At 38.5% G+C, this 288,358-nt stretch overlaps 1 long non-coding RNA gene across 1 annotated transcript; it reads right to left on the reverse strand.

Annotated features, from left to right (window-relative positions):
* Window positions 1-3,976: 3,976 nt before the first annotated feature.
* On the reverse strand, window positions 3,977-198,151 carry LOC130598785 (uncharacterized). Its single transcript, XR_008972074.1, has 3 exons — window positions 198,023-198,151; window positions 141,524-141,578; window positions 3,977-4,150 (listed from the first exon to the last, which is right to left on the reverse strand). It is a non-coding gene; the product is annotated as an uncharacterized LOC130598785 (long non-coding RNA).
* Window positions 198,152-288,358: the final 90,207 nt, after the last annotated feature.

A 288,358-nucleotide genomic window follows, 5' to 3' on the forward strand; every position in this document is an offset into this window, starting at 1 on the left:
TTTGCTTGTTGCTTTGTGGCTTCAGATAAAGCCCTATCCTGTGACTGGCTCGTCCTGGGCTCCTCACTACATCTGTATGGAACCAATGATAGAAAGAAGACAAATTGCTTCCAATACAGACAAGCTCTTGATTCACCTGGCATCCTGGGGAGACTTTTGCAGTCAGATGAAAACATAGATACAAATACCTTAGATTACAATTACCAGCATCTGCCTTGCACTTTGAGCATTTATCCCCTAAATGAAAAAATATAAAATCAGCAAAAGGACTACAAAACCTCCACAGCCTTAAATGATCAAAGGAAAAAAAAAAACAAAACAGACAAATAAAAAGAGGCATATAGCTGGTTAACAGATGCAGGCTGGAAAAGCAAGCACTCTCCTGAAACGCCTCATATAAAACACCTGTCATCTGCTTCTTCTTTTCATACTATGGAAGTTCTAGCCTGGATTCTGTGTCTTGATTGTCATGACACAAGAAGTGATGATTTATTAGCTGCTCTTGACCTGTCTGAGTCTTTGAAAGTTAAAGCTAGCATCCTGGTTTCCAATGACTCTCGCAGAAACATGCATTCCCTGTTTTACAGTTTCTGATGTGTAGTCCATTGGCAGATGTGTTGGTTGGTGTTCAATGTTTTATTCAGATGGACTTTGTGTATGCCTACATATATGCTGCAATCATGTAGTATCTCAGTAAACCATCCCAGGGTCTGAGGTCAGCTGAAGTGGTTTCAAAAGTATCTGATGGACAGAAAAACATAATAAGTGCTGGTAACTTGTGTCCTCAACGAATGGCCTCCCAGCTATACAATTTAATCCACTTCATCACCCCTCTGACCTCTCTCCAGCACCATCAAGGGTTACGAGTTAACAAAATAACAAAGCATTTACAGAGGTGCCATTTAACTACACCTATTCTATGCTAAATTTTAGGAGATGACCTTCACAAGGTCATCTGTTCAATAAGAGAGAAGGTAAAATGAAACAACAGCCTCGTGAGATGTATGGGGAGCAATTAAACATTAAAATTACTGTCTGTTGTCCAAAAGAATAGTATATGCACTTGACTGAATGGCGCAAACTATGGATAGAAGCACTATTGTTGATTTGGGGGAAGGTATGATAAAAGTGTATCATACGTTATCAAAAATAGCGTGCTGCAAGCTGTGGTTGGGGTCTTCCATCCTACTGATCATGCTGCCTCTACAAGCCAAAAGTACAGGGGCTGCCAAGACTTGCATTTGTTACCATCTAGATGCTTATTGTGTTGAAATACATACTTTTGTAGTTTATAAAAGGCACTCTGCATTACTATTTGATTTTGCTTAAGTCAAAAGAGCCCATGTCACTCTGGAAACCAGAGGTGTTCACATGAAGCATTTACACGTAGAAGAGGAAGGTGTCAAACTCATATTCTCTAGACAAGGCTATAGACTGTGGAGTTGGTATTCATCTCCTAAAGCACAGTCCAAACCATGTCAGCAAGATAATACCCCAGCTACCATGACAGTCAATCTAGTTGTTGTAGCTTAGGTACCTAGTGGCATTTGAGATGTTCTGGGCTGTCCCATGTGATCTCAAGCAGCCATTCCATAAAGGTGAAGATATACCCTGTGAGAAGAAGATGATTTCAGTTTCAGAAATGATGCTGATACCTACACTTTGACACCTGAATTGTGTCTTCTTGGTTGTATTGACTCTCCATTGACTGAAATGATAAATATCTAGCATGCAGGTAGACACTTGTCTATAGTATAGACACATAACCGACATCTGAAAGTAGTTAGCTGAATCTGAAGTCACACTGGGTGATAAGCAGAAACTGCTTTAGTTTATTGTTGGAAAAAAGCCTTCATCTGAGAGAAGCCATTTACCAGCTGAACAGTTGAACCATTGTGACTGAAACTAAGTGATAACAAAGCAATGAAAAAAATTCAGTACAATGCAAAAGGCAGATAGACTTGGACAGTATCTATGAATGATGTTATGACAATACCAGAGCTAACCTGAGATACTTAAACCAGAACCTGAACCAGTCTAGAGACAAAAAAAAAAACAAACATCCAAATTCAAATGAAAATAAAGCTACTGAACAATGGAACAGAAATTATTGGATGCTGCCTAGAGATACAGTTAGATTGACCTTGCTCTGTCCTTGAAAATAACAGACTTTGCAGCAGAAGATGACAAAAAAAGCTGTTTGGGTGGAAGAGAAGATTAAACTCCTTGAACTCTCAACCCATCTAAAGCTTTGCCACCAGATGATTGCCTAAGTTTCTCTAGAAATGCACATTTTTAAAGCAGTTATGGCTATCTCATGTTTTTTTTCTGTTCAGTCTATAGCTGAATTACCTGGAAAATAGAGAGATTGTAGACCACTAGCTTAGGTTGAATACCTGGTATTTGGAGCGTGGTGAGCTGAATCTCACTCTAAATTGGAGAGACTTGGATTTAATTTTTTCACTATACTTAAAGCATCTAATTTAGGGCTGGATGCCCATTTCAGTGGACAATGATTGTAGAAGATCTAAGAGTGCACTCCATTATGCTGCAGTTCATTTTCTGATCAGTATGGGCAGTCTGTCTAATGTAGATTATTGCTACATTACAATGCTATCGTAATGGATAAATATAAAAACATTATTAAATGTATAAAGATTAAGGTAATGGAGACTGCCTTGGCACATTAGCCAGGTGGCATGATGAATTTACATGAAAATCAATGCAAATATTAAAGTAGAGTATGCTTTAAACTGGAATGTTACTCAACTTCTGCTGTCTATGGTAGGAGACACAGACATACCGTAATTGTTTAATCTCATAATCTTGGTCTTTTTTGCATACTCTGTTCTCATTACTATAAAATCTCAACAGCAGTTTTGGATTTACTATACACTTAAAATCCTCTGTGAACCAAATCCAACTCCTCTGCTCAGCCAATCAGTTGAAACTGCTGTCATTTTGCTACTCTTTTTCCTTGCCTTAAGTCTAGTACTTAAAGTACATAGTAATGGTAACCTGCCATTCTTGAAGCATCTGAGGGAGACTTGAAGGGAAGAAACATTATATCTTCTAAGTCAGGTCTGTAGCCATTCTAGAGATTTGTATTATCTTGTAATTTTAATGGTGCAGATCCCTTATCTAGTCTGCTCCATATCTTTAGTGAGGCACACAAATGTTTGCCAAAGGACTTTCCTATTTTCTTTGCTACTTTCCTTAGAAATATAGAGTCTAACCAAATACTTCAACAGTTTTTAGTTGCTCTAATTACTCTATTATCTGCTGTTGGGCAACAGGAGATCTTTCAAACATCTTAATACTCACAAAGGAGGGACAAGTTATGGTAACACATCTGAGGGAAATTAATGACCAGTTGAGGTCCTCAGTGACATCAAACTAAATCTTATCTGTGTCATTCAGAGGTTGGGATTTTGCAGTCTTGACTGTTAAGAGATGACAACTCATGCAGATGCTGTTCTTCTACTTTACATCTGGAAATTCTGGGAATACACATAGTGTTCTAGTACACATTTGTACTTAATTCACCTGGGTCGACTGTGCTGGACAAAGACATAAATGAGGCTTTCAGTGACAGAAATCTGTATTATCTGCTGTATCGTTATGTGTTTGGAAACCAGTCAACACAAGGTATCCCAAAAGCTGGCACGCAAGTCTATACATATTTTGACCATCCCATGTCATTCTCTTCACAAAATGCCTGAAACTATGCACATGCTAGAGATGCTAAATCTTCTCTTTTAGCTGATTAGTGGTGCAAGTTTAAAGCACACTGTCATAAATCATCGTCACACATGTGTTTTCTGGAATTATGCTTCTGGGAATGGTTTCAACAAAAGGCATAATCCTCCATATAAAGAACACAAAAAGAAGAAGAGGAAAAAACCCTGCAACAATTAAAAATTCCAGCCCTATTGCATTTGCCAACTTTGTTTTCAAAAAAGCCTACTATGCTTTGTTTTAATTCTGTTGTGGAAAGTGTTGAAATTGAGCTTGATAGACCCAGCTCAATTCCCAGCCATCGCCTTGTCATCACATGTGACAGGACTGTGGGACTTCCTCACTCTTCTGTTGTGGGAAGGTCTTTCCTGAAAGGAATGTCCTGGATGGAGATGGAGGCAGGGCTGTGACACTCTGTAAGAATAGAAGCCACAACTAATTGTGGTAGAAAAATGCACTCTTCCATGGTCACTGGCTTTCTCTTTTGTTCCAGTCTTCAGGACATTCCAATCTTTGAGAGGTTTTACATTTAACAACTTCCATAATGTATTATCAACTCTTGTCTCTGTGGCAGAGCTCACAAAACCTTGGTTTCTTGGGGATTTCATCTTGTGGTATGTCTGTTTCCAAAAAAAAAATCACTGTGTTACTGCCACATAAGTGTGCCTTATTGCCCTCATGGGAACCCTCATGGAAGAGAGATTTGCATAGTGTCTGGGCAGTAGGAAAGTCTTCATTTGATGTTCATGATTTATTAGACACAAGAAAATTCACTCCGAGATCAGCAAGGTGCATGCTCTGGAGTGTGAGTGGAAAGTGATGGTTTTCCTGTGATTACAGCATTCATGATGCCTTCTTGTGTGCGAACCCATTGGTCTCTAATAAGGGCTGCAGTACTTGTTTTAGGACATGCAAGTGGCAAGTTTCATAGTCTTAACCTGTTAGTTCAATTGACACTGTAAGAACAAAAAGCTAGCTTTCAAATTCCATACACGTTCTTTAGAGGAAGCTCACTTCAAAATAGATACAGGTAAAGAGAATTAAAGATTAAACACAGTGATCTCTTAAATAGTTTGAAGAAAAGAATAACTCCTGCCTGTGGAAAGCAATGAGAGCAGGAAGGAAAGGGATGATGCTGACTACTGATAAATATCAATAAAATCAAGCATCATATAGGAAAGGATAAGTGGATGATGACTTTTAATTATTTCCTTTAACAGGGAAACCAGACTGGTGCCAATCTCATGACAAGACATCAGGTTTAATAAGCAAAAGAAAACAGTTATTGATGTATACTCTATAGTTACAGTTTAAAGCTGTGTTATGATGGGCCAAAAAGTGTAATTGAGTTAAGACACAGACCAGAGAAATTCATGTAGCTGTCAAAGATCAGAGTTTGGACATGATTTCTATCTTTGGAAGTTTCAAGATGCTGACAGCCAGAAGCTGGGAAATTAATAATCCCTCTATACATGCCCTATTTCTCATTTTCATCTTTAGATGACTGTCACTGCCTGTTTATAGTGACAGAATTTTGGCTTGGTGAACCCCACAGTTTGACACAGGGTGATGACTCTCATGTTCTTTAGCTAACAGATTCACTTAATAAAACAGTGAGAACATTGACGATTTCTAGCTCCAAAGTGCTCCTTGTGAGTGTGAAATGCTGTAATTTAATGTGCACCTTCATTTCAGATGGGCCATGCAGCAGTACTGGCAAGCTCTCTCACAGCTGGGCGTAACTTGGATACCTAGAAGAGTCAATTGGTGTAGTTATTCATTTTGTTTTTTTTCTTCTTGGGCTTTTAATGCCTACTTCTGTCAGTTTGGTTAAATATGCATTTAATAGACATATCTTAAGTTAACTGCAGATGATGCATGACCCCTTCAAAGGGAAATTCTCTGTAGGTGGTCTTCTGTGTTGCAAAATGCAATTAGATGAACATTTCCCCTATCTGAAAGCAGCATACCCCCAACCGTTAAGGCGCATTAGCAGCTAAGAAAAGGAGAAAGAATGTCTCTTCCCAAAGGGAAGGCAAGGTGGAAAAATAATAGGAAGATGAGGATACACCACCAGTGAGGCAGGGGGAAGGCTTTTGCGATAGTAATGAAAAAGAGCTGAAATGATTGTCTATCAAACTACGTGCACCACTGCAGTGAGGTAGCCTGGTACTCATCTTTCTGCCTCCTCCTTTTCCTCCAGCTCACTGAGGTCATTCTCTTCCTGGTGGCAGCCACAAGTAGCAGAGCTGAAGCTTATCTCCAATCTCTGGGTCAGTCATTGTGGCCCCAGTTGCTGTAGCTCTCCCTTTCTTCAAGTCTAAAATTTACTAATATATACATATACATATAACAGCTACAAACTTTTCCTTTTTTACTGAATCTGCAGCCCTATCTTAATTTTCCAACTGGACAATTCATGAGAAATTTTTTTGAACTTCTTTTCATTAGTATTTTTCTCTCTTGAAATTTCAAATTTCCACTTTCCAAGGTTCTTTTCTGTAATGGGGCAGTGAATAATGAGAATTTATTTCCCTTTCCATAAGTAATTAATAAACAAAAAGATACCACTCTCCTACTAAATCAATAGATTAATAGAACATTTTCTTCCTGGCAGCTATAAAAGAAATGTGAATTAATGCAATGTAATTCTCAGAAAATAAATATATTAGCCACTTGAAATAATGTTACATGTACAATAGGGAACTGGGAGCAGCTCCTGGGCTCTCTACAGGAAAGCAATGGGTGTTGTGGTAATGCAGAGGTGCCTTTGCTTTTTAGAGAACACTTTCAGTAATATACTGGTATATATGAAACATGCTTGCCAACTGTGTAATCAATCAGCTTTAATGGTCAATTAAGAAAGACCCATCTTATACTTTCTGTGGTTCACCTGATGGAAACAGAAGTTGAAGCAAGGATAAATGGTCAAGCAATATAGCTTGGAGAACTGGAGGTTCTTCAGAGTATTTGCTATAATTCTAAGTGTATGGCAAGGGCTGTGCACCAAAGGAGTGAGGGTATGGGAAGCCCAAGGGCTAAGTCAGTTCAGGGAAAAAGGAGATAACAGAATCAGACTTTATATATGCAGTGACCAGACTTGGGTTTTAAAGTGCACTGGAGAGAAGATTTGAAATGAGAAAAAATGTGTTTGCATGGGAAATATAATGCCATAGCGCTGAGAGGTATTAAAGGGCAAGAGGGAGAGAATGCAATCTCTCCAGTCAAAATTGGAATCTTGAAGCAATAACAGTAGGCAAACATGTTCAGTAAACAATTAGGGACAGGACCAAAAATAACTTAAAAACAATTAACAATCCATATGAACTAGAAAATAGAAACACAAAGTGGAAGAAGAAGGAAAAGGAAACAATTAATTGTGCCTAGAAGAAAGAAAAGAAATATTAAATAATGAAACCAGAGCAATAAAAATAAGATGTTTAGATTATGATTCCTGTTTTCCTTTAGAGTTGTACACAGTGAGAATAGTTCACACGCTCAGGTAATCAAAAATGCTCCTGAGCAGAATAACTAAGAGCTTGATCTAAATTAACCATCAAAACTTGACAAAGGGACAGAGTCCTTGAAGACTGACCATCATATTTGAGAAATCATGGCAGTCAGGTGAAGTTCCCGATGACTGGAGAAAGGGAAATATAACCCCCATTTTCAAGAAAGGAAAATGGATGACCCGGGGAATTACAGACCAGTCAGTCTCACCTCTGTGCCTGGCAAAATCTTGGAGCAGATTCTCCTGGAAGGCATGCTAAGGCACATGAAAATCAACAAGGTGCTTGGTGACAGCCAGCATGGCTTCACTAAGGGGAAATCCTGCCTGACCAATTTGGAGGCCTTCTATGATGGAGCTACAGAACTGATGGACAGGGGTAGAGCAGTTGATGTCATCTACCTGGACTTGTGCAATATATGTCCCATATAACATCCTTGTCTCTAAATTGGAGCGACATCAATTTGATGTATGGACCACTCAGTGGATAAAGAACTGGCTGGATGGCCGCACACAAGGAGCTGTGGTCAATGGCTCAATGTCCAGCTGGAGACCAGTAACAAGTGGTGTCCCTCAGGGATCAGTGTTGGGACCGGTCTGGTTTAACATCTTTGTCACTGACATGGACAGTGGGATTGAGTGCACCCTCAGCAAGTTTGCCGATGACACCAAGCTGTGTGGTTCAGTTGATACCCTGGAGGGAAGGAATGCCATCCAGAGGGACCTGAACACGCTTGTGAGGGGGGCTGATGCCAACCTCATGAAGTTTAACCATGACAAGTGCAAGGTCCTACACCTGGGTCGGAGCAATCCCAGGCACAGCTACAGGTTGGACAGAGAAGAGATTCAGAGCAGCCCTGCAGAGAAGGACTTGGGGGTGTTGGCTGAGGAGAAAATGAACATGAGCCGGCTTCAGTGTGTGCTCACAGCCCAGAAAGCAACCGTATCCTGGGCTGCATCAAAAGGAGCGTGACCAGCAGGTCAAAGGAGGTGATCCTGCCCCTCTACTCTGCTCTCGTGAGACCTCACCTGGAGTATTGTGTGCAGTTCTGGTGTCCTCAACATAAAAAGGACATGGAACTGTTGGAACAAGTCCAGAGGAGGCCACGAAGATGATCAAGGGCTGAAGCAGCTCCCGTAAGAAGATAGATTGAGAAAGTTAGGGCTGTTCAGCCTGGAGAAGAGAAGGCTGCGCGGAGACCTCATAGCAGCCTTCCAGTATCTGAAGGGGAGCTATAGGGATGCTGGGAAGGGACTATTCACTTGGGAATGTAGTGACAGGACAAGGGGTTATGGGTTAAAACTTAAACAAGGGAAGTTTAGATTGGATATAAGGAGGAAGTTCTTTACTGTAAGTAAGGGTGGTGAGGGACTGTAATGGGTTGCCCAGGGAAGTTGTGAATGCTCCATCCCTGGCGGACTTCAAGGTCAAATTGCACAGAGCCTTGGGTGGCATGGTTTAGTGTGAGGTGTCCCTGCCCAGGTCAGGGGGCTTGGCATTGGGTGGTTTTAAGGTCCTTTCCAACCCTAACTATTCTATGATTCTAAGACATGTCCAGAAAATGCTGTAATCAGTATGCAGCTGTGCTACAAAGGCTGGCACACTGTTAGGATGTGAAGGGAGGAAGAATCAGATTCTCATTTGAAGTCAGTTTAAAGGGGAGAAGCAAAGCAAGGAGTCTGCAATTTGGATTTTTATTTTTGGAAGACTAAATGTTTCAAAACCTTGAATTCCAGTGTAGGAAGAGTGACAGTAAAAATCAGGTATCTGGTGAGTAGAAATGTTTCATTTAAAAAAGGAAGATATAATGTTGCACTCTGATTTAAAGCCATTTCCACTGTATATTCAAGTACAAAGTAAAACAGAAGAAGTGAAAAAAAAACCAGAAGCAGCATATTTTGAAGTGGAAAAATCTAAGCACTCCAATACAGTCAAACTGAAACCTTTGCACTCACCAATGTATGTCTCCCTCTGAGCACTGCCCTTGCCCTCAGTTCTAACCTCCCCATGCTTGTTTCAGAGCAAAACATCAAAAGCAACAAGATTTCCTCTTGAACAGCCTGAAGCAGCTTCCTGCTTGCTTCTTGATGTCTCCAACCCCACCTGGAGGCATCCAACCTTTTCTGGTCGTGCCATCAGGAACCCACACAACTAGTCAAAGCTTTCTGGTTTTGCTCCAGCTCCCAGATGTCTGCATCCCTTTGAGCCTTAGCCTCAAATAGCTTCATGTTTCTCTTTACCTTTCTGTAAAATGGGTATTTCATAACCTACATTTAAAGTGCTTCTGAAGGAATACGACTTTCTTGTAAAGTATCATAGGAGCAAAATATGGTATGTACTTGCACACATCTGTGGTCATGTATGACTAGATGCACATATACACTTGTACCATCACAAAATGTTACAGATAATGGCTAAATGACAAGAAATTGGGAATATCACTAACAGGATCATTTCAGCAGATGAATGACTATGCTAATACATAACTACACAAATCAGTGTTGACACTTGGATATGGTTATCTGGCTATCAGATCTGACTTGCACATTAGAAAATGAACTTGAAATAGGATCTAGAATAACTTGGGTGAAGATCAAGGAACCAAGATTATGCTATTGAGTTGACTAACATAAAGCAGCAGCAATTATGAAGTTTTCCTGTTTAAAAAACATAAGTCTTGTAGCAAAAACTAAAAAGTCAGAAAAAAAATATATAAAAAAAGAACTTGCTTTAGCTAGTTGACCAGGAAAAAGATTTGAAAATTACTGCAAAAAGGTCCCTAAAGCTCACTCAAAATTGCAGTGGAAAAGGAAACCAAAGCGCAGGTCATATTTAGGGACCACAATAGATACCATAGCAGATAGATAGTGGTTCTGCTACAATAATAATTCAACACCAGTTTCCTGATAAACTCAAGCTTTACCCATAATCAGTTGCCCCAACATACACCAAAAGACGAGAAGCATTTTTAAAGGACATGGTATAGAGCAGACACAATTTCAGTCAAAATATTGCCTTTTAGAGAAGCCAGATTACAGTGAAATATACCCAAGTACTGTCCCCATCCTGTTCTAGCTGAGGGAACTAAGAGAGATTTATCTGTAAAATGCTGATGAGGGAGATTGATAAGCATGCACTTGGGAGGAAAATCCGCAGATTAAATCACCAGGAAGCTGCAATCAAAGCATCCGAGGCTGTGCAGTTAAGGGTGCCGCTTTCAGCACTACTTCCTTTGTAGCCACACCAACTCTCTAATGCTGCGTGTTCCCAGGCTGTTGAACCAACACCCAAAAGGCAGCAGAAGAGAATAACTAGATACAGACATAGAAAGAACCTGAAGGCAAAGACAGTGATTGCAGAAGTTGCAATTTACACACTTTCTATGTACTCTTTCCATCACATCATAGCTCAAGTCTGCTCAGGACACTTCCAGGATCCCACTACTTTAAGAGACTTCTCTTTAGGGACTGTAGCGATAGGACAAGTGGGAACGGGTTTAAACTAAAGTAGGGGAAGTTCAGGTTAGATATCAGAAGGAAGTTCTTTACTGTGAGGGTGGTAAGATCCGGACACAGGTTGCCCAGAGTGGTAAATGAGAGTCCACCCCTGACAGTGTTCAAGGCCAGGCTGGACAGGGTCTTGGGTGACATGGTCTAGGTGTGAGGCATCCCTGCCCACAGCAGGGGGTTGGATCTGGATGACCTTAAGGTAATTTCCAGCCCAAGCTATTCTATGAATCTATGAGTCTATGATTCTATGATCTCCCTCATTAGGAAAGCACAAGCGACCAGCTTGCAATGGGATAAATCTGGATATCAGGTGTCTATCATGAACCTGAGCTGGTCGGCATCAGTGGGGGAATACAGTAGTGTACATATGTGTGTATATCTGGAGGAAAAGATACTCAAACCCCATTCATTTTGCACACACTCAGCATTTAGCAATAGCTAAATTAGACGACAGGAAATTTGAAATATCAAAACATTGCAAGTAAATTCACACTGATAAGAGGAGATGATCAGCTGGATGCTAAGCGATACTAATCTCAAGTGTGGAACAGGTTTTGCTTTATTTTTCTGGCAGTATGTTCCTCTGTTTCCATTTTAATGGGAATTTTCATATGCTTAAAATGAGTCACCAATTCTTTTCTTTTTTTCCCTCCGGCATAAAATTCTGCTGAATTATAAATGCAAGCAGAAAATTTAATTTTATTCACTCTCAGCTCTCAGATTAGCAGCAATGAGACACAATCAGGAATGATACAGTTGGGATAACAGCTTCTTTGGGTATTTTTATTTGTCCCTTACCTCAGGCTATTGCTCTTCAAAGTTGCAGGATATTGTGGCAATAATGAAAAGTATTGGATCTTTCACAGCCCACTGGACTAGGTGCTTATACAAATCTCACCATCAACAAGAGAAAGAATTGTTGCTGTAGTTCAATCCATCTCAAAGTAAAATACAGATATTAATGAAGCCACAGCACAAGCAAATAAAGTAGTTTTAAAGTAGCTTCAATACCATTGGAAATGGGCATGTGTGACTCAAAAATATTATGCATAGCACAACATTTTCCTGCCTAACTAAAAGAGAACAAAGAGAAAGCATGGCAAAGATTATTGCCATGCAGTAATAGATTGTCTGTTTAAGTGAAAGGGTTTCTTTCAAAATCTGCGCTTCATTTCTTAGGAGCTAAATCCACAACAAATTAAGGCTGTGCTTGGCTTTAAGCATGTCTTACTCATTCAGATACTTCATTCCTGTAGTGAACAGAACCTAATGTCGCTTTAATTATGTGCTTTGCCTTCCTCCCAGATAATACTAGACCTTGGTTATTCTGGTGGTGGGGAAATAACCAAACAACCCCCAAACTATATTCATTTTCTTTATGCCTCCCTGTTTCATTTACAGCGTCATTTGTCTCTGTGATGATGCAGCAAAAATAAAGCCTTGTTTGGCTAGTTTGCATTGCACCTTGCTGCGCCAGAAAGACACTCTGTGCTTTCCTCCTGATTTACAGTATCTCTTCTCGTCCCACTACATCAATCACTGCATCTCTCACCACTGAAGGAACAGTAAAGGAAGAAGATGTAAAAGCAGAGGTTGGGGAGGAGGGTTAAAACCAAACTGCCATGCAAAGAATGGCTGGTGTTCAATTTCTGCCTGCAGAGATGGGGAGATAAAATCTGGCATGTGAGGTGTCTTAGCTGTGAATGACTGTTCTAACTTCATTAAACTGCGATTACTGGATTCAGGGTGGAAATGATGCCTCCTTTAAGGGAACATATAATCACTAACAGAGCTTTTTCCCTAAAGGGAAATCTGTATGACAAATAGCTTGTAAGATAAGTGTGGTATTTCTGTAGTAATTCTATGTTGTCCTCAACAGTCCAAAAGTAAACGCAGGTAGCTATAAGGTAGATGAAATACAAGCCTGACATTTCAGCTGGTTATTAGCTACGTGCAGGATATGCAGAACATGCCCGAAATACAGATGGTCCCTGCTTCTGCGGGCTTGCAAAACATCAGTTCTCATTCCCACATGGAAGTATGGACCGAATGTTGCTCTTGATCTATGCCTTACATTTTAAGTCAACTTTTCTTTCCCACTGTGGTATTGCCATTTCCAATTAAAGGCATTTTATGCTAAAACATCAATTTTTCAGTTTCCATTCTCTGCCAATCACTTTTCCCTCACAACAGTTAACATCTGCTTTCTTACTTCTTTGCTTCTTTAAAAACTAATTATGGGTTTGGACAATATTCCCAGTGCAGATATCCTTTCCCATCTGAAACACAGTGGAAATGCAGCTCTGGCTCAAAGATTTGGAGCTCAGACGAGAAGGGGAAAGTCAAGACATAAACATGCTTGAACTTCAAGTGCATTTTGTTTTCCCAGCGTTGTTTTCAGTCTTACATGAGTTTTAGCTTTGCTGATTCCAATAGAAGTACTTCTGGCTTACACTATCATAAGGGAAAAAGGAAATAAAGATTAATGTAAAAAGCACAAAAAAAGTCTAAGATGATCTGTTACCTATACTGTCAAACCTTGGAATCTTTTCTTGATACTTAGTAATCCAGTATTTTATTGAAATGATATTGCTTTGGATAAAGTAAAAATTAAGTAAGTAATTCCAAGATTTGCATACATATACACACACTCTGGACAATGTTTTTCTCCCTGCCTACAATAAAGAGGAAATCATAGTAATTTTTTCAACTGTTTTGTTTTCCCTAGCTCTTCTATTCTTTTTAATTGACATTTCCAATATGTTACTTAGAAATTTAAGTCAAAGAAAACCATTAACTTGTTTTTAGTCCCTCTCTTCCTCTCTCCCATGCATATGCATAGATACATAGGATACCTGTGTAAGAAACCAGCCCAATTAGGAATATGGAATAAACTTAATCAACTAAAAGAATGTCAAAATTCACAGTAAAAAACAAAATTCTAGGATGTGAACTACATGACATTTTTTTGTCTGTGCTTAGACAACTACTTTTGTGACTTTTATGTGTCATTTATAAGAAGAAACTGTCATAGTGTCCTCTAAGGCCAGGTTGGGCAGAGCCTTAGGTGATATGGTTTAGTGTGAGGTGTCCCTGACCATGGCAGGGGGGTTGGAACTAGGTGATCTTAAGGTTCTTTCCAACCCTAACTATTCTATGATTCTATTTTAATATTGAGAAGTAGGAACTTGACTTAGGAACTAATAATAGAAAGAACTATTATTTTGTAGAAATAATATTATGAACTACTCAGTTTAGGATAATGAGCCATGTCTGACCCTCAACATGGGGCTTCTGAGCTCAGCCTATGGGATCACAACAGTAAGTGGCACAACTATAGCAAAATGCTGGCTTAATAAGAATTTGTATTGCTAAATAATAAGGACTCTGGGACAAAACAGCTCTGACTGGCTTGTGTCCACACTGCTCAGGAGCAGCCCCCTTCAGAGGAGATTTTTCTTGGCTAGAGTTAACTGGAGCAGAGCAAAGAGCCTGGAAGAAAGCTAACAGTTTTGCAGTGGGCAGACTGAAGGTCCAGACTTGCTCCCTGGCTTTCTGCACAGAAGTTCAGAGGTGGCCTTCCAAAATGGTTCCTTCCAACGAGCAAATCATAGTGACCCCACTAATAAACCAAAAGGGAAAACAGCATCTGTACCTCCCATGTTGCACTTGGCAATGCTGTAGACCCCAAAATGGTTCATTTGGAGCAGTGCCAGACAAGGAACTGGAAAGAACAGTTGACTCAGTAATAGAGAATGTGTGATTTATATGCAGCCTATCCCAATATTAACAAAAATAAGAGCTCAATAATTTGAAAGCTGGGGAAGGAGAGAAAGGGAAAAGGTGAAAAGCACGGAGTACTTGTTAATCAAAAGCACAAGAGGTGAGCAGTCATGGTAGAGATTATGGTAGATGAGAGCCTGTGACAAGGCAAAGAGAAATTGGCCAAGCGGAGCAGCTCAGCATCTGTAGAAGATAAGAAGAAATATACCTTGAAAGGCTACAGATGGTTGAGAGGGAAAGCAGAGGAAAAATAACAAAAGAAGGGAGATCCATTACACCAGAAACATACTTTATGTCCATGTTGTACATGTTTTGACTGGAAAAGGCCTTCAGGCTGTCATTTGATAACACTTCACCACTGAACTCACAATCCTGACACTGTGTTTTTTGATCCATATGACCCTGAGCAGGTAGAAAGATTAGAATTGTGCTTGTGTTAAAATGAAATTTCCCTTCCTAAAGCATATGTTTAAGCCCTATCTCAGTTTGCTTAACATTCAAATGTTTTCTGTGAATTCTTTTGCCTCCAAGGCTTAGCCATGCTTTTCAAGACAGTTCCCTTAAGCAACTGATTTGTGGAGACTTAAGAGCTGTGAAGCAGAAAGTTAGAGCTTTACGTAGTATCAGTCACACAAGTTCATAGCAAGTCCATTAAGCCCTCTTCTCCATGGATCCTCATCTTAGACCTAACCCACCACCGTGTCCCTCCCATTCTACACTAGCATAACCTTAATGACATCAGTGGGGAGTCGATGATGGAAAAGGGATTCATGCAGTTAAATTTCACTCTGCAGACTTGCTCTTACAATGCGTGCCGGAGTCATTATGAAAATGATGGATTGTGACTAATCCTCAGGAAACTTTGGTATTCATAGTCCTCCAGCCACATATTTCTTTTTATACACAGTTAAAATTGCAGGTGTTCTCCCTGTAAGTAAAACATATTAATGTCTGTCTGTAATTTCTCCAGGACATGTTGGCTGTTATCCCTGTACTTAGGTCGAGTAGGAGTAATGCCTGGGCGCTGTTGATCATACAAAGGTGTTTTAATGTCTGTAATGGTGTGAAAAGGCGGTGGTGCTCTGAGAAGTGCAGTTAGTTGGAATTCTTGCTAGTTGAAATATCAGAAGACAGGTAAGGTAGCCTTGACACAGTGGAAAGTGGGTTTTGCTTTTGTTTGTTTTATACAGCATCATGTGTGTTTTCTGGGTTAGAGCATGATTAGGAAATACCTTCATAACAAATTATAAGGTAGCGTGGATATTTGGCTTATCAAGAGATGACAGACAAAGTGATGTAGATGGCTAAATCTGGATGTCTCAGTATGCCTATAGGAGAGCTAGATTCCTAATTTCTCATTATATTTGGTGGTGACCAACACAATAGAAGGAGCCTAGAGAACTGCTCAGCTCACTCTAATATAGACGCATTCAGCTAGGCTCCACTGACTGCATTAACTAGCTCTCCATTAACTAGAAAAGTGAATTAAGTGTGTCTAGTTCAACACCTGCTCCTAGATGTCTACAATCCAGAGCTAAGTCCCAGGCCAACAGTGTGATGCTGCAATTAAAGTGATATGAATGCACTGATGTTTAATTAGTGGGATAAACAGTGGGATAATCCTGTTCTTGCAAGCCAAGAAGGCTGTGGGTATAGAAGAGATGTCAAATTATTAACAAGGTTTTCCACTGCAAGAATGCTTTTATAAAACCAACAATAAAGACTGGTAATTGCATGCTCTCCATTTCCACCCAAGTAAGCCTAAAACTTGCTATAATAACTGTAATAGGACTGGACACCATCTAACCTAGTAGAACTAACAAGTGCTAAATTAAGGCTTGAGCAAATCCGATCATCAGCACAATTGGCATATTGAGAAAAGAATGAAGATTATAGTCCACAGTGTAGATATCCACGTCTGAAATATGGGTTAGACACTAACTGCTGTAGTGGTTATATGTATTAGGGCAGCTATTATTTCAATTCACCCAGTAATATTATAATACATCTGTTTGCCCTGGGGAATTTGGTACATAACAGCTTGTTACCTATTGATTCTTTGAGAAAAGGAAAAAGCTAGCTTTAAACGAATCTAATATTATGTCTAGAATCACAGATATGAATTATTGGGAATCTTTAAAGGGAAAAACTTACCTAGTTCAGTTCTAATAAGCAGTCTATTTGTACTAAGGATAGCGTGTGTATATATATGAAGTATTGCAGATATGATGGGATACAGAAAAGAAAAAGAAAAATAGTTTTGACTTAAATATAAACTGATTGAATTAATTTATAAAAGGTTTATTGTTTCATTTAACTTTCCTAACAATATTTCTAGAAAGAATTCAAGGCTTTCCTTTGCCTACATCCTATTGTGTACATCAACTGTTATTTTCTTTTTTGCATGTTCATGGCAAGAGAAGATTTAGCAACTATGGCATTTGTTTCAGTAGTCAATATACTTCTGGGCTGAAGACCAAAGAAGGAACTGGGAAATATCCCACAGCCATAAATATTTGTTCTCTGACAATGAGCCTGGGATGGTACATATGCTCATTCAGGACAGGTACACCTCTTTAGCTTTGCATTTATCTCTTGCGTAATCAGCGGCTGAGGACACTGAGACATTGAAGAACAAAAGAGGAAAATGAACTCAACAAGTCTGGAATAGCAAATTAAAGAGGGCCATACAGCTGGGGAAGGAAGGGAACTCTCCAGCATACATTTCTGTGATCATTTATGCGTTCAGTGACAGACAAGAAGCTAGCACACACCTGGAATAAAATATCAAAAGCAAAGAATATCAGTTGGAAATTGTCCTTAGAATGCTGAGGATGTGTTCTTATAAAAACTGATTATCTTCTAGGGAGCTAAGATAAATAATGCAAATAAGATCAAACGAAAGGATAACAATGACCACCAGTAGCACCTTCAAGGACAACTTCTGTTTCATTTTGCTCAGACTGTGGACAAAAAGGCAAAGGGAGGGAGGGAAGGTATGTCTGCTACTCCTCCACTTGGTGACAAGAATTAACAGGTAAATCATGACTTCACTTGTTTTGGTTGTGGAAAACCAGAAGCATACAGCTGGAGGTGACTCACTTGTAAGCTGGCTGGCAGTTACTAGCGAAAATCCCATGGCCATGTTAACAATTGGGAAAAAAACAGGAGAATGAACCATAACTGCTTTTTTATTTATTTTTTTTTTTCCAGATAAATTTATCAGGAATCCAAATTTTAAACAAAACAAGGTATGAGAACTGCAGTTTTGTGTAACACAGACAAGAATAATATAATAATCAGGACTGAGTTCAGAGTATTTATATCAGGATGACTTCATGGGGACAGCAGAGCAATGCAAGACCACAGTATCATAATCATTTTTGGTTCAGGACCCTTAAAGGAGCAAGAATAAATAAGGTCAGGCCTCCTGGGCTGGATCAAGCATGAACATAAAAGGTTCATCAGTATGGATATAAGAAACTTTCTCAGGGAATTGGTCTTTATTCTGAAAAATGAATGTTGGAATCTATGTCTTAGCTTAGGTCAAGATTGCCAAATAGAATATTAAAGTGGGAAAAAGGAACTGTCATAGGTTGGATATAAGGAAGAAGTTCCTCATTGTGAGGATGGTGAGGCACCGGAATGGGTTGTCCCAGAGAAGCTGTGGCTGCCCCATCCCTGGCAGTGCTCAAGGCCAGGTTGGACATAGCCATGTGTGACATGGTCAAGTGTGATGTGTCCCTGCTAATGGCAGGGGGCTGGAACTAAATGATCTTAAGATCCTTTCCAACCCAAACCATTCTGTGATTCTATGATTCTTAATCAGGCACTAACATGGGGTGTAGGCAGTGGCTGTCAAGGACGCTTCACTGGGAACAAAGATGTCAGCTAAAGCCATGGTCCTCCTGACAAGGTGGCATTTCTGAGGTTCTCTGTAGTGGGAAACCCAGGTCCTCTCACAGTCGTATTAAATATTGATATCGACATTATATATAGGTACAATATATGTAATATTATTTTATATACTATATCTGTATATAATATTATATTAAATACAGTACTCACTGTGCTAAGAAAAATAAATGAAAAGGCTATTTTTTTTAAGCCCTTTTACTTCAGAGAGGAGAGTGATCACTGCCAGTCCCTCTATGCACTGAAACATTCAGTACAGCAAGAAACACCCTCAACAGCAGCAGGCGAAAGCAGTTCTCATCTGAACACGGCACAGCTCAAACCAGGCTGGTGCACAACCCTTCTTTCAGACAGGAAAATCAAACCTTGATTTCACACTTTACCAGACTGGAAGACAAATGAGCAATCAAAGTGAGAAAATACCCAGAACCCTGAATGTTGTTATTTTGGTGTCACTTTGCAGAGTGTAGTCTCATTTAAGAATTTGCAACAATCCCTGTTATCGCTGTATTGCATGCAACTCTTACTTTCTGCTCTATTAGGACATATTTCTGTGTTATGCAGCTGTCTAAAATCTGCTTTTGCTTTAAAGACAGATGCAAACAGCTGTTTAATGAAGCTGTCATTTCCTTATCTTCTCCATTTCTGCAGTCTGATTATTTCTAAGTGCTGCTCTGTCTCTTAGAGACGCTTCTTGTAAGAAGACTAAGTCACATTTTCTTCTGTATTTCTAATATTTATGTCAACTTGGGAAAAATATCCTCTCAACTTTAAATCTTTAGAACTATAAAAAGAAAAAACAAAGCGAGGGAATAAGTTGATACATTAGACATTAAATCTGATGTGATGTTTTACAAGTTTGATCTCACAAGGAGCATGTTGTCAAAGGAAATTCTACAGCTTGTTCACATGCTCATGAACTGAATGCTATTTCACTGCTTGATGGAAGCAATTTAGAATAATATGTTAAAATGCCATATATCATTGGCGAGCAGTTTTCTCTGATACCTGCTGCATACAGTCTAGACTGATTTTAAAAGACGCTGTCAGTTACTGCTATAGTCTAGTACTCCTCAAGTTGACATATTCTGAATGGCAGATTGAGGCTAAGAGTGAAATACATTTAAATGTGAAGATAAAAGAAAGGCGGAAAAAAAAGAATGAAATTGCAGAGAGATTCAGGCAGTATCTAAAAAGCATTCAGGTCTACAAATTGCAATCAGGATGAGAGCCATAAGAAGCCTACTAAAGCAAGGCCAGATAAGTTATATGTAAAACCCTGAGTGAGTGAGTGATATGTGCGTGCCATCTGCTTTCCAAAAGGTATAGTTGAGCAGTTGTAAGAAAGCAAGCTATACTGCGAGAAAGCGATAAAGTTTGATTTTCAGTTTAGGATTAGTGTTGAGGTCTTTTTTTCTGTTGAGAGAATGTGAGCATAAGCTTTGAAATTCCATTTTGCTATAACTTGGACTCACAGTGTGTTCCCAACTTTAAGAATTCTATTTGAATTACAAGCTTTGAAGCAGAAATGAGCCAAGGGAAAAAATCATACATGAAAACTGGATTCTTTCTAAGTAATCAGTGGCTCCCCAATTAGATGCAGATGGTTATTGCTTTTGGGTGGCCACAATCACACTGTCATTGGGTGCTGTCAGCAAAATAAATCAGTAATACAGTTATGCCTCTATCTCCCAAGTGCTCTGGGACATGTAGATGCAATTCCTGTCACCAGCAGTCATTCAAACATTCCAGAGTACTCACAGATTAATTAAATCAGTTTTTCCACGTTTCCTATATTTCAGCTAAGCTCCGCATCAATACATAGAGAAGTCCTGATGGGATCCACTCTCATATATTTTCCCATCATGAGTGCAGGCAGGCTGCAGCAGAAAAGCCTCTCCCATTCCCAGCTCCTTTTCCATTGTTGCCAAATCCCTCCCCTCCTTTAGCCAATATGCTCTTTTCTGATTTTCATGGGACATACACAATCTGGAACACTGATTTTACCCACAATATCAGTAATTCTTATTATCCTGCTGTTTATCTGATTATTCCAATCCTGCAGTATAGCAAACAGTTGTAATCCCAGTGAAGATACTGAGATTACTCAAGGTGAGTGGTTAAAACAGGGGCTTATCTTCATTGTCTTCTTTCTATGCAAACTTGAGGCCAATATGATCTGCAGGCAGCCCCTCCCCACTGAAAAACCAGAACAACAAAATCAACCTCTTAAATACTGCAATAGTATTGAGTAAAATGGGTATGTGTACACACTGGCATATATTACTGGGAAAGATCTGAAAACTAGAAACCCAAATATTTCATTGTCTATTTGTGTGTGTGTGTGTTTGTGTGTGATGAGACTAGGAAGAGTACTATGAAATTATATACAGTTAATGGCTAACACAATGAAAAGATATTTGCCTATGCAATGAATTGGGACTCATTTGGCTTATGATACATGATATATTTGGCTGCTGCTACATGGCAGGGCTTAAACCCCTTTGGCTCAATTTTTAGGTCTAGGAATTAGATATCTAAAGCAAAAATAATCTACCCCCTTTCCTCCCCTGTAGTCAGTGGAGATAAGGAGTCACTTTCAGAGTGTGATCTGTCTGACCTGTTCTGATCATGTGTTTTGGATAAGACACTTTAAAAGTGATTGTCCCTCTCCTTGAACTTTAAAGGCAACATGAGGGAACAGCTCGGATGCAAGCATCCGTAGGTTGTTCAGATGACTTCTATTGCAGGTCATCATCTAGGTTAATGTTACTGTAAACTGATGTCCTGATGAATGGAGATATTAAAGATCTTGTACTAGGAAAATTATGGCTTGCAATTTCTTAGACCTTAAATTTGATTTAACTGATACAACAGCATCAAAGAATTATATATAAGAACTGCTCAGAAATACATATATATATTACTAAGACCATTCTTAATAAATTGCTAAGGTTTTATAATGTCTATTAATATATTAAGTAATATTTTATTTTCTTTAACTATTCAGAATATTTTAAAATTAAATCTCCAAATTTTCTATTGAAGTAAGGGTGGGGGTGTTAAAAATGGAGAGTTACTGATAACACAGCTTTCCCTAAAGAACTTTTTCAGTAAATGCATAGTACATTTCAATAAATGCAAAATACATTTACATGGCAGGCTACAAAGCAAGCATCAAGATAAGTCCCATGCATGGAAATAGATGATGACAATCCCACAGACAGGAACAGAGTTGTGACTTTATCCCCAGATCGCAGTGAAGCACTTACATTAACATAATATACCCCTAAGTATGCAATTACATCATCATAGCAGACTCCTTAACTCCCTCCCCATTATTAAATGGTTCCTAAATTTTACTTAGCAGTATTTTGCTGAACACGATGAATAAAACGGTCTGTGCTTTACTGACTTATTGGCATAGAATTTTCTTATTGACATGTTTCATGAGAACTGAGAAAGTTTTTGAAATTAAATTATGAAACAAATGGAACTTATGAAAGCAAGAGCTAGAAGAATTAAAAATACAGTTTTACAAGGCAAACTGTAGAAAGGTGCTGACAATGGAAAGAGAAGATTTGTGGCTAGGGCCTTTTTCAGAGGCCCAGATATATGCTGATGCTCATTAACACGTAAGTGGTCTGGCCTATACTCTCCATAGGTTTATTCTCGCCTGTACCATATGTTTCCCGGAAGACTTTCAACAGACCATTTTCATGCCTTGATTTCCACTCTGGATTTTCTTGATGGTGCTGTTAGGCACGACATACGTATATGTCTGAGGAATTTGGTTGCTAAATTCACAGAGCATTTAGAAACGTAGAACCTTTATGAACTACCTAGAAAGAGGTGTACATCCAGACTCTGGTGTTATTCTACCAGTTATAGCCCCAGTCATCCCCCAGTAGACTCATTTTAGCTGAGAGCTTATTTCAAATCAGTAAAGAGATTGAAAAAAAAGGACTGGATTAAAAGAGAGTATTTAAATTATTTTTCATTCTGCTCTCATCAATCAGAAGGAGTCTCTTACTAGAAATATTCCTACTGGGAAACGAATGTGGTTATTTGTTCATAAATATGCTGCAATAAAAGTAAGAAAATTATATCTTTAAGTCCTTTGAAGATGCTGACATATCTAAAGAGTGGGAATTGCTCAGCAGGGGAGTTTAGGGGAATACATCTATGAGTATCCCCAGTAATATGTACAACAGCTTTCAATGACACGCTACATTTACTCTTTTATTAGTCATCCTTCTTGTATGTCAGAAACTTGTAACACTTCAGTTACCAGTTAAGTATTCAAAATTTGCATCTGTTTGAATTTCTGTTGTCTATTTTTGCAGTCATTGGTTTTATTTTCTGCAGGGGTGGGAGGCAGTAGGTCACTATATAACATTTATAAATACTGAAATAAACATCTCAGTACAGAAATAGACTACATTTTACACTGTGCCATATTAGCACAACCACATCTTTTAAACTGTTACTGGGAAAACTTATAAAATTGTCAATTTAATATTTCAAGTAAAATCTGGAAAAGGGAAAGATACATGATTAGATTTATATCAGTTTATATCCTTGCCTTCCCCACTAAGGGTGTCAAAGCAGAGCAATCAGTTCCATTTTGGTTTACAAGAACTAAGGAAAAGCAAAGTCTACGTGGCCTTCCAGGTAGCTAAAACTAAGCCACAAACACTGGGCAGAAGGGTTGCCTTGCATGGTGTCCTGGGTTCAGCAGTAGCAGTCATGTTTCTCCTTTGTGGTAGCTGGTGCAGTGCTGTGTTTTGACTTCCAGCCTGGGAACAGTGTTGGTGAAGCCGATAGTTTCGGTTGTTGCTAAGTGATGTTTACCCTGACCAAGGACTTTGGGGGGCTCATGCTCTGCCAGGGAGGAGGGGAAGCCGTGAGGAAGCAGAGACAGGATGCCTGACCCAGGCTAGTCAAGGAGGTATTCCATACCACAGCACGTCATGCCCGGGGTGGGGGGGTAACTGGGAGTTACCCGGAAGGACACGGGCTTCCGGGTGGGACTCGTTTCTTGTCCGGTGGTATCGTATTCTCTTCCCTTGTTATTTTCCCTTATCATTGTTGTCGTTGGTAGTAGCAGTGGTGATTTGTGTTGTACATTGGTTGCTGGACTGTTCTTGTCTCAACCCGTGGGAGTTGCACTCTTTTGATCCTTCTCCCCGTTCCTCTGAGAGCAGGGAAGGGGAGAGCCCCCAGGGTGGGGGGGGCCTCAATTGCTCTCAGCCCGGCACCACTGACTGGGAGTGAGTGAACAAGCTGTCTGGCTAGGGTATAAACCATGACACATGGTCTCAGACTCTTATTTGTGGTAGTGCCTCTCAACTTCTCCCTTAGACTGCACAGTCACTGCTCAAGATAACTCTTGGAAACTGACAGTCCCAACATCAGTAAAGAATTAGTGCACAGCTTTGACAAAGGGCACATCAGTAACTCACATCTCTGAGCCACTAACTCAGACTGGGAAGTGGTTTCACTACACTTTTAGGTTACTTTGCTCAGACAAATCTTGAAGGTTTTGGCTGGACATTCCTCCAAATCTTACAGTTTTATAAAGGAAACTATTTCTCTTATCACTTCCAGCCACTCTTCAATCCAGGGCTGTATTTTCTGTAGGAGCAAGAAGCAAATATTCAGAGTTTCACAAGTGGGCACCTTATTCCTGAGTGCTGTCGGTACTGTGGGTTTAGCAAGTAAAGCCTGAGGCTTCTTCTGTATTTGTTCGATGACCAGCTGATCTATTGCAATGGCTTGTCTCATCATTTTCCATCTGGTATCTATTTTCTTGGCTAGTTAAGACAGCATGTGGTTTACTTTTGCACATGTTCCTTGTTCTTTTTTTATCAGAAAGGACACAGTGTCATAATAATAAGAATGAAAAAATAACTGCAATTCTCCCAAAACTGAGAACGCTGATCTCTTAACTAACAGATTCTATTGGCTTAATTTGTCTAAGATACTCTGCGGTTTGGTCCTGCTGACAGTGCTGGGGATTTTCCAGATGCAGAGGATTAAGAAGTCTTGGACAGCATTGCCATCTCCTGCAGTTTTTACTAGGAAACCTATAGAGCTGACATTACTGAACAGCCCAGGTCTTGGAGTCACGTGAAAATCTGATCTACTTTAAAAAGTAGTTTTATCTATGGAGTAAACAGGCAGTACTGCCTCTTAGAGTACCTCTTAAAAGGTACCTCTTAAGGGCTTTCTGAAAAGGTCTAAAGCAAAGGGTCCAGAAGGCATTCCAGAAGGCATTATCACTATGACAATTGCAAATAACAAAACTACGTATGTTGTGTCAACTTTTGCTGTCCCCTTTCTTTTTTTTAGACTAGAAATCAAAAAAAAAACTTCCTGTAAAAATTACTGCTATTGTTTGTTCCTTCACCAACCAGATTCAGTATAGTCACCATGTTGGCTCAGACTCCTTATCCACGTTAGTTCTGCATCCCAAGATCCGCACTAGCCAGTGCTTGTTAACTGGGCAATGTTTTAGTTTCCTACAACCATTCAGAAAGAAACAAGAAAAAAACTACAAACAAAACCCTAAAAAACCCATAAACAACCCCATAAAAACCTAACTTTAGTCAAAATATGGTAGTTCAATTTTTTCTTCAGACTTCTTGAAAGTCATGAGCACATATGTCACTTTAAATCACCAGGAGAGAAAAAAAAAGAAAGCACCAATTTTGTCCAAAACAATGAGTAATTTAGTAACAAAAACTAGGTCCATGTTAATGAGCATCTTGTTAAAAAAAAAAACCCACATGTTTTTATTAACTTGTATTTCTTACTCCAGGGGAAGATACAAGGAATCTAGACGGAGTCATATGCAGGACTCAAGAAACACACTAACAAGTTTTGGCTCTCTAATCACTTAAATTGTGATGGCTGCTATTTTCAGTAAGTTTTCAAGACAGAATTACAGCTGGTGACCATTTGTTCTCTACAATCTGTGGAAATATAAATAAAAAACAACAAACTGCTTGTCTGAAACCTCAAATGCCAAGAGAGAATGGAGGATGCCACAAACCAGTATTTACAACACTAATGAGGTGTCAATGACTACTAGCTCAACATGGCTTATTTAAGAGTCGGTTCGCAGCTGGTAATGTGATTTTATAACAAAAAAAACTACACAAAATTACAAAAATTATGTACATAAAAATTTAACAGGAAATTCCTGACATTGATGCTTTACAAACGTCTCAAAATGAAAATTTCATGAAAAATTCCTAATATTAATGTTTTTCAAACTTCTCAAGAAGCATTCCGTTATCATTTTATTTCTAGAGTGAGTGCTGGTTCCTTTGTACTTGGTTTCTTGGGCATCCAGATTTGCCTACATTAAAAATTAGGTCTTAATATGGTGTTGAAACTGAGTACATGTGAATCATACCATATAAACTTGTGCAAACAGAACTATTATAGAGGAATAATAGATTTGAGTTCAGAATTTTCTTACAGGTTTTCAAAAGTTAAAGTTTGTCTCATAATTACCAAATCCTTCCTCACACGCTCATGGTTAGTTCCTTCACTTTGTTTTTGCAACTTACTTTTAAGAAGTCCTGCTAACATAATCATGTCCAGTAAATAACATCTAAAAGGAAGCAGGTGCCACGAGTAAAGAACTTCCAGTCTCACAGTAGCTGAAGTGGAAATGGTTTTGGTCAGGATATTTGAATATGTTGGGAGGAGATAAACTGGGAGATAAAGCAGGTATTTTCAGTAAAACATTTCCAGATCCGCTTCGGGATCTTTCAAACAGCTGAGATATTGTTCTCTTTAACTCTCTTTCCGCTATTTCTTTCATCATTATCTGTGTAAAAGAATATTTGCTATGTGAGAACATGGATGAAATAAACTGTTTTTTTTTTCATGCTTGAGAACGATGCCAGAAAAACATCCATGGAAACTAAGACCTTATTAATCCACACAGCAGATGCAGACAGGCTGAAATAGGAAACTCACTTCAGTCTCTCACTGTACCTTGCAAGGGATTAATATTAAATCATTAAAAACCCAACAAACAAGAACCAAAAATACCAAACCAAAAATAACTCCAAGAACATCTGATCTAGCCATTTACTGCTTTAAATATGTGCAAAGGTTTATGTCTGGCCTGACAATAAATGTAAGCAGAATTCCTCAGTGCAACCAGACTTAGTTGATATTCTCTTTCAGACACCCTAAAAAAACATTATAATTCTACCTTCTAAGGAGTCAAGCTGTGAGCAATATAATTTTCAAAATGGGAAAGAAGGGTATACATTGGTTATAGGTAATCTGCTCTCGTATCTTCAGAAATCAGCCAAGATGATGAGCTATGGCCTTCCTCATTACAACATAAAATCAGATTTACCTCTGCCAAAAGAAATAGTAACACTTCACATTTATATAGCTTTTTACCTCTTAAAGCTTTTTAGAAATATTAACTAGTTACAGGCAGAATTTTGAAGTTTTCTGAAAAGAATACCACAAACTAAAAATTCTATGAAGGGGAAATAAAATACGTACAAGGAAAAGGATCTTATGTATACTTATTCATACTTAGAAAATTACTTGCAGAGAAAACAACAAAGATCAACAGCACTCACATCAACCCTGTTACAACAATGTATTTAATATTTACAATTGCCCTGTAATTATTTCTCATCAAAAGAATCTGGTCATGAGGTTATCAAAAGGGTGACCTGACATGGTGCTTTTACCAAAAGAAATTTGATTTGGTCATTCAGGATGGGTTGTTTGGATCTTTTTTTTTTCAAGTCAGAGTTTCATTTATCTATGTGTGAGCCATTTGCTGTAGTGAAGAACAACTTTGCCAGTACAGTTTAGTGGTTTAACTGCTCTTTTAAATCACTGGTGTGGTTTAATGCTCTATGATGGACAAGCCTTCCAAGCAGAAGTATTAAAGGCAGAACTAAACTGTTAGGGTAATAATTTGTGATAAAAATTGAACTATCTCAGCCAACAGGTGGCATCCTCCAGAAATGTTCCAAATGATCATTTGGAAGCAACATTCATAAGGAAATTCTGGGGTTAGAAAGAACTTTGTTGTGGTTATTTTTTCTTTTACGTGTAAGTAGATTTATATTTCTTATTAGTGTCTCTTATTCCATCATAAACACTATCTACCTGCTAAGGGGTTCTGTAATAAAAAAGCTCTCATTTACTTTTTTTTAATGTAGTGGAGTGTTATAATATTTTTAGTTATTTATACCCTTCTTCCTGTTCACATCTTTGAAAGCAGGCCGAAGGAATATCATTTACATTTATATTTCTTCCTCAATCTTCCCACTACCATACTCTCATAATTGCAATTAAAATATGTTTAAAACAGAAAAGAGATTCCATTTGTTAAATAAGTAGACTTATCAATCATAGTCTTCATCCTAAACCTTTAGGTGTTAGAATGTGGCTGGGCATTTAGTACTAAAAATAGGTTCCTCAGGTACTTCATGCTTAAATCCAGCAGTGCTATAGTTCATGTGGATGGGAATAGCAGTATTTATGGCTTGGGTCAGGCTAATATCCAGCTAGAAGGAAGTGATTTTCTAACCTGACAGATGTCTTATTCGTACATGCTGCTATATGAAAGAGCAACATCTGTATCCAGAAACATTTCTAAGACATTAATTCATTGTAAGCCTGTGTCTTCAGCCAAAGTAAACTGTTACTTTCCTGAAATTTCCTTTGCTTGTCACATTAATCTCTCTCTTGCTTAGGTTCACCCAAATATTCTTTGCTTAGAGATCAGTCTTATTTGAGCATTACTTTATGTCAGTTATGACATGGTTGCATCTGCTGAAAGACTGGGAGTCACTTTGCCTTATGTACTTCAGTCAGATACATTTGTCTGGGAATCTAAGGGGGTACTTGGTCTATTTCCATAAAGCCAGTATAGATATATCTAACCTTAGGTACTGCAAGAAGGATGATATTTATCAAACTTTAGCATAAGAAGAAACCAAGTCAAAGGGAAACAAAAACCAATGTACATCTATTTGCCTCTTTTCCTTGAATCAAGACACCCCCCCCCCAGTCGCCAAAACTGTAATGTGCTAGTGATGCGATGCTATTACAATTGCTACCAGACAAAAGAAAGGAAAGGTTTTAGGAAGTATGTGAAGATTTTGGTTTTACTCATTTCCCCTGTTTCTTGAATGCAAGCTCTGGGCAGGAGCTACATAAATTCTTGTCTATTAGACAGCACCAGAGTTTCTGAACATCTTGCAGATGTTACGAGTTCAACTGCTCACAAAGACACTAATGAAGTAAAATTCCTGTCTATTCACTGCAAGTTCTATTTCCATAATCCTATATAATTCTAAGTAGAAAGACAGGAACAATGTAAAATAAACCCTATCAGCCTTACAGTTGGGCAACCTTACTGTAGGGTTATGTTTTTCTTTTGAATGACATGAACCTTCTACTGAAAATATAGTTTTGGGTGGTTTTTTTTTCCCCAGAAAAGTTTTAATTTATCTCCAAGCCATTGATGTGTTTGCTCAGAGCTGAATCTACACCAAAGAAATACAATATAAGGGTATGGAACAGCTGTCCCAATCTCTATTCTTGATTTAGTAATTTCAGCAGTCAAAATTGCTACTGGAGACAAAAAAAAATCCCAAGATGGACTTGGAGCTGCAGGAATTATCCAATCATGAAGCCTGGCAGATGCTTTATTTCTTGGTCAGAAGCAAATCTGCGGTCATCAGTTTGAGAAACACAATGTTTTGATGCTATGCAAATACAGCTTTTGTATTATCCACAGGGAACTGCACTGGCAGAGAGCTACAGTGTGTTTCAGTATACATTCTTTTCCATTGTTCTTTATGATAAAATATTTTATAGATCCAGTTGAATGGTTATCCACTACCAAAATGTGGGGGAAAATATTTTTATTTACAAAAACTGGAAACATATTTCTCTCACAATTTCCAGTTATGGACACAAAGTGAGGAAAAATCTATTTCTCGGTGTAAAGATTTTCTTCAGATTCAGAAAAACACAGAAAATGCAGAAAAATGAGAAAAAAATGGTTATTTGCATTAATTCCATTGTACCTTAGTAAATTCCATAGTACCTTGAATACCATGAATTACATGGTACAAATTTTGGGCCATAAGTAGTTGCTAACAAATGGTTTCCAGATTCCAGTGAGCTCAAAGATGCTTCTTTTTGTGTGATCTTCATGTGTGGTATACAGGGGAAAAAAAAATCAGAAGAACCTATGAGAAAGAAGAGGATATGCTGTGCAGACGATTTTCTCAAGGAAACTGAAAAACTAAAGTCATAATGTTAATAAGGCCACGTTAATGCCATTGAGCATAATATCCTTGGGGGTATTAAGTGTAGACACCTCCTCCTTTTTCCAATTTGCTCAGCCTTACTTTGACTTTGCTTTGGAAAAAACATAGATATATCACCTAATCCACTACTGAGAGCTTATCACACGTAGAACATTTAATATTCATTTTTATGTAGTTAGCATCAGCTCTTACAGGACACAAAGCTGGTTTCACTGAAGTTGTGTGTTCTCTAATCTAGGATGACAGAGGACTTTTAGCATGATCCTGCATGACTCAACGCAGCAGGAGTTTCAACACTGACTTAAATGGAATGGGATCCATGAATCTGAGTTAGAAAAATACTTCAGTATATCTTTAGTCTCTCTCTGGTTAGGAAATAATGCAATTAAACATTGTTCCTCCTCCTGTGAGGGTACTTCTCGTGATTTGGGATTTATCCGTTCCCACTAGTCATACCGTTAACAGCCAGAAACTCTCATCACTTCACGTCATATTGGGTGTTCTATAAACACACACACAAAAGCAAAACCAAACCCACAAACCTGACTGCTTATTCTCAGAGTTTTACAAGATATAAATCTTATATTATTTACCCTCATATTGTACATATCATTGTACATCTCCAGCACATTAGTGGTGTTAGAGACTGAGGGCACAGACACCTATGAGAGTTCTCAAACTACAAATGCCTACATTCTATTTCATTTTTCCACTGATACTAAGAGCAAAGATTATCATGATTTGAGCAATGAAAACCTAGACAAAAAGCTGCAAGGAAAATCAATTTAAATCCCCAAAGTCTGAACAAACTACAATATACAGAAAAAATAAGAAAGAAAAAGGGAGGAAAACAAAGAATTCCTAGCCTTTTTTTCTTTATCTGCTTGATAATGGGGCTATCCAGGTACCATACACTTCACATAGTGTGAAAACCTACTGATTATTGGGGAGACTGGCATTTGCAATAATACAAACCAGCTCTGCGTCATAATTGCTGCTGCTGCAATTAGCCGTTTCCAAACAATATGCTTCAGTGAACAATTTCTGCAAAGTTTTAATGACCCTTTCTATTCCCACCCATTTTTTTCTGCTTCCTTATGCTCTGTTATGTCATGCTATGTACAGTTCTGTTCTCTTGCGTTGTTATGTTGTGTTATTTTCTGCCCTTGTAGCCCTTTGGGGATGTATAATGAGAATAGCACCATGAAAGATAAAGCAGAAAATACAAAGTTGTGAGCGTAGGTTTAGGTAAAGTGACAGCTGCCATCAGAGATAAGGTAATTCTACTAAAAGGCTCCAGCAGAGATTAAAAACTAGCCACATTGCCAAGCTGCCAAAGAAAGAAAAAGGCTTGTTTCTAGGTGTTTTACTCTGCTGTTTTTTCCTCCTTTTGGTGGGTGTAGGGAGGGCTGGTGAAGTTGGTAAAGAATTTATCCTCTTCTTTAACTTACATGCCCTTATCAATAGCTGGGGATGGGGCAAACAAAAAATTCCACTTTTCTTTTAAAGTATATAGCTTCATTTCTCTGCAGTTGTTCTCCATGCCCAGCAAGATCTTGCTTTTTCTTGTCCTGCCCCATGGAAAAACAAAGCACAAGAAAGAAAGAATCACAGCACACAAATGTGGTGGAATTTAAAATGCACATTATCCCTTTGTGAGTCATAGAATCCCAGAATGGTTTGGGTTGGAAAGGACCTTAAGATCATTCAATTCCAACCCCCTGCCATGGGCAGGGACACCTCACTCTAGATCATGTCGCCCAAGGCTCTGTCCCATCTGGCCTTGAACAAGGCAAGTGATGGAGCATCTACCACTTTGTGAGTGTTTAAAAATAAAATAAATAGACCTATTGAAAAGAAATCCATGAACAAAATCCCCATTAGTTATTCCACATTTGGCTGAATTAATGACTTCCCTTTCGGTCTCCCTTATCTTCCAAATAAAATATGAACACCAATCAGTTATTACACATTTATGTGGCTCTTGCCCACCTCACTCTTCTTACAGAACAGCTTGAATCATACAACCTGCCTGGACGCTGGATAGTTAAATCTGTAATATCGTTCAAGAAAAGACAGTCCAAGGACGAGATTTGAGAACATAACACTTCTTGTGAGATCTTGGGTAAATGTGTTATCCACATCTATCTCCATCTTTCCATTTGTACAATCAAGATAAAACACCCCTGCCTGAACCATCCTCTGCTGTGCAGATTGATTTTTAGAAGAGGCAAAAAAAGTAAAAGGTGACTCATAAAACACACTGATGACAAAGTCGCCGCTTGCTGAATATATATTTACAACTCCTGCAGGTAGTTCACTGTGAGCCATCTCTGGGTTTTTTGCAATGCTCCTGCTGTAGCAGATTCAGTAGCCTTACACCTCTATACTCCCCGCTAGCTAGTGATTCATGCATCCTTAACAGGGATTAATAACCTGGAAGTTCAAGCTGCAGCAGATAAATACTGCAAAGGGAAACAGCAAACTGATTAAGTTAATTGGTGCTGATCTGCCCATCAGTGTAATTGGCTAGGATTTTCACTTTGAAGACAGAAACTTTAAGCAGCCACATTAAAAGACCAAATTACCTTGGAATAATAATTACTAAGAATGCTTAAAACACAATAAAATCTAACTTTGATCCAATTTGAATACTGTGAAGTTAGACTCTGATAGGAAGGAGCAATTAATACACACTCTAAGGGGCAAACTCAAGGCAATGAAGATGACTGTGCTGTCTGGAATCCTCTTAACTTTAAATCCCTAAATACTATTACCTCAAAATCTCCTGATTTTTGTTTTTTTTTTGTGGTTTGTTTTCCCTATGCTCTTCTATTATTCAGACATTTTACTATTATCTTAAGTACTATGCCTGCTCTTGTACACTGCTGCCAAGGAATCATAAAATCATAGAATAGTTAGGGTTGGAAAAGACCTTAAGATCATCTAGTTACAACCCACTGCCATGGGCAGGGACACTTCACATTAGACCATGTCTCCCAAGGCTCCATCCAACTTGGCCATGAGCACTGCCAGGGATGGAGCATTCACAGCTTCCTTGGGCAACCCATTCCAGTGCTTCACCACCCTCACAGGGAAGAGGTTCTTCCTTATATCTAACCTGAGCTTCCCCTGTGTATGTGTGAACCCATCATCTCTTGTCCTATAGCTATGGTCTTTGATGAAGAGTCTCTCTCCAGCATCCTTGTAGCCCCCTTCAGATACTGGAAGCTGCTCTGAGGTCTCCATGCAGCCTTCTCTTCTCCAGGCTGAACAGCCCAAACTTTCTCAGCCTGTCTTCATATGGGAAGTGCCGCAGCCCCCCGATCATCCTCGTGGCCCTCCTCTGGACTTGCTCATGTACTTTATCTACCCATCACAGATGAATGTCTGTGAAACTAACATTTTTCCATAGTTTTTTAATACAGAATTTTACTACAACAAATATGTATGCATTTGATTCTGAGGTACCTCATCCATAAAGAACACTGACCTGAAGTCCACCTTAGTTGGGAACTCTGACCTGTTAGACAAATAAGACCCCTTGATTACCAAGGCCAGGTTGGACAAAGCCTTGGGTGACATGGACTAGTGTCAGGTGTCCCTGCCCATGGCAGGGGGGTTGGAGCTGGATTTTAAGGTCCTTTCCAACTCCTAACTATTCTATGATACTCTATGATATTCCCTGCAGTTTTGTCCAAGGTGGACATCACGTACACCTGTGTACACACTCAGAATGATAACCGACTGAATAGCATTTGTAAAAGGTCATTTTGGGGTGATGTAAACAAAAAAACAAAATTCAAAGAAATGGAGCACTCCAATGAAGAGACCAATTTAGTACTCTTGTGCTTCAGAAAATTAGCCACTCCACTGCCGCCATTGGAGTAGTTTTCAAGTGGGCAAACACCTGGATGGCACATTCAGAAGGCAAATTTAACCATATTTAGCTGTCACAGCTCTAAACCCAAGTATTTTCCTCTTTTTCTTTTCATTTTAAATGAGTAAATTACTGAAATGACCTGTTTGCCCATTTTAATTCATCTAATATAAAAATCACAGCATTATCCAGCCAGCTTGTGCTTTAAACATACGCACATATATATACATATATGTATATATGTATATACATTATATGTAAATATATATAATCATATACATATATATATGATTTAATCTTATTCTTAAACCCACAAGTCTACATTATGTATCTGGTGATAGGACAGTCCCATCTTTTCTAACTTTAAGGAAATGTAGAAGATGGGGAAAAGCTGCTATGGGCAATATCTTCTGCTGAGACACATGATTACACATCTGACAGACTTGAACTGGAATAGTATCCCCAGGCAACCAAACCTATTAACCTTTTTCCAGCAGCTGGCTACATCTAAAAAGCTCAGGAGTTATCAATTTATACATTTGTACAGTCCTCAATGAAATGGAAGTGGAGTGATTCGAAAGGAAAATCATGTGCTGATCTACAATGTAATATTAATGGCCAGGCTTGGGAGAAATTGTGCAGAAATATCAGCATGACTACCCTGAATTAGGCATTTGAAGATAATTAAGGCAAAAATAGTATTTACAGATTGCTGGATATCCTCTCAGATGATGTGAATGTGTGTAGATGGTGGAAGTATGATAAAGAAAGATGCAACCAGATGTTTCAGGAATGGCAACTCGGGAAAAGTAGTCAAAAAACTAAACCAGTGTAACTATATATATGTAAAATATGTAGTTCAGAAGTTCTAGGCTGTTAGATGTACTGACATACAAGTAAGCATTTTAAAAAGAGCTTTGCATACTGCAGTGACATGACTACAGTAAAGAAAAAGGGTGACTCACGTGCTAAAGGATGAAACCTTACCCATATTTTTAATGTTATCATCATGACAGGACAACGGTTGATGGGTTTAAACTTAAACAAGGGAAGTTCAGATTGGATATAAGGAAGAAGTTCTTTACTGTGAGGGTGGTGAGGAACTGGAACAGGTTTCCCAGAGAAGTGATAAATGCTCAATCTGTGGCAGTGTTCAAGGCCAGGCTGGAGAAAGCCTTGGGCAACCTGGTCTAGTGTGAGCTGTCCCTGTCCAAGGCAGGGGGTTGAAACTGGATGATCTTAAGGTCCTTTCCAACCCAAATATTTGATGATTTGATGATTGATATTTCACATCACACATGCAAACAAAGGGAAAATTTAGTGAAACAAATGGCAAATCATAAGTGTTCAGAATTAAGGGTAGTTTAATACTAAGCTTTTTCTGAATATAATTAAGTGCTGATAAGAGAGAAATCCATATATGGTTTTGTTTTCCTTCCTTTTCCCAAGCTTTTCCTTTCCTTTCACTTCTTCATGCCTTGCATACATCTCTGAAAATGAATCATAAAGCTGAAGAAATCCAGCAAGGAGCAAACAATAGCCTTACCCATTGTGTCAGTCAAACCAGTCATGCTCCTGGTATTTCTGAGCAGGTTTTTTTTGGGGGGGTCCATTCTTCTTTTTTTATGACAGCTGATTATCAGCTCTGATTATCATTTGTATTCTTTGCTGCTAACAGCTGTCAGGCTTCTTATTCTCAGTACAGATGATCTCAAATAGCTAGCAAAGGCCTATCAAATCAGTTTTTGAAGTCTGAAGAGCAAGAGATCTGCATGTGGCACTCACACTTGCAGACGTCTGAATGCAGAAATTGATATTCTTAAGAATGGAAGAATGCTGGTAGGCAAAAGTGAGTATCTACCATGCCTTTAGTGATGAGGTCTTTCTGCCTTTCTACCCACAGTGCCAGGACACCAGCCCATCTTCTTTGGACCTTCATGCAGCCATAAGCACTGCAGCAAAATGCTACGTTTAAGTCTATAATCCACAGGATATATAAGATAAAAGCACTGTAAAGAATCGGTCTGGGCCTTAGTTCCTTAAAACAGGAGAACCTGGGAAAAAGCATCAGAAAGAAATGATGGCCTGGGGGCAATAAATTCCCTTCTTGCTATCTTACTGCTCACAAAAGGAAAGAGGCCTCTGATGATTCATACAGAGGAAAATGATGAGTTACAACTCTGATTACAGCAAACCTGCTGTATATTAACAGATGCGGTGTTATCAAGCATAGCAGAGACCACAGAGATGCTATGTGCTGTACATCTATACTGGTGAAATCTATACTGAGTCCTGCCATTATTATTCCCAAGTAACACCGCACACACCTAAGCCTGTTTCACATCTCTGTTCACTACAGACAGACTACAGTCAGTGTAAATACCAGTAGTTAAACTGACTCATTAAAGGTGGTGCAGAGATGCTTCAGCCAGCTCTGGACATTCTAGTTCTTGAAGAAAATCTGTGTTGAAGCAGCAATGACTTCATACTTTGGCTCAGTACTGAAGCTGCCCTAAAATCTGTTATATATTCAAGATTACATATATATATATATGTACATATATATGTAATCTGTTACATATTCAAGAGACCAGCATTTTTACACACAGTGGTGATAAAAAAAACTAAGCATGAAGTTATGGTATAAACACTACATAATATATAAGCATTAGGTTTAGATTAGCAATAACCTGGCAACTGTACTGGCATTTACGACATTGGGTGGACATGGAAAACTACGTTTTTCCTCTCCTATATTCTTTTAGCACTGACTATATATAAAAGATACAGCAAGGAACTTATGCATAGATGCCCACATTTCTTCTAATGACCCCAATAAATCACCGCCTGCAAATGATGAAACCCTACAGCAAATCAAAAACAATATATGTCACATGTTTTGTGTCACTGTCCCCACATCTAACCCAACAGATCACTGTGTTCTTAGACCAGTCCTTTAATCTGTGTTTCTATTTCATGCTCACACGTTAATGGACCTGAATGAAACTGCAGTGAAATAGAAAATAGTTTGCTATCATTCTGAAATATTCCTGCATTAAAAACATTTAACATAATGATGCCATAAAAGAACTGATGTAGGACTGCTGCAAAGCTGGAACACAGATTTTTTGTGATCACATTGCCTATATTACTTAGATGATACCTTGAGGGTGCTTCCCGTTTATGAAGTGACAACCATTTCCTAAGCTATATAACTCCCAGGCTTATTATGCAAGGACACAAATATTCTAGCGTAACAACATGAACTCAACGAAGTCTTGGTCCTTCTTTTCATAATTGATCATACCTTCTTCCATTCTTTATTCTCACATTGCTACAGAGATTGTGTCCCTATTGTTCAGAAAAGTTGGGCAACACAGAAAGAAAGAGACAGATTTTACTTTGCATTTGATTTAAGAGGTCCATGGAACAAGCTGCATAATGCTGCAGCACATACAAGGTTTGCTGGCTGAAGCAAACCTGTGTATAAAGCCACATATTACTGAAAACAGATGTACAAATTCTGGAATAAAAGAACCTGATCCTTTAGGGGTGCGAGGGATATTTGGAAAAATGGCTTTTATGGAGCCTAAGATGATTACAACTTTCTACTTCACATCTGAGTTTAAGGCATTACATGGTAAGTTAAAGTTCAATTTAATATATACAAAATAATTCTATCTAGTGAAGACTATGATGATTTCTTGGAGGAAAAGGTGTTTTCCAGAGAACAACCCTGATTTATCTTTGCATCATGAGTACACTTACACATTCAACTCTTTCCTTTGGTTCCATATGATACAAGAAGAGAAAGAATTCCAAACTAAGGTATGGTAGTGAATTTTTCACCCATATGTACACTTAAAATACACTTTCTACATTTTCCATTAAAAAAAAACCAAAACTTCAGAAGTTCTATGATGAAGAAATGCTTTAACCATTACAAGGAATCCTTTACCTTTATATATTTATCAGACTTCCAGGAAATGTTTATAATGAACATTATTTCAGTGTGCCTAGTTATTCCCTCTTGAAAAGTATCTTACTCTCTAGCTTCAGGTAGGAACACTGAAACCAGGTTGCTGGATATCAGTACCAGTAGCAATACCGAGCCCCATCTTCAGTGGACTTCAGACAAACAACCTGAAAACATCTCAGGGTGTTTTCTGTGGCTGCTGATCTGAAATCCTGCAGGCTAAGGACTCACAAGGCCACATCCTCCCATGTCTGCTGCTGTCTGCCTTTCTGCCCACAGAAAGGTCTGAGCAGGAGACTTTCATGCCTCATTTAAAGGGATAGGATGCTGAATGTTGTTTCTGTTTTAGAGGCTCTGCTGTAGCTCTCCCGTAGACAAGCACAATACAAGACACAGAACTCAGTTGCAGAATGTCATTTCACTTTAATACTTAATGTCAAAAACTCAAAGTGTCTTTTATGTCTATACTGTATAATCATTCAGCTTTTCAATGTGCCTACATTACAGACAAAAATATACAGGGACTTTTATAAGAGTAAATAGTGACAGGACAAGGAGGAATATTTAACCTGACAGGGGGAGATTTAGATTAGATGCAAGGAGGAAGTTCCTCCCTGTGAGGGTGCTGAGGCGCTGGCACAGGGTGCCCAGAGAAGCTGTGGCTGCCCCATCCCTGGCAGTGTTCAAGGCCAGGTTGGACACAGGGGCTTGGAGCAAGCTGCTCTAGTGGAAGGTGTCGCTGACCACGGGGTTGTTACTGGATGAGCTTTAAGGTCCCTTCAACTCAAACCAATCTGTGATAATTCTCTCTCTTTCACCATAGTATGAATTACAATCTTTTAAGTTATACCAGCCCAGGAAGCACTTTTTCCTTTTCCTTTTTTCTGTGGGAAAGTTTACTCGTCCCACCTGTTTAATTTGAAGGGCATGAAAATGTAGTGCAGATATTTGTTCCCAGGGTAGACTTCCTTCTCAGCATACAGTGATGTGAAACTGAGCACTCATTTGATTATAAATTCACTCAGAGGAATTGCAAAAAGAATTCCCCACCAAAGCTCAAGCTGGCTTAAATTGAAACCTAAATCATTCTCCGTTAACAACAGTTTTCCCTTAGGAAATGCACCTGCCAGGCTAGCTTGCATGTGAGTGGATGAGTCCTGAAGACCGGCAGCAATAAAGTCACACTCAGATGCATTGGCTGCTCTGCTCCTTTGCTTCCTAAGTGAACTGCCAAGACACTTCAGCATCGGACACATGATCTGAATCTAAGGCAGGCAGGTAAAATTTCAATCCCAACTGCGAATGCCACAGTGGAAAAGCAGCAAAACCAGGATAAAAATAGTCCATTAAAACAAGAACTCGTAGTTATAAAACAGCAACTTAGCCTGGTAGCCATCTGGTTTGTGTGTAAGCTTTTTGGCAAGCCTGAAAGAAACAATAGTGTTTCCAAATCTCCCAAATGAACTTTGATAATATATACTAACTTCAAATAGGAAAGCAGGGGTTTAAATCAAGAAGGCTGTTTTGCGGCAAGACAGCCCAAGTTCTGTGTCATTAGCTCTGAGAACCACTACATTAAAATGAATAAGGGTAAAATCTCATTTTGTTCTAGCGCCCCGTCTGGGAATTTTGCTGCAGAGAAGTCTTGTGATGCTCAGGCCCTAACTAAGAGCTGGATTAAGGAAGAAAACAGAAATAAATCACGGCAGCTTCATTGCAACATAAGCAATCCCTGTGCTGACATTCCAAGATACAAACTCCCCTTGACAAGAGCCTAAAGTAAGATAGAGTTAACAAATCCACTGAAATTAGGTGGAGTTATCTGATGGAATGAGTTTATGGGCTGAAGCAGAAACATTTCAGGTGCAGCCCACTGAACCATTGTAGGCATGTTCTCAATAGGTCTGAGAAATTTCCCTAAAGTGCTCATGTTTTTCAAGGGATGATACATACAGTTTAATGGGATTACTGCAGATGTAATAATCTCCAATAAATATAATGAATACTAGCATTAGTATCAACACTGTAAAATACAATGATTTACAGGTTTGGTTTGCGGGCATTTTATTAGATTCCTTCAGAACAAATTGATTTATAGATTCATGGGATAAAACTGCTCAAACCTCTAAGTAAAATGCAGCTGGGTTTATGAATAAAAATAATAGGTATAAATTAACTCCCTAAGCTAAAATAGACTCATTTAAAATGAGAAAACAGCTAAGCTAAGTTGTGAGTAGACAACAGGTCCCAATACTATGAAAGAAAATAGACAAAAATACACTTCTGAGCTAAAATTGCAGGGACTCTGAAGCCACATGAAGGAAATATGAACTAATGTGCAGTTATGCCTTTGAAAAGGCATGACAGGAGAAAGAACAGAAGTGTACGAATGAAGTTTACTTAAAGAAATAAGTTTGGCCAAAGTAATCATCCTAAATTGTAGCAGTAAGTGCAAACACAAAAGCGTGTTGACAGGCACATAAACCTTCAGTCTTCAGGATTTAGGGCAATTGTGTTGGGGCAGCCAATTGGTAACTATTAAGAGCAAGGTCTAAATGCTACCTGGAGGTAGTTTTTCTCTGGAAGTGTCTGGACAGGTGTTACGAAAGGTCTCCTGTGGTAGATCTGGACAGTCATATGCCTCAATTGGATGCTTATATGCCAACTCCAGCCCAACACAAGTCAAGAGGTATGCAGTGAGCATCATTAGCATGCCACTGAGCTAAGATGTGGGACAGTTAATATAACTTGTTGGGCTGATATAAATTGAGTGGATTTCTTTGGTATAACTTGTGCACCAAGCAGGCAGTCACCAGCTGATGCATGACCATATGCATGTGAAAGTATAGAATATCATCAGGTATTGACCATAACCAGTAAAACTTTTCAACTATCCTGGATGTAGGATAGACTATTCTTTTCCTGTCCCTTTCTTTCCTCACTCACTGGCAATCTGAATGAGAACTGCTGGATACAAGAAAAATATAGTTGTTGGACAGTTATTAAGCCCCGGGCAGTGGCAGGAAGGTGGTTATAAATCAAAGAGTCTTCTGGCAAGTCAAAACATACTTTAGTAAAAGAAAAGGAGGCACTTATACTGCTGTGCAAGGAAGCAGATGTGTACACTGCTGTGATGCTGGAGAAACCAACTGCCTATAGAAAGTGCTATATCACACGGTAGCCAAAGAGGCTCAGTGGCTGGATTAACCTTGACCCAGATTAGTTGTGGTTAACCTCAGCTGCAGGAGGGTCTAAGCCTCTGTGAGACTCTCCTGCAGGCACCACTGTTGCTGTCAGGGTGATATAAGTGAGTATCTATGTGAAGGACTTCTAAGGAAATGCTAGGTGAAGGCCCCCATGGTAGCTGTCAGAGACCTCAAGACCCTTTCTCATTTGCACACAGACATCAAGACTACAATCCATTGTTCGTTTTCCCCAAACTGCCCATTTGGCCCAGGAGGCCAAGACCCCGTTTGACAACTCTTATCTCAAAACTGAGTAGAGATGGGATTTTTTTGCCAACTCTTCTAGTTGTGTGAATGCAAGTGGCACTATGCTGGGTTGGTGCAGTTACTGCAATCATCAGCCTTGTTCCTGGCAAGCTTGAAGCATGTAGAAAGGTATTATTGTAAGGAGCTGTAAACTTACATATTGAGAGTTTGATGCTTAAGTACTGGAAATTCAGTGTAGAGCATAGAGATCTACAAAATGGAGAGGTGTATCTGATAGAGATTTCCCATGCAGTTAGGGAAGAGGTGCAGAGACTTTTAGGATACCTAAAAATGGTTGAATGAACTACACTGAGGAAATATCCCTTTCTTTACCTTGACTGGTGGCCACACTGCAGAGGTCTAAAATGCCCCTGGATATTTCCAACATCAACAATTTTTGAAAGCTCTGGATTTCTTTTTGTCTGTCTTAAAAGTATTGAGAACATAATCCTGGGACTACTTAGCTTACTTTATCTTCTTTGTAATAGACTTCATTTTCTGAAATGTACTTTCAAATCGATTTCTGCCATTAGTCACTTAAAGTAAATATGATATTTGTGGAAAGTAATTATTCACTGTTGGTACAGCACATGTCTAGGATCATTCTTTTATTTAAATGAGATTTTAAATTATTTGTTAACTGAGTGATTGCACAATATTACTGGCTAATGACCTTAAAGAAGATAAGGTTCTGCTTCAAGGGACAAGAGAGTAGGATGTTTTAGTCAAGGAAACAGAGAAGATGGCTGTCTTCCTCCAAAACAGAGTCAAAGGAGGCAGTAGTTAATGTACTACTGATTAACATTAGGGCCCAAAATCTTCATGTATTTCTCAAAATACAGTGAGTTCAGACATTTTTCTATGAGCAATTCTATTGCAACAAACCTCTACTATTTGTTGTTGGCCATTTTGTGTATTGGGTTTGGCTCAGACAGCATGAATTTTCATCATAATCACTGGTATGGAGCTATGTTTTGTAGAAACAGAATAAGGGGCAATGAGTTTAAAACGGAGTAAGTTTAGGTCAGATACAAGTTCTTTGCTATGAGAAGTTCTTTACTTGTGACATTTAAGACAAACATGTTGTACCAGTGTGCATAGACGGGGTTAGGAAAACTGAAGCTGACCTGGACTTTAATCTGGTGAGGAATTTGAAAGGCAACAAGTGGGGCTTCTGTAGGTATTTCAGGAACAAAGACAAAAGGAAGGAAAATATCTGCCCACTGCTGAATAGGCAAGGGACCTGGTGGCAAAGGACGTACATAGGAAAAAGCAGTGTTCTCAACTCTTTCTCTTTGGTAAGCCTTGCCTTAGGAATCCCAGGTCCTTCAGACAAGTGGAAAAGTCTGGAGCAAGGAAGACTTATACACTGGTTATAGAATATTTAAACAAACTGAGAGTACTCAAGTTCATGGGACCTGATGGGATGCACCCATGAGAGCTGAGGGACCTGGTGAATGTCATTGCAAGGGTACTCTATCTTTGTAGAACTGGCAATTAGGAGGAGATCTCGAGGATGCCCCATCTGCAGCAGTGCTGGACAGAGCCTCGGGCAATATGGTCTAGTGTGAGGCGTCCCTGTCCATGGCAGGAGGCTGGAACTAAATGATCTTAAGGTTCTTTCCAACCCTAACTGTTCTATGATTCTGTGTGAAGAAAGCAAATATATCCAAACAGCTGTTTCAAAACATAACAGTGATTTTTAATGAATTCTAATCCATTCCACAGTACCAGTCACCTATACATTTGCAAAAGTCTGACCAGGCATTTAAAAACCTGTGAGCATCGCTTTTGATGAAACTCAGTATATAGTACTGTCATATGCTTAATATATATATTAATATAGAACAGAATCATAGAACAGAATAGTTAGGGTTGGAAATGACCTTCAGATCATCCAGTTCCAATCCCCCTGCCATGGGCAGGGACACCTCACACTAAACCATCTCACTCAAGGCTTTGTCCAACCTGGTCTTGAACACTGCCAGGCATGGAGCATTCACAACCTCCCTGGGCAATATACTTAATAACTATATGCTAACTTAATAACTATATACTTAATAACTTATTATACTTATATATTCACCATATATAATATATATACTTAATAACGCTGTCATATACTTCATCACTTCTGAAACTTCAGAAAGAGAAACAAATGACCCAAGCAAGTTCCCACACTGATTATAATCAAGCTGCTCTCCCAGCGTGATTCAAAGCCAAGAATAAAGGAGAGCTAATCATGTGGCATGACGAAACCAAACTATGCTTATCTTTGCCTGGAAGCTACAAAAGCGATTGCACTCACTGGGTATTTTCACAGTCCAGAAGCCACAATAGGCTGCAACAGCTTACATTTATTGCGAAAACTAGTCATCTTTGTCAGATTGCTCCCATAAATGAAGTAAACAAATTGGTGGCATCTTCACAGCTTTTTGACAAGGAATAGGAAGCAAATCATAAATATTTGCTTTAAGAAATTGCACTTTTTTTTTTTTTATTTTGATCCCTTAAGTTTATTTTTTTTCTTGAAACCAAAATGCTTTCAATAATTCACAAACTGTATGGCAGAAGCAGTGCTAAAGGCATTTTATTCCTTATATTTGTTCAAATACATTGAAAAAAGCCATTTTTAGTGATTTTTTCTTCTTATTGCCATGTTTGTCCCGTGTATTATGATGCATGACACTAAAATATCATGTTTCTTTTAAATTTAAATTACAGCTCAGAGCAGATATTCAAACATAATACATTATCCTTGTAAAAATGAAAAAAAACCAAGCTATTATTGTTTCCATCCCATCAAAGACAAAACAAGGAGCAGTGCAGAAGTGAGCAATTAACAATCTAATCTGGCCACTGCAATCTAATGGAATGAATTAATTTTAACATGTCCGTTTCTTTCTAACATAAGTAGGCATTTTAAAACAAATGATGAAAGCTCACCAGGCACAAAGCTATTTATTGCGTGACATTAACATATCTTTCTTCTCTCCCCTTATGCCTTCGATTTAAAAGGAAACAGAGGTGAATGAATGAGGCAAAGAAAATGCAGTATGCATCAGCTTGGATTCTGATTTTTCCACTCACAGCTAATTACTCAGAGAGTAACCCTGCTTCTTTATATGAGAATACGTAAAGGATGGAAAATGATATCTTCCAGTAGGCAATTGAGGAATAATACCAGCGTATTTCTTTCTGCATGAAGTTATCTGCTCATAAGATTCTCTTATGAAGCACCTGCCATAGCCTGTTTTCTGGCATGTAGCTCACTTGGCATTATTTTTTGGCTTCAAGGTCACTCTGTTATCGCTAACTGTATCATCTTCTGTACTGCAAATATGTTCTCTTTACACAATTTAACCCCAGTATTGCAAAGCTTACAGGATAGTTTCTGATCATAGAATCAAAGAAGAGTTAGAGTTGGAAAAGACCTTAAGATCATCCAGTCCCAATCCCCCTCTCATGGGCATGCTCAAAGATTATTACAGTTAATGGCAGTTAAGTATGTAAGGAGTAAGTAAGGAATACTTTGGTCTTTTGCTGTATGGCTATTTACCCTTAATGGCTATTTACTTAGAGAGTTAGATATTTTCACTTGGGTGTTTGGAAACATAATCTATCCTTAACTTAATAATAAGGTTTGGGATGTATAATAGGGTTTTGAATGTGCATCTGAAGAATGACCTACTCTTTGTTTGGCTGATTAAGTTGCCTGCGACAGGTCACGCAAAGCAACAATGTTATGGGATAAAAGCATGTTACAAGACCAAAGAAGTCCTATTTTCCACCAAGATGGTAATTTTAGTTCTTGTCATAAATTTCCAGAAGTAGAAAAGATTGTTGACATTGATTCTGCATATTTGCCATTATTATATCATCCTACTGATTGATCTCTTATACTCCCTGAGCCTTTCCTGGACTGTTTCGTTGTTAGGATCAGTAATTTTCTCAAGGCCATTTAACTCAGATTTCTATTTATCTTATTTGGAAAACATTTTCTCTCCCAATTGCTGTAAGATGACATTTGTTTCAGAATGTATTATCTTAGTAGGAGCATTTATTGATGGTTATTTGATAGACTGCTGTGCAGTGACACTAATAAGAGCAATGGGGGTAGGTAACTGCTGACAGCTTATGCACCAGAGGAAAACATGACGGAATAAAATACTGGATATTAGACAAAACAAAGGAATTAAGAAATTCTGCAATCAGAAGCAGAGAACTCTTGGACAGAGTAGATAAGTACAGTCCAGACAATGTTCTTTTTCCAGCAGATCTCACCATTCACATGAACTGATTACAACAGAGACCTTTAAGTTTTGGTCTGGTTTTGGCTGGGTTTAGAGTTCATTTTCTTCACAGTAGCTAGTATGGAGCTAAGGTTTGGATTTGTGCTGGAAACTACTAATAATTCAGAGATGTTTTAGCTGCTGCTGAACGGTGTTTACACAGAGTCAAGGCCTTTTCTGCACCTCACACCACCATACCAGCGAGTGGGCTAGCAGTGCACAAGGAGTTGGGATGGGACATGGCCAGGACAGCTGACTCCCACTGACCCAAGCGATATTCCAAACCACAGGATGTCATGCGTATCATGTAAAGCTGGGGGAAAAAAGAAGGAAGAGGGGAATGTTGGGAATGATGGTGTTTGTCTTCCCACATCACCATTCGGGATGATGAAGCCTGTCATGGAGATGGCTGAACACCTGATGTTCAACTGAGATAGCCTGACATGGAAAGTATTAAATGAATCCCTTGTTTTGCTTTGCTTGTGCACACAGCTTTTGCTTTATCTAATAACAGTTAGGATCATAGAATCATAGGATGGTTTGGGTTAGAAAGGACCTTAAAGCTCATCCAGTTCCAACCTCTGCCACAGGCAGGGACCCCTTCCACTAGAGCAGCTTGCTCCAAGCCCCTGTGTCCAACTTGCCCCTGAACACTGGCAGGGATGGGGCAGCCACAGCTTCTCTGGGCACCCTGTGCCAGCACCTCAGCACCCTCACAGGGAAGAACTGCTCAAGATCTCATCTCAGTCTTCCCCCTGTCAGGTTAAAGATACTACTCCTCGCCCTAGTTGGGGGATGAAATATTTGAAATGTGTCTGAGGAAAAAAGGATAAAAAAGAACCCTGAAAAGCATTGTGAAATGTTTTAAAGCAGTGAATGGGAATGGCAGCTTTAATTTAATCACAGATATTAGATGATCAAAGTCCAGACTGATTTTCAACTGGGCAGCTGCAGGTCTTTCTATGGAAAAGACTGGATCATATTTTGAATCCACAACTATAGGCCTGGCCATATGACTAAGATTACAGTTTACCTTTTCTACTCTGATGACAATACAAGCCTAGAACAAAAAGAAAAAGACGGTAAAAAAAATACAACATTTATAACAGTTATGCTGTTGTTATTATGCTGTTATCATTGATTCCCAAATTCCCTGATACCTTATCGACCTACTAAACATTAGTTGGAAAAAATATGTTTAACTGATCTCAAGGCTAGAAAAGACCTTCATGATTCTTCAGTCGAGGTGCCTGAAGAATGTAGATGACAGAAATTCATGGACTAAGCTGAGGATGTTATTCACCTCTTTTTCCATGTCTTCTCTGATTCTCTCTTTCTTCCCTTCTGTTAACCCCATGCCTTCTCATTCTACTTGTTTCATTCCTTACATCAGACACTACACCAAATACTAATGATCAGCTGTTCATTAATAAACGATGACATCTGAGTGTGTGAAAGAAGCACAGAGAGTGGGGCCACATCTTTCAGCTACCTGTAGAGCTAGAATGACTGTACTGCAGGTAAGTACATCCATTTTCCTTTGCAACAATAAGGGCTGGAATGCTTTAAATTTATTCATTACCTATGTATTTATTTTTTAACATGTATGTAATTTGGGCCAGCCACTGGGAAAGATTAAATGAGGTTAATGCCTGACCTACCTGTTTTGCAGTGTTCAGTTACAACAGATGGGTCTCATATCCAGCTCACTTAAATTGCTGTGACTTGTTGATGAAATTATAGATGTCAAAACTGGCCAAGAATCAGACTGATTTTTCCTAAGACATCATAGCATTCTCCAGTGATATCAGTATCCAAAAACACTAACACGTTCCTCAGCAAATTAATTCCTGCTGGAGACAAAATAAGTTTTTGTCTAAGTGTTTAAGTGAAATGAACTAGACTGCTTCTTCATTCTCATCCTCATTTTTTGAGCATCATATATCTTATTAAATCTAAGGTTATCTAACTAATAACAAGGAAATGGTGATCTCATCATCTGCTAGTCCAGAGGAGCAGAACTGTATTGGTGTGCCTGAATCTTATAAGAGGAGTAATATTCATACAATCATAGGTCTGGGTTGGGAACGACCTTGAAGACCACCTAATTCCAACCCCCTGCTATGAGCAGGGACACCTTCTACCAGAGCAGGTTGCTCCAAGCCATGTCCAACGAGGCCCTGAACACTGTCAGGGATGGAGCAGCCACAGCTTCTCAGGGCAATCTGTGCCATGGCCTCACCACCTGAGGCATATTCTTGTAAGAAAGAGCATAGGCTGATGCACAGGTAGATAAATAGCATGATATAAGGTTTGTTTAGATAAATAAAAGCAACAACAGGGCCATGTTTTATCTTATTTTCACCTTCCCAAACTACCCACAAGATCACCTGTTTATATCAGTTCTCTCTCTCATGGCCAGGGTATCTTGATAAAGCAAGGTAAGGATGATCTGATGCTTAAAATACTGCACAATTCAAATGAAAGCTTAGAAAACTGTTCTGTTTTGAAGCTCTGTTTGGTGTTAATGTTCTAGATGCCTTGTTCTCCTTTTAGAGACTGCTACAGAAACAAATAGACTAAATGGCAACACACAAACACACAAATCTCATGTAGACTACAAGTGCAGCAAGAAGGCTGCAGTCTTCTGATACCAAAGCAAAGAACGTGATTGCAAGAAAGGACTGTAATGAGAGAGACTGTGAACACAGAACTTTATGTACAAAAGATACAGGCAAAAATGGCTAAAAACCAGGGCTGGTGCAAACAACCTGCAAATGGCTTCCTGTATATATGGAGATGATCCCATGTGAGAAGTATACAAGGTACCAAGAGAGAAAAGAAATAGCAAAGGCATATAAGAACACAGTGAGACTTATTTTTCCCCTTGTGATTAGATAAGAGTGTCTCAGGAAAGGCAGCTCCGTTCTCCAGAGGGGAAGAAAGCAAAAAAAAAGAGGGGAAAAAAAAGGAAACATTATGGCAGAAGAAATACAATAGTTCCAAATCTTTATGATCCTTAAAACAGACACCACCACCTTCAGTATTTGCCTGCCTCTAGCACTAGATTATTACTTAAATATAAGTAGTTTTATTGCTTGCTTGAAGAACAGAGGGCACTGAAACTAATACTTTCAATGATATATGCAGCTGTCCAGAGTCCAGAAATATTATTGCTGGGCTAAGGAAATAGAAGGAAAAAAAGACCTGATTTTTCATTAAGAGACAAGTCTCCTTTTGGTGTCTTCATCCCATTTAAATCTGCCAGAAGGTTTCAGGTATCAAGGAATCTGTTCATTATTTTATTTTCCTTTTTCTTATTGTTAATCAGTGATTATTATAGATTATTATATGAATATTATTATATATATTATTATATATTCTATATTTTATATGTATATTCTATATAAATTATGTATAGCTGATTCCAAAAGGCAGTTTCTCTACATATCTTCTCTGTTCACTTATATGATGTGCCAAGGGATACATCATTTTGTTCTCAGTGCTTTCTGGAAAACATCCAGAGCACAGAAGTAGCTGGAAGTGGAAAGAGCAGAAAACTGTGATGAAAACTTTAATGTCTGGTAAAAAAAAGATACTTGAAATCTCTAAAACCACTTGAGTGGCAGTGGACCCAACCACTTCTTACAAGTGATATGGGCAGAAAGCCCATAAAGTTTCTGGACTTGTAACATAGACACAGGCCATCCTATTCTGGCTCCACCAAAGACATTGGGTCTCCAAAGTAGTAAAGATTTGTTGAAGGGTTTAGGATGCAGCCTGACCCTGAAAAACTAGCTGTTGTCTGTACACCGGATATCAGCCAGCTGTTATTCTGGATCTGTGCTGGCAAATTTACTTGCCTGGGTCAACCTGAGTTCAGTGAATGGTGTGTAGATATATTCATTAACTGCAAAATTCGTCAAAACACCCCTATTTTTATGTTTTCCCACCACTTCAGCCAATTTTGAAAATGGCTGTGAAAAATCAAGTGTTTTAACTATTCAGTTGTCAGACTCTGACGTGATTTTGGACAAGGCCAGCTCCCTTCCAAGGAGTGTCCAGACAGATCAGGAACTAGAATAGGCCAGGAACCATTCCCAGGAGGTAGTCTGAATGCAGTTTTGGGATACAAAGGCACATTTAATATGTTAATGTAGATCTATTTTATTTGACCTTTGTCAAAGCCATTGCTTCTTCCATTTTCCTTTCTGTAAAATATAATAATAGGAGTCTTCCAACTCTCCAAAATATACATATGCATCCCTAAACAGCTGGCTGATACATAGCTGAGGTGGAAATAGGAAAGTAAAGGTGATTTATATCACTTGAACATGTGGGTTTTCAAGTTAACTGCTTGTAAACACACATTTGAAAGCAGGGAAGAGCTAAGCCTTTCTGAAGACCGCATCCTATTCCCTGTTTGTCAGTTTTCTAACATCAACAGAAACAGTGGCACCAACATTTCTGTCCCTGTCAGCTACCTGCACTAACAGAGCTGCTGTATCAATAGCTGGGGAAGTCTATGGATGTTCTGGAAGGCACTAAGGAATTCCAAACTTTGCTATGAATAATAAAGAACCACGCACATTTTTGCCTGCTGCTGGCTTTTTCTGAGGTCTGCATATCATGTTTCTTAACAAGATTAAAAAGGATGTGTTGTTTATAAAATAAGCTTGTCCCACATGACAGGTTCTCAACCAGCAGGACTAAAGATAAACAGTCTGTGCTGAATCTAGAGGAAAAAAGCACCAAGAAGTGTGTTTTCTGTAGGTTTGCTCCACAGCTGCCTGACACTTTCTACTTGCACATGCTACAGGCAAACATGGAAAAAAAGAGCAAACCCAGATGTACCTCTGGGCATCCCTGACACATAAAGCAGAATGCAAAGGTAGCTGTTTGAATACTTCTGGATATCTTTACATTGGCTTATATCGTGATTTCTTAAAATATATGTATTCAAGACAAATTCCCTTTTACATACACTGCACCTCACCCATTGCCCACCTGGATATGTCAGGGGAAGAGGTGCTGCTCCTCGCTATGTATGGATTCCAGGACTCTCCTGACCCATTACTGATCATAAAATCGTAGAATAATTGGAGTTGGAAAAGAACTTAACATTGCCTAGTTCCAACCTCTCTGCCACAGGCAGGGACACCTCTCACTAAACCACGTCATCCAAGACTCCATCCAACCTGGTCGTGAACACTGCCAGAGACGGATCATTTACCACTTCTCTGGGCACCCTGTGCCAGTGCCTCACCACCCTCACAGTGAAGAACTTCCTCCTTATATCCAACCTAAACTTCCCCTGTTTAAGTTTGAACCCATCACCCTTTGTCCTATCACTACAGTCCCTAGCGAAGAGTCCCTCCCCAGCATCCTTGCAGCCCCCTTTAGATACTGGAAGCTGCTCTGAGGTCTCCACGCACCTAGTGGCTAATAAAAAACAAGCCCCCACCTTTAAACCCGCTGAACAAGAAGCAGTGTCCACTGGCGCTAGCAGCCTTTTACAAATTTATGTTGTACATGTTCTACACGCGTCTCAGTTATTACAAGCTGCCTGCTTCCATCAACAACAGTAATTGCAACCTATTTCTATCAAGTCCCTTGAATTGGCACGTCTCAGCAATGCCCCAGAAGGAAGGCTACTCCAACTACTGTATGTGTTCCTGTGCCTTATGAATCAACTTTATGATTTTAATTTTGAAACTGTTATTAAAGAGACAGATTGCATTTAATAACAATTTTACTATTGCCTGCTGCTGTTACCAGCAAGCAATAAAGCAAGCTGAAATTAAAACAGGAATCCACTGCTAGGAGGCAAGCACATACAGAGGGTGGCAGTTGTTGTTCTAACCTCCATAAAATATCGGCAGGCATACTATTTCTGTCATTGTGGTGTTTATTCTTGTGGCTACAAAACCAAGCTGCAACGTCCTGGGAGTCATTTTTCCAATTAAACACAAAATCCCCTTTCTCTGGCTCTGTTCCGTACTTACGATTATCATGTAGACTCTCTGCATGAATCGTGCACACTCAGGTCCATGCATGCCCAAACTGTCTTTGTTATTTTTGCATGTGGTTTTGCTCACTATTCAACAGAAATACAGGATTTACTACAACAGAATGAATTTCTGAGAGGTTGGTGCTATAGATAGTGATATTCTGTCGATCACAGAGGTTCTGAATTAGCATTTCTGCATTGGCCATACCTCAGCACTAAATTATATAATGGAAAAGGTTTGTCAGAGAACATTCTATTGTCACAAATCATTTCATTGCTTAATCCATATGTGAGCACTAATTTCCTGGTACATTAGATAATTATTATTAGAACCGCTGATAATGTTTATCTTTACATGCTGCGTGGTGACCTCATAGCAGCTTTCCAGTATCTGAAGGGGGCCTACAAGGATGCTGCCTAGGGGCTCTGCATCAGGGACTGTAGTGATAGGACAAGGGGTGATGGGTTTAAACTGAAACAGGGGAAGTTCAGGTTACATATAAGGAAGAAGTTCTTTACTGTGAGGGTGGTGAGGCACTGGCACTGGTTGCCCAAAGAAGTGGTAAATACCCCACCCCTGGCAGTGTTCAAAGCCAGGCTGGACAGAGCCTTGGGTGACATGGTCTAGAATGAGGTGTCCCTGCTCATGGCAGGGGATCTGGAACTAAATGATCTTAAGGTCCTTTCCACCCAAATATTCTATGATTCAGAATATTTGATAATCTTCAAGAGGCTTGGTTTACCTGGAATATATAAGGATTAACAGACTTCTATGAAAATCTAAGATGAAAGATTTTATGGAATAAGTTTCCCTCAAGGTTACTGCAATGTTATTATCAGGTTAAGAGTAAGATCTAGGAAGTCCAGTTTGGTTTGTTTTCACATCAGGGTAGAATTGAGCAATGATATGGTTTTGGCTGAAGTCAACTCATTATCTCCCAAGCAGTATCGAAAAATGGCTGGGGACTTAGCACAGGTAAAGACCAATTGCGAACATCAGCTGATGTGTTAATACCTTGCTCGGAGTGTAAAAGTGTTTGACAGTATGGACAAAGGTCATTCTGTATTTATTGGTTAGAGCACCAGAGGATGGTCCTGAGATGATTTAAATGCTTAGAAATTATTCAGTCACAGAGTCTTTACATGGTGTTGTCCCATTAAAACCTCACTTTATTTCATGCATTTTGAGAGTAGCAAAAAGTCAGTTTGTAATCACTGGGAAATAAGAAATGAGCCTTGCTAAGTGCTGCATTCTGTAGGGTCTAAAAGGTGAGCTAAAGAAATATAGCTCTTTGTTGTTGTTTAATCCCTGTAGAACCCTAATCATCACTGCCCTGTGGACAGATATATTAAGCAACTAATGCACTACAGAAAGCCTCGAGCTTAACTCTAAGTGTCCAGTGCTACACACAGCTATAGAAAATTAAATACTTCTGGATAGTGAACTACCTGATAGCCATGACTGGGGACCACTGCTCTCAGGGTGAGGCAGCCTGATCTTCACACAATATCAAACAGCTCTGGGGATGCTGTGACTTCCAGAAGCCTTAGAAGGATTTAAGGTGAAAGGGAAACTTGCACATGAGTGATACAGCTAAAATTGAATGGAAGACTTCTTTTGTAGTCAGAGGCATGAACAAAGAGTGGCAGAAAAATGCAGTGGAGGTTAACCAGAATCTCCTTTCTCCATTTGTGACCTCAATCCCCTGCTTCATTTGGGAAAGAGATGGTGTTTCATAACTGCTGCTGCAATGGAGAATTCTTAAACTTGAGCTGCAATGTTACCGAAAGATTAATGCAAGGAAGAGCTGTTCCTTTAAAGCAAGACACTGATCTCCTGTGCTTCTGTATATGCATATATATGACTTTTAATTTCCCATTCTCTGTTTGCCTATAATAAAATTTCAATTAGAGAAAAAGAGGAGAAGGCTTCTGTTTGCATGTGCATTTGAGTAATTAGTGAGAATAGGAAGGGGATGCAAGATAGTTTAATAGGGGATTTAGCAAAATATTATTTTCTTTCAGTTTGCCTAACAATGGAAATAGCTCTTTAAGCAAATATGAATTACTATACTTGAATAATTTGTGTACAATTTTATTTGTGAGTCAGGATTAAAATATGTAAATATTCTAAATGCCATTCTTCAAAAGGGAGAAACTTGCATTCACAGAAACCCTTCATTCACTTGGAAATTGAGATGACACAATGTGGTATGATAACAGGAACTTGCAGTGCTGCAGTTGCTTAAAACTGAAAGGCAGAAAAGAAATGCGTCTTTTGATTCTTCTGTTGTTCTGGTTCTTTTTGACAACAGGACATCTTTCCTTTGTGTGAGAAAAGCTAGGGTGATTCTGATGTCCCAGTCGGCACCACTTTGTTCATTGGCTTGTGCTGTTTTCAGGGTGAAGGTAATTCCAAAGAGAGAGATCTAATAACCACAGAATGCAATGGGAGTTCTTTAAATTGACATCCATAGGTGCTGGATCAAATCTTATTTTAAATGAGTGGCAAATAGCCAGGCAAATCCCTGAATCAGTAGGTTGTGGTGTAAAGCCAGCTTTGGCAGTCTCTTGAAGAGATGCATCTACTGGGGTCAGCAGGTCCTACCTCACATGACAAATTCAGCAGCTGGCAGAATGAGCTTGGTTGAGACAGATTAGATTTACTAAAGGTCCTTGAAAGCAAAGGTTTTGTGGTTTTCATTCATGTTTTCCAGTAGAGCTGATGAGACCCTTACCAAACAAAGCACTCAGGAGAAAGGGAAAGACTGCAACATATAATTACTACTCAGGGCACCAACATATCTTCAATCCAAATTGTGCAATAAAGATACATTACATTAAAGCATTGAAACAGTAGGGGGATGTTCAGTGAAGCTACTTGTGCAGTCTTAATTGCTCATTCTAATTCCTTCTCTGCCTGCATGGCCATGTTCCCTTCCAATAGAAACTAGACTGGAAGGAGATGATGCGACAGGTCTCTGATATGTTATTTACCCAGGCTGTACTTCCAGACTTAAGGAATGCTTCCAGTTCCAGCCCTGTAAATATGACAGTCACATTGCTCTTACCAAACCATGCTAAGCCAGTAAGTGATACAGGGCATATATCCTTCAATTTTCAACTGCTTTCTGGGCTGAATATGGTACTGCGCATATTGATCAGCTCAATCCACCAACAAACACTTGAGTATTTCAGACAAAAAAGTGTTCTTCACTGTACTGCACTGACAACTTGGGCCATGTCTGCAAACATAATCCTTTAAATTAAAGGCAAGCCTCACTACTGCGTGGCAAAGATGGATGCAAACTGCTCATGTGTTCTGTGCTAAATTAACTGCTTCCAAAAGACTGAAAAGGAAGTTTCCTACTGATTGCAATGGGGTAGCAATAAAATCTTGGGTTTCATTGGCTTGGGGTTGCTTTTTAGAATGTCATTTATAAGTATGTATTTTCCTCTTAAGGGAGAGAAATCAGGTATTCTGTTGAAGGGGTTCAAAGACTGAGAGATGCTGACTGCAACCATGAGATGGGGAGCAATAAAAGAAATGAAATCCATGACATGGCACTGTTGTTCCTAAGAACAAGAAATTAAAGTTTCCCTAAGAACAAGAAATCAAACATATTTAAATGTTATCTAAAATCCATTCACAGGCAGATTGGTTGAGAAAAATCTGCCACTTGCTGGGATAGCAAGTTGTGGGAGACATGAGTCATACCTCTGTATCTTGCTAGTGGAACAGTGCTGCAGCAAGCAGCTTCACCAGCTGAGATACTGATTAACAGGTGACTTACAAACAGATGTAGTACAAAATCACCTCTCAATGTTAATACCAGAAGATACCAAACGCCCTTGAGCAAGACAAGTCTTGCACACAGCAGGCGCCTCGTGTCATTCTATGACAGGTTTATGTAAGGGTTTCATAGAGACTTGAACATAGCGGCACACCTTCATGCTCAAAGCTCAAGTGGCAACAAGTCCCAGCCATGCTGAAGCACATAGCAAGTCTGTGCTCACACAAAATGGAAAAACCATAGGATAAAATACTCAAGCTGAAGTAAGCAGCTTCAAATTCAAGAAGAGAGAAAGAGAGAAAAGGAAAGAGGGAAGGGAGAAAGGAACAGAGGAAGGGAAGGAGGCAGGGAAGAAGGAAGGGAGGGAAAAAAGGAGGGAAGAAGGAAGGGAAAAAGGAAGGGAAGAAAGGAATTTTCTCCTCCATTATTTTAGATCTGTACACCAGCACAACTCTTAACCCATATGGTTTGGGTGTTGTTGGGACTGATCTTTCCTAGTCTGGCCACAAACAAGAATAGCAATGCAATAAGCACGTTACACTGGTCATGGAGACCTTACCTTCTCGTTTTCCTAGATATTCCTTCATCAAGATACAGTCATGAGGCCTGTCTTGACTATTTTGTGATTGTCTGTCACTGTCTTGAATGAAGGCAGGACTTCCCTGGAGTTCCCCTACAGAGCCTGATTTTTTCAGTGTATATAATGTCTAAATTGCTTTAAGCTTTCCTTAGCAAAGGATTTATCTGTAACACATGGTGCGCCTGTGTAGCAAAATTCAGCAGCTTTGATTGTGAGAAGAAGAAAACTCAACCAAACCAATCCTGACCTCACTATATCAAAACGGTGCTGCTCAGCCCATCCAGAAAGTATGTGTGGCTTTAAAGCTTTACTATTGAGGCCAGGTTCTCCAAGAAACTTACCATAGTTTCAGTAAACAAGATAATCAAAAATAGAATGGTATCTTCTATGTCACGTTTATGCTATTTTGTGAAGTGGATAAGGCAACAAACTATTATATCTCTATCAGAATGAATTCAAGGCTACGGTGACCTCTGTACAAAGACTGGAATAGGAAAAACATGCAATAATGTTCAGAGGCCTGATCAAAAATGTCTTTGATATTTGAAGGGAAGTGATAAGAAATTCTGTTCATATATTAACAAAGGCCAACCAAAGTCCAGCTCATGATACTGCCCTTAGCAGGACAATGCTGAGGGTGCTGCTTGCACCAAGGACGCCAAACCCACTTCTCATAAAGGAAGAGATAATCTCTAGGTGTAATCAACAGTTAGAAAGAGGATACGGATTGTGACTTAAAAAGCAGGATAGTCATCACTGATTTAAGTCTTTGAGCTGTATTTTCCATATTCGAATTTAACAGGTATCCCTCCTTCCTGCCTTGCTCCTCATAGTCTTTACATCTTCAGGTTAGAGACTGAAGTGAGACACTTCAGCCCTGTGAACATCTGTAGGGCAGAGAAGAGGATAAGTGGAGTTACTAGGACACTTAGAACTGCTGGATTTAGAATACATGTCATACTGGTGTGGACTACACAGCTCAAAGGGTTGTTAAGATGGGTAAGCAATAGATGTGTATATATATTTATTTTACCCATAGTGGAAGGTAAAACAATAAAACATTCTCAGCATCATGAGAACGGCCATGAAACAGCATCATCATTGCTCAGACAGCTCCTCAAGGGACCTCTCACAGATCTCAGGGGTGTCCGTGCACTTGTACTGACACCTGGTGGCAAAAAACGAACAAGAAGAAACTGAATAAAGATGGCTGGGATTGTGAAAATAACCAGTTTCCAGGTTATTTTACATGTCCACGATGAACATTATGTTGATCGGATGCATTCTGGCACCTACTCTTTCTGAAGCTTGCATTGAGTTCCTTTAAAAGTCATTTGGCAAGACAAACACACACATTCTGTTGAGTAAAACTCTGAGACTGGTGGTTATGTTTCTCATTTTCCGTATTATCAAATCACAAATACTTGTGAGCAAGGTGAGATGGATTGCAACAGTTCTATCAAGAGACCCAGCTCCCCCTTTTCCCGCCACTGGTACACTTAGCAGTATTTACAATACCATGTTTGTAGAGCAACCTTTCTGAAATACTTGCATGTATTTTTCCAAAGGCTGAATCCCAAACCTTTGTCACAGATTACACGTTGTATTCTCTATTTCTTGGGTTGTTGTTTTTTTCTTTCCCATAATTAAATTGAACTTGGGATTCTGAGACTGATGGTTTCTTCTCATTGGAGAAGCAGCAAAATGATGCCTGAGAATATACTAAGGGTAGTTTAAATTATATATTGGCAGTGGAGCTGGAACAAACCCAGTCATAGAGTGCTTGCAAATTTTCAGTGCATTCCCACCACTGTTTCCTAGGAAGCTACTAAAATCTAATTCCATGTGTAGAGGAATAAGTAGAGGGTTGTGCCCATGAAATCACCTTTCCTCCTAAATGTGAGATATGTGTCCTATTCAATAACTTCTGCCATAATTATAGAAGCATTTACCCTTTGGTAAATAATTAATTTCAGCTTGCTCCAACAGTGGCTACTTAATGTAATATATGCTGTGCAAAACTAAAAATGACATCTGTCTCTCTTGTTCAGAAACAAAATCCGACACAATTAATAATTCATTGGACTTTCATCAGCACTGTCAAAACTGAAAGGCTGGTGTGAATTTGAACCACTACTGAGCACATTTGTTTTTCTGAGCTGCTATATTCTATAGAATGATTGTAAGCTCCACGGAGAAAGGAGTATTTTCTGACTGAAGTTTGTGAGATGGTTATTGCATGGTGTATGAACAGTGTAAAACATCGCTGCTGAACATGTAAATAATCATTACATGTTACAAGTGTTCAATGCCAGGCTGGACAGGGCCTTAAGTGACTTGATCTAGTGGAAGGTGTCTCTGCCCGTGGCAGGGGAGGTTGGAAACAGATGATTGTAAGGTCCTTTCCAACCCAAACCATTCTGTGATTCTATGATCCTAACATTTAACAACCACCAGATTCCATTTAGAAATAACCTTATTTTCCACTGTATCTAGGTTTATAAAGAATTGGGTCTAGTATTAGCTCTCATAATGAGCTGAAACTGTAGCTAATTAAATCTACTAACTTAGTACCTTTTCTAAGAAATATATGCACATAAAATGTTAAAGGAAACAGGAAAAAAATACACACCTCTTATTGTAAGTGAGCAAACAAAAAAAGCAGTTTTTTGACCAAGGAATCACAAAACAGATTATATATCCCAACTAAAACCCTTATCACAAAAGCTCAGTGCAACCATCTTCTTGTTTACACTGTGTTTTACCAGGGAAAATGAAGGACGATAAAATGATGTGACGCAAACGTCAAGGAAGTTCAGCTAACAGATATTTACCTTGCTTTGCTTCTCCCCACCCAACTCATTTTTGGGCTGTAAGGAAAAACACTGGGAAATTAAATAATTTGTGACCTGGATTAAAATGCTGACATTAAACACAGTACTTTTATGTTTTAAGTAATTTTTACTGTCAGAATTTACATTAGCAGGTACAGAGCAGAGAAGTTTGCAATAACAAAAGCATCTGAAGACTAAGAATTTGCTCATGTTTGGAGTTGTATGTACAGGCAAGTATATGCAATTTATGCTCATGAAAACAATGTAAGTGGAAGGTCTAAATTCCACACATTACAGGCCTCAGTCACACACATGGCCATATCCTACATCTCTATATCTTCATCAGCAGCAGTTTAAACTATTCCTAACTCTGTAGAGCCAGTGATCTGAGTCACTGCTCCATCTGTACCATCCTTGTGGAAATGTCAGTGGCAGATGCTGCTAGTTAAACAGGATTTAAGTTAAAGGATTTAGAACAAGATATCAAAATACTTAGCAGTGATTTCAGCTGGCTCCTGCTCTCCTTGGAGTGTATGTATTTTGGAGTTACCCCAGAATACCATTTCCTTTATGTCATCTGTGGGAAACGCAAAGTTCCTGTCAATCCTTGTGGGATGAAAGGTTGACACTTTAGAGACTTGCATGCTTGATGGTCTATCAGAGCTTCAGTAATTAAAAATCAAACGTGAAACACTGGTGGGAATAGTATAATCTCCTCCAACACTTGGGAAGGGACTCCTAGTGAAAAGAGGTGGCTCTTTGTGGACAATCAGAATGGTAATGCTGCCTTGTGAGCAAACCTAGAGGACAACATAACCTCTGGGCCTGTGGCACTGGATAGCACTGGGGACATCCCAACAATGTGTCTCAGTCCAGAAACCTCCATTACATGGCCTCTCTGAGTTTCTTCTAACAGTGTTGGGATGCAGCAAGTGTTTTGTGCTGTTGCTGCGGGAGAGGAGGACATTGGAGCAGACATTTCCACCTTCCAGGAGAGCATCTTAACCACCATTGCTGAGGCTACTGTAGCTTGTCAAAATGAGATCTCGCTATATAGGGGAGCAGCAGATGGAATCTGGAAACCCTACTCTTGCAGGCATGTCATACATCGAGGCACAAAACTCATTCTCTTTTCTGCCAATCGAGTATAAAACTGTATTCCAGTAATCCTGGATTCCCAGGTTGTCCTAAAATTGTGTTTGTTCAGTGATGTACACATGGGTAAGACTGCTTCTGAGGAAGAGCTTAAGAAACTTTCCACAGCCACCACAAAGATAAAAACAACCCATAGCATCACTCTTACAGATTTTACTGCTGGACACATTCTGAGTGTACATACATATCGTTGCATTAAAGTCCATAGGCAGAGTTACACCCTGCAGTTAAGCTATTTTAATTGGCTTTCCCATTGCTGACAGCAATCGTAGGATCACCAGGATCTTTCACTTCCCTTACATGCCTAAAGAAATGTAAACTTCTTTGAAGTCCAAAAGCTTTTAGTACAGGGACACAGATGCTGGAGTTGTGTTGTTATGGCTCTTCAAGCAAGTTGGAGATGCCCGAGTGGGATATTCAGCACTCAGTGTGAATTAGCACAAGACTGGGAGTCAAGAACTATATGATCCTGAAGAGGTTATTTAGAAACTTTTGTGCTGTTTTCTCATTGGGAAAACTGTCTCCCTCGTTACAAAGATGTTTCTTTCAAAAGCATTAAGCACTTATCTAGAAAGCACTTTAGGTTCATTTTATTTTAATGAAATCTCTTTCACCTTTACAATACCTAAAGGCTCTGCACCTTTCCTTGTGTTGTTAACCCTGGCTCTTTTAGATCTGTAGTGCTGTAAAACCATGGAGAAGATTCTTTTAAGAATAAGGATTTTCAGAAAGTAGCATTAATAAGGTACTTGTAGGAATTCATTATTTCCTCAACTGTACCTGTGTTATTTCTGTTTCAGAGCTATAAGATGCACTTCCACTGATATTCTTTTGGTATGACTCTATGTTTTTATCTACTGAAAGTGCTGCAAGACAGAGATCTCTCCAGAAAGAGAACTGAACATGTCAAGTTTTTTATATGATGATGAATGTAACAAGGATCTTTTCTCTCCTAAATATAAGTACATTATTCCCCCTTCACTAATAGAAATTCCACTCGCACATCAAGGAACAGAAGACAAACTTGTAACATTAATAAAATCTTATATAAACAGATTTTTACCTGTAAGGAATCCCTAAAGTTTTACGCAATCCCCATGTCATTTATTCGACAGCTATTATTGATAGACCAGGCAGGAAGAACAGGCAATATTTAACAGTTCCTAGTAGGAATCCACAAGGATATCAGAGCTTGTGGCTTTACCATTTCTTATGAAGCCCTCAGTTCATAGGAAGTATATGTAAAATCATTCCAACAGGTTTATAATTATTGCCCCTTTCTTTCTAATTTTAAAGTTAATTGCTAGCCTGGAAACAAGGCCTCCCTTCCAAGGGCAAGAAGAAATGAGATCGCACCTGTGCACATTCACGTTATCATCAGTGATACTTTCATTTATCCAAATTGAACAGTTTGGGGAGGAAAGATTAAGGGCTTCCCTTGGAATTCTGTGTAGCTCAATGGGCAAGGTGATTTGTTGCAAAACCGGACTTTGAGTGGCAACAAGTTCAGTAGAGCCTAAAATCTGTACGTCTGCACACGAGCGTAAGTATCCATGAGACAGGGTCACCATGCAAAGGCAGAGTTCCTCTTGCAATAGTCTCCTACATGTCCAGAACATGTCAGGCGAATCATGTGTTCTTTTTGACTTATGCATGAGGTGTCTTCTGAGGCAAAAGATACTTGGCAGCCAGAAGAAGAATACAAGGAACAGAAAGAAGTGTCTGTGAGCTTTACAGGACTCGGTTTAGGGGCAACTCTACTGTCATGGTTAGGATGCTTTGGACTTTACTAAAATGTAAGTTAGGCAACACTCGCTTACAAAAGTCTTTTTTTGTAGATCCAGCCACAACTGCTCAAAGGTGGATTTTCACCTCGAAGAGAGACTGGAGAAGAAGTTGTGGAGGTGAATACAAATAAATACTAATATTACAGGGAAAAGACAGTGCTTGATACGGCCTTACAGAGGTTCAGAAAGTGGATATTTTTAAAGCCAGTACAAATACCTGCATTGCTTTGACTACGGCCTGGAGATTTCTGCTTCAGCAACTGGAGAGCAGGCAGCTGTTAATTCAAAGTTAATTCAAACAGCCAGAGCCCTGACTATTTACTGAAAGGAGTCTGGAGCATTTGAAGCAGGACTGAGATTCTTCTTACAGCTTTGCACTGCCCTTGTAACACACACTACACATAACAGCCATGTCATAGGATGGTTTGGGTTGGAAAGAACCTTAAGATTCTTCCAACCCCCTGCCATGGGCAGGGACACCACACACTACACCACTGTCACCCAAGACTCTGTCCAACCTGGCCTTGAGCACTTCCAGGGATGGAGCATTTACCACTTCTTCGGGCAACCCGTTCCAGTGCCTCACCACCCTCACAGTAAAGAACTTCTTCCTTAAATCTGACCTGAACTTCCCATGTTTTAGTTTGAGCCCATCCCCCCTTGTCCTACCACTGCAGTCCCTAATGTTACATGAGCCTAGATTCAGTCTGGAAATGATCAGAAGCAACCATGTTTTGATGTGTCTCAAATTATAGAAATGTCACTTTCCCACTGGAGCCTTATGTTTAAACATGAATAGAAACAAAAAAAAAAAAACCAAAAAAAACCAGAAAAAAACAAAAAGAAGGAAAAGCTAGAAGAAAAACACCAGTTGGTTTAGATTTTAATATTTCTTTTTTGTTTGCAATTGTCGATGGCTTTCAAATACCGTTTATAATATCATCAGCTATTTACAGTGCTTTCTGAGTGAATTTAAACTCTGCTTTAATTGTACTTGCTTTGCAAATTGACAATTGCCGTTGACATTTGCAAATTTATGGCTATTTGTGTGGTGACATACTCATAAAATAGCCCTGTGGTTTATGTGACATTTTACCATAGCTGTAATTGTTTAAGAGGGCTTTTGTGCCTAAAAGCTTGTCAGATTTTTCCCAAGCATACCCGTCAGCTTAATCTAAGATCACAGAATTTGGGTTTACAATAGTTGAGGTTGAAGAGACCTCTGAAAATCATCTCATCCAACCCAGTGCACAAAGCAGGGTCAGCTAGAGCCAGTTTTTCAGGCCTGTGAGCAGTTGGGTTTTGAACATCTCCAGGAATGTAACATCTGTAATTTCACTGGGAAACTTGTTCCACTCTTTTACCACCCTCACAGTAAAAACGTCTTTTTCTTATGTTTAACAGAAGTTTCCCATGTTTCAGTTTGCACCCCCTGAACCTTTTACTGTCACTGGACACCACTGAGAAAAGTCTGTCTCTGTTACTCCCCTCCATTACATTTTTATACGCATTGACAAGACACCCCTGAGTTTTCTTTCCTTCTGGCTGAACACTCCCAGGTTTCTTAACCTCTCCTTGCATGCCAGATGCTCCAGTCCCTTAATATTCTTCATGTTCTTGGCTGGCCTCACTCCAGATGTGTCTTACCAGGACTTATTGGGGGGAAGGCTCATCATCATCATTAGGCAATACTCTGCCTAATGCAGCCCAGAAGGCTACCGACTTTCTTTACCATGAGTGGGACATGGACAACACTGTGTCCATCTGGACCCAAGGGTCCTCTTCTACACAAATGTAGATGCTTTGGAGAGGCATCCAGTCATGCTGATTTCACAGATGCTTGAAGTTTCTCCATCATGCCGTCCTCTATGCACTTTTTAATGTGAACGTGCTTAGGTTTAAACTTAAGGCAGATTCAGCTCAGATACAAGGCAGAAGTTCTTGCTGTGAGGGTGTTGAGACACTGGCACAGGTGGCCCAAAGAAGGCGTAAATGCTCCATCCCTAGCAGTATTCAAGGCTGTGCTGGACAGAGCCTTGGGTGACATGGTCTAGTGTGAGGAATCCCTGCCCATGGCAGGGAGTTGGAACTGGATAATTTTAAGGTCGTTTTCAATCCTAACTATTCTATGATTCTATGAAATGGAATCCCTTCAGCCTCATTTCGCTGATTACATCTCCCTCACCCACATCACCCTTTACTTTCCAACCCAATCTATCTCTTCTTCACTTGACCGTTTGTCATCTCCCTCCCTTATTGTTCCTAATTTAACCCACCCTCACCAGCCTGGCAGGACTGTTAGGAAACATGATGTTGCCCTGCTTAGTAAGGCACCTTCCTCATTAGCTTTCCTGTGTTCTATGATGCTGGACCTACAATCCAAAAAATATTCTCTTAGAATATAAGCCCTGACTGATGCTGAAGCATGAACTAACCTGAGACACTTGAGGATGTGGTCGTAATAGTTATGCATAACTAATGTAAATTTGGTGGGAGGGATTTTTAATGAATCTGTAAATTCAAGGAGTAAGTACTCTGCCTGAAGAATGGCAAACATAATAGGCTACACAAAAAGGGAAAATAAAGGTGATCCCTGCAATTACAGGACTCTAAATTTGACGTGCTTTGTAAAGTATTACAACAGTTCTTGAAAGAAAGAATAATTAAGGACATAGAGACAAAGGAAAGCGAGTAAATTACCCACATGGTTTTATCAAAGGTGTCAGCTGAACCTAACACCTGTATTTTTTTTAAGCACTGGTATCTTAGATATGGTGATGCAGTGGATTTAATACATGTACGTTTGCAAAAAAGAAAAGAAAACCCAAAACCCCCAAATATTACCTATGGTTTCCCACAGGAAATTACTGCTCAAGGAGAAGATGATGAACTTTAATAGAAGAATAGTAAGCTAATAATGAGCTGGCTAAAGAGACTGTGACAGCTTACATTAAAAGGGGTAAATTGGACAGGCAAAGCACTGCTACTTGTATTCTTTAGTCATCAGTATGAGACCGGTTCCACTTAATTTACCAATGAACTAGAAAACAAAGAAGTAGGTAAGCGTTCATCAAAACTTCTGGCTGGTAAAATTGGAAGGCACTGCCAATATTAAGGAGGACTACATCACTTAAAGCAAATTGGTGAAGCCTGTTGAAAAGTCTAGATAAGGAATGACATTTAAGAATGCAGGTAGAAAAGTCATGAACTTCAGTATCAACAGGGAAGGCAGAAGATAAACTACCTGCAGGTTAGTGTCCTGCCTTGACCTTGTCTTCATGGGCCCACGCCTATCACCATGGACGTGCCTCCTGATGCCCACTGCTATGGGGCAGAGCTTGCCTTGTGGCTGGCCTCCTGATATGAGCATGGTGGGACAGATCCTGTCTATGAGACCCTACTCTGTCCCCTTTTGCAGCCCCCAGGAAACCACTGTCTCTCATGGCACCCTGACCCTGAATTGTAGTATTGAGCATAATTCTGGTCCATCATGGTCATTAAATCAGCTTTATCAGTAAATGGTATATTTATGTCTTTTTGACACTTTTGATAGTTCCTAAGGAGGTAAAATTACAACAAATGTTGTATGTCTCCAATAACAATTACAAAGTTTGGGGATTTTTTTGTACATTCAGGATTTAGTTGTCTCCCCTTTCCATAGCTTTTCTTCAATGGTAAGGGCTAAAGATGCATTCTGAAAATCAATCTTGGGCTGATGAAGAGTCTAACACTTGTGGTTCTAACAAACATAAGAGTGAGATATCACAAAACTCAGGATAAGAAACATAAGAATTGACCACATAACATTTTTCTCTTGTTTAATCTGAGTCAAATCAAGTCCAGTAGCTCAGTCTCACCCACTGATATACAGTGTACAACACTGATACATTTGCATATAACAAGGAATAGCACTCATTTGACAGGTGATAATATCAGGGTCTTACTCGAGATGTACAAATGTGGGTGTGCAATCAGGCTCAGCCTCAGAAGAGTGAGATTAAATTCTAAATGACTATGCAGGTAAACCACATGAGACAAGCTGCCAATTTACACATTAGAAACCATCAGAAGGAAAATTTGCACAACTTTCCATTTTCCATTCCAGCCAAATTCAGAAAGGCCAGGTATGGAAGATCCAAATCACCTTGAGATTCAGCCAGCTTTCATGAGCATCTCAGCCAATTTTTTATACTCAAGTTATTTCAGTAATACCAGAGATGTTTACTCCACAGAATAATTATTGCTTTTTACCTTGGTCCAAAACTCATTCCCATTTTCACTCAATCAGAATGTGTGTTAAAAACGAAGCCTGTTTGTTAAAACCACAAGTAAAGTTGTGCATCAGTGAAAATTATGTAAATGTCTTACAGTTTAAATAGTCATCCTCTAAAACCTGTTTTGCATATACCAAACTCATTTCACTTCAGAAGAGTCATTGGATTTTAATCAAACTTCTCAATCCTCAGTGGGATTTGAACCACAAAACTGAGCTGCAAGGCTTTGCATCTTGCATTAAACCTGAGGACATATCCAGTCCAAAACATTCTCTCCTATCAAAGCACGGAATTTTGTAATGGGATCAGGAAACTGCATGACAATCTTTATTCACAAAGCAAATTCAGATGCCTAGCACAGGTACAACTCCATGCTGCAATGGTTTAACCTTTGTGTTACTCTGTGTGCCAATCTCGTCTTCTCATTTACATCCCCTCTCTCTCAAGTCAGAGAAGCTGGAGAGCTAGAGAGGGTACCCAGACAAAGAGAAAGCCCTGGAAGAGGTCAGCTTTTCAAATTTGCCTATTACCTCCTGCAAAATATACACGAGATTTAAACTGTGATGAGTAATTCTGATGAAGATTGCAATACAAAGAGGAAATGAACAATACAAATTTGTTCTCATGATGAAGATAATAATGAGAGGACAAAATAATACAAACACACTGTAAAGTCATTACAAATTTAACTCTTATGGTCTGCATAATATGTACTAGGGGTGGACATGGTATTTTATAACATCAAGTCCATTTAATTTGCCCTAGAATATGAATCCACAATCCAAGATTTAATTCAAATTCTGGCAGAATTCTTGACTCTTTGATTACAATTTCCATTACCTGCATTTCCTAGCTGTTGATTTGCACTTATTGCTATCAAGTTCTTTGCTTTTCTACTCATTACATATAATTGCTACTTTCACTTTTCCTCTTATTATGTTTTTAGCCTGGATTTCTACAGGAAAAAGCTTCTGTAATCACTCTGTGATTGTGTGCTTGTAGAGGGAATATGCTTCAGGTATTGTTAAATAAAAATATTTTCAACCCATAGGTCATCCTGAAATATATTTGACATCTACATAAGGGTTTCACGGAAATTTGCATAGAAGCTAGGCCATCATTAAGAGAAAAACTGGTTTATGCATGCATTTCTTATTAGATACCAGAAAATCTCCACTGTAGAACACCTTCCTGAATGACCTTTGAGAAAAGCTTCAATCAGAGATCACAGTATTTGATACAATGTCCTGGAGAAACCAAGTTTCATGAGGTCAACTGCTTCTAGCTGAGGGAAACTTCTTTTGAAGGTGCAGAAAAATATAGAGTTTTTTTTTAGTGTATATAAGCGAAAAGCTTTCAACACATCTTATACATTTTAGAAGAAGTCTTATCTTGTCTAACTCTATCCTATATCATACCATGACAGGTACCACTGCAGCTTTGGAGCCAGAGACCACCTCCAGGTGCATCCTAACAGAAACTTTGTAGGAAGCACATATTAAACATTTTAAAATAGAAGAGCCTTTTTATCTGTGTTTCTCAGTCTGGAAGAGCAGCTTACAAATCACAGAATGGTTTGGGTTGGAAAAGACCTCAGGATTATCTAGTTCCAACCCCCCTGCCATGGGCAGGGATGCCTTACACTGCATGTTGCTGTATTGGGTTTAAGAAGCGAGGGTTTGTTCATGAGGGGGGGTGAAGGGCTGACCTCTGAGAGAAGTGAAGCTTGTTTTGTCTGTCTTGACAATTGGCGATCAACATCAAGGTTATCTTGCCCCACAAGCTTTTTCTTGCTATTTTCTCCCCATGTTCTGCAGAGGAAGGGCAGTAAGACAGAAGTTTGCTCAGCCGCCAGCCAAGGTTAACCCAGCACAAGCCTTCTCTCATGATCAGTCTGGAAGAAATTATGGTTTCTAGGAAGTGTTCATAAATACCCAAAATTACAAAGTATAATCAATCCCAGTCATCCCTGAGATGGGTTTACACCCTACCCATCCCCAACAATCATGTTCATACATATATATATGAACTGCTTGCACCTTTTTAATATAGGCCTCTCAAAATAGACACTGATTTATTTTATGTACTGTGGTTCTATATGTATACCAACAAAATGTAATTAAACTGCTGAACACTTCAATTCTAATAGACAAACCTAAAGGTTCGATGTGTAATTAAGTCAAGTCCTACTATAGGTTTTTCTACAAGTGTTAACACAACCCTAATATCCGTAACCTGTTGCTACAAATTTGGTGTATTCTGTATTGAGCAGTGGGAAGAATTGTACCTGGCCACATCAGCATGGTAAAACAGGAAATAGTAATTTTAAGAGTCAGGTTATTTACTCTGTTACATGAAAGTGCATCACTACATTACTTTACATAGATAAGGTCTAGCGATACTGGACAGAAAAGTTGTTGCTGAGCCACCGAATCCAGTCTTTCTGCCATTATCATGGCGTACCACATCACACAGTTTTGGGGAGTTTGGTTGTTTTGGTTTATGCTTTTTGCTCTCAATCAGGTTTTGTTTCCAATATACAACAAAATACTGTCCTCCTGACATTAGTGCTAGTCCTACCACTGACTTCAATGGACCACTTTCAGATTCAGAAATGCATGGAGAAATAATAAGAGGAATGAGATAGGAAAAATAGTATTTACTGCAAAACCATTTCAAAAATAAAAAATAAATATAAATGGGAATTTAATGAACATAAAAACGAACAAATAAATTTATAAGAAATGTAAAATCAGGTTTCATATCATTGTTCTGAGTAATACAGAGACAAGGAAGAGAAACGGTGAAAAGTGGTGTTTGAACACAATTATTTTTCAGGTGTCCTTAAAACCCTAACCAAAACAGACACAATGTAAGCTTTAGAATTACCACAATGAAAATTACTTGTTTTGCAAAGTATAATTACGATCCTATCCCTGAACTTAGAAGACAAACAAAACCAGAAGAGACCTAGAATGTATAATAAATGAGATTGCAAAAACAAAACAGAATGCTGTTTAAGCATCTCATGTGAAGATGATACTTTATCACATTCACAAGTGTAATTACTTCCTTACTTTGAAACTAGTCCTTTCTCAGCAAGCTGTACCTCAGCAAGAAGTAGGAATTATAAGTTAACCAACATTTTTGCCTTAAGAAGAGTAAAACATGTAGAATACCTATTGGTCAGCAAGAAAACATCCTTCAGAAGCTTTCCTTGTTTTGCTTTGTTTTTTTCCCTTTCTATTGTTATTGCATTGTTATTAAATAAAAGAAAGGCTTAAATACTTAAACTCTAATATAAATAGTACTACAGAACATTAATATAATCTGCACAAGTACTCTGGAAGGTTGCACGTTCCTCATCCTGTCAACATTCTCATAATATATAGAAATAAGATGCAGGGATAAGGAACGGATGTTTCAAGAATTGCATCTAAAAATCTGTGCTTCCATGGTTGGTACACCATGATGAAGGTAGTCAGGCACTTGGGAATTGCTAGCCACACCTGCAGTAGGATCCCAAAGAAAGAAGTAGATAAGAGAGAGAGAACAAGGATGATGGGTCCTCCTTTGAGATTAGTATCTTAAGTGTTCATTAACTTATCTTCATTCTCTGGCCCAAAGATTCCCAAAGTGCCAAAGACTTTAGGAGGTTCACAGACTCATTTGTTCTGTATCATTTTTTTGCTTCAAAACAATCAGTATAGAATCATAGAATCATATGATGGTTTGGGTTGGAAAAGACATTAAGATCATCTACTTCCAACCCCACTGTTGTGCTCCCTAGAGGAGGAAATGAGGTGCTGTGTGACTGTAGTAAGCAGCATGCTTCAGTCACTTGTTGCAGCCTTTGCAATCAAGTGCAAATTGTGGGTGCCTGGAGGCCATTCTAACTGGGGAAACACAACCAGTACGCCTTGGAGAGGCATAGAAAACCGTCTTGTAACTACACTTCTCTTGTCTGCTACACTAGGGTTTTTTCTTCCAAGCCTGCAATAAACAAAACCAGCCCTATTTACCTCTTACCTTTACCCATTAGACTCAAGTAAAATATCTAATTTCATGTAAGTGAGGAGTGAATCAGGTCCACTACAAGCTCCATAAATCCCCAGAAACCCAAGCAAAGTGTAATTTAGTACAAAACTAGGCCTTTTACAATCGCATACCAAGTTTTATACATTTCAAGACCCTGATTCCCTACTGCATTACTTAGCAATACTGCTGTCAAACAGCAGGAGCATGGCTGAGAGTCATTCCCTAGGTGTTGTGTTAGCTCCATAAAACATGCCTTAACAACTCAGCCCCTAACACTTTTGTAGCACCATGTGCTACAGAATGGAGAGAGACACTGAGGGCCAGCAGGTCGGCATTAATAATTTCCTCATGGACATTATGAAGCGATATCACTGATATTGGTTAAATAGCTCACAGACACAACCAGTATGACAGGAGAAGTCTCCCCAGTGTTAGACCAGATCCTTTAATGGAACTGTCAAATATGTTGTCTGACTCCTTGCTGCCTGGCACCTTGATTAGCCATTTGTACCATGAGCTTAGCCGCTGTAAACAGCCATATAATCAGACCTCACCATTCATACTAGGGTAATATTTTATAGCAGTAGCTGCAATGGAAAGAGCTGCAGGTTCAGGCATTACAAGCTTGTACAATCTTTCCCTTTTACCTACAAGATAAATGGAAGAATAGAGCAGAACAATTTGTGTTTAATCATATGAGAGCCACTGTAGCTCTCTAGTGATTTAACTCCTTCCTTCTAAGCAAACTGTGTTGAACATATGCTAAAACTGCAGCATCACTGATGTTATTCTTAATTGTCTCCTCTGTTACTAAAAAGTCTCTTTATGAGCACTGCTGTGCTGTACAAGGTACTCAGACTCTCAAGCCCCATGCTGGGCTATTCCACTACCTGTTTATTATATGTAATTAGAGAATGCAATACTGACTTGAAATTGCTGGAATGCCTTGAAAAGCACAAATATAGTACTTCTCTGCTTCTGAGCACATAGGCAGCAAGTTCTCTAATTTTCTTAATTCTTAGCCCTTTTTTGTTGTTATTTCTTCTTTTTTGTTCATCAAATGAACATGAATCTCTACAGGAATAAGAAATGTTCGCTTTATGTGCAAGCTTTCATTTCTGGCAGAAAACTAAGAGGAAAACATCACACTTGTGAGAGTAAGAGTACAGAAGCGCACCTATATTCCTGTATTTAACTTTGTTCAGAGCAAACATAATGAGAAATGGATGCATAAGAGAATGTAATGAGTTAGGCAGGTTTGCAGGGTTTCTAAGAAACCATTTTAGATAACCTAGAATTATGTGTAAAAAATATAAGGGTACGGAGGTGCAAGAGCTCCAGAAGACTTTTAATATAACAGCCAGGTATATACACTTTGGTATATATAGTGGCATATGCAGTGAGGGCCTAAAGGTGGATAAAGATGTAATCCTGATATCTTTATGACTTGCTTAACATGTCCATAACAGTGTAAAGGACATATAGTCAATCTCTGAGATGTCTGCACATTTATGTGTGCGAATGTGAAGGCAGCATAGGAATATTTTCAGTGGAATTCTGTGGGGATATATGGATATCCCATATGTTTGACAGAAGGACACCTCCAACAGGAGCAGTCTGTAGGAGCAGGATCTGTAATAGCGATGCATCATTTAGACAGTTAAATGCAGACAAGTAAGGAGAGATGAATGGCATAGAACAAGTGTTTGATCACTTGTAGAAGGATGCACTCTATCAGACACTTATAAAAACCCTCTGATAAGGAATATAAGCAATATTGCTCTTACATGAGGCCAATTTTCAACATTTTTTTCTTCTGATTGTGGATATTCATGCACATTCATGATTTTCTGATATCATTTCTTACTTTCTAGCACAGTTACAAGATACCAAATGCAGTCTTTGTGTTCTTTGGCCATAAGTTTTTCCCCTCTGGTTCATAGCAGTGATTGATTCCTGATGTCACAAGTCAAATGCCGAAGGTTCTTTCAGAAACTAGCAATGCAACTGCATACACAAAGCTATGCACCAAGCACTGTCAGAAAACTAAAATGGCAGAAATAAATGAGGTCCAAAATAAAACTTTACAAGGACGTGAAGTTACATTCTCCTTATGCAAGTGATGCATATTATGACTCCAAGAGCAAAAGACTCTTCAAAGCGCTGTACGTCAGCAAAACTCTCTTAGTTCCAAAAAACACAGACCACCACCACTATAGGAGTCCTGCTGTAGATCCAAACTCTTCTGTCTTTTTCCTTTCAAGACATGTAACTCACAGGTGTGTAATATGGCAGAAGAATTCCACCTTTGATGTCATCAAGAAGTGAGATCACCTTTCCTCATCCCTGGAAGTCTTCAAGTCCAGGCTGGGTGGGACTTTGAACAACCTGCTCTAGCAGAAGGTGTCCGGGTCCACGGCAAGAGGTTGGAACTGGATGAGCTTTACAGTCTCTTCCAACACAAACCATTCTATGGTTCTATGGTTTTTGTCAGCAACATTTTAACACCCAGTTCATATGGACATGATAGGATACCACACAGTGTACAAATTCCCTATTTGTTTCCTTTTCCTATGCCTTAATATTGTCTATGTAGGGATTTCAACCTCACAGCTCCTATAAAATAGTCTTCCCATATATCTTCAGCTCATATAGTAGAATGACTTAAACATCTATGACCTCTCCATGCCACTGGAATATTATTTCCATTAGGTTTTTTTTTTCAGTATTACATAATTGGTTGCTGAGGAATCTATAAAAATATAAGGAAGGAGGAAACACCATAGAGCTGAATCAAAATGACAGAATATATATTATTATTTCAAGCAGTGAAATTTTGTTTACGGGGTGTCAAAAAGTTAGTGTCCTCAACATAAGGAGGACATGGAGATGTTGCAGCAAGTCAAGAGTAGGCCACGAGGATGCTCAGGGGCTGGAGCACCTCCTGTATGTAGACAGGCTGAGAAAATTGGGGCTGCTCAACCTGGAGAAGAGAAGCTGCTTGGAGACCTCAAAGGAGCTTTCCAGTGTCTGAAGGGGGCTGCAAGGATGTTGGAGAAGGACCCTTCATCAGGGACTGTAGTGATAGCACAAGGGGTGATGGGTTCAAACTGAAACAGGGAAAGTTCAGGCTAGATATAAGGAAGAAGTTCTTCCCTGTGAGGGTGAGGCACTGGAACAGGTTGCCCAAAGAAGTTGTGAATGCTCCATCCCTGGCAGTGCTCAAGACCAGGCTGGACGAGACCTTGGGCGACATGGTCTAGTGTGAGGTGTCCCTGCCCATGGCAGGAGGGTTGGAACTGAATGATCTTAAGGTACTTTCCAGCCCCAAAATTCTATGATTCTGTTCCATCAAAAGAATCATTACAACTTCTTATTCTCAAGATCCATATTCACTAACAAAACCTTTCTCTTTGCAGTCAGTCCTCAGAAAAATTTTTAGAAAGGAAGATGTTTAGTTTAGGGTCTGATCCTGAAGAGTGCTTAGGTTTCCAGATGAAAAATAAAAGAATACCAAAGCCTGGTAAAAAATTGTCTAGATATGCATCTCATTAGTGTCTAAACATGAGCTGGATTCTAAAATCCAGAGTCAGCCAAGTTTAGAAAGGAAAAGGCCACATTAATTCAACACTGAATCCAAGCTTAAAGGCTAGTTTTTTCTGGACTTCAAGTAAAGCAAAGGAAAAACTTGACAGTTTCAGATGTATTTTTCTGTAAGTTTGAGCTCTTTAAAGTTCATCTCACATAGATGACTAAGTGGCGGAAGGTTGATTTGCAATCTTTTCAGCTGCCAACTGTTTCCCTCATGAGGCTTTTTTTCTCTCTTTTCCTTCTGGGTTTTTTTTTCCCCTTTTCCTTTTTCTTCTCTTGTTTTTATTTTTTCCCCTGCCAGATTGTACAAATCAATGCTTATTCCAAACATGAAAAGCATTGTTTTGAAAACCAGTTAAGGTTGCCAAGGAAACTACGGTGTTGTCACTCACACATCATTTACAAAACCTATGCATTTTATGGCAAGGAAATGAATAGTTAAAGACATTATAAATCTTATACTGCAAAACAATGAACACATGAATTATTTTCCTTGGGAATATCAAAATGGAAAGGCAAGACCTTTGTTCCTAAGAATCCAAGAACATGGGGTTTTCTCTTGCAACCTAGCGGTAAATTCCTTTTAGCTATAAACTATGAATAAATGTTATTTCTAAGTTTCAGCAAGCCAGAAATACATTCAGAAGAACTTAGAAATTCAGTGGTTTAAAGAAAATGACCACCCAGCTAGAGAGAGGCCTTCTTTGCTTTGTTCAGGAATGCTGTGAATATGCTTCGATTATGAAAATTAAGCCCAAGGCTTCTCAAGCTGTGCAGCCAAATTGGGCTGCCCATGTTTGGCTTAAATTAGAGCCCACACTAGAAAATATTGATAATTGTGACTGATCATATTTCCACTGAAATAGCCAGTGAAAGAAAAATCTGACTGACTTCAAAGAGAGAAATGCTATGCCCACACTTCCTACCAAAATCTTTGACAGCAAGATTAATTCCAAATGCAGCAACATTTTCCATTGCTGTAGGGAAGTAGTTAAACTACTGTGATTGTCGAAGACAATGTTATAGGAGGAGGAGAAAAATCACATTTTAACCATTACCGTGTTTATGGAAGGACTAATGCTTTTTTGTTATAGTTCTGAAGAATATGCACAACCCTCAAAGTCTTTGTTACACCATTTCTCATGTTTCCCAGATGTTTGCTAAGTGAAAAAAAAAGTTTTCCTATGAAATTCTCCCTAACACATCTCCACATTTCATTCCCATATCCCAAACTTGGTTAAAAAAAAAAAATCTTTTCAAATTCAGCTCTTTCCTACATATTTGCTTCCATCCAATCTCAGCTGTTGAACTCCTCTACTTCTAACCTTATTCCTTTAAACTCTTTCTGCTGTATTCAGTCTTGGTTTTTAACATCAAATACAAACAACTGAGCCTTTACCCCAACCTTTGCTCTATTTAGCTTTCAGCTTTAACCTCCTTCAAAAAATTATTAGAAAACAGATCATCTTTTACCAAGACAGACATTCTACTTGCTGGACTCTTTGACATAACCTGAAATTTGAGTAATGTCAACAACAAGTGGAGCTTGTACACAGTGATATGAGGTGTAGTGTTACCTGTGGTAGCCTAATTACCAGCTGCACTATAGTTCTATGAATCATTGCACCCTTAAGTTTCTACTTTGGTTTGTTTTCATATCTGACTTTCTGAGGACTCAACAGAATCACAGAATAGTTAAGGACACTAAGATCATCCAATTCCAAACCCCTGCCATGGACAGGGACACCTCACACTAGACCATGTTGCCCAAGGCTCTGTCCAACCTGGCCTTGAACACTGCCAGGGGTGGAGCATTTACTACTAATTTGGCCAACTGTTCCAGTGCATCACCACCATCACAGTAAAGAACTTCTTCCTTATATCTAACTTCCAAACAGTAATATTTCTATCCAAGCAGAGGTAGGATGATGTGTTTCTTATGTTGAAGGGGACTTACCAATAGGCTTTGGCAGTAATGGTGGACAAATATAGACAACAGCTTCTGGGGGTCTTACATTTCTGTTGTAATAGAGGTCAACAGCAGAGCCATTCATCATAGTGTTGTATTATAATTTATGGGGGCTGCTGAGTGGTGGGAGCCTGCAGAAGGACTCCCTGGAGTCAAAAGTGCTGAGACCATGGTAGATAGATCTTAGGATCTTAAACTGTTAGGGTTGGAAAGGACCTTAAGATCATCCCCTGGTGGTTTGAATGAGGCAGTAATTTGCACTTTATTTTATTTAGGTTTATTCTTTTTAAGTGTTACTGCCATTATCTCAGAACTTTAAAAACCATAATTGACATTAATTTGTTAATTTAGAGCATTTGGAGGCAGTTTTGTTGAAGAAGTACTCACAGTACATTTCTAGGCCAGAGCAAGACCTGAAGTTAATGATAATTCTCAGTGGCGTGCATCAACTTTTAAATTGGCAATTAGCATCACAAAAGACAACGTTGCTCACCAGACATGTACATAAACTGAGTGTTGACCTAAACCTGCAATGCATCATGAGAATGATGCCATTTTCCTATCTTTGAAGTGTCTTCATAAATAATGTGCTTATTTGCGCTTAACCTCCACCCCAAAGAGACAAACAGAAGCCAAACTTCTGCTTACTGTTTGTTCAGCTCTTCCATAGTCTGTAGAAGGAGATCAGGGCATCTCTGCAGAAAGATGCTTTAGCAGTGCTTTCTGCCCTGTGTGCTAATATGCATAACCCTTAGATGCCAGAGTAAAAAAAAAAAATAAAAAAAAATAAGCTGTTGATAATGGAGTTTTCTACATGACAATGAAGATTACAGATCACAGTAATTGATTTGTGGAGAGTTAGAAGAATGAATGTAGAAAACAGGATAAATAAGAGCGAATAATGTTGAAAAAGGCTCAGCGCCGAAAAAAAAATACAACACAGCAATTAAAAATACTGGATGCAAAGTATAAATGTCAAATAAATTAACTGGATATACACTGTCCTTCTGAATATGAAATCACAGAATGGGTTGGGCTGGAAGGACCTTTAAAGGTCATCTAGTGCAACCCCCCCCTGCAATGAGCAGGGTCATGTTCAATTAGATCAGGTTGCTGAGAGCCCCGTACAAGCTGACCTTGAATGTCTCCATGGATGGGCATCTACCATCTTTCTGGGCAACCTGTGCCAGTGTTTTATCATCCTCATGGTAAAAAATTTCTTCCTTACTTCTAGCCTGAGAACTGCTACTGCAAAGTTTAGTTTCAGCTCATGAATCCTGGTGCACAAGAATAGGAAAGTGTCTAGTAAACACGTTTCTACATCCAGTAGAAGCATTGGTTCATATATCTCATATGTACATACATTTTTGTTTATGAATTGCCACTGCCTGTACCAGGAGATTCCTCTCCCAAAGTTGCATAAGGAAAAAAGAAAATCAAGTATCGAGCCTGGAAAATGAATTTAAGAGAGTTTTAAGAGAAATTCCTGAGTTCTTCCAAATGCACATCTACTTAGATGGAGTCTTGACACATGGAGCTATGGAATGAATTATCAATAGCACTTTACATTCATTCGCTCTGGATTTGTTTGATCAATGCAAATGAAGTGCTGCATTGTGCAAAAGGCAATGCAGCTGTCAGCAGTGATGTATTTAGCAGAGGAAAGTCAATAGAGATATGTGAAATGTTACTGAGTGATATATATTTCACCAGATTCTTGAGGTATTCAATCTGTACTTTACACACAGGCACTGTATATATCAAAAAGGTGGTCCTGAGAGTAAGGTGTTGAGCTGGGACTGAAGGAGATCTGACTTTAGCTGCTGGTTTCACTGCATGTATATCTTTATGTTGGTCATTCAGGCCTAGTTCCACAAAGACACTTTTCAAGCATCAGAATCCCCGAGTTATATAAGTATCACCATAATAGAATATTTCATGTTACATATGGGAAGGGTTCTACTGAATTGTTTCGCTTTTTCTTCTCTACTGTACAGTACATGGAGTATTTCATATTACTGGGCCATCTTTCTTTCCAGCATTTATTTTTATTTTGTAATATTTGTATTTAAGAGTACTTTGAACAGCTTTCTGTGGAACTTTATGTAGACTGTTGTGGTTCAACCCCAGACAGCAACAAACTACAGCACAACCACTCACTTACCTCTCCCCCTGCTCCACAGTGGGACAGGAAAAAGAACTGGAAAATGGTAAAAGCCCATAAATTGAGATAAGAATAGTTTAATAATTTAAATAAAAGGAGAAAAATAATAATAATAATAATAATACAAGAGATAACTAAATGAGACAAATAAAACCCAAGCAAAACAAGTGATACACAGTAGAACTGCTCACCACCTGCTAACCGATGCCCAGCTCAATCACAACATCAATCCCTCCATTCCAGGTGACTCCCCCAGGTGTCTATACTGAGCATGATGTGCTGTGGCATGGAATACCCCTTTGGTTAGTTTGGATCAGATGTCCTGTTTCTGCTCCCTTGCAAATTCCCATGCACCTCTTCACTGGCAATGCATGGGAGACTGAACAGTCCTTGATCAGGGTAAGTGTTACTGAGCAACAACTAAACCATCAGTGTATTATCAGCATTATTCTTACACTAAATAAAAAAAACACAGCACTATACCAGTACCTAGAAGGAAAATTAACTCTATTCCAGCAGAAACCAGGACAAGATAGAATCAAAAGCAATGAAGCACATGAGGCTGCTGTCAAATTAGGCATTTAAAGCTAACAATGGGAATTGAAAGCCACCTATAAACATCTTGCCAACCTATAGCCAGTTTCTTGTTGACTCAAAGAGGAAGCTTTGCACTTTGAGTAAGTAAAACATAATGACGATAAACACACAAATAGAGACATATTCTCTGAATTAGCTGCTGAAATTATTTAGTAAAGCTTCAACTAACCCAAAGTCCTAGCATTTTGCACAAGAAACCTACGTGTCCTGCTGGGTATTTGCAAGGTTTCTGCAGAAAAAAAAGTAACAATTTTGGTTGCCATTTGTGGAATGGACAGTATTACTTTTCTTAATATATAGTGAGGTGACCTAAAATAAGCTATAATCTTGGCTTCCTATAGTTTGTATGGAAAAAAAAACTCGTACAAGTAAGGCTTCAACTGATGGAATGTGTTGTGTTATTTCTTCCCGTTGAGTAATGAGTTTGTCTGGGCAGCTGCCTTACAAACGGTGCCTAAGGATATATGGGAAGGCTTCTGCCACAGAAGAATTTACTAATGTTAAAACTTCAATATATTTCATTTAGTACAAGTGAAAAGGGTCTGTCGTTGTCTCAGTGCATCTGAAGAATATTTAATTGCTCATCACAAACAGTAAAGGACAGCTGTTTGAAAACAATGAAAGTGATGGAGAAAAAAAGCATAAACTTCTTGTTATACAGGATTTGAAATACAACAATACCCCTGGTGACATGATTTCTGTATTTTTATCCAAAATACACATTGCAATTTTCAACAATTTAAATTAATGTATAGAAAAGTAAGTTTAAGGAAATAAAAATGCAATATACTTTATAAACATCTCAAGAGAAGATAAATACAAATGCCACAGAAAATGTCATGAGGCAAGAGAAATGTTGTATGAACCAACATTTTGTCATCAAAATCAGCATTATGAACACAAACATGTTTTGCAATGCCTGCTCTATAAGTTGTAGTAACAGATGTGAATTTACTGAAGGAATTTAAAGTAGTTAATCTTTTAGGCTGTCCTGCAGTTACTGGTGTTGCAGTATTCACCCTCATATAGAGTGATGCAACAATAGCCATGTGCTACTGCCTCTCAGAAGATCCGTTTGGCACTATGGTCTTCTGTAACCCCCACCCTTAAATAAACTCAGTATAATGACAGGATAAGGGGTAAGGACTTTAAACTCAGAGACGGTAGATTTAGATTAGATCTTAGGAAGAAGTTCTTCCCTTTGAGGGTGCTGAGGCGTTGGCACAGGGTGCCCAGAGGAGCTGCGGTTGCCCCATCCCTGGCAGTGTCAAAGACCAGGTTGGACACAGGGGCTTGGAGCAAGCTGCTCTAGTGGAAGGGGTCCCTGCCCATGGCAGAGGTTGGAACTGGCTGAGCTTTAAGGTCCGTTTCAACTCAAACCAATCTATGATTCCGCAATTCTATGTTTCTATGATTTTACCCCTTTAAAAGAATACCCAAACTGGTGGAATCTCATTGGTAAATATTTGTCTACTAAGCTTTAACATCCATTCAGCTTCAATGAATAAATAAAGAATTACACTTACTACATGCAATGTTAAAGAATTTCATCTTATGCCAGCTTTAGCAAAAATGCAAAATATTCTAGCTGTATTCAGGCTCTTCAGCACAACCCAGTTAAATATACATTTGACATGGTACCCATTAATCTTAAAAGCACAGTCTTGAGTTACTCAATCTTGTGGCATAATGGATTCTTTTCCTACACCTTGGACGAGCAATCACACGGAGATTGACTTTCTTCATTTAGCGAAATAGATTTATCTGAGCCATGTTTCAAATGACTAGATTAAGTAGGGCAACGTGAGCTTTTATGTGTGAAGAAAAATCCATTTAATAGAACTGTTCCTTTGATTTTAGAGTGAGAATTGTTATCAAAACACTGGACTCTTCCCTCTGCAGGTTTTTTTTGGTTTTGTTATAATGATATAGACAGTCTTATCTGCCTGTACAGCAATTGAGGGTATTAATACTCCTGTGACATGTCTGCAATAAAATATGTTCTTGAACAGAAGAGACAAAGAGACTCCCTACATGAGGCCGGTTGCGTACTATGGTATGAGTGGTGATGAAGACAGTGAAGAAATGCCCTTTTGTTATTATGTCACAGACATGATTTTCATGAAGGATTAATTCATTAAAAACAAAAAGACATTTTCTTTACTTGTTCATAATTAATTATGGGAGGACAAAGGTTCTGTGCAATAGAAAAGTGTAATTAGCTTGCAGCAGGGAATTTAACCACTCTATTGCACTGTGGAGGTGTTAGACAGTCACTCCCTAGCCTGTGTGTATTCTGGAGCCCTCTGCTGAACCAAAGGAAAACCTCTCAGCTCTGTCAAGACCCTATTAAGGTAATAGACAATGCAATGACATTTTATCAAGAGAAGAATCTCAAGGGAAAGAAAAAGAAAGTTCCTTGAGATTTCCCCTGAGCCTTTCACAGAAGAGTTGGGAAATCTGTATTTATTAATTCAAGATGAGTCTAATACACTTCATTTCAGATTACACGTGGATTTTGATTTAAAATGTGATCACAAGAGATATTCTGCGTTGTACATAAGGACTCTATTAGAATCTTTTCTAATACAATTTGAACACAAACAGTAGTTACTTTTCCTAAGATTATAATTTTTCCTTGAATTCACCATTCAAAGCAGATTATACTAAAATACATGGGATTTTCCTTTTATTTGTTTTTTTTTTTCCATAATGTTAGAATAGAGAAAAATCAATCCGTTTCTCATCCAACATTGCAGAACGCTCTTAGAGCAGTAAACATGGCACTCAGCTCAGAGTTCAGTTTCCTGAGCTCTGACCCATGTTGTTGAGACAGTTGGTTTGTGTGGAAAATAGATTCCAGCATGTTAGACCTCAACTTTGAAAGGACTTCTAGTCCATCTTCTACTGTAGTGTAAACATTGCCTGACGTGTGGTAGACATGAGAACACTTAAAGGACTGTTCAGTCATAAAACTGGAACTTTAAGGCTTTGTAGCACATGAGAAGGTAGGAAGCACTGAACATTTCTACATCCTGTTCCTTATGATTTTCTCTTGCCTTTCTAGATTTTGGAGTTCTAAAAAAAGACTTTTGTGGGATCTCTGGGAAGAAGGTATTTAGCATATTATCACATCCACATGGGCTGGAGAAAATACAGAAGGAAGCAGTCAATCCATGACCATCTAAAAGAATAGTTCTGGAATCAAGAGACCACAAATAATTACCTATTCTGACATAAAATGTGACTCCAAATGAATTCATAACATCTGAGTGTTAGTACAGTTGCCTTCCCCACCCCCCCAGAAGAAAATCTATCTGCATCTTGTTAGGTCCCTGTTCTTCCTGACTAAGTGGAGCTCGTGATTCTGTAAATTCCAGGGTGTTCCAAACATCCAAGGGAAGGAGCAATCCTGCATCAGAAGTGATAATATTGGTGTGTCTTGATTCCAAGTAGAAAATTATCAATGATTCTAGAGAACAGCCAAACAGAGGGAAGGAACTGTTTCTAAAACAACCAGTTTCTTTTTCCTGACTTGTTGAATTACATTAATATTTTTGTGTCGTATAAGTCAGATACTAAAAGTCAATAAGTCAGCTATTAAATCTTATTCACAGCCTCTAAGATGGAAACTACCGTAATGTTGTATTCTAAAACAGCACAAAAATTACTCTCTTGTAATATTTTATTCATTACTAGGAGAATGTTATTACCTAGTAGAATACAAAGTGCCAGATAACACTTGGTTTTCTTCAAATCTTACACTATTAAGTCAATAAAGAACAATCTGAATAAATGATTTATGCTTCTAGTTAAGAAAACCTCCAGCAACATTACCATAAGCCTAGAAATATATGAGGAAATCATCATTGCTTCAAGTGTGTATCTATATCATCATCAGGTTTTCTTTTTAATTCTTTCTTTAAAGTACTGATGGAATCTAAACCTACTTGGTTGACAAAATGTGATAGCATTGTATGTCTGGGGGAAACTTGGGTTTTGGAACAAATGGATAAAACAGCCATTGTACTCAGAAAGGCTTAATAGTATCTTAAACATGTATGAAGTACTGTGTCTAAAGGCATTTCTAAAACTAATCTAAAAGTGTCTGCAACCACTCTGAAACCATGGCTGTTTTGGGAATGTAAATTCACCAGAGTGATATCTCAACCCAAAGCTATTTATCAATGGAAAATAACAAGAACCTCATATTGCAGCTCCCCTACTGTACAGGTATGTCATTGCACAACACCAGTACATCAGAAGTACAGCGATTTTAATACAGTGATGATCTGACCCACATGATCAAATTAAATTGTAATTTAACAATTGAGATGTAAGAATAAAGCTGAAGATCAATAAAACTGAAAAATATGAAGCAGCAGCTTATATTATCTGTGGTGAGCAATAAATAAATGGTTTGGATGACAACTGAGGCATAGTTATTATTATCCCAGTTAATGACATTCATGATTTGAAAGAAAAACACACTTTGAACATGATTGACCATGAAGGTATCATCACACCTGCAATGGCTGACCAAAGTAGGCATCTGTCATTTTCACATTTTTCTTTCTGTACTCGACAATCCTCTTATTTACATCTAAGATCTAATTCAGATGGTTTGGTTTAAAAAATAACACTGACTGCACTAACTATAAATATATGGAACTAACTGTAAAGGCTTTAGGGAAAAAAAAAAGACTATAATTAGATAAGCTTTCCTTTCCCAGATCAGCAAAATACCATTTCAGGGGGTTTCACTAGTCCAGGAATAACATTTGCTTTTTTCAAGACCTATGCTGCTGCCTCATGAGGTCCTGTGCTAAAGAAAAACTCAACTCATAGATACTTCTTGATAATAGCCTTTGTAATGATGACCCTAATAAAATGAGATATATTTCTTTAAATGATATACACCAGTCTCTAAGGTTTATTGCTCAGCACTGTCTTGCACTTTGGGTGAAGTCTGATTCATCATAAAGAATCCAGTTATAACCCACAGAATGTAATATTGTTGACCACTGGTCTGACACGATTCTCTGCATATGTAGATAGATAATATTGAGATTTGATCTCCCTTTCCTCAAATTAGACAGCTCATAAGGAGAACAGTTTTAATTTTTTCTTCTTTTTTAATGTTTGGAAGGACAATTCTAAAGAGTCCTTCAGATTTCCAGAAGGACAGATCACCCTTGGAAGTTTCTCTCTTTTACCATTGATTAAACAGCTTGTGAAATCCCCATTCTTGGAGGTACTCAGAACTTGACCAGACCAGGCTCTGATCAACACAATCTAATTTCTGAGATCCAACTTTGAAAAAGGACCTATCCTGATTGGTTTTGGAGGGTGGGGGTTGATCAGATGACATCCAGTTTAAATTGTGATTCTATTTTTCATTCTTTGCACTGCAGTAAGCATATAATGACAGGCAGGCTGAACCTGAAACTTTGAGTGGAACATATAACCCAGAGACCTAAATCTGCAGGAAAAGGAAGAAGGTAATTGTTTTCCTTAATAGGCAATACTTTATTACTGTCACTTAACTGTAGTTAGGGGTGGAATGTCTTTAAATCATACACTTGAATGCTCTTAGCATCACAATAGCGTACGTGGTCAGAAAGATCATATACTACCTTTCCTTTGCAATAGTAATGAGAAGTCTTTTTGCAGAGAACACTATTGTCTGTATAAATTATTCACCAGCAGAGTAGGCTGTATATAGATTTCTTAAAAGGAATATTTCATTAATATGACAAATTGAATCTTTAGCCATGAAACGCTTAGTTACCACAATGAATTTAGATGGGAAAGACGCACCATTTCACACTGTGGCAGTGTATTCAGTAGAACTATTTAAAACTCCCAGAATCCAAGCATCCTGTGGTTTAAGCATGTATAGTCCAAGTATTAATTAATTTAATTTTATGTTACTATTAGTTTTCCTGTCATATAATAGAATAAAGATAAGTATCCGTTGACTTAATTTCTGTTCTGTTTTTTTTTTTTTTTATCCAAATGGACTTTTATACTGAATTTAGAACATTGGAGTCATTGACTGTATTTATTAATTTGATATGAAAAAAGACAATGAGATTAAAAAAAAAAAGTAATATGGAATTGCTGCCTTATATGTGGCTATTATTACCCAGTCACCTTAAATTTCAGTACCTATGACAATGCCCCAATTTACTTAGTGATCTGCTTGTAGCACCAGCTATGAATGGAACAGTGGCATTCTTGGAACTTTAATGAATTTAGTTCTTCAGAAACCAAATATTCTTTTTTACTATTATTACTTCTCGTCATTTTAAGCTGTGCATAGTTCAGCTATCCATAAACCAGCACCGTTTTGGTAATTCACCATGCGTTTATTCTCATTTCCTCCAAAAATGAAGGAAACTCCATTTGCAAGCATCTTTTTTTCAAGTTGAAACCACTGCATTTGGTGGCAGCTTAGATTGTATGTCAGCATATAAATCAGTTCCAATGACTTAATTAAAAATGGTAGCTGTGCATACTGCCATATTCAGCCCACATGTAGTCCCATGCTCATCTCCTCAATTTATATCAGTGCAGCAGTATACTGACAGTTTTCTAAAGTTTAATCAAGCAATGCTTCCTCGGCATTCGCAGATGTTAGATGAAACAGGAACATTAATGGAAAAAGCTTTTACTACTACTATTAAATGAAGTTTCATTTGCTTTTTTTGAAGGCGTTTTAAGGGTGTTCTGTATATTCTGATTTAAGGAGCACTCAGCACTCCAGCGTTTTTATCATGCAGGTTTTGTGTAACGATTTGCAAGTCTCTGAAAAGGTTTGCTGCTTCTGATATAATGTGTCATTGTTCGCTTCCATCTGACGCGCTGCTAATTTAAATATTTTACCCATGAAACGCAGGTCAAGGTGTAGTGTTAATTACAAAGCCCCCATTGTTATTGCCTTTGAAAAAACTCTGTCATAGAGAAAAAGATGAAAGGCAATGCAGCTGGCAACCAAATAGCATGAAAACACTGTTTTCCTTCTTCAAAGGCCTTGCTTACAAAATGTAAGGTCACTGTGGTTGGAATTGAAAATACAAGCACAATAAGGGAGCTCCAAGGAATCACTCTGAAAGCAAACTAAACTTCAATTAAATGCCTTTTTTTCTTTCCATTTCTTTTTTCCTCCCTGTTTTGTTTTGTTCTTTTTTTTCTTCCTGGAATAAGAGCAATTGGAAAACTCGTGGAACAAAACTAAACTTCACATCCATTTCCAAGGTGTTTTATGTAGATACATACGCAGTGCATTACAGTTATCAGTTCGGGAAAATAAACAGTGACAAGGCTTGGAACTGTAAGTTTCGCCTCATATCCACGGCTTCAAATCTGATGGCACAGTCATTTGAAAGCCTTCAGAATTGTTTGCCTCTGTCGGCTGAACTCTAACAGAAATCAGTATTCTGATTATACAGCAAGTTAAATTATCTGTTAGAGCTAAACACTCACCAAATAATCAACCTCTTTCTTCTTTGATTGGCCATAGCAGCAGATTAAGCTGCTAATATAGAAAAAGACAGATGTCAATCACTGCAGCATCTCAGCAATCTGCTAATGACTAAGCTTATGCACTCAAATAATCCTGCTTATTTTAATGGTAAGGGGTGGAAAAGCTGAAAGAAAAACTGAGTAGAGCAATGAATTGCTTATTTTAAAAGATGTGATTTTAGCATATATCTATTTTTTATACCATCTTGTGCTTGACTGCATATCATTTTTATTACCACTGTGGTAATTTTACTTAAAAAAAGAAAAAGAAACAAAACCAAAACCACAAAAAAAAAAAAAAGACAAACCAAAACCACCGCAAAAGTAACAAAACAAACCCGAAACATCTCGAACTTTTTTTGAAATATAAGAAAACGTAGTTTTGTCTTCTCCTACTTAACGATTTTTAAAGAGAAGCAATGGATTAAAGTCAGGATTCCCACATTTGATAGTCAACATAAGCTTTTTATAGAATCACAGATTAGTTTCAGTTGGGAGGGACCTTAAAGCTCATCCAGTTCTAACTCCTGACATGGGCAGGGATACCTTCCACTACAGCAGGTTACTCCCAGCCCAATCCAACCTGGCCTTTTAGTACCAAAAGAATACACACGCCCCTAGCAGAGGGATTATTCAGTTGAAGTGTAGTGAGTAGGATGTTGGAAGCAGTAACACCACTAGCCCCATGCTTCTATAACACAGCTGCAGCAACAATAAGCCATTAGTCACCTCCTTCTGTATGTTTTATGGACTTTTCCTGCAGCACTACAGATGCTCAGAACTTTGTACATGACCACATTACACACGAGTATTTAGACATATGTGTATTTGTATTATGCAGGGCTCTGCAGCCACTTAGTAGGAAATATTGCCCAACAGAAGAAGGTTTAAACATTGCTGATGCACAGGGGCCTGATTATGGGCTGTGCATGGGCTCACTATCTGCTGTTAGTCCAGAGAACCAAGTCTTCTTCCAAGGATATATGCTGAACTGAGCTAGCCTCGTTGGCCAGCCTCAGGTCCTTCATCTACTCTGCATAGGACAGGAAACGTTTCCAGTCTCTGATCTAATGATTCCTTCGGTCAAATGACTTCCAAGCCAACTCATAAGTTATCTTAAGTATGCGGATGAGAACACTGGACTCCTCCTCACAGCTGAGTGGCTTTATCATTTCATACTGTAGCCTCCTTCTGCTTGAACAGAAATTCAGAGGAGACTCATTGACATATTCTTTTGATTCATGGGTCTGCATTCCACTTTAGCCTCCTTTTAGGTGGTAGGATCACTCTGCATAAGTAATCTATTATATAGAGTATCTATCTCTCTATGTAAATATTACATATTTATATGGCTCCAACTAATTGTACTCAGAAAGAGAAAGGTAATAAACCAAACTAGACTGAATTACTTACACACTTCTAAACACAAACTTCCCAAAGCTCAGATCTGAAGTCTTAGTTACATGCCTAAAATATCTCCAAAATATGAACCTTATGATCCACCTCCCTGCGGTTATACAAAAATATACAGAGTAGGGGATTACACACAATAGAGCCACATAAAGTGGGTTCTTCATGCTATAGCCACATAGGGATTAGGTATTTCCCCACCCTCCCATCCCCAAACTTTCACAGTTAAGAAAGGGAAAAACATAAAGATATCACTTAACTCTAGTGGGGTGCATTAACCCCACTGTAGTTTTTTCTCCTTAGTAAGGTAGACCAAGTAGCAAACTTGCTGTCTTAGACCAAGTATTAGTTAAGGCGAGTCAGGGTTTTACATGTTCAGTTTTCCCTTCTCTAAGCTCATGACCCCCATGCAAAGTCATCATCTACCTATATTCCTATTCCATAGCCTCATCATGCAAGAATAAGGTCATAAACACTGTGTGATCACATCACAAACATTAACTCATGTGTTATTTAATATTTGAGGCAAATTTCAACCAGATATACAGTTGGGTGTATTTATCCAATTATATCTACTCAAACTATATGCATACATATACATGTATGTGTGTGTGGCTACTCTTTCTACACACAAAATATACTAAGACTTACCAAAAATATTCTGCAAACAGGAAAAAAACCTTTTTGTTAGTTTATTTTCCCTGGCCTGGTCCAATACAGGAGTGAAAGTCCTTGTTTTCTTTTTCTCGTGGGAGCAAGAAGCTCTGAATTCACAGCATGCCTCACAGAGAATGAGCCAATTCCCTGTCAGATGACTGTAAATATCAGACTCTGGCAGAGAATTTAGGGTGCAGGAAGACATGAATTTCTCTAGAAACTCCCTTTACACAGAAAGGCAGGGTTGTAGGAAAGTCAAAAGAACAACAGCATATTATCAGAAGGTGGGAAAGCTAAGTTTGAATGGAAAGATCTGACAAACATAAGATTGGACTGGCAACACATTTCCCAAGATAACAGAATCATCCAACCTGGAAAAGCAATTTCAAGGCAAAAGGGGTTTAGCTGTTTTAGAAGTGAAATGCACCAACTAGGAGGTTGGAAATAGTAATGCCATTAACTCTAAATTTCTTTGACAGCAATAGCATCCGATTAGGCCTCTCATTGTGTACATTTTACCAACTTACCCCATAGTACCACAGATGCTTAGACGTTCACATATCATCAAATTCCTCAGGAGTTTATCATTATTGAATCTCCAGACACTGCCTGCAGCCCCAGTTGCTACCAGGTCTCTCCACATCCTGAAACTGTCTTTATCTGCTCACTTTCCTCCTAGATTGGTATCACTTGTTGACAATTGAACTGACATAGGGGGAACATCCCTAGCAAAGAACAGCATAAAGAAGGCGGCTGCCTTAAGGAGATGAGTTGGTCTAAATGTCACAGAGGAACTCAAAAAATCTCCAGTTTATCTCAACCTCCCTTTTTTGGTACTAAGTCATTTCCTTTTAAATAATGATAAAATCAGCATCAATGACCACAGCTGAAAAACCTGATGGAGTGAAGCTATCAGTTACTGTCAACTACCCAGCCTGGTTCACAACTGTGCTGTGTTCATCCTTCCTTGGAGTGAGCCAGTGATGTTTTCAGCTATAAAGAATGAAGGGAGGTGAGAATCTCAGAGCCTCTTGGCTTTTTAGATTGTGTTATACTGCTCTGTCTCTTAATTACTAGTTAAGTGGAAGCTGATTAATGCTATGAAATCTGAAGCTTAATAGAGATAAACCAAATGCTATGCATAAAATGAAAAAGCAGTGAAAGCTCAAAAATGCACTAAATCTTCTTTGCTATGAATAAGTAACCCCAGGCCCTGCGTCGTCATTAAGTGTCCTTAAAGATTTCAGTACTGATTTGTTTGATTTTCAGTTAAAATTAGGCAATCAATATTTTCCCCTAGGTGGTTGCTTAAGGCCACTTTTATTGCAGATCCAATTCACTCAACTTCTCTAAAGAATGTATTATGAATTAGAATCATAGAATAGTTAGGGCTGGAAAGGACCTTAAGGCCACGCAGTTGCAACCCCCCTGCCATGGGCAGGGACACCTCACACTAAACCATCTCACCCAAGGCTTCATCCAGCCTGGTCTTGAACACTGCCAGGGACGAAGCATTCACAGCCTCCCTGGGCAACCCATTCCAGTGCCTCACCACTCTAACAGGAAAGAATTTCCTCCTTATATCCAATCTAAACTTCCCCTGTTTCAGTTTGAACCCGTTACCCCTTGTCCTATCACTACAGTCTCTAATGAAGAGTCCCTCTCCAGCATCCCTGTAGCCACCCTTCAGACACTGGAAGGCTGCTCTGAGGTCTCCACACAGTCTTCTCTTCTCCAGGCTGAACAGCCCCAACTTTCTCAGCCTGTCTTCATATGGGATCATCCTCATGGTCCTTCTCTGGACTTGTTCCAACAGTTCCATGTCCTTTTTACGTTGAGGACACCAGATCTGCACACAATACTCCAGGTGAGGTCTCACAAGAGCAGAGTAGAAGGTCAGGATCACCTCCTTTGACCTGCTGGTCACACTGCTTTTGATGCAGTCGAGGATACAATTGGCATGTTATATTTGGAAATTATGGTTCTGGTTCTTTTCTAATCTACTCTGAATTTAACTCTTTCAGATGGACATATTGGTATTTCATGTCTGCTTATGTTTATTTCTTCTTTACAACATAAAATACCGGTTATTTGGCTTAAAACAAGAGTATGTGGGTTGTATCATCTGGTTTTCGCTATACAGAAAATCCAATTAGGTGATGGCAATTTTTCCCTTTGCAAGCTATGAATACTTGGAATATCTTCCCTTGTAACAAACCAGAAACTATTACCAAACGTCTGCAAACATAATTCCTTACATTTGAACAACGACATATGCAAAACAAATTAAGATTCCTTATGGCTTTTTGAACATTCTTAACTGGAAAGCTAAATTCTTCCTTATATTTCTACTTATTTGTATGTTCCCTCAAATGCAGAACACCGAAATAAGTAAGCAGTTAGAGTAGATAACTTTCCTCCCTTCAACACTCAAAGTCATATTAAATTCCAGGAATGGTTTCATATAATGCAGCTAAAAGACTGACTGCGTGAAGATTTCAGGGTCAAACTCTAATGCTGTTTAGCTGACTTTCATTTCTCTTATTTCTAAGTTCACATTAAGTAATTAACTACTTAAATAATTGCTTCATTTGAATACTTAAATTTTAATATTAATCAATTCAGTCATTTTTAAGAAATATAACACTCAAATTGAGATTCAAACGTGACACCCAAGCAATTTATTAAGTAATTAAAATTACTACTAGATGTGACAAATTACACACTTTAAATAATTCGATTAAAATGTGATTACACTCAGTCTAAAATATTAAACTACCCTACACATTCTGCCATTAAGTAATATATAAATAAATGTATAAATAAACAAGCCCCCCAAAACCAACCATGAATATTTAGGTTCTATCTTGCTATTGCCTTTGGTGCTAAGAGTTTGAGGATTTACGTTCTTGCCATGGATTTCACTTCTTTGAGGCAGCAAAGTTTTCTGCTGATCAACAATGGAACATGCAAACAACATTTCAAATGAGAAATACCAAAATGCTTTGTGTTGGTTTTGGCTGGGATAGTGTTAGTTTCCTTCACAGTAGCTGGTATGGGGCTGTGTTTTAGGTTTGTGGTGGAAGTAGTGCTGATCACACATGGGTGTTTTCATTATCAATAAGCAGTGCTTATACACAGCCAAGGCCTTTTCTGCTCCTCACACCACTCCACCAGCAAGTAGGCTGAGGCTGCACAAGGAGTTGGGAGGGGACACAGCCAGGACAGCTGACCCCAACTGACCCAAGGGATATCCCAGACCATAGGATGCCACACTCAGCATGTAAAGCTGGAGGAAGAAGAAGGAAGGGGGGATGCTGGGAGTGATGGCATTTCCTCTTCCCAAGTCACCATTACCCATGTCCTGAGATGACTGAGCACCTGTGTGCCAATGGGAAGTGGTGAATTGTTTTGCTTTGCTTGCATGTAAAGCTTTTCTTTTATCTATTAAACTATCTTTATCTCAACCCATGAATTTACTTATTTTTACTGTTCTTATTCTCCCCCTCATCCTGTTGTGAGGAGTGAGCAAGCAGCTGCATGGTGCTTAGTTGCTGGCTGGGGTTAAACCATGACATGCTCCAAGAGCTTCCTTACTACAGCCTGCTGTTCCCCTAACAACACATGTTGTGTTGTGGATCCCAAAATGGACTGGTACCCAAACTGCTGATTTCACAGGTCAGAGACTCTGAAAATGAGCAAAACTAACAGACCAAAGGAGATAAGAATAAAGTTCCATGTATTTCATATATATTTATCACTAATCACTATTGAAAATGAGCCACACTTAGTCTGTGTGAGCTGCAGAGGTGAGAAGTAGTTGTGGAGCTACTTGAAGCAGAAAAGGAAGCTTCGCAGTAAGCACTTTCTGCAGCCTCTCCACTCGTGGCTGTACTGCTGTGAGGTTAATGATCTGGAGTCTGAACTTCTTCCTCAGCTGCTAGCTGAACTGATTATGGCTGAGATACACAAACAGGTAGATTTAACTGTAGGGCGATTTTCATAACAGCTGCTAAACATGTGAATACACCGGCTGGGATTCAGCTCACTGAACTTTACTTGCTGAAAATGAACTTTCTTTAAAGAAGTTGTATGGGTTTTCTCTATGTGCAGGCACACCTGGGCCATGGTTTGTCTCATCTTGCAATACCATACAACAACAGGAGCAGCCATGATGGCAAACAAACAGCTCCCTAGTTTGCTCCCTGATTGTACACTTTGTTGAATGCTATATTCCCCAAAAAATTCTTTTTTGAGTAAAGTAACTAATTAGCCCTAAGAAGAAGCTTGGACATAGTTATACAGAAGGTTTTCCATAGGTCTTGCACAGTAGAGGTACAAGTTCTGCCTTGTGCACTCAAATGATTGCTCAGCACTTGTCCAGGAGCCCATACTCATCGGTGCCAAGTCAGGACACTCTCGAAGGCATGGAATACATGAGCACCAGGCTGTAGAAACATCACTCTGGCAGACTAAGAAATAGCCCTCCTTGTCTTTAGGCACATGTGTGTTTTGTGATGGAGGGTTTAATGCTTCAGGAGAGACCAGGTCATAGACAAGTTGCTAGTCTGTTAGCTAGCTCTGCACAGTGTAATTATCAGGATCTTTACAACACTTGGCCTTGGAGTCAGGAGTTACCCCTTCTGGGTAACTGTCATAGATCCAGAGGGAAGAGAGAAGGTTTTTCTCTGAAAAGAGTTTATAAAACTATGTTAGTTTAGATGCTCAATGTCTATATAACCTAGTTAAAAGCAGAGCTTCTTACCTTGGCATCCAGAGGGAACCGGATCATAATCCTCAGATTTCTCCTCCCTCTAAATTAGTTCATGAAGCACAACAAAAAACTCTCCCCACAAATAACATGAGCTGGATCACACAGAACACAGGTCAGGAACCATTTAGCACTATAATGTCCAACAATGGTCTGCCGTGTTTGTTGTCTGACCAGTTACTGCTCAGAACTGAGTGAAATGAAGCACTGGAGAAAGAGCAAAGGGAAGTTCAATTTGCATTTTAATCTGCAGCTTTACAAGCAAGCCAGTTCTTTAGGATTTGATAAGGACAATAAAAGCTTTGTGCATGTATATGAATGTATATGTGAACACATATGTAGTCTAAATTCTACATAGAATCATAGAATAGTTAGGGTTAGAAAGGATCTTAAGATCATCCAGTTCCAACCCCCCTGCCATGGGCAGGGACACCTCACACTAAACCACGGCACCTAAGGCTCTGTCCAGCCTGGCCTTGAACACTCAGAGATGGAGCATTCACAACTTCCCTGGGCAACCCATTCCAGCACCTCACCACCCTTACAGTAAAGAACTTCCTCCTTATATCCAATCTAAACTTCCCCTGTTTCAGTTTTAACTCATTATCCCTTGTCCTGTCACTACAGTCTCTAATGAAGAGTTGTGGAGACAGTGTTCTCACGGGAGAATGGATAATTGGTATATGAACTCTGAATAATCCCAAAAGATGCAGCAAGGCCATGAGAGGCCCGAGGAAGCTAAAGCAAGCAAGATAAGAAGAAGCTGGAATTCACTGAGTTATGAGAACTGTGGACTGTTGGCAAGCTTTCGAGGTCAAGTTCTCACACCTGTGCTTAACCAACTATATATGTTAGTCACTAAGGGTCTTCAAGACATGTATCCATCCATAATATCCCAAATCACTGTAAGTGCATGTAAGCAATAGTATATAAGCGGTTAAGGCTTAGCAATAAAGGGCTTTGGTCTGATCATATTGATCTCTGACTGAGTCCATATATTTTCTGTGGCAAAGAGTCCCTCCCCAGCATCCTTACAAACCCCCTTATAAGTATTTCTCTGCATGAATTTGTGTATACACATATGTTTGTATATAATTATAGGCATATGCATTTATATATAATTATATATAAATTTAAATAAATATATTTGATTTTGTGAAGGGGTTTTTCAGAGGAATTCCACAGATTCCACAAATTCTTGTATTACCCTATGTCTAGCATTGGTGTTGACTTTCTGCCTTGAATAAGAGTAAATATACAGATATTGCTCTTATTCTACTAGAAAATTCTAAGGAAAATGACAAGAAATTACAGGAAATAACCAAATTAATTGAAATCTAAGGACTTCAGCTGGATCTCTAAGGTTGCCTGATTATACTTCAAGTACCAGCTTTAGTTGGGATTTCACCACTGCAAATGATCTCAGAGCTAGACGCATTTTCTTCCATTTACCCCCATGTTCTAATACTTGTAATAACATGTAGGTACATGAAGGAGGCTCCCAGAAGGCATGAAAGATGTTTTAGTAGTGTGAAGGAAAAGACAGTTTGGAAGGGTCTTAGCAGGTGAAGAATGTCTTTGTTCATTGTGCAGGTGACATCACATTGCATGGTTTAGTGTGAAGTGTCCCTGCCCATGGCAGGGAAGTTGGAACTGGATGATCCTAAGGTCCTTTCCAACTCTATCTTTTCTATGATTCTATGATTCTATGTAGTTACTTGACTTCAATCTTGATAAGGAAAATATTTGTCCAAAAGGTATTTATACTTTCATTCTGGGGAAAAGAACTGTGAAAAAGGTGGGGGCTATTGCTTTACGAAAGTCCTTCCCTCAAGTAATTTCTGTTTACATTCAGACCAAGCTTGCGGTTGTTCTTTTGCTTGACAACCTTCCATTTAAATGCGTGACTGCGCTGTCAACTACTTTAGGTATTTCTAAACAGCTTTATTTTCACCTGATAACAATAGTAATTTCTTTCTCTTAGGCTCTGTTCTCTCCTCAATTTTATCAGCTTTCCTCAATTGAGTTGTTGAGGTTAGTCTTATGTTGAACAATGTGAATAAAGGAAAAATTGCCATTATTACCCTGTTGTGACATAATGAAACAGATGCCTATATTGAAATTCTAACATACTACAGTATAAGTGACGGCACAATAAGTTGATTGCAATAGTCATAATATAGGGACACTGCTAGGTATATCTGCATAGAGCAACAAAGCACTTTGGTAAAGATTTCTGAGATAACTCCTAGCCTGTAAAATATGTCTGTGAGTTTGTAGTCCAATCCCAGACCCCAAAATCAAAATACCAAGCCAGTGCTGTACCTAACTACCTAATACAATAATTTTTGCCTCTCAGCAGAGATAATGAGTTGAGGTGCAACTCTACCAACAAGACCATAAATGCTTGTAGTTCCAAGCCTACATCTCCCTAAAGGTAAATCTTTTGCATAGATGGAAATCATGACGCAGATATTCCTGGTGATGTCAGGGTGTTGATGGAGCTTATTTACATTGAATCCTCAGTAATAAAAATAATTAGACTCAAAGAAGTGGTAAATGCTCCACTTCTGGCAGTGTTCAAGGCCAGGTTGGACAGAGACTGGGGTGACATGATCTAGGGTGAGGCATCCCCGCCCATAGCAGAGGGATTGGAACTTAAGGTTCCAGGCTGAAGCTTAAGGTCCTTTCCAATCCAAACATTCTATGATTCTAAGATTCTGTATTATTTAAATGAGACTATTCCCACCAAATTTCATACATTATACTCTACCTTTAGGGTGACGATCTCATTGGAAACATACTAAAATATTAATTTGAGTTTGAGGCCAGAGTTTCACCTGAAGCTTCAATATCTTCTGTATTTGCCTCCAAAATTTTTAAGTTTAGAAAGTTAACAGTAAATAAAAACTTCTAGAGCATATATTACGGACATTGTTCTATTTATTTATGTAAAATTAATAACTGAGAGTTCAGCCAGTCCTTAGATTCAGCTTATTGCTGAATGAAGAATGATGGAGTATCCAAGCTATGATGCTGGAATAGTTACAGCATCATAATTGTGACATCGGTGAAGCATGAATGCTGTCTAATTCTCATAATTGAAGCTCTTGCAATTATGCTGTCATTTCATTTATAGTAACACGTTCGGTCGAGGTATCCAGGTTCTGTAGGTTAAATCAAGATTTACTTTTCTGCAGTCATTTCAATAAAACCATACACTTTGCCACATACCTGCCATTTAAGTGTGATTAGTGAGTGATTTGCACAGGCAGGAGGCATTCTGCAGGAATGGTGACAACAGCAATTTGAAATCTAGCCCGATCCTCATTCTCTGAGGTATGTCATAACAATAAGCCTGGAAGATTCTTTCCCACCCTTTGGTTTATTTAGATGATATAAACATCCTTTTGCCTACTCATTGCAGAAATGCAAAATCACATCAAGCTTTTTCATACCAGTAGCAACGAAACCTCATAATTATCTCAGCGCTGATTATTATGGAGTGAGTGTGTTGGGCAGAACTCCAGTGAAGTGCTGTCCTATGAAAAAAACACCATCACAGAAAGCATTACCTTGGTGTTTATTTGATTGCTTGAAAAGAGGTGTTTTACTTTGTGATGAGGTAACAGCAGTTACTGTGCTCAGGCCACAAACAGAAACAGAAAGGCTAATTTTTAAAGGATGTTTCTAGATTTTTATAGGGAGGTATTAGAGCTGTGACCTTTTATAGGATGACTATAAAATGCTAATATGTATCATCTCACTGTTTTCTTGTTCTCTAGTCATCCTTTTACCTCTGTGGTGTCTTGTTGCTTTCTTGCTTGGCTTACAAATGGATACTAGCTCTTCATTATAGGTTTTATGCAAAGCTGAGCACATAGGATCTGTGATCCCTCACTGTAGTTCCTAGGTAATATCACCACAAAACACTTTGGCAGATTAAGGCATTTATATTTTCAATATACCCTGTTTCATCTTGAAAATAAGCCTGAACATCTTTGGAAAGCTGCTCTTAATAGGGTCAGAGTGTTTGTTGTTCACTGTAGTTACCTGAGTCAAAGTGTAATATGGTTAGTAAGAGTTACAGGGGATCAGGAAATGCCTACTAATTGGATTTACAGTGGTAAATTGTATTCTTGAGCTCTAACTTCAGGCAACCTGAGGTTGACTTCACTGTTTCACCATTTTTCAGGATGATGGAATTAATTTCCTGATGTTGTGAGAGCTATAAATTGTTGCTGGAAATACAAAGACACATCTTATGCAGATGTAAGAGTTGTGACATCAGAGGAAGAAACAAGGCAAGGCCAGAAAATAAGAGGTTCCTACAAGTAAAGGCATTTCAGAGTCCAAGTGAACACTTAGGAACCCTTAATAACTTAAGGAGAGAAAAGAAGACAATAGAAAAAAAAAATGTTAAATGTAAATGCTATGATCTTTAACTTCTATCTTCCGTATGGAAGTGGTAAATAGGAAATTGAATCTGTGTTATTTTAGATGCATTTGTCTAAGGTCAGTGTTATGATGATGAACCCAATTAAAATCTTATGTCTAAAGTCTATTGTTTTTTCCATACAGTGCTCATTCCAGTTCCTGCTAAAGCAGAACTTTAATTTTTCATCCCTACTCAGTAACAGGAGGTAACACTGGGATAAGACTAAACCAAATAATCATAGAATCACTTAAAACCTTCGAGTCCAACCATTAACCCAGCACTTCCAAGCCCACTATACCATGTCTCAAAGTGCCACATCTACGTATCTCTTCAATACCTCCAGGGATGGTGACTTCACCACTTACCTGGGCAACCTGTTCTAATGCTTAACCCTTTTGGGAAAGAAAGTTTCCCTGACACCAGATCTAAACCTGCCCTGGTGCAAATTGAGAACATTTCCTCTTGTCCTTTCACTTGTTATTTAGGAGAAGAGATTGTCCCCCCCTTGCTAAAACCTCCTTACAGGGAGTTGTAGGGAGCCTCAGGGGCTTCCCTGAGCCTCCTTTTCTCCAGGATAAACAACCCCAGTTCCCTCAGCCATTCTTCATAGGACTTGTCCTCCAGACCCTTCACCAGCTCTGCTGCCCTTCTCTGGACCCACTCCAGCCCCTCAATGTCTCTCTTGTAGTGAAGGGCCCAAACATGAACACAGGACTCGAGGTGCAGCCTCACCACTGCCAAGTACAGGGGGACATTCACTGCCCTCGTCCTGCTGGCCACACTATTTCTCACACAGTGTAACATAAGAAGTCCAAAGTACAGTTCCTCTCATCCTAAATCAGTATCCTAATGAAGTCAGGCTGGATGTGCATCTAATTGTTCCTATTCTCTCCACTAGTTCTGATGACATAGTGGGCAGTAAAGCAGGTAAGATGAGAATCACCCAACATTTTGCTGAGGGCATTGCTATGTTTGATTTAAAGCAAGGATCTGAGTGATGATTTTAGAAATGCTGTTTCTAAAGTAAGAGAAATATGTCTCCAAGATGCTCTTTTAGCAGACACATGCTAATTTCTGCTCAGGTGTCCAAAATGATAGGATGGTTGGGTTAGCACCTGACCAAAAAACCTGAACTTTAAGAAGAAAAACAGTCAGAAGTGCCACAGGCTTTAGGTTATAGGTGAGGTAGCTGTGAAGGAGGATGAAACAATATGTAACTAAAACGTAAGAAGAGGAAAAGAAGAAGGGAAAAATACCTAAGGTGAAATGACCTGACTCAGTCGAACAGGGATTAAATGCAGAAGAGTGTAAATTTGATACTAACCCTAACCATTCTATGCTACAAGTGTCCCTTGTATCAGATGGCAGAAAGCAAAGGAATTTTAAAGCTTTTGTAAGGGAAAAAGTATATTGGTTAAACTAAGATGTTCCTCTAATAACAGTGAGGAAAGCAGGAACTGTTTCTTGAAAGCACCAATACCACATAAATTCAGTGATAGTTAAATGAAGGGAAATAGGCACAGTTTCCATTTCTGTGTTTTGCAAGTGTTCGAAACAAAGCGACCCTGCAAGTAGTACCTGCCAGAACAGGATTTGTACATTAGCCCTGAGTACAAACTGCAACCTACTCTCTGTTATTTTTCTTTGTTTTTTTGGAGGGGTGGGAGATTTTAACCTTGCTTTTCCATTGTGCCTTTAGAGCTATCTTAGTAACTGAATTTGTTTGCTCGAATGATCACAAAGACTAAATCCTAACATGCCTGAAAACTAAGTGATTTTTTTTAAGTACAGACACTTCAGATTTCAAATCATGTATATGTCATTCAAAGATGAATACAAGTTTGTTAGTCCAATCAGGGAGAAAAACTCATGCCTAATAATCTATGTCTAGGAAAGTATAGCATTTCCTTTTAAATCTGAAACGCCTTCATTGCAGCTGCACACAATTCTCACCTACCAATAACCGTTTTTTCAAGCTTGTATTATAGAGATGACATGTAAGCATTTCAAACAAATATTATTGGAGAGATTTAGGAACAGAATAACAGGAATCTGTAAATTATGAAGTTTATTGAGAATTATAATACCAATAGGCATTTACTTATTCTTATTGACAGAATAGCTTGTTTTGTTTTGCTTAATGAAAATGCCAGCATGTTCCCATACAAAAAAAAAAACAGAAATCAGAATGCTCTGTAAACCTCTAACTGGGTTTGCATGATAGAGTCCAGCAGTTATATGCCCCCCCCCAAAAAACCCACCAGTGGCTAAAACACAGCACAGGATTTCTGTCTTACATGAAAGACAGCAATGTGAGTTCATCAAAGTTGCTTATGATTGCTATTGATTTATCTGCTTGATGTGAACATGCACAACCACTGACTTGCTTAGTTAATTGTTACTGCAGCAGGATGAGATATCAAAGTGGTAGCTAATAAACACCAGCATAATTTAGGACTAGATGTAGCATATATTATACAGAAACACTGCAGTGGAGGAGAAAAGGCAGAACAGCGGCTGTTTTGTGCACAGCACAGTGGGGAGCAGGCACTCAATTGTAGGAGAGTGGCAGCAGTGAAATCCTCCTTTAGAATCTGATCCAATTGACACAGTTGCTTTGATGGACCTCAAGCACGAATGAAAGGACCTAATACTGATGGCTTCTATCTTAATATCTAGACTCCATTGTATGGGGGTTTTCTGTGTCTACAGAATCATAGATTCATAGAATAGTTTGGGTCAGAAGGCACTTTTAAAGGATATTTAGTCCAACCCCCTGCAATGAGCAGGAACCAGCCTGACCTTCTTTGTTTCCAGGGATGGGGCATCTACCACCTCTCTGGACAACCTCTTTCTGTGTTTTACCACCCCCATCATAAAACAGTTCATCTTTATATCTAGTTTGAATCTATTCTCTTTCAGTTTAAAACCATTACCCCTTGTCCTATCACTAAAGGCCCTACTAAAAAGCCTGTCATGAAACCAATTTAGACTGACTTAAGCAGAAGTACCCAAATCATAGAATCAAGCAGGGCATGTGTTCCAGAGATCAAAGATTTGATTTCCCAGAATCCAGGATGGAGGAAGATCATCTGTCCCTCAATATGACCCAGTCTTGCTGTATCCTCATCTTACCATGTACTGCTATTGCCTGGTCCACATCACATCTAACATCTATTGAAGATGAATGAACTACGTACATTAGTCTCTTTGATGCGTTTGTGATAAATTCAATAGATCATGTATATATTTGTATGAAAGTGGGGGGTGAGTGGGGAAGTGTGTGGGGGGGTGTTAATGTGCATAAAATCCACATACTGAAGTTTATATTACATCTGTCAATCTGATTAATTTATCTTATGTGCAGCGTCCATCTGAGTTTTTCAGTCAAGTTAAGGAAAAAGGCAGATATTTAAAGGGTTCTTTCTTCTTCCTTTTCCCTTATCTTTTTCCTGTGTGGTCAGAAGGTGACTGTGCCTCAACGCATTAACATTTCTAAAACTGAGCTTCAGCAACTCGGGGAAAAAGAGTTTCTAAAAACAGGTATCTTGATTAAATATTGAGTGTAATAAGAAAAAGATGAAAAACAAATCCCATGGAAACCTTAGGAAGAAAAGGAGAACTTATGCCCAATGTAGCTCCAGCTTGAGCCTAGATCTGATTCAATGATCCAAGACATCTTGCCTAAAGATCAGGTTATTGTACACTCGTGAAAGCTGCAGACATGTTCTGATTGTGTTTTAGCTGGATGAATTGCAGGCAGACAACCTCTGGAGTTTTCTCTTTATACACCCGTCTCCAAGAACAGTAACAGATTTATTAATCCTTGCACTGCTATGATTTTACTTTTAAAGTTGTTGAGAGATTTCTGAATGCTGGAGAGACATTATTTCATTTGTAAAACTGGGGATGTATTTGATAAAACACCACAGTGTTGTTGGTCGGAAACTCACAACACTTCATACAAAACTGGGGAAACTCAAGAGCAGGCAGAAGAATTTACCACCAAGTTATACGAACTGCTCATAGCAGCAGGCATCTTCAAGTAGTAAGAGTTAATGAATGGCTTTTTGGCATGCAGTGTGCATTGTGCCTGAAACTCAACAGTCTCTATCAAATTGCAATAAATGGGTCTAAAATAACACAGTTAAGCCCTGACCTTGAGTCTCGACTACCTGAGTGGTCCATCTGAGTTGAACCACCTCGAGTGGCTCTTGTCACCAGGCTGACCCCAGCCCTCAGGAAGATCCTGCAGGAGATCTTTCTTTTAACAAATGACCTCATTCCAAATACACAATTAATACCGAAGGCACCAGTCAAGCACTTTGACAACATGGACCTTTCTGTACAGTAACGAAAGCTTTGGTATCACCACTCCAGTAGGTTACTGCGTTTGAAGAGGGTCAAAGAATAGACAGATAAGCTACTGATTAATAAGACAGTAAAAGCAGAAGGTGTAATGTTATGTAATGGACAGCCTTAATTTTCACTTTAAGGTTAAAAGGACCAAATCTGATCCTCATACTAACAGAATGCAGCAGAAGTCCTCTGCTCTGTGTCACTTTTTTTTAAGACTACACCTGAAGCTGCTTTATGTTTATTATCTTTTTAACTGTCTTAAGTAGAAGCTAATCCTTCAGGAACAATTGTTGCCTAGCAATTATAATTCCCCTGTAATTTAGTGAGCACACAGGTTCTAATTATGCACAAATTATTTTTGAATCCTCGTGTTGGTTCTTTTTATCATTGTATCTTCATTAGTAGTGGGCCTAAATTGGGGTGCAAGCTAAATTTTTTCCCTTCTTTTTAGTGTAGGGATAAGTCAAATTAGGACTCAAATATCTGCCACAGGAACACAGAGAGTTTGCTCCTTGATCTGGGTCAGTCAGCATTTAGTTTTCTGAAAAGGAACCACAAGGTTGTCAAAGCTGTCTGTCTTCCAAGAAGTAATGACATCTTGCTTGCTGGACCCATGGTGTCTTAGGCTTTCCACTTCTGGGGAAAGAATTTGCTTTCTGCCATGGAAGGTTCAATATGTCAGTTCAATAACACATACAGAGAGAAGTATACCATGTATAGAAAGGAGATAAAATCATATTTATCTTGTTCTCTTGGAACCCAGACCATTATTACCTTAAAGGATAGACACAGTACAAGGTGTATGTGTATGGGTACACAATATCTAGTGTTAGGTATCTAAAGAGGCTTAAACAGATTGTCATCCACAACCACAAGGTATGAAAAGCTGCCTTTTTTCCACTGGCTGTAGAATGGGAGAAGAGACAGTAGCATCCTTTAACATTCAGGCTGTTTTAATATATGGAGCTCACCAACCCACAGGTCTTCTGGGTAAGATAATAAGAATTTAATGCAAGCACTTTCTCTGTCTTCCTGAGGTGCATCACACATACTCTACCTAACATGGTTTAAGCCCACTAGGCAGCTAACCCCCACACAGCCCCTTGCTCCCTGGTGGGATGGAAATGGGAATCAGAAGGTAGAAGTCAGAAAACTCATGCACTGAGATAAAGACAGTTTAATAAGTAAAGCAAAAGCTGTGCATGCCAGCAAAGCAAAAGGAGGAATTCATTTACCACTTCCCACAGGCAGGCTGGTGTTCAGCTATGTCCAGGAAATCAGGGCTTCATCACACATACTTGGGAATACAGGCACCAGCACTCCAAGCATCCCCTTTCCTCCTTCTTTACCCAGCTTTTATTGCTGAGCAAAATGCCATTTGGTTTGGGAGATACAGATAGAGATAGATAGATATAGATCATAAAATCATAGAATCATAGAATAGTTAGGGCTGGAAAGGACCTTAAGATCATCAAGTTCCAACCCCCCTGCCATGGGCAGGGACACCTCCCACTAAACCATATCACCCAAGGCCTAATCCAACCTGGTCTTGAACACTGCCAGGGAGGGAGCATTCACAACCTCCCTGGATGATATAGATTATGTAGATATGTATATATACACACAGATACAGTTAGATACACATAGGTAGATACAGATATAATTATGTAGATATATAGATATAGATATACAGATAAATATAGATACAGATCAATAGATATACAGATAGGTAGATATATAGATGATATAGATATGGATGTCTGACTCTTTGGGTTGGTTGGGGTCAGCTGCCCCAGCTGTTTCCCCAGTTCTTGTGCACCACCAGCTTACCCATTACTGGGGCAGCATGCAAAGCAGAAAAGGCCTTGGTGCTGTGAAAGCACTGCTGAGCAATTGCTAGAATCTCTCTTGTGTTATGAACACTGTTTTCAGCAAAAAATCCACAGCATAGCACCGTATGAGCTACTGTGAAGACAAGTATCGTTATCCCAGCCAAAACAAATGCAGTACATTTAAAAGAAAAGAAGAACCTTTAATCTTTTAACTCTGCTCCTGTGAAAACTTAATAGGATAATAATCATCCCCTGAATTCCTGAATTTAGTTAACTGGGCATTAAGTATATGCTGTAAGTCCAACAATGTCCCGAATTTCTAAGCTATCCTTATGCCATTATATAAATTGATGGCACATCCTCCCTTGAATCCTGCGCTCAATTCTGGTCATACCATCTCAAAGCAAGAGATAACGGAAGTAGAAAAGGTCTGTAGTAGGGCAGTGAAAATTATCTGAGGCATGAAAAGACTGCCGTGCGAAGGCAGATGAAAATGTTCAGGGCTGTTTAATTTCAGAGTTAAGTCAAAGTTGGATGTTAGAGGGGTTTATTAAATCAGAGATGTCATGCAAGTCAGCTGAGTGTTTCTATTTACTCCTTCATATAATGCCAAAGGGAAATATAAAGGAAAAAATATTTCTATCATCCAAAATGAAGAATAAATTTTGTACAACACAGTTCAGAAAGAAACCAAGGAATTTGCTGTGCCGAGCTACCAAATGGCTCAGAAACAGAGCTCCAGTACTCTGAGAAATTAATATAATAGATTTAGTGACATTGGACAATATAAAAGTGGGAAGAATAAGAAAGAACAGAGAAAATATAGGACTGAGTAAATCAGGGACCTTCCTAAGGCTCATCCAGGCTCTCAGCCACTCTCAGCTTCACACATATGATATGTACAAGCTGTGCCTTGTTTATGCTTTTCAGCTATTTGCACACAATTAGAGAGTGCATCTGGTAGAAGTAAACCACAGATGTTGAGTTCTACTATTCTTGCCTCTTAAGTCATTGCCATCATACTAATAAGTCTGTTGCTGGGCTTTATATATTCTTTAACCACTGTTGTTTAGAAAGAGATTTTCACCTCCTTACAGCCTTCTGTGTTACATTTGCCATCCCAGCTTACTCAAACTGCTCAACAAAATTTACTTCTAAATCTCTTTAAAATATAAAACCCCTTTGAAACAGATAGAGCCTGACTCAAACAAAACAGCAGGAATTCTCTTATGCAATGATGCCCTAGTTATACTTCTCTTGAATACCAAGGTACAGGTATGTTAGGGCTCAGCCATCATTTTGAAAAAGAACAGTTTTGAGGCAGCTTACACATCCACAGATTCAACCAAATTACTGCGCCTTAAATATATTTGTACCATTCTCTTAGAATAAGGTAACAGCTTCCCAAAAGAGATTCTCAACTGATTAACTCAATATTTGGCTTCAAGTGAGCAAAATAAAAAGACTGAGAGAAGAGAGAATGGTGGCTTGAATGGCAACATATTGCCTATAACTATATAAAAAAGATGTATCCCACGTATGCATCTTCTCATTACCCAGATCTTAAAAACAAACTCAAATACCCTTTATCAATCATACTTATTGCAGCTAGTTTAATTTCCAGTGATGGTGATGGTTAAGACTCAATTAATCAAGATTCAGTCTTGAGGAATTACTGCACTGGGTTTTGTGAAGAGGCAGACAAATAGGCAGAGCCATGACATGAACAGTTCTAGAAAGGTGCTTATTATTTCCAGAAGCGATTGCATAACTGAAAGGTGCATGTTCTAACTTTCAGCTTGGTCTTTTATCTTACTTTAACCTTAATAATTAATTCCCTTTTCTTCATTTGGTACATTTGGAAAGCTGTTATATAAACGTTAGTTGTTGTGTTTCACATAAATTAATTAACAGAATGTTTTTATTGAAAGTTGAAAACATACTGTGAATGACAAGTCATAAAGCACATGGCAAGATTAGTCAGAAATCAACCGCGTTATACCGAAAAGGTACACCTCTAATGTGGAATACTAATTAAAATAGAGAACGTCTTAGAACAGAAAACAGAAATAGAAAACTGTGAAAAAAAAATTGTGTTTTACTTTTCTGTGCTAGAAAAATACCCACTTTAAGGGCAAGACCAGTCTCAGCATACCACGAGGGGAAGCACTGATGACAGAACAAGCATTACAGCCAATAGCCCAAGTGCAGCACAGCATATATGTGGTATACTACCCTAAGACATGAACATCCCTCTGTGGTAGTTCATGACATGACATGTTAGACACACAGTGTCTAACAGGTTATTAGGAGCTAGGGCAGGGATCTCATGTTGCTATAGAGAAAGCAAGAAACAGCAGCCTTCCAGTAAATGAAGAAAACCCTTAAAACATCAGCTGGATCAGTGGGAGAAAGTTTGTTGAGCACTATCAATGAATTAAGTTTACTTATTTTACTGGGATAATGCAATTATATTGTATATTGCAGTAGCAGTAGCTTTTAAACGAAAATGGAAGTTAGAATGACTAGGAAAAGACCTGAGTTCTCATCAATATATTTGCTATCACTCAGGGGAATATTCTTACACTCTTATCAGTAACTAAGGTTAAGGTACTGCATTTGCTTTAATAGGATTTGGGATTGTTCACTGCTGTCCATGGATAAACTATTAATGTTTCTAACAACCCTGTGCCAAAAATAATTCACATGGTCATTGAGCTGTTTGCAGAATACTGAAGTAAGACTTCCAGATAATTTTGGGAATAAATTACTAACACTTAGAATTTACAGCCACACTCAGAGGTGCAATTTCTGTTAACAGCCTCCTACAAGGAAAAATATAAAAGCAATTGTAGCTGTCATAACCATTTGTAGCCAAGCTTCCTATAGAGGTGTCCTGATAATCAAGGATTCTGCCTCTTCAAATATTCATTTTGATACATTTAAGCCTGTCTACCACTTCCAAAGAAAGCTGACTGAATGGATGACACGTCAAAGATAAGCAGGAGCGATGGGAGAAGAAAGAGATATTCAAGTGGCCATGCTGAGGCCAAGGCAGCAGCCTGAACTTACTAGGTTCCAGAACATCCATAGCAGCTCAAGCTCTTACAAATATACCAGTTTCAGGTGCTTCAGAGTTCACTCATTACTGAAAAAGTAACTTAAAAATAAGTCATCAAGCAGCAGGAAATCAGGCTCTGCTCACGAGTTTGGGTGCTCATTCTACTACTTGCATTTCTATTTTATTTTCTGTTTTCCTGCATTTCATTCTCTTTTTTTTTTACTTTATTTTATTCTCTATTCCAAACTATCAACCATTTCTTTCCACCATTTAGTTATGTTTACACATCATGCAATCCTGCCTACAAATATCCACTAATGAGACATTAATAATGAGATACTGATAGTGTTTCATGGACTGATTCACCCACCATTCCTCAGCTGAAGCATTTCAATAACTGGAGAGTTAATAGGAAGGAAAAAAAATCAAAGATCAAATATGACAAAAGGTTTGCTGAAGGAGCTCCTTCAGGAGGCAGGATGGATGATGCATGTAAAGCTCATTATGAACTTCTAAGTTGTCTTATTAAAGGAAGAACAAACAAGTGACTGCTGTAGCAGAGCACAAATCACACTGTACAGGCTGGCTTAGTGCACTGTAGAATTTCTGAGCTGTAATAAAACATGGGGGTTTAGGTACATTTTTTTCTCCTCATGGATTTTACAAGAAATGTGTGACAAATAATCCCCAGATTTGACTTTTAAAACAGCACGTTAGCTCAGGGAAATGCTTTTGTGAGAAACTGGAGGAAGCAGAGTTACAATTGACATTGCCTGCCCTGTCAAATCTTTTCTGTGTTTATATCAAAAGCATAGAAACCTAGTAGCTGCAAGGAAGATTTTGCTTTGGTTTTTTGTTTTTTTCTGGTTTTGTTTTCCTAGTGTTACATGAAATTTCTCAGAAGGATTTTACGTATTACAAGATGTTTCTATCATATGCATCGCCTTACATTGCTGCACCCTTTATGTTCACTAAAGAGAGAACCTACAGCTGTTTTACGATGCAGACGACAGACACATATCTGGCAGTCAGTATTACAGCTGCTTCCAGAAGGGATTTGCACTGCTTTCTATGTTGAATTAATAGGTGAGTTTGTGAAGATATTGCATACAAGCTAGTAAAGGGGGCCTTGTAGGATGAATAAGAGGGAGTTTAGAAAACCTCTTGAAACTGGTTAGAAAAGACTTTTTCACTCATGACTATTGCTTCAGCAGGAAAAAAAAGTCAAAAAACATTCATCAAGATTCCATTCTGTCTTAATGTACTTCATTATGTGTTCCCTTATAATGTTGGCTTTCTCTGGCAGAATCTGCCTCTGGCCACAAGATTTTGCAGGGATAAAACTGATATGTGCCTATAAACACTTGACCTTATCTGACTGCACCATGTCAAACACTGCAATTTGTGTGAGGATGTCTGCATGTGTGATTCATTGTATGCATAAACTACCACATATTATATTTGTCCTGAAGATAAAGAGAACAACTGCAAAGCTAGGTCGTGAAAAAAAAACCTAATGAAGAAGTGTCATGCTAGATTGAAAGCATTAGTAAGTCATTACCGTTGTAGCTGTAATTACTATCAGTTTCTTCAAGTACCATGATTGGATTTCTAATTTCTTTTTCTGAACAAAGGTCCAACTAATATATAATCAGTTAAAAACCCTTGAAGAAAACTGAGGCTACCATGAGCTCAATTAATCTTCATGTTCCCTGCACTCTTGGGAAGTTTATATTTCCTACTGAAAACCCCACACATCAAATTCCGGTAGTTTCTGATTCATTCTTTATTTAATTTACATGGGATTTAAACCTCTACAAAGGCCCATTTATCCCTTAAGACCCATTTAACCCCACCAGGGTAAATCTTACCCTTAAGGCATGACATCTAAATAAAGCTATCTTTTCCTTATTCAGATTTTCTCTTACATCTGTGAGAGTTACAGAACTAGGCTCTGTTTTTCCAAATGCTAGACAGTTTTAGATACAGAGTCCAGGAAATTTAACAAAAGGCAAGGTGTTTTTCTTTCTTTAGTTTCAGGAAGTTTTCACACCATCTATCTCTAGGTTTCTAATGTAGGAGATTACACAAAATTAGATGATCCTCTGCACAGCTAGTGGAAAAATATGCTTCTCTTGATCCTGGTTTGGAACACCTATTTGAAGCTCCCACTGTTTAGGGCAAGTCCTAGTGCTCAACTAATGCTGAGCATCAGCAGGAAACGTGTTGCAAGCAGAAGAGAAAACATCATTTGCCGCAGTATAAAAGACACATGTACCCACACACTGGGTCTGATCTGTCCTCCTCATCTCAAGAGAGATGTTGTGGAATTAGGAAAAGATGCAGAGTAGCTTAATCTAAATGATCAAGTGGATGGAACGATTGCCCTGAGAAGAGAGTAGAGCTCTGGACAGAAGAAGGCTGAGGAGGAGCACTGATCATGGTTTACAAAGTCAAAAGGGAGAATATGAGGGGAATGCAAAACTGCTTGTTTGAGTGTATTGTTGGGTTTGTTTTGTTTTTCACCCAAAACTCACAATACAAGAAAGATGACACACTTGCAGGAGATTAGTTTTTAAGCAGATAACTGATACTCCTCCTTACACAAAGTGAACCTCCAAAACCTGATGTCAAGAGAAACTGGTATAAAAAGACTCAAAACCCCCCACACATACATCACACCCATTAAAAGAAACTGAAAAGTCAGTGGTGTAACCTCTAATATCTCAAAACCTACAATTCTGGATGCTGGAGAAATGCAAGGGAAGTGGACGGCAGACAGTGATCAGGATTTGATGCTTTGCATAAGCACCTTCCCTTATTGCCTCTCTTGGAAGCCAAATACAGGGTTAGATGGTCATTTCTTACTTTCTATTTATCAAATCTTATTAATCAAACTTATTTCAGAAATAGAAGTGAAGTATGCTTATGAATGACTGGCAACTGAGGAAAATGAAGTTCCCTGACAGTAGTTTTGCCTCTGACCTTTCCTCTAGAAAGTCCATAAGGAATATGTGAGAGAAATTAATGATTATGTTTAAATATCTCATTGGATACCAGTGCTTTTACATTAGGGGTTAAATGGCTGTGTATAAAACATTTCACAGAATGCTTGGCCATTTCTGTGTATTTATTGCATAGTATTGGCAGTTAACACCCATTTATGACATGATGCATTTAAGATATCTACCTTAAGACGCACTGAATCAAAGCCTGAAAGTGCCTATTTGTCTCCATTGAGAGTAAGATGTGGATTACTAGGTCTGACGTAGACATTCACACTGGAGATTGTTGCAGTGAGGTGAGATGAACCATAACAATTCAGTTTAAACAGATGCTGATTTAACTGGATAGACTGTCACTCCTTGCTTTGGAAAATACAGTTAGTTTATTCTGTTGGAAGAAAACACACAAGCATACGAAAGAAAATAATCATATCGAATCAACCAAATTCCCATCAAGCCCAGGATCCATCTCCAAAGAAGCCATTAGTAGATGACCAGAGTACTTCAACAACCATTTCTAATAGCCTGTGTCTTGGACAACAACTTGAAGACCTTGAGAATCACAAGAGTAATGTTTGTGCTCAATAGTGCTGTAAAGTTTGCATCTATGAATTAGACCACAGAAATATCCACCCTTTGCCATTCCTGTAAGAGCATATAATATATGAATGTACTCTATACTGTATCCTGGTGTAGGGTCTGGGACTACTACAGCTTTTTGGAGCACCTTGAACTCTCTGCCCTGACAACCCGAGTTAAGGTCTTTAAGCCAAAGAAAGCATTTATGAGGTTTTAGTATCATTTCATTGATGGTTTCTATCTTTATTTTTCTGTTCCAAGGGGCTTAGTAAAGAAATAGACACCATAGTAAATCCAATTCGTTCACTTTCTTGTTTCATCAATGTTGCTGTTTAACCCAGCCAGCAACTAAGCTCAGAGGGTTGTGATCAGTGGCACAGAGTCTAGTTGAAGATCTGTAACTGGGTCTCAACTATTGTCCCCCAAGAGTCAATACCGGTGGATGAGCCTGATGATCCCTCTGACCTCAACCATTCTATGATTCTTTAATAGACAAAGCAAAAGCTGGACATGCGACCAAAGCAAAACAAGGGATTCATTCACCACTTCCCATGTTCAGGCATGCGTTCAGTCATCTCCAGGACAGGCTCCATCAGACGTAACGGTGACTTGGGAAGACAAACACCATCACTCCAAACATCCCCCTGTCCTCCTTCTTCCCTGAGCTTTATGTGCTGAGCATGACATCAGGCAGTATGGGATACCCCTTGGGTCAGTTGGGGTCAGCTGTCCTGGCTGTGTCCCTTCTCAGCTCCTTATGCACCCCCAGCCCACTTGCTGGTGGGGTGGGGTGAAGAGCAGAAAAGGCCTTGATTTCACATAATGTCAGTATCATACTATTATATTTTAAAAGAATGAAATACAAATCCTAGGGGGTTGCATTTTCTTGTGTATTTACATGACTTATGCACTATAAAATGTATCACTATAACATTATCACAACCGGTACACACACGCAGTATCCATGCCCTTTATCAGTTCTTCATTTCTTTTGTGAAGCTTCTATTAGGAAGCAAATATTTCAGAATGCTCAGATTTTTTCTGAATCACTGAACTAAAAAGAATACAGTTTGATTTAGGATTCAAAAAGCTTTATCTTTTCTGACTGTTATTCAACTGAATAATGTAGAAGATCTTTAAGTTGTAAAAATCACAAAAGGTAGAAGAAAAAAAAAAAGTGGGGTGATCACACTTTGTGGTTTTCTAGCTTTTTTTTTGAGGGGAAAAGATGCCATGAAATAACCTTTCTGATTTAATTAGTTTGGATCACAACTGGAAAGCACAGCAGGAAAGAAAAACACTACATTTAATAATGAGAACTTTTTTGACAAAAGGTTCAAATTTGAGAGATTAAGTAGACAAAGAAGTAGCTTTTCAGCTTTCTTTTCCCATTGCAAGTCACTGCTCCTTTATTATTTCTCACTTTATTATTATTATAACAAATGATTATGAATAGGAGCACCTGTTTCACTATGGCTAAACACGGTCCTTCTGTTTCTGTTCTACTCCTATTACTTTGAAGATATTCCCTTAGATCATTATTGTCTGCTGGCCTGAAAATGCTGAATTAAGTAAGTTAGCTATGCTTTTTAACAAGAATTACTCAAACACAAAGAGACAGTAATGGATCCCTACGTACATATCTGCTAATCCACATTTAAATTATCATGACCCACCCATAGTCATACTGGAGAAGATACAGGTTTGCTTCTCAAAACTATTCTACTGTATCAGTTGTCAGTCTCACCTCCCAAGTGACAAGTGACAGGACAAGAGAAAACAACCTCAAGTTGCACCAGTGGATGTTTAGATTGGGTATTGGTTAAAATTCCTTCCCAAAAGGGTTGTCAAGCATTGAAACAGGCTGCCCAGTGCAGTGGTTGAGTCACTATCCCTGAAGGTATTTAAAAGACATGTAGATGTGACACATGGGGACATGTTTTTTTGGGGGACTTGGCAGTGCTCGGTTAATGGTTAGACCTGATCTTAAAGGTCTCTCCCAGTGTAAACTATTCTATGATTCCAGTGTTCTAATTTTGACTTCAAAAAGAATTAAGTTACTATTAAGCAATGAGTATCAACTTGTCACAATTCATTAGAAATTATAAGAACAGATACAGTACGGAATAGTCACAATTGGAAAAAGCTTCTGTACTCCTGCAATAGGTGAAGTTTTCATCCATTTAATATTTATCAGTACAAAAATATAAACACTCATTAAAATCTCATGTAATTCATCAGTAAAAAATATAAACATTCATTAAAATCTCATGTAGTTCATTTAGCAGATTATGAATGGTAGGTAGAACTCCTACTGCCTCAATACAATATTTGTTAAATATTGTCCTATTCTTGGTCTCCACGAACTAATCACGAGTCTGTTTCATTATATATACAGGCATATTCATCATGTCACAAACGCTGTTACGTGAAACCTGTAAATATGTGCAGGCATGATTCTAACAAATTTGTATATAACATATTGCACAACTGCACAATGTTTGGAATTTATTGTTTCCCAAAAATTGAAGAAAACTTTGAGAGAAACTGTTGGAAAAATAAATTAAAAGAAAAAAAAAAGAACAAACTTGGATTTTATAACAATTTTTACAGCAGCTAAGTACATGCAAGCTACATGACAAGAGGCCAAATCAAATGTCCATGTAGTTCAATAGCTTTTTTCCACTTGTGACCTGGAGCTAAAGCTTATGAAATGATCATTTCCTAAGCCAAAAGATATAACTGATTCTTTCTGTAATGCCCTCTTCTACATTCCAGAAGTAAATAGTTTAAAAGCTTCTTGGGAATTGTAAGTTTTAAGATCCACCAATGGGATTTGTCTATTCATAGTTTCAAGGGTGAAGGGTAGATCCTATTTATCCTGAGAAGTGATAAATCTACATTTCCTGCAGCTTTGTGGACCTCATTTATGACCCTATCAACCAGCCTTCACTCGTCTCTTTTTCTAAGTGAAGAATGCTTATCAATTTCCTTCATGCAAGCAGTTCCATTCTTCTGATTCTGCATGCCATTATTCTCACTACTCTTCAATTTCTTCTGATTTTTGTTATAACAGTATGGCTAGTACATGTGCATTAAAAATTCATACAAGGAACCATCCAATGAAATAGAGATGTTCCTTTGTTCTCTACACCTTTTCTAATTATGGCTTAATATTCTCTCTTCTGACCATATCAAAAACTGACATTAGTCTTAAAGAAATACCTACAGCAATCCCGAGATCTCTTTCCTGAGTATTAATGACTAATTTAGATTTCCTCATTAAATACATATTGCTAAAGGGTCCTTGATTCTTTATTTTCCTGTGTATTGATAATTTTGTGCTTTTCAACATAAAAGCAGCCAAAAAGCCACAAAAATTTGAAATCTACAGAACAGCACAATATGCTTCACAAGAATTTGGGCACAATTCATACAAGATGAAGAATGAGTAAGCAGACAATTATTTATGAGGTGCAGAACCTGGTAGAGGTAAGCTAAAGGCAAAATTAAACCTGTGCTTTAGAAAAAAGCGTTCAGTATATATAAGAAAAATATCTACTGTCTATTAAATGGAGAAAGTTGTCAATAACAAGGTAGGTAAGTTAGAATTGTTTGATAAATATTCTGTTCTCTATTTGTAAAAAGATAATCAGGATAAAATTCTGCAATACAATCTAATGTTTTCCATTCCATTAGTAACCAAGGAAGATGTTAAACTTCCATTAGTAATACCTATTTATTACCAGGAAGGTTGGATAACAATTTACATCTGACTTTTGCACAAAGGACCATTTTTAATTAGTGCCCTGAGACATAAATAGCTCCTAATGACATTCTGAAAATGCTTAGGGCTGAAGACCATCTCATTTTACTGGAGAGAGGTGCCCATGTACTTAAAATAAATCTGATGAGCATATACCTGCATTTTACACGCCTAAATACTTTACAATTCTAATTAAAAATCTTTTGCAACTAATAATTACAGAATTAACTCATCCCTTCTGGTGGCTAAATTGAACACCTGCCTTTAATTATGATGCCTTGGGAAAGAGAAACAGCCTGAAGATTACAGGATTGTAGCATCGGAAATGCAGTGTTGCATGAGTACATTTTGTTTAAATAAAACCATCTTATCAGACAAGTGCCCAATTATCATTTGTATCAGAAAATATTTAATTTTACTCTTATTTGCTTTCATCAAACATTAATTTCAGTGCAGGTAATGGGGAAAAGCAGTGATCCTGAAAGCAGAAATCTCAGTTATAGATGATTTAGAAGCTTTCGGGAAATCAAAATTACTTCTCTCCTGATTGAAATTATTTCTGTTTTCTGATTATGCTTGTAAAATCTGGGCAAATGCTCAGAAACATCACCCTGTAGTAACTGGTGAGTAAGCTATCATAGTAAGAAGTGCACTACAGAATAGAAACTGATTATAACAAAACAAAGCAACTTAACAACCCCAAGCACTGTTGTGAAAAGCTGAGTAAAAAGTACTCACAACATTTGGCCAATGGAGTTGTCATTTTAATACATCCTAGGAAATCTTAATAATACCTGATTTTTTGGAAATCAAAAGATGGGTGAAGAGTCCTATCAAACGGAAATCACTTACTCCTTCTATATGGTGTGGTGGGCTGGATAGATAGAATCACAGAACAGTTAGGGTTGGAAAGGACCTTAAGATAATCTAGTTCCAACCCCCCTGCCATGCGGAGCAAGATGAAATACAAGATGCCTTGTATTAAAGTAACATGCTCAGTGTGTTTGTTACACCATGAACATTGTCACTTTTTAATAAGAATATATGAGAATGACTTTTGAAAACCTTTATTTCAGCTTAAATTATGTGCATCACTAGTGACTGTCATAGGTTGACAGAATTATAGGCTACATCTGTAATATCTCAAAAGTAAAAACTAGAGCTCGAACTTGGCATTGGCAAACAACCATGTACATGATTGTGTTGTTAATACAGACCCTCTCATGTGCACATAAAACAACAGATCGGAAGGGACCTCTGGAGGTTGTCCAGTCCAACTTCTCACTTGGAGAAATGCCAATTTATATGTTAAAACACTTTGCCTGGGGCCTCGTCCAGCTGAGTTCTGAAAACCAGCAAGACTGAAGATTGCACAACTTCTCTGGGCTCTTTTTTGGTGCTCACTCTCATTGTGATTGTTTTCCCCCTTTATATTTAACCAGAATTTTCCTTTTTGCACATTTTTTTCACAGTCTTTTGCCCTTTACTATGTGCCTCTGAGAAGAGCCTTGCTTCTTCATCTCTATAGCTCTCCCTTAAGTATCCTAAGACAGAAGTCGTTTTCTTGTCACAGCCTCTTCCTATATATCTTAAATCCTTTTGTTTCCCTTGCCATGCTGGGCTGCATTTACTGATGTAGGCCATCACTTGCAATGACAGGATCTCTAGACATCATGCTTTTAGTTGTGACTAACATCCACACATCCTTCATTTGGGAAAGTGCAATTTAGATACAAGACAACACTTTATGATTGTAAAATTCTATTAGGACATCTGAATGAGAGCAGAAAGCATATTTTGTTGCTTCTAAGTTAAAATTATTTGACTTTCACCTCAGACCAGATATCTTAGCTTTGAAACACTAAACATTATTAAGCTATGTAAATGTCCTTTGCAGTGTTCAGCTTTGCTTCTGTGTCAGCTGTCTCCTAATTTTCCCTTAACTCTCCACTCTATTCAGCCATGGACTTCTTGCTTTATTGTTCAATGCTTTGATTTCTACTACTGTGAACCCTCTATTCTTCCCCCTTGTCCTTCCTTCTTCTAGAAAGTTTGGAATACTGAATCAAAGGTTATAAATTCAATATAAAAATATATTGAAGAGGTTTTGTGTTATTTCAGTAATTCATTACTACCATGAAAATGAGGAATATGAGGAGATCTCAGACCAGCCTTCCAATTTCTGAAGGGGGCCTACAAGGATGCTGCAGAGGGACAAGGGAAGTTCAGGTTAGATATAAGGAAGAAGTTCTTTACTGTGAGGGTGGTGAGGCACTGGCACGGGTTGCCCAGAGAAGTGATAAATGCTCCATCCCTGGCAGTTTTGAAGGCCAGGTTGGATGGAGCCTTTGGTGACATGGTCTAGTGTGAGGTAACCCTGCCAATGCCAGGGGCATTGGAACTGAATGATCTTAAATTCCCTTTCAACCCAAACTGTTCTATGATTCTATGTTCTATGAATAGTCTATAAAAATAATATTAAAACCAGAAACCAAGACAAAAGAATATTGTAACCAAAGATGAAGCGACCTATATTTCACCATTTGATGTTATATTGGTAAATCAGCTAATCTGCAGAATAAACACAAAACTTATAACAAATGTTTCATCCACCACTTCAAACCTACAGGAGTAGCTGATAATAATCTGAATCAAGATTTGAATTTGACTATTGTTTAACATCTTAAATAATAATAACAAATCGCTGAATGTTAACATTTAAGTGTGAAAGATTCAAAATCAGGGCAATGATCATGTCTCAGTGACACTTCTAGTTAATAAGTAGGATCTTGATCTGTAGTTTTTAATTTAGCTTAATGTGACTGTGCTAAAGATGGCATACCTGGCCCTGTGCAGCTGTCCTTCAGCACTAGAGAATCCCTGGATGATGAGGAATGCTTGAAAAGACACTTTTAATTAAATCATCCCCCATGAGAGGGAAAAAGTTTGTCCTCAAACCCAGGAAATTCCAGCTGTCGGCATGGAGGGATTACTTGCAAAAAGTACACACTAGACAGCTGTTGAAATCCAAGTTTACTCCTGAGCTGCGTATTTAAGGTTTACAACATAAATGAAGATTTAGTCCATTGTCTTTATGCAATCTCATCCTTCAGTGACAACCCAGAGAGCTGCCACCTGAGCTCAAAGAAACAGACAAACAAAAGCATTGAAACAACAGGTTTGTAAGGATATGACAGGAGCTGGATTTGGGATGTGAGACCTCACTCTTACGGAAGGTCAAATTTGCTGGGGTAAATTCCTTGGTTCTTTTTGGTTTGTGTCGTACCTACCTCAGGCACATCACCCCCTTTCACAAGGTCACTTTGAACTAAATCGCTAGTGAACTGCAGTTAGAGAAATGGAAGGAAAGTAAGAAACTGCTTCAAAACTTGTTGACCTACAGAAAGTGATGAGCATTGCAGCACACGGGGGTTCGAACTACATGATCTTAAGGTCCTTTCTAACCCTAACCAGTTTATGATGGCAGTAGAGCGAACACAATGCAAAGTTTCAGTAGAGAAACCCAAAAGGAAACGTAGGAAAACTGATTACTACTGGAAATCAGTAGGTGTAACATACTGCTCTTCCTTCAAACAAAGCCACAGCACACTATGAAAGAAATCCCAATTATTAAACCTCATTACAAAAAAGCATAAATCACCACAGGTTTTTATTTCTAAATCCAAACTCTTAAGAAAAAGAATAATTAAAGTCCACACAGACCATTCTGCTGCAGCCTACCTGAAATATGACATTGATTTCCAGGGTATCATAGAGCCTGACAAAAATTAATGCTCAGTAAGAAGCTTAGAGAGAGGAGACTGAACTGAGGGCTAACAATATTTATTTGTGAGATGTCCCAGTTATGTTTAGCTTTATCCAAAGGGTAAAGGCTTTTCATCTAATTTTTCCTCCTAGTAAGGTTAAGGTAAGGTGAAGACCTTGAATCAGCAATACACTTAATAGCAGGTTTAAAATATCTTTGTAACTTAGGGATGGATTTTGGCTTCTGTTTGTGAATTTTGCTGAATTAAAAAGAAAATTATAGGAGTACTTAAGAATGTATGAAGTTATGAAGGGGTCAGAGTATCATGGGGTACCATGGAGAAAATATTTAGGATGTCAAATAAAATTTACATAAGAAGGAGAAAATGTTGAATATGGAAAAAGAGCATGGAAAAAATCAGAATATAAGACATATTATTTGATAATATTTAAAGCAGGATATTAAGGCAATGGGAAATATTTTATTCTGCACGGAAAAGTAATAATCTAATATTAAAACATTCCTTTCTTCAGATTAAATGATATATAATTAACTGTAGTGATTACATCTACAGATATAGACAACACCGAATTCATACAGTTTTGTATTAATTAAATAGGAGCTGCTATAGTCTGGAATTTACTCTGAAGACTGAATGGAAGACTAAACAGGCACAGATATGGGGAGTGCTAATGTGACCCCCTGAAGAGATACAGATGGGTGAATTTTGGACACTGAGTACCGAGTCAGTCTAGTCTGTCTTTATAACTTGACAAAACTCCATCTCAAAACCAAATGCTGCTGACTAGTGGTTTCTGTATCCTTACTACCTTGAGATGACCGTTCCCACTTCACTGCTAAAATGATTTGTAATCTCCTAATTTCCATATACCTTCAGGGTTAGAATTACTGACAGCTAAGCACTAATCACAGCTGCCTTGGGGCAGCCTGGAAGGCACCAGAAGCTAAATAACCTCCAGCTTACCCAAAGATTGTTTTTCCATAGTTATTTTTGTTTCCCTTCTCTATCTAGGATATCAGAGATACTCGTTGTTTTGAATGCACAGTGAGCAAACTGTTCTGGCTGTTAGGCTTTTATAGGGAGATTGAGGTAGGCTCTGTGAGCCCAAGTTAAAGGGACTGATGCAGTGTGAAATTAGAGTTGTAAGTGATTAACACAATGGGAAAGTTCTGCCCTATAACTCTTCAATGACCTTCAGCTCTGATATGTAAATGTCTGGTAAAACTGATCAAGGAAACTTTGTACAGCTAAGATGGAAATTCTCTCTCACAGGGAACACAAATTATTCAAGCATTTCTCAGATCTGCATTTACCACTCAGCTACCTCGGCCTTCTTCCCTCACAGGTTTTGTTTTCTGCTTCTTTGGAAGGCATTGCTTGCTCTGTCTGAGGTAGTAAGACCTTTCCAACAAGACATGCCCATTTCATTTTTGAATATTCTTCCATCAGCCACTGTAGTTTGATGATGAATTTACTGCAGCAAATACCTTTGATTTTGGACGTTTTAAAGAGGCAAACCCTTCCTTCTGTATCAACAGAAGATTATCATATAATCATAGAGTAGTTAAAGTTGGAAAGGACCTTAAAATCATCTAATTCCAACCCCGTACTGTGGGCAGGGACACCTCAACGCTAGACCATATTGCCCAAGGCTCTGCCCAGCCTGGTCTTGAACACTGCCAGGGATGGAGCATTCACAACTTCCCTGGGCAACCCATTCCAGTGCCTCACCACCCTCACAGCAAAGAATATATAAATAAAACATATATATATATATGCATAGATATACATATAATTTTATACACCTGAGTTCTCATGCTGACTTCATGTACCTTGTTTTAAATCTAGTGCAGAGAACAGCAGGACTCTCCTTGACTTCTTTCAGATGGCAATAGGGATTTGATTTTTCTATGGAAGTGCATTAGGTATAAACCCCCACAAAAATGCAGCAAGCTTGGCACCCTCTTATGGCTCCCTACTTCCTGAGATGTCCTGAAATATTGATATGTGCATTAAACATGCAAACACTGACCTAATGGTGGTGTGAAAAAGCAAGCGCAGCCAAGGCTGCAACATGGAGTCTTTGAATGGGTCCATGGACACTATTACCATACTGAAGCCAAGCAATTTCTATTCAAAACCAGAGTTTTCTATAGCAAAATGTTAACTAGGTGGGTGCAAGAAGATAAACTGCTAAATTAAAATGGCTTCAAAGAGTAGAGTCTGAGTATAAAACCAAATTCAGATTTCATTAAAGTGATCAGGAAAATATTGTTTCTAACACAATAATGGTACAGTCTGGGCTGAATTTAAACAGTGACCTTTTGTGTAAGTAGACTGTGCAATGCAACAGTTATTTAAGTGCATTGTAATGTTAAAAACACCTTCCCTTCTACGGTGATTTAAATCCTACAGAAAAACATGTTCAGTAAAAGCATGATTTCAGTTAAACAATTGTTCCTTCTCCTTCACTTTCATCACCACTGATAGCATAATAATAATCAGGAAGAAGATACAAAGGTAAAGCAGAGCTTTTAAGAAGCTAAATCACACAAAGTAATAGTACTTTCTGCGTCTGTCCCTTTTTACTAACAATTTTTATTACCCATAAACAACAGCACTTGTGAAGAAATCAGTAAATATTGTGAAGGTGTTTCCATAAACATTCATTCACCATCAAATACATCCATGCTGTTATTTCTTGCCATGGTGGGCATACTCTCACAGACAACTGTGTATTAGTATAATGCTGGAGGAAAGGTAATTTTCAGGTTCCTCAATTTGCCTTAGAATAAAAAGAATTTAAAGGAAATCAAACAGCTTTCCCACAGGCTTACTGACCAATGAGTAATAGTGAAATTATCAGGTGATTTATGGAATAACTCATAACTATGTATAAACACTATGATAAACCTACACAGTGAAATGCACATGAATAAAATGTACTTGGCTAAGCAATAAATAAAGGAAAATAACAACCTGCTGGGTCTCAAGCACAAATACAAGCTGGGAGGATAAGGACTTGGAGCTGCTGGTTGATGAGGAGCACCCCGTGACCCAGCTTCAGTGTGTGCTTTACCTCAGAGCACCCCTGTGTGCTGGGTTACAGCCCCAGATCATGAGCAGCAGCTCAGGGAGGGGATGCTGCCCCTCTGCTGTGCTCTGGGGAGACCCCCCCTGCAGTCCTGATCCAGCTCTGGGGCAGCAGCACAAGAGGGACGTGGAGCTGTTGGAGCGAGGCCAGAGGAGGCCATGGAGATGCTGTGAGGGCTGGAGCAGCTCTGCTCTAGAGCCAGGCTGAGAGAGCTGGGCTGGGTCAGCCTGGAGAAGAGAAGGCTCCTGAAGGGGAGACCTGAGAGCAGCTCCAGTGCCTAAAGGGGCTGCAGGAAACCTGGAGAGGGGCTTTGGACAAGGGCCTGTAGGGACAGGCCAAGGGGAATGGCTTGAACCTGCCTGAGGGGAGACTGAGATGAGCTCTTAGGCAGAAGCTCTTCCCTGTGAGGGTGCTGAGGCACTGGCACAGGGTGCCCAGAGAAGCTGTGGCTGCCCCATCCCTGGCAGTGTTCAAGGGCAGGTTGAACACAGGGGCTTGGAGCAAGCTGCTCTAGTGGAAGGTGTCCCTGCCTGTGGCAGGGGGTTGGAACTAGATGAGCTTTAAGGATGCTTCCAACCCAAAACATTCTATGATTGTATGATTCTATCTTTTTTTTTTAGTTCAAATTCAGTTATGCAGTTCTCAGGCAACAAAACACAATGCAGGTGCATTTGTGTTGAAAGCAGTCACCATGGCACGTATGATGAAAGGAAATGAAGGATAAGAGACCAAGACAAAACCTTTCACAAATGGAATGACAGTATTTGAGTCCAAAGAAGCCTTGGGTGCTATAACTCCTCACAGAATAAACATTGCTTACTAGCTTTGTCCCTTTACATGCAAGATATAATCAGCTGTGACTGCCTCCATGTCCCCAGCGTACAAAGGTAATGATCATCCCCCCCTCCAAGTACCATGTCCTCTATGATTTGTTCCCACAATAACACTCTTCTACACGAGTTTGTGTATCACAACACTACAAGTCAACCACTACAATGGGAGGTCACAGAAAGACAAATTTACCTTAGTAATCAGATGCTTTAGGACATGGTGGCACATCTAGCATCTTCAGACCCATTTTTATCAAAGGCATAGCTGGGTTTATTCAGACCATCCCACTTTAGATCATGGGATGCACTCAAAATCCAACCCAAAAAGTGTCAGTCTCCCTAAAGTGACTGAACGGGGATCCTGCAGAAGCCACATCCCTGATGTGCAGTTTAGCTGCCTAATAGTTGCATATCTTGTTTCCCAGGACAGCAACTATGAATTTAATAGCACAACAATTTATGAGACGATGAACATTCCACCTGGTCAAAAGTAAGTTTGAAGAGAAATAAAATCACTTCTAAGTTCATAATCAGAAGCCCTTCCTCCCTTCATCAGCCGCACTTTAGCTTCAATGTAATAACTCACTGTGTTGGACCAGCAAAAGTAGGAAACTTTTGCATTAGGTTTCCCAGCTAAGCCGATATTTTCAGATGAAACATCAGGGCAGAAATTTAATCCTGATGCACACTGCTAAGCTGGGTATTTCTGAGCCAAGTCCTATGCCACACAAGTTTCACAGTCACTATGTCAAACACAAAGCGCTGATGCTCTGGCAGCTTTTGATGCGTGCTGCCCGGGACTGAGCTTCTGGCCATCCAGGATGCAATCTGGGAGCACACCTGCTAAACAGCAAGCTCCAACATCTCAATATGTCCCCCAGTTCTCTGTTTCACTTCTCTTCCTCCTGACTGATCTGATATTCCTTCTATTCCCCAGTTAATGCTTTAAAATGAAACAGTGCTACGTCCTCCACTCCTACTTTAACCTAATTGAAGCTAGTAATAACATTAAAGTATGTATACATTTTCTTCACAGTGTTTTGGCTTTTCTCAGTACCTTAGCTTCCTACATAAATTTGTAATTTCTTCTAAAAGATGTAGTAATTGGCAATGAGCACATTATCATGACTATTCCTGCACACAAAAGCTTGAAAAAACAATAGGTAGGAGGTAAAACAAAACTAGCAGATGATTATTGAAACTGGACCCTAATATCTGCTGATTATTTTTCTGATGCCATTAATTCTATCCCTTCAATTCTACTGACGTGATTAGTTACTTGTGCTTTCAACTAGGGAATTTAAGAAAGAGGAGGTCAGTCCTCAAATATTTTCTTTCTTATTAGAGACTACAGAGATAATCCAGAATTTATAGAGTTTTTTGGGCTTTGAGGGAGTAGCTACTGATGGATGAAATGTTTTGTGTATTGGAAAGGCAAGGGAAAGAGACAGAATAGAGCAATGCAGTTCTGCACAGTCTCTTAAGCAGAAAACATAAATGTCTGGTTATTATTTCTGATTTGCTTTCAACTCTTCAACTCAACTGTAAAGATGCTACAGAAAGATTAAGCCTTAGAATTGTCTGTCTCAGATGTTACAGATGTAAACGTATTTCATTAAAGGAGGAATATGTTTAAATAGGAGAAGTAATCCAGTAAAATCTCAGCTCACAGACATCAATGGAAGCTTTCACATTGCTTTCAGTGGAGCCAAATTTCCACCAAGTCATTTCATTTAAACATCGAGTCAAACCCACTTTCTTTTTTCTCATGTCTCTGTATTTCAGTAAAAAAAGAGTCACTGAAGCTCACTGAACAAAGAATTATTGAAAGTCCAAATGAATCTCATTCAACTCTGTAGCTGTGTCAGTGAGACTGAAAAACAGGTTTGGAAAATTCCCTACATCTTGTTAGCACTATTATTCACTGTAGCCCCTAGATGGTGCTGCTACAAACAGTCTTGCAAGTCAATCAAATGTAGGCAATTAAACCTAGCAAAAAAAAACCTATTTATGACTTGTGTGTATTTTAAAATAGCATTTACCTTGTTCTTTACCTGAAAGTCTGTGCTTAATATTCTGGGGTTGTTTTGATTCCATGTGCAACCAATGTGCAAAAGTCATGCTAATGAAAATAATATTAAACGATGTTAAAATTGTCAAACTACACCAGAAATGGGAAAATAGCTGCATCAACTTATGAATCCCATTTAGCATTACAGAATGGTTATAAGGCATAACTGGCTAAAAGCTCCCACTGCAGTTTTTCTAAGGGTAGGATTGACCTCGTCTCACTCTCAGAGAGGGGTTAGGTCCATACTCGTACACCAGAGTTTATATATCTCTATACGAACTTCATGCACTGTATTTCAGCTAGTGCTCCAATGGCATGCAACATGGTCTAGTGTGAGGTATCCCTGCCCATGGCAGGGGTTTGGAACTAGATGATCTAATGGTCTTTCCCAACCCAACCCATTCTATGATTCTTTTAAATTTACTTGCAATCATCTCAAAAGAGAACTGCATGCAAAGAAACCAACTTGTAACCATGTTCCTTGTAGACAGCTTTAGGATAAGACACTGTCACAGTCAAAGAAAGTTAAAGAAAGGAGAGATCTTTGCATTGCAGAAGATAACTCATTTTCCATGGCTGGCTATAAGGTTAGATTGATTAGGTAACAAACCATCTGTAAAGGAAAGAGTGTGTTAGTATTTGCCAGCAATAATTGAGGCATCACAAATTTATGTCAGAAAAAGCCATTCAGGGGAAGTCCCAGCTGATAATCCTTTGGTATATACATTATTCACCTGCACACAGTGAATGCAAAACAAATGGAAGATATTCTTTTCTTAGCTGAAGCATTTTTATAGCTGGTTTACTGGTTATTCTTACTCAAGGTATTGGGGGGAAAAAAGGTCTACTGTATTAAGATCCATCATCCACAGGTTCTTTATTTTATACCACTGCCTCAGAACACCAGAGGCTGTAAGTCATAGTTGTCATCAGTGTCTTAGAATACCTGACAGGTTTCTCTATTCTTTTTCCAGTAACATTTTGACTTTTTGGCATTTCTGTTCTGATGTGTGAGCATGTAGGTGAATGAGAAAATCATAAGATAAGACTGAGCATCAAGAGCAAAGGACAGCAGTTGAGCCTCTTACTTCCCATCTATAAATGGATAAGGCAGTCTGAGGATGATTTGGTAGCATACCTACCATATAAAATACTAAAATGTACCAGTAGCTACCATGCATATAACTAGATAACTCAATCACCTATACAATTGAGGAAAAAAATCCCTAATATTAAAAAGCACAGATATTTAAATAATAATGGTATTAAAAGAAAGAGAAACATCATGAAGAATAAGACTCATTCAGGAAGTAGATCTGAGAGGTCTGAACATCTCATATCTAACAGGAAATACAGATGGCATCAAGCACCAAAGGAAGGAAAATGTCTAAGAAATCTACACAAACATCCTACTTTTACAGGCTGAGCGAAAAGAAAACTATCATGTCACACAGCCCATCTCTACCGAACCCACCCATATGAATAAGGATCAATTCTGGAAAGCTAAAAAAAATAAAAGGGAAACTAAAAGTGTCTGTAAAATTCCTTTTTGTTGTTGCTGTTGTATGTCCTGATGTAATTTCCATGATTTTAGGCATTGTTACCTTTGCTTGTTCTTAAATTTTCCATAACAGACTTGCAGCCCCACTTAGAAGGGAAGTGAAAGACAGGAAGATATGAGTAAAAGTGACAGGAACATGCCAAAACTCAAAGGATACTTCATGCAGCATCCATACAAAGGTTTTTAAAGCATTTTCTAAAGGCTAACCTGTCTCTAGTCCCTTCTCCCACATTGACTATAATGTTATCCAAAAGAAGGTCATTCTAGGTGAGCGAAGGGCAAAGCACCAGAAATATTTCTTTGCAGTATGATGGGTAACATAGATCATGTTTTCCGCGTATCAGGATGTATTGTGTGAGATGAAGATATATCAATATACACGCAGCCAATTCTGAGCTAGAGCAGCATCACAGCTTCCCTCAGGGGAGCCCTCTCCAAAGAACATGGAGAACATTTCCTGGCTATGTCTCCTGGAGCAGGCTGGACCACATGTCAGTCAGAGTCAGAGCATCATTAAGCATGTAATCTGTGCTGAGTAGTAAAGTTTAACATTCCCAGCATAACCCCACAAACTGTTGTTAAGACCATGCAAAGAAAACCCAGCCTGGCTCCCAGGTAATCCATACCAGTGCAGAGATGCAGATAATCATAAAATCATAGAACCAGCTAGGTCAAAAAAGACCTTTAAGTTCATTAAGTCCCTCTACAAGCTTCCTTGAGAAGGCGAAACACAGGACAGAGCATGACTGACTGTCTTGTTATCCCATCTCTTGTATTTTGCAGAATCGAGGTCTACAGACATAGCACAATTTAGTATTGCACTCCAATATGTCAAACCAGCAAACACAATGAGACCTGATCACATTCAGCTAGGGGTTTTCACTTCTTGAGCTCTTCCTGTTTTGTCTGCAGTGTGCACCCTATAAAGCATACATCTTTGGGGTTAAGCGGATTGCACTCCAGCAATAATACCACAGCTACTGCATGGTGCTGCAGGCAGGGTGCAGTGTGGGTGAGTTACAGTGTGAGAGGGCTAGAGTGCTTCAGGTCAAAGCTCTGCTTTCACCTTTCCCCTGTGTTATGGCTTCAGCTAGGGCCAGCATTGAATATGCAGAGAGGAGTAAAAGGCAGGTCTGTTATAAAGTGATCTTTTTCCTACACCTCTCAAATTCTAGGAATCAACAGGGCTTAGGATTTCCTAGATAAGAGGTAAGGCCAGTTATAAGGATATAAGATTTAAGATATTTTTGTTAACGTTAGTGATACAACAGAATTAAATGTAGGTCTATGTCCCATCATTAGGAGGCCTGCTTTTCCATGTTAATTTTTGACACTATAGGAAGCCTTTTTCTCCTATATTAATTTTTGAGTCTTAAGTGTGACTGGCTCCTTATTAATGACAGGAAAAAGATGTTACACACGTGGCCACGTGCATGAAAGAGCAAATTTTCAGGGTGGGACTATCCAGTGGAAGATTTTGACAGCCAGCTACAAATACTATTTCAGGTTGAAGCACCTTACCTCCCTCCACATTTTGTAACACTGAGCAGATGAAGCTCTGTGTCCACAGTCGTAACTGCTTTCTGTCTGTTAGGATTATTAAGCAGTTCCTACCTTCCTGTATTAGCTGCCAAACCTGCAAAGAACTCTTTGAGTCATACAGCTGCGCTTTGATACCTGTATACTCAACCTCCACAATGCCGCTAACCAAAACCTAAAGATGGTTAAGGATAGGCTCATGAGATGCTGACATCCTCCAAAGTGAAAGAAAAAAGAGCTGCTCCCACAAACATTAGATGTGGTCCTAAAGCAGTATGTAGTTCCCTTTACAGAAAGCCCACCTGAGCTGAGGTGAGATAAAGATACTTATTCTCATACGAGCTGTTCACTTTGTGTACGGAAACACATGGCATACTGAGTTCAAAGCCAGGAATATGATTTTACCCGAACACACTAAGGAAGGATTAGTGTTGGAGTCTGTGTTTGTGACAGCATTTATAAAATGAAATCAAATTGTTATTACTTGGTGTTTGTAGAGTAAAAAGGAAAATACATTAGGTTTTAAAGTGATGGGGTCAGACTCTTAAATACAGACATCTAAATTACACATCACACTCCAAAATAAACCCCCATTGGTGTATACAATCTGAATATATGAACGTGGATGTATTGGTTTTAATCTTATTTACATACTTACAGTGTTCTTTAGGATTATACATGTTATGGGTTCAGAAGACCTTCTTCCCTCATCTGCCTAGGTATTGTACTGCACTTACTGTCTACTACATGTTAAAGGATATCAGTATCTCTACTCTGTTCTGCTGGTCCCTCTCTGACAAGAACATATTAAGCCTCTAAACCACTCAAATGGGAACCCTAAAGCTCAGATGGGCATATGAAAATAAGAAGAATAAATCTCCTAGCTCATATGGTACAATGGGATCATTCAGGGAAGAAAATGTGTTTTTTCTTTCCCAAAGCTCCAAATGGATATCCTGTCATACATGTAGACCTGGCATTGGGTCTACAAGACCAGAGTCATTAAATACCAAAAGGTAACCCAGATTCCAATCAGTCCAATCAAATTGAAAGTGTGAAAGAACCAGGAACTCCAAATCTAGTATCAAGACAGCATCTAATAGCTACACTGTCCGTGCCCCCTTGGCTTATACAATATGAATATCATTTCAACATAATTGCAGCAAAGAGTATCAGGAATCTGATGTAATTCAGAATAGTAAGAGGGACTCAATGTGTAAGAATGTGTAAGATTTTACTCCTGTAATTCAAATTATGAGCACTTAGTGTGGCTGCATAATATTCACTTTTGATAGAGGAAAACTAGAACTTTCAAGAAAGAGTTAAGTAGATATTCTAAGCCGAAGTTGGAATACCCTATGAGACAATTCATAACACCAGTGCTTAAATCTTTGGTTTAACATGTTAGTCAAATACAAACCTGGAGCAAATAGAAAATCAGATCTATTTCTTGTGGTCAAAGCTTTTCAGGAAAAGAGTACAAAAGAATGATTTATCAGCACATTCTGGAGACCACGGGAAAACACTCGGGTAGCACAGTATGACACTAGCTTTTTAGCATCAATAGCTTAATAAAATGTCACTTTACACTACATGCAACAGGCACACCTATTATTTTAAAATCCAGTTTGCCTCAGCTCTTGTTTACCTACCAGTAAGCTCTAACTTGGAACAGTACAAAGACTAAAACAATGAATATAAAGATTCCATTAAATCTGAGTGGTTAAAAGGTTTTGGTAAACTGCATTACATTAAATTACTGTGATTATTGCATGTACAAAAGCAAATCTGCAGCTGTTTTAAATGGGCCTGTGCTAACAGACACCACTGGAAGACTGGATAGATAGACCCTGTGCAAATGACACAGCCCTTGTGGCTGTTTATCTTCAGTAAATGTGCTAAATAAACAAGTGGCAACTGTTTAATATGTAAGAACTTTCTTTTCACTGTCTTTTAAAATAAACTGGAATGCTCATTAGGGAACCTAAACTGAGATGTGTTAATAGGAGTGTCACATTTTCAGGCGATAGCTCGACCATTAGCTCATGTCACTGATACAAATCTATTTGTTAAGCTACATTCTAATTCTGAAAGAACATGAAACCCTAATAGCAATAAGCCTTCTTGTAAATAAGCTGTTTATTTGTGACTAGGGAGAATGGGGGGATGCAAATCATGTCTTGTTAAAATGATTTTGGACTTTCTTACTGTTTTCTGAAATTTAAACTATCCCAGGATTATGTGTTCTGGGATATTTTGTCCAACAAATACATTCTGAAAGCAGCTGCTAGTACACATGCAATATCAACAATCATGCTTCATTTTCTGTGCCAGTGGACTTGCAGAAGGGCTAACCTCAATTAAGGGTGTAAGCTTCTAAAACAATATTGGAGGAGACATCAAGCAGTCAAATTCCTGCCTGTGAATGCCCATTATGGAATCTGAAATCACTGCATTTCAAATGAGACCATATCTCATGTAATTCCAACAAAGTATACAAGAACACAGATTTCTGAAACTCCCTAACTTTCTGTTCCCAACCATATATATTTGATTATATATATTTAAATGAAAGAACTTCTTCTGGCATGGAATGTCAAATTTGCCTACCAACCGAATCCCCTTGGTTTGCTGGCAGAAGAAAGATCAGTATAAAACAAACAAATAAATGGATTGATAATTGATTAAATTTAAATTAATTGATCTCGATATCTGGACCCTGAGAATATAAATTACCCTTGATTGCCTTGACCAGCCTCACCTGGGGCTGTTGGAGTGAGTTCAGAGGAGGCCATGGAGATGCTGCGAGGACTGGAGCAGCTCTGCTCTGGAGCCAGGCTGAGAGAGCTAGGCTGGTTCAGCCTGGAGAAGAGAAGGCTCCTGAAGGGGAGACCTGAGAGCAGCTCCACTGCCTAAAGGGGGGCTTATAAGAAAGATGGGGACAGACCCTTAGAAGTGCCTGTTGCAATATGACATGGGGCAATGGCTTTGTAATAGCCTTAAACTGAAAGATGATAGATTTAGATCAGATATTAGCAAGAAATCTTCCCTCTGAGGGTAGTGAGGCACTGGCACAGGTTGTCCAGAGAAGTTCTGGATGCTCCATCCCTGGCAGTTTCCAAGGTCATGTTGGACAGGGCTTTGAGAAACCTGGATTGGTGAAAGACATCCTTGCTGGTGGTGGGGGGGATAGACTAAATGAAGTTTAAGGTCTCTTCCAACCTAAACTATTCCATGATTCTATGCCATGCAATGCAAGAGTGGCGCATTCACTTATGTGCTTCATCTGAGAATATTACTTGAAAAATGGAAATGATGTAACTCCCCTGGTACCTGCCCTCCACTGAAGTAGTCTGGTTTGTGCATCAGTTCTTCATTATAAGGCACAACATCCTAGATTTACTGCATTTTCAGTCTGTTCAAGTATCTCATAATCTTACACAGTGATAAATATAATTTTTTAATTAAATCAACTCTTTGGAATACTTTGAATCCTGTGTAAATTCTGTGAAAAATTCTTCCTGTGTCTCAACACTCAACATAGCTTAAGGCTTCTTCTCAGACTCTAAGCTTTGAACAGAGGATGAATGCAACATCAGTTTAAATCACTGCACTGATTAAAAAGAACATTTGGTTATGTTCAACTTCAGCTGTTTAGATGCCACTGGACAGCTCAAGTGGCCATTCTGCAGCTAGAAGAAGCTCTGTGTTGATTTGCCAGGCCGATGCTTCTCATACTGAAGAAACAGGCTGAATCAGTGATACATGATTCATAATTGGGGTGTTTAGCTAGTCTTTCATTGTATCATTTCTTAAGATATGATTACTTTTTCAGATAAAATATTGTGGTTCTGCACATACATATTCAAGCGCAGATCAGTCTGTTTGCAGAAGAAAAACACAAAATATTTCTATTTAAGAGAATAATACTAAAGAGAAAAATACCGATAAACGAGTTAGCTCTTTTGTCTGAGATATTCCTCTACATCCAGCCACTTTAGTGCATCACTGCAGGGAATGTCAACAGGGAGCTCTGACTTTTGAGGGAATTTACAGAGACAGAAAAGATGAGTGAATAAGTTTAAACTCAGCCTTGTACTATAGAGTCAGAGGGATGAATTAAGAGATAACCCCCCCTCTTAAATCTTGTTCCTTCTCTCTTGCTCCTGCTGCAGTTATATATGTTTAGCGGCTGCATTACTCTTTAACAACTGCAATGCAACTGTGGCAGGATCTGCGTTTTCACCTTTTTTTTTTTTACCTTTTAATCCACACATGTAATTAAAGGGATGGAAAAGTTATCTGCATGGCTTTCTGCTTTTCCTGTCCTCTTCTTTGATTCATCCTACCTCCAGAGACTATCAAAGAGTAGATAGAACTGAGATGTTTTAAAAGACCCCTGGAAAGTTCTCTGCTTCCTAACACCACTGTACAAATGTTTCCTTATGCATATTTCCTGCACTGACTCCATTTATTCTTTTCACCAGCAGTGGTACACATTATCAGTTAATATACTGTGTGCCTTTCTGTCAGGATGAGATGAATGAACTCCTCAACTTTATGCTAGGAAACATCCAACAACAATTTAGGACACCCAGACCGATTCCATCCCCCTGCCCTCTCCTTTTCCTTTCAATCTGCACAGAAAACGTGTTGGAGAAATCTTTTTCTTAGGGACTGATGGCATCTCCAAGGCTGAGAAGGGCTGGAAACTACAATCAGCATTTGGCTTTCATGAACCCCTTGAGAGCCATTTCTGTCACACATGAAATGAACAACAAATAGTACAAGCGCTTGTCTTAGAATAGTCTTTGTGGAGGTGACAAGTCTATTGCAACAATGCAGGGCAAGCAGCATGGGCATGCCCCCTTGAAGTGCAATTTGAATTCTCTGTTGGTAAGAATCAGCATTGTTTTATCTGACTTCAGTGGAGCTATTCCTGCTGAAGGCTGCTGAGCTTCTGGCCAGCAGTTTCCAATTGTTTGATTTGATGGTAATTTTGGAATCAGAGATGTACATGGATGGTCCACAGAGCTTTCCATTCCATTTCAGTAAATCCTTTAGTAAACTTGAATAGAATTCCTGGAAAAAACAAGAATTCGGTATACTGACTGTTGCTATCCTGCAGATTTACATAGGAACACAATGCACTACTCTCCCTAGGTACTCATTTGATATAGTCATGAAGCAATACACCCCAGAAATATCTTTTTTTTTCTGTCATATTTATAGCAATTTTGTCAAATAGTGAATTTAAATCATTTGAGTTGATTACTGCTGGTTTATGAAAACACACAGTTTGACGTATTCACAAGTTTCAATTACTGTATGGGGAATGTAATTATGTGGAGTACAAAGCTCCAGGGGAAGCTGTGTTTGCTAAATATACCTTGTCTGAAATGCAGTGATTCTTTACTTTTTTCCCCCAAATTTGAAAATATAATAAACTGTGTCAATGAATTATCATCCAGCAGATCCTGTATTTAAAAGCTGAGTAGACTAAGTAGAAAGAGGAAAAAGTAATTCAATTTTGGCTTATTTTTTTCCAGCCACTGTTCAAGACCCTCCCTGAGTACTTACTTACTCAGTAGAGGTTTAAAGTGCAACATCATTTGTTCCAAAGTAAGTCTTTGTAACAAGAAACCTGTGTGTACAGTTTTGGTGTCCTCAAAATAAGAAGGACATGCAGCTGCTGGAGCAAATCCAGAGGATGCCATGAGGATGATCGGGGCTGAAGCACCCACAATATGAAGATAGGCTGAGAAAGTTGGGGCTGTTCAGCTTGAAGAAGAGAAGGCTGCGTGGAGACCTCATAGCAGCCTTCCAGTATCTGAAGGGGGCTACAAGGATGCTGGAGAGGGACTCTTCATTAGGGACTGTAATGATAGGACAAGGGGTATTGGGTTCAAACTGAAACAAGGGAAGTTTACATGTTCTTTACTTTGAGGGTAATGAGGCACTGGAACAGGTTGCCCAAAGAAGTGGTAAATGCTCCATCCCAGGTAGCGTTCAAGGCCAGTTTGGACAGAGCCTTGGGCAACATGGTTTAGTGTGTGTTGTCCCTGCCAATGGCAGGGGGTTGGAAGTGGATGATCTTAGGGTCCTTTCCAACCCTAACTATTCTATGATTCTATGATTCTGCAATAATGGTAAATTTTCAGCTGGTTCATTAAGATCTCTTTAGGAGTCATTTTCTTAAAGGTATTGTAGTGGGTTTAGTGGCCAGACAAAAAAGCAAATTATCACCTCATCATCAAGTCCTGTCACCTATGACTGTAGAAAAACTACAGCAAATGTATTGTCTTCTACATTTATTCTCCAAAATCCCACACAGCCCAGAACTTCCATAACAAATCATGGACAGAATGTGCTACAGAAAAGGAGCCAGAGGGCTGCTGTCTATGAAAGCTAGGAGGGGATGGAAGTCAGCATTTTACCATGGTGCTGATCCCAGTGTTTATAGTACATTTCCCTTCTGTCCTTGTGAGACGTTGCTTGTTAGCCCCAGTGCCGCAAACACTGGCATAAATAGCTGTATTACTGTGAGCTCTGCAGCTCCATCCACAGAACTTCCCATATGGAAATGATGATTAAAATTTATATTATGCTTTTAAATACACAATGTTTCAGAGCTGTTAAATCTGATCCTCCCTAAAGCATCTTTGTGTGTTTCATTTGCATCTCACAAAAAACAGATCAACATTAAAATCCATTTTATTTGGGCTGCTGTGATAATCCCAAATAACCCTAAATTCTTTCTGTTCATATTTGCTCACATTCATGGCTTTGGAAACTCCTTAGCCTTTAGATGCTTTTTCTTGGTAGTGAAGCTGTTTTCATATCTAGTTTGGGATGCATATCTGTTTATTTGCTTGTTCAACAGTTGCGTGTCCTTTCTACAGTGCCATTTATCAAACCAATTCCAACCATTAAAGTTTCAAATTTCCTTCTTCCTGAAGAGCTTAAAAATATTTTTTTGTCAGGTTTGACAGTGATTTGATTTGAACTTCTGCTTTAAAGGACCAGTCAGAGCATTCTTTAATATCTGGGTAAATAGTACTTTCATACCCACAATAGGACATTTTAGTCCTGATTAACTGGAGTTACGTAAGAAGTGAGAGAAAGCTTTGTTTTTGCAGTAACTTATGTATGCTTCAGGTCTAATCCATTGCAAGGCAGCATCTTTCTATTGTCCTTCATGACTAAACTTACTGTATACTTACCTAATATATACTCTTAGAAAGGAATCAGGGTGCCATGTGAGTTTCTAATGTAAGCACTGTACCCCAGTATAGTTCTGTAAGTATGTTGATCTCATGTACTGGTATTGTGCTTTGAAAAAGATCATCATAATAGGAAATCCAAACTGGAAAGTGAAATCTATAATAAGACCATTTAATTTGAGGAACCTCTGAATTAGATTTAAAATATGGCTAGAAACAATGTCTCACCTCTTGACTGTTTCTTACATAACATAGATTTTTGCTATTTGTTTTAATCTGTTTGTATGAATTCGAATGAGAGTGGAGTCTATATAAATGAGAATATACTTCCTTTCCTGAAGATGAGAGCATGGTTTACATACAAATATAAATAAACTTCCTCGTTCAGACATGTGGAAATTACAGTAACATAGAATGATCTGCATGAAGAGACAAGGAACTGGTGCCACTTTCATTTACAAAGAATATTAGTCCACATAATGCAATTAGTGCAAATAATGACCTGACTACATGATCTTCACACTCACCTTTTCTCACATGGTAGTCTTTTTCCACTAATTTAGATTGCTGAATAATTACTTAAACACGGAGCAATGAATACATAAGATGTGTGTTTCTTGGTTTCTAATAAACACAATAAACAAATTGATACTTGAGAATTAAAGGAGCTGAATGAGCTGCTGCATGGTACTTAGCTATTATCTGTGCTTAAACCACAATTCTGCCCCATCCCTGGCAGTGTTCAAGGCCAGGTTGGACTGGGCTTGGAGCAACCTTGTTTACTGGAATGTGTCCCTGCCTGTGTCAGGGGGATGGAACTGGATGTGCTTTAAGGTCCCTTCCATGCAAACCATCCTAAGATCCAATGAAGAGGTCCAAGATGTCAGTAATTTCCTGAATCTATTGAAGCCTTCTTGAAGACTGCTGAACCAAAGTCAACATCCTGTTTCTTTCCTCCAAATATCATTATATCTGTATTGCAGAAGTTTCCTTTATCATATTCTCCAAGGCAACACAAATACCAAGTGTGTCCAAAAAGGAAAACTCGTTCTTTGCCTTGGGAAAATCTCAGGTTCCTGACTGAGTGGAAATAGCTGCAGTTCACCACGCTGTCAACCACTGTCAATAATCCCAGCAGCAAAGCTCTTCAGGTGGTGACTCACAGATGAAGAAGCTTTTTCATCACAGGACTTCCAGTAGGGTTCTAACTACAGCTCACATCAATCAAAACACATTAGTTATAGATTTATACATTGCACATTTCTAAATGAAAAACAACCCAGCTCAGGTTAATTCACTGTTACTCTTCACTCTTGTGTCAGAAAAAAAAGTAGGTTTTTTTTCCAGTGGTACAAAACACTGATTTATCTGCCTGTATGGTTAAGTAAAAATTCATCAGAGATTTTTTGCTTTTCCTTTTATACAAGCTCCTTCTCTTCGTAACTGTGGACACAGATCTTATATCTAGGAATTTCCCCTTCTCTCCTGTCTTCAGGTCCTTACTAGCAGCTAGAGAGCCTGGCTCCTCTGTAATGGATGCCCACTTTTTTTGTTGTTTTATTATTACATTACAGTAGTTGGTATGTAACAACAGCATCAAGTGTAATGTTATTGGAAGATCACGTCATGGCTTTTACTTTAAAGGATCTACTGAGTTAATTGAACAATGATGTCAAATACTAAGCTAACTGCACATTTTAATTAACAAGAAATAGATGTTATAAATAATGAATTACCTTAGAGGCATAAATCATGTAATAACTTGAAGCTTAGAGATCAATATACACAAAAAGAGATGTAAGTGTTGAAAAAAAAAGAAAGGTTTAAAAATAGATAAAATTTTTGCTATACATGGGATAAATCCATATTTAACCTCCCTGACTGCTAAAAGCACTTCTGCTACTGAATAACCAGGCTCTTTATGTGAGATGAATTGATAAACCCAGTTTATCTTTTCGGATCCTTGAATTAGAGAACGGTTTTCGAGAGACTTCTGTTCAGCAAAAGAAAGGTCTGAAGGAATTGCATAGCTACAACATCTCTAGTGAACACAATTGTTACTAAAATGTCTTTAAAAAGATAAAAACAAGGCTAACCATTGCAACAATTAATAGATGTGCACCAGGTCTCAAGAATAACAGGTGTTTCATTTTAGAATCCACCCCTATTTGAATTGCAGCTAAAACCCACTCAAGTCACTGGAAGCTTTGAATTTGCATCATGAACTTTATAACATGCCCATGAACAATCCTCTTGGTTTCAAATTGATTTCATCTAATTTAAGGCAGCTGAAATGGCCACACTTGGACCCAGTTACAAACTGTTACAGAGAATGGTTTTTATACTTTTCTTTATGGTAGAGCTGTGACATTTCTAAATAATCCTAAACCAGATGTGAATCCCCCACAGACTTGCAGAAAAATGTGATATATATGTTGTACTAAGCTACCAAGATCTATTCACTGCTGCCACAGTTCAAAGGGAGACATTATTCAATTAATACATACACTGCCATCACAGGCTATCAAAGAAAGAAAGAACTTAAGCATTTGAAAGAAAAAATGAAATATTTTTGGTTATTTAGTCAAGGTAATAATATTTAACAGGATACAGCACTATCAACAAAACCTGAGAACATTTGCATTGAAGAACTGAATGGGGAGAGTGGGATTCTAACTACTATTGAAAAGTCCAGCTGCTTCAGTTTAAAGGCCAAATTGCTCTGCTAAGTCCAAATGGAGTAGTAAAGCTGGGACTCTTTGCAGCAGAATGATTTAAGATGTTTACAACAGGAGACTAAAACCCCTATTTGATCAACACATGTCTCAAGTAGGGTTTTTCTGAACCCACCTTTACTGGTCTCTATAAGAAGTAATGGTCACACATCAAACTTAGTAAAAATCATCCATTTTTTAGCTATTGAAGCTCCAAAAGAATTAAGCAAAAGTGCTACTATAAATAGGTTGAATCTAGACCAGATCTCCTAGTTAAGACAGTTGAGGTGGTGCGTGCCCATGCTGACGAATGCAACAATATGGAAACAAACAATGTTCCAACAATGTAGAAAGTGGAGCTAACAGAGAGAGTCCCTTCAAATGTTAATCTTCCTTTGAAATACAATTAGGATTTTAAATTCCCGATTACCTGTAGATTAATCAACAACTCTAGATTCACCCTTCACAAAATCTGAAACATCTAATGAAAATCTCTGAGCAGTTTTCAAGGTGAAGCAAGGATTCTTTAATTGTATTAATAAGGTAACACATTTGAATCTGAAAGTTTGGGGTTTGTCAACAAAAGGTGATTACATTTGATAGTGAAAGTTCAAATGCAGTCTTGGAATGCAACTTCATGCACAGGAAGACAAAGAGATTTGACGTTTTCCACTCCCTTTAAGTTCATTTGAGAACTGTGTTTGAGAACCTGTAAAAAGTCATTCTCTGGAATTCTTTTAAGCCCCCTTAAGGTATTGAAAGACTGCTGTAAGATTTCTTCCTCTTCCCCTTTTCTCTTTCCTTTGGGTTGAACTTGAATTTGGTTTTCAGCACCAGACCAAAGACTTTCCCCCTTTACTTGTTTCCAATCTCTCACTTGGCCCTAGACCTCAGTAAGTGATCCGATTTAATCTGAGTGCAAGTGCTAACCACTAAAGACACAGTTAACAACAATGCTTAACAACAACAAAACTACAAGGCATCTCTTATTTAAAGACTGTGGTAGCAGAGAGTCAGCATGTCTCAGCAGTGTTAGGAGCCCGTCCTGATGTGGTCTGGTCTATGAATAAGTTTTCAACAGCAAGGGATGAGTTAGAATTTAAACTCTGTATCTGGCGCACGTTACATACAATTGTGTATATAGGCAGGTCTGGCTCAACCACCCTCCTTGTACAAATTAGAACATCTTCCAAATTTCATAATATAAGATAATCTATAATATAAAAATATAAAATATTATATAATTTTAATTATATATATAATAATATATAGCATATATAATTAATACATATAATAATCTATAACATAATAGTGATATAGATTATCTGCCCAACCTAGATTTACTCTTTGATGGAGAACAGTTTTTGACTACAAAAATTCAGGTGAAATTCAGATCTCATCCTCTGCTTTAAGATAAGTAATTTCTAACCATTTATCTTTTTTTTTTTTTGCAGCACAGAAATGAACATTCACATTTAGGCCCTGCAATGGGGATCAAAACCATTTGTGTTTAGGATGATCCTTAGATTTTGCACAGATTTATGCTTCTGGTTCCCAAATGAGCACAGGTAATAATCAGTGGCTTATTAGAAAGCTTCAAGAAACAACATGTCTTTTCAATCTGCCTACAAGGTCAAAAAAGCATCCAGCAGTATTTAATATACGTACACAAGCTTGATGTATTGAAGTGCTGCGTTTTTTTTTACTATGTTAACAGTTTGATTAGGATATCAATTAAACATGACTACGTAGTTAAGATTCCCATCTCCAAACGCAGCTGCAGCAAGTAACCGGACCTGTAATCAAAGCAGTGTTATAATTTAGCGCTGATGAGGAAAACAATATCCGTCAGAAGGGAATGACAGAAAGGAGGCAGCTGCTTTCATATCATTTTAGTGTCCATTTCTTTAATGAGCCTGAGGAGACAATTCCCTGCTGACTATTCATTAATTAATGGAATTTATGAGAAGAGCTATCAGCATGCAAACAAGTAGAGAGCAGGTGATGACAGGCTCCTGTTTGCAGGGAATGACAATATTTAGGAAAGGAAGCTTCTGAATAAAGTAAATGATCTAATGGGATATTAAACTAAACACTAAGTTCTCAATTCTTCAGATGGACAGCAATGAAGTGTGGCTTACAGCTTAATGGAGGTATATTATTCAATTCAACCTCTGAAATACCCATGGGCAGATCAGGAAGAAAGGAGGTAGCAACCCAGAGGATTCAGCCGATGGTTCTTTCCCATTCTTAGTGAATAGCAGCATTTTGCCCTGATTTGTATGCATTAATAAACAGTTGGATAGATCCTTCCAGGAAACACTATCTCCTTCCACCTTGGTCTTTCAAAGTCATTGCAGTGGCTTGCCCTTTTCTTCAAAGTCTGAGATGCCTTGAGTGAGTTTTGCAAGACAAACCAAACTTTTTCCCAGCCACAAAGATCTCAGGGTACAGAGCAGACTGTGCCAAAATCAACCTGCAGAGATTAATAGAGAGAAGACAATATCACAGCACTGGGCATCAGCCACCCTTGTATCAGACTAGAGACCCTTTGCATATGTATGGCATTGTAGGGTAGCTGAGATTGCACAATTGGTTGTAGTCTCATGGTATCAGTTCACAAAGCCTTTTCACAACTTGAATTCATGTAATATTAAAGACCCTCAGGCCAGATTCTAGTTCATCCTCTTTGTTCTGATCAGAAAGTGTAAAGTAGCTGGATTTAGACACATTTGCACTGAAGAAAACTCCCTATAATGCTGATTCTGTCCATTTTCTACTGGGGGATTTTGTGTAGTTTGTGTGAGGGATATAGTGGAGCTGAGGTCTGCAAGCACAAGCTCCTTAAAAGCTTGATATTAGCAGCATATGTCAGAGCAGCCATAAGTCCTCTGTCAACAGGACAGGCTGAGGCAGCAGAGGCTGGACATGAGAGATAGACTCCTATTGTAAAAGCTCCAAACAGCATCACAACATGTTTTGGGGATTTACATTAGAAAGGCCATAGTGACAATCACACTTGTACAATATGCCACCCTGAAAGTCTGTACCGCAGATACTTGCATCTCTTGCATATGCAGCAGCTAAACAGAAGGATTTCATTCTTGACACTATATACCACACATAAGCTGTTCCACATATGTTCACAGGATGGGTAGCTATAGCACGTGTTTCTTCTACTAAAATATCTAAATGTCAGGCACGTTACACATTTTTCTCAATGGCTCTTCTATTGAATGATGGAGAAACAAACAACCAACAGAAAGAGTTGCGCAATTTTATCCAGGGTCATAAAGAATGACTTAATGCAAAACATATCTGGAATGCATCATGAAAGAAGCAAAAAAACATGGCAATCAATAAGAGAAAATATGGAGCTCAGGAAGCTCCTCTCCCTTTATATGATATTGCTCTATCAAAAGTGTAATATTGTGGTGGAGGGAAAAAGGATTTCAGTACCATCATGGAGACATGGGTAAATAGGGATAACACATAGATAATAAAATCCTGGATTCCATTGTAAGTATATATGAAGCTATGTCTTTAATTTGTCTATTAAATATTCTTACTTTTATTGCTTACATCTCTTTGCATTTTTTTCTAAAACCTGTAGCTCCAGGAATTCTATAAAAACCTAATTTTTGATTATAACATAGATTACAATTCAAATAATAATAATAATAAGAAACACCAAAAAAACACCAAAACCAAACCAGAAAGATGAAGTAAAAATGTGTATTTTAAAACATTGCCTTAATATTCAAACCAGTCTCCTGTTTCTGTTTGATTTCTTTTGTATTGCAAAGGGAATTCTGCTCAACCCCTTTTCCTGACTCCTTGGAATGGCAGTACCAGCTTTCTGCAGGAAAGGACTGTAGTTATACATCATCCTTCTGCTTGTGTGAAATTCACAGATTGGCTTCAGCCTGGTTGAAGACTTCAAAGTTATTTCAGTGCAATCATGAAACAACAGAAACTAATAAGAGTAATTAACAAGTAAGCAAATTATAGTAGTCCCCTTCGCACTTCATTCATGCAGAACTATGTAGTAGAGAATGGAAGCCTGTTTTGTTTCACTGCAAAATACGCCATTGACTTCTACTAATCTGCATCTTACTTGGCTCAGCCATTTTATTCGTGGGATATCAAACCACATGCTGGTAATTACAGTCAGTCAGATTGAAGTTTGGCTTTAATATTTCAATGACAGTGTTTGAACATTTTGACCATTTATCTCCTTTCATGGCTGGAAATGTCCAATGCCATCTTTAATCCAGCCGCTAGTGAAAATACGGCACATAGGAAACCATATGTCTTTCAAATTAGCTGACATGGGTATTATAGCAATAGTATCTATCAGAAAAGATGAGTGGACTGTCCAAGGCAACACATAGCAGACCCTGCTGAAAGCCTGCCAAACCATTACAAGATCTCCCCGTACCCAAGATGGCAAAACTAGCAGAAGTTTAGAGTGATGATTTCCAAAGGAACCTGAGACAAATCCATATGCATATCAAAAGAATTCCATCACTTAAGTTATAACCAAAACCATATCAAGATTAATAGCTAAGACGGGAGAGGTGGTGTTTTTAACAAGAGAAATAAACAAAAGTACTATTTTCCACTTGTTTTCTTTTTTTACCATTGAACTCATCAGCTGAGCAGCTCTTTCACACCTGCATGGCCTGACTGTGCTGACAATCTGGTCAGTACAATGGGAGTGGAGCAGCAATCGACATACAAATGGGTAGTGGATAAGGAAACCCCATCCTTCCCTATCTCACAGTCTGCAGGTGCACACAGTACACAAGAGTACCCTGATGGTACTCGAACAATTTAGCTGGCGTACATAAACTGTGCCATAACCTCCAAAATCAGCTCACCTGCTTGTACCACACTAACAGCTTTATCCACTCCTTTCATTTGACATTTTTAATTCTCACACAACCTATCTCTCCCACACAACAAAGTCATCCATAAACAATGAATTCTTAGTTGATTTTGTACTCAGTTTTACATCAAATTTGATGACAAGTTTTTAAAACATACATTGTCCACATCTAGTGCTCTTACCTCAATAAAGCCAGCAGGACGTCTGAACAAATCCTATGAAAATCAAACCAACTTCCTAAAGAGAAAAAGAGAAAAAGGCATATATATATCTGTAGATAAAGACTGTGATCAAAACTATGAGTGTGGCATATATGAAAATAGCCAGTCTGATGAGAACATTGTATGCCAGCAATACATCAAGATGCACACCCTCCTCCCCATCCTTTAGTTAACGGCATCTTTAGATGAGTATTTTCACATTTGCTGCTAATATTAATTTTCTTGTCCCAAGTCTGATCTGAATATGAATCTTGCATATATATGGCATCAGAAACAGCAGAGGAAATTAATAATGATTGAAATGCTTGCTGGTCTTATCTTTTATGATATGAGTAATCGGACAACTGATTTCAAAACAACAGCTGAACCTTCTCTCTGTATTTCTAGAAGATTTTGTTGTTGTTCCATGGCTTTTATCATCATTCATCATTTTATTTTCATATTTACTGAGGGCCTGGGACTAATGCATCTAAAAACTTCAGATTCTTAGAGGCTAAAATAAGAATTAATATTAAGTTAAAAGTATTAAAAATAATTATCTTACTGTACTTCATACCATTTTAAGACAATCAGTAAAAAATAAAGGCATATAACTCCAAGACTGATGAAAGATCAACCTGTTGCCATTACTACTCAGGTTTTAGTCATGATATAAGAGGAAGAGGAAACTGAATAAAGTTGAAGGAAAGAAGATGTAAAACTTTTTAAGAAACTTACTTCTTTGTAAGCTTCTTATCAAGCTTCTAAAACTGATTGCTACACAATATGTCTGAAACCAGACATGGCCATCAAAACAGTTAGGAAAGAAGCTTCATGTCTGGCTTCAGAGAAAAGTAAAAATCAATGTGCTTTAAGCTGAGCAGAGCAGAGCTGAGCAGAGCTGCTCTCTGACAAATTCTTTCAGTTCTGATAGGAGAACTTCTCACTCAGATACCTTGGCCTCCTTCTTCCTATGATGAAATGACCAAAAGAAGTATTGCAAGAACCAGTTTTGAGGTTTTTATACTAGTGCTACTAGGTTTGTTGTCAATGATTTAGACATGCATCACTGATTTTTCTTGGATGGATAAAAAACCTAAAAGTAAGAAATTGAATTATCATTTCTTAACCTTCAGTTTAATTTCACAGATACAACCTAAGAGACTGAGAGCATGAGTCCGTAAAAGCAAACTGTATTGTACTTCCTGCCCTAGTTATTATAGAATAAACATCTAAGTTACAGCATCCATTTCAAGACCCTTTTATAACATATATCTCCTGGTAACCAGTAGCTAAATACAAACTGCAATCTTGACCTCCTCAGATTTACTGCCCAGAGATAGATCCAAATTCCTGCTTCCCCTTTCACTCCTCATTTTGCTTTAATTTAATTGTGCAATTCAGAAATACCTTACTAGCACCCTCTTACAAAGCTGAAGACCCCAGTCAAAAGATTTCTCTGATGTCACCCTTTACCTTCCCACACAAGTTGTGATGCCTGTTTGTCACTTACAGCGTGTTAAGTGTGCTAAGGCATTGATTTCTGGCAGCTGCACCATGGAGAAACAGTAATTAAAGGGAACATGAGCAAGAAGGATATTAAAGCTACAACTGTAACCCATAAAATATCCTGAGGAAGGAAGTTGTGGGAAAAGCACATTCACCAGAAAGGTTTCTCCAGTTGTATTAACTGCAGGAGGAGGAGGAGGTAAGACCACAACTGATGTATTTGAAACAGATGTGGATGGGAATTAAGCTCTAAACACATTTCTCTAGGGAGTAAAGATGGCATTGACCACGTTCTCCCTATTTTATCTAAGGCTGGCTGCATTTTTTGTTTTGCTTTTCAGTTTCAGGGTTTTTTTTTCCATTTTCAGCTTCTAAAGGAAGATAAGGGGCTGTCAAACAAACAAGCAAACAATACACCTTTTCTATCATTCCTTTTTAAGATTCCTGTTATTAGAATTGTAAATCCTGCAGGCCATTCACTCAAGAGGGATCAGCAGGTGCTGTATATATGAAATCTGCAATGCTTTTTTTGATTTTCAACATAAAAAAGTAATTTAGTGTAGATCACAGATTTAACCAGTAAGAGATGAAAAATAGTCCAATCAGTCCTCCAACACTGCAATTCTGTATTCTGTGGCTGAATAATGAGATTCTTCCAACTCAACACTAGAATTTACAATTTACACTGGTGTGTAAATTCCAGGTCACTATTCCAGCCATTCCCTTAAGTTTATTTTTAGCATGGGTATAACATTTTAATGATTATGTCAAAATAAATTCTGATTTCACACAGATCAAGTGAATACACCTTATGAATCAGCTTTGGAGGCAGCAAACTTAGTCCACTCTTCTTTAGTGATGCGAAAAGGGGTAACGGGTTCAAACTGAAACAGGGGAAGTTTAGGCTAGGTATAAGGAAGAAGTTCTTTACCGTGGGTGAGGTGAGGTGCTGGCACAGGTTACACAGAGAAGTGGTAAATGCTCCATCCCTGGCAGTGTTCAAGGCCAGATTGGACAGAGCCTTGGGCGACATGGTTTAGTGTGAGGTATCCTGTCCATGGCAGGGGGTTGGAACTGGATGATCTTAAGGTCCTTTCCAACCCTGACTATTCTATGATTCTAGTTGTTTGTAAGAAACAGGGTAGTCTCATCAGGAAAACTTGCTATCTATCATTTCCACTTCCTGACTCATGTAAATGAATGTTTATATGTGTTTTAGCCAACATATGTTTATAACCAGTAAGCTCCATAACCCTAGTATTTACCATAGCTTTCCATTCAAATGCATTTATTGATTTCAGTTGCTTTACTCCCAGTTCGCCCTGATGCTACTGGGAAGAGAATCATGTTCATAGCTGTTATGATGATTTGGGATATTTTCATATAGATGTGAAACAAAACACTGCTGTGTCCAATTTGACATAATTTATGCCTCATGTTATTATTTTTCCTTCTTTTCCATCTATCACAAATGCACATGACTTATTGGAAACGTTAGTTCTTGGGAAGAAATACCCCTCATAAATTCCACTAAGTAACAAACCATTTCAAGTGGCTGTATATTTGAGTAGCTCATAAATATGCCAGATTTCAGCACTGGATTTACTATATTTCTAACTTTCCAACAGATTGGCCATAGTTTCAAAGGTTTCATCTGAAGTCGTCTGGCCTGTTTAAAGGACACAATGTACTTAACTATTCAAAAAGGCACTCGATCCCATGAATGCACTTTCCTAATAATGGGACAGTCATTTTCCAGGCCAGTAAAAAGCTATTACTCACTGGAACACAAACAGATTGTGAGAGGGAACGCTCATGCTGATGGCTGGCAGCCTGACAGAGGGAAAAGGGAAATATGGCCCTTTCCTGAATTAAGTTGCATTGACTCTATCTGTTCCAAACATTTGACTCAACTCCTTTCATCTCATGATACTTATGACAATAATAGGATAACAGATTTATGTCATGAAGGCACTGACCTTTGTCAGAGGGAACATTTTGACAGGAAAAGATGTGATATGCTGCTACGCTCGATAATTTTGACAATGACTGACAGTGTGGCTGCATAGCGACATGGTAAAGCTTATGCTTATGTTTTTACATTGTCATCCTTGGATTAACTCCTGGAGTTTTTTAGTGTATGTGATCACACAAAACTTTTCTACTGAAACTGTTATATGCAAACAATTTATGCCACTGGGAAGCCTTGATTGACCCCACACCCATACAAGTAACTTGTGCTCTAAGGAAAGATGCTGCTTCTCTTCTTCACTCCAGGATGAGGATATTCTCACTTACGAAAGGCTAGTTTATATTGCCTACTTTGCTGTTGAATGTTGTATATTAACAATGAACATTTGATTCTGCCCATTCTTCTGTTGAAGAGCTGGATTTGATGGAAAGTGAGAAATTTTAACTTTGAGAAAAGAGGTGTTAGTGCATGGAGTTTGAATACTTAGGATATAATCAATATATGGATGAAATTATTTTTGCTTCTCTTCAGGATTGGTTTAGTAGCAATGTAGCAAAGAATCCCATCCATAATAAAAAGTCATAGTTAGACAAGGTAAAATGGAAAGACTCACAGAAAAAGCCATTTGTCCAAAGATAGGGTGCAAATGTTCAGTATCTTTTTTGGTATTAGAAGTTATAACTTCCAATGTACACTTGAGTAGTCAAAATGAAGTGTTCATACTGCCCATTTTTCCTACTTGAGTAATGACCTCTTATTCTGAAGGGACTGCTGTATTCATACAGCATGTGGCATTCAACTCTTTTTGGTCTAGCATGAAGAGTATCTTCAGTGCTGTGCAGTGCAAAAAGGACTGACAGTCTCTGCCCTAGAGGATCTTATCTTGCAGACTCTTACACGTGAGTAATTTCATTCACTTGGACTTTATTTCTGTTCCCAGTGAAATCACTGGTGAAATTCCCGCTAACTCCAGCAGAGCAGGATCAAAACCAAGAATATTAACACTGAACTTATGTGAGAGCTTTCAGAGAACAAATCAAACCAAAATATAATCAAAGCAATGAAAACTTGTTTTCCATCTTTCATCTTCCGTGATTTAGGTATACAATTGCCTAGGTGTAGCATCACTTTTCATTCAGCTCTCTGAGTGACATATAATGAGGTTTCATTGTTCACTATGACACTTTGACAAATGTTGTGTTACTATTGCTCTTAAGAGTGACTATACAAAACAGCCTCACTCAGGAAGCACAGCGAAAGTATGGTGAGAATCCAAATGAATTATGCATGAAACACGAGAAAGGAAGCAAATGTTAACTAATTTGAAAAATGGGTCAAAATCATGACAATTTTGTCAGTAACAAGTGAAGTAATTTTTCTATTATATTAATCAGCTATGTCCCTTCTGCTAGACTGATTTGCAGAGCAGAAAAGGTCATTTTCCAGGCAGATGGGGAAATTTCCAAGCAGAGGGGAATTCAGCTTCTACATGCCAGATATAATGAGAACCAATAAATTAGGTAAAGCTCCTGTTTACCTAAGCTGAAATATTGATGGCCAAGCCCATGAGAATGCTAATGTCTAGATTCATCTTTCTTTTACGTCTTGAAATTCAGAGCACAGTAACACGTGTTGTGATAGATCTATATATCACTAACACAGTAACATTAGAAAAGATACCAATCACAGAAAGCAAATATAATGCATCTGAATAATATCCATTACTTGCACACAAATTTCACTTCTGTCAGCTAAGAACCCGGATGTAAAGCAATACTAACAACAAACTTTATGGCTTAAAGTATTGAGAGCAGATTAGGAGATCTTTTCACTTTTATGTTACCAGTGACTAGAAGTTGGTATTCAAGCTATGTGACATGATCCAGTGGTCTCCATCCAGTTCCCAGATTGTGATGCCATATGACTCCTTCATATGGCAGTGTAATCCAGGCACAAGGATTATAACAAACTTTTCAAGACAGAAAGGTACCATATGACAGAAAATAGCAAGTTTAATAGCATAAGTTAAGAGAAGTGATCTATATAACTAAAGGCCCTTAACTCCAGCTTCTGAAGAAGGTGTTCTGATGGAAAGAATTATTTAAGTCATGAAAACAAGCAGAAATTAGGTGAAAATACAATGCATATTTATCACCAGAGCATTGTATGACAATCTGGTAATTCAGACAAACAAAATGACCTTTAAGAACCTCTAGGCTCAATCCCAAAAGCACATCAACATATGTAGGGGAAATCAGATATAATGTTTTTCTTATAAATTTGTGTATAACTGCACAACTATGCAGCCAATGGCAGGATAACCTGTAAAACTGGAGTATGGTGGTGGATGGATACCAGGATGGACACCCATGTGGAACATGTCTAGATGGACAGCATGTGTATGGATAGAACGCATCGAGTTCTGCAAATGTGATAAAGCCAGTTGAGAATTTTTGGGTCAGGATCAGAGGGGAGGTCACAAGAAAAAAGGAAGCTGTGTCATGCATCTGTTATAGACAGTCTAATCAAAAAGAGGTAATGAATGAATCCCCCTTGGAATATCCTGATCACTTCTCTTTGGTTCTTATGGAAGACTTTAACCACATTTGCTAGGAGGGTTGTCACACATCAGGGCTCAGGAGTAGCTTTCACTGTACAAAACTGCATGTGGCATAAGAAATAACTGGGATCTGGATCTGCTACTCATGAATGTAATACTGATTCAGGAATGTAATATAATGAATGTGATAATATTCAGGGATGTGACAGTTGGCTGCAGTGACCTTGAGATCATAGCATTTAAAATGCTGAGAGAACTGAAAAAAGTGAGTAGCAGAATGTAGGCGTTTCAGGCTTCAGGAGATCAAACTACCATTTTTCAGACAGCTGTTAGGCAAGATCCCATGGGAAAATGTTCCGAAGGGCAAAAAAGCCCAGGGATTCAGGCTGATCTGGTTCAAAAACACCAAGTTGCACCTGCATCAGGCAATCTCAAGAACAACTACAGGATGAGAGCAGCCCTGAGGAGAAAGACTTGGAGATGTTGGTTGATAAAAAGTGAAGTATAACATCTTGGCAGGAAAAATGTTGAGAAGGCAATTTGCAAGTAAGATTGAATATTGTATAATGTGGTGGGATACAAGCTATTTTGATCTAAACCTCTGAGTCTCGGTATAGCTCGTTTGCATTGACCTGTTATCTTAATGCTGAGCTAGTAAAACTCCTGGGAATTCTCCTCCTGTAAGGAAAATCCTAGCTGGCAGAGAAAGCAAATATTACTGGCTTTGCTCCAGGGTACTGAAGAGAAGACCACTTCCAGAGCACGGGTGAGAAGCTGAAATAACTCATTATAATGGATACTGGTTTTGACATTAATGAAGAAGACTACCAACTCTCTAAGTGCTTAGTGCTTAACTACGTTGAGTAATGAGACTACTGAAAATAGATACGCATTTCACACTTTGAGGCAAAAGTTTCAGAATCACTGTTTTTTGGAAATCTTTGTATTTATGAGAATAAATTGATACTATGAGATTATGCTAAAGGGAAAACTATCAATATTACTTTATTACTTATACGAATTATTTCTTCTGTAAGTTGCATTGTTTTCCATAGCAGTAACTGAAATGTGACACCGGATTCTGATATTCTGAAAACTATATAAGTGTCATAATTACTAAAGTATTTGTTATGAATAACATGGTTTTCTGAGACCAGAATTTACTTCATGTATTTCCAGTCTTCAATAGCAAGGGAGAATTGACTCTAGCAGAGAAAGAAACAATATAATCAGCATTTTAAAGGACATCCCCTTTGAAACTACATATTTCTAAACATTCAGCATCACATTTCATAAAGCACACTTATTAGATGAGACTAATGAGAAAACCATGAAAAGTCTATAAGCCATTTATGTGGATTTTCTTAGGACATGCTGCTGAATTCTAGACAAACCCTATCCTCCTAATAAATTTTATTTATGAATAATGTCAGCTTATAAAATACTGCACCACTTTCAGTACAGCCTGGAGACTAAAAAGCTTCTTCTGCCATTTATATTCAGTCTAGTTCTGGATTCCAGATGAAATTCCAGGCTGGAAGATTTATACAATGTACACAGAGTGCATTAATCCACTGCACTACAAAGTCCATTAATTTTGAATACTGCTATCAATTGCACTACATGACATGGTGATAACTACATTATTACCTTTATAAAAATGCCTTTCCTGATACTGAGGGCCTCATATTTACTCTCTGGATACTCTCTGGGGCAGGATCACCTCCTTCAACCTGCTGGTCACGCTCCTTCTGATGCAGCCCAGGATACGGTTGGCTTTCTGGGCTGCTGCAAGCGCACACTAAAGCCTGCTCATGTTCGTTTTCTCCTCAACCAACACCCCCAAGTCCTTCTCCACAGGGCTTCTCTGAATCTCTTCTCTGCCCAACCTGTAGCTGTGCCTGGGATTGCTCTGACCCAGGTGTAGGACCTTGCACTTGGCATGGTTAAACAACTTCATGAGGTTGGCATCAGCCCACCTCACAAGCATGTCAAGGTCCCTCTGGATGACATTCCTTCCCTTCAGGGTATCATCTTTTTCATTTGTTTGTTTTTACTGTTAAACATTGTAAATTAGATTATCCATAAATGAAAACTAATGCAATTTATTGCCAACAATAGAATCATAGAATCACAGAATGGTTTGTGTTGGAAAGAATCTTAAGATTGTCCAGTTCCAAAACCCTTTGCCATGGGCAGGCGCACCTCATGCTAGACAATGTCACTCAAGGCTCTGTCCAACCTGGCCTTGAACACTGCCAGGGATGGAGCATTTATCACTTCTGAAAGGATCACGCTATGGATCTAAGGACAAATGCTGGTTCTACTGAACCACTCAATTTCATGCAGTCAAGATAGTCAAGATGTGCTTTTCAGGTTTAGAAGAGAAGCACAAATTGTTTAGATTCAGATACTTATGGCATTTATCTTAAATGACAAGGGGAGAAAAGGGCCAAAGCATGTAAGTGTGTAAATCAGCTAACTGAACATGATCGGATGGATCTCTTAAAGGATTTTATTTTTTCCGTTTTTTTTTGATTGGAAGGTGGTTAAATACTGGGGCGGGATTTCCAGGTGGGCTGCAAAACCTTTACCTTTGGGTGTGTTCAAGACTTCACTAGAGACAGTCCTGAGCAACCTGATCTAACTAGACCTGCTTTGAGCAGATAGTTGTACTAGAAGCCTAAATTATTCTCTGATTCTGTGACTTTAGAAGAGCTCATATTGCCATCTTCAGCTAGCAAATATGTGCTTATGGACAAGAGAAGGCTGTGTGCAGATCTCAGGGTGGCCTTCCAGTACCTGAAGGGGGCTAATAAGGATGCTGGAGAGGGACTCCTCATCAGGGACTGTAGAGTCAGGACAAGGGGTGATGAGTTCAAACTGAAACAGGAGAAGTTCAGGTTGGATGTAAGGAAGAAGTTCTTTACTGTGAGAATGATGAGACACTGGAATGAGTTGCCCAAGTAAGTGGTAAATTCTCTATCCCTGGCAGTGTTCAAGGCCAGGTTGGACAGAGCCTTGGGTGACATGGTTTAGTGTGAGGTGTCCCTGCCTACGTCAGGGGGTTGGAACTGGATGATCTTAAGGTCCTTTCAAACACAAACCATTCTATAATTCTATGATATGCAATGATAGAATAAGATATAAGGTAAAACACAGGAAATACAACACAAATATAAAGAAAAACTTCTCTACCATGATGATAAACAAGCACTGTGAAATAGGACAAGCGGAATTGTGACATTCCATGCTTGGAGGTATTCAGATCATGGCTGAAAAAGGTCTTGAACTACCTGATCTAATTCTGAAGTCAGCCTGGCCTCCATCAACCTTAAGGTGTTTTCCAGATGAAATCACTGAATGATTCTGAGTGTATAGTTACCTTAAATTTCATGCTTTTTAGATGTTTGTATGAGAAGTTGTCTCCAGGAACTCCACAGTTTTATACATATATATATATGTATATATATACACACAAATATCAACGTTTGCTTGCAAAACATCCCAGGGAAACATTTTTTCCTTTCCCCAAACATATGTATTCTGCGTATTATTTTACAGCAATTTGTGATTAATGATGGTATCTGCAAAGTCCCTCTGAAAATGTGGCTGCATATATGATCAAACCCACACAGCGCATTGGCAGGAATTAACCATAGATTTTTGTTCCACTTGTCAATGAGACAGAATTAGTGACGCTGGGAATAATCAATGGTTATACCTACAAAAATGAAATCTGCAGGTTTTTCTCTGCTTTCTGTACTTAAACTGTATGACAGATTTTCTGTGACCTCTTTGGCATGTTTAAAGTGATTTAAATGCTTTCTGTCCATTGAACAGAGTACTTTAAAAGAAGGTGTTACATACCATGGCAGGGGGGTTGGACCTAGAAGATTTTTAAGCTCCCCTCCAACCCAAACCATTCTATGACATTTAGATGATGTCTGAAGGGACCTCCTTCATATTACTTCTACTACTGATATAAATTTTAATATCAAATTTATTTTCATTTATAGCAGTCTGAACTTGATGTAATACAAACGACTGCAGTGAATTTACCCTGGACTTTTGGCGAGGAGAGGCTCTGACCCTTGAAGATCATTGAAGTTGCTCCAAATTTACCTCACAGTAATATGTCAGAGAACGAATCTGAGATTTGTTTACAAGAGTATAAAAGGCTAAGTTTGCAGAGGACAATACAAGGGCCAATTTAATTAACATCAGTAACATGCCGGAGAAAATGTTGGCTGGGCTTTTATTTGCTGAGAACATTTTCTGTACAAGCTGGATGAATTCTTGGAAGAAAGAAGAGCACAAAATCCCATTTACAGCACTAACAGTTCATTGTCATATCTCTGACACACTTCTATTAAAGTATTAAATACAGCTCAGCTCTTAATGACACTTTCAACAAAGAACTGCCAGTTCAAATAGCCATACTGAGGGTCTTGTGTGTTATTATTTTTCCTGTGCCATCTCCCATAGCATAAAATATTACTTATCATGTAGCAACCTGAACAGCTATTAAAAACCCATCTGAAACAAATAATGAAATGAGGCAGCTACACCTGTTTATTATGTCCATTTACATATGGCATTGGCTACCAATCCCACACACTTTTGGGGGCAGAAAAAAAACCTTATTAATTTAATGACTAAACAATAAATTTTGCTCATTTTTAGTAGTGTAACATCTAAAAAACACCCTCCAAGCCAGAACTTGGAGAAATTTATTTTCACATTATTCACAGTGAATTACTCATGGTATTAATTACACAACAACGACGCTGAATCCATTGCTTTTTAAGGCCCACTATGCCCAGTACCCTGATCTTCCTTTTACTTTTGTAATATATCACTAGGGACTGTAGTTATAGGACAAGGGGAATGGGTTTAAACTGAAAAGGAAAGTTCAGGTTGTGAGACAGTGGAATGAGTTGCCCAAGGAAGCTGTGAATGCTCCATCCCTGTCAGTTTTCAAGGCCAGGTTAGACAGAGCCTTGGGCTACATGGTCTAATGTGAGGTGTCCCTGTCCATGGCAGGGGGCTGGAATTGGATGATCTTAAGGTCCTTTCCAACTCAAACTACTCTGTGATTCTATGAAAATATCATAGTTTTAATACAGAGCAGGATATGTACAAGCTGTCATGATCTGAAGCAGTCCCTAAGAATATCTATTGAGACACAGCTAACAACGCTCAATGCTAGGAGCCTATCAATGGATGAAAAAAAATCACTACCTAATGAGATGTGTTGATAAGGCAAGAGAAATTAAGGAACTTAAAAAAAAGCTCTAGATAGCTACATTCTGCTTTAATCAACTTGTAGTTTAATTTTTCTGCTGGAATCAATGGCGTTCTTTATCAGAGTATACTTGGTATAGTTCTTAACTTATAGTAGATGTTGCAATATAAACCAAGTGTTGTATTTTTAAGGGTTAACCCTACTGGTTGTGTATTGGAGGGAAGATGAAGTTCCTGAGCCCTATTCAAACTCTTTCCATCCCTCCTCATTTAGATAGCATGAGCTAAGAGGAACCACAGTGTAGAGAGCATGAAGATTTATGAAGTCTCACATTTAGAGGAAAACACATTTCAGACATGAACAGCCCACATTCCTTACACAGTGATGGGAAAATTGAGGTTTGCTGGTTACAAAAAGTCTCAGAGATGTTTATGTCAGTTGCTCAGACATCATAATCTATGTTGCTGGAACCTGAAACTTAAATGTCACAATTTACTAAGAACTTGAACTGTCAGGACTTGGATTTGAGCTTTGTCTCTTATGTGTGCGCTTGTAACAGTAAGGAAGATGAACCATTTAAATGGATATAACACCTATCATCACACTAATCAGACACGTGGAAAATTTAGACAAGCTACTGAACATCCATGTCCCTCTTCCAAGCATCAAACTGAAAAGCTGAGAAAAAGATAAGGTTAATCAAAAAATGCTCAGTTTACTTAGGTATAGGTTAAGCCATCCTTGAAATTAGCATAGGTCTAAGACAACATTAGTAGGGCCATAGAATAATAGCTAATAGCTCTCATGAGAAAAAGGGAAACATATAAGTCACTGCCTGTGGTTAGTTTTGGGGATGGCTATTATAATGTGCGAAAAGATCAGTAGTGCTTCTGGTACAGAACTGAGAATTTTCAAGAGTTTTCATTTCTGTGTTGTTTCAGTTCTTCATTGAGAATCAGGACAGAGGGGGTGACAGTATTCTGTGTTGCCTTATTGTCAGTGGGGTGTTTCTGCTCTCTCTTGATTGCCTGAGTTCCTCCTGCTGTGCAGGTGTTGCTTGGTTTGTCTCATGTTGTTACCATGAGGACAACTGCTACCTAGGATGAAATCTGTTACATCCCAGGACATGCAAATGCAAGACCCATAAACGCTGACGTTTCTATTCTGATGTTATTTAGGGTGGTTGTCACGGAGAGCTGGTGGCATTAAACTCTAATGTCACAAAGCTATAAAAAAAGTCTCTTATTTACTAGGAAATAATTACTTTATCAACTTTCCTTAGTAACATCCCATAGACACTGTTTTTTTCTCCTGCAATTGATACACATCTAATTAAACCACAATCAATTGTTCCTGGCTTGAACTGAGGTTTGTATCTGAAGTAGAAGCAAGAAATTTCAAAGAAGGCCTCGTGTGCCTGACAACTCAGCTGATGTTTCACTTCTAAGAACTGGTCTTGTGTAAAATAAGACCTCTAACTGCAAACCTTATCTCACTAATATCCTTGAACTTATATCCAGAGCAGGCAACAAAGCTGCTAAAAGGGCTGGAAGGCACGTCCTGTGAGGAGATGATGATTTCTTCTCCCTGATATCCCATGACAGGACATGTGGGAATGGTCCAAATCTGCAACAAGGGAGGTTTGGACTGGACATTAGAAAGCATTTCTTTGCCAACAGGATGGTCAAACACTGCAATAGGCAGTCATAGAGGTGGTCAATGAACCTGTCGGTGTTTTAAGATGCATTTGGAAAATGCTCTTAACAACATGTTTTATATTTGTCAACTTGGTTCCAGTCCTGAAGAGGACAGGTAGTTAGACTAGGTGGTAACTGTAGTTCCTGTCCAACTGAACTAGTCTAGTCTACTCAGTCTGGTCTGATCTATTACAGTCTATTCTATTCTAGTGTATCTTATTCCAGTCTAATCCTATCCTATTGTGTCCTGTATTGTCCTGTCCTATCCTAGCCTGATTGTTATTAAATGTATTCAGATGGCATTCTGCAAATTTACAGCATCTTATTCCTGTCCTAGCCTTTTACAGCCATCATCTTCCTGTTTGCCTACACCCTTTTCCACTACATTTGCAAAGAGAAACCCATAAGGTTTTATATTTTCACCAATTTCCAGGCAGCAACCAGTGTTACTGAAACTAAGCTCCATAGCTAAATTAATTCTCATAAACTATATGTGCTTTACTAGTAAAGATTTTTTTCTGTTTGGGAGGTCTGTGCTATTTCCTCTCTCCTCATCCAAAAACCCTGCAGCACATTCCGAATTGTTATTCTTACAAAAGGTTCAACGTCAATGTGATTAAATCCTTCTTTTCCTGTGCAATACACTTGATACAGCAGCACATCTACTTCCAGCTTCTCAGCTATGCTTTAACAAATGAGATTCTTGTTAAAGTTATGCTTTTAATTATTTTAAATGTTTAAAATATATTAGGGATTTTCAGTTTTCCTTTTTCTCTTGGCTGTCAGAACTGCTTCTGTCAAAAAAATCTGATGTAATTAACTCATAATATTATTTCATTTATTTATATATTTTGCTTGGGAGTTAGATTAAAACACTTGCAATTCATACTCTCAGACTAATATAAACTGAGTAACCTTCCACAGATTTCAGGGCTCAAACGTATCCTAAAATGTTTAATGGCATATTTTTACACAGTGTTTATTTAATTGGAATTTTATAGATTAAAAAAATATATATTAAGCTAGCAGAAAGGTGGTCTGGTTTAAAGGTATCAAATTATGCCATAGAGAAACAGAAGAGAAATTAGCCTGTGAAGTATTATTAAATTTACCTTATTATGTTTCAGTTCTTTAAAGCGTGTCTATGATCTTTAATAATATATATATCTATTGCTCTAATAATCTCTTATCATACACTTTCAAAAGAAGGACAATGAAAAATATTATGTTACTTAAGAATCTGACTCAACATTAAAAAAACATAGAGAGTTTTACTAACCTATATTTGTTTTTGCCATCAGTGTTCAAAGAACCTTTTAAAACTCCATAGTCAAAGGAACAAGCATGTTATTCTTCTATATTTCTCCCTCATGTTTATATGCCAGTGTCATAAAAAAAAATATGCCTTTCCTGGAAATCCAGTTGTGACTGCCATAAAATTGGAGTTGGGACATCGTCCACTTCCAAGGATCTTGATTTGACACAGAAAATTGGTCAGATTAGTTTTATCTTAACAGTGTTGCTTTCCTTCCAAGTCATCCAAAGGGCCCAGATTGATGAGCTGGGGTAGGACACCTACATTTTAAATAAGTGAATCGGATGAGATGCATTTCCATAAACTATTTGCTAAGGGCAACGTAGGAAACGTCTGTCTATTTTTCAGAATAGACAAATAATGATGGATCCCTTGGTTTCTTGGTACTTAATCTCAAAACATCCCCAATTGTACTCTCTGAGGTAATTATTCCACTCACTAAGTATATTGGGTGCCTGCAAACCTGCCTCTGGAAAGCATTTTTTTTTGTTTGCCATTCAACAACTGGCAACCATTTTAACACTTCAACTTTTGTAGAAGATCAGTTTTGCTTTAGCAAATAAAGGGATAGGTTTTGTAAGATTAATGACTTTGACCCCATCAAATGGGATTCAAAGTGCCATTACTTCACTGCAGTGTTATTACAAATTTGTGCAGAAGGAAACTGGTTTGTCGTATTCAGTATAAAAGACAATAGCAGACCAGTCAGAAATATTTCCATTTTGTCAGAACTCATTCCTAATTTATCATAGATTATTTTTAAGAGCCCTAAAAATGCTTTAATACAGATTGGTTCCACATTTTTGTACCTGATTGACAAGATCAAAGACTATCAGATAGAGAAATGTTAGCTGAGTATAATCTGCTTAAATATAAAACAAGACATCAAAATTCAGTGCTCTACCTTAGTTAAGCAAGGTGCAAGCAGCCTCACTCTCTCCCTCTGGAGTGCACAGACGATGTCCTGAGACCCAAGTACTGGAAGCAACTAAAATGTTTCTGAATTAAAAACCCTATTCCCCCCTATATTTAATTGTTCTCTGTAGGTCATTAACAAGAGTTGCACTACCCAGGGAGAGGTAGTACTTGTCATTCCCATACTCAACTCTACATCATGTACTGTTGCTTCCAGTAGTGAGCTGAGGAAGTGGACAGTAGAACCAGGGATCATTAGTTAAGCAGTAATCCTAAATTAAGCAGGTTCCTAAGTCAAGCTCATCTGAAAGCAAATTCTATAACACTAATGCTATCAGAAGTATTTAGTTTTGTCTTTTTGAACTAGTTTTAAGTCAGTTAATTATGTTTTAGTTTTATAGCTAACAGATGTGTAAGAGCTCTGCATTATCAGTTATGGAAGTAATGTTATTTCCCACCTATATGGTAGGTTCAACTGGTTCAACTGAGAATAGGTATGATGCTGACAAAAATCACAGAAATGGGCTACTTATGAATCCCAGAATTGTTGAGAATGAAAGGAATATCTTGACATTGTCTAGACCAACCTCGCTACTCAAGACAAGGTCAAATAGAACAGGTTGCCCAGGACCGTGCCAAGTTGACTTCTGGATATTGCCACAGATGGAGATACTATTTTTTGGGATTGGTTAAAGATCTGATGTGATTGGTGGACCATACACTTCTACTTACGTATACTGCTATACAGTGTCTGGGTTTATCTCAGTGATTTGCAGATAGGAAGAAAGAAGGCTTGTGGCAGCTATCCATGAACAAGCACTGAAGTACTGCTGAAAACTACTATCAGAACAAGATGCTTTGAACCCTACTTTGTAGTACTCCTGCATAATTGCCATTGTTGGGAATGATCCAGTTTTTAGACATAAGTGAGAACAGAATCTTAGGGTTAAGGGCAATGAAAAGTAGATGAAAAATACAGTGGTCAAGGAGACCTGAGAATCTGTCAGTTCCAAAGGATTTTAGCATTTTAGTCTACTTTTTTGGAACAATGGGTTGTGGGTTTTTCTTGTTTGATGCTGTAATTTAATTGCTGAATTAAAAAAAAAGAAAGGAAAAGGGAAAAAAAAAAGGAAAATTGAAAGAAAAAGAGAAGGAAAGGGAAAAGAAGGAAGCAACCAGCATATACCATCCTTCATTCTTTCGCCACAGGGAAAGATTGCAAATACTCAGATTGTCCCAGGCACAGGAAAGCTGCTAGCACAGAGGGCAGTAGAGCTCAGATGTCAACAAACCACAAGGACTCTGATCTAGAAGGTCACTTGAGCATGCAGTATAAATTCAACTAAATGGAGACTGGAAGGCCATTAAAACCAGTAGGGGACATAGAAGTGCCAATTTCTGATGTGTTTAAATAGATGCTGAGCACTACAGTAGTATTCCCAGTCAGGGAGTTCCTAAACGTCTGAGGGATCCAACCTCTCCACTGGGGACTTACTTCCCCTCACTAAGTTAGTATCTTTTATAAATTGGGGATGACAGCATTGCCTACATCCTTTGTCTGCAGTCAAGGCTCCTCAGGACAGCAGTACCTCTCTAGCACATAAATTCTGAATAACACCAAACAGAATGACGGTAGTCTCTGAATGTAGATACTCATAGAATCATAGAATAGTTAGGGTTGGAAAGGACTTTAAGATCACCCAGTTCCAACCGCCCTGCTGTGGGTAGGGACACCTCACTCTAAACCATGTCACCCAAGGCTCTGTCCAACCTGGTCTTGAACACTGCCAGGGATGGAGCATTCACAACTTCCCTGGACAGCCCATTCCAGTGCCTCACCACCCTCACAGTAAAAAAACTTCTTCCTTATATCCAATCTAAACTTCCACTGTTTCAGTTTGAACCCATTACCCCTTGTCCTGTCACTACAGTCCCTAATGAAGAGTCCCTCCCCAGGATCTTTATATATACTCACTGCTTAATGAAATATAAGTTTAGGACCCTGTTAGCCAAAAAACTCTTCCTGTAGCTCTAATACACCAACATTTCATTCTGTTATTGAAGTTTGCTTATTTGTAGTGTATGAAGAATTTAGAATGTAAATGTGATATTTACCTTTGCTTTCATATGGCTTTAATAATAACTGCTAAACTGCAAATCTACTGTACATGGGAATCAATTCTTATACCCTCACAGTAATGACTATAAAATAAGGAACATAAAATCACACAGCAAGATACACAGTAATTACAAGTAATTCATCTTCATCTGCAGCCTTCACAGCAAAGGTGTCAGTTTGGGCTTAAAGAGCTTAGGTAGATCAGTAGCTGAGAGATATTTGAGCCCTTCCTGCCTGTTTTATTTATGCTTCCATTAAACATAAACCGGTAAACAATTTGTAATTGCATAAATAAGACACACTTCCATTGTTAATAGTGCATTTCTAACAAATAAAATACAGAGACAACATTCTAAAGTATTTGCTAATAGCTGGATGAATTGAGCAACATTCTCTAAATTTTCTAAGTACTACCCAGCAAGCACAAATATAAAGGTACGTCCTCAAACAAAAACCAGGGATGGACTGAAATACCCTACTAATCTACCTCAGGCAAAAGCCTGTCTGAACAGATGGGCTTTTCTCTATGCCTTCAGGTTTTGCTGCATTACTGGTGGAAATTAGTTCCAGAGGGGAGAGATTTCCCTTGAGAATTTGTCAACACCTGCCCCAAGATATTAAAATCAGTAGCACAGAAAGAAAAAAGCTTTTCCCCAGAAAACTGGGACCTAAAGCATCTTAGAGAGTAGCATGAGTTATTGGCATGTGGTTTGCAGGGGGCTCTCTGGAGCTGTAATGACAGCTTTTGCTGTCTACATCTAATTCTTCCTCTGCAAGCGGTGTGGGAGAAGCTGTCCTGAGCAATGTGCTCACGACTGTTCTCTATTCACAGCATGAAACCCCAAGACCAGCCAGAATTAGTGGAAGAGAGTGCTAAGAAATTTCAGGAGCTGAGAAATGTGGATAGAAACGCTGGAAATTAGGTTCAGAGAAGCTGCATACTGCCACAAAGAGAGGAAATAATTTCTCTAAAATAAAAGTACTTCTAGTGCCCCAGCTGTAAGTTTTAATAATTGGTGTAGTATATAGCAGCCATTTGTCTTAGTCCTTGATCCTGTGAAGACTCATGGGGTTTGCCTATTTGCTTAAAGATAAAATGTAAGTGGAAGCTGTTGGTCTTTTATGTGCATCTGCCTGAGGCATTTATGTTGAAGCAGAATTATTTATCTCTTCCTTTTAGTTTTTCACCAAAGTTTTCATTATACAAACATGGTCCTACTGCTCATTTTATGTACAAGTTATTCTGAGCGTGATACCATGTTAATTAATGGCTTTCACAAAAAGGGAAGGCCATAACCAATTAGGGCTCTATCAAAAAGCATTTTAAAGCAAATACAATCGGAGCAACTTTTCAGAAAATCAACTCCTTTTCAGTAAATGCTGTATTGATTTTACAGCTTCGCATGCATATTGTGTCACTTAGAGAAAATGTCTATTCCAAGTGTCTGCCTACTCCTTGCAAACACGCTTCTGAAAAGCTAAATAGTTTGCCAAGGTCTGGTCTACTTTATTTACATTACAAGTTGTCAACAGCAGTAGGTGGCAATCAGCATGGGACCAAAAAAAAAGAGGCACTTTGAGAGCAAATATAAAATGGTGAATGAAGATGGTGTTTGCATTCAAGAAGAAAATGGGCTGTGAATGAACTGGACTGAAAACCAGAGGCAATACTTGGGATCGATTCTGCCTTTTATTAGCTCATTATGAGGGTGAAACAGCATTTTCAGTCTTAGTAGAGTTCACTACTCACCCTATTTAAGAGGCTGTAGAATTTAAGAGAGAATGATGTGCGTTTTATGATAATGTGAGCTCTGTGGTCTGGCTGCCTAAGAAAAGTGGCACCATTGTATGTGGCTGAGTACCAGATTCCACAGCAGCAGAAGTTACTGTTACTCTGGAAGTGTCTCCAAGCTGCATGGGGTCAAACCCAGGTCTTGTATGAGTAGAAAAAACAGAGCCCACGTGATGAGGGTAAGCACTTCAAATAGAAGAAACCATGATACAAATGTCTGGTGTACCTAAGTGGGATCAGGGACGTGAAACTGGGGAATATCCCATGTGCCAGATAAGTATTCAGGCACCTAAGCCATCAGCTATGCAGGCTAACAAAGTTGGGGTTGTTCAACCTGAAGAACAGATCAGCCTTCCAGTACCTCAAGGGGGCCCTACAAGGATGCTGGAAAGAGACTCTTCATCGGGGTCTGTAGTGATAGGACAAGGGGTGATGGGTTCAAAGTGAAACAGGGGAAGCTCAGCTTAGATATAAGGAAAAAGTTCTTTACTGTGAGGGTGATGAGGCACTGGAATAGGTTGCTCAAAGAAGTGGTGAATTGCTCCATCCCTGGTAGTGTTCCAGGATAAGCTGGACAGAGCCTTGGGCAGCACAGTCTAGTGTGAGGTGTCCCTGCCCGTGGCACGGGGTTGGAACTGGATGATCTTAAAGTCCTTTCCAACCCTAACTATTCTATGATTCAATGATTCTATGACACATTTCTATCATATTCTGTGAGTTTGAAAATGAAGAAATGAAGCAGAGAACTCTTTTCATCTCTGCCATTTCGCACTGTAGGGGACAAAGCAGCATACTCAAAGCAAGGCTTAGCTTAGTGCCATGTTAAAGAGCTATCTTATTTTAAAAGTAGGAAACAGAAGGTTGGATTTTAACCATAAATTGAAGTTTTGAAGCCATACCATTCAACTTCCATCGTCTTTTCTTCCTCACTCTTAACCTCACAATATAGGCTTTATTCTCGCTTCACTTTTTTATTTGCTTTAAACCAAAATGTAACTCTGCTGGCTTTGGTGGGCTCATTCCTGAGTTATACCCTGGAGTAATGAAGCAAATGACAACCCAATATGGAACATATGTTTGTGCAGAGCAAATTCCACATTGGCCTGCATCCTGCATAATTGCATTGAAGTCAATCTAACCTGTGTGTTATTGAAGAATTTTTTTTTTTGCGTGAAAGTAAAATAAAATGAAAGAGCCCATGTCTAGCTTTCTGTTTTATCCTCAGCCAAATGCGTAGACAGCTTGCATTTGCCAGCATTCTCAGAAAGAGCCTAAAGGGACCTGTTTGCCAACATTTGATTCCCTGGCAGCAAGCTTTTCGTACTTCTGTTAATTAGCCAGCACAGGGTATTTTCAGTTTCTCTGGAATACTCTAGCCAAGGGCAGATTCTATGGACACACATCAGAAAAAAAAGCCACTGCCTCTACAGAAATACATTGAATACTCCCATACTCATTGCTTGAAGGACTGGAACAGATGCACTGTAGAGAGCAGTCCAGGAACACAGATTTTTATGTATGGTTTTATCACAGTTTAACAATCCTATAGCGGCATTTGTTTGACTTGCCAAGCAGAAGGCAGTGGTTTCATCTGTATCGGGCACTGAGGCAGAGCAGCTTGTTTGTTAGATATTATAAACAAATATGCTACAATGAAAGCATCCTTTAATTTAATAGAAGCAGGGCTAATTTTGTGGCAGAGCAGCCTGAAATATCAGCACTTATTTAATGGAGACAGAGATGCAGAAACATGCACATCCTAGGATGCAGACACCTCCTTCCACACAAAATTAGCTGAACTCCTGAACTACTAGCCAATAGCACTCTGTTGTTAGTGACATGGGAATTTAAATATACTGTCTAATAATCACAAAGAACACAAGGTATGGGAAAATCATGAGTATATTTAATGGGAAAAAAAAATCAGACACAACTTTTTGTTAATTTCTCAGAAATTACATCTCTTTAGTATACTGAAATCTGATCTCAGTACATTGAATCATAGAAAGCAATATATATAGGATAAAACTTGACATTAAAGTGTTGTACAACAGCTGAAATGCCTCCCAAAGATTCAGACACCTAAAAATGACCAAATCAAGTAAGCCCACTAAATTTCCCCAAAAATGATTAAAGTTCAGTGGATTGCAGGAAAACAATAAATTGCCTTCTACACGGTGAAAGCACACCTGCTAACATTATTGATATGTCAGTGCTATCTGGTTTTCAATGACTGTTATCTGAGCAGCAATGTTCTCTTCAGAGGATTAAATAGAGAGAAAAGAAAATCTTTGAAAGATTTAGAATCTCTTAGAAAATAATCATGGTGAAATGGAGGTTTCTAAAACGTGCATTTAAAACAATCCTAAAACGAGACAATTTATTCTGGTCCATGTCTTCCCACTCTCCCTGTAAGAAAAGCATATGCTGAATATTCCATATTTCTGTATCCAAAAGAGAAAAATATATGTTTTTTAATAAAATCTGCTCTCTTCTGTATGCACATTTTCAAATACCTGCCATTTTTTTTTCCTGTAATCAGATTTTAATCTGAAGCTACTTTTCAACACATCAAATACAAAGGGGCCAATCATCACTTCCAAGTTAATGCAATTTTGCAACCAAACTGTTGCAAACTTGATGCCATTTTTCCGATCACTATCATGCTCTAATGAATTTATTCCAACTGATTAATGTTTTCTTCCACCTTTTTTTTCCCTAAAGGAATTTTGCAGACAGGAGTGAATATCAGACACTACAAATCATAGAATAGTTAGGGTTGGAAAGGACCTTAAGATCATCCAGTTCCAACTCCCCTGCCATAGGACACATAACTTTGTAAGAGCAGTGATTTTCTGAGAAAGAGAGACTGCGATATACACAAGTGTACTTAGCTCTATGTCAAATATAAGGAGTCATGGTATTTCACCTTATTGCACATCTGTTTGAGAGCTAGAGGTGAAAAGCAATATACGGAAGCATACACCATAACAGGCCAATGAACCAACTAAGATTTTGACTTTGACAGTGACCTATAAAAGTGCTTCAGAAGGGGATCTAGCATCTTCCTGACACACTTAGTGAAAGAACATGTACACAGAAGAATTTTCCTTACTGTCATCATAGTGCTGGTTAAAAAGTATGAGTTTTATTTTAAACAGTTACATGAAATCAATAGAGAACAATTAACTAAAGAACAAAACGTGTTCAAGAGAAAGCACAAAATCTATTTTGTCTTTGATTTATAACTCATTTGTATCAATTAAAATCAAGGAGTTTGAACTTCAAAGATTTCAGATAGAGCATTTCTACAATGTCTAGAAAAGACAAAATATTAAAATCATAGAACGGTTTGGGTTGGAAAGGAACTTAAGATCACCCAGTTCCAACCCCCCCTGCCATAGACAGGGATGCTTTATTCTATACAGTGTAACCCAAGTCCAACCTAGCCTCAAACACTGCAAGGGATGGAGCTGAACCCTGAGCGTTTTGTGGCTTTCAGCAACTCATTTTCCTTCCCCTTCAACGTGCTGTATCAGCAGCACTCTCCATTGATAATTACCAGAGTCCTGGCCCTGGAGTCCAGCTGAGGTTGCAGAAACTTTCAGCAAGTTCGGGGACAATGGCCTGAGGGAAAGCTCAGAGGCTTTTTTTTCTGTTTAATTTTGCCTCTTTTTATTATTAAGATTTAACTGAGCTTTGTTTCAGAGTAGTGGACTGTGAAACTAGGATGGGAAGATTAGACTTTGCTAGGGAAAAGATATGGATGAAATATTACTATGACAAGGTTGTGTAGATAGTTTGTGATGTGTGAAATGAAATCCCTACTCTATGTGCCTAGGCAATGCAATTAGTGCTATCCTGGTCAGGCATTTCTTGTTAGAACTGAAAAATGTCCCAGCTTTTGGCTGTCAAGATTTGTGTGTGCTCCCTGGCTCTGCCCATCAGCCTAGGCAGAAGACAAAAGTTGACTATGATTATGTCTGACTGAAAACAAAGAAAGGGTTGAAAAGATGATAAAAAATAATCATAATTAAAAAAAAACCCTTTTAAAATTCTTTAAGAACTGAAAACAGAATTAAAATCAGGGTCTCCAAAATCTGAATTTCTAGTCAACACATGGTAAGCCCATGACTCAATTCTTAGGGCAGCCTAGAGAGACAGAGAGAAATATAACCTACAAAGAAATAAAACACAAACCTAAGTGGGAACTAGCCCAGAAAGGCACTGTGCATTCTATGTTCATCAGAACATCTTGAAATAAGATCTGTCATGAATAATTTAATTCAAAGGGTTAAGGTTAGACGAAGAGAACATGTACTTTGGTCAGAATAAAGGTTAAATTTTTGTCCTGTGTAAGTGATGCATTTCTGTGCCTTTATCTTTGCTTTATTGTAAATAATATATATTGAACAAATGAACAATCAGAAAAGCCTTTTCATAACACAGATCCTCAGAAATACACGCTATATCCCCTTTATCTGAAGACATTTAAATATGGATCATCCTGCCTGTTTCTTTCTTTTGCAACATCTTCTCAGACACCTGGATTAGAAATTATCTGCGAAAAACTACATTTTCCTTTGTGCAATGCCTACATCAAGAGAGCTCTGATTCATTTTGAAACCTACAATTGGATTACTGCTACTAATAATTCTTATTACAAGTTTTAAGAGTAGTATTACCTACAGATTAATATAATTGCATTGTAGGTTTAGACACTTTGAACTGAACTAGATCTCAGGGACTGTGATCAACCTAACACAAACTGTTCCTCATTTTGGCTGTATCTTCAAGATAGGTGGACCACTCAGTGGATAAAGAACTGGCTGGATGGCAGCATACAAAGAGTTGTGGTCAATGGCTCAATGTCCAGCTGGAGACCAGTAACGAATGGTGTCCGTCAGGGATCAGTGTTGGGACCAGCCTTGTTTAACATCTTTGTCGCTGACATGGACAGTGGGATTGAGTGCGCCTTCAGCAAGTTTGCCGATGACACCAAGCTGTGTGGTTCGGTTGATATGCTGGAGGGAAGGAATGCCATCCAGAGGGACCTTGACATGCTTGTGAGGTGGGCTGATGCCAACCTCATGAAGTTGTTTAACCATGCCAAGTGCAAGGTCCTACAGCTGGGTCGGAGCAATCCCAGGCACAGCTACAGGTTGGGCAGAGAAGAGATTCAAAGCAGCCCAGTGGAGAAGGACTTGGGGGTGTTGGTAGAGGAGAAAATGAACATGAGCAGGCTACATTGCATGCTCGCAGCCCAGAAAGCCAACCGTATCCTGGGCTGCATCAGAAGGAGCGTGACCAGCAGGTCGAAGGAGGTGATCCTGCCCCTCTACTCTGCTCTCGTGAGACCTCACCTGGAGTATTGTGTGCAGTTCTGGTGTCCTCAACATAAAAAGGACATGGAACTGTTGGAACAAGGCCAGAGGAGGCCACGAGGATGATCAGGGGACTGGAGCACCTCCTGTATGAAGACAGGCTGAGAAAGTTGGGGCTGTTCAGCCTGAAGAAGAGAAGGCTGCGTGCAGCCTTCCAGTATCTGAAGGGGGCCTATAGGGATGCTGGAGAAGGACTCTTCATTAGAGACTGTAGTGACAGGACAAGGGGTGATGGGTTCAAACTTAAACAGGGGAAGTTTAGATTGGATATAAGGAAGAAATTCTTCCCTGTAAGGGTGGTGAGGTGCTGGAATGGGTTGCCCAGGGAAGTTGTGAGTGCTCCATCCCTGGGGGTGTTCAAGGCCAGGTTGGATGGAGCCTTGGGTGAGATGGTTTAGTGTGAGGTGTCCCTGCCCATGGCAGGGGAGTTGGAACTGGATGATCTTAAGGTCCTTTCCAACCCAAACTATTCTATGATTCTATGAATGCTAGAAGGGAAGCTGGAGTGTGGTAAGTCTCTAATGACTCACTGGGAATAACCCTGAATTCCAAAACAGGAGGAAACGCAGTTCAAAGCCATTTCAAAACTGGAAAACTAATAAACATTCACATGAATCTTGCTTTGGGAATTAATTGCACAGGTCTTTGAAAGAAGTATTACTACTGAAACTACTACTGTGGAATAGTAATATTTATAAGGAGGAAAAGCTGTTTGACATGAGATTACAAACGTTAATCTAACACAGGTTCCTACTGTGGCATACTTACCAGCTAGTTGAACAAATCTTTTACAAGGAACTATTTGCAAGCTTGTGACCTTTTTCTGTCTTTTCATTCCCATTTCACTAAAATTATCAATCTGAATACATCAAAGAACCTCTCAGCAATCTGATAAGCTCAAACTACATATTGAATAGAGGAAGCATTGATTGGAAAAGGAAAAGTAATTTCTTAGATGTTCTACTCTGCAAGGATTTTGTGTCTAGCAGGAGTTTAAGAATTGATATGTACTCAATGGAAATATGTTCTACGCAAAGAATAAAAGATTCAATCAACAGGTTGTTGATTGTATGTTAATTGCGGGGTTTGTACTTTGCAAATGCTTTACAAACAAAGATTTTAAACATGTAAACTAAAGCTAGCTAAAATGTTCTTTGATTCAAGTGAAATTCAACAGTATTGAGTGTTTCATAAAAGCTTTTTGTTTTCTTTGCCTTTTTTTCCCCAGAAATTACTAACATTTGTTAGGGAAGAAAAAAAAACAACAAATACAACAACAAACAAAACAAACCAACATTCTCTAAGTAGCTAAAAATTGAGAAATGTTGATTTTTTAAGCCCTAAAGTGGTTTTGATTGAGTTTCTCTGCTGTATCTCAGGGAAATCGCCATTCAAACCATCACTCTTATAGGACTGTTTCCTTCCAAATGCCAAACAATCTTATAACTAGCAATGAATACAATTCATTCTCTCACTGCCTCTTGATCTTTTCTAAATCCTTCCTTTCCTGTATCTTACGTTACAGGCTTTCCCTTCAGTGACTCATAGGGGAAAGCTACAGACTGCATGTGATAAACCCTATATAAACTGTTAGTTTCAAGAGTTAAGGTCTCACTAGGGGACACCACAAGTCTTTTATGCATAGCTTCTCAGTGCCATCAAATAAGCCTGTATATCCTTTCAGCTAATCACATGTAGGTGTTTACTTCTAGAAGAACAGCATCGTTCTCTGAACTGAGGCCACTGGTCATACTGTCCTTCTATGTTTTCTTCAAAAGACCAATATTTCTGCAGAGCAATTCACCCTGCCTCTCTCAGAATCCTATTTTAGGATGGAACTAATCAGTTTCTGAAGGTGCCGTTCTTTCAATCAGTTGTAACGACTAGTTTAGAATAATGTACAATTTAAACAGCTGGAATTATATGAGGTTTATTCCATCTCCAGTCTATGATGCCTGTTAAAACAGCTATCAATGTGGTCTTGTGGCAGTTGCAAACAGTACAGCAGGGAACTCTGAGGTTGTTCTAACTTATGCTGACTGATTGGGAGCAGGTTGACGCAAGCAAATTGTGAATGCTCCATCCCTGGCAGAGTTCAAGGCCAGGCTGAACAGAGTCTTGGGCGAGATGGCATAGTGTGTGGGTGTCCCTGCCCACGGCAGTGGGTTGGAACTGGATGATCTTAAAGTCCTTTCCAACACAAACCATTCAATGGTTCTATGATTCCATTAAACTAACGCCCAGTTTTGGGAGAGCCCAGGCTGAGAGGAGAAAGGAAAGATACTGAACTAAACTTCTGGATCTGTGATAACATAGTATGAATAGATTTTTGGTTTTATTTTATATCAGTCACTGCCTTCATATTACATATTTCTGAGGTCACTGGCAATGTGGGGTAGATTTTAACTCATGTTAAAAGGTTTAACATCTCAGTAACACTCCCCTGGGCCTCACTATGTTTAGCTTTTTAGCATTCAGACTTGTTTTTCTGTTTTCCACTTTTTTCATATTTGTTTATTAGCATTGCAAATGTGTTTATAGTACAAAGCTTACAACTTCTTTCACTGTGCTTCGGGATTGTCTCGAAGGTGTCTATAATTATGTGAAAACAGACTTCTTTTAACAGTTCTTGTTTCAAGAACAGAAAGCATTTTCTGAAATGGAAGGTTCCAAAGGGACTCGTGTTTTTTGAGTGATAAATTACATGACACTTGCATTATACATTTCGCAGCACACCTTGTTTTGTGTTGCTGAAAGATAAGATTGTCTTTTCATTTAAAATATATATATTTTAAGACACATGAATACATAAGGGCAGAGCATAGGTTTGGCGTAATTAACTGCTGTTTTAAGTTGTCCCCGTGTCTCATGTTTAAGAACTGTTGAAAGATTATTTCCCATGGCATGTTGCCTGAAGTACATTTTATTTTAAATGCAGATATAAATAAATGGCTGGTTTTTCCTCTGTAGTCTTTTAAGAAGCTGCCAGAGTTCCTAACAAAATGTTTTCACCTCTACCTAAAAGCTGTAAATATTTAGGGAGCAGCCAAAATAAAAGTAGAACAATTACTGCAGTAAACATAAGCTGAAGTAATATTATTATTAATGCAAAAGTACTTATTAAAAGGTCTGACTTGAATAAATAGTCACAGAATCATAGAATAGTTTGGGTTGGAAGATCATCCAGTTCCAACCCCCCTGCTGTGGGCAGGGACACCTCATAATAAACCATCTCACCCAAGGCTCTATCCAACCTGGCCTTGAGCACCGCCAGGGGTGGAGCATTCACAGCTTTTTGGGCAACCAGTTCCAGCACCTCACCACCTTCACAATAAGGAATTTCTTCCTAATATCTAACCTAAACTTACCCTGTTTAAGTTTGAACCCATTACCCCTTGTCCTATCACTACAGTCCTTAATGAAGTGTCCCTCTCCAGCATCCTTGTAGGCCCCCTAATGTTCAAGTTGTAGAAGTTTTATTTTATCTAAAATAAATACTTTTATCTAAATATCATTACAGGCCCTGCAAACAAAGAAAACTAAAGTGTGAGAAAGAAAAAAAAAATGACAAATTATTCTTTCAAAAATGAAATGATGGTATTCATCTGAAGACAGAAAGCAGACGGATGGCTCAGCTGTATTTGACCTACCCACTGTTGTTGTTCTGTTTCCTGGCTACTAGAAAAATATTAAAATACATAAAATGTATATGGCAATGGGGCTTGGTAGATAGAGTTTGTCTGCTCAGTCAGGAGCTGTTTATTTAAACATCTCTTGAGACTGAAGTATTGGATCATCTAAGAAAGTAGATTAGAATCAGCAGCGTGTTTCTCTCTCCTTCATGTATCCTGCTTTTATCAATGAAGTCTTTATTAAAGAGTTTGTGTGTGTTTTTAAAGTATTGAGGAAAAATAAATAACTTATATTTGTGAGATCTAATGCAAAACCTCAGAATCACAGAATGGTTTGGCTTGGAAAGGACCTTAAGCTCATCCAGTTCCAACCCCCCTGCCATGGGCAGGGCACCTCACACTAGACCATGTTGCCCAAGGAAGGCTCTGTCCAACTTGGCCTTGAAAACTGCCAGGGGTGGAGCATTTACCACTTCTTTGGGCTTACCACCCCCTGAAAATATTTAAATGCTCCTTGGGTGAGGCAATAGCTGTTAATATGATTGGTCAGTGACCGATCCACCCTACTTAAACCTACAGACTGTCTCAGACTGTCTTGTTTTCCTTTCTAATGGCTGGAGTTTGCATCGTTATGAGGTTATGAAGGTAACTGCAATGACAAATCATGAAATTTCCTTGAAAGTCTTGAATTGGGATTTGTAATTCAGTCAAAATAAAAGTGTGGAATATTCATACCAATAAATTTCATATTAGCACTACTGGCTACTGCATTTATAAACATATATTTATTATAATGATGGATGTCTTCTTTTGCAAATTACTAAATTACTATGATATTAATGCACAACCCTTATGCTATAAAAATCAAAACCCTTCAAATCCTCTCAGCCTCCTCCCCTCCCACCAAAAAAGACCAAAATTAAAAAAAAAATAGCTTCTCAATATTCATACATGTAACAACATGCTTAAAATGACTGCTGTACTTTTCTGCTAAATAATACCAAGATACACACTTTCCTGACAGTTTGGTTATAAGTTCAGAAACAGAAAACTTTCTGGATTTTTTCTGTTAGAATTATTCCCAATGGGAAATTAAATATGAGAAAAAACAGAGCAAGTCAACACGTGTGAGCTCTGGAGACTCTGGTACATAAGGTGGATCTTCCCTATGGCCAGGGTTTAACTTTTTCTCCTTGGTGAACATAAGTTGATTTCAGACTGTTTTTTCAGCCTGCCAGGTCCATCTGACTGACAGCACAACCGTGTGGTTTATCAGCCACTTCTCCCAGCTTTGTACCATCCACAAACTTCCTAGGGATGAACTGTGCTCCATCATCTAGGTCATGAATGAAGACAAAAAACTGGCCCCAGTAGCAGCCTCTGGGGTATACCAGTCATTACAGACATCCATGGGATTTTGTGCCATTGCCAAGTGTTTCAAGCCCAGCAGTTCAGTCAGTTTTCAGCCCACTTTGTGGTCCACATATCTGCCCATGCTTAATCAGTTTGTCTTTGAGGATGTTACAGAAGGCAGAGTGGAAAGCATAGCAAAGTCAAGATGAACTATTCCTGAACCACTTCTGTCTCCTTTTCCTGTTATCTAGACTCAAAATTGCTTAACTGAATTCCTGGCTATACCATATATTTGCCGTTTTGTCAAGATAACTATTTAAGAAAAAATAAGCATTTTGGTATTATAGGACATGTAAGCACCCAGAAAATTATTTTACTGCTTAACTGGATTGCAAGAATTACATAGGTTTTTAATATTTATCTGCAAAGGTTTAAGTCCATGGGTACATGTGCACAAGTCCATGGGTCCTGATGAGATCCATCCATCTGTCCTGAAGGAGCTGGCAAATGAAGTTGCGAAGCCACTGGCCATCATATTTGAGAAATCATGGCAGTCAGGTGAAGTTCCCGATGACTGAAAAAAGGGAAATATAACCCCCATTTTAAAGAAGGGGAAAATGGATGACCCGGGGAATTACAGACCAGTCAGTCTCACCTCTGTGCCTGGCAAAATCTTGGAGCAGATTCTCCTGGAAGGCATGCTAAGGCATATGAAAATCAACAAGGTGCTTGGTGACAGCCAGCATGGCTTCACTAAGGGGAAATCCTGCCTGACCAGTTTGGCGACCTTCTATGATGGGGCTACAGAACTCATGGACAGGGGTAGAGCAGTTGATGTCATCTACCTGGACTTGTGCAAAGCGTTCAACACTGTCCCACATGACATCCTTGTCCCTAAATTGAAGAGACATCAATTTGATGGATGGACCACTCAGTGGATAAAGAACTGGCTGGATGGCAGCACACAAAGAGTTGTGGTCAATGGCTCAATGTCCAGCTGGAGACCAGTAACGAGTGGTGTCCCTCAGGGATCGGTGTTGGGACCAGTCTTGTTTAACATCTTTGTCCCTGACATGGAGTGGGATTGAGTGAGCCCTCAGCAAGTTTGCCGATGACACCAAGCTGTGTGGTTCAGTTGATAGGCTGGAGGGAAGGAATGTCATCCAGAGGGACTTTGACACGCTTGTGAGGTGGGCTGATGCCAACCTCATGAGGTTTAACCATGACAAGGGCAAGGTCCTACAGCTGGGTCAGAGCAATCCCAGGCACAGCTACAGGTTGGGCAGAGAAGAGATTCAGAGCAGCCCTGTGGAGAAGGACTTGGTGGTGTTGGTAGAGGAGAAAATGAACATGAGCCAGCAGTGTGCGCTCGTAGCCCAGAAAGCCAACCGTATCCTGGGCTGCGTCAGAAGGAGCGTGACCAGCAGGTTGAAGGAGGTGATCCTGCCCCTCTACTCTGCTCTTGTGAGACTTCACCTGAAGCATTGTGTGCAGTTCTGGTGTCCTCAGCATAAAAAGGACATGGAACTGTTGGAACAAGTCCAGAGAAGAGCCACAAGGATGATCAGGGGACTGGAGCACCTCCTGTATGAAGACAGGCTGAGGAAGTTGGGGCTGTTCATCCTGGAGAAGAGAAGGCTGCGTGGAGACCTCATAGGGGCCTTCTAGTATCTGAAGGGGGCCCTATAGGGATGCTGGGGAGGGACTATTCATTAGAGACTGTAGTGGTAGGACAAGGGGTAACGGGTTCAAACTTAAACAGGGGAAGTTTAGGTTGGATTTAAGAAGTAAATTCTTTCCTGTAAGGGTGGTGAGGCACTGGAATGGGTTGCCCAGGGAAGTTGTGAATGCTCCATCCCTGGCAGTGTTCAAGACCAGGTTGGACAAGGCCTTGGGTGGCATGGTTTAGTGTGAGGTGTCCCTGCCCATGGCAGGGGGTTGTCACTGGATGATCTTAAGGTCCTTTCCAACCCTAACTATTCTATGATTCTAAGATGTGAGATTCAAGACACTTTATCAATGCATATGCAGCTTTGATCACGATTCATACTGGTTTGTGGGTAAATCTCTCACTGTAATGAGCTGTCACACTTCTTAATGTGTGCTCTTTAGGAAAACAAATTTCTGTGAGATAAATATCTCTCTAAACCTACCATTACTGATGTGAATTACTGTATACAGCAGAATAAATACATTAAGAACAAAAATCTGTCATTCATACACCTCGGTCTCTTTTTTCACTGCCCTTTTTAGAATGGCACGGAACCCAGATTGAATAGCCCTGTATCTCTGTTCCCTTGTGTGATCTTGTTTGTTATTTCCACATACATTTTACTTGAGAATGCTTATAATTATAGTGTTAGAATAATCTATCTTCCCCTGAAAATGCAGTGCATTGTGAAGCAGTGTGGAAATGTATAACAAGATCTGACTGCCATTGAAAGTAAAAATAACTGTTGATATTGTTGGTTGTAGCCACAACCCTTTTCCTCTGAACATCTTTGATTATCCATATCTGAAGAGCAGTCAAGATACAGAAGACCAAAATCTGGTCTTGGTAACACTGATTTTAATACAGCGTAACTGTACTGCATTTAAGTGTTCTTAACAAAAGAGCTGAACTTTAATTTGGTTTCCACATACAAAATAAAATGTTTTTCAGTAGCAACCTGTTAGGAATCCCAAAGCCTCACCCTTTTTTTTTTCCCCACTCCTTTGATTCATTCCTTCAAAATATGTTTATTTATGCATTCACAGCTCATTTTGCATTTCTCATTGGGATATCATTCAAGCGTAAGTCAAGCTCTGACACGTACAGTCAGATGGTTTAATAGAAAAGATTACTTAAATACCAAAAGAACTGATTAAAGCAAAGCCCTGGTGGATTTCCCAGTAAATATTTTTAGAACATTACTCATAGCTTATAACGTGTTGTTAAGAACCATAGACACTGATGGGCTGTGGGATAGATGAAGTTCAGCAACTCAGGCAAAAACTGGACAAAAGAATTCCTGAACCCAGATGTCTGTTCACATAGATCAGAGCTTTCGTTCTCTTCCTTTTTCATTGGCAGGACCTGGAAGATAACTTTTTTCTGTTCCTTCCTGAATATGGGAATTCCTGCTTCTCCAGGTGGTGGACCAGATCCCAAGCCCATACACTAGCATAAGCAGAGAATTGCTGACTTACCCTACCAGTTCTATCTCTCAGGAAGAGCAAAATTCATATTTCAGCTGTATGCCACAAAGTGACTGGAAAGAAAAAGGGCAGTTAAAGAGCAAAGTTGTACAGGACATGTAGGTACTTCTGTTGGTTCCAACATTGCTCCCATCTAAAAACACCATCAGCAGCCAGCCCAGAAGCAAACTATTTAGTAAGTGCTACCCACACTGAGTTCAGTGCTGGCATATGGCATATGAACTTTTCAGATCACAGGATTTATCAAGCCTTTTGCTGGGAGACTAGTCAAAACAGACCTTGTTCTTTATGATTTGAGGTTTCTCTTCAATTCTTTTCTCATCTTTTATGTATAAAAATTGCTACGGACATAGATTTCAAACCTATACAAACCAAGTCACTAGAAAAATGGTGTGAAGGAAAAGAGCATAGGAAAGTCCTTTCTAAACAGGATCAGAAGTTTGTATATTTGTGTATTCTGTTTTACTGTGTCAAATAGCAAGTAACTGCAAAAGAGCCTAAGAATAAGACACAAATATGACAATGTTTTCACAGTATATTTCTCTAGTGATTTCAAATAATCTATAGCTTGGAGAGTTTTTGCACTGCTGCTATATTTTATTTATTAGGTCTGAAGATATTTCTTTTCTTACGAATCTAATTGCCTTTTCAACAAAGCTACTGGCACAAGTTTCTGTGGCATTGAGTTCCACAGCTACACTATATATTTTTATTACAGCACATCTGGTTTGATTTAACTTGGCTACTGAATAAGAACATCCAGATTCAGTTATTTCACATACATTTTTCTATACATGTTATGGTTTCATGGTACTCTATCATGCATATACTTCTATATGCATGATACATGTTATGATTTCATGGTACTCTATCATGCATATACTTCATGGGCTTGTTCAGTCCAGAAAACTGGTCAGTTTAGTTCCTTTTGACTCTTCACTACTTAAACTTGGAAGCTATTCAGTATTTGGGATTGACTCATCCCCCTTTAGCTTTATCTGAATTTACAAGGAGCATCTGTCTGACAAATGAGTTCAGTAAAGCACAAGCAATCAGGGAATTTGACTATAATAGAAAACAGAACATTCTGAAACTGGGATATGAATAAATATAGATAATGTATAAAATTACACAAACACGTACACACGCCAGAATAATTTTCTAGTAGATTAAATGGGACTTTTAAATGCATTGCATCATTCCTAAATTCTGCAAGACCAACTGGACCTTCTGATCTGCAGTACAAATAGCTTTGTCTCAAAACAGCTCATATTGGTTAAAATGAGACCTTAGCTTGAGAAACAAATAATTTCACTATGATGATTCTCATTTAAATAAGGGACACTGAAGGATGGAATTCAAATGATTTTATGACCAACTTTGAATCTGAGTTTAGACTAGTTCTTAGAGGAAAGTCATGACTTTAACTTCCCATGCATATTGCAGGTTTATGGGATGAAATTCAAGAGCAACTGGAATATGTTACTGAAAAATAATGTATGTTTGCCACATACTGTGGTGCTCCTAAACCGATCATTCAAGCATGGACTCTCACAATTCTGAGCCATGTGGATAGGCACTTATGAGATATGTGGATTGACTTGAGGTCCACTGGAAGAAATTACCATGTCTGATGTAGTCATGTAGAATGTGCCAGCTGGTTGAACTCAGTATGAACTTGGATCTCTTTACTAAATCTTTGCTTTGGGAAAAATCAGAGACATAAAACTTGAAAAGGATTTATAAATCATAACTTTTAAATATGACAGCAGGATTTATAAAGCTGATTATTATGGCAGGATTTCAGAGCACATTTATAGCCTAAATCAGATATATCTCAAGGGTAAAATACAGTGAGGTAGCTGTAATCTTTCTATTTAGAGATTTTTAACATGATTTGTAGGTCTGCCATTGGATTATTCTATCTTATTTGAGAAGCCAAAGAATGGCAGATGAGTCTGTGAGTTTTTAAATACACTTTTGAAGAAGTCAGCTGGTTTAGAAATTATTTTAACTAAATATGTTCTTTTAAATAAAAGTTGCAAATTAAAACACATTCCTGCACATTGATTCAGAAGATTTATAAATCAAAACAGAGGTAATCTTTAAGAAAAAACATGTTCCGAAAACACTTATTGTTTCAATGTTCCCATGTTTAAAACTATCTGGCTTATTTCTCTGATCATCTCTTAGTTTGAGACAGAAATGAAATGCATGTGTGTTCACTCCAGTTACAGTCCAAACCATGAATCTCACTTTCATTATAAATGTAATTATGCATTAGGACACTAATTTCAATTAATGTTAACTGAGTTCCCAGAATACTGGAGCAGAGAGAGGAAATATTCCCTGACCTCTCATGAAAACACTTCATGCTACTATTTCTATATGGGCTTGTAGATTTTGCATATAACACATTTTTACCCTATTTCCATATCAATTCTATCTTATAAAGGGAATGGACCCTATTCTGTTACAGGGTTTAAAGTGAAATATCACTAGTTTAAAGTGAAATGTCAGCAGAGCTATGAGAAGATGAGTGGCCGAAGAGGAGTTTATAAAATCATAGAGTTTCAGCTTTTGGGTTTTAAGCCCACAGAATATGATAGAAACATATCATAGAATCATAGTTAGGATTGAAAAGGACCTTAAGATCATCCAGTTTCAACCCCCTGCCATGGGCAAGAATGCCTCACACTAAACCATATCACCCAAGGCTCTGTCCAATCCAGCTTTGAAAACTGCCAGAGACGAAACATTCACCCCTTTTTTGGGCACCCTGTGCTAGTGCCTCACCACCCTCACAGTAAAGAACTTCTTCCTTATATCCAACCTGAACTCCCCCTATTTCAGTTTTAACCTGTTACCCCTTGTCCTGTCACTACAGTCCCTGATGAAGAGTCCCTCTCCAGCATCCTTATAAGCCCAATGTACTAATTATAATGAATCTGCTGTGACACTGCAGCCAAGTCACTTTCTCTGTACCATTGTTCATCTTCTCAATTTGTACTTCTTTCATCTATTTGGATGAAAAGATATATCTCCCCTTATAGGACAGACATTGTCTTTCATACATTTGTGTATGAACATTTATGCGCTGACATAAAACAAAAATAAACAATTGTATTAAACATTCTGCATTCAACTGAACTTTGAAACGGGTCAAAATCTTTGGCTGATGAATTAGTCTGCAGCAGATAAACTCGCTTTCTGCAATAGCAGATAATTCTTATCTTGAACAAGTTGTAATATCAGCCAATATTATCATTATCACACTTCAAAAATAGGAGATAGCTGAAAGAAAGTAATTTAAAAACAAATAAAGTGAACTCAAAAAGTGTGGCAGCAGCCTGCAAGAGTAATTATGGAGCTCTACAGTCAATATTGCCTCTGTATATCTCGGCTGGTTGATTGACTGGTAAAAATATTTTTAGCTACTTCTGTCATTTTAAATTTATAAGTATTTTTCTTTTCTTTCCACATATACTTTGTATTGCTTCATTTGTGTTCCAAACATTCTTTTTCCTACTGAGATCCTCATCTGGCAAAATAAGTAATTGTAGACCAAGCATTAAGAAGAACATTATTGTTTCTTTTTGTTATGAGGTACAAAACCACTTCTGTGAAGCTGGGTGTGTGCAGAACTAGGTGGGAAATAGCTTCAAACAATCACCCATGTAGCTCAGCCAGTGTGGTGGTGTCAGGGCAAAACCCAAAACTTTCAGGGCTGCCAGTAGACATACAAAAACGATCCTGATTTCAGTGACACAGTCTCCTGCTGTAGAGGTGTCAGACATGGGTTTAAATCCATGATTAAAAGAAGAAAAAAAGAAGGAGAAAAAAAGAAAAAAAACAAAGGGAAAATAAATAAAAGCAGCCTCTGAATGTGGGTTGCCTTTTGTCATGGTTTAAAACCAGGCAGAGGGCTCATTCACTCACTTCCCCCCTTCTTTCCCTCCCCCTACTCCTGAAGGGACAGAGAGGAGAATCGAAAAGAATGCAACTCCCACGGGTTGAGATAGGAAGAGTTTAGTAACTAAGGTATAACAGAGATCACTACTGCTACCACCAGTAATAACCATGATAAAGGAAATAACAAGGGAAGAGAATACAACACCTCACCACCAGCCGACTGATAACTCACCCCCCCAGCCTGACCAAGCTCTGACTGATACCTCCTCCAACCCTGCCGTCTACCAGCCCTTCCAGCTAAGTCCCAGTTACATCCTGGGCATGATGTGCTGTGGTATGGAATACCTCTTTGGTCAGTTTGGGTCAGGTGTCCTGTCTCTGCTTCCTCCCAGCTTCCTGTCCTGCCTGGCAGAGCATGAGGCTCACAGAGTCCTTGGCCAAACCAAAACATCGCTATCAGCTCTGTTCCCAGGCCGAAAGTCAAAACACAGCACTGCACCAGCTACCAAGAAGAAGAAAAATGACTGCTACTGCTGAACCCAGGACACCTTTCCTAGTCATAGAATTATAGAGTGATTTGGGTTGGAAAGGACCTTAAGATCATCCAATTCCATCCCCCTGCTATGAGCAGGGATGCTTCACAGTAGACCATGGCACCCAAGGCTCTGTCCAACCTGGCCTTGAACACTGCCAGGGATGAAGCATTTACCACTTTTTTAGGCAACCTGTGCCAGGGCCTCACCACCCTCACAGTAAAGAACTTCTTCCTTATACCTTACCTTGTTATTCAAAAATCTGGTATGGGATGGGGCTTGGAGTGTAATTTCTCTACCTTGGTAAAACCTAAAAATTACTAAGGACACAAAAAAAGACCAGTATGAAAGAGTTGTTTGTTTGAGGTTTTTCCCCCCCCTTCTTTTCATCTCAACTAAAGGTGTTATTTGAATGTGACTTAATCATCAAATTGTCAGCAATAACACAAAATGTCTTGAAAAGATTCATCCACAAATTCAGATTCAGAACTTCAGATTGTATCAAAACTAGATGTTACTGCATCCAGTTCTGAAGAAGGGCTTCTCATAAGCCCTGCAAGAGGGCAAACTACAAAAAGCTGAAGTGCTCCATTAGTTCATGCATCAAGATACAGAGAAGTCCCAGCTAAGAGAAAGTACCATTAGCTTAATCTAACAATGTGCGGGGTGGATACAATTCAGTGACAATACCCATAAAGAAAGTATAAATGTCCTTAAGTAAAAGATGGTCTGCACTGGCTTGGGAAGCACTGCTGGGGTGTTTAAGACTTTAGCTCATTGACTTGAAGACCAGTGTCTCTCAGCATGGCCCAGGTTTATCAGCTGCAGAGCTGAATCGATTAGGAATTCCCAGTACATGCATACGCCATGCAGTAGAGTACAGGAATGAGCTGTGATGTTGATTTGCTCTAATGGAGGAAGTGCTCCTGCAGTGGGAACTCTCCAGTGGTTACCACCAAACTACTGTAAATTATAATTTTGGCAAGAACACTGACTTATACCTCAAAAGACAGGGTACCAAAGGAGATTTGCTCACTTCTGGACTTGTGTTTTATTTGTTTGCTCTTCTCCTTTAAGTAATGTTAAATGCAGCGAAGGCAAATCAATGAAAGGAAATTTACTCTTTGCAAAGAGTTGCTCTTTCATTACTGGCACTATTAAGTGTAATAAGATAATCAGAAAATTTTCTTGAATGTTTGGAAAATATTTTATATCACTTTTGAGAAAGTCTGATTTGGAAGATTACATTAAAAAAAAATTTGTTAAATACTAATGAAATGCAGAATATACATCGGGTACTGCAAGCTATATACCAGGACCCAAATGAACTTGCGTGACATCGCTGTACTGGATTCAAAGCATGATGCTACTGGTGTTAAACATAATTCAAGGACAACTTCAACCTGCTCAGTGAGTTAGGTGATTATGTTTTCTATTTAGCATTACTATTAAATAGTTAGATGAGAAATAAACTGCAACCTAAACTTTTACAAAACATTGAAAAGACAAAATCTCTCTCTGGATACATATGTTTTAGATAGACTAAAAATAACTCTGAGGAAGAGCAGTTTTCATTATGCCAAAACCCTTCTTAGGCCACTATAGAAACAGGAATCATAATGGTGAAAAAAAAGGTATCTCTAAAAAGATAACTCAACTATCATCAATAAAGCTGTTAAACACAAAGGTTGTTCTTTTATTGGTAGAATGCCTGCACTAGTTGTTTGCCGTTTCTTTTTTTCACAGTAGAACAAGGTTTATACCTCTTAACCCATTATAATAATAATAATTATCATTAAACATTTTCACTACAGGAAGCACCAGGTGGTCAATAAAGATCAGGTTCTATTGTTTGCAGTACAGAGAAGTAACAAGACAAGACTTGTTTTCCAGAGACCTCATCATATGAGTGGATTAAACTAAATCTATACTAATACGTTAAAAAGCACAAAGAAAGATTCCCATGCACTGGAATTCAACTGCTTATGTTGTGAAATTGTCAGAGGGGTCTTTAGTATGTTTCTGGACAGATGCAGGTAGCATTCTTCAAAATGTTCCTGAAGTATAGATCAGGAGTATGAGCCAGAGGCTATTCACTTGACATGCTCGAACGGTAGACCCATGAAAACCTCATGGAGTTCAACAAGGCCACGTGCAAGGTCCTGCACATGGCTCAGGGCAATCCTAAGCACAACACAGGCTGGGAGGAGAATGGATTACAAGAAGGACTTGGATTACTGGTTGACAAAGAGCTCAACATGTCCCAGCAGTGTGTGCTTGAACCCAGAACAGACACCCCCCTCTCCCATGTGTTGGGCTGCACCCCTATAGCATGAGCAACAGGTTAAGGGAGGGTATTCTCCCCCTCCGCTGCACTCTGGGAGACCCCCCCTGCAACCCTGATCCAGCTCTGGGGTAGGAGCACAAGAGAGATGTGGAACTGTTGGAACAAGGCCAGAGGAGGCCATGGAGATGCTGCGAGGGCTGGAGCAGCTCTGCTCTGGAGCCAGGCTGAGAGAGCTGGGCTGGGTCAGCCTGGAGAAGAGAAGGCTCCTGAAGGGGAGACCTTAGAGCAGCTCCGGTGCCTAAAGGGGCTGCAGGAAAGCTGGAGAGGGGCTTTGGACAAGGGCCTGTAGGGACAGGCCAAGGGGAATGGCTTTAACCTGCCAGAGGGAAGATTCAGGTTAGATATTAGGAAGAAATACTTTACTATGCCAGTGTTGAGACCCTGGCACAGGATGCCCAGAGAAGTTGTGGCTGCCCCATCCCTGGAAGTGTTCAAAGAAGCCTTGAACAGCCTGGTCCAGTGGAAGGTGTCCCTGCCCATGACCAAGAGTTGGAACTGGATGAGCTTTAAGGTCCCTTCCAACCCAAACAAGTCTGAGATTATGTGACTCCATATTTTAACTTAGAAATATATTTTTAAAAGGTACATCTGCAATGGCCATGCAGTAACATAGTTAAGCACAGATTCTACTTTAATGATATTTCCATTGAAATAGTCCTGTTGAACTCAGTAAATCTCCTCAGTCTCTAAAATAGAAGAGATTTCAGAAGTTCTTTCTAAATAAAGGACAAAGAGGACCAGTCTTAACTTTTTTCTAAATACCTGATGGTGAAGTAGGTTATGACATTTGTTACACTTGGTGGTTATTCTTACTTTCTCACTTAGCTTAGCATGGCATGACTACTTTGGGATTGCCTGCATTAGAGAGCAAAATTCTTCCCTTTGTATCTTATTGTCTAAGGCAATAATAGTGGATTTACCACTTGAAAAACGGGTAATTTCTATGAATGAGACACGGACAACTGTACAAGTTCTGCAGTTGAAAACATAAAATCCACTTGCATGATTAACATAAAATAACGCATATTTTTTAGCATGGGAGACACAAGAAAAGATTTAACTTATTAAACTGAAATGAGATCAAGTTCCATTTCCTGCCATTTCCTAGTTCTAACAGTTAATGGAAGGAAAACTAATTTAATTAAACTTCAAGACAGGCTAATCCAATAACATCATGAAATGGATTTACCTTGACTACGTGTCAGGAATCTTCTCCCAACCTGCTCCTCTGAAATGAACCTCATCTTAACATTCCTACAAATTCTTTTACTAGAGTCACGCAGGATTCGGACTGGAGGGTCCTGCTGATTCACCAGTTTTTATGGAGATGCATCTCTGATTTTAGGGCCATGTGGCTATGGGGACTCTTCTAATGACAAAGAATGACTCTTGCAGGAATACATCACAAAGATGGTTGAAATGATACAATCATTCCAGCCCAGAAAATTATAGCAGCTCAGTGACCTTTACAGGCTCTGAAGTATGATTTCTAGGCAGATCTACACAACTATCCACATCCTCCTTTTGTTCCTCTAGACTGCATTGCATCACTCTGTGACATCTGTAACTTGTTATACAAATAGTTTTCTTGTATCTGGAAAGAGTTTCTGTACATGTAGAAGATTTTATAAATGGAGAACTTAGTCCATATATGAATGATGAATAACAGGAATAGACAGGTTGCAGTTACTTCATTCTCACAGAGTAAAACTGGCTGTATGTCTTACCTTTGCTACATACTTTATGGTAACTTTCCACAACATCTTTTTTTCTGTCTTTAAGGAATACAAAATTATGATATTACTACAAAATACCTATTACTTAGTATGATGGAAACACCATTGTCTTAAACATAGAGCAGTATCGATACTTACAAAGTATATACTACTTATAAGCATAGAGCAGGACTGCTACTTATAAAATACATAAAGTAAAAGCATTCCTGGTACCCCAAACCACAAAATTCAGGTGTATAACACATGACAATAGGATAACATAGTGGCTACTCGCTGTGCACAATGGCTGTGTTTACTACTAGAAGACCAAGAACTTTCTTGTATAATATAGGAGTCAGTAGGTGCAAAGACATCTAATACCTCCATTATATACGTATATTATAGTAATATATTACTATACATATAATACATGAATATATTAATTGGAAACACAAAACAACAAACAAAAATCCACGTTTAAAACATGATTATTTCTTAGTAACTAAAGGCAAGCAAGAAACAAAACCATATAGGTACTCACACCACTAGTTCATGTATTTCCTAAATGAGACAGATTAAAATAATGAAAAATGCTGTTTTTTGCCCAGTAATCTTGACAAACATAGGTGAAAGCTATGGCCCTGCATAGAGTACATGGATTCCACCAGCCCTAGGAAGGTTAAAATCAGCAGCGCCATCCCTATTTTGTTTGTGTAACTTATCTCAATCTACTAATGCTTGCAAAGCATTTGTGAAATCCAATCATTGCAAACACAACATGAAAATAACCTAGTTGGTTCTTCTATTGGTGTTAAAAAAACTGTGCCCTTTCTCTGACCCACTGTGAATACCATCATATTCAAATGAGAACAAATACTTAGGAGGCAGCTTTGGAGGCACTGATGTAAGGATAGTGGATAAACGCTAGCAAATAGGTATTTAGGCTTGTGTCAGCTGTTTTGTCACACAATGAGCAGAAGGAGAAAAAAAATCATACAGAACCACTGAGAATGTGGGATCAGAGGAACAGCAGGCCCCTAGTGATGTTTTACAATGATAGATAAATGCTGATATTATCAATAGGAATTAAAAAGGTAAAAGAGAAAAGAAAAAGACAGAAAAGAAAGAGTGAAATAGGTTTGCAAAAGGTATTGAGTACTTATTCCAATTACTATGCTACTCAGAAAAAAGAGGGGTTTATCTTAAAATGAAAAAGAAAGCTTAGAAGGAAGGCCAGTTTGGATGGGGCTTTGAGCAACCTGGTGTAGTGGAAGGTGTCCCTGCCCATGGCAAGGGGCTGGAACTGGAATAGCTTTAAGGTTCCTCCCAACCCAAACCATTCTACGACTTTAAAATTGAAGAAGAGCAGCAGACAAGAATCACTTGTGTTCTGGAAGGAGAATTTATTAAACTCATTTAGAATAAAATAAATAAAAAGTAAAATAAAATATAAAGAGTAAAATAAAATATAAAAAGTAAAATAAAATATAAAAAGTAAAGTAAAATAAAATATAAAAGCAAAGTAAAAAAAACTAAACAAAACATACAAGTCTGGTAGGTACATTATAGTTGAATCTATATTAAAAATTAGTCTAGTATCACATGGCATCATGATTAGAATTTTTAGAAAGTTTTATGCAAGGTGAATGGATTAAGTCCTATGGTAGAGGGATTAAATCTTCCTTTACTAACAGAGTGCAATATGCAATTGTTAATTTTGTGCAAGAGGAACTTTTTACACAAGGTCACCCAATAACAGCACTCTTGTTCCAATGCTGTTTAATATTCCTGCTCTTGGTTTAGATAAGAATATAAAGATATTTCCAATTAAGTGAATGGATAACACAAAAAAAAAACACTGGGACTGTATAAACATGAAGGAAGCTTCGTTGCCGCTATGAGACACTCTGAGCTTCCAAGCCCAGTGATCACAACCCAAGGAAACGTTATGATAAAGATTTGTGTAAATAAATACATTGGGAAACAAAGCAAAGCATCTTCTAGTTGGGAGATTATGGCTTGGACTGAAAATACTGTGCAGGAAAAAAGGGTTGGATCATGACTGGCGAGAACTTAAAGTGCAAGTAGCTGATCCACCTAAAGGACTGGCAGATGAACACCTCATTGTGTGTGAACCAGACTCCACTGCAAGAACCAAGCTTTAATCCACATATTTATCCTAAATTAAGTTAAATTACATGGCCACAATTGAGTGTAGAAATGAAACCTAGAGATTATATGTCACCTACAGGTTAACCACCTAGTATTCTGATTCCCACAGCAGTTAATGGAGGTAGTAAATCTGCCTCCAGATTTGTGTAATGAGGACTTCTGTATAATCCTGAGCTTCCGTGTTTAAAACCAATGAACCTTGTATAAGTCCCCTCTTTGTGCAGAAGAAAATGCAACATGAACTTGTTTGTATTTCTTCATTTGTAGATGAGGTTCTAGGAACCATTTCTGTGATGACTGTCAGCTTATTTACAACTGCACACCAGATGGGGTTCCTCCCAGTGTATCCTGACACACGAAAGGATGCATTTGCAGTTTGTGATGTAAAAAGTAGATTCCCTTAAGAGCTGATAAAAATCCTTATGACAGGGAATAGACGGAATTGCCAAACCGAGATGAAGTGTTTTTCTCTCCACTTGTAAGGAGTACACATAAACTACATACATAGAAACTTAGTGTTGAAATATGCATTCTGTATAGTTCTGATTGCAACCTCTTCTGAAATGTTTAAAAGTTACAGTCTTTCAATACATTATCTTTCATATTGTGAATATGCTCCTTTGCAAAAAGTCCTTCTCAAAAAAAGAGAGAGGTGGAGTAGAGGGGTGTTTTTCTTCTAAATCACTTATCTCTGACTTTCATTAAAAAGAATTCTAGATGTCAAATAACCGTGTAACATCCTCTGTTGAAGAAAAGCCTTCTTTCTATCTAAAGACTTTAATGATGACTTTAAGGATTCATTTCATAGAAATAAAGCACCTTGTTTCCCTGAAATCTTTTCTTGAACTAGCATCCTCTTTTTCAAGAATGCTTTCTACTGCTGCACTATAATAGCTTTAGAGTATCATAGATGATTGACTTTTTTTTATCTGTGAATTCAAATCATACAGTGTAAAGTTCTTGTTACCTATTTACTGAATTTATCTTTCATTATACTGAAATGTTTTTAGTTTGTATGTCCTGATACTCACGCATTCTTAAGCATGACAGCAACCATAAGGTTGAAATACTGAAGGACATCAAAGAAGCGAATGTGAAATGCTCATATCTTCAAGCACTTAAAGCATAGGACAGGTAATAAAGCAGAGGACAAATAAAACAAGTAATAGGAAAGCAGCTAGATGCATCTCTGAAGGAGACTGAAAATAACACTGAAGCTTACAAACACAGGGAAATGGGGGCACTGAATGCAACTAAACTGATCTTACTGAAACTATGTTTTCCACTGGAACAGATTGATTTGCAGAAAGCAGAATATTATATTTGCAATTCTTTTTTTCAGTCACACAGCAGTTTCCAGGAAAGGTTTGTTGGAACTTCCTTCAGGAAGTGGGACGCTGACATTTCAAATCCTGAGTTACAGCATTACTGTAGATGAATTCTTGAACCACATGCTTGCTGATATCCTTTTTAACATGTGATTTAGGTACCTGCCTTCTGCAAAGCATGAGCTTTTGGTTTACTGTTTAACTGTTTTGCTTTGCCTTCCCAAGAACATTTCCTTATGTTGTTAAGATAACAACAATAACAAGATAACTACATGCCTTTAGTACAGCCCTACCTGGTACCACCTACACGGGGCAGATGTCATTGGAAATGTCACCATTCAGCCAAGAATGTCTCAAGTCTCAAAACTCATTTACAAGTGCAAGCACCCAATAATCTTTTTTTTTTAGGTTAAATTTTGTTTAGTGTTGCTAAGAGACGCTATTAAAAATTATTACACCTAAACCACCTCAGTCTGCTCAGTTCTGCTCTGCAGGCAGGAAATTATTTGCATGAGATTCTTACAGACCTTTAGGATACTGAATACACACAGACAAAGGACCTAAAAATAGATGTCTTCACTACTGAAACATGAGCCTCACATGACAGCTGTAAAGGAAGGCTAAGCTGTTGGGGGAATCTAACACATTTGAAATTTTCACTCACAGTACCACGTAAAATTCCAGCTATTTAAAAACAAAAAAAAACAAACAACTATGAACATGGTCCACATGGGCATTTTTGGAGTTAAGTGAGTTATGACTGAAGCTCATTTATGATCACTGTGAAAGTCTTCTATAAGATCCTGCACCGCTAAAAATACCTTCATGCCGACATTGGTGTCACGAAGTTGGAAAAGAATGGAAATTATGGATATTATCACAGGCCAATAGTTAAGCTGGTTCTTGGCTGTGGAGTAATTCTAAAGTCTAAAGCACACTAAATGTCATATTAACTTACTGGAAGATATCACAAAAATACTACGTTGTTTCTCCATTTCTGGTCAGAACATAGATACACATTCCCGATGTTCAGAATTTCCTATGTACCTGAGGCCTTCTTCAAGAAGGTAAGACACGTGAGTGTTAGGAAGGACAGTCAAGTAGTGCAATTTGTTTCATATTCCTATAATTTCAAAGCTCAATAACTAGTTGCAAAAGCACTTGTAATACTTTGACTAACCCTGAACATGGCTAATGTGAGATTATGGAGGATGTCAAAGTGTTATCAGTGTTCAAGTGTTAAAAGCACCTTGGTCCAGAGAAAATTTATTCCAACCGTAAAAAAAAAAAAACACTCTAGTCTTATCAGGTAAACTACTTTGGGGGCTTCATTGCAGGCATTTCCTTATTGTCGGGAAAACACCAATACTTGTCTCCTCACTGAAACACCTCGACTGCTTCTCGACGCATTTGTAAAGCTTTCCGTGGTTAAATACTATTTTCCATAGGCATCTTCCACAAAGAGAACTGCTCTAAGAAACCCACGACTTGATGGAGATAATAAAATATAGTGAAATAAATGATTACATCCATAAAACTGGTCATGACCTCATTAGTGGTTGTAGGACAGAAACTGGAAGACAGTTGTCAGCTCAGAAAATCACCAGCTATAGAAGGGTGCAAGAAGACCTTATTGTGGCCTTTCAGTACTTAAAAGTGGCTTACAAGAAAGATGGGGAGATACTTCTTACCAGGGCCTGTTGCGATAGGACAAGGGGTGATGGTTTTTAAAAGAGGGACATTCAGTCTAGATGTGGAAGGAATTTTTTTATCCTGAGGGTAGTAAAAAATTGCCACAGGTTGCCCAGAGAGGTTGTGGATGCATCATCCTTGGAGATGTTCAAGGCCAGGCTGGATGTGGTTCTCAGCAACCTGGTATAGCTAAAGATATCCCTGCTCATTGCAGGGGAGTTGGACTACATGAAATTTGAAGGTCCCTTCTTACCCAAACTATTCTATGATTCTATGAAAGTTATATGTCAGACCTCAAGGTGTTCCCAAATATCAAACATTTTCCATGCAGCCTTAGCTGGGAGTCCTCCTTCTCCAAGAGACAAAGATGACCCTTTTGTACACTTATTTTATGACAGCTTAAAGGAAAATTAGGAATTTGTGGTAGCAGAACTTTAGCTCCCATAAGGAGCAATGGTTTAAAATGTAATGGTTTAAAAGGGAAATATTGTCCCCCTAACCAAAATATTTCAGTTTTGAATCTTCATTTTCTACAGTCTTTGTTTACCACAAAAGCTCCAAGAAATTGAGAACTCAGTTTTCCTTTAAAAAATAGCAGGAAAACTTTCAGCCAGTTAATTTTATCTTGTGCAGCTATTCATAATGTTTAAGGCAAACAATGGCTACTGTAAATGGAGAAATTATTACAAAACTCATTCTGGATTTGAATGCTAAATTAAGACATAATATGTAGAAATAATAGAATAGTACACTACAGGTGAGTAGAAGTATGGGTCCATTCCTACAAAATATGTTGCCAAGGGAAGTTGTGAATGTTCCATCCCTGACAGTGTTCAAGGCCAGGTTGGACAGAGCCTTGGGTGATATGGTTTAGTGGGAAGTGTCCCTGCCTATGGCAGGGGGGCTGGAACTAGATGATCTTAAGTTCCTTTCCAACCCTACCTATTCTATGATTCTATAATAAGCCCAGCAACGCAGGACCTGCCAGTCATGTAAACGAAGACATGACAAAAAGCAGAGGCATCACACCATAAGTGATGTCTCTTCAGGTCCTTCTATTCTGCTCTTCATCGGAAAGATCTGAATACATTGCAGGGTTAGCCACTGTTTGCTCCTTTCACTATAAATGTTCATGTAGAGGGCTTGCAAGAGAACCACAAGCATTAGTGAAATAAAACATTAGTCATCTGTCCTCTCCCTGGTAGAATCTGACTGATTTATCCCTTGAAATCTAGTATGGATTAGTTCAAATAGAACTGACAGCATCAGCCATCTGTGAACAGTCCAACAATGTCTAACTCCTCTGACCTTTTCTTGCAGTAGCAACTACCTTGGCAATTCTAGTCAAACCTCATCAGAGCCTTTACCCAGCTCCCACACATGCTCTAAATCAATCAGATCCAGTAAAGGCAACATTAGCCTGTGTGTTTCCTTCTCTGGTGCTCTAGCTTCTTCTTTGGGCACTTCATCCATCATTAACACATTTATTGCAGAGGAGACTGGGTAGCTCTGAAGGTTATTAATGGATGACTGAACTTTTTAGGTCAGATATGACAGATTTTCAGAACAGATTAGTGGCAGTTCAGCTACAGACCGCAGAAAAAGAGTTGTTCTCTAGATCAAGAATATTTGCAGTGTAGGGTCCTCCCAGGGGTCTTAAAGTAGGTGAGCCAAGGATGGCAGGAATAAATTGTGGTTTCTTGTAGAAGGACTAATAAGTTTGGTAATAACAGACAGGTCTTACAGAGCAGGTCTTCACGGTTAATTTTCCATTAGTCATGATGGAAAATGCAAGTGACTGTTGTTTATATCTTCCTGAGAGACTTTTCATCAGGGACGGCAGTGACAAGACAAGGGGTGATGGGTTTAAACTGAAACAGGGGAAGTTCAAGTCAGATGTAAGGAAGAAGTTCTTTACTGGAACAGGTTGCCCAAAGAAGTGATAAATGCTCTATCCCTGGCAGTGTTCAAGGCCAGGCTAGACAAAGCCTTGAGCAACATGGTTTAATGTGAAGCGCCCCTGCTTGTGGTGGGGGGTTGGAACTGGATGGTCTTAACATCCTTTCCAACCCAAACCATTCTGTGTTTCTATGATTTTATATTCTCTTTTCATACAACCTTCTCCAGCATAGTGCATGGTTTGATTACAGATTCTGGGAGATATAATTAGAAAACAAAAACAACAAATATATTAAGGTCACTTATCTAAAAAAGATGTCACTAATTGCTGACTGTTTGTGCCCAAATGATACTATTAAATTTAAAGAGGAGCCTCTCATTCATTTGCTCCACTAATGTAATGTTTTATTTATCAAACAATGGACTTGATCAACATGCTTGTAGAGCAGGAGTGGAGCTCACTCCTAGAGAAAATGACAGAAAGTCTCTATTAATCTCATTTATAAAATATTTGTTTGAAACAAATTGTTTGAATATAAGTTAACATTTTTGTTAAAAGCTGTGGTAGATCTTGGTACTGGATACAATTGATTTTTATGTTTAACTTTGAGAGATAATTATCAGTAAAATATTTTATAAATATAAAAATTCAGCTAATATTTGATGCATGCGTAAACTCACTTTCTCACACATGAAAGTCATTCTGTATATAATCATAGAATAGTTAGGGTTGGAAAGGACCTTAAGATCATCTAGTTCCAGCTCTTGTGCCATGCGCAGGGACACCTCACACTAGACCATGTTGCCCAAGACGCCGTCCAACCTGGACTTGAACACTGCCAGGGATGATGTATATGTGTAAATCTACATTTTCATGCACAGAAGAATGCAGATTTACATATGTATCCTATGCGATTCTGTATCTGTGTGCTTATATGTGTGTTAGCAATTGGGAAAACATTCCTCTGAAATACTTGCTTGTCTGGACAAGAAGTATCCAAACATACGCATGAGCTGGTGAATCCAGAGGGGACTCAAGTGTTTCAACTTCCTCGGGGCAGACACAGATGTACTTCGGTTTACAAATTTACCCTTCCATTCTCCATTTATTTGATATTAGGGAAATTCTCATAGGATAACAAGGAACACAGGCATATAAAGGAAAATCATCAAAAATGTTATATAATTAGGTGGATTTTGTGTGACTGGGTAAGAAACTGTTAATAGTTTCAATGATGTTTCTCTGGTGCTCATCACCATAGTATCTCAGTCTAACAAACATTAACGAAATTTCTATGTTCTTAATGCCCTTATGGGATAGTAACCGTACAGAACAAAAAGAAATAAGTAAATAAAGCCCCTTCATTCTTTAGATCATCTTTTGAAAAGGTCTTTACTCATTTAGTTAAGGATATAAATCACAAGCATCCACCTGTTTCCTACAAAGGACTGACTCTTATAATGACACATGGTCATTATCCACTGAAGGCCTTTGATTTATTCATCTGTCTTAGCCCTCTAAAATACAGAGGTGCTACTATTCCTATTTTATGAAGTTTTTAAGTGGTTGGTTCAAGGTGACTCAGGAAAACAGTACGCCACCTTACCAAAAATGGTTTAACAGGTCCCTTAAAAGAGGGAGTATGGAGCACTTTTGAGGAGATGGTGCATGAAATCATAACTGAAGCATTACTTCTGATAATGGTACTGACCTTTTGTAAGCACTGTGATAAAACTGAACAGGAACTGGAAAATATCTGCAAGAATCACAACTCACCTTGAGAATACTTCTTCTAGATGTCCATTATCTATATTCTAATGTATAACCCTATTCAGCACAAGCTGCCCCCAAAGAGGATACAGGAAAGAGCAAGACAAGTATGGAAATGTGCTGATTTAGTATTATGACTATGCAGCCTTCATATGAATTATTCCTATGGTCCCTTAAAGATGCTCATTTTGCTATGTTATTCTTGCTTGGAGACAACCTGCTGAAAAAATTGCTTTGAACATTATATAGCAAATAAAAGTCCAGACAGGCAGACTGTGCACAGTGATATAGTTCTGGACCTATGATATTCATAGAATCACAGAATGGCTTGGGTTGGAAGGGACCTTAAAAGGTCATTTTTTTCATGACAAACATGAAAAGTCTCATAATGTAAGATTTGGTTTGTTTTCTTTTAATCTATTGGGGTTCGGGTTGCTTAGGTTTTGTTTTCTTTTACCCCCCCATAAATACATCTTATTCCTGTTAGTTCTCATCCAATCCTTATAAAGCAGGAGAAATCTTGTCCTAGGCTTTATAAACTCAAAAGCATAGAAAAAGCAAGGAGACAAAAGTAATTTTGTAGTTTCACAAGGCACACTCTTTATAGCCCTTCATTCTTGCTGCTATAAAAGGTCTGTTGGAAGCTTTTTTTAGCAGTGTCACTATAAAACATTATCAAATGGCTTAATGCAGCAAAAATTTTAAGTCGCTCCAAGCAGAATTGCTTATGCATCCTGTTCAATCAACACCCCAGTTATTTATCTCAAAGTCTACTGTACTCTAATACAATGAAGTGAAATGTTTCTTCGGATGATTTTGGGAATGACGAAAGGTAACTTTCCCTTTTCCCTCAGAGAACAGTGTGTCTGTTCAGACACTACTTCCCCCAAAATAACTAAAATGCACTCAATTAGAAGAGAAACCACAGCTTAATATTCTCTCTCTCCTCTCTAAAGTTTTCACTGTGGAGGGGCGAAGAGGTTTTCTCTGCTTTGGACAAGGTAGAGAATACATACAATAGGAAAGATGCAGACACATCTACCACAAAATACACAGAAGAATTGGCATCGGTTTCTAAGATAAAAGTCTATTATTTCAATATATGGCTTTGTGCAAGGGATTATGGAACTTTTTTCAACATATAGCAGCCTTCCAGTATCTGAAGGGGGCCTATAGGGATGCTGGAGAGGGGAGGGACTCCTCATTAGAGACTGTAGTGAAAGGACGAGTGGTAAAGGGTTAAAACTTAAACAGGAGAAGTTTAGGTTGGATACAAGAAGGAAATTCTTTCCTGTTAGGGTGGTGACGCACTGGAATGGGTTGCCCAGGGAAGCTGTGAATGCTCCATCCCTGGCAGTGCCCAAGGCCAGGTTGGACGAGGCCTTGGGTGATATGGTTTAGTGTAAGGTGTCCCTGCCCACAGCAGGGAGGTTGGAACTGGATGATCTTAAGGTCCTTTCCAACCCTAACGATTCTATGATTCTATATACCATGTGAGAAGGATATGGACTTTTGGAAACACCCCGTTACTCCCCAAGTTCATATGAAGCCTATTCAAATATAGTTTCTGATTTAATGAATATTTGATTTGACCAATACAGTTATTCTTGTAATTCACTGGAAGCGCTGAAGAACTTCATCTGAGGACAACTTCATTTGTCAAATTTGCAGGTATCCTAATGAGTAATGAAATCCATATTGTCTTTACATCCTAGGTGACAAAGAGCTTACAAAGACTTGACAAAGCAGACTTCTAAACTTCCTCAGCAGCTTGCCTTTAGCGCTTTGGTAGTCAAACACTGCACAGATTTACAAAGTACTGCATTTCCAATAGGACTACGAAAACGTAGATTGAGCTGAATATTTCAGGGGGCAACTTTAAGTAAAAGATGAGTTCAAAGTAGCTTTGAGGTGTTGCACATTCCTGTTCTTGGCTCTCCCACCAGTTTTCCACGTGTAACCCAAGAAAGTCACAAAACAGCAAGACCTGAATCTACAGCACTCACCACATTTTTGTTTTCGAGCAAAAAGAAGCCTTGTATTAACAGGGCTCCTCTGTATGCCAACCATTCAGAGTTGGTATGGCTGCTATATATGCTTGTGATTACTGGATTTGAGCTAGGCAAGAGAAAGAATAAATCTAACTTAGTCAGATGCATGAAACACCCAGTGTCCAGCGACAGCATAAGGAGCAATGGCCATAAACTAAACCACAGGAAGTTTCACCCCAACACGAAGAACTTCTTTATGTTGAAAGGGGCACAGCCCTGGAGCAGGCTGTGCAGGGTAGCTGTGAAACCTCCATCTCTGGAGACTTTCAAAACCCATCATGGACATGTCCCTGTGTGACCTGCTCTAGGTGGAGCAGGAGCAGCTTGGCAGGAGGTTGGACTGGATGACCTCCAGAGGTCCCTTTCAACCCTAATGATTCTGCTGTTCTCTGAAATACACTTGTTAAGTGCATGGTTAGATTTATTTTTCCTTTATTCATTTGGGAAGGAAACATTCTAAGAACTACTAAATCATTAAATAGTAGAAATATAAAACCAAACTGACAGCATCTCTTTAAATGAACCTGGTTTGAAATTTAGGATTTTATGCCAGAATGCAGTATTTCCTCTGTACATCAAATTGAGTTACACTTTCAGTGTCACATTTTACCTGCACATCTTGAGCTGACTCCTTTTCAGAGTTCTCCAAGTTGCACATGAGACTGGAAGTCCTGGTTTTGGCAGGGACAGAGCTGATAGAGATGATCTGTTCTGGACTTAGCATGAGAATAATATTGATAACACATTGATGTTTTAGTTGTTGCTAAGTAGTGTTTATCCAAGGGCTTTGCAGCTTCTCATGCCTTGCCAGAAAGAAAGCTGGAGGGCACAAGACGTTGGGAGGAGACACAGCCAGGACAGCTGACCCTAACTCACCCAAGTGGTATTTTATACCATAGCACATCATGCTCAGTATATAAACCACGGGAAAGCTGGCTGGGGGCCATTGCTTTGGAACTGTCTGGGTTTTGGTCAGTAGGTGGTGAGCAATTGCACTGTGCATCACTTGGCTTGCGTATACTAATTCTTATTATCATTGTTTTCTTCCTATTCATTAAGCTGTCTTTATCTCAACCCACAAGTTGTCTCTTTCTTTTATTCTTAGAATCATAGAATCGTAGAATGGTTAGGGTTAGAAAGGAACTTAAGATCATCCAGCTCCAACCCCCCTGCCATGGGCAGGGACACCTCACACTAAACCATGTCATCCAAGGCTCTGTTCAACCTGGCCTTGAACACTGCCAGGAATGGAGCATTCACAACCTCCCTGGGCAACCCATTCCAGTGCCTCACCACCCTCACAGTAAAGAACTTCTTCCTTATATCCAATCTAAACTTCCCCTGTTTAAGTTTGAACCCATTACCCATTGTCCAAATACCCCAAAGATTAAAAACACTTTGGTGATGCTTGGTCTGTAATTGCAACAACCTGGATTTTATTTCCCAAGGTCTGTGGCTCAACAGTGCTGATAAAGACAGAGGCAAAGAAAGCATTGAGAACCTCTGCATTTTTGGTGTTATTGGTAACTAATTCCCCTCTCCTGCTTAACAGCAGGCTAATATTTTCCTTCTATTTCTGCTTGTTGTTTACATACCTAACGAACCCTTTCTTGTAGTTTTGCATGTCTCTGGCCAATTTGAGCTGAACTTTTGCTTTTCTAACTGCATCTCTGCACATCCTAGCAATGCCCTCGTAGTTCTCAACATGTATTCATCTGCTTTTTCATCTCTAGTATGCTTCTTTTTTGGTTTGAGCAGACTCTTCCCAGTTCTGTTTGGAGGGGCTCTGTAGAGCTTAGTTACCAGCTGGAATTTAACCATGACACTAAGCTATATATTTCATTAATGGGAGCTGAGAACTTCTGTTGTTCTGAAAGGGAAAATATTGTTAAGAGCTTGGACATCAGAACATGACTTATAGCTGCTGTGTGCAAAATTTGCATTGCATTTTTATCCTTGAAATGATTCTCTCTGTGCTCTCAAAGAGCTACAAATTCATATCTGACAGCCTAATATCAGCCGTGATAGCCTTCATTTGGCCACACTCCTTTGGACAGGGTAATTAATGTAAGCATATGAGAAACCATAATTGACATTCTGATCAATAAATGTCTGCTTGGCAAACTTGCAAACGACATTGAAGTGGGTTCCCGGGAGCTATTCAAATATCAGCAGAGGGGCACAACACGTGAATGCTTTCAGCCTCTCTGCTACGGTACAGTTGGCCATTAGGAATCAAATATTTTTATCATCATCTTCTCACAGCAACTGCTGCAATGGTTTCTACCTGAATAAAACAGCTCACACAAGTTTTATCATTAAATTAATATGCAGACATACATTAGTATAATGAAATGGGATTTGGTTGCTGTTTAACTCTGGGTTACAACAGCCAAATTATAAAGCAAAATCATTAAAAGAAGGAAGCACTCTGCTATTCTGGCTGATGATGTAATCTTTTCTCCCCTGGGACAGTGAATTCCCAGCATACTACAGCCAATATATCCCACAGAACACCTATTTCAATCTTGATTCTGCCCATGAGAACTTAAAGGCACAAATATCCATTCTTAAGATCTAAAGGAGATGCATGATTCTCTCTAATGCATATTTTTCATCAAAGGGTATTAATTTAGTTTTAAAACTGGCCACCTGTTGTTTGTAATGTAACAAAAAGGATTTTGGGAAAGGTAGGTTTAAAAGATGAAATAGCAGCGTACATCCAAACTTGACTAAAACACTGGTATAACAGCATTAAACAATCCAACCCTCTGATCTTTCCGGGTACACTGAAAGGTAACCAAGAGACTTCAAATTCTGATCATTGTTAATCATGCCCATATCCAGAACAACTCCAGTGGTTTTAACGAAATTATACTGAAAAAAAAAACAAATATGGTGTATTATACAACTTTGGATTGTGACTCTAGGAAAGCACCTAAGTACGGTATTAGGCCTCCTTTGTAAGCATGTTGGCTTTGGCTAAGATAGTTAATTTTCTTCACAGTAGCTATGTTTTGGATTTGTGCTGAAAACAGTGTCGACAGAGATCTTCTTTACATCCCTGAGCAGCGCTTGCACAGAGTCAAGGCCTTTTATGCTCCTCACACCACCCCACCAGTGAATGGGCTAGGGGTGCACAAAGATTGATTTGTGAGGGGACAGAACTGGAAGAGCTGATCCCAGCTGACCCAAGGGATATCCTACACCATAGGATGTCAGCTCAGCATGGGGGAAGAAGGAGGACATTGGAGTGATGGAATTTGTCTTCCTAAGTCACCGTTGTATAGGATGAAGCCCCACTTCCCTGGGATGCCTGACCACCTGCCTACTGATGGGCACAGATGAAAGAATGGCTTCTTTTGCTTTGCTTGCACACACAGCTTTGCTTTGCTTGTCTTCCCTGTCTTTATGTCAACCCAAGTCTTAAACTGTCTTTATCTCACCCTGAAAGTTTTCTCACTTTTACCCTTCCAATTCTGACCTCCATCCAAGTGGGGGGCAATAAACCCTTATCTGCCAGCTGTGGTTAAATCACAGCAGTAACTACCTAAATGTTTGTTAAATCAGGGCCCTGACTGATTTACTCAAGATCACACTGTGAATAAATACTCAGCAGGGAACCCAGACACGACAATAACTTAATTGCACTTGAAACAAATGAATAATGCTATATATATTCTTCTCTGCTGTGAACCTGCACCTTAAATCAAACTGCTGCATTTGATAGGAACAGAGACTTCTTTTCTACAGCACATAGTGACACAGAGAGCAGCTGCATAATATACTGGATAAAAAAATTGTTCTCTTAGTATGTAATTCCAATGCTTTACAACATACAGGGTTACTTTTTTTTTCCTTATATACGTGTGTGTGTCTTCCAGGAACAAGGACATAAAGGAAAACTCAGGAAATACACCAGGTCAAATCCCAGGCTGCTCTTTAGCAGCAGGAAAAGCTGAGGGCATAAGCAGGATAAAAGCTATGCACAGCAGAGAGGTGTTCATGACTTGCACAGTCTCAGCAGACCTCTGTGCTGAGATTCCTTTGCTTTCCATACAATCTCAACCTGGTATCAAACATACAAATGGTCAAGGAAGCAGTTGTTTTGGGGATGCTGAAATCACACAGGATAAAACAACAATCAGACAGATGGAAAATACATAGAGCAGAATTTGACTAAAGGCATAAGCTTGTCCTGAAGCAGTCTGGGAAGTGTGGGGAAAAAGGAATATAGAGCCACAGATGAAGAGAGGTTTGGGGATCCCTCTGGGTGATGCTCAGGCTCTAAGGGTTAAAGAGTTGGTTGCAGAAAGGCAAATGAAGTAACCACACATAACAGAGAAAAGGAATGCAGTGTTACTTACTAGGCATTTATCAATGTCTCAGAAGGTCTGCTGGCCTTCCTGGGACTAGGAAATCAAGAGTCACCTTCCTCTTAGATTATTAGTGCAAAATGGCTGGTGTCTCAGCCTTTACAGGGTCACTAAATCCCAAAACCCGAGTCTGCTGCCGGAGCTCTTAAATTCCAATAAATCGAGAAAATTGACATTCCTAAAAATAGGGTTTTACCTATCCTGAAATAATTACAGCCCAGGAGAATTAGAAGCATTAAGCATACATGAAGCCTCGTGATGCCCCTGGGGTATGATTCATCTTGCAATAACCCCACCTCTTGCCTGTCTTATCCCAGCTACTCACCAACTATCTCCCAGTTTCTCTGCCTCCCTATTCTTTACCCCTCTTCCTCTCCCTGTAGGGGCTTACCTATAAAACCAAAAGCTGATAAAGAGAAATAGGAACAATAGTTTACAACAAAAAAACAATTGTTCCATTTCTGGTGGAAAAGTTTCTGGGACTTATAGAGAAAGAACACCCCCAAATGCTTCTCTGTCTCCTTGTTATCAATCTCACAGCTCTGAAATGATTTAGGCATGGTTGGGAGTAAATACAGAAAATAGTAACAAATGAAGGATTGAAAAATGGTAATGTAAGAGATGGGGAAAACTAATTGGAGTTTCATTCTAAAGAGGAATGAATGCTGACTTGAATGGGAAACAGTGGCAATAAATACTTTTTAACAAATCTTGTCTGCAGAGGGGCCGAGTTTCTTCAGAAATTGAAGATTTCCATGGAAGGAGATATATTTTTATTTCTCTTATCTGAAGGAAGCCTATAGCTTTTATGAGCCAGCAGTGTGTGTTCACAGCCCAGAAAGCCAACGGTATCCTGGGCTGCATCAAAAGGAGCGTGACCAGCAGGTCGAAGGAGATGATCCTGCCCCTCTAACTCTGCTCTTGTGAGACCTCACTTGGAGTACTGTGTGCAGTTCTGGTGTCCTCAACATAAAAAGGACATGGAACTGTTGGAACAAGTCCAGAGGAGGCCACGAGGATGATCAGGGGACTGGAGCACCTCCCGTATGAAGACAGGCTGAGGAAGTTGGGGCTGTTGAGCCTAGAGAAGAGAAGGCTGCGTGGAGACCTCATAGCAGCCTTCCAGTATCTGAAGGGGGCCTATAGGGATGCTGGGGAAGGACTCTTCATTAGGGACTGTAATGATAGGACAAGGGGTAACGGGTTAAACTTAAACAGGGGAAGTTTAGATTGTATATAAAGAAGAAATTCTTTACTGTAAGGGTGGCGAGGCACTGGAATGGGTTGCCCAGGGAAGTTGTGAATGCTCCATCCCTGGCGGTGTTCAAGGCCAGGTTGGACAAGGCCTTGGGTGGCATGGTTTAGTGTGAGGTGTGAGGTGTCCCTGCCCATGGCAGGGGAGTTGGAACTGGATGATCTTGGGGTCCATTCCCACCCCAACTACTCTATTATTCTATGTTTCAGAACAGAGGACAACTTCAAAAATATTATGGCTGGTCTTTAAGGTCAGTCCCTCTCTATGCTGGCAAGTGGCACAGCATAGGTACAGCATCTTATACCGGAGAGCCAAATGAATTGCTGTGATTTTTGTGACTACCGGTTCCACTTAAAAAGTTAATGAATAGAAAGACATGACTTTTGACTACTGGCTGGGAACATAACTGGTCAGCAGCATCAGCAATCAGTTAACATGTATTTCTCCAAATTCTCTCAGAGTTGTTCAACTGCTTGTTTATGAAACAGAGTGCAACACTACAATGCCATAAAGCAAAACTGCTGCTTGGAGTCCAACTTAATTCTGAAGGGATCAGAGGATCAAAAATTACACTTTCATCATGTAAGGTAAAGACAGCCAGCCTTATCTTAAAGACAGCAGTGAATCTCCTTGGTATATGTCCTAAACTGGAAATCCACAGTTGTCTGTTACGGTGATTTGGTACTTGCCTCTGAACTACCTGCCAGTGGCTATGGAGGCAAGTGGCCACAGTGACTAGAAGCAAGATACTACATTAGATAAACTTATAATCTGATAGACAATGATCATATTTTTCCTAAGAAAAATTAATTTTGTACATATTCATCAGCTCAGCTGGCTGCAAGAACTTAAGAACTTATTATTACTGTAATATTAAAAGATATCTAATTAAATCCATCCACTCCCTTTAATATCACATATAATAATTAATTTAGTGTTGCACAAAATTGTTACATTTCTGAGTGCTAATTCAAAAGCTAACTTTTGTCTTCTCTGGCTCTTTCTTATCCTCACCCACGTTTATGAAGAAGTATTGGCAAAGTGTTTTTCTAAGTTGTTAATTAGACCACTGTGTACAGAATATTATTCCTTCATTACAGGAAATTACAAGAATGCTCTTTTCCAGCAGAGAAAAAAAGAGTGACTTCAATGCACACCTTCCTCTCTTGCTTGCTTTAGGAATAGTTTCCAAAACCCAAAGGAACAAGAAAGTAGTAACATCGATAATGCAATGACTTCTTTGCAGCTGGACCTGAATAATCAAGAAGTTATTACTGAACTCAAGCTGAGACTTAGCCACGTATGTTCAATCGCCACATATCAGATGAATATATTACTTGTTTATATGCTCTGACTTTCAACCAGAACGGTTAAGTAATGACACCTCATTAAATTAGGAAGAAGACAGTCCATTCCTGTTTCTGGAACCTCCTACAAGCCTTTGTGAATAAGGCTGGGAGTAAAGTAACAACTCTGAGACACTGGCATTTACACTAACTTCAATATTTAAAGGTAATGTCTAATGCAAGAGAGTTTCCCTCTACCAACAACTGAAAAGGCAGTAAATAAATTCATAATCTAAGAAACCATAGATGAAGGAAGGTGTGTTTTTTTCTGAAGATAACAGTGCATATGAGCCCTGCATTTATACCCAGATTTAAAACCACTTGATAGATAAGGTCCTATTAAACAACATTCACATATTAAACACATAACATGTGGCCCAGTCTGAGTTGTGAGGATGTGCCAGAAAGGTTATGTCCTAAGAACTTCCTTTCCCTATCCATTCATATCAACATTTCCTTTCACATGTCTTTCTTTTCCCCACCAAGAAAGTCGAGATAAAGTGGTGGAACACTTGAAATAAGACTTGGAAGTTCATAAACTAGAATACAAAATAGAACCAGTTTGGAATAGCACAGAATTTTGAAGGGCTGATTATTAGAGGTCACCAATCCAAGTCTAAATGTCAGTGTGAGAAGTGACTTTTATTACCAACATGTTGGACAACTTCTGCATTAAAAGTGAAGGCAGAGAGTGCAAAACAAGTAATTCCTCTGTGATGGAGACCTTTTCTAAAAAGGAACTGAGTTTTGTTGCTTGGGGGGTAGAGAGACAGAAGGGATATCTTTTCACTTATAGGAGGTGGGTTTCTTGTCCTAAATATCCAAGGTTCCTCAGCATTCCCAGAAGCTTATAAAATCCTTCACAATCATTTGACTGTGTGTTGGATTATCCCAAAAGACAGGAATGTGCAGGGAAAAAAATGGTATTAAGCAAAAAAGTCCAAAGAGATTTCTAATGGTTATCTTATAAACTTTGGGATAGCTGCATTATTTTAATAAAGCAGAGGACAAAACTTATTTAATGAATTGTAAAATGAATGCCCAAGTCAGGGGTTCAAACTAAACAGAGGAAATTCAGGTTAGACATAAGGAAGAAGTTCTTTACTGTGAGGGTGGTGAGGCACTGGCACAGGTTGCCCAAACAAATGATAAACGCCCAATCCTTGGCAGTGTTCAAGGCCAAGTTGGACTGAGCCTTGGGTGACATGGTCTAGCGTGAACTGTCCCTGCCCATGGCAGAGGGTTTGTACTGGATGATCTTAAGCTCCTTTCCAACCCTAACTATTCTATGACTCTATGAAGTCTCAACATATGATTTTTGTAAGAGCACATATTAAGTAGTCACTTGGAGCTGTGTTCTTAGACTTTCCCCTAAAATAACCTTCCCTTAACATTTTTATGTACAAAGACTTTATTAGGGCTTAAGTGAGTTAACAACTGGAAAAGAGAAAAATCAGTAGTCGATCAGGAAAAAGTAACAATATATAAACAGGATTACCTTGAGTAACCAGGAGCAGCATCTCAGTTCAGAAAACCCTCTGCATGCCTAACCCATTCAAGTGTTAATTCTGCCTCAGGAGGAAGAACAGAATTAGTACTGGATCAGTCTGCACAAAGTGCTAAGTGCAGCTGAAGCGAGCCTAGAGATTTTAAGAGAAAAGCAATGTTATGAATTGATAAATTTCACAGCTACCTCTTCTTTTAGATGTGCTAGCTGTGTACAAAGATTAGAGTTTTAGGAAGGATTTATAAAGCCCAAGGAGTCAAACAGTTGTTCAGATCCATTGGATGCTTTTGAAAACCTCAGCCGTAACTGTTTCTTTTTCAACAGGGTTGTGTGCTATGCTCTGTTTACATTCTGAAATCACTGATGGAAAAATACTGTTTATTTTGGGCCAGAGTTAAGGCTGCATTAGTATGATGAAATATGTATTTCCATCTGTTTGATCAGAATAATCCTCTTCCATCTATAATGCATTCAGCATCAGCATTATGATATCTTTAGCCATTAATTCCCCTGACATCAAGTGTTTGGGATTTAAATATGAGGCAGCAAATTAGTGCATAGCTACACTTAGTAAGTACATTTAGGTTTTAGCAAAATTCTTTGGGTTTTTTTTGCTATTGGAATTTCACAGATTTTGTTGCTTTCCTTATATTAAAGAATGATAAACCAGTTTATTGATTTAAAAAAGCCCTGATGTAACCGTGATGATAAGGCATATTTTATTCCCTCTTCCAGTTTTGAGGTCACCTCTGGAGGAGTCCTTAGGTTAAGAAGCACCGCCTGCAAGTGTAAAACTGGTTTGCACCAACAGGACTGCAATACCAAGAAAATATTCATCTCATCAGCATCAATCCTTTTCATGTTGAAAGATTTCATCAGTAGCACAATCTCTTCTCCATTGCTACCATTATACAACTTTAGTGTAGATATGTGACAGTGCAGATACCTTCCCGTCTCACCTCTCCAAAACACTATTAATGATATCTTTGCTCTCCAACTTTAGGAGCCACCTTCCTTCTTAGGAGAGGGACTACTCATTTTACTTCTTTATATTTATTTTCAAGCCGCTGTCATAAGACAGGATTTTCCCAATTTACTGACTCAGATTTCTTCCCTTTCTTTTCTTCCATTACTTAACTGCATTACAATCAACCTCTACACGTCTTTAAACACAGCTTCAAACTTTCCTAAGCTGCTCTGCTGTAATTTCCTCCTTGCTTCCCATTTGCTTCTATTCACCTTGTCTCTTTTCTTGATTCTCCTGCTGTCCTGATTTTTTTTTCCTGTTGGTATCCTTCACCACAGATGTTTAACACCTTTCAATGGAAAATCTACCCTCCTACAGACCAAAATCTTGTGCAATTTACCAAAAATATAGGATAGGAATGAAATCTAAAAACCCAACTGACTCTAACTTCCACATGGTCACAGAAAAGTCCTCTTGTTTATTCTGAAAACAAAACAAAACCTATCACTCAAAGGCCTTTTCCCCAGAAATCATTGGCATTTATAATTCAGTCTCTGCATTGAAGGACGTAGAAAAGTCACATCATTATGTGAGGTTTTGAAATCTATGTCATTTTTGCATTAATTATAGTTATCAGAATGGTTCTCTAGCTTTGGATCATGTTCTTAGCACAGTCCTGGCAAAAATAAGAAGCTGCATAACTCATTGGTAGGATTTTTGTGTTTCATTTTTTCACGGTGTAAAGGAGGCCTTTTGTGATTTTAACAACCCATCTGCTCCTTGCCAGAGGCCATGAAGCTGCAATGAGACTGGCCCCCAAAACAAGTTGCAATTCCCTTTCTAGTCTACCTGAAGCATAGACAGTGTCATCAATAATGTCAGCACAGTAATGGGCTGTGTTAGTTAACTTCTGCTTCTCTGCAAGCTGACTGGCTATGAGCTGGGCAAAGATCTTAATGTTGTCCATAAAGAACAGCTATTAAAAAAATACTCTGTTGACAGTATTAGTGTTTTAAACTAATAAAGGTAAGCTTTATCAGAACAAAGTATCATATTCTGTCCTTCCACTGGAAGATAATCCTATCTAAAATAATTACTTTAATGTAGCTCCCAAGATTTCCAGTGCCATCTTTTATGGATTTAATTAACGGTCATTGTTGTAGGCGACCAATTTTTACTGGTCTCTTGGGTAATGGCTTAAGACAGGATTCACTTTGCCAGACCAGGTAGGTCAGACTTGCAGGGTCAAAGATAATTGTTAGTCTCCTTTTGAAGAAGGGCACTACCAAGGAATAAAAGATAGGTTTGTGAACATAGCTAAGAGACGAGATGTTAATTGTCTATTATTCAAACTAAAGCACATTGCTTGCTTATTAAGTCCACGCTAAAGAAACAAAATGGATGCACATATGGAGGGGGTCAGAAATTTTATAACCCTCCCTCTCAAACTGTATGCCACAATATTATATTTGCTTAGTTTACAAAAGCAACTCAATCTAAATGCAACTCCCCTTTAAAAACATCACTTTACAAAAATTCTACTTACTCTTGTGATAGGAAAATAAACTAGCTTAGTTAAATATGATTATTAAAATACTAGACCAAATATTGCCTATTATTATTGTGTCAATCTGCTCAGCAAAAACTAGACAAGTATGCATTTTGCCTAGGCAATTAAATTTTCACAACCATTTCTTCAGCACTGACTTGTGTTTGTTTATAAAGACTAAATATTAGGTGTTACTTATATACTTCTGAGATGATAGAAGATGTAACAATCCAGACCCTGTCATGTACTGACTGAAGAAAACACTGAAATTCCTCTGTCATGGCTATCCAGCTCAGGAAAAGGAGTATCATACATCTAGCATACAGATTCACCAGTTACATAAGGGCTCAGTAGAAGGTGGTAACTGTATTAGGAAGCCATGAGGAGAAACATATAACATCTACATAACTTACGATTAGCAAAATGCAACTGAATCCAGTACCTTGCAGTCAGATCTTTGAGTTCAAATGCCTTCTCTCTTGGTTTGAAAGTCTTAAAACTCCACCTAAATGTCATTTCATTCACATGTGCTCCAGGTTGCATCTCACCCTAAGCTTCTAAGAAACGTCAGAGCATTTACATAATGTGCCTCACTGGCACCTAATATTCTCTGTCCTTAGCAGGCCAGTGTTGGTATTTGACTTTGCTTTTGTAAGCTTGCTTCCTGCATTTAACACTAACTGTGCAGATCTTCTGTTCAGTGAATGAAATAAACGCTTGAATCTCAACAGAAACACCAACAAGTATCACAAGAGAACAGTAACTGACAGAGAAGGAACATGTGGACGAATGCTACAGGCAGCTGGCTTCTGACATGCTTTTATCCTCAGAATGATAACTAAACCACTGGCAAAGTCTTCCAGTTGGTGAAGGAGCCAACTTGGAAAGTTTCCCTATATGAAACATGTTGCTTACAGCATGAAACAGGAAACCTAAGCGGATGGTCTGCACTATAATTACGTTTGAACGATAACCACTCGTGGCTTGATCACCAACTAATTTTGTCCAACTTGGAACTTGCCATAAACTCAAAAGCCTTCCAGTGTTGCTTCAACTGTGAGGAATATGTTCTGTTCTGCTGGAAAATAAGAACCTCTGCTCCAAAAACAGCAGGTCAAATTCCCTGCCGACATAACTCTACTAATTTCAAGGAAGTCGTACTGGAAGAGAAATTGACCAAGAAAGCCTAAATGAGAATTTAAATTAGATGTGAGACTTCAGTAAAGCTTTCTAACTTTTTCCTTCCCGTCACTCTCCAGGGACTACATCCTCAGCAGGTATAAATTACTATAGTAGCACTAATTTCCAACTGAGCCATGACAATTTGCACAGATTGAGGATGTAACTAGGTAGCAATATACCTTTCCAGGATTGAATAGAAGAACTCTTCACAGTGCTGTCAGAAGAAGCTGCATTTTGTTAATGTGAGGTAGAGAGAACTGCAGGACACATACTTTCACAATGCTATCAGTTAATAGCATTGAAAATTAATCTCATTTTAGAGAAATTAAATGGTCTTTTGATTTCCCATGAATGACCTTCCTAGGTAAGATCACAAGCCTGCCTAATCCAGTATCCTGTTGCAAACTATAATGAAAAGTGAAGATGTGGTAAAGAATTGGAGCAAGAGGGTAAACTTCTAGCTATCCTTCCCCAGAAGGATTTTGCAGATTCCAATAATGTGGGGTCCAGGAACAGGTCAGGCCAGAGGAGGTAATACAGTGGAATCATGGTACTTCTAAGCAGAAAAAAAACTCTAATCAGGATGAATATATATAATTAATTTTCTACAATTCAAACACTGTAGAATTCTTATTTTACTGCATGCTTTCAAAGTTACTTATTTTTATGTCTTGCGGTTTCTTCCAGACATATGATAACAGAAAACAGCATTTGGCATGAGAATGTTATTGAAAATGGTGGATGCAATTAACTGATGTTACTGACATACTTGAACCAAATGAAAATTCAAACTAAGTTAACACAACACAAGATTGATTATGAAGTCCTTTCTCTCTGTTTCAGTGTTATTACCATTTTATGTTAACAAGTACTTTTTAGGTAACATGTAATTAACAGTGCCTATCAAGCTGCTTAACCATCTAAAATTTTTGGGAAAAAGAAAGACAAAGCCTCCCCCAAAATCCAGTACGCTTAAAAGTGTTGAACTCAGGTAATTAATATGCGTATCAGTCTTAATGTTTCCTGCAGTGATTGTCATCTGTTCCATATCTTTTGGCCTTTCTAAGGCATACTTTCACAAAGTTTGCAGGTTTGGATATCCATCATACCCTTTGTAGGTTCTATTTTGTGGGAGTTCAATAGACAGCAGTGGCCTGTGAACAGGATGACTAAGATTTCTCCAGGTTAGTGAAAATTAGATATACAAATGATTGTAAAATTTGATAAACACAGTACCACAGGTAACATGATGCATAATCAGTAAAGGGAAAACTGTGGGCAAAATGAACTAGTGGATTGGGGAAGGGATTCTTTGTGTTCTGTTTTGCTTTTTCCATTTTACATTGTAAGCTCACTTGCAACAGCTCAGTATATTTAGGAATTTTAGAGTGAAAAAGTTGTCTCTAACAAGAAAAACACAGTTAATAATGGTAGATGGCTTTGGAAACAAAACCTGAAGACCACTGTTATTCGTGGCAAAGAAGTGCATGACTATGGAGGGCAGTGAGATAGTGAAGTGTGAGAACTACTTGTCTGAATTAATTCTGCTGATTTTAACTATGTAACATTCTGCCAGATTTTTCTTTCCTTTGGAAAAATAAGAAAATACATATTCAGTAGATACAAGTTACTTAATTCACTTTCCGTTCGACAGCCCAACAGCTGTATTTAAACAAAACTCAATGAAAATGGAGAGAAAAAAATATATAGGCCCTCATACACTGATAATAAATGAGAGTAGAAAAATGTATTGTCTGTGTTAATATTGCTTTATGAGTTAACATCACTGGGGCTTGACAAGCTTTTGAAAGGTTACAGTCAAAAAAAAGAAGTTACTTCCATCAAGGAATGCACAGCTTGCTGAAAAAGATATAATAAAACAGTTGTAAGTGAAGGTAAAGGAAAATATTGTACCTGATGCTGCATGACAGTCACTGAATGATGTTCACATTTGCTTTAAAGTGTTGTAGCGAGATAGTATGCTATTTTCTGATGTACTTTTAGAAAAGTACTTTGGAATTAAGATCTTGCTGTGCTGTTTCAGCTATTTGGGTTTCCATACAATTTTAGGCCAAGCACCCGGGATTCATTATATAGGTAGTATTAGATCTATAATGCCTTACCCCTTGCTCAGAAAAAACTTCCTCTTGGCCAGTATTATTTGTCAATGGGCGATTATTGCCATCAATTATTTTCCTACTGAAATTAAAAATTCACTGCCGACTGGAAGGACTTTACATTTAGAAGGTCTTCAGCAGTGCTGGCAAATAAAATAGCTTTCACTGGAAGACTGCTAACAGGAACAGAAAAATGAATATGCTGCTTGCTGTATCATTGTTATTTGTGTGTCTAGGGCTGTATTGTACATCAGAATACAAAAATATTGTATTTTAGCATGCAAAATATAATTGAAATTTGTTTAATTAAAGAATAAATTATACTTGTTCATGTTCAAAAGGGAAAATAAAATGAAGCATTGTAGAGGACTCGCTGATCTGCACAATGACAGAAGTCCTTAACTGACCTATGGTTAAATGGCACTCATCTACTTCCAGAGGAAATGGGCTGTGCTGTAGGTCTGCAGTATATTTCAAAATACTTCGTTTTTCCTGCAAGATATATATGAAATATGCATTCTGTTGACTGGTAGCACAATCAGGAGGACATATTTTGACAGCTAAATGTCAAATTTAAATGTGACTTTCTTTTTAGTACTCTGGAATTTTGTCTCTTTTTCTTCTGCTAGTACAATATAACCCTACTGAAGGTTTTAAATATCCCACATGGCTTACCCGTAATATATCATTCACTGCATCTAGATAAGTGTCAGCATGTACATTAAGTGTAAGTTGAACGTGCTGCTCTGTTATGATGTATTGTCTCAGGACTGTCTTCAGACTTCATCTGATGGTAATTGTATCGATTACAGCTGGAATGCATAGACCAAGGAAATTCAAGGGACTAGGGACTTCTTGTCAGAGGGAATGGAGCATATTTCATGTTTAAATGGCAAAGGCAGTTAAAATGTTTAACTTTGCATGAAATTTTGTTTGGAGGAAGCTTTGACTCTACAGTTTTAGTGGCTAATTAGGAAAAATCTGTTAGAAGATATTACTCTGCAGTTTTATAGTGCTCATTACTGAAGGGTTTCCAAGCACTATACAACTACTGGACTGGTTCCCCAGTTAGCAGGAACTGCTTTCATGCACAGATTTCATGGAATTATTTTAATGGACTTGTAACAACATTATAACACATTTAAGAGACCATCCTGATGTCAGTCTGCTTGGTATCATTATGCCCATCTTACAGAAAAGTGGAATGAGGGAGAAAAAGAAAGCAATATTAATTCACCTGGGTTTAGGGCTGGGATTCAGTTTAAGATTAAAACATCTAAAGTTAATGGGATCCCATATGGGGCTTAGTTACACACACATATAACACTTAGAACGCCCTAGGATACCAAGTATTCACAGGGAACTGACACAGGAGTGACGAGAGAGTTACCTATTTAAATGGTACCCAATAACGATGAACATCAAAGGTACTAGACACATGTTTGTGATGCGATTATTCACTACAGATACCTTCTGTACACTAAGCTGAATTACCTTCTGGATGCTACTGACTATATGCTCGATGCAGTTGCCCAAATGCACACATCTTGTGCCAATTTGGCTGCCCTTGGGGCTTCCATCTGGCACACAGCTGACACTGCAAAGTCTAAGCCTCCCTTGGTCTCTGTCATTTGTGACAGCTCCTACAGATTTCCTGGACATCCTAAGGCAATTCAATTGGTTGTTTTGCATTTTGCAGTTGACACCTGTCTTAGACGAAGACATCTGCATTTAGTACCTGGAGCTTAATCCCATCCTAGCTGTTTACATTTGAGGCAGCCAGTTTGAAATCACTTTGCAGTTAATGGAGAGGAATAATCACATTTGGAACACAAATCATCTGTACAGCTTACACATCTACCATATGAAGAGAAGGATCTCAAGTCATAGAAATTGTGTCCCACTTGACTAAAACATCATAATTCTCTGACGGCTAAACATCTTCCCTGTGTGACCTGCTATTTGAAGTGAAGAAATGTCTACCGTAAACCGTACAGTAACACAAAGAAGGAAAACAAAACCAAAGAGAATCTATAAGGGTCCTACTAAAAGTAGATGAAAGGAAACTGAACACATAAGTACCTGTGGCAGCAGTATGGCCCAGGAAATGAGGATAGACTTTAGAATAATACAGTGACTACAAATACAAATGAAGAATTCTATATGCAGCTTCAGAATTTACTACCTGCATTTCAAAGCTAAATGTGTGTTTGCCTGTCTGAAAGCTCATTTTATTTGTTTCCGAGTATGACCTAGTAAAATATATTAGGTTTTCCTGAAAGCTTTGCCTCACTGAATAATTTTTCAATCAGTAACAAGGTATTATACCTAAGAAAACAGACCTTAAAGCTTTAGAGAATGGTCAATCAATTGCGTAACCTTCATAGCTAGCCTGTCTGAAAGTTTAAACCCTTTCTGCTCGAGATGCCTGTAAGATCCAAGATAAGCATGACCAGATTCTTCATTACATTTGCCTAGGTCTGTCTTGTCATGATGTTGTTATGACTACATTCGATGTTTGTCCTTACCTCCTTGCTTCTGTGATAAAAAGTTGGAATGTAGATAGTGTATGGGGAACACCATTTTCAAATTAGACCTCTTTGTTCACACCAAAGCAATAGTAATTATGTTATTTTCCATGTTATTCAAAACACCGTCTTGTTCTTATAATACAGTGCACCTTAAAAGACTCATTGCAGGGTTTATGTGAGGTCTGACTCTAAGACTGGTCAAACCACAAAACATTTCTTCAAGGAAATTAAACCCCATAATTATTGACATCCTGGAAGACAAATGGCTCCAAAGGCTTGCAGCTGATCAATTGCTATAGACTAAATCACACAACATTTGCTTATATTTCAGTTACGTTCTGTCTTCAAAAGTGAAATGTGTATTTCCAGATCTTTAATTATGCTTTACCTACCAGCTCAGAAATTATTCAGCATTGAAGACTATGCAGTAAGGTTGTGGTACCCAACTTTCTAGTAAGTAATGAAAAGAATATGATATATACAGACTCTTAATTTGCAGGGCTATGGAGAATCTCCATCCTTCAGTGGATGAGGGGGAAACATAGTGACAAAGACGAGGAAAATGCTGAGGTTCTTAATCTCTTTAGTCCTTAATAGTTAAGATCAGTTGGTCTCCAGGTACCCAACCCCCTGACCTAGAAGACATGGCAGAGGGACAGAATGAAGCCCCCTGATCCAAGGGGAAACAGTCAGCCGCCCACTATACCACATAGGCACACACAATTCTATAGGGCTGGGAGGGATCCATACAAGGATCAAGGTTGTTAAGCACACAAACAGTCTGCCCAGGGAAGTGGTGGAGTCAGCGTCCCTGGAGGTACTGAAAAGATGTGCAGATGTGGCACTTAAGGACATGGCTTCATGGTGGTCTTGTCAGTTTGCCCTGGTTTCAGCTGGGATAAAGTTAATTTTCTTCCTAGTGTAGCTGGTACAGTGCTGTGCTTTGACTCAATGATCTTGTCCTGGGTTCAGCAGTAGCAGTCATTTTTTCTCCTTCTTGGTAGCTGGTGCAGTGCAGTGTTTTGACTTTCAGCTCGGGAACAGAGCTGATAGCAAGGATGTTTTGGTTTGGCCAAGGACTTTGTGAGCCTCATGCTCTGCCAGGGAGGAAGGGAAGCCGGGAGGAAGCAGGGACAGGACACCTGACCCAAATTGACCAAAGAGGTATTCCATACCACAGCACGTCATGCCCAGGATGTAACTGGGAGTTAGCCGGAAGGGCTGGGAGACTGCGGGGTTGGAGGAGGTATTGGTCGGAGCTTGGTCGGGCTTGGGGGCGAGTTATCGGTCGGCTGGTAGTGAGGTGTTGTATTCTCTTCCCTTGTTATTTCCTTTATCATGGTTATTACTAGTGGTAGCAGTAGTGATTTGTGTTATACCTTAGTTACTAAACTGTTCTTATCTCAACCCGTGGGAGTTGCATTCTTTTCGATTCTCCTCTCCGTCCCTCCGAGAGCAGGGGGAGGGCAAGAAAGGGGGGGAAGTGAGCAAACGAGTTACCTGACTGGGTTTAAACCACGACAGTTCTTAAAGTCTTTTCCAACCTGAACTATACTATGATTCTATGACAATAATTTTAAGATTAGCTCAGCATCTCAGGCATTTTCTTTCTGTATTTTATAGGCAAGTAGAATCTCCTTTGAATATACAATAAACAAAGTCTTGGTGCTATCTCGGAATGAAAAACAGAACAGGCTTGAACCATGTTAAAGAAGATTAAAATTATATTGAAAACACATGGGAAGATAAAATGTCAACATTATTATCGTAGGTTGCTTAGGATATACATTAAGAGGAAAGCCAGAGGTAGGAAGCCCAAAATGAATATATGTAAATATGCAGAAAAACCTATTCTTTGGGCACATCCTCAAGTCTGTTCTGATGGATGTTGTTTCCACTTTACTTTGCGGATCTTTTCCCTACCACAGAAAGCTTGGCTGAGATTTAACCTGCCTAGTTTTAAGCATCAACATTATAAACATCTACATGCGGTACAGTAACATGCTGAGGGTGCCTGACTTGCTGAGGTCATTCACATCAATCACCTTCTTTGACTTTAAAGGTAGCATAGAATGATTAGCATACATAGTAGATATCTGAATTTCATCACATGAATCCCACCCTAAATAATGAGAAAGACACTAACCACAGTACATATAAAATACCCAATTTATGAAAAGCATCAAAAAAGTAAAATCACTGAAATGAAAAGCTATAGGTGTATGCTGTGCAATTGTGTCAGCTGTCAGCCTGTGGGTTTATCTATTGCATTCAGTAGAATGCCCGTAACAACCAAAGGCGAGTAAACCCTGAGGGAACAGGCAACAATCAGGGGTCAGAATCTGCTAGGTACTGAGAACTCATTTAAACCCATAAAAGTTTAGAACACACAAGGTTAGTGTTTCAGTACCTAGCACTGAGTGCATGATCAGCAGAGATGGTCTAGGAAGGAAGGTTGTAATTTGAACCTGTTATAAGCCAATAAAGGTCCAGAATTACTCTCTCACTACTGCTATTTTATGTCTTTGGTTCCAACTTGCTAAGCACCAGTCTAATTTGAGTTTGACCAATTTATCTTTTCCAGTCATTAGTAGCCCAGCAACAATGTGGAGTACATTTACAAAGAAGTTTGCTCCTTCCCATGTTCTTTAGGAAGGGTTGAAAGAACAAAGATGAAGCAATTAACAAGGAAGAAATAAAACAGTGTGTTTTTTATCTCCCAAACACTAACAAAACTACATCATCTAAAACTAAGATGGGGAGAAAAAAGTTTCAAAGGGAGAGTAAAATAAAACTAATTCCCACCCTAGTCTTAGTGGGAAAAAAAAAGAAACAAGAAAGCATGTCACTGCAGGCCACAAGGAGATTCCCTCCAGCTTTGGAACTCATTATTTTTCAGCTTAATATTTTGTTGTGGTTTTTTTTAATTACAAAATACTTAAAAATCTGCAATAAAAACCATAAAATGGTCAGTTCCTAAAATACTTTGAATCCAGGCATGTATAGCACTCAAAGGTTTTCGCTTGTTCCCATCAGTTTGTTTAATATCACTCAGTTGGTTTATCTGATAAATGATAACTTGTGAATCACCACAATTTTATCATACACCTGACACTTAACTCTCCAAAAAGCATAGGACACTTGAAAATACTGCTTTTGTGTCTTCCGGCTCTGAACATTGGTACTGATCACTTGCTTCTTTATCTAAAACACAGTCTGAGACAGAAAGAACCAAGAATGATACCAAAATAAAAAGTGAATATATAAAAATGTATTTATATATATTAAATATAAAAATATAAGTTAATATAAAATGCAATACTCTATGAACATCACATGAAATCCTTAAGCACATCAGGAATTACTGGCTTTTTTAACTAGTCTGGTATTGTATTTTAAAAGGATCTTACAACTTGGTAGTGATATACTTACAATTGTCTGTTCTGCTAGTCTTAGAATAGTAGAAATGGGTAATTACTAAGCAAAAGCTTCTACCCTTCTTTTGTGTATTGCCATTAAATAAAACTTTGGAGAGTGTCTGTTCCTAAAAGAGTCTCTGACTAAAAGTCAGATATTTCCATTGACATCTTGATGATACAAGCCTACATTTTTTACTAAGTTTACTGGTGCCTGCTAAAAGACTACTGTGAAGCAGACAGCGACAGTTACCATGGACTTGAATAAATAACTAGCTTGTTAGCAATAAACGCCTCTTACTGCAATCACTTTTATACTCTCATGACCTACAAGTAGGATAATGTATTTTCTAACAAGAAATTAGAAAATGCAGGTCTCATTATTATAATGCAATAAAATTCAGTGTCAATAAATATGACAATTGCAAGAACAAGGAAAGTCTTCCAATGGTTTTGCTTCAGAAGTCAACCGAAAAGGCTCTTCATCTAAGCATATATGAACTTCTCACAACTAATATTGTCACATGCAGGGAAAAATAACAACTCAAAGACTGGTATGAAACGCCAATTTCATACCAAAAAGTTTTCTTGGTATGAAACAGTTGGACTTGATCTTAAAGGTCTTTCCTAATCTAGTTGATTCTATGAATCTATGTAAAGTTCCATTTATTTTCTTTAAAACCCTACATCTTTAAGTGTCTTTTCGAAATTTGAGAGCCAGATTGATCTTTAGAACACATACATCTCCTAATTTTTAAAGACCGAGTGACATTTTCTTTCTATCTGACAGGCACGGGAAAATCTTCTGTAGGCTTTTAGGACTTTGAGATGGAAGAACCAATGCATCTGGTGATGGCAATCACTCCTCACAGTTCTTACACTAAGAAATTCAGGAGTCAACCCCCACTATTATCTCATCCTAGCACGTAACAGCAGAGGTACTTTTAGTTCTGAACTGTACTAGAAGATAAATGCCAAAAGCCCCTCTGGCAGCCTTTGTGGCACTGGTCTTACCAAGGTCCCCTCAATCTGTTCCTTGAACAGGGCTCAATCAGTGCTTCTGTCAGCAGAAGACATCAGAACCTGCCACTCAACACAGCACTTCTGTTTTATCTTGCTGCTAATTTAATTCTCCAAATGATAAATCAGCTAAAGATGGATAAAAGGCAGATTAACCTTTAAAACTACTACTAGGAGCTGCTGGTTACCTTACTGAAGTTCATGAATCTTTACTAGAATTAACATCACACATACAAAGCTTTTGTTACCATTATATAGAATACGTACATATTGTTACATGCCTGCACCACAAAAATCTTTTTCCAATATTTCCTTCAAATTTTGAAGAAGTTTTTTTTTTTTGCATTATTTTCTTATTTGTATTTTAATTTACTGAGGGAGGGAGCTTGAGAGAAAACACATTTTCTTTTCTTTAAAGCATAAATACCCCCTTGGCAATCTTATCTACAATATATTGTGCAGGAACATAAATGCAGGTATCTTTTATTCCTGCCTCTGAAAAACATACTTATTTATGTTGTACCCTTCCAAGTGACATCTATGTCAAATGACTTCCTTTAGCTTAAAAGGACTGAAACTGAAGTGCTGATTATTAGCCCTCATACTAAATTGCTGCTGACTGACTTTGCTTTTCAATCAGCCTTTTCTCTAGAAGAGCTGCTGATGAAGCCTGACTAAAGACTTTGACAGCTACTCTATTTAAAAATAATTCTATTTATATACTATATGATCATATTTATGGATACACGTGACAGAACCCGATTTCTTGTAATTAGTGAATCTTGCATGAGAACAGGACTTTGCTGTTTCTGTATTTTCCCTTCAGTAAAATCTCAGATACAAAACAGAAGACTCTTCCTCTCTCAAGCCATCATTATTTCAAATGCTTCAGTAAAAGAGAATGATAGTGATAACTACCAGTGGGGATGCAGATACAAAAATAGTGGTTTAGACATACAGGGCAAAAAGGAAGGGGTAAAGTAAATTCTGTTTTCAGATCTACAATTATTCTGTAGCAAAAAACTGCTTGATAATATGAAAAAGATGGGCAAGTTAGGAGGGTTTGTTACCTTTTTCTTGTTTCTCAAACTTTGTTTTTCTGCTTCACATCTGGTCCACAAGATCTGTATGATGGTACCGAAAACCATTATACTGTGTCCTCCCTGGGTTCAGCTGTAGCAGTCATTTCTCTCCTTCCTTGTAGCTGGTGCAGTGCTGTGTTTTCAACTGTAGGCTGAGAACAGCATTGCTAACACACTGATGTTTTGAGTTGTGGCTAAGTAATGCTTACTCCTATCAAGGACTTTTCAGTCTCCTTCTCTGCCAGCTAGGAGGCGCATTGGAAGCCAGGAAGAAGCAGAGACAGGACACCCAACCCAAACTAACCAAAGGGGTATTCCATACCACAGCATGTCACGCTCAGGATAGAAACTGGGGGGAGTTACCCCAGAGGCTCAAATCATTGCTCATTTTGGGCTGGGTATCGGTCAGTGGGTGGTGAGCTGTTGTATTCTATTCCCTTGTTATATCCCTTATCATTACTATTATTGGTGTCAGCAGCCGTGGTTTGTGTTATACCTTAGTTACTGGACTGTTCTTATCTCAACCCGTGGGAGTTACATTCTGTCAATTCTTCTTCCCATCCCTCCATGAGCTGGGTGGGGGGAGAAAGAGGAGAGTGAGCAAGCAGCTGTGTGGTTCTCGGTTACCAGCTGAGCTTAATCCATGACAAGGTCTCAAATACTTGGGTTCAGGAAATAAATTCATAGCCCTTAGTTTAGCAACAGTGTTCCCTGTACAGTACATGGAGGAAGTGAGAGAACTAAGAAAAAATTGTTTCCTGACAAACAGCTCAACTAAATTAGCTTATCAGGAATGTTTAAGAATTGGTTGTATCTTATCTTTCTCTTATAGTAAAAGGTCTTTAATATACCAAAAATGAAAGGAAAAAAAACACCAACAGCAAGATTCAACAAACAGAGCTGGAAGCTAGAAATGATGAAGCATGAACACCAATACGCTGAAAGTATTGATCGTTAACAAGGAAAATAACCCGAGACATTATGCCTTTCCACTTGTGAGTCTTGAGACCAAGTCTAGATGTCTTTCTAAAGGATATGCCCATCAAGAACCTCCAGATTAAAATCTAAGTGATCTGACCAGACTACTCTGCCTTAATTTCTTACATGTATATTCTGAATTTCAACCTTTCTGAACTCAATGGAAGAATTTTGTTGAATGCACTGGGACCGTTGTTACTCCTGTAAATTAAGAAGACTCCTGTGCCTGCATAGACTTCTACTGAATAGAGAATATTAATTACAGTGTAATTAGATAGAGAAAGGAGAGGAGGGTACATATGTGCAACGTGGTAAAATTACATTCATCCTTCCACAAAATGGTAAAAAAAGCTCCTTTTCATATGTTATATGATGAAAAAAAAATTGAGGGAATATGGATAGATTTATTGATATAAAATAAGAGGTGATTTCATTTGGCCAATCCGATTTTAACATCGGAAAGATTCAAAGATCAGTGTACTACCGATTACTATTAAATTTATAAAGAATATTTGAATAGGTGTGCATTTTGGAAGGCAACAAATAAGGATTTTGGTGTGGTGCTTCTTGGCTTTTTGAAGGTCAGAAGTATTTGTAATGAAAATAGAACTGTGTGCAGAATTGCATGGTCATGGGAAGGGTATCAAGACTTGAAATTTGCTTGGATTGAGTCCTTTTCATCTAAGTTTTGTCTTTTAACACGCAAACGACTTGGCATAAAGATACTTGACTGGTGAATCTTAATACATTTGGTTAGATTAACAAATCACTATGTTCCTTTCTGTGAGAATTCAGATGTTTTATAACATCACAGATAGAACACAGGGAGACATTCCCAAAATACATCATGAAACACGTTTTCATGGACAAAGATCATCAAAATTGTTTGCACGATTTAAATTCAATTTTATTGCCTATTCCACATCCTACCAGAATAGTACTCATCTAAGAAGCACCCAAGTTCCGGATACCTGACTACAAATAAAGATGAAAGCGTAGCCTGTTGGCGTTTGGCATGTCATTTACTATGAAAGTTCCATCAACATACATGTTTTGTTAAAACATATGGGAAATGAGTATGCACATGATTCTCATTAATTTTGTCAACCACGAACAATTAAAACAAGAACATATGTACAATGAATATTTTAAAAAAGAATGAAAATCATGAACAGAAAAAAAAACCAAACTTACTTTTCCATAGTCTTTAGTACATAATTAAAACACTTCATTTGTTTTACCATGTTGTAGAAGAAGCATAAAAGCAATTGAAAGCACTTATGTTTTCTATTAGAAAATATCAGGCAACTGTTAAAACCAAAGATTTTTAAAATCATTTTTATATTGAAACACGGGGAAAAATATTTTTGTAACTTCTTATGTCCGCACAATTTAATTTTTATTTTAGAAATTCTATTATTCAAACCTTTTTAGGACTTTATATGCATCCACTATCTACACTGAGAATAGAGGTTCGCATATAACTTTCCTTTCTATGGCTATTAGCTAGAGCTAATAAAACTGAAGAATAGTGTGAAAAGGTGTGTGGAGACTCGTGGTGATGTGACAACAAGGGAAATGACAAAATATGCCCATGCTCCTCTACCTGTGTCAAAGTGTTTTGAAGGAATGACCGAACTTCTGCCTATGCAAATACACACACATGTAAAGCCACAATATATTTTGCCAGTTTTAGTGAGCTAAGAGGACTGGGTATCTCTAGGCATACAGACTATCAGTGACTGTCAGTTATGGTTGCCCTGGATGCCCCAGTTCTTTCAGAAACCTTAACTTGGGTTATTTGTAAGTCTCCAGTGCTACTAACAGCCTTTCTGCAGCCAAGCGAGGGAGCTGCACTTGACATACTGCATCAGACATGGCTCGTCAGCCTCAAGTCAGTCACTGCAGTCTTAATAGGAAAACAGTTGATGGTTACAGTGTTCTGTCTTTGAGACTTTCTGCTGTTTCTTACAGCCATTTTGTCTCTTGCACAAGGCCTGGCCAGCTAGCCAGATGGTCATAATATCTGATAAATGTTTTCAGTGAATAAAGTGGATACTGCTGTGCACTGGCAACTGAGCATCTGATGTCAAAAGTAATCTGTGCATGCAGATTAACTAGGAGAGAGGGAAGTATAATTGCCGGACAGAGAAAAACAAGGGGTGGGGGGTGTGATTCTACAAGAATGATAATGATGAAGAGATGAAATACCCCCCCCTCCCCCCACATGAATAGAGATTGCAAAGAACACTGTCATTTCCCAGAGAAATTAAACAAGCAAAAGGGGATCATAATAGTGTTAAAAAACAAATGCTGTGTGACACAAGGAATGGGGACTACTGATCCCCCTTGGCATAAAAAGGCCCTTCAATCAAACAAGAAGGGACAATTGCTGGTTATTTCTAGACAATGAATAATTAGGCTGTGCATTACACAGCTGCAGGATACAAAGGGAGACTGGACAGTTATATGACTAACAACACAACTGACTTAATGATCCAAGTTTTGGGTGGTGACATGAAAACCCATAATTTAAACCAGTGCCTGTTAGCTATTAATAGAAAGTCTTTTGGAAGTAAGCAGGCTTTATCTTTTTTTTCTGCATATATTTTTTGTAGCTACTCCTCTGAAGCTATTATTGAAGACAATAGAAGACAAGATGAACCATGTATTTGATACCTTATGAATTGTACTACAGCCTATTTCACTAAAGTATGTGATAGTCTTCTGATTTTGGGTACTGTTCATCGCGAATATAGTGTCTTGGGAACAAGATGTAAAATGATCTAGTTCTGGTAGAATTATGCAGAACCTAATAATCTGCTATTAAGTCTCACACTCAAACTCTTAACTGCTCATCCAGTATCAGAGACATGAATATTCCCAGAAGCAGTACTTTCTGCCATAAATTTTATAACTAACAGGGAGTGCATGTGCTAGACATGCAGAAACCAAGCCTTAAAGGTTTTCACAGTCCTCCTTTTACAGCTTAATGGGCTGACACTTCTACAGCGCTTACCACTGTCCTGCTTTGACCTCCAGGCCAGTGCAGTTAGCTCCTGATTTGCTGTCTGGTGTTGTCCAGAAGAAGTCAACTTCTGTACTGCCTACACACTTCAGACACACTGTAAAGAGAGCCAGTGTGGGAAAGCTGAGCACAGTCTTAATAAAGTCTGCTATTTTTCCTGTTGTTGCTGATATTTCCACATTCCAGCAGTTCCAGGAACTGTTTCGCATACCAATTCACATGACAGTGTAGTGTAGCTTTTCCCAAATACTTCTGTTCCTGCAACAACTCTTGTTCAGCAGCAGTTTATGAGCCAGAAAGCATCCAGGAGATGCAGGGCAGAAAATTCACCATTTCAGGGGGATATGTTACCATTCACAAGCCATGCACTTGCTAGACAGCAGTCATGCTGCCATTGCTTGCTCAAAAGCAACAGAGCGGTCTAGATCCCTGAGGATTAGTAAGACCTTTGGACAGTGAAGTGCTTACTAAGTTGACAGGACCATACACCATGCTGGTTTAACTCTGTAGGGGTCCAGCAGGCATCAGTCCTATAGAGTTAATCAACTGGCAAGCTTCCACAGTGCTCTTGTCCTTGAGTAACCACAAATGCTTTTCTTAGGCCTTATTCCTTAAAGCAGCCTTGCCGTGGGGAAGGATTTGAGCCTCTTTCACAAATGCAAGGAGAATTAGCTCTCTACTACAGCATTTGCAGGTGGTTTCAGTGAGGTTCATCTCAGGGGACAGAGTGGCTGAAGCAGAGTTTATTAGGGCTTTATTACAGGTCGTATTTTTAATCCTTCCTGATCCAAGGAAAGCTCACTGAAATATCACAGAAAGTACCAGCATGTTAATATCCATTACCTCTCTATAGAACACCTTTGGTCAGCACTGCAAAAGCTCGTGTTTATCACTTAGATAGGTTGCTCAGGGAAGTTGTGGAGTCCCCCTCAGTGGGGATATCCAAAAGTTGTCCGGAGATGGTCTTGGGTAACCAGCTCTAGGTGGCCCTTCCTATGGGTTGGACAAGATGACTTCCAAACTCAAGCACTGAGATTCTATAAAAGCAATGACATTGCAGTGAATTACAACAGTTTACTTCTAATCAGCATTTATGATTAGAACATACTGTGGTTTTATCATCACCTTTTACTGTCTAGGTGATGACTGCCCCAAAGCTAGAGCCCAGTGTCAGAGTCAGTGCCAAGACCCCTCAGCCTTGTAAGGCTAAGGCCAGATTAATGATGCTAAGAGTTGCCTCTCTGTCACACTGGTGGTTATAGGAGCAGGGCAGAACCATGCTGTACATCCCTTTCCACAATAGCCGACTGCACATGCATTGCCATTCAGTTGTACAATGCTCCTACACAAAGCCAACATTTTACCCTCCCTGAAGCAGGTAAAAACCATCTCAGTAGCTGGGAACCTGTTCTTTCCCCTGTTGACTTCTGCCCAGAAGAAAAAGGTCTGCAGGAAGGGGACAACTACTGCTCATAAAGATGACTTCCAATTCAACTTCTTCAGACAGAAGGGTAGCAAACTAAGTGGGTAGCCCTGAACAACTAAGCCCTACAGGCAAGGACAACTTATACAATGGCACAAAAATTACTGAGCCACACAGGTAATAATGTACAAAAGTGGTATTTGCTCCACACTGACAGTTACCTAGAACCAAGAAGTGGAGACAGTATTGTTTTATAATGGCAATGTCCAAACTGCACTTTTTAACCAGTAATTTAAGTCCAGAAAGCATGAAGGCATTCCATCTTCTGTACAATTGCTCTAATCAAAACCACATTTTCATATATATCTATATGCATAAAAAAGAAGGATTGAGATCTCTTAGAATCACATCCTGTCTATTATGCAAAAATCAATATGTTTTTGTACAAAATATTTGGAACAATGTTCTCATTAAACAGCAATCATCTGGGACAAGTTTGTTTTGAAAGGATGAAATGCACAGGTTTCCTTGATGGGAACGTATCTCTCAGTAATTTGGCGCAGGATTGAAATATCTAATGACTACTTTGTTGATTTGTTTTGCAACAATGGAAAGCTACATTGAATATAGTGTAATCGAGTGTTCTGGGCTGGGATCAAACAGCCTGGATTCACCCTATGTCCTCTGACCTGCTGTGTGATTCTAACCAAGATGCTTTGCTTCCCCATCCTCTCCTTCTAGACATCATTCCATGTCATCACATGTTTTGTTCACTTTCCCATCTATCCCACCTGCTGTCTTGTTTCACACGCCATAGTATTTATAATAAAACCCACCATTTTTAGGGTATAAATCCATTTTCTTTTGCAAAGTAAACATAGTCCAGATAGAGTTCTAAAGCCCATTAGTAATCATCCATCATGAATTACAAAAATATACACCTAACGAGATATAAACAGAGTATAACAATATATAATATATATAACAACATATATATATTGGGGCGTATGGGAAGTAGTGTACTTTCAGGGGCAAACTGGGCAGGGAGGAAGGAGAGAAAAAGTTTCTTCCATGCTTTTAAAGATTTTATAACATGCCTTAAACAAGACCTTGATTTCAGTAGGAAATGGGTGTTATTGTAATATAAGTAGTACGTACCATTAATTATACAATCTAAAAGTTACTATCCAGATTTAGTATTTTTAGGCTATAAATGTGGTCCGGGTGACTATTAAAGCATTTAGAATTAGCTGCAAGAGCAGTTTTGGCCATCGACTGGAAAACTTCCAGAAAGGTCCCTATAAATAAACAGTTCTATAAATCATGGCATCTTCCCTCTATGGAAGGATGTGCCATTATGAGAAGCAATGCCAGTAGCAAATAGCTAGGAAAATGACATTTATTTATTAAATGGAAACGACACCAAAAAATACATTATACGTGCTTAAACCTTGCCTATTTTTTTATTAGTGATCCCTTCTGCTGTAGAAAAAAAATATACCTTTTCTTGGAGGAATGCATTATAAACATGTTAATTTTGTATTGATTTTTATTTTATCATGTTTATGACCTTAAACAGTGTTGGGAGCACAAGTATAGCTCTATATCCTGGGCTTTAAATGTTTATTGCAGGAGTGCACAAGTACTACTCTAGGCTATCTACATCTGCCTCAAGAAGATCAATACCACAATGGAAAGTAATAGTGATTCTTTGGTTTTCACGGTATGTCTACATAGGTCAACAGGATGGGATTTGAAGGATCATGGCAAAAAGCACTGCATATATCCCAAAGAAGCTGTGCTGCAGCATAAACACTGACGAGTTGTGAAAAGCCCACATTATTTTTACCCCAGATTACCAAAGCAAAGATACAAATAAAGTATTAGTGGGGGAAAAGCAGCAAGTTTATTATCTGCAACAAGTTCTCATAAGTCCTACACATAGCAGAAGGACTTTAATAATGCAAAGGCCTCAGTGCCTGAAAAGCTTTCAGCATGACTGACACAGTGATATGTGTTGTAAAAGCACAATTACCTGTGAACATATCAAGTCTGATCAAGCTCTTTTCATCCTTGGTTCTGAATACAAGGAGTTGTTTGTCTATACACCTTTCCCAGTAATACATCCTTTTCACAACAGCACATGTCAAAATGAATGCATCCTCAACAAGTGTATGCACACACATATAAAAAAAGCTTTTCTAAAGACCGTTTGTGGCAGGGATTTGGGGCCATGGAGCAGCAGCAGCAGCACACGAGCTGGGTGTTTCAGTCAAAACCTAGGCATTAGGTCAGGGCATGTGTTTAGACTTAAAGTGGTGGAGATTATGACAGACCATGGAACCAGAGCTCTTGTTTGACTGCAGAAGAGTAAAGTCAAAGCTTCCTTGGCCAAACTGGAGGAGACTGGAGCTTAGCCTACAGAACCTAATTAACCATCACCACCTCTCCAACCTTTATCCAACCCCAGCAAGCTCTGGCACCAGCTAAGACAGGATTTATCAATCTTCCACTTATCCATAGCCTCTCTTAACTTCACCTCAAGAAGTGAAGCGATAACAAATCTCCCCGTTCACACCAGCAGAACTCCACATTGCACCCCATGAGCTACATTTCTCTCTAATATACTGGTCAGCCTGTGAGATATCCTGAGGGCACTGAAGCAGCAAATGCAGGCAGCCCAGCAGCATATAAGAAGGTCAGAAAGAGCACAAAGAGTAGAGGAAGACACATTCAGCATAACCTCACTTGCCCAAAGATGTCAAGAACACCTCTAGAAGGTAAGGGAAAGGGAAAGAGACAGTCATAATCTACTGTTTGTTACCACCTCAGTGTCATCTGTCATCCCACCAAGTTTGGTTCTTGCTCTTCAGTGAGAGCCCTGGTGATCATTACCCTTTGCACCAAAGGCAAAAAAATTACATGGGTACTAGCTGGAACATTTGGGAATGGTGATGAGGACTGTTCATGCAGTTGCTGAAGATTCTGGTCCTTACTCTTCCAGCTGAGAGGGAGAAACTCTTCTGCAATCAAGAGAGGTTTTGCAAGGCTCAGCCAGCATCATCTACTCAGAGAGCATTTATGACAGCATGACCAACCACCCACTTGCAGGAAGCTTATCAACTGTGTATTTCCACATGGCATGCAAAAGAACAATGGCAAACTTTGTTCTGCGCTGACCAGGTATGGTAACATTAAGCAGCAGCACAAGTGTAGGCAGCCTTCCTGACAGACAGGTAACCAAATGCCATGAAAGGCTAAGTCCTGGCATGGAAACAAGCAGTAAATTCAGGCTGGAAAAAATTCAGAGTAATTGGGCATTACAACTTCTCCTGCAGAACCAAGTTTCACTGAGACCTCCAGAACATACTACAAGGCCTGTACTGAAATAAGTTCACAGCTGCACTGAATTATACTGAAGATCATTCCAAACACTGCTCATATATTTCAGAAATGGACCCAAAGTAAAGACCAGGTGGATTCTTAGCAGGAGAGCTCCCTTTTTAGAGGGAAATGGATGTTGGCAAAGAGACATTATCTGGATGGCGGTTAAGGAGACCTCGACCAGCCTGACCACAGCCAACTTGCCTATCTTAAACTAGCTAATCTTTAACCAGTAGGTTTTAAAGAACACAGTTTCGGAATCTGTGAAAAATCAATTTTTTTTTTTTAGCTTAAATAAGAGCTCCCAAAACTTTGCTCAGCTATTGCAAAGTTGTGGTGACAGCTTATAGCAGAAAGCCTCAATTCTGCTTCTCTGCATCTTCCAGTTCTGCACTGAGGACACATTTCAAACAGCTTGAGCTCAGCTCCTGCATCCATACACTTCCTCTGTCTGGGACAGAGCAATACTATTGAGAAAGTGCAAGAAAACAAGCTGTAAAGAAGCTTTGGAACATTGGTAACAAGTCTTCAAGAGTTCTCTCCAAACCTCATTTAAAGGTCCCTTGCAACCCAAACCTTTCTATGTGCTTCTATGATATTCTGCATACAAGTTACCAAACCCTACTCAACCTGCCTCTGTCCAATGACCAAACCAGGAGCTTGGCAGGAGAGGGGAACTGGGTGACAGTGCCATGATATTGCTCATGAATCATGAGGAACAAGACAGATAGCATCTGGAACAGAGAAAAAGGGAGGACTCCATCTCAGAACAGAAATGAATCTTGATTCTACTTTCTAAAGGTAATGACACTAGAAAGAAAAAAAAACAACAATGCAACCACACACCAAACAGAAAAACAAACAAAATCCTACCATCAGCTCCATAAGACAAATGAAAATGCAGCATGGCACTTTTAATGACAAACTGCTGAAAGCTATCCTGTTCTAAGAGTAGATATTCAGGGACATACCTTTATTTTGGACAGCTTCAGGCTATATGTCTATTGGGGATATTTTGCACACAGACCAGACTAGAAATAATCCAGGGTAAAAATTTGAAATGCTTAAAGCGCATACATTATATTTTTGGTACCACTTTTTTCAATCTACTTGATCTGCTCTTGCTGTGATAATGAAAGCAAAGCCAGGCCATCAGTCTAAGATGTTGGGCATCACTTTCTGCTCACTGGCTAGCTCTCAGGCTTAGCCTTTGAAAGAACCAACTAGTTCTCTCTGAAGATAAAGTCAGAAGTATTTCAGATGATCCTCTTACCCTCCCACACCCCTAAGAAGTGACCCATGGTGCTTCTTCCTCTCAAAAATCCCATTCATCTGCTGGGCCACAATCCACACATACAAGATGTACATTTGGCTTTATCAAATCTGTCACTGCTGGCAAGTTATGGCAGAGGACTTAACCTTTTTGGAGCACACTTTGAGCTGAAAAAGTATAAGATGTCCTCCAAGTTCACTCACTAGGACCTGGAGGAGATCCATGCCAGGTGCTCTATGGCATGAGCACACACTTCATGCTCCACAAGGAGCTACACACCGAGTGTGTGCAAGCATGCAATTCTGCACCATGACATGAATAGCTCAGTTACAGATACCATTAGCCATGTCAATGCTTGCTGCCTTCTTATGCTTCTTGTCTTCATCTTCCTACTTAAGTAACTGCAGCAACATCAAACAATCCCTACACACCCACAAAGAACTATTTCTAAATACCCGAGTTTCAGGAAGAGGCTCCAGTGATCTAAGGGATTAATCATTTCTCCTATTTTCCAGTCTGGAAAGGAGGGACAATTTTCACTTCAGTTTGCACAGCTAGTATTTCAGTAACTCTACACACCAAAATTCAAATTTTAACTCAGTTCCTATATGTAAAAGTTTCGCATTGTTTAAAAAGGCCTTACATGAAAGTCTTTAGTGTATGGTCTATATACATGTTTCACATAAGGTAGACACTGTATTTTTATCCATGTATACTGCCCACACAGAACTTAACTTGCCAACACTATTCTTTTGCTGAGTTCACTCACGTTTAACCACGTGATTTAATTTGCAAGAAATCAAAATAGACACAGTAAAATCATTACTGTGGCAGGGAACTCTTTTCTAATCACTTTGCAGGAGCCCATGCTTTTCATCCGCATTGATGGTCACTCAATGGGCAAGTGAAAAAGCAGGGGAACCTCTTGAGGAAAAAGTGTAATTTCAGTGCCAACATCTCTCCTAATAAGTACCTTGCAATTTTACACAGAAGCCGGGCACCATAATGAATGTCCAATAAAACAAAATTGCTGTATAAACTGCACAAGCAGGCATTTGAAGAGGCTCTGAGTGGATGGATACTTGCCAAGAGCAAGTAACAGGGGAAACAAAACACCCAATGATACTTCAGTGAAGTGTTTGCATGGGGTTGGACTGTCAAGTTCTGTGCACTGAAAGATTTGCCATTCTGTTGAACTTGCTGCAGCTGCATGACCTGATGGCAGGAGAAGATGCTCTGCATGCCCAGTGTTGATTCCCCCCAGCTTCAGCTGATTACTTCACCAATCAGTCAGATGCAATTTACAATCAGTTTTAAGATTGCTCATCATTTTCTACAACTGGCATGCTGACTCTTTGACAGAAAACCAAATTATGGCCCATAGCAATCAACAACATAAGCCAGTTTTGAGCCTGCTCCCTTTGTTAAGCAGTGACTTGTAGGGCTCTTTCTCATCCTGGAAAAGTTGGCCACCCTTTAACAATGGAAATGGACACAATGGAAGTTCAGAAACACTCACAGCATGAGTTATTGGATACATATATGCTTACCGCAGTATCTACACTTAAGGCAACAGTGATAAATTGAACCTTCCTACACCAGCTCCATTGTTTCCCAATAGAACAGAAAAAAAGCAAACTGCTCTAAGCAGCAGCTTGAGAAACAATAGTGGGGTATCTCTGACTCCCTTGGCTGGAAGCCATCTTCCAGCAGTCTTGGTTGGAAGAGTATTTCAATTTTCTTTAATCTCATATACCATAGTACCCAGTAATGGTCATGATGGATGCTATTAAGTGCATGAGCTGATGCTTTCAGACAATCTAGCCCAAGACTTCGCAGAGAAGAGGCCCAATAGTCACACCCTCACCCCTTTAGCAAAACTACTAGTATGTCCCTACAGCTAGAATTAAAATATTAACATCTTGAGTACAACTGAGTTTATCACTCTTTCCTTACAATATCATACTCTTAGCACAAATGCCCCATGAAACAATAGCAACCCGAAGTGGTTACCCTGCCAAAAAAACTGGCAAACTCACATTAGAAGCAATCATTGTGAAAAGGTGCTTCTATATTTGATCAGGATAGGGTTTTTTTTAGGACTTTAAATTGTTTTACATCTACACAGTGATAAATTCATGGTACTTTCTTCTACTGCATTCAAGCTGTGGCTTATTCACTGTGTAAGGAGCCTGCATTCTTTGAAAGGGGATTTTCAGCTAAACTGTTGGTTAACAAGCAAACAAGCATCTTTGCTATTTCACCTAGTTTCTTATCCCTTTTTTCTTGATTCTTTATTTGCTCTGTTTAGGAACCCTCCTCCAAGCCCTAATGATTCAGATTACTTAACTGATTACTTTGTGGTTTAACCCCAACTAGCAACTAAGTACCACACAGCTGCTTGTTCACTTCTCCCACCATAGGATGGGAAGGAAAATCATAAGAAAAGTTAAATGTCATAGGTGGAGATAAGAACAGCTTATAAATTAAATAAAATCAATAATAATAATTGTAATGAAAAAGGAGGCAACAAAGAGAGGTATAAAACCTGCTAGAGGAAAGTGATGCACATTACAATTGCTTGCCACCCACTGACCAACACCCAGCCCAGCCCTGGGCAATGACTGGCCCCTCCTGGCCAACTCTCCCCAGTTTCTGAGTACAGTGTTCTGTGGTATGGAATACCCTTTTGTCTAGTGCGGGTCAGGGGTCCCGTCTCTGCTCCCTCCCACCTTCTCATGCCCCTTCTCTCTGGCAAAGCATGAGAGACTGAACAGTCCTTGATCATGGTAAGCACTACCGAGCAGCAACTAAAACACTGGTGTGTTATCAGCACTGTTCTCAGGCTAAATCCGAAAACACATCACTGCACCAGCTACTGGGAAGAAAATTAACTCTATCCCAGCCAAAACCAGGACACTTCTTCAAAAGAAATCAAGGTTCTGACAGAGAAGGCAGAAGATTCATATCACTTAATTGTACCTTAGCTCTCTGATCTGCTTTTAGAATCCTGGCAACGCAGGAAATTCCTTGCGCAGTGAACCTCAATTACGTGGCAGACTACCCCAAACCAGTCAGACTGAAGCCAAAAACCTATTCAGGCTCACTAAACCAATTTGATACACTGGTAAGTATTTGGGACATCTGCTTTATTTGCTGCAGTTGCTTCAAGCTGGAGGTATGCCAGGTAGAGGTCTCTCATCACACTCCTTCACCTTATGTATGCAAAAACACACTCCTTCAATGTGTGTATATATATATAAGGCTCGAGAGAAGCAGAGCATGAGGATGCTTCAAACACTGAAGGAAGCTTCAGCAACTCCTGCCTTCCCAAACATCAGCAATAGCAGTAGCAGCTGTGGCAATGGTCAATCAGATATTTGTCTAACAGAATGTTAAGCTGCTTTTCTTTACAATTATTATGTAGTTGACTGTTTCAGATTTTTTTGTGTAATTGCCTTATTTGAAAAGGAATTCATTATTATCTCTGCATTTAAGATAATTTCTCTGATCACCATATGGACAGGATTTGTTAAAAAAACCACCCCTACAATGAAATATGTTTTAGAAAACAGCACCTTATTTGTTTGAAGAAGAGGTGCAGTAGAAGAGGAAAATATCCTTTGTTTTTTATCATTAGTTTGCCCAGATATTTTAATCAGTTTCATCCACTGGCTTAACTTGAGCTGGAGATTTTTAATAGAATTATGCCGAAGTCATGCGATGCTTTGAAAAATTAGTGTTTTCTAAAACCAAATAAATCACACCTAAAAATCCCCTGCAAGAACGGGAATCTTGTTACTGCAGGCAAGAATTGAAAATAAAGCATTCAAGTCCCTATGACAAAGCTTCTAAATCTAACTGGTAGAGGAAGTCTAATAACAGAACAAAAGAAAAAAATGGAAAGGAGATGTTGCCACAGAGGAAAGGCTGTATTGTTTCTGTAACAGCATTTGAAAATGTTCATAGTATTTACAAAGAGGTTTGGTATTTAAAGAATAGCTCAGAAAGTCAGGCTGGTTGAATTATTTCCCTGTCCTTCATATTCTTTAGTGGTATGATCTTGGGCAGATCAGTCAGCATTTCTATGTCTCTGCTTCCTACAGGTAGGACAGAAATGCTTCTCTTAAGTGTAAAAAAGCCACATACACTTAAAGACACCTCAGAATAAGAGTAGTAAACTCCCTATCAATGTAACATAACTCAACCTGTCAATTTAAGCTAGGTAATGGTTTAGCCAACCTTGCCTCAGTCATAATGTAGAAGATGCACCTACCCATTAGGAGAACACCTTTGCAGTCATATCAGTCCTGCTGTTACCTCACCTAAAACAACTACTCAAAGGGGAACTGAAAAATAGTATCTCTCAGATCTGAATGTTCAAGAGTCTTTGCCTGCTGTTTTCCAACGATCAATTTCTGGATCAAGAGAATATCACACCAGATGCATCTTTTCTGTATACAGCCAGCCTGCTGTCCTGCCCCCTCTCAGAAGACGATCATTGCCCTGACACAGGAGTTAGATACAAGTATTAAATACAAGTATTAAAGAGTATTAAAGTGCTAAAGAGTTTTTAGATTTGTACATCTTAAATGTAATTAAAAAAAAACAAAACAAAATGTGGGCTCATGCTAAATTTCTATAACAATGAGTATTCCTGTTTCTGTATTAGTAGTTATCGCATCAAAAGCGACGTTAATACACAATTTCTCAGTACAACAGTACAATGTAAAGCTATCCAATCCTCAACATGCAAGTCAGTGCTGAGTGTTATCTCCTAACTCTGTACTTCACTGTCCAAGTGTTTCAACATGCAATATGTTTTTTTTATAACCCTAGAGAATGAGTTCCTTTGTTCCACAACCTTTCAAGGGGTGGAGATGATGGGACAGGATAGGATGTCTATACTACATCAACTACATCATTTTCCAGATCAACTCAATCTTATTATTTATACTGCAGGTAGTGTTATAAACAGGCCAAAAAACTATTGACATCAGTAATAATTCTACATCTCCTACACTCTGCACTCAAGTCTGTTCCCACCTTAAGGCTTTTAACACTATTTTTCTTTCAATCCATGTACCCCTGAGGCATCTGAGAAGCACTCCTTGAAGGTTGCTCCAGGATCAACCCAATGCTAAAGCAACATTTCACCCTCACCCATCCAATCCTTAGCTCCTTGTAATTTGAAGTCTGAACCAGAAGGCATTCAGCTTCTACTTTACCCATTCAAGCATGAAAAGGTGCAATCACTGCAGGAAGCTGAGCATCCTTGTCAGAATCAGCAGGAGCCTTTACCCTTAAAAGGTTACCATCAGGCCACTGTCACTTAACCTGGACTCCAGCACACCCTGATGGGTTCCCTGGTGTCCTGGCAATGCCTCAGTCATATTCAACAAGGCTAAGAGACTTCACGTTAAAAATTTTCATTGGTGAGCATTGGCTCATGTTCTGCTGGACTTGGTGTACTTGATTATGATTAAGAAGTGGGGGCAGCAGACTCTTTATCAAATATAGCTTTTTAATGATTTTCATCCAAATACAGGCTTTTTACCAGCTTATGCATAAACCCCCTGCTCCTTAACATTCACCACAACACTCTTAGCATTTATTGTGTAATGGAAAAGGTGTTTATTGTTGGGATGAAACAGATGATGTGGCCATCTATGAAGACGGATCTCAGATACAAAACAGGATGAGACATCTATCCTTCCAAGATCCAGAAAACACTAGATTTCCCCCACCTTGACTGTGGCTTTGAGAAATTTTTATGTGTTCAAAATTTGATTAAATGTTATTTGTTCTTTTTAAACAAAAGTCATTGAAGTTGGTTCATTGGAGAACAGGATCTCAAATGCAAACGAGACTTTTCCATTTGCACTCATTAAATGCAAATCATTTCTGGTGAATTCTTTGCTTATTATAATATAAAAAGTAGAATCATTCAGGTTTTTTTTTCCAAATCCTAGCTATCTACTGAATTTTAGTTAGCAAAGTTTTCAAAAAGTATTTGAGTAGCACAGACAAAATTCCACATATCAATAGTGTAACATTTTGGCTGTGGTTCAGTTTGCTTTTTCTGGTGCATATTACCTGAATGATTTTAGGTTGGTTTGTCCAAAAGAATAAAGTCTTTTATGCAACTAATTATATAAGGCTTGTAGTTGAAATTCCTGTAGAGCAAAATAGCAGAATAGAGATTAAGAAAGTGCTAAAGTTGAAAAAAAACAAACACCCATGGAAAGATGCATGAGGCAAAAAAAAAAATTAATGAATGGATTTCTCAAATTTTCAGTTCAAGAAGAAATCACCTATTTCCCCTGCCCCACAAAATGCAGTTCCAACAAACACACTGAAGTCAGGAAAACCATTTTCTACTGACAGCTTACTGAAAGGAAGGTTACTCATGCAGGGGAAGAAGTAAGAATAAAAACAAGCAAGTCCTTTGCAGATGAATGTATAAACAAAACAACTTACAGGTAGAGGTAAATTTGATAGAAATCAAACCTACTCAGAAAGAAATGTTAATTAAAATCAATATGTGGTTTGTGAAAATGTTTGAAAGACCTAAATAATTACAACACTTGATGTTGTTGTCTTAAAGGAAAGTAGAAAGGTCAGCTAAGTAAATTGTCTTAATATGAACAATCAGGAGTAGAAGCTACAGCTTTTAAACGTGTTTGAGTAGTACAAAGACAAGTGTGAGAAAGTAAATTATTCAATGTCAAGTAAATTAAACTCAGAAGGGAGAGCCCTGTACAAATTGACATTTCTTGAAACACACCTCATGCAAACCCCTAACAAAGCAAATTACCAGTAAAATGAAAATTGATAGTTTGCTTGGCTCAACTGATTTGTCATCCCATACTGTGGAAAAGTACATCCTAATTCTCAAGTGCAGTGGCAATTAACAAAGACACAAGGCACATTGAACCATGTAAAGGAAAATACTGTTAGTCCCTAGGGAGTTAAAGGGCATCCTTTTATTTGCAGTTTCCCAATCAGTTTTGGATGAGGCACAGAGAGCTGGGAGATAAAGGATGATGGGATTTTGTTCTCTCAATATAGAAACATAATCATCCTTTAAGAGGGCTTTTGCTTTTCACTGTCTAGCCTTCTTCTAACGTTTAGCCCTGCGCACACCAAACTATCCCACCTACCATATTCTCACTCTCAGATGGATTAACACACTCAGGGGAATACAAGACTTGATTGATAACAACAGGATGTCAGCATTACTTTTAATAGCTTAAATTGGTATAACCTCTCTTTTGTACCAGTTTCACACACACACACAGAGGAGTCTTTTAGCCAGACCATACTCTAACTTCTGCTACCTGGTATCATTTAGGAAAAAGCCATTGAAAAATACCGACTTAGCTATGTCTTTCTTTGAAGGAAGACTGCTTATATTCAAGCCTGTGAATTCCTTGGTACATTTGAGCTTCAAGAGCTTTATGAACACAGAGTTAGTACACAGAACACACACAAACCATGACTATATTCTGCAGTAAAAAATGATCTATGCTTGTCTCACCAGGTATGATTTTTTTAATGCAAAAAAAATATTATCCCTTTCAGCTGAAGACTATCGCACTTACTACATATGCACTGTGGAAAAGCACTGTATCAGTTACAGCTCATAAAACACCCACCTATACAGGAGTGAAGATCAGGATATTTAGGCTACGTTTAGAAAGCACGGCCTGTGAATTCAGTGGTGTGCCCTGGTGTCCTACACTACTGGAAATGTAGGACTCCCACTAAAGGAGCTGCTGAAGCACTCAGGACTCCCAAGCTTTTCTCTACACCTTGACCTCAGAAGATGTAAGACGCAGCAACTAGGAAGCAGCCCACTTCGAAAACCTGATGTTGATCCCTGTCATGAATTCCAACACTTGATTCTGCTATTGCAAGACCAGGCAAGACAGTTTGTTACTCACACTTCAAGCTTTGATTAAAAACAGGTATCCTTACTTTGGAGAAGGGGAAATTCAGCATCAAAAAATACTCATGCTTGAGACCTCACCTGGAGTATTGTGTGCAGTTCTGGTGTCCTCAACGTAAAAAGGACATGGAACTGTTGGAGCAAGTCCAGAAGAGGGTCACAAGGATGGGATGATCAGGGGACTGGAGCACCTCCGGTATGAAGACAGGCTGAGGAAGTTGGGGCTGTTCAGCCTGGAGAAGAGAAGGCTGCGTGGAGACCTCATAGCAGCCTTCCACTATCTGAAGGGGGCCTGTAGGGATGCTGGGAGTGGACTCTTCATTAGGGACTGTAGTGAGAGAACAAGGGGCGATGGGTTAAAATTTAAACAGGGGAAGTTTAGATTGGACATAGGGAAGAAATTCTTTCTTGTTAAGGTGGTGAGGCACTGGAATGGGTTGCCCAGGGAGGTTGTGAATGCTCCATCCCCAACAGTGTTCAAGGCCAGGTTGGACAGAGCCTTGGGTGAGATGGTTTAGTCTGAGGTGTCCCTGCCCATGGCAGGGGGTTAAAATTGGATGATCCTTTCCAACCCTAACTATTCTATGATTCCAAGATTCTAAATTTCCCCTCGTGGATCTATTGAATTGTTGCACAGCATCTTGTTGACCAGCATGTTAAAATGCCAATTTGTTGTTTAGAATGTTGGAAGTAAAAAGCCAAATCAATATAAGGAAATGTCACTCCTTCGATTAAATAGTTATAGTTGCTTACCGAGTACTGGAAAGAATTAATTACCACAATAAAATGAAGGTTGATTTCTGTTGTTTTTTTTTCTCAGAAAACAGGTGATTTACTCCAGAAGATGTTCCACACTTGAGCTATATAAAAGAGGTTTCATTTCTAAAAATAACATACTTTAAACAAAATTATGAGTGCTTCTAATCTGTGAGGAAAGGGGAAGTCTTTTCAAACACTTCAGTCAAAGCATTCCAACAGTCCCTAGTTTTGAACACCATGTTCATTTATAACAGATTTCTGCCTTCACATGGCAGGTGTTTTATAAGATAAAACTTTCTGTGGAAGTGCCACAGAATTGATCTATACGTTGTTAAAAAATCTCCTGAGCAAGAGTGTAAGAGATTTAGGGCAGGATAGAGAAAAATATACCCTAGCAACCATCAGCAACAAAACACAAGCCAACAAAACCACCAACTTGGCTAATAAAAGAGAAACAAGAATTTCACCTCTCAGAATGATTCAGTGCAAGAAAACACAGATAGCAAGATGCAAAAGAAAACAAAGAGCCAGAGTGACACAGGCGATTTTTTCTTTACCTGAAGCGGGAAGTGAGGGCACCTGGATTCTCATTTCTTGAGGTTTAATTCTGGACAAACCACATAACCAACCCTGACACAAAACCCAGTTGCGTCTTACTTGCCTCCTCCCAAAGACCTACTTCTTTCTTGCCCTTTTCATAGGAAGAGCTGAAGCACTTCTCCTGTGAAAACAGGTGAGAGAGTTGGGCCTGTTCAGCCTGGAGAAAAGAAGGCTCCTTAAGGAGAGACCTTAGAGCTGCTCCAGTGCTGAAAGGGGCTACACAGGGGCTTGGAGCAACCTGCTCCAGTGGAAGGGGTCCCTGATCATGGCAGGGGCTGGAACTAGATTAGGTTTAAGGCCCCTTCTAACACAAAACACCCTATGCTGTAGTATTCCCTGAAGAAACTATCAAATTTAGATGGAACTGTCAGTCTCTAAATTTACTTGGCAGAAGTAGGAAAACTTCAGTGTTCTCACAAGCCTTTTCTTCATGGAAAGATTATAAATTCCCATCACATCCCCCATTGTCCAGAAAATACCATGGAACTTTACCAGCAATCAGGAATATCCGGAAGGAGGTGAAACTCACCATATAGCAAAACACAGGGGAAAAAAGCCAACAGCAAATATCTGAACACCAAATGCATACCATGAAGGAGCAACACCTTGATTTTTGATGTGCCAGAGCACTCTCAAAGCCACAAAAGAACCAAACATGCCAAGCTAATAAATACTGAAAGCAGGTTTGTATCTTATTATATCTTTTAGGTCTATTTTCAGGCACATTTAAGTGCTTAATAGCAACTCTATTTGTATATTTGAACTCACTGCTACATATCTCAGCACTTGAGAGCTCTGAGAAACAAGCCCTACATATTGATTCTGTGATTATTTCTTAATAAACAATTATGTACCATAAAACAGAAGTAACATGGTATAAATACAGACTACCAAATATGTTAAAGTTCAACAAAAAGTTACATCCATGAAAGTTCAGCTGTATTTCAAAAAGAACTGAAACAGATCCTTTCCTAGGTCAAAAGGACAGAGGTCTACCAAAGTTTTCAGACTTAATTGTATAAGAACTCAAAGATATCAATCACAAACACTAGAAGATATCCCTTTTTACTCCAACAAGGCTTCTTAACCAGGAGTCAGGCACCTTGTTACTTCTTTACCTTCATCTATTACTTCTAAGCATGCAGTAATACTAACTTTAATAAGAATATTATCAACATAGTCACAAACCTTCCAGACTGTGTTTCTACCACAAGGATGTGCAAGCATGAGTGATAAGTTATCACAACTCAGGCAGGGGTGACAACATGACCACCAAGCATGTCTTCCTAGCATACCTGAGCAAGAAGATCCAACCCAGGCTCTGCAGAGCTTCCAGTAGGCACATTCCACCAACAGCCATCACACAAAGGAGAGGTAACAAGTCACACCTGACATCAAGGACTGCTAAAGACCAGAGCTGAACACACTTGTAACATAGGTCAAATCCCAGGGCTGAGCTTAAATGAGACTCCTGACCAATGGGCAGAGGGTGATTGGGTGGGGGTCCCAGGTGAGCTTTGTCAGGTTAATGAAACTCCATGAATACTCTTAGGGCCCCTGAAAACACTTACTCAAGTGCAAGAGGTTTAAATCAGTATACACAAGAGACAGCTTGTTTCATGGTGTATCAGATTGATGACCTTTACTAGAGGTCTGTCTTACGTAGATGTATTTTCCATCATTATTCACTACCACTCCACAAAACCTTGCATATTGGCTTCTTAAGATTCCAAATACCCACACATCTATGGACAAGAATGATTTGCACAGCTTCACTCCCAACATCTGTGAATAAGCCTATGTAATGCAGCATTTTGGTATAACAATTCCAACACACAAGGACAATGTTATTTCATTCCATTTTCCAAACCTAGCTGCACAAAACCTCAGACACTTATTTTCAAATGAAAAACACAGTAACTTGCAGAACATTTAATATGAAGAAAATCTATTTGGTTATTTATCACCCTGCTGAAGACACTGGCATTTCATTTGCATAAGATTTTTAGACATCTATTATGCCTTTGCCACTTTTAAAGAAGAGAAAAAGTATATACTGTTCTCATTTAAATTGTTCCAATCTCCTGCTCTTTCATTACAGATATGTTTCCTGTTTTGTTCATGTTGAGGAAAGCTGTGATTGATTGGAGGGTGCTATCTTCATTCTCAGACCTTAGAGTAATTAACCCTGAAACACACAATCAAGGCTTTCAAATTAGTGTGTCATAGCATAGGTCTGTATTTCTGAAAATGCTGTACCCATTACCCTACAGTTATCCTTGACATTTCATTAACAGTGGTCACAAATATATAAAGAGGGAGAATGAACTTGCTTACACTTATTTTTATGAGAAGATCCCATTCTTTACATTTCAGCCCATTTTGATCATCATAGTTTAGTATGTTTCGGCTTGTCTGCCTGAACAGCAGCAGAGAGCTGCAGGCTTGATACCTGCCTCTGAAGGGCATGGTGGTGAACCAGCCACATCTGGAAGTCACACATCACTGAAGCAGTGCTCTCTGATGCCCTTAAGGTTCACATATGTGCACTAGCATGCATATGCAATTCCCAGCTCACATCTGGCTTACAGCTGGCCATAAACCATCTATCTGTGGGATGTATTACCCAGTAATCAGACTGTTCTGAGATACAGGGGTCTAACATACTGGTCAATGGTGGACACCATAACTCCTTAGATTAGGAGGCTGAGATTCAGCTATTACTCTGTAGTGCGTACGAAGGCACTGACGACATCAGGCAAGCAAGAGTTCATAACCTTAAGTAGCAATACTGATTCTTTATAGAAAGCAGCTGGTGATATTATGCTCTGCAGGACAGCTAAACAATGTGAAAATGAGAAATTTTGGGGGTTTGGGTTTTGTATACACACATACATACATATATATATGTGTGTCTGTTTTTTTATCTTTCAACCTACACTATGATAACAGCAGGACTAATCACAGGATTAGTATGTTATTGCTTTGGAAAGCTCAATGTATACATTTGCAATTCTGAACAGCTTGCAGTGGTCTAACTATGAAATTCAGAGATACTGTCAGCTTTGGTGAAGGTTAAAATGTATAACAAAGAGAACCCTGCTTTTTCTGTCACTTCTGGGTGTTTCAGGTTTGTTCCATGCAGGCAGAAAGTGGACAGTCTACTTAATTCCTAAAACTGAAGCTATTTATTAATATTAATAGTTATTACAAGACTGTTTCTGGAATGAGGGACCCTGTTGTTAATGATCTGAATCTCTCAATTTTTATCAAACTTTCCAGAGAAATATAGCATTAGAAACCAGTCATACACCATTAGCTTCTTGGTAGTTTCCTATGAAATACCTCGTAGGTATTTCTCTCAGGAAATTACTCTTACTATAATGATGGGATACAACATAAGTGAAACACTTGTTTGTACTGCAGAAGGGCTCTGGTGGGTGTAAGAGTTTGCCTTTCACATATTGTAAGTTTGCCTAGTGAGTTGGCTTGTTGGGAGCCTGAAATGAAGAGGAGTAGTTGAATAGGGAGCATGAAGGGCCATCAGACATACAAACAACCTGTAGCCAAACAGAGCATCATCCTTCTTTTTGTTTTTGCAACACCTTTTATACAGCTCGATAGGCTAAAATTCCTTATCTGTAACCATCCTACAATACCGATATGATTCCGATTCATTCAGTGCTCCTGTAAAAGTTGAAGCTAGTACATTCTTCACGTCTGAGGAGTGAAGACTCCCCTTGAAATTCCTGTTCTAAAGAACAGAAGGAGAAGCAAAAATAAATGGAAGGAAAAAAAAAAAGAGGGAGAGGTGTGGAAAAAACATAAAATATTATTCCTATTCCTATACCAACCAGCTCGACAGAGCTGAAGATCAAAAGGGGTTTTTATGAACTATAAACATGAGAAGGGTAATGGGCTGTGCCTGGCCTCATGAAAGCCGTGTAAGGGGCATTAAGAGTTGCTGCACTTTGAGATAACATGTTGGGAAAAAAAGGGAGTTTAAAGAAGTGAGACAGTAAGCCAATTAATGCTGTAATGGGAATGGTGAAAGACAGTATAGTAGCACCAACTTCTGATGTCGGACAAAAGCAAGTTGGACTGGCAAAACAACAGGGCAATCTGCAGGTGTCTTCACAGACCCAAACCTCTTGTTCATCAGTTTTCCAGACAAGTATGTTTTTAATAGAAAAAGTCTTACTCATACCTTTTAGAAGGCAGTGAACACATTAAAGAAACTAGCTGTAATTTGTCATTTTCTGTCCATTTTCATGAGTTAAGTGAGGATAATGGGAACTGATAAGAGAGCCAGTTAGTAAAATTTGAAAATCATAGAATTACCATTTATCCTGATTCTTTGTCTGAGGCTGTCAAGAAAAGAGCTTTTGCTGATCACAGAATGTTAGTTAGCTTAAGAGATATTGCAGTTTGTTGATGTTCATTAACTCTAAAGGGTTAACTCTAATCAAAAAGTTAAATTACACTCATTATCATAGAATCATGAACTCACAGAATGGTGAGGGTTAGAAAAAACCTTAAGATCGTCAGGCTCATATACTTATCTTCAAAGGTTCCTATAACACTGCATTTTGCTCAGCTTTATATATTGCATGGTTACTCAACATTTAAGTCTCTTCAGATTTAAGGGCTAAAGGAATTTTATTCACACTTCGTACTGAAAGAACGGTCACTATCAAAGTGTTTTGTACTGCTAATGTTTACTGCACCACATCATGGCTTCTCTAATACTTTTGGTATTAACACACCCTAAATCACTTTTCACCTTTCAAATTGTTTGTGTTTGCATTGATTTTGCAAGTACTTTACCAATAATTTCTCGTTTGAAGACCTCAGGAGGTACTAAACAGCATTTCGAGAACACCACATCTAGCACGTATTAAGTCATGTATTCATGGTTTTGCTTTGCTTGAACGGATCCTGCACTGTTTTATGGAATGAAGCTAATGAAAATTAAGAACAAATTTGTATCAAACTAGCAAATCGTGCTGGGAAGTACTAAAGTTGGTAACATTTGAGAACAAACTGAAAGATAGAATGTAATCATAGAATCATAGAATAGTTAGGGTTGGAAAGGACCTTAAGATCATCTAGTTCCAACCCCCGTGCCATGGGCAGGGACACCTCACACTAAATCATCTCACCCAAGGCTTCATCCAGCCTGGTCTTGAACACTGCCAGGTCCTTTCCACAAAACCTCTGACAACTATTTAAAAGCCCAGACATTTTAACCTATGTTAATCACAGTGATATTTGAAATCTTGTTTTGCAAGGTCTGATACAGCTTTGGAGACACTGATAACAATCTAAAGCAACATCCATTGAATTGCATGTTTGATTGATTATCTGGAAAAATTAGGGGAAAGCTTTTTGTGGACTGCAAACAAAAACGTTTCAGACCTCAGACAGCTTCAGAGGCACTAGTCTCTGCAGGTGCAGGGATTATAAAAAACAGAATGGAAAGGAGACATAGACAAAGTCAGTGGAAAGAAAACTAGGCATGGTGACAAGGGAGAAGGATAATGACAAGAGGTTTTGCAAATGCAAAAGTTTGAAGGAGTCCTTTGCATAACACCTAGAGACAAAGGCTGTCTCAGACATATGAGATCCCTGCAGGTATTAGCCACCTAAAGTATATATCTCAGTGCTTGCTGTATGATGCTTCTAGCAGTGAAGATATTAGAAAGAGTGTAGAAAGGATATCCAAAGACCCTCAAGGCAAACCAAACCCAGTCTAGAAGTACTATGGATAAATGGGGGTTTTACACCATGGGAGAGCCTTCAAGAGAAAAGGTCTAATCTAGCCTATTTCTTTAAAATATTCCAAAATCTGCATGTGTCTAAATTGCACTAATAAGCTCATGAAAGTGACTTCACAACTTTTAGAATTTAGCTGCCCTCTGAACTACAGGGCTTGGATGGACCATGTGGGGTATGTGTTATGTGTTATGTGCTACTTTGGTGATACTCCTGTACAGAGCTTCTCAAATGAATGGTCATTGAACTCTTACCCCTCCAAGTCACCCCCAAAACCATACAGCAATACTACTTTGTCATTTTAGTACACTACTGGAGGATGGAAGTGGAGATGGACAATATTTATCTTCTTGAATATATGAATTGAACGTGTGAATTGAAATATGAGAAAATGCTTCAGGCATGGCTCTGTTCTGAATGTATCCTAACTATTTAATCTATCCCATTGCATCAAAGACCATCATATATGCTAGGAGTGTTTTGCTGTGCTGTCAGATGCCTCTGCCCTGCCACCCTGAGGATGCTGAACTGGCTGAAGATGGTTAGTAGAGTCATCTCCACACAAATTATCCCTTTTACTACATAAAACCTCTGGTGAAAATTATTCTTCTTATTTCTACATCTCACTTTTCACTTGCTCGGAGACCTTGACCTCTGTTTATAAAGCAGAATATCGGAAATCCATCAATTACATAGAGGGTTTATGCGGCCAGACCCAATGGTGTGACTCCGCATGTTAATGCTTTACATTAATTTAACAAAAACCCTTCAGTCACTATGGTTTTTGCTCAAGGCAAAGCATTTTAGAATAAAATAATTAAGCTTGAAATTCATGCCAATGGAAACACATGAGAGAAGCTCTTTTCTAACTTGGCTACAAGTAATTGGTGTCTTGTTCTTCTTTGCTGTTTTTTCTCATTTACCTCTTAAAACACAATGTAGCATCATTAAATCTGCTCCATTGGTATCTGCAGTTTTAACAGCATGTTAAGCTGTATTTCCATGAAGTAAATGTAAAGCTTTTAATTTTCTGTTCCTCACTGCAGTTATTAAGTCTCAGAGGACTATCCCGTGTCATCTTTTCCCACATAGTGTAGTAACTTACCCTGCAAATGCTGGCATTTTTTGTTTATTATTTATTTTATTAAAGATTTCAGTGAACTATTGCATTATAAGAGAAAAGCTAGAAGAGTTTGGCCTGAGTGCATGGAAATCAGCTTTTCTTTCGCAATAAGAACAATTTGCATTTTTCAGAGGGTTGCTCTTTGTGTTTTGTAGGGTTTTTTTTGTGGATTGTTTTGGTCAGAGAGCTATTTAAAAAATCAAGTTAGAGGTTGCTGAAAACTTTTCAGAAGAACAGTTTTGAGTTAAAACACCTGCACAGCACTGCTTGAATCAAAATGGGTTTATATCAACATTTCTCTTCAATCACGTTTTCAATCTTGAGTGTCATTGTTTGCAGCCTGTGCTGACACAGTAATATGGCTTATTTCAACTTCTTTTTTTCAATAGTTTTTGTTCTGAATTTTATATAATTATTATATATATATAATCTTAAATTGCAATGTCATATAAAGCATTTGCTTGACCACTCCATTTTCCCTTACAGAAATCCTGCACCTAGAAAAAGAAGTGTGAAACAGAAAAGAAACAGTTACCCTGACAGCTAATAAAGAAAAACATTTCAATTATGAGCAATGTTGAAAGACAGAGAGCAAACTAAGCTGAGACTGTCAGGGTCACATCCCCTGTCATGGCTCAAAGCTACAATAAGGTCATCTGTGATGTGAAGAAGTCTCATGGAAAAGGGATGTCTTTTAAAGGTCTACAAAAGAAACACTGACCGGTGTGATTGCTGTGACAGAGCAGTAAAATGTTCTTGATGATGAACGAATGAATAGTGACATACAACATTAAAAAGATGTCAGCATGATCTTCCATAGGAAGGTCATAGGTTGGCTAGCTTGCTGCAACCCAGTCGAATCAATTACTACAGCCCACTTCAGAGATCAGCTCCTTGCCCTCACCATGATCCAGACCTAAACTGCAACACTACACGCAAGGAAATTGAGTGGTCTGTGACCAGTGTGAGGATTGCCTAACAAACCACTCTATGAGCAAAGATGTCAGTGTGGCACCAGACAACACACTGCGAGGACTGGAAAGCACAAAATTAATCGGGAGGCACCAAAAATGATGAGCAGGATGGCTGTTGATCTTCTCCAGATCCCACATTGTATGTGTGTGTGATATGGTCATCAACCACAATCCTTAAATATTAACTTGTCCTCATAAAGCGTTCGACACTGTCCCACACAACATCCTTGTCTCTAAATTGTAAAGACATCAATCTGATGGATGGACCACTCGGTGGATAAAGAACTGGCTGGATGGCCGCACACAAAGAGTTGTGGTCAATGGCTCAATGTCCGGCTGGAAACCAGTAATGAGTGGTGTCCCTCAGGGATGGGTGTTGGGACCGGTCTTGTTCAACATCTTTGTTGCTGACATGGAGTGGGATTGAGTGCGCCCTCAGCATGTTTGCCAATGGCACCAAGCTGTGTGGTTCGGCTGATACCCTGGGGGGACAAATGCCATCCAGAGGAATCTCGACACACTTGAGAGGTGGGCTGATGCCAACCTCATGAAGTTTAACCACGCCAAGTGCAAGGTCCTACACCTGGGTTGGAGCAATCCCAGGCACAGCTACAGGTTGGGCAGAGAAGAGATTCAGAGCAGCCCTGTGGAGAAGGACTTGGGGGTGTTGGTTGATGAGAAAATGAACATGAGCCAGCTTCAGTGTGTGCTCACAGCCCAGAAAGCAACCGTATCCTGGGCTGCATCAAAAGGAGCGTGACCAGCAGGTCGAAGGAGGTGATCCTGCCCCTCTACTCTGCTCTTGTGAGACCTCACCTGGAGCATTGTGTGCAGTTCTGGTGTGCTCAACATAAAAAGGACATGGAACTGTTGGAACAAGTCCAGAGGAGGCCACGAGGATGATCAGGGGACTGGAGCACCTCCCGTATGAAGACAGGTTGAGGAAGTTGGGGCTGTTCATCCTGGAGAAGAGAAGGCTGTGTGGAGACCTCCTAGCAGCCTTCCAGTATCTGAAGGGGGTCTATAGGGATGCTGGGGAGGGACTGTTCATTAGAGACTGTAGTAACAGGACAAGGGGTAACAGGTTAAAACTTCAACAGGGGAAGTTTAGATTGGATATAAGAAGGAAATTCTTTCCTGTTAGGGTGGCGAGGCACTGGAATGGGTTACCCAGGGAGGCTGTGAATGCTCCATCCCTGGGGGCGTTCAAGGCCAGGTTGGACGAGGCCTTGTGTGGTATGATTTAGCATAAGGTGTCCCTGCCCACAGCACGGGGGTTGGAACTGAATGATCTTAAGGTCCTTTCCAACCCTAATTATTCTATGAAATTTTCACAGGATTATAAACTAAAGCTTTAGTATTTCAACTGCATCACATTTTTTACCACATTTCAGCCATCCCTTCTGAGATATAGTCCCCAGACACCTTTGAATTATTAAAGATAGAAAACAGGAGCCTCACAATGCTGTATGTGTCATTCAATACCATTTACAACTTAGATACAAACTGAGCTTACTTGGCACTCTTGCTGGCAGGCAAGATGCTATTTTCCTAGCCAGGTCCTTGATCCTTTCAAAGGAAAAGAAAAACCCAGAGCTTGAGTTTTTAGCTGAAGCTAATTTCTAAACCTTTTGCTACTAAAGCAATGTGCATGCTAAAGTACTGCAAAATGCTCAGTAACACTGAAGTAATCAGGAATTTCAGAAGCTGTTCCTCATTCATGCTGAATGAAAACTGTCAGTCATGCATGGCTTTTGTAACCAGGCTTAAAGCATAAAGAGCTGAGGAATACATGTGCAATTTGTGTGTCCACTGTGTCTGCCAGGATTTAGAAGTGCCATGTAAAAAGCAGCTACTCTCTCCCCCAAGGATGTATATATTGAATTATTAATAACACAAATGCTTCCCTGCACTATTATTTTCTATCAGTACTTTTGCATAATTATCAGAGCTCTTTCACTGCCAGTTTTTTAAAGCTCAGCCATGCTGTGTATAAGCAAAGAGAACATTGCAAATGCAGTCTTTGGGAATACAAATTGTGAGCTGAGTGTGGATTTGCTGACACACAATGAAAAATCTCTGTCTAGATGTGGTAGTATTGATAGATAAAAGCTACCATGCAATGGAATAAGAAAATCCTAATCTACAGTTCTTTAATAAAAATATGCACTAAGGCATATTTTTAAGTGCAGTTTTAAAAATGCGTTATTCATTCATGTATTAATGTAGAAAAAGTAAAATGTAACTATTGTAAAGTACATTTAAAGTACACAGTGTACTTACTGGATAATGAAGCTATCCATAGCGTAACTAGGAAATACATCCTGGGGTGATCTGCAAACCTGCACTGATTTTTCTCTCCTTCTTAACTACCTTCACCACCATTTACCTTAACAGTCAAAAAGGCATTTAAACTAGAAGGAACTTCTCAGTGTTGCTCAGTTTACGTCTCAGCTTGGTATATTTAATGTTTTCTTTCCTTACTACAGATGAACCTGAAGGAGAAACAATAGCTTCACAATCCTGATTTCAGCAAATTGTGCACCTACAAGAGTAATAACAAATATTGCAAAAAATTAAATGGCACTAAAGAAGCTTGTGATGACTGTGTTAGCAGGAACACACTAGTCATCCACATTTCACAGTAACATTCAACCGAAGCATCAGGTACCATCTTTCCCTTGGGCATGCTCAGCATCAAGTGTTCTTCAGTTGCTGATTGGTTGGTCAGGCAGCCCATTTGCTCATTAATGTAACCACATTTTTTATTGGTCTATAGCTTTTACTATCTTAAAATAAATAGGATGCAAAACCAGAAATAAAATACTAAGCATTTGAATTGTACAGGGGGTTATATCTTCACGGCCTCAAATGATCAATATATGCTTAAAGTAGTTTGGTGGTTTAAGTATCATTCTTTGGATGAAAATGAAAACTAAACTGTTGAGAGAAGACGTGAATTCCCTTGAGCAAAGTTTGTCAGCTTCAGCTAGGTTGTGATGAGCTGGGTGTGCTCAGCCCTTCTTGAGCTTCAATGTTGTTGATATAACCTTGTCCTACAAACATCATTTTCCTTCCAGAGCTGTAACTTGAAGAGAACCAATGGAAGAAGTGCAGTCAGGCTATGCAGGTTTCCCTGACTGGCATTTGGATGCTGGAGAGTCACTCCTTATCAGGGACTGTAGTGACAGGACAAGGGGTAATGGGTCCAAACTTAAACAGGGGAGATTTGAGTTGGACACAAGGGAGAAGTTCTTTACTGTGAGGGTGCTGAGGCACTGGCACAAGTTGCCCAAGGAAGCTGTGGCTGCCCATCCCTTACAGTGTTCAAGGCCAGGTTGGAGAGGGCTTGGAGCAGCCTAATGTAGTGTGTGGTGTCCCTGCCCATGGCAGGAGGGTTGGAACTGGATGATCATAATGTCCTTTCCACCCCAAACCATTCTATGATTCTATGATTCTATGATTCTATGACTCTATGAATATATACAAGCGGAGGAACCATTCAGATGTTTTAACTCTGCCATTTACAGTTTCCACCGTTCATTTCAAATCATTCATCAGACACATTTCTCCTAGTTCTTGCAGACACTCAGCTTGTGGAAATACAAATCCCACAAGGCCAGGGAAAGAATGTTGGAGTAACGAGTATATCTAATTTTGTTTTCTGTGTTTTAAAAGTATCATAACTCCAGTGGCACTCTAGTGAAAGCCATATGCGTCTAAACACAGTGTCTGTGGAAAACACATTAAAACCTAAATAAGCCACAGACAGAAATAGGCATCAAACAGATTTGGAAAGCAGAAAGGAAAGCCGATGAGTTACATGCAGGTTTTCCCTCGTAAAACTGAGCGCTGTGTTTGAATGCTGGCCAATGCACTCTGTTTCAGCTGATCCTTGCACCTTAAGATCATTTGTTATTTTTACAAACTCCAGGTATGCATCTCTTTAGCAATACACAATCCTCAGTACAAAACAGGATGGGTATCATGCTGCTCCTGGTGACTTAAAAGTTCAGTGGGATTTTTTTCTCCCTGCTTCTTAAATTCACAATCTAGTTGAACGGATATAAATCCTGAGCTTATATCCACAGGACTCTTACCACTCTGTTGCTCAGACTAGTTAATAAACATACATTTTAACTAATATATGAGAGGGGAATATTTGTGTCCCAGAGATTTAAAAACTTGATCCTTCGTAGAAATTTCATGATCCAAACCTCCCGGAGTCATGATAAAACCCTGTTGTGCTTAATCTCACACATGTTCACAAAAAATTACAAGAAAGACTCTGGAAGAAACTTCCTGAAAATAGAAGTTTAGCTTTTGAAACAAGTTTGGTGTTAGGGGAAGGTTGTTTGGTTTGGTTTGTTTTTCTTTTATTCTATGGATCACTTTAACCTTCTGAATGTAAAAATATACAGCCCAGTTATAATCCTCATGAAAAAAATCTGTGGAAGGTGTTTGCATTGGCACGAGATTTTCTTTACAGTGAATTCCCAAATCAAGTCTTTGGTTTTCTCCCCTTTTTTCTGTGATAAATCATTCTTCAAAAACACATCTGGAACTGTTGTTCCACTGTTACTTAGTGGCAGAATGTCCTTAGGGTTTTGTGATGGTGCACTGCCCAGAAGCAGCATATCCTGCTTCAACGCTACACTACTACCTTCTTCCTATGACTCAGAAGAGGTTTTATTTGGTGGGGATAAGTAGATGCTTTGAATGAATCACTTATTAAACAGATAGAATTTGGGGTTAGGTCTGAAATAATTTACAAATTCAGACTGAATTTAAGAGATAAATCATTCAGACTGAGGGAAAATAATCCTAACCAGCCAAAAAAGCCAACCCAACACTTCAAAAGTAATTTTCAAAATGAGCAAAGCTTATTATTCTACCCAGTAGCCTACTGAACAAGACCCTTACCTGTGCCTACAAGAGATATATGTTCTAAACCTGAATGTCTCAAACCTACACTTGGCACTACTTTATGTGATTTTCTGGATAAGGCAGCTTCTATTACTTTCTTTGAGGCTAACAAAATTCAGTATGACCTGGGATAGAATTAATGATCTGATAATAAATATACCAGTGGGGATAGCCAGGTTTCAGTATCTCCTTTTTTTCTATGGAATACTAGATTTTCCTGAAATCCATGTGGCTAATTCACTTTCTTTACTGCAATAATTTTGCTCAGTTCCATAAAATTTTGAATAAATAAAAACAGAGGTATTAAATTTTCTAAGGAAAAACCCAAAATGGATAAAGAAAACCTTGTTGTTTATTTCTGTCTTTTCAATCTGAAGTTTGTGATAGAATCAGGTAGAAGACTTCAAATCAAATTATAATGTTTTGGTGAAGGACTGTGATTTCTTTGGGTTTATTATAAGTCTGTAAAGCACAAAGGATACGTTTGATGACAGGAAACCAACAAAGAAGCACCTAATATATTTTGTTGCAATATAGGATCCACAGATATCTGGCAGCTAATACTGATTTCCAGACAGTATTGTCTTGATGAAGAATTGACAGTAATTCCATCTCTGTTATCTGATGCTGAAAAGCTCTTGAAATCAAAAAGACAGACTTTAGGTGAATCTTTTTAATTATTCTGAGTGGGGAACAAAGTCTGCTTTTCTTTATCTTGCTGTTAAGTCAAGGCCTGGATACTTGCTGGTTGCTTGGTTCAATGACTGCTTCATGGAAAACTTCAGTTATTTATCTTTGAGTTTGCAATGAGGTATATTAAGAAAGAGATGGAAACAATTCTCCTACCCCATTGTTAGAATAAATTAGGCAGATGCAAGAAATGAAGCTTGTGTTGGAAGGAACAGATAAACTGAAATGGGTTGGAAACCTGGTAGAATTTGGGAAGGATATGTCTGGTTTTGATGCATTTTATGAGAAAACTATTAAAAAGGGCAGTTTCAGCTAGTCTCATTACAACTTTTTAGCACACCATTAAAGTATGTTTGGTTCTGATTTGATGTGAAATAAAATCAAAACTCGTGTTCCATTAAAGCAGAAATTTTGTTAGAAAAGTCAATGATGTTGTTATATATAAGAAAAGTTTCTCTTCCCAACTTTCTGTGACCTCTCTATATTTCTAGACTTGTAATGAATTAACTTCATTCCATTCTCCACCTCTAAAATGGGGTGGTTGGCAGTAACCTAACGTAAGAGACGCTTACAAGCAGCACAGAGAAGTAAGTCATCTAAGTACACAAACATCTAGGTACACTGCACTTACAAAAACATTTAATGGGAAACCTAAATCCAATCTAAGAAATTCGACTTCTGAGTTGAAAGTCTAATTAATCTTTACATTCATAACTGTTCCAAGGCCTCAAGGGGTTGGGGAATGGCAGATGGTAGTTTTCACCACTGTTATCGGCAGTCATCTTGAACACTGACAGACAGTTTCTGTAGGCTATTTTTCCCCTTTTCTTAATTACTCAGGTTTTGTGAAGTGGCCTTTTTTCTTTAAGCAATCAAGGGGTATTTCTTAGAGAAAACAGACATACATTGGTACAGATGCAGGAAGAAAAGCACAGTGCAAAACACTTCTTAATGTATCACATGGAACTGTTTTCCAAAATCTTTAAAAATAAAATAAAAGGCCAAAGATACATAGGGGTTAAAAAAAGAACAAGGAGATAGGAAGAATTTAGTAGAGGCAGGATGTCCTTCTGGGGAGATGAAATATATCCTCATCTATCAGCCTTCTGATCAGCCTTACTTTTCTTCCCCTTTTCCCTGGAGGGAAATAGGAGATTTGCTCTGCTAAAACCCGTGTGTTTCACTGATAAGTAATGCTTACCTTGTCTCACCACTCACTGCTCTCGCTGCTTTAATGGTGCAGCTGTTTATTCTGTTTCCACTGCAGGGAAACAAAGACTTTGGTTAAATTTCCTTTGATGTCCTAATTTAAGCACCTTTCATTAAATGCTTGCATTTAGTAAGCAAAAGAGAAATCACCAATAAATTTTATTCTTGCTATGTTAGTGCATAAATAAGAAAACTCTTTGCAAATCAGATACTCCTTTCACAATTAGAAGGAATCTTGCCTGTACTCTAGTTGCCTCACCAGCAGACAAAGTAGCCAAAAGTAATGCTATGTACAGGCAAAAACTGTAATTTTCCCTTTTTTCCTATAAGTATTAGAGAGAACAGACAGGACATTTCCCAATGCTTTGAACTACTTCTTTCTTATAATGCACAAACTATTACACAGCTTCCAAACCTCTGTATAAATTCAACCTTTCCCAAGGCTGAGACATTTTGTTCTAATTTTAATTTAATTGTGCATTTTCTCTAATAATTACACATGTATTTTGTAATTTAAAAGGAACTCAATAATCAACTCTATTCTTCTGTATGAAATCGACATTCCATCCGTGGCAGCACAAAACAGTTGTCACCATGCATACTTGTGGCTTATTTCTGTTCAAAGACACAGGTTTCTCCCATCTGGTTTTCAAACTCGTTGTAACGTCATTATGCTTTACCATGGGAAAAGCCTACAAATCATGCTGAAATCTGAAATCAGGTTTTATGTGACTTTTATTGAGCAGGATAATGGATAACAATTAAAATGCCACAAACTTGTCTCAAGTGAGGCAATAATAATAATGGAGTACAAGCTCTCAAAAAATGATGTGTGGAAGGACTTAACCTGAAAAACAAACCAAACTACTAAGTGCTCTTTGTGTTTTGCTTCCTTGAGCTGCAATTACTTTGCTAAGTTGAAGAAGAGAAACCACAGCAATGCTGACCCTATGAGATATTAAACAGAGATGATTGCACTCAGCTTTTCTCCTGGCTGGACCTGGTGACAGCTGTGGCAGCCTTGCCTCTGTTGGGTTGCCGGATTAAACAGTTCCTAACAATCTGCCTTAGTTTGAGTGGTTTCATGGTTCTTTTGATGTTTGGTGCCCAGCAGGGGTTTTCAAAGACTTTGTAGGAATAGTCTGTGTCTTGGAAAGTCATATAAACCGTATAAAAACTTGCAAAACCGCATAAAAACTGCAAATAATGAAGAGAAATTTTCAGGCTTTTAACTCTAAAACACACTTTTTTTACATGTATGGATTCACAGAAACACAGAATAGTTAGAGCTGGAAAGGACCTTAAGATCATCTATATTCAGTATGTCCTTCATGATTGTTCATACACAAAACGATTTAATTGTCCTTATACAAGCAGGAAAGCAGATAATCCCAATCCTCCAGAGATTTCAGTATAAAACTGTTATAATTTAGATGACAGGGGATAATGTGAGAGACTAAAGGTAAACAATACTGCATGGTAGAATGACTTTTACTGTTAGAAACAGCATTTTTAATGCTAAAATCATAGAATAGTCAAGGTTGGAAGTGGCCTCCAAATTTTGTGGGGAAGGCAGCCTAGATGTGATTAACTGGCACCTATTTGTTTCATTCAAACCACTTTCTAGAAGGGCTAAAATCATTCAATGACAACTCCAAGATAGATCAACAGATGCTCTGGAGTAATTCAGTACTTTGTATATTTCATTATACAGCTTAAGCAGTAAGCATGAAACTAGAAAACTTTAAAATGAAAGGCTGCAGGGAATCTAATAATGTCTACATTATTTCAACCATCACCAGGATACTGCCTCATAAACACTGGTTTTATTATCTGCAAAGAGGACACATTTTGATTTCAACAATAACAAAATTTCCCAGAACTCATATTCAGGTATTTTGGGAGGAGAAGTTAAGTTTATTAAATTTTAAATCACAGTTTTTCTGCCATGTTATTGTATTAATTATTCCTTTAACTATTTTACTTCTTAAAGCTTTCCAGAACTGTCATACCTTTCATTAAAGCTGCAGCTTAATTGACCTTAAAATATTTAACATGAATAAAAACTTCCTTGGCAATGAAAATGATTGAAAATGAAAAATTAATTTAAATAGTCTTGGATGTGCACAGGGTGTTACATGGACCGTAGACTGGATAAACAGGACAAAAAACAAAGTATGCTTAAATGGCACTATTATGTCTTTAAAGTTTGCTTGTCAGTTCATTACATCAGGGATTGTGTTAGGCTGCCTCTCCTCATTTGATCCAAGTAGAAATTTGTTTTACATCAAGAGTTGTGTCTTTAATTAACCTGTAAGAAAGGCATGGATCTGTTGGAGCAAGTCCAGAGTAGCCCATGAGGATGATCAGGGGCTGGAGCACCTCCCGTATGAAGACAGGCTGAGAACACTTGGGCTGTTCAGTCTGGCGAAGAGAAGCTGCGTGGAGACCTCACAACATCTTCCAGTATCTGAAGGAGGCTACAGGAATGCTGGAGAGGGACTATCCAGATCAGGGACTGTAGTGATAGGACAAGTGGAATGGGTTCAAACTGAATCAGGGGAAGTTCAGGTTGGATATAAGGAAGAAGTTCTTTACTGTGAGGGTGCTGAGGCACTGGCACTGGTTCCTCAAAGAAGTGATCATTTCTCCATCCCCAGCAGTGTTCAAGGCCAGGCTGGACGGAATTTTGGGTGATATCGCCTAGTGTGTGGTATCCCTGTCCATGGCAGGGTGTTGGAACTGGATGATCTTAAGGTCCTTTCCAATCCTAACCATTCTATGATTCTATGATAAGGGGTTCTTATCAAGGCTTTGTTTAATTTCATTGCTTAGTAATGAACAGGGGCATAAATATCACTCACAGCATTAAACTGTGAATTTCACATTTGGCAGTGAGGACAGGTGAGTAATGCAAAAAGGTCCAGAGAGATCCAGGTAAATCAGGAAGTGTCCTGATTCCACCTCAATATTTGGGGCCCAGGGAAATATTCCTTCTGACTTAAGGCTTCTGTGAGTCTGAAAGATGGTTAATACCTTACTAAGCATGCAGTGTCTGCTCATGGTCCTATAAAAGCTTCAACTAGACTTCTAAATACTGATTAGTCCAACATTATTCTTGGGCAGTGCATGTAGTTCAATATAGTAAGAAAATAATCTTATCTTGTTTTATCCAAGAGTCAATCCAAGTCAGTCCAAGTTGTTCATGCAAAGGTCTTTTATCCTTAATAGTAGAGGAATAAAAGGCCCCTTTGAGGTGTGACTTGTCCCACCATCAGAGAGATGCTCTACTTGACAGGAGTGACTCACCCACTACAGGGGTTAATGTCACTCTGTTGATTTAAGTGGGAATTTCTAGTATATGGCAGCATGCTGTGTTTAATAATGGGTAGATTTGTTATTACACAACACCAAATAATGTTCTTTTAGCTATTTAATAAGTGGACCTAAAAGTACTTTCTATTTATACAGCACATTTCTCAAAGGAGGAAGGGAGGGTGGTTAATTTAAAAACACTGTTATTGTCAATATTTCTCCCAAATTACTTCTATGACTTCAAAGTAAAACAAAACACAAAAACCCAAAACAAACCAAAAAACAAACCTAATGCAAAGACATCTCTCTGACTGATATTCTGTTTTGACAATTTCACTCAACTCCTCAAAGGAAATGTGTTTTGTTTTTCTCCCCAGAGGACACAAATCTGGCCCAGGTTTGCAGGGCAAATTCTCCCATGTTCAGTCCAGCCCTTTACTTTATAATGATCGATCCTCTTAATATGTTTTTCTTTCCTTAATAATGAAAACGAGATGTGTTCATGGGGAAAAAGAAAAAAACAAACATTTTAGTTTCATGGGTCACTTAGGGGAGAACATCAGAATGAGACTAGATCCTTTATTTAGGGATTTATTTCATCCAATAATCATTTAATGGAAAATGCATAAACATTGTTTGAATCATTTACTGTTATTTAGGAGTTTTCTACTTTAAATCAGGAAACCACTATCTACTTGCATATTTGAGACTCGAGTATGTGCTGCAACCACTGGGTATACTCACAATAAAAAATGTGAATAACTGCTCATACTCTATCTAAATTTCTTGACAGTCAGGCAATGAATGAGCATCAACCACATTTAGAGCCAGGGTATACCCCTGGCTCTGAAACAGCTCAGTGAAAAAGCTCAGTGGCTGCATCATCAAACCCACAGCAGGGCCCTGCCTGAGAGGATGCACCTTGAGGATGTATCAGATGCTAAACTGCTCATTTGATTCCAGCCAGGTTTCAGCTTTATTTGTCTCATGACATTTGCAGGTGAACCCTTGCTGAACTGTTTACCCTTACCAAGGTAAATCTCCCTCTGTCTCTGCTGAGGGGAAATGAAGATTCTTTTCCTCATGTAAGACAAACAGCAGCATCTCTGTCCCATCCTCCACATCCTGGGAAACAAAGCAATCATTTCTGCTATTACACTTGCCATCAGCACAGCACAAGTCTGCCAGCTTGCCCTTTTCACCTCTCCCAGCTTTCTAGTTTCTTGTCTGAATGCACTTCATCATTTCCAAATTTTCCTTTTGGTGGCTTCAATACTCAAATAACTGTTTGCAATGCACATGTAGTAACGCCGGTTCTCCATTCAATGGTTTTTCTTCATTTTCTGAGGAAAAAATAGGATTTCATTACATATCTATTCATCTGTGTGCTTGGTGAAATGGAATATTATTCCAGGCAGAATCTGGGCTATGTGATTTGTTTATTTGTTGGAGAGAAAAAGTGGAGATGGATAGGTGATTAGAAGGCATTTTGGAAGGAAGGTTTAATATGTCATTATAAGTATCCATTTAATGGACACTTTAAATCTCCAATAAAAATTTATATTATATATAGACTGTTTAAAAGTATTTCAGGGTTATATTAAAAATCAGAATTAAATAATGTTAAAGTGTTCAGATGAAAAGCTAACTGAATTCAAAACTACAAGATGATGCTTGCTTTTTGTTAACCCATAAACCCCATTCCTCGACATTAAGTGCTTTCATGTTGTAAAAGAGGTGATAAAAAGTAATGTAATGTAAGGTTTTGCACTTTTCTTTCTTTTTGCTGCTGTTCTTTTTCAGAAAGCATAAAGGAAATTTTTCTGACACCAGGAATACTGTTTCAGCTCTGCTCTTGTTGTCAGTGACCGCACTTTTGCCTAAAGCAGTCGGGCTGTTCAGCCTGGAGAAGGCTACGTGAAGAACTCATAGCAGCCTCCTAGTATTTGAAGGGGGCCTATAGGGATGCTGGGGAGGGACTCTTCATTAGGGACTGTAGCGATAGGAGAAGGGGTAACAGTTTCAAACTTAAATAGGGGAAGTTTAGACTGGATATAAGGAAGAAGTTCTTTACTGTAAGGGTGGTGAGGCACTGGAATGGGTTGCCCAGGGAAGTTATGAATGCTCCATCCCTGGAGGTGTTCAAGGCCAAGTTGAGCAGAGCCTTGGGTGACATGGTTTAGTGCGACATGTCCCTGTCCATGGCAGGAGGGGTAGAACTGGATGATCTTAAGGTCCTTTCCAACCCTAACTATTCTATGATCATCAGTTGATAGAAGAAATGAGGAGTGCAGTTTACAGGAGAGAAGAAAGAAGACCTTTCTTTAGTCTGGACACATTTAGAATCACTGCCATTGAGGACAAGAAGAGACCGCAGACATTCTGATGGACACATTTCCAACCAGAAATTCTTGTTGTAGATTTTACTCCACCACTGATACTGAAATAAAACCCCAACTGCCTCCTGGAAAAATTGATTCAGCATCATGGTTGATGATCTGATATGCAAGGTGTGAATTGTAGGAACCACTGGAGATGCTGGGATGTGTGAGAAGAAAGGAGGAGGAATCAGGCTATGCCTGAAATAAGTAAAGTATCATCAGAATTAACTATTTTCTTCCAAGGATGCTTTGTGTTTTTGTGTGAGAACTGCAATAAATGAGTTGATTGAATAACTAGATAAATAAAGCAAGATGGGGGTGGAAATAGCAGTATGTTCTTAACATATCTTCCAATCTTCAGAAACATCCTATTGTAACTTCATCTGTCTTTGGTTTGCTGCAGTATTAATGCTTTCTATATTAGGTAAGATTTAAAAACCTACAGTCCTGAAGAAGTATCCAGTGGTAATGAAAAAATAAAGTTATTCTTATAGGTAATTAAAGAATCATGATAAGATTTTACAATAAATTCTGAAGATGAAAACAAATTTCCAAATTTGTTGATGAAAGGAAACTTTTAATATTGTTTGGGGATATTTCTTTTCATTTTAAGTTTACTTTCAAAATAAAATGCAAGTTCTAAAATCTTTTTTTATTAGTTTAGTACTAGATTTAAACTGTACTATAAAATGTAAAAGAATCAGTTAAAAAAATCCAACCGCATACTAATTAAAGTCATATTTCTAGATGTTGGAAAAACACATATTACACTGTGGAAAAGCAGTGATTAACCAAGATACTTTTGTTAGCTTACATATTTTCATGACATGGATGCATCCTTATTTTGGAGTGACAGCACAGCTGCATGGCCAATTATGCATTCCAGGGTTACAAGTACATGTTCCAGTTTGCAAGAACCAATAAGGGACCTGATAAAAGGGACCATGGGTCAAGAGGGAGATTTTCAACTCTCCTTTGAAAATACGCACCTCATTTTCACAGATTGTTGTTGTCTTCCCTCCCCTTTCCCGCCCCATAGACACCCAGGGATAACAGTCTATATTTAAGTCAGTATAAATAAATAATAATGACGCTATAAAGGGTAGACAGACATTATTTCCAATACATTAAGTTGGCTGCAGTATGTTATTAATACTCACACACACATAAAAGGAAAACCAAAAGAAAATAAAAGGTTATTTTGGGTGAAGGGAATGGTAAAAAGATCAGGGAAGCTACAAACCACTAATATTCCTAAAAAATCTGTGGCTTTCTGTGTGAAACAATTATAATCATAATTTTATATTCCAATGTGTTGGCTTTTATTTGTTGTATAAGAAATTTAGTTGATGTAGTCATGTAATTAAAAATCAACTTTTCATAGTCTTATTAGTGAAATTAATGCTAATACAACATAATGACATATTACTGCTAAAATAGAATGTTTTTTGTATTAACATGATAATGGCATTTGTGAGTATACTGAACATCATGAAATGTTGCATAAAGCAACCAAAACTTCAAGTCTCTCTGGGTTCACTTGTGTGTGTCTGTGTATACACAAAAGAGGAGGATTTTCCCATGATTTCCCCATTTTCATTTGGAAGTTTCTGGCACCCTGTGGCTGACTCCTTCAAAAAGACCTTCCAAAATACATTAATTAAAAGAAAGAAAGAAAAATAAAAGCTTATTTCAATAAATGGGCTGACTCATCCCATATAAAGCCAAGAACTTTTGAAGTCTTTCTAGAGGTGGGATCTTGCGGTCATCATTGTGTCAGACATGAGAGGCAGTAGATGCGGCTGCTTCTGTGGATGGGTATCCATATACCTCATGTCTGTTTTTATTCCTTTCCTTTCTCTTTTCTCATCTCCATTTTACCCTTTTTTTCAATGGATATCTTTCAAGGGAAGCTTAATTCCTTTCCCTGTAAGTCCCCTTTTCTCTCTGTGCCCAAGTGGATGGTAAATATATGCTCCCAGGATAAACATATGCACAATGGCAGGGTACCTACCTGAATCCTGTGGCTCCCCCTTGGAGAACTAAGATTTGAACTCTTTTAACGTCTGCAGCAATTAGAAAATGCTACAGCAAAATCTGAAATGGCATTTGTTACTTTTATATCCCAAGTATAGTATTTACACCTGAACATGCACGTGGTAATTGGTCACAGAGACTACTCTCTACGCAGATTTGAACAGGGCAAGCTAACTGTCTTTATGTAATAGTCAGCAAATGAATTGCTCATTTCATTTTAGGATTGTGGCTTGCTTTAGTATCTCAAACCACACATAAGGAGAAGAAATTAACCTAAATTGTAGCCACTGACTTGTCTTTGTAAGTCACTGAATAATTTTTTTCACTACAAATATCATAAAGGTGAAAACACTGATTTTTTTTTTTTTTTCATAAGAAAACTCCAATAAATCCTCTTGTTTTGAGCTTCTCCCAGGTATGAAATCTCTGCAGAGAAAACTTGTGTAGCTTAATTTCCCACTGTGTTTTCCTCATGTGCATTTTGCTTCTGGAAGTCTGGGTTGGTGCATGTGAAGCAGTGGTTCTCCTTCATCTAAGTTAATTGAGTAAGATCTAGCAAATTAAATTTGCTTTAAACACAGTTTTAGATCAGTTATCTAGTTATCTGGGTGACCTAATGAATGCTTAGTATATATAGTAAAGATATGAAGGAGGAAGCAAATTAAGGTTGACACAGAAACTCAGTATGTGTATCGTAAAATGGTTTAACAAGATTGCTTTTACTGTATTTTCATCAACTCTTTCAGGAGAAATTACAAAGTTTAACAGACTTACAAAAGGTGCCACTTTATTGAATTACATAAGAAAAAGAAAAAACAGTCCTCATAAGCAGCCCTGTTTCAGGCCATATGTTTCCTCTGAAAATGCTATAATGTTTTGGTAAGAGACGTTTGGGTTGCTAAAGGTCTTTAAGCCAGGCTGGCCTTGTAACTTTCTTGAACACAGTGCTTTACTGTGTTTTTTTAGGGTAAAGGAAATAAGTGCAAGAAAATTCCAAATGAAAAGGACATAAAGGATATCTCATTTGCCTAGAATTTATGACACCATCTGAAAGACTGCTAAACAGAGGATGAACTCAAATAGCAAAGACAGGATTAAGAGAAATATTATAAGATGGAGAGGAATTAAAGAGAAGGGAAAATGAAAGCTACTGGGTTGGAAAGAACTTATTGGAATACCTCAAGGTCCAGTCTGGAAATAACCTAATTTAATATTTCTAATCAGAGCATGACCTAAAATAGTTTGTTAGTCATATCTGCAAAAAGATGCAAAATGAGAAAGCATCCTCAATACAAAGAAGGGGGAACATTGTGCAAGATTAACTGAATTATAAAGCCTGCAATAAGAGAAATGGGGTGAAATTTAGCAGTATAAATAACAAGGTTTATTTTTGAATAGAAAATGAGGTAGAGATCCCAACACTGAGAGAAAACCCTGAGATCCTAAATACAGTGCTGTATTTTGATTTCTCACATTTAGCAAAAATTAATTCAAACCACAATAAGTATAGGAAGGGGCTACTAGTAAATAGTATGATATCTATAAGATTACTATTTGCTAGTACATAGATGGGGAAAAATGAAAATGTAAAAGGTTGAACAAAAAGCCATAAAATAGAATATCCTCAGAGGACATGATGTCTTGCCATATAAACAGATGTGTCAGGGGAGTAAACACCCGAGATGTAAATGAACTACTTCCATTTAAAAGCCAAGAACAATATTTGGCACAGAAAGAAGACTGATGTAACCAATCTGCACACATTTAGGATGGAAATTAGAAAAAGATTTCTATCAAGGGAACAAAATTCTGGGAGAGCTTTCCAGAAGCACAAGAGAAGAGAATAAAATATAATCAACTTTGCGAGAGATTTTACAATGCAGATAACTGGTTTATGACTACATGTGATTGCCTGGCGCAATATATGACTAGACCTGAAGTCCTGTAGCCTGCATTGTTGAGTGTTAAAGCTCTTGTAGCAGCATCAGATTTATTATGGAATGATAGAATTGTTTAGGTTGGAAAGGACCCTAAGATCATCCAGTTCCAAGCCCCTACCATGGGCAGGGACATCTCACCCTAGACCATTACCACCTAAGTCTCTGTCCAACCTGGCCTTGAACACCGCCAGAGATGGTGCATTTACCACTTCTTTGGGCAGGGAGTAAAATTCAGTCCAAAGTCCAAAAAGTAACCATTTGCAAAATAGATGCACACGGTTGCACTAACTTCCATCTATGAGCTGTTATCAGCCAGTTCTGATGTTAGGAAGGGGAGTGAGTTTGGCTTTCCTCTTGGTTTCCGTGGTTCTTTTTCCCCCTGTACTTTCTTCTTCCTTCCTGAGAACACAAGCACTCAGGTCAGTGTGTAGTAAAACAGTCTGTTAACCAACTTGGATTAAAATAAGCCAGCTCTGAGTGTGTTTGTGTTTAAATGGGATCAGTTCCCCAGAACACTATACTAGTTAATTATTCAAGTGTTCACCAGCTTCTGGCAAATGAAATTGCTTGTGGAGTTATTGAGCTAGATTATATTTGCAGTTCTGTTGTCCAGTTCCTTTTAGAAGTGGTTAATTTATCCAAAATGATTTCAGATTAATATAGGTTGCTTTACACTGTATCTAACCAACTCAATTTACTTCGCACAAAACCCTTCTTGAAAAGTGCCCATAAATCAGAACGTCATTATATTTGGAAATGAACTGCCAACTGCTGTAACACAAATCTTTCCGTTCTGGGTCTCGAGAGCTTGCAGCATTTGAGGTTCAGATACGGTGTCAACATGGTCAACAATGAATAAATAAAAGAAGAAAAATGGTATTTTAATGTTACGGCATGATGAGACCTACTGAGAGTGACCAGCCAGGACCTTGCTAAAGTTGCACTGAGCTCAATCAATGAAATCAGATGTTTTAGCAGCAGACTCTGCAGTGTGGTTGTTGGGCAAGCCCAACTGGACTGACTGCATGTCGGCTATTTTTCAAAGTGACAGAAATAGTAATGGATCATCTGGAATGCTATTATTTAGTACTAATGACTGATTGTTTGGAGATGGAAGAAAAATCAATTATGACAGCTGTGAGAGCTGCTGCCCCTATTCCATTATTCCAAAAATAAATAGCAAAGCTGCCTGGGAAGATAGGAAATAAGCTAGCATTCCCTGTGAGAGGCAAAAGTTACAGGCAAAGAAGCAACTCGAACTTGTGTTTACTGCATGTAAACGATGGCAGAGCCCCAAGGTGGAAGCAGAAGTCCTTGAACTACTGGAAAAAACCCACAACTTTTCCTATGTGTATTGCAAGTGATCAACCCTTTCCAACCCCAACTATTCTATGATCCTAACATGCCTTCTCTCTCCAGACAGTTGGACAACTTTTCCTTGAGCATCAAGCTTTGGGTTTTTTGGGAAACCTTCATGCCTGATCCAAGAAAAACAGCAGCTGGGATGACATGATGGGTGAGACGCTATTATATTTGGTCCATTCTATTTGGACTGTTAGGAATTTAAGGAACAGCAAAGGTTTATAAATCAGCAGAAACATAATTTAAAATAAAAAGTAATTCTATTGAAATACTGACAGAAAGCCACACACATTTGTCAGCTGAGACCCCATATAGGACTGTTCTTACTCTAAGACTAGAGAATGTGTTGCTTGGGGCAGGAAGTCCATGCAACTAAATACAGTTAAAAGCCAAACGAAAAACAGTTTCAACAAAGATAGGACGCAGCATGTTGCTCTCCTCTAAAAAGACTACAGTTAAAGTAAGCTAAAGACTCCTAGGGGTTTTTACATGTATCAATATGCATATAGATAGATAGTCAAGTACAGATAGATATGTAGGTATCGATACAGGCATAGACATAGAGGTAGACATAGATACCAGAGTCATTTGACGACATCCCAATTCAATCTCATCTCATCTCAACTTCCACCTGTTTCCCAGGACTGAGAAAGCCCTTATTCTTTCCCTGAGAACAGAAGGAAATGTGAGGAAGAAGCCATCGAGCTGGATTGTGTCAAAGATGACATCTGAGTTCTGAGTGTTGGTTACCTCCTTATGACCTCCTCATAACCTCCTCAGACCCAAAAGACTGTTGTCTTGTTCAATAACAGTATACTGCTCTCTGTGCTTCACTTCACTTTTTCTGTCCTGCCTGTGCAGAGGAAGAGGAGGAGGAGAATGCACAATGGATTGTGTGTGCAGGCCACCATGTAATGTCCACTTATTCATGGCAGTCTGCAGCTATGAGAAGTTCTATATGTAGTGCATGAACTTGTTTGGAGAACAAAACATGTATGTATAGTCAGAACCTCCACAAGACTGGTCTAGCATCCACTGATTGAGCTGAGACCCTCTTCTTAATATTAACACATTTTGACCAGTGTCTAAACGTACTGTTCAGACATGAAGAAACAAATTGCAATAGAAGTTAAGACAGCTAACCGGGTGACCATTATAAATAGCAGAGGAATAGGACAGGGAAGAGAGAATATGCTAAAAATAATGTTTATAAAATTTCATGAAATGAAGCAAGTTTAATTTGTGAATTCATTACTCCAGTGACAAGTGCTAACACATCAGTTGTATTAATGTATCACAAAACTCGACACAAATTGAAGGAGACTAAACTTCCCATTATCTAAAACTCCCCTGGTAATGGAACATGATTATTAAAGACAGTTGCTAATACGTCTTACTATGAATTTATCTGGGAGCTAGTGCCTTTGATTACCAATTGAAATCAGTGGTTTAGTTACGTTAGTTCAGTTCTATATGACAGCACAGCCAAGAGGAGTCTTACCACTAAAGTCAAGGGCAGCACCAGAAGGACACTGGTTTAGCTATAGCACTTTTTGAGGGAGTTATTGAAAACTTTAATGAGCATAATATATAAGATAATGATGGGAAAAGAATTCTGGAAGGATTCAAAAACTCATGGTATAGTTATCACAGCAATCCCTTCAGAAATAGATGGAACTGACTTTACAACATCTGCCAAGCCTGGAACTACTTAAGTCTTTCTGGCAAACTCACCTGGTTGGCAAATGACATATCATTTGGGGGGGAGATGTATCCTAACCTCATAATTCTTATTATAGGGACAGCAGGAGGTCACAACTAGCTCACTATATGGAACTAAATTTGTTACAAAATATGAAAACTGGGGCTATTCCCTACCCCAGTTTATGATTTCCAGTTATGGAAATCATAAAGAAATGAGGGATATTTTTCACAGTATAAAACTATATAATGTTGTTACAACATGGAAAGAGAAAAGTTAGAGTATTTTATTTCTTTGGCAGGAGACCAATGGTATCCAAAGTAAAACAGAGTAATTTATTCATTGATCTTGGGTCCTTCTGTTGTCCATAAGGTCTGACAGACAATAGAAGCCCAATGATGGTTAAGACAGGAGAATCTGACAAAGAATACAGGGGAATGCGCAGTGCAGCTTCATAGCTAGAAATAAGTACTCTGCAGGCCTGCTGAGGACACCATTGGACATAGAATCATAGAATAGTTAGGGTTGGAAAGGACCTTAAGATCATCAAGTTCCAACCCCCCTGCCATAGGCAGGGACACCTCGCACTAAACCATGTCACCCAAGGCTCTGTCCATGAAAAACATCAAAGACATCTTTGAAGACAAACAGTTAATAACCAAGGACAGCTGCAGATCTCTTGCAAGCCTTCAGTTCCAGCTAGCATGAGAGATCAAGCTCCTTCTTCAATATAATTTTCTTGCTCCTAACTTTTTTTGAAGTCATTTGTCATGCTGTGACAAGCTATAGATAGGTTACTGAGGACTTATGATTTTATCAGCTAAATATAATTATGGCAATTATAGTCCAGGTTTTCTTACAGCAAACAAAAGGCAATTGTCTTCTGGCTAGAATATGCTAAAATTTGAACCCCTAACTGAATTGACAATTTAAAATAATCTACTTGATATTAATTTGCTGTATTTTCCATTTTCAGTAAAATCACAAGTTTTTCTCAACATACAGAATCTTGCCATGCTTTTATTGTCATAATGTTTGCATTAAAAATGCCTATTTGTCTAGATTTCGGAAATAAATCATATTTAAGCTTTAGCAAACTGGGATGTTGAAAATGTTGAACTGCAGAAATATTTCAACATGAAGCAGCCTTTCCTCTTGCTCATCTGTTTGATGGAATTAGTGCACATTTGCAACCACTTTTGTGAAAAGGAATTTTTTCAGTGAATAAAATAAACAGACAACATTTTGGAGATGTTGTCTATTATGTTTGTATATTATAGAATTTGTAAATTCTATAAGCCCTGGCCATATGTTTAATGTCATTTATTAGTACTGTGTGTCTCAGTGGTCTGGTTGGAAACAAACTAAAAGTTATTACATTGTAGTGCAGTTCCTATTCCTAGCTCCTCTTCTAGGGTGAGCATTTGGGGACCAGATTAATCCATCTTACTTTATAAACCTGATCTATTCACTACCATACAAATGTATTCACCTCATATGTATAATAAGACAGAACACAGGAATGTCCTGAAGACTGCATCTCAAGCAGAATACTCAGACTCAAAACAAGAAAGTGCAGACATACCACAGGCTCTAAAATACAAGCCAAAGGTCTTGGCAGGAAAAAATTGGCAAAAGGGCAAAAAAATGGCCTGAAAAAGTGTTACTAGTTCTCACTATGATATTGAATTCTATGTTATATGGTGCAGAAAGAGCTCTGCTGTGATTGCTGGGGAAGAAAAATTAAACTGGAAATATTAATCTTAAAAAATTAGCATCCAGATGAAAAATAATTAATCAGATGTCTACATTTAGAAGCAGCAACAATGATAAACTGTTAGGAATTCAATAGGAATTGATGGAATAATAAAATATGGAAAAGACTATGCAAAATTAGAGGCAACAGAGCAGAAATAACCAAAATCAGATGTTGATAAGGATGTATTCATGCAACACACTTCTTTGGTCTGCCACTCTAAACACCACATGTAATTTGTGGTAAATACAATGCAAGATGCTGCATATTTGCACAGCAAACATAAATAAGATGTAAAGCTTCACCCTCATTTTTGCTAGAGTCAGATGATCATTCCTTGGATAAAGCAAAACCTTGAACAAATTCTTATGCTCAAAATCCCTTGGGTTGGCAGAAGCAAGTTGTTAGGAAAGCAATTTCAAACCATACATATTCATTTATGGATATATATGCGCAGAATATGTTAGAATATCATATTCTACTGGCTAAGCATTACATTTACGTCAGATCAACATTAATGAGGGTTTGAGGGTCACCAAAGTATCATTATCAGATCTTGGCCTGGCAAGTATCTAAAAATGTTTGGTGTCAGCACAGATTGATTTCATAGCCATCTTGTAAGGATACTTGATGCTAAAACATTCTTATTATGCACTCTATGAACATTTCTAATCTAACAAATCAGCGCATTGCAGGGCTTATTGCCTTATTACCCATTTACAAAATCATGATCCTTCTCCTATGTTCAAGGTAAACCCTGACATGAGATATTACATATAATTATGGTATATAAATGATAAAACTCTTAATCAGCTAGGTCTCTCAAGAGCCTGATTGCTTCTGCCTACTTAATGAGAAGCTTTAATATAGGCAACAGAGGAGCGTGTCTAAATATACACCCTTAGGGAAGAATATTTTTCCACACAAAGGTTTTGATCACAATTTATCTCTGAGAGATTTTCAGGGGCCATAAACAGGATGGAGAAGGGTAGGTTTGTTTCAGGAGTTCATGTGAAATTTGGATTTTAATTTCCCATCTACTACTGAGTGAAAGCCAAAAGCCAGTTTGCGATTCAAGTGTTCCAAATGGACAAGTTGGCTACAAGATCAGCCTGAATCTGTGGAGACGGAAAAAAACAGAAGGGATCAAGATACAGAAAATGCTTTCTTTCAGCTTATACCTTCCTTGATATTGAGTCAGAATCATTGAATAGGTTTGGGCTGGAAATGACCTTAAAATCATCTAGTTCTAACCCCTCTGCCATGGGCAGGGACACCCAAGACTCTGTCCTTGCTTCACTAAAACCCTCACAGGCTAAGTTACGTGGTTGGCTTATAGGATATTTTGTTTACATCTGCTTCTTCTAAGAGTAATCAGAGGTTTTTGAGATGAATCAGAGTTTTTTACACTTTTACAACCAAAACCAAAGTGATGCGCATGGCATCTTCAAGCTCTTTAAGCTGTTTGCATGCTCCTTTGAGAACTGCAGAAGTCCTAGGCATGGTGTATGAGGTTTGAATACAGGGAAGAAAGGCTAGGAATGATCCAGGGGCTCAGAATGATCATTTCGATTGAGGTGCCCAGTCACTTGTACATGGCGTGGTCAGAGTTAATGTTAGACAAACCTGCATGCTATGCTGAACTGCTGGAGCAACTGGTATTGCTCACTGGCAGTCTTTGTGGAGAGAAAACTGAAAGTTAGCCTGGTTTCATCTACAGTATGGTCTCTTTTGCAATTTAAATAGCCTGTATGATTGATTTTCTGAGTTCCAACTTTACTTGGGTTGTTTTGCTGTAAACCCAGTTCTTTTAAAGAATGTTTCATCTACCTTAGGAGGAAAAGTGGGTGAAAAGGAAAAAAGAACAACAAAGAAAGAAAAAAAAAATCATCATGTCACAATCTGCGTCAGAGCTTTCTTTTTTTTTCCCCTGAAAAAGAGCAGAAGGATCAAATGTCAGAAGCTTCCAAGAATAATCCCATGATTGATAGGGATACAAGTTGATGGTTGTCAATCTTAACAAGGAGGTAACAAGATTGCTGTGTTTCATAGCCAAATTTTCTTTCCCTGTAGGCAATCAGCAGCATCCGAAGGATGCTTTCAAATGCATGTTTGAGAAAATAAACGATCTGCAAACCTGCATTTCTTTCAGGATTAATACTGGAAGTCTCAATGCCATTATTGTGCAGCTAGAAAGCTGAAAAGATTGTGAGGTAAACCCCTTCTCTCTCTATTGTGGCTGCAGTCAGGGAACTGCTTTTGCACTATAGATGTTGTGGACATGCCTACGGTGTTTTCCTGGTGTTTTTATTGGAGGCATAAGGAGGCAGCAATGAAGCTTCACCCATGTATTCTGCTAGCTTAACCATGTCGGGGTTTCACCCTGATCAGCAATATGGGAGGTGACACTTCCCAGTTTGATTTGCTAGCATATTCCTTCCTATAATTCATCCCGTTTCCAGTGAGAGATGGTTTCAAACACTGTTCAGTCTAGTTTGAAATATTTTGAAACACTGAGAATTCCCTGGAAAGAAGATTTCACAGACTAATAATTTTCCTAGTATGTACAAGTCAGCAGGTATTCCAATTACATTTTTCTTTCCTCAGTTCCACATCTCTTAAACTGTGTCTAATAAGCAGCACTCCTCTGATGTACAATACTTCTCATCATGGGATATTGTAGAGCTGAAACAAACATTAACTAGTTTGCGAGACCTCAGCGGAGCTGGAATTTAAATATAACAGTTGAGTGCGATGAATAGATATGAGAGTTTCAAGGGAAAATATTACTAGCAAGAGTATTTAATAGCAAGAAAATATTCCTGGAAAAAATGCTGGAAACTAGGAACAAATATCTATTTTTTGTTGCTGAAAATTTTTCTTCAGGGGATTTTGATTAAATTACTTACACTTTGTACAGAGTGGATGCCTGGAGTTGAAAGAATTTCACGTGTTTCCAAAGAGAAAAAACTGGATTTAATGTAATTTTGGTATAAAATTATAATGAAAAATCCCAGTGATCCTGAGCTTAGGTGCCTTCCTGAACATGTCAGAAAGAGTATGTGCACTGTAGAGGCTAGGAAGCCAAAGATGGGTCTGTGTCCACACATACCAGAAAGGGAAGAGAATGAGCCACAAGAACCAATTAGCTCAATGACACACAAATGCACCTTCCTAAGCTTCTGCTGTATGAAAGATGCACAAGAGTATGACGCATGCACAAGAGTATGAAGTATGGATGCATTGCATAAAAGCAAAACTAACTCAGGGGTCTTTGCTCTGACCTCACCGGTGTTAGAACACCCAGAAGAACTTGGTAACATAACTGACAATAAAGTATAGGAAGAGGTGTAGGTGTCCTTACTTTCAATAACATTGGTTAAACTCTTCCCCAGAGGAGCAGTAAAAGGTTTGACTGAAGAAGGAATTATTCCATGTATGGACATAATGATGCTGACAGCTTGGACATTACAGCAGTCAATAGAGATGTCTTGGAAGACACTTAAATATCTTCTTTTCCTCCCATTACCTCTGAATTGGTCTTTCCAGTATTCATTCCTCCAGGGGACATTAACGGGACCCCTCTGCAGACTCAGCAAGATAACACTACACTGGGCTGGCATTTCCCAAACAACCTTCTTAAATATGTATATGAAAAATAGAAACTGAAGTTTGGAGGTCACCCATCTGCTCTAGGTGTGGGATCCCCTGGTATGGACATCAGCTCCCAACACTGCTTCTGTGTAGAAGACCTTTAAATGCAGCTGATTGCTCCCAAGCCATACAAGCAAGGACTCAACTCTTTAGTGAGTTATCTAATCCCTGGGATTACCTGTTTATGCTTCAGGAGATAAAACTGTTAGCACCACCACTGCCCATAAATGTCATTAGCTTTAATTAAAGGAAAACAGATAAGGATCCCAATAATGAACTGTAGTGCTCCAGTTAATAAAATAGATTGTATCTCCCTCTGTACTGTTGCTTCCATGAAGTAGTTTCATTTCTATTTAAAGTACAGATTACAGATTAGAAAAGAAGATAAGGAAACTATTTTGCTTCTACAGATAAAGTTCAGGTGTCACCCATCTTTTCTCCTTTACTTCTCCTAGGTGTCCGAATACAGAATCAGGCAGAGCATTCAGCAGCAGATGACGCATTGCAAGTAATTTCCTGCTCATCAAATTACTCTTCACAGGATATTAAAATTACACGTAATTAGACTTGTTTCTCCGAGATTACAGTTCTACTGCTCTGCACATTATTTCTATCTCTTCATTTGTTACAACACCTCAAACTAGTGCTGATCATTCCACAGATCTTGTAAACACCCCCTATGGCACTTACATATTTGTCTTTCTTTTCTCTAGTCCACACATGTCAACAAAAGTGTTACCATTGGCTTCTGTAAACTACAAATCAGTTTTCATGATCAAATGCTAGTCTTCCAATCATTTTAATCTAAATGGCATTTGATTAAAGCAGGTACAGTAGATAGAGAATGAAGCAGACTCTCATTTGTTCTTTCTACAGCAAATATTCAAGCTTCCACACGCATTTCAGAGTGAGTAATAAAAACAACCCCCAAAATTTCTAGAGGAAAAAACATGTCTGTCAACATGAGTTTTAAATGCAGCCTTAAAGAAGAGCAGAGTGAATGTTTCTTATTGAACAAGAAGTATTCCCTCTCCACTGGAAATCAGGGTGCTCACTGAAAAGAAAGTGCTCAACATTTTCAAATTAACCAATCCAAATATCTCAAATCAGCAATGATAAAATCTGTGACTAACAGAACTCTCTGAATCTGCACTGCTGATTTTTAACAGGTAGGGGAGCAATACTGAAAGATCTGTGGGGATCTATTGTGGCAGTAACTAAGAAAAGATAAATAAGTTTTAATTAGGCTATTTAGTTTCAATTCAGTCTCGAACACAATCATATAAAACAATATGGGACGCTAAGCACAAAAGCTCATATTGATAATGAAATCAAAGCCACGTAAATGGTTTTATGTCTGTCACATGCTGTCACACAATATTATTGTTCTTTTATGAGATCAGAAGTTTGGTTTATACAGAAATACTGGGTAGAATCCCTCAGGATGTTCAAATAAAGCCTTATGTAAAATAAAATAAGTGACAAAATATAAAATCCAGTGACAAAATCATTAGATTTCTAAATGTCACCTACAACTAAGAACCATCAACCACTGAGAGTGCTTGAATGGGATGTCTCAGAGAGTTTATCTCAGCTTAGTGTTATTCATTGCATTATCAAGTCTGTGCAACAAAACATAAAACAACAGCAGGTAGAATTTGCAGATGAATGAGTAATTAAAGCTTGGCAAGTGGGGCTTATTTAAACAGTGCCATGTTGAGGCATATGAAAAACTGATCATTTATGAACAATTACTATTAGCTACATTTTCAAGTTAAAAAAGACCCCAGAATCCTCATATTTAGTGAGTTCAAGAGGTCATTAGGGTTCAAAAAAGCCCTGTAGACCCTGGTATATAATTTGTTGAATTCTGCTGTATATACTTGAAAGAGAAAAGTGAACATTCAAAACAGCTTGAGAGAAAGTGGAAATACAAAGCAAAATACACCCCACCATGGACTGATGGACACACCTTATAATGAGAAACTAGCAAGTTCTATTTAAAAGTTAAACTACTTCTATGTAGTAGTCTGTGATCTCTAACAAATAGTACAGTGAAGAGATTTCTGACAGCTGATTATTCTTCACAAAAAGAAAAACAAGAAACATTGGTAAATTTTACCAACTGAAAACTGATCTTAAACGCAAGGATGTGATAGACAGGTTGCACATATTTTCACAAGAGTAAATACCACCTGTGACTCCCTGTTGAATAGCTTCAGTGCCTCGATAGCCTTCAAGAAGTTATAATCCACCTCAAATATACTTACAGGCTTACTTCAGAAAAGCTTGTGTAAGACATTTAGGCACATTAATGAAAGGATTAGATCAGATGTTTGTGAGGGTTCTTTCTAGGCTTAGTTTCACTAATCTATATAAACTGAGTGGTCTGACAGATGTCCTGAATGCTACCAAATTCAACATGAAGGGGTGAAAAAAATGAGATTTTGTGACAAAGTTATATGTTCTAAGGTAGATCTCTATCTCTGAACTAGTCATCCATCATCTGCTTAGATGAAATGAAAGAAACAGGGACAACAGGACGTGTTTTAACTCAGTGACTCCATGATGATGCAAGAACGTTAAAACATCTAGCCCACCTGCAGAGGTCTGCGCCATAAATCAGAGAATCACAGAATCCTAGACTGGTTTGGGTTGTAAGGGACCTTAAAGTTCATCCAGTTCCAGTCCCCTGCCATGGACAGGGACACCTTCCACTAGAGCAGGTTGCTCCAAGCCCTGTCCAACCTGGCCTTGAACACTGCCAGGGATGGGCCAGCCACAGCTTCTCTGGGCACCCTGTGCCAGCGCCTCACCATTCTCACAGGATAGAACATCTTCCTAAGACATAATCTGAATCTACCCTGTAAATACATACAAATCTGTTACATGAAGCGCCCCTTCCAGTCAGAGAGTCTAACAGCTATGATGGAAGGATAGATGGGATGAAGACAGCACTCAAGACCAAGGTTTCAGGAAGAAACTATTCACTGCATGAAACCATGATGGCTTCTAACAGATGTGATATTGGTTCTGAAACTTGTCCGTGCTGGGGACAGAATCCAGCAAATATGTTCATGTCTTCCAAATCTGCCATTTCATAATCATTTGGAGCATCAAGATGCTGACCCTGAAGTTGGGCTTACTTATTGTTTTCAAGGTTATCTCACTGACCTTCAGTGCAGAAAACATTCTTCAAGGAACTTCAGCTACTGGAGGATAGCTTTTCAACTCCATTCCTGACAGTGCTCAAGGCCAGGTTGGACAGAGCCTTGGGTGACATGGTTTATTGTGAGGTGTCCCCCCCCATAGCAAGGGGGTTGGAACTAGATGATTTTAAGATCCTTTCCAACCCTAACTGTTCTATGATTCTATGAAGTAGTGCCTACACAGCCTCGATCAAGATACCAGTTCATAAAAGTAATTAAAGACTTGAAATGACATGGTTTCAAAATTCAGAGAATCAATCATTACTCTCAGGACTGCTCCTATGTTCTGCAAATAAATACTTCTAAAGCATTTATTTATGTGAGTTTTCATGTTTTATCAGTGATGGATCCATGAGTTTATCTCTCATTCTTCTAGTCTCTCAAGAAGCTGCTATTTACACAGACTAATTGACAAAGCCATAGCAGTAAAATGGTGTCAGTCTAACATTCTCACACAGTTTTATGGTTGGCCTTTCTATTATGACAAATTGCCATGCTTAAGGATAATGAGAGAATTAATTTCAAGTGGCATATTAAGCACGTGGAAAAGCCAAAGTTATCGTAACTTAACATTTATGGTCACACGCACTGCACAGCTCTCCATCTGTATCATTGTGAACTGGCAAAGTTACATAAAGAAATCCAGTCGCAAAACATAGCAATCTTTCCTGCGGTTTCCCTAAGGAGTTGATGTGGTCCATGTTGATCAGGTAAAAAATTACAACTCACAGAAACACACACGAGAATGAGTTAAAAATCCCTAAGTATCATTCCAGACAACTACATTAATTGAACACTGCCATGATCCAAATTCAGGCATTTGCTAAGGTTACCCGAAGTATTCAGACACCAACATCACATTAAATTCATTTCATGGACAGTGATAAGCTTTAACCCTTATCCATTTGAATATTCAAAATAGCCATGAAATCCTAGAGAAATTAAAATGCATTTCTAACATTAATAAGTGTTCTTAAAAATCGACCTTGCTTACAGTTGTGAACACAGAAAAACCCCAAAGATATGAAATAGAAATCTAGATAAATTGTACTCTGTTTTCATGGAGCCTGATAATTTGCTGGACCAGTAATTTGGCAAACCCCATCACAAACAGGGAAAACATCTAAATATATGCAAAATGCCACAACATACATCAAAACATGCACGTTTTCACTCAATCATGGTAAAATGATTTTAAAAGGGAAAAATCTTTTAAAATAAATAAATATATTTTTATTAAATTATAATACATAATATAAAATGACACACATATGGGGGCTTTGATTCATCACTGTGTTTTGAATTTAGATTTAAAAGAACACTAAACCAAGATCAGAGTAGAAATGATCCATATCTGTGCTGTCACTGGAAATGTTTCTGTTTGTGCTAGATGCATACATTTATGTGTGGGCTTTGTTGATGCAACACCTTTATCATTAATTCTTTTTATTCCTCTTCATTCAGTCATTCATTTATTCTCATGGTGCTTAATCTCTGAAGTGCCAAAATCACATTGGAAAGAATAATTCAAGCTACAAGGTTGTACCTTTATTTTCCCCCTGCAGATATATGAAGGGAAACAATGTACCAGTAATGAAACACACGTGTTTTCATTAGGTTTGAGAAGTTTATCATTAACTAATTAGACTTTAACTAGAAAACAAAGAAAGAACTTTGTTTCTTTGTTCTTAAATTGTAGAAGTACAGCTGGTTAAGGTACTAATTTTCAGGCTTTTGGATCACCTTCTGTGGTGGATATCCTAGTACCCCGTGGCAGGATGTAGATGAAGGGGAATCATAGAATGAGGGGTCATTTAGGTTACAGAGGGAATTTGAAGGTCACTTCATAGTACTGAAAATCCCCAAACTGGACGTATTTTGTAAGATGTCCTCTCATGAGTGCTGAATAGTTGGAAACAGGCACTTCCCCTTCCGTGCTGCGTATACTCTTACTAGGGCAGCCCATGGTTTTGTTGGCCTTCACTACTGTGAGGGCACACTGATGGCTGGTGGATTCTCCACAGCAAACACCTGGTCCTCTTCTATAAAGCTACCATTTCATTTCAGTTCCTAACTTGTAGGGGTGCACAAGGTTATTCAATCTCAGCTACATAAGTCTACATTGAATTTCATGAGGTTTCTGACAGCCCACTGAAGCTCCTCAAGATGAGAGCCCTCCAGCACATCAATTGCTCCCTACAGCTTGATACAGGCTTTTCCATCATTCCAGTTGTTAATAAAGACAGGAATTAATTCACAAGCAGAAGCTTTGTGTTGCTCTCAAGTCATCCTTTGGACAATCTAAGCTCCAGCTGCCTTTTGGAGGGCTACAAGGGCACATGTACCCAACTAAGCCACAGTTCAGAGACACAACACTTGAGTTTTGCCCATACACTCCAGAGATAACTGTGTACAATTAAAAGAATATGCAACTGCTTAGCAACTCACAAGTGGTACATAGAAGAAGAGTAAGGATGACTCTAGTGAAGAAGGACTTTAGGAATAATGCCCCAGAAAAATACAAGATTCCTAAGACAAGAAGGAAAAAATCCTGAAGAAGCAAAAATCCTGAAAGCCACACTAAACCAGAGGCCATAAAATAAAGGAGACATCCCATCCTTACAGGTAAAGGGCTGAAAACAGAACACATTGAGTATATGATTAAAAACACATCTGAAAAGCCCTAGTAGCATGGTAATACGGTTTCACAGGATAGAAATTTGTCACACATACTTGAAATGCTCCATTGCATTGAATAAGTTGGCAGTCCAGATGCTAGAAGCCTTTTTTTAGACTTTAAAGACAGGGAGAGCAGGAAAATCTTTCAGAAAATGACTGAAACTTTGCCTTGTGAAGGCAAGTCAAGGGAGATTAGACTCCTAACATGAATGCCTGAACAAGTTAATCCTGGGGTCATCTAACCTAAACACCCGAACCACCTTTTCATAATCATTCATCTATTCCCACTCATGGCCCCCTTTCACCTAAAGGTGACGTACACATTCTTCACAACTGTTTTAGAAGAAGTGAACTTTAAAACTTGCTCCATGTAGCAACAACACATATAACAAATGTGCAACTTCAACCAGCATGAAAGATACAGGAGCTTCTTCTGAAATCCTGCCATGAAAATTAAGTTTCTGAATTTTTCAATTGGAATTTCTACTTTATTTAAAAAAAAATAACAATGGGATTTATAAGATTGGGAAATCAAGGTTTTAATTAGTGTCATTATTATTATTATTATTATTTACTCTGGGTGCCATCTTTAAAACTAAATTTTTAATAACATTTAAAACTCATAGCCTAAGGGAAATAATTTTTTCAAGAGGAGTTCAAAGGTTTAATGTTAAAGACTTTGAAGTATGATTTGATGCCTTTCCTTATAGAAAATTAGGTGTTTAAAGAAAAATATTATATGAAAGTTAAAATACTATCGAGAACGAAATACGGAGCCCAGCACCAAAACAAGGCTGGAGGATGGGGAAGTAAAACTCAGCTATGACTATGCTTTTGTGAGGTTTCCTCCTCTGTTTTCTAAATTGTAACAAAACAAACATGTTTGAAACCAGCAAACATGTTCCCAAATCTTCACAATCAGGCTGAAAATATTACAGTTTAGGAATGTGAGAGGGAAAAGCTACCGTGACTTCACCTTCAAGTGAAAGTTAGGCAAAACTTTGACCTTGGGACCATTATCCCTCCCCTCCATCCATGGCCAATGTCCAGCCCATATCTGTTATGGTGGAAATCCATCAGTGAATGTGGAAATACACTCAATGATGAGGTATTGTAAGGCTTTGGTAGGTTGTATCCCATTCTACGTAATATAGTTAGGCTGACTATAAGTCTCTGTCTTGCACTAAGTTTTCTCAGAGGCTTCTTATTTGACCAACTTTCAGCAGGTATTCAGTCACTAATGGCAGCTCTGCATTTCAAATGCTGCCTTTATTCCTCAGGATAAGGTCACTGTTATTTATGACAGAAAGAGAATTATTTCATGTTTCAAACCCCTTTCCAGAAAATTGCTGAACCACTTGGATTTAAACTGTCTGTAGGAGTATGCATTCATTGTCAGCTATTGATGTCCTATCTTTTTCCCAGAACAGAGTCCCACTAATTAAAGTTTTCGCATGCCATAAATAAATGAAACCAGACCTTTAAGAGATTTATCTGGCAACTTATTTAATAGCTTTCAGATGTCCTAGAAACATTTAGTCAGTCCATTCCAGAGTTGATCTACACTCTAAAAGAAACAAAACAGACTTCAGTTATCATGATACTGCTCACATTCATGTGAAGCAGGCTGGATGACTGTATATTGCCCAAAATAATAACAACAGTATAAAAATGATAATACAAAAAAAGATAGACACCTGCTTTGAGTTGAATGATGAAATATTAAATGTGTGCTCAGAGAGAAAATAGAAAATGTGAATTACCCTTCATATTTTCTTGTCTCTCATATTGACTGTTGCATTATTTAAAGTAATAATTATTTGACAAACTTTGATGGCAAAAGGGATTCCACAGCATTCATGAGAGTGGTAGTGAGCATGCATCAAAAGCCAGTGCACTGCTGTTTAGTTCCAAGATTTATGTACGGTCTCTTCCCCCTCCCCTTCACTTTCTACTTTGCAAATAACTGACTCTCTAGAATGGATTATCCACAAATCTGTTAGCACAAGAACAGCAGGAATGCCTGAAAAACAAGTGTAAATCCTGGAGAGACTGCCACATCTCTCCTTTATTTGAACTGCTAGGAAAAGCTATGCAAATAGTGGTAAATAAATGAGAGATTTCAGTGCTTATTCAGAGCTAAAACCAGTCGACAAACAGATGGTTGAAGACATGAAGATGAATTCAAGCATAGAAAAGGAAATCATTTTGGTCAGTTGGATTCATACTGTTCCCATAAAAGGACTGCATAACCAAAGATAAACAAAGTAATACTAAAGAATATATTAATAGCAGGCTAACACATTGCTTAATTTATGAAATTATTATATTCTTTCATTTGCTGTCTAAATTTCTGCACATTAAACAGGCAAAGTCATTGTTTTCAGCAGAACTGGGCAACTCCATCTTTAAAAGCAAGATATAAATAAAAGACTTGGCCTTACGAAGACAGGCTGAGAAAGGTGGGGCTGTTCAGTCTGGAGAAGAGCAATGAGGAGACCTTACAGCAGCTTCCAGTATCTGAAGGGGGCTACAAGGATGCTGGAGAGGGACTATCCAGATCAGGGACTGTAATGATAGGACAAGGGGGAATGGGTTCAAACTGAAACAGAAGTTCAGGTCAGATATAAGGAAGAAGTTCTTTACTGTGATGGGGCTGAAGCACTAGCACAGGGTGCCCAAAGATGTGATAATTTCGCCATCCCTGGCAGTGTTCAGTGCCAGGTTGGATGGAGTCCTGGGTGACGTGGTCTAGTGTGAGGTGTCCTTGTCCATGGTAGGGTGTTTGGAACCAGGTGATCTTAAGGTCCTTTCCAACCCAAACTGTCCTGTGATTCTATTTGCAGGGTTGTTTGTTTTTTTTTTTTTTTGCCATTGGGGATTTTTTTGTTTGCTTGCTTGCTTGTTTTTCAACTAAAAATAGTTAAATCCTTTGAGGTAACTGACAACAATTTCGTATTTTTTGTTGTTTTGTTTCTTTTTACTTTCTCCAGGCATAAAATAATGAAGGAGGAAAAGGGAAGAAAACGAAGAGAAGAAGGAGAGCACAAACCAAAGAGTAGTAGAAGCAGACCCATTCCATCTCTTTTGGAATTAGAAGGAACAACCTGTGTTTCCATTTAAGTCAGCAGACTTCCTGTCTAAATCCCTTATTATTTCTGAATAACAAACCTTTTCCATAGAAAAGCAGTATTAACAAATAATTTCAGGGTTTTTTTTCCATGAAAAAGTTTTTGTTCTTTTAGAGCAAGGTATTAGACATGCTAGAAAATATGCTATTCCTAAATTTTTCTTCTTCAACACATGCAACACAAAAACAACTAAATATTCGGCTTTTTAGCAAAAACAAAATAAAAATAGATTTTCAACCCAACCTTTTCTTGATGGAAAAATATCAACATTTTTTTCCTCTTTCTATTAGCAGGCTTTTTTCATCCTGTTTACCCTCCTGGGTCTATTCCAGATGGAAACAAGTAGGATAATCAACAAATAAAACTGCTCATCATGGCTGCCAGGCTTTAAATATTAAAATCCAGACCAGTGAGGGAAATTATGTGTGCACATGTAAGTGTGCATGACTAAGTCCAATGTCGCAAATATTGCCCAGGCTATGTAGTGCTACTTTATGCCTGAACATTACCCAACACACCTGGCATTCAACATAGTGTGCAGCCGCGATTTATCCACAAGTTTGCCATAGTCACTTTTGTGGTTAACATAACCCACTATATAGACATAAATTTACTTTCTGTAACTGCAACCAGTTGCTGATAAAAAGAAAATATAAGGGAAAGTTATATATGGAAAGCATAGCTAGTATGGGGTGTGAATGTATCAAGCAGAACAACCCAGATCACATTAAGGTCTGGCAGCTCTCCCATTCAGTTCTCTGCTAGTGAGCGTAATTTGATATGGGGGACATAAGCAACTGATTAAGAGTTTGCATCTCACACCAATCTTCCATTACAAATATCTATGAGAATCTACTGTATGTTGAAGAAATTCCAAGATATCTTGTGTAAGTTGATGAAATTCGTTGAACGGACTTTGGAGTAACTGAAGACAAGCCAAATGATGATCTCAGAAGACCTTATGTAAACCTTAATGGCTTCTCTAGAATAACCTCAAGTTTATACCAGTGCCACATAGATCAGAATTTCATATTAAGTTTCACATTTTTCAACACAAAATCATCCAAGAAAAAAGATCTATTTCTTTTGATCACCCCCTAACAAACTGTACTATTATTTTCCAAACTCATCTTAGCTCTGCATCCTCTTTTGCAAGGCCATAGAGGAGGATGGGTTAGACAATTTGCTTCAGCATTGAGTGGCTCAAGTATGCAAAGCAAAATGGGATACATGCTCTTCTTCCTAGACCTCTCCCATGCTGCTTCTCATGACTATGTTAAAGAATGATGGAAATAAACAGCAAAAGATGCATTTCTGTCTCAGTGAGATTAACCAAATTCAATTATTCTGCCCACAACATTTCAGGGAATGCAATAAAAACAAAAGCATAAACCAGACACACGTCACCAAAGCTATAATATACAGTTACTCAGCACCCTGCTGTTCGACATTCTAACCGCAAGTAATCTACCAGCACAGATTGCAATAACGGGATAATGTTTTTACTATCTTTTTCCCAGTAGAAAAGTTCATGCTTCTCTGATCATCTTACAAAAGGGCAAGATTGTCTACAAAGAAGGTCAAGTTTGTCTCTTTTTCAAGCATGCTACTGCTTTGGCCATTCAGCACAGAATTTCAACTAAGTAAGCAGATTTAAAGACAAGCATGTGTCTTTACTCCTCTACTGCTGCATGCATAATGGTTCTCATTGTACTCAGGATCACAGCATGGTCACCATTTTACCTCATCTATTTCTAGAATGTTTTGAGAGATGCTCTGAGCTCAGAGTGGTGCTACATAAAACTGTCTCCCCACTCTAAGGGTAGCTGACAATTTAAGCAATATAGCATGAGTGCTGGGTATTGAAAAGAAAGATAAATCAGTGGTTAGAAGGAGAATCCAGCAGAGGGGATTGTGTGGTCTCTTCTCAGGTTTCCTTGTGCCTTGGTGGCTGACTGCAAGGAATTTGTATGGAAAAATTAGTTGTGGTTTCAGCAATGGAAGACTTCAAAATACGTCCCTGCACTTTCTATCACCTACAGAGTTCACTGGATTTTTCTGAATGGTCAGAGCAAAGGGGAGAAATACAGCTCCTCTCTCCAATGAAAGCATGAGCTAGTAGACGTTGCTTCCATTCCCACTGTGCCATGGTGCCTCCCCAGTGTCCTTCATCCTTCCTCACTGCTCAGCACCTAATGTTCAGATATTCTGCATTGGAAATCTTTGTATCCCACGATGACTATAAAATATCAACAGATTTCTTTTCATGCTTATTTCCCCATGTAATCTCTGAGAAATAAAAGGCAAATCTGAATCCACTTCTGTATTGTTCTTCAACCCCCTATTGCTCCCTCCATGTTCCCTTTGGACTTTTAAGAATGAAGACTATATGCATCAGATTCCTTTCAGTAAAGCCTTAGATTTTAGAATACAAAAGAGAAGTTAGAGGACTATGGCAACTGTCATGGTTTAAGCCCAGCCAGTAACTCAGAACTATGTAGGGGCTCACTCACTCCCCTGCTTTCCTCCCCCCTGCTCCCAAAGGAGTGGGGAGGAGAATCAAAAGAATGTAACTCCCACAGGTTGAGATAAGAACAGTCGGGTAACTAAATATAATACAAATCACTACTGTTACCACCAATAATAGTAATTATAAGGGAAATAACAAGGGAAGAGAATACAACCGCTCATCACCTGCTGACTGATACCCAGTCTGAGTCAAACAGTGATCTAACCCTTCCGGGTAACTGCCCCCAGTTTGTATAGTGGTATGGAATTCCATACCATTGTGCTGTGGTATGGAATACCTCTTTGGCTAGGTTGGGTAAGGTGTCCTGTCTCTGCTTCCTCCCGGGTTCCCCTCCTCCCTTGCAGAGCATGAGACTCACAAAGTCCTTGGTCAGAGTAAGCATTACTGAGCAGCAACTAAAAACATCAGTGTTATTGGCGCTGTTTCCAAACCAAAAGTCAAAACCACAGCACTTCACCAGCTACTAAGGAGGAGAAAAATGACTGCTACTGATGAACCAAGGACAGTAACACAACATAATTCAGTACTCTTCTGCAATGGAATGCATCTCTTTCTGAAATAAAGCAAGTCCTTATGAATTGAAAGGAGGAAGGAAGGATAAAAGATAGAGAGAATATGACCATAACTTTAACTGAGACATAGAAAACCCACAGAGCAAGAAAAAAAAAACCTCAAGAAGAAGCAGAAAAATCTCCAGTATAAAAGACGTTTTTCTCTCCCCTGGCAGCACAGCATATTATGTGTGCTGGAGAGAGATGCAACTTCAGCTTTGCTTCAGTAGCTGTAGCTTCATCTTTGACAAATTCAAGAAATACAGACCAAGACTGGTGACATTGTAAGGGTGAAATTACGGAGCATAAAGCATTTGGACTGAATATTGTTCCTGACTTGCATTGGAGTATTAAAAGTGTAAAAAAAAGTTACAGTTTGTCTGGTGCCTGGCATTTTTCTCCCTCTGGGACATCCTCATCATCAGTGACAGCACAACGACCTTGTATGAGAATTTTTAGTGGAACGGTGGAGTCAAAGGGTACAGTGTTCATTCAAATGCAGTTGTAAGTCAATTACATATGCTTGTGCTTGCCTAGATTGCTTCATCAATGTTCACATTAATTGCATACAAAAGCTGTTTTCCTTATCAGTTTTTTTTAACTTACTTGAAAAGAGCAGAAGCCTTCCTGGTGTATGAGTCACTACTATACACTGTCAACTAGCAAAAGACAAGGAAAGAGAAAAAAACATTTTGCCATTCTTCAGCACTGCATTAGTTTCAGAGCTCCCAATTAACACCATTGTCATAAAAGTAAATGCCAGCTTCTGTGAAGAGTTTTATGTATTAGCCTTTTGCTCATTTCAATACTCATTTATAAGGGAAAGTATGAAGTGTGACAGTCACATAAAAGAGCATGTGGCAAAGCATTGTAAGAACAAAAATTAAGCTGCAGGAACTGGACATTAGCCTCCTTCAGAAATATACTGTATAATAACATGGATTTCTCTAGCAACCTGCACTTCATTTAAGGCATTCAGCTTCAGCTGTTGTCTGACAAGTATAAAAATGTTAAGATAATTTTGTTGAGACTCTAGAAATAAGAAACATCCACAAATCATAAGTTATGTCTGTAAGTCTTGGCCAGAACAGTTAAACCTTTTCCGCACACCCATAATATTGGTCCCTTTTGCCTTGACTTCATTTAGCTTCTCTCCTTGCTATTCCAGAGCCTTATTTTCATACCTGTATAATCATATGTCTAACCATAGTTGTTTATTTAGTGATTGCAGTAATACAACCTTAATATATTGAATGTGATTACTGAATCAAAGACGACTCTTTTCTCCTGAGGGAACATCTCTTAATAAGAGGGCTGCTTGCCCTTCTGGATAATCTGAATATTTCGACAGCATGTCACCTTTTATTTCCTCTCATGTTGCTAATCTGTAGTGGTGATGACATAGAAGTGTGTGCCTTTGGTTTGAAAACCAATCCTGTATTACAACTTTATGATTTCTACACGTGATCTTTTAGAATTACAAACCCAGTTAAAAGTAAGAATAAATCATGATGAACCCATAAACTCAATCAAGAACTGAGTAAACATTTTGTTTAGTTTTGTTTTTTTATAGACTAATCTTTAATTTGGTATCGTAGTTTGTTTTAATGTGTTTAATTGCTATTAAAAGTGTTCGACTGCATCAACATGCAATGCAAAAATTAACTCTAATTAGTTTTCTTCTATTTACAACCAATAAAGTCTTCCCCTTTCTTGAGATACAAAACCAGTTGGAAGTCCCGGCACTGCATTTTGTGATGGGAATTTAATTATTAGTACAGCTAAATGTTCCTTTCTGACATACGTTACAGCTTCCCAATATGTTTTTAGTCTCAAATCCATACTTCTGGCTATAGTAGCACCTCTTTTTTGTCAGCAGATCACAAGGATTGCTATAGCACTCAGAAATAAATTGCTAAGTCCAACATGAATGGCTAAAAAGCAAAAGATGATCAATACTGTGTTCCTGAGAACTTAACAGTGCTTTGGATCTTGCTTCCAGCATAGGTCCTGCTCCTAAGAAATATCTCTTGGCCACAAGCCTTCTACCAAAAGAAGTACCAAAATGCCTCTTAAGAAGATGCCACTCACTTTGCAAACAGAATTTATTTAGGAACTGCTGTCCTCTACAGAAATAGGAAGTAGTAAAGTTTTTAACAGAAAAACTTTTTGTTTTCCTTCCATTACTCTTTAAGGATCCACATTCTTTTCCACATTTGTTTACCATGAGATACCGGTGATCACAGTGACTAACTAGGTGTCTAGTCATATCCATGAGCATACTACTACACAAAGGCAAGGAAGGATGACCCATCTATAACTACCTCTAAGATTTTTCCATATTAGGAACAAGACAATGCCGTAACAGTTATTACTACATTGGCAACACTCTTTTTATACATAAAGATGAAAATAACATATTTTTATGTATAGCTTATCTACATATATAGATAAAGAAAAGGGTGCTGGTATTTCTTCATCAAGTTCTGTTTAGGACAGAGATATGATGTGACAAAGGAAGAAGCAACTTATCTGACATACTTCGATTGTTAAGTTTACTCCCAGTTGGAGCAATTTTCTATGTTTCCCTCAAGGCAGATTGCAAGGTACTGTCCTAGATAACATAAGAATAAACATTTCTTTCTCATTGAGTTAGAAATATGTTCTTTAAATACAGATAGAAGCTTTAGAGTACTAAAAGCAGAAGAGGTACTGCTCAGTGGCTTCATTAGGAATGACTGGATTCTCTGGCTGTCAACATGCCTAGTTACTTGCACTGAAGAAACTAACAGATTCCTGTTTGCCATGTCGTTTGCAGAGACATAAGCTAATGTGAAGAATAAACATTTCCTTTGCACATTTTACTTGTTAATCTTTCAAGTTCATTTCAGGTACTTATGCTGTTGTCATTTTCCATAGTCAAGCTGGAATGAAGCCAAGTGATTCACTTGTGCGTAGGTTTAGAATTTCTTTTTCTTTTCAAGACAAAAAGCAAAGAATATTGTTTCTAAACTAATAGAAGAGCATCAGAAATTCTAATTTCCCAACTAAATTGGTCCTAGAATACAATGAAATTTACATTTTAATGTAATTCTATAAAATTTAAATTATACATTTAAAAAAAAAAATCTGCAAAATACAGAATGTTTTATTTCTCATTTCAGAAAAAAGCACCAAAACAACAGAAAAAACAAACACACAAAACCAGACAAAGCAAAATAGTTAACAATTTGATTCTTCCCTCCCATTGCAGATACTTCTAATTCAAAATTGACCTTATTTTGCGTGGTTTAGGTCACTAAACAGCCGTGGTAACATGGTAACAGTCATGGGTATCTTCCAACAAAATCCAGTCTAAGATTCTATATGTTCTAACTATGAAACAAGTCTACATTTAATTCTTTATTCACTAGAAAATTAGATTTTTTTTTCTTTTCAAATTTCAGCAGATGAAATAACTGAAATTTTCCACCAAATACATGTAACTCCATGAACCAACCTTGATTAACTGATGGAACACAAAAAAGGCTTGAGTAAATTAAAAAATAAAACTGTCACACATAAAGTTATATGAAAAACTGCATATTCATGAACCTGAGATAATACCCTGAAAGTCCAGCTGAAGAGAGCAGAGATAAAGCACCTTTGGTGGACACCGGGTGTCCAGCCAAGGTCAACCCACCACATATACAATAGCAGCATTTAGACTGAAGACCTGTCTGAATAAACCAGACACACTCTGAAGACATCGGTATGTTCGATATTGCACAAACTATTCCACTAGATGAAGTAATGGCATAGCTGGAGCCATGTAGTAATATGATAGATTAGGATCCCGACCAGGCAGTGGAAAGGAGAATGAGATCATTGTTCAGCTACCCATTTTACCTTAGCTTATAGGATGCTTTTCATACTGTTTTCCTCAGTGGGGTTAACTTGCAAATACAGTTTATGTTCTCTCTGTGCTCACCTACCCTTCTGACAGGAGCTTTACACGCCAATAAATTTTTCCTCTTTCCTATCTATCTTCCCTTTTGTGCTCTACCCAAAATTGTAAGATGACTCTATCTGTACTGCTGATAGAGTTTATAGTGCTCCAATGTTGTCAAGTGAATTATGGCATGTTTTGACCAGAGTTTTTATCCATTACATTGTCTAATAAGTTAAAATCTCAGTGTAGTCAAATAGTATGAAGTGTTCCTTTTAACTTTTCATATAGTCTCTGTGAAGGGTCTTGAAATGCAGAATCAGATCGCAGCATGACTGTTATAAACTAAATGTATCCCTTTGGTTCTGTATTCATCTTTTCCCCCCCCTATGCAAAACTCAATTAACAAGTACTTATCTGACTGTTACAATTATTTTGGTACTTAAGTGGAGGATATAAATGAATATTTTTCTAGGACGAATAGTATAGAGGTTTGCTAGTGATCTGAACAACATTATAGAGGTAGAAACATAACGCTTCAGAATTTCAAAGGTGAGCTTATTTTGTTTCTTTAAATATGCAAGTGTCACTCCTACTCCTGGTTTTAGAACAAGAAAAGACAAACACTTCACTGGTACCTTTCTGAAAATTCTATACAACAGCAGAAGAGAGTTCAACATAAAATCCTTGAGTTAAGTGGAGGGAGACATGTTGCTACCCATTTCAGTAAGAAATGCAACTGAAAAATCAATCCAAGATGGATCAGAGAAAACAACCCAACAGCAACTAAAAATTATTTGATAGAAGTTACCAAACTAGGGAATTTTTACTTAATTAAAAAGTGGTTTTTAAAAAAGCTAAAGAACAGAGGCATTTATTTAAGAAATTAAAAAGGAAAATTCATTAAAACAAAAGGGTGTCTCAATCAACTTTGTGTTCCTTGCCTCAGAAGTTAGAATTGGTTTGTGGTCCCAGTCTAGGTACAGCTGTGACTTTCAGCAAGAAAGGTTTGAAAAGCAAAGAAGAACTTACCTATGTCACCAGTTCCGTAACTTCATCAGTCACGTCTTTGCTTCAGAGTCATTGACAGATTAATGTTGTCTGGAGGAATACAGTGTCCTGTAATGACAAGTTATAAATCATATAGAACAGGAATCTATCATGTTCAAACAATAAAAGCATAGAATAGCCCAAACTGGGATCCAGAAAATTGGGTTCATCTGCCGTTTCTACACAGATGCCTACAAGGCATATATTACATTTGTGTATTGTATCTACATAACTAAGAAGTGGAAAGAAAATTTACACTGTAATATAGGTAAAATATATTCAAAGGTTAAGTTTTAACCTTGACATTAAATTGCTTATTTTTTTTACAAGTGCTGAAGGAAGCTGAATAATCCAATTAACATATTATAATATCTCTCATTTTTACATGTCATGCCATGATTTTGAGATCAGGTATCTTGAACTCTTATTGTCATTTTGATATAAAGTCCAAATTCTTCTCCTGCCATGATAGTATATAAAGATCATAGAATCATAGAATGGTTTGGGTTGGAAGGCACCTTAAAACTCACCCAGTTCCAACCCCGTGCCACAAGAAGGGACACCTTCTACTAGACCAGGTTGCTCAAAGTGCCATCCAGGTTGTCCATTAAAAAAAACAACTGAATTTAATTGGATCTCTGCTTTCCTACAATTAGTTCCAAGTAAAGAGCAACTTCTTACAGTGTTTGCACAAATTGTGGGTAAAATGGATAATACTAGCTATATTAATGACATGTTATATATTGTGTCAAGTTTAACACAAGAGACCTTGAAAACAATAATGTTAATTTCTCACTTCCAATATCAAGAGATATCAACAACGGGTAAGAGACTAGATATAAAAAATATAGCATGAGCCTAGAGAGAAAAAAGAACAGGGTACGGATCTCTGCAATAGTTTAACTGATATAGGGGACTCTTCTTTCTAATTCTCATCTGAGATTTTAACATTGGTCTTTGACATTTATGTTAAGTGCTCCAACAGGGAGTTGATTAAATATTAGGGGCTGAAATTCAGCAGTTCATCTGTCTGCCTCTTACACACATGTTATGGAAATTGAATTCTGGGCTGCAGAAACCTGCCAGGATAAAAGTTTTGTTAGAAACGACTTATTTAAATGGAGAACTTTGTCTTAGTGGAAACAAATTTTCTTCAATGGGAAAAGTTGTCAGGAAATTTACAACCAGCTTTAAAAATGAAGCTTCAACTGATCCCAAACCTCAAGGCATTCTAATTGAACTTCAAATAACTGTAATTAAGATTTGGCAAGACCTCTACATTCGTGACAAGCGTGGTACAAGCAAAGTTCTTCCTTTTAGATTTCCAGAACAATCATAGGGTTACAGCAGACCCTCCCTTTCTCCCCCCATCTATCTTGTTGAATGATCAATTTGGTTTTTGAAACCTCCACTAATTTAACATCTCATTGTCTATCTAGGAGTCTTTAATATTACTGCAGAACTAACCCTGTAAGCCCAGAACTACAGAGTTGTAGAATGTTTTAGGTTGGAGGTCAACTAATCCAACCTCAGATCAGGTCCTGCTGTGAAATCTTTCAAACTCAGCTGCTTTTATGGTACAGTACTCTACAGATTTCATGAACAGTCCATTTATATTGTGCACACATTTGATCACAGAGCACACATACTACTTCACTATTTTGCAAGTATAATGCGTCACAGGATTAAGAGAAAAATGAAGTACTGAAGCACAGAAGAGAATATTAGCAACCAAGGAGAAGAATTATTGTAGCCTTTAAAAGTTTAATCAAAATTATCTTGAGACTCACGAAACACTCCCCAGGTCCATTTGGGACTTTGGGAAAAAATCTCCTAGATTTCTTTTCCAAAATAAAGTACATTTTTCCCATGTTTCAACCAAATTATTTAGATTATTCGTTGGCTTGTTGGCTTTCTGTCAGTATTTCGCTGTTGGTTTTGACCATATAGAAATTCTAGAGCTGCTATGCCGCTACATATCATCATCACCTTCAGATGATACCTTTAATTAGAAAGGAAAAAAATGGTTCTTATGTCTTCATGAACACTTGCATTCCATCTTATTACATAGGCTAATAAATCTGGATATATTTCACATAGTAAATTGTTTTCCAGGTATTTTTATCATTGTACAGTTCTAGAATACTCCCAACCATACAGATTAAGTTTTGCAGTGTATTTTCATTTCTTATGTAACTGCCAGATACTAAATATGCACAGTTTTATCAAAAATAAGAAAATAAGAACAATAAGAAAAGTATCAGGTTCCAGAGGAAATATTAGAATATTGATTAGGAAGATGAAAAGTGAATTTGGGCAGCACCAATAAGTAGAATCTACATGTTTTATTATTTCCATTGAGTAAAGAGGACATGCACAGAATACAAGCTAGAAGAATTATTCTGTACTATTTTGGGAATTGTATGGCTAGTATTTCTTCTTCAATTTTCTCACATTTTGGAAAGAAGCTTATTTTCCTTCTTTCCATAATCATTGAAATAACTCTGAGCAAACTGCTGTGCATCATATCGTAATGTGCAGGCATTTACAACTACTAAAAACAGTACCACCCATAGAGAAGACTGCTGTTGAATTATGTAAGAGCAAGCCACATATTTCAGCCTGAGCGAGGAAAGGAAGAGCCATGCCGGGTATTAAGAAAACATATCAGGTTCAGAGGTCTGTAATTAATCTTGTCAGTACATGACGCAGGCTAACCTCTGTGCAAGAACACAGTATCTTGGCACATTTCACATCTGTGAATGCAGAGCCAACCATGGACATCTGGGATTTGAATCTGTCAAAGTGATTGGACATAGTCTTGGTCAAGTTCTTGAATATTATACTGCATTCTTAGACATATTAAATATTTACATCATTGGCTCATAAATGCACAGAAAACAGGCAAATGGAATGCATTTTTATTAGCTACGAGGAATAATACATGCATTTCTAGATGAGAGTTCCATTGTGCTATGAGTGGAAGCAGAGAAATTTGCTCTGTGGTTGATCACAGTGTGTCTGATTGATGGACAGA

The sequence above is a fragment of the Pezoporus wallicus genome, unplaced genomic scaffold, assembly GCF_028554395.1.
Source record: "Pezoporus wallicus isolate ANWC-B61680 ecotype Strahan unplaced genomic scaffold, APGP_CSIRO_Pwel_v1 contig_7461, whole genome shotgun sequence".
NCBI classification, from domain to species: domain Eukaryota; kingdom Metazoa; phylum Chordata; class Aves; order Psittaciformes; family Psittacidae; genus Pezoporus; species Pezoporus wallicus.